This window comes from Motacilla alba, chromosome 12, assembly GCF_015832195.1.
Source record: "Motacilla alba alba isolate MOTALB_02 chromosome 12, Motacilla_alba_V1.0_pri, whole genome shotgun sequence".
Classification (NCBI taxonomy): domain Eukaryota; kingdom Metazoa; phylum Chordata; class Aves; order Passeriformes; family Motacillidae; genus Motacilla; species Motacilla alba.
The window spans coordinates 8,992,501-9,211,754 of record NC_052027.1 but is presented as its reverse complement, the minus strand read 5'-3'; the positions used below and the strand labels follow the sequence as shown (position 1 = coordinate 9,211,754).

The following is a 219,254-nucleotide window of genomic DNA, read 5'->3' as shown; positions in this document are numbered from 1 at the left end:
GAGGGGCCTCGGTGCCCTGGGGCACTCCCTGGGCCTCACCCCAGGGCTGGGGGTCCCTGGGGGCAATCTAGGCCTGAGGGTCCTTGAGGTCACCCCAAACTCAGAGTTCCCGGATCGCACTCTGAGGCTTGAGAGGCCTCAGGGTCCGATCAGGGTCTCTGTGTCTCATCCCAGGGCTGAGGGTCCCTGGATTTCGCCTCAAGGCTGGAGGTCCCTGGGATCATTTTGGAGCTGGAGGTCCCTGGATTTCACCTCAAGGCTGGAGGCCTCTGGGCTTCACCCTGAGGTTTGAGATGCCTCAAGGTCCTCTGGGGGTCTCTGGGGTCACCCTGGAACTGAGTGTCCCTGGCTCCTTCCCTGGAGATGAGGGTCCCTGTGGTCACCTCAGGGCTGGGGGCTCCCTGGATCTTACCCTGAAGCTGGGGGGTCCCTGGATCTCACCCTGAGGCTGGGGGGTCCCTGGATCTCACCCTGACGTTTGGAGCTCCCTGGATCTCACCCTGAGGCTGGGGGCTCCCTGGATCTCACCCTGTGGCCATGGACCCAGGATCAGCCCCAGCTCCAGTCGCTCTTCATGCCAGCCCTTGCCCCTCGCCTGGAAGCACAGCCCCAGGCACAGGGGGTCTTCACAGGACACTGGGAGGAAGAGAAAGCTGAAAGCTTGGAACCTGGCACACTGAGAGCTGCTCCCACGGGAGCATGGCAGCCACAGCACCCATTTCCTTTATTTCCAGAGGCTGTGTGGTCTCTCATGTAAATACCTCTGGCAGAAATGCAGAAGGATTTCATTTCATCCATCAGAAATATGACAAAAATAACCCTCATCTAAATATTCCCTAAAGAAACATTCTCAAATATGGTTTTACTGGATTTTTTTTGCCTTGTGGTTCCATAACATCCATGTTTAGGAATGTAAAACAGGCATGTTTGCTTGCCTATTTTTTCCTCCTTTAATTCAAAGCTATTTCAATACTAGTTAAAATGTTTTTTCCTAGCTCTGAAGATACTCCATAAGCACTAAACCACTGGAGGAATAAGGTTGACATAAATTCATGGATAGATCAGGGGAATTACTTACATTCCCCTTTATTCTCTTCTGCCTTTAGTATTAAAGGCAGCCTGGAGCTCAGGGTTGTCAAAGTAATGGCTTTCTTGATGTATATATCTGGTTTCCTAATCAAATCCCAGGTAGATAAAGCTTTCACTTTGGATAAAAAAAATAAAATTCTGATCTTTTACCCATAAAAGACTTATTGGAGTGATTTCACTGCATTGCTTTGCTTGACATTACAGCACTAGGGTTGGTTTAAATTTCTTGGATTAATCAAGGCAGCTTGATACCTCACAGTTCAATGAGAAGAGTCTGATGTGTTGATTTTCTAGGACCAGAATAGGGAGCTGCAGCTTGGACCATGTTCCTACTTCAGGGATGGGGTAGTGGCTGGGCTGTCCAAGGCAGCCATGGGCTGGAAGGCAAACCTTCCTCCAGAGTGCCAAGCTGATGGAAATGTTAATGATTATTGTGATTTTTAAGTAAATAAAAGCCTTGTTCCTGCTCCTGAACTGCCTACGGCTCTGTTGTACGGGTGAGTACATGGCACTGCTGCCAAGAGCCTTGCTGCGCATCCAGGCCCTATATGGTCCTGCATCATAAATAGTGATTTTCCAGCATTTTATTGCTCATGATTGAAAAGGTGGCCCAGCTCTCCCTGTAGAAGAGACTGTAGAGTCTTTTACCCATTTGCAGTGCTTCCACTGCCATTAGAAAAGGAATTGCTGGTGCTGTGCGCACTGGCGATAAGGCTCAACATGTTATTTTAGGTACTTAGAAAGAGCTATTCCTATTTCTGATGAGCCTTCTGGTATGAACGTCTAGCAAGTTTGTGGAATAAGATAAATGAGATTTTTGTATTCCCATCTCTCCTGACAACGGAAAGAAATTTCAATATGGGAACACATTTTTTTAATTATAGGTCTGACAGTTACCTCCATTTCCATCTCCCCCGTCCATAACATGCTCTGGGGAGATTAACCACGTTGCCAGGCGCTACCTCATAGCTCTCCTTATATCTGAAATAACAGTCTGTGCTTCTAGCATTAGGGAGGGTAGCCAGATACCTTGTAGTCTTTCCTTTAGTAAAAATTAGCAGAAGCTTCCAGGAGATAGACAGCAATATACTTGGTACATTCCTCAACTTTTTTTTTTTACTTCATAGCACATTTCATTAGAAATTCACATGATTCAGTTAATAACATGTCAGTCTGCAAAAGTAGTCAGGACCCTTATCTCTCCATTCCTAAGATGTCCTTGAACATTTTCCTGGTAACTTTTCTCTCCTCATTCAAACGGGATTCTGGTCTTGTGCTCAAAAGCAGAGATAGAAAAGAATGACAATTCCACACTTAATGAGAGGTCACAGATGCCTGTTGCACTCAGGTGGAAGAGCCAAGACAAAAGGCACTCCGGTGGGTCAATGTGCCAGGAAAGTGTGTGCAGGAGACAAAGTGCTGCTGACAGAGGGGCAAGCGCCTGTGGAGCAGGGATCATCAGCCTCACTGCTGGAAACACCACAACAGTGAGGCACTCCTGAGCTCCAGCTTCCCCCTCCAGCATCCTCAGGCTCTCGCAGCTGCCACCGCCTTGAATTTGGAAAAGTAGCCTTGGGCACCCCATCAGCAGCAGGGAGCTTGTGAAGCTGGCACATAGGGATGTCAATCTGCCGGTGACTCAGCATCTTGATTTATCCCACTCATGCAATGCTCCTGCGGGAAAAGCTTATTAATCAGGCTCGTGTTTCCAATGCAGCTCCATGATTTAGGGTCCCCCATGACTAAAGGTTTAGCAGGATTGGAATTATTACATGCCTTGGTGGATTCTGGAAAGAGCTGTCAGGGTGGGGAGACATACCAAAGTGGCAGCAAGGGGTTTATCACCCTCCAGGACCCTGAGAAGGACAAGCCCACCAGGGCTTGAGCACAGGCCAGGGAGTGCTGTGAAATACTCATAGGAGGCTGGAGCACAGTGCACTCAGAGGAGGTGTCCCTCTGTCCAGCCCCCAGTCACAGCACAAACTACTGGCCTCTTCCCCAGCTGCCAGTGCATTCTCCCGGCTCTAATTTGGGGCTCACTGTTGATGCTGGCTCTGGCACAACTGTGGTTTCTATGGCAACTCCAGAGGCAGATGCAGGGATGCTTCCAGCTGAGGTACCACCAGCCTAGGTATCCCAAGTTGCTCCTCCCAAATCACAGGCAAACAGTCATGCAGCACATCAGGATGGACCCTGCAGTCACTGGACCAGGTGGGCACCAGAGGCAATGGAGCAGCAACATGAAAATATCTTCTGAATGCTCTTTTATTAATAATTTCCAACTTTTCCCATGCTGTGATGCCCCCAGGACATGGCACAGCCTGCCCCAGCAGTGTGTTGGATGCTGGCACACTCTGATGGGATTCAGTCTCCTGTCTCTACAGCCTTGCAGCCCACCTGAGGCTCAAGCTGGCTGTCTTCTCTGAAAGGTCAGGCATCTGTACTTGATATTTACCCAGACTTGTGAGATCTTTCTAATGTACCAGTGAAGGATCAAATCCCTCACCTGCTTTGGGTGTGAGACTCTGTGTGGAGCCAAGAGCAGCAAGGCTCAGGTGAGCCCATAGCACTGAGTAATTCAAGTGTCACCTCCCTTGATCTCACAGCGCACCCCTAAACACCACCCACAGACACAACCAGTATGGAGCTCACATTCCCTTCCTGGTTGCCAGTAAGCAGGATTGCAGTGCTCCTGCCTACAGAAGCTGGACACAGTTGGACTCAGCTCTCTCCCACACCAGCCATGGTTCATCCTCTGAGATGGGGCTGTGGTGCTGGATAGGGCCCACGAGCCCTGACATTGGGCATCTCTTCTTTCTTCTCAGGATTCTGGCAGCCCTCAACACTCCCTGCCTCTCTCACACCCAGAGTACCTTCAAAAAAGTCCCTCTGCTGCTGCTGCCTTCATCCCCCCACAGCCTCTTCACCCACAGGAGGCCAAGCAGGAACAAGGCTGTGCCAAGGCAGGAGAGCCACTGCTTATCTCCCCCTCTCCAAACAGGGACTGGATCTCTCCATCACATTGCTCTGCTCACCCTGGAGGTGGGGAGAACAAGAGTTACCCTTGCTCCACCGTATGGGGTCACTGAGCTCTGCCTTGGCAGGGATTTTCCTGACAGGCTGCAGCATGTGTCTGCCTGGAGTAGGATAAGCAGAGACAACATGACTCCAGTGGGATAAAACTCCACATGTTTCATTTATTTGAGGTGCTACATCACCTCCCAGGCACTGAGCTACAGGGCACCTCTGTGCTACATGGGACATCGACTGGGTCTACGACGACACAGCACTCACTGCTACACACACGGCACAGGTACGCCGTGGCACAGATGGGGCCGGACAGGGCAGTGAGGCCAGCGGCAGTCCTGCCACCGCTGCTCCCTCCACGCTGCTGGCGATGGCCATCCCACCAGGCAGGAGTTTGCCCTGGGCTTCATTGCCACAGCGCTGCAGGAGCTGGGAGTTCCCAAAACCGCAGCTGCTCTGGTGCCTGGCATCATGGGACAGAGGCTTCTTGGAGCCAGGTCACACTGGGTGAACACACGGGTGCTCACACACCCTGTCCCCGTCTTCAGGCACTTGGTGCTTGGCCAGGGCTGGTCCCCGGTGTCCCACTCAGGGCACATCACGCAGGCAGAGAGCCTCAACAGCGCCACTGGGACCCTGGGCCACACCGCCGATGATGAAGAGCAGGCTGGGTGCTGGGCAGCTGGAGCAGGAGCAGCGGCCAGTGGGCATGGGGGGCAGCAGCTCCCACTTTTTCTGTGAGAGGCTGAACCCTTCCACTGAGTCCAGTGGGCAGGACTGGTTCCCTGTGGAAGACAGAACCACATCAGCCTCTGTGCAGCTCCCCGCCCCTCACCCCAGGCTCTGCCTTTCCCCCTCCACATCCCTTTGATGCCTCAACAGGAGCCCTGAGCTGCTCAGGCTTTGAGATCCCAGAGGCAATTAGTGGGGGCACAAGAGGATTAGCAGAGTCCCCATAGGGATGGCTGCTGGCACTAATGCCACACCTGCTGGCTCTGCCCCCTCAGGCACTCCTCAGCCTCCCCCCCTCCCCGTGCCAGCACTCTGCAGGGATAAGGCAGCTCCAGCTGCGGCAGGACTCAGGAGCAATGCCACACTGCAGGGATGCAGCCAGCACCATTCCCTGTTCCCACAGCGATCAGGGGGGCCTGGCTGCCCTCACTGCAGGGCTGGGGGTGCTGTGGCTGGCACCAGGCTCCCCAGGCAGCCCTTCCTGCTGTATGCCCTCTGCTGAGTGACAGCACTAACCTTTCCCCAGCTCTCTTGGGAGAGGGATGCAGCACTGCAACCCTGCACAATGGAGCTGAGCCACCATGGGCTGTGTGAGCCCAGAACACTGCACATGAGCAGGGAAAAGCCTGACTGGGGAGTGAAAGGGGCAAGAGGCACAGTGGGTCAGCCAGTGGGACAGGGCAGTAGGGTCTCCCCGGCACTTGTGACAACACGGAGAGATATTGCTGCAACAGTGGTGCAGTAATCCCCTGGCTTTGCACAGCCAACCTCCCTACTGCCATACAGATCACTGATGTGCCCCAAAGAATGGGGAGGGGAACATGGCCACACGCCTACCCCCAGCATTACCGAGGCCACCCACAGCCACCACTCTTCCTCCCAGGCATCCAGCCACGAAGTCAGCTCTCTTCTCTTTCATACGGATGGTTCGGCTTGGCTTTCTCCACACACCTGGGTAGGAGAGGGAGTGAGCATCACCCGCTGGGGTTTCCCCTCTATACACCAAGGCCAGAACTCCCTGGGACCATGGGTACAAGGGGTTGATGTTCAGAGCCCAGATAATCAGGTCTCTCAGGCACAGACACCCCTCACCAACCCACAGAATCATCCCGGACCCACAGGAGATGCTCCCACTTCACCCAGAGACATGGAGCTCACCCTGCGCAGGATCAAACATCTCCACGGTGTTGACAAAATGGGGACGGGAATAGAAGTTGTGGGGCCCTGGCTGCTGCAGCCCACCCAGGCTGAAGACAACTCCATCAGCCATGGCACAGGCGGCGAAGGCGCGGCGGCTGGGCACGCTGGGGTAGCGTGTCCAGCTCCTTGTCTCCAGGTCAAAAGCCTCGAAGGCGGTGACAGGCAGCTTGCCTTGCCGGCCTCCTGTGCACAGAGGAGATGTAGCTGCCAGTGCCCCAAGCTGGCCCCATTGGTGTGCTCAGCAAGCAGGACGGGGCCTGCTGGCTGCAGCGCTGGGCACCATGGAGCCACCCTAGGGTGCACCAGGTCATTCTCTGACCTGGGAACAGAGGAAGAAGAGGGTAGAGACACAGGGGATGCTCGGTTTGCCCCAGCAGCACCTACCCAGGACGAAGATCTTGTTTCCCTGCAGGAAGGCAGAGGCCCCGTAACACGGTGTGGGCATGGAGGGTAGGGGCTGCCAGTGGTCCTTTGCCGGCTCATAGACACGGACCAGTGCCTGGGGAGAGGTGTCTGCACCCATTCCCCCCAGTGCGTAGACAGCCCCATCTGGAAAAGAGGCAGCAGTGAGGCAGGGGGATCTGTGGGCAGCATCGAAGGGCTGGGAGTCCCCCCATGCCCTCCAGGGCAGGCAGCAGTGGTACTGCCGAGCCCCACAGCCAGATGCTGCTCCAGGGAAGCCGAGGGACAGTGAGTACAGCCAGGCCTGAGCCTGGCAATGTCCTGACTGCACTGGGACCCTCTCGCCCTCCTCTCCATCCCATCCATCAGGCACAGACAAGAGCACAGGGCCATCCTCTAATTATTCTCGGCAGTATCATCTCCCTGGAGACACCATGGCAACACAGCCATACTGCCAAATCCTGCTCCTGCTGCCAGTGCGGCCGGCACCCCTGCCCGCTCCCACCACTGTCCTGACATCTCCTCTGCCCTGCCCACCACACTGCAGCCTGGTCCATGCCACAGCATCCCTGTCCAGGGAGCAGACATGGGCATCACATGCAGGGACCAACCCTGGCTCCTGGCATGCTGCGTTGTACCAAGACTTCAAGACTCAGCAAACTTTGGGCAAGAGTCACAACACGTTCCTATCTCTCACCTCTCTGCACAGCTGAGATGCCCATGGAGGGCTGAGCCAATGCCGCCTTCTTCTCCCATTTGCCCTCATCCACGTGGTAGACTTCAACGGAGGCGAGGGGGCTCTGTGCCGCATCCACGCCGCCCACCGCCAAGATCTGCTTGCCCAGGACAAGGACGGCAGCGCCAGCCCGCGGCGTGGGCAGCGGTGGGAGCGTGGTCCAGCGCTGGGCTTGGAGGTCGAGCACCTCGGCAGTTCCCAGGGCTCTCCCGCCGCCCCCGCAGCCGCCCAGCACGAAGAGCTGCCCGTCGCGGTGCGCGGCGCTGCAGTACACGCGCCGCGTGGGCATGGCGGGGAAGGTGGCCCACGCGAAGGCGCCCGCGCCCGCCGCCATGGGCCAGCTCAGCCGCCTCGGGGGTGCCCGGGCTCTGGCCCCGCCGTGCCGCCCATCCGGCCCGGCTCGCCGCTGGTCCGGCCCACGGCCTCCTGCGGGGAGAGCATCCGAGTCAGAGCCCAGGCACCCGTGGCTCCCCCAGTCCCGGCTAGCCAGCTCCCCTTGGCGGAGCGACAGCTCCTGCTTCGCGGGGCTCCGCACTGCACCCCGGGCTGCCTGCCTACCCCCTCCGGCTCCCGATTGCGCTCCACGGCTCCCTGTCCGCCCCCTCCGGGCTCCCACTCCCTGGGGCTCTCTGCCCGCACGTACCAGCGCTCTTGCTTCCCGAGGTTCCCGCACCCCGGACTGCCAGTACCCGGTGCTGCTGGTGCACAGCCCGCACTCACCGGGACCCTCGCGCGCCCGGGGCTCTCTACCCGCATCCCCGGGTCCGTACCCCGCAGCGGCTTTCCGTTCGCAATCCGGACCCCGCCAGCTTCCTGCTCTCGGCGCACCGTCCTCACCCCGGTGTTGCCCGCACTCCCGCCCGCAACCCCCGGCGCTCCGGCGCACTGCCCCGCAGCCCGCACCCACAGGGCTCCCGCCCACAGCTCGCTGGCACCGGCGTCCCCCGGGCTCCCGCTGCAACGCTCGCACCCCCGGCGCTCCCCGGATGCCCGCCCGCAACCCCGGACGGCCGCTCCGCCGTGCCCGGACTGCCCGCTCCGCTCCGCGCCGCCGCTGGGAGAGGGACAGGGGCAGGGACCAGGACCGGGACTGGGACCAGGACCGCACTCACCTCTCCGCCCGCTCCGCCGCTCTCCCCGCCGCTCCGCGCCTCCTCCCGCCCCGGGCCCGCCCGCTGCCGGTGGGGGCGGCGCCGCGTCCGCTCCGGCCCCCCTGCTGTGCCCCGCTCCCCTCCGCCCGGCCCTCCCGGTGCCACCGGCCCGCCGTGCCCTGCCGCGTTCACCTGGCCAGGAAGGAACCATCGCAGGGAGAGGGGCTGGAGAGACCCTGGCTCTGCCCTCCCTTGCTGTATGCTGCCGATGCCAGAGCCACACAGGGCCGGGCTCAAGGAGTCGGGAACCCACCGTCCTACCCTAGAGATGACCCCTATCCTGTCACCACTGCAGGGACAGAACATGAGCTCAGCCCTACTCTGAGCACGACCTTGCTGGGGTCTCTCAGCAGCATCAGGAAAGGTGCACATGGGTCTCAAACCCTCCACCAACACTTTTGTCCCCACTTGGCTGAGCCAGGCAAATGAACACGCTGGAAAAGGCGCTTCCCACCCACCAGCACAGGCAGAGCCAAGGGCAGGCAGGAAACTCACACAGAAATGAGCTAAAAAGGTTTGCTTTAAAAACAGAAGTGACAAGGCATCTGCCGAGATCACCACACCACAAATGGCACCTGGGGATGCTGCTGATAACACTGTACTCATCCTGGCACCTGCTCTGCACCAGCCATCACTGCAGGAGCAGGAAGTGAGGTGCAAACACTGCGAGGCTGTCTGCATCACAGTATGGTGGAAGGGACCTGCCTGGTGACTGCAGAGGGACGGTGAGCCCCAGCCCTCATGCAGAAGTGGGCACCACGGGCAACACTGCCAAAGACTGGAAAACCATTTTCTCCAAGAATCCCACCACACAAGCTTCCAGGACGCTTGTGTTTGCTCATGGAAGGCCCTGATAGGACTGAACGCCCACATTGCACATTGGAGAGGTAACAGCTTGAAGTAGGAGCCCGCCTGGGACTTGGACTGCATGCAGCAGGAAGCGGGTGGTGTCCCAGTGTGGAGCCACTCAGCCCCATGAGGTGGTATCACTGTCCATCCCACTGCTGGCTTGGGGTGTCCTTCTCCATGCAGGCCAGGTAGCGGTCATAGTTCTCCTCGCACCTCCTCACACAGCGCAGGAAATAGTCCTCATCAGCAATGGCCTCCAGCAGATTGGTTTGCACCAGGCAAATGTTGTACAGAGCTGAGGTGGGCACGCTCCTGGGACTGCTGCTGCCCTGCTCCGAGAACACCTGCAGGGAGAGCAAAGCCTGGCAGCAATGCACACACCCCGTGGCGCGCTCTGCCCTCCCCTCAGCCAGGCGCCTCCATGCTGGCTGTGTGTCAGGGGCAGAGGGCAGGGTGATCCTATCTCCACTGCAACAGCAGGTGAAATTTCTCGAGATTTCCCCCTCTCCCAGAAATTGCCTTTGACTCTGAACCAGCATGTCACCCATGTGCCTGGTGCTCCCTTAAGGAAACAGGCCACACCATGCAGCTGGAAGAAAACAGCTCAGTGGAGCAGCTGACTCCAGGCAAACCTCTGCCAACAGCTCTTCCTCTAGCTACCACAGGATGGAACAGGGACTTCACCTTCTGGTCTTCACCATAGCCTGCTTAAAGACACCTGGCAATCTGTTTCACTCTGCTGCTCTGTCACCATCACTGAAATGAGGACAGCCCTGCAGAGCTGGTGATGCAAGAGGGGAGAATGGCTTTCCACCTACTGATCCTGGCTGCAGGACAGCAAGGTCCCAGCAGTGACGATGAGCCCTGCTGGGAAGATGCTTGGCTGCTGCCCAGACTCCCACGAGGTCTGCTGCTACCATAGCTGGATCCTACCTGTGTGATCCAGCGTGGGAGCAGCCCCAGGGCTGGCTGCGTGGCTGCCATGAGATTAGCACAGCAGCCTGACTGACCAGCCAGGCAGGTTACCAATGCCAAAGGAGGAACTTCTTGATCAGACAAATAGCCTGATGCTGAAACGCAGCAAGTGGAGCTGTGTGAGCCACACTCCAGCTGCTGCAAATCTGCATGCAGAGGCTCCCCTCAACCAGGCATGGCACAGACCAAAGCCTGTTCCAGACAGGTCTGTCCAGGCAGCAACAATTCCTGCCACCAGCTACAAATGTGTAAGCTGAGAAAGCTTGTATGGAAGGGAACATCCCATGAGCATCCCACCCCTTGCCATTCCCAGGCTGCCTGCCAAACACTGCAGACAATTCACTGGCTGCCATGTTTCCCCCCCCTGCACCGTCTCCATATGGATGGAAACAGGCAGGGGTTGAGGATCACCCATGGACCTGCAGCTCTTGTTTGAGCACTGACAGCTGTCCAACGGCCACGCACGGTTCTCTCTGCATAAACATTCTGTTTCCCAAGTGTGCTCCCCACAAACACTGCCCGTTCATTCAGGCAGGTGACAAGGCTGGCAGCCCTGAGATCACTGCTGCTGCCTCCAGGCACGGGGCTGACTCAGAGGGGAGCAGAGGCAGCCAGCATCTGCTGTGCATTGCTGACGGCTGATCTCACCGTCCCTGAGCATCGCTGCCACCAACACTGGTGGCACAGGATGCAGCGACATCAGGGCTATGCCTTGACCTCCCTTTGCAGCCTCATGCAAAGGGGACAAAACATATTTGACCTTGCCAGGGACATCCCTAGTGCAGGCTGTGGTGCCAGAGGGGCCTTCAGCCACCTACCTGGGGGTGAACAATGGTGTCTCCATCGTCCAGCCGGATGTTGTCATCAATGAAGATGTGGTGAATGTCAGGATCGTGGGGGTCTATCCACAGGGGCTTCCCACCCTGGGAAGAGAACTGATTTCTGGCCCACCTGAAATAGTAAGTGGAGAAGGAACAGTCACGGCAGGGAGAGGGTGAGAGCTCCCAGGTAACGGCAGACTGTGCTGCAGGCCCAGGGCACCCTCTGAGCCAGGGAAGCAGGATGGAGAATGTCCTGTCCTGCTGCCCACACCCTCCTAGGTATGAGGCATTTTGCATTAAGGTGACAAATCAGGGGGCCTTTGGAGAAAAGCAGGAGGTACACCAGGGGTTGAGAACCTCAGGAAGAGCGCAAGAGTCCCGTCAGGCTGCCCGCAGGCAAACTGGGGAGTGCCTAAGTGATAGGGACCCCAACAACATAAAGGCTTCAAAACTAGGAGCTACCGCAGAAACTAAGAGAATCACAGGAAAGAAGATAATGCCCAGGCCACTTCCTCAGTGCCCTCTTTCTCACCAGTCAAAGTGGTCTTGGAAGCCTCCAATTCCCTCAAAGGAGCTGAAGTAGTTGTAAAGCTTTCTTCTGTCTTCCCGGGTGGCCAGACGCTCTGCTCCCCGTGTTAGCACCACCTCTTTCTTGCTGCAGCGTATCTGGCCAGGGGTAAGGTCCACAGGGAGCTGCAGGACCACAGAAAATGGAGAAGGAAAAGTTTCCAAAGCAGACAGGTTGTTTCACTGGCAGAGACACCAAGCAGCAGGGTGGAGACTCCCCACCACTACAGTGTGTGAGGATGGTGCTGGGAAGATGACAAGAGGAGGCATGGAATGTATCCAACCAAAAATCATCCCCTCCCCAGGGATGGAAAGAAATTACTTCCCCAGGGACGGAAAGGAATTTCCTCCTAGCTGCACATTGCACCCATTTCAATCTCTGCTACCTGAAAACACTCCAAGGAATAACTAAAGCATCTTCTAAAGCTCATTCCCAGCACTCCTGCCCAGTGTGCTGCCAGGGGAGGAGAGTGCAGCTGTGATCGGCTCTGGGCCAGGGAGCCCTGCTCTGCTGCATCAGCCCCTCCTCAGGAGAAGGCATGCTCTGTCCAACACGGGATACCCCAAGAGGAGACCATTCCACATAGGATCTGCACACGCTCCCCCACAGCTAACAGCTTAATCCAGAGAACTCGATGCTTTCAAACGCCGTCTGGCCAAGCAGTTGGAGAGCAGTCTGATGCGGGAAGGTCTCCGTGGGACCATCCGGCTGCCCTTCCCCACCACGACGGACCCTCAGGGTGCCACTCACCGCCACGTCCCGCAGGGCAGGGAACTGGGGGTGCTGCCCGTCCAGAGCGCTGCTGACGGCCCGCAGGGCGCGGGGCAGGTCGGTGCCGAAGGTCCTGAAGATGACAGCGAAGGCCCGGCCATCCCGGCGCAGCGTGTCCAGGAGGCGGAAGAAGGAGGGCAGGATCAGGTGGTAGCGTTTGCCGGGCTCGCCTGGCACTGACAAGGCGTCGTGCGGCTGGCCCGGCCACTCCAGCAGCCGCAGGTGGCGGGCGTGGAGGTCACGGAAGCGGCGGCCCGGGCCGGCCTCGGTGAAGGCGGGGTCCCGGCCGTGGCGGCTGTAGTAGCTGAGGGCGCCGGGGCACGGGGGGCGCAGGGACGGGCGGTCGCTCACCCACTCCCACTCGCCTAGAAGAGAGGAACGCGCTCAGCCCCTGCACCGCCGCACCGGGTCCCCCGCACCCCCGGCCCCGGCGCTCACCGGCAGCCCCGGCGCGGCCCCAGGTGACGGTGCTGAGAAAGGTGTTGAGCGCCGCTCGCGGGGCCTGCCCCGTCACCGTGTCCGCCACCACCACCGTGTTGTTGAGGTCCACGTGCAGAACCAGGCGCCGCCGTCGCCCGGCACCGCCGCTCATCGCCCCGACACCGACCCCGTTACCTGGTGACGGCGCCGCTTCCGCCCGCGCCGCTTCCGCCGGCGGCGCCCCCTGCCGGCCCGGGCACGGCCCCGACCGCGGCTGCCGCGCGCACGGCGGGGGCGGGGCCGAACGCGCTCCGTGCTGTGGGCGTGACCGCGGCCGCGGAAACGGACCGGAAGCGGAAGCGGGGGCGCTTCCGGCGCCCCGCGGGCGGCCATGTTGGAGCGGCGGGCGCGGCGCAGCGGCGGGCACGGGTCTGGCGGCAGCCGGTAGGTTGGGGCCGGCGGGCCCGGGCCCCACGCCGGCTCCCGGGCGAGGGCGCTGCCGAGCCGTCCGCTGAGGCGGCCTCGGAGCGCTGGAGGCGGAGCCGCGGCGCCGAGGGCCCCGCCCCGGCCCCCGCCCCCCCGGTCCCGGGAGCCGGCGCGGGCCGAGCGCGGGTGCCGCACCCCCCGTCTGCACCAATCACCTCCCGTAGCCTTGCAGGGAGGGGCCGGCCCAGGCGGCCCGCCCGCCCCGGGGTCCCTCCGGCCGGCGGGCCGAGCCCTGGGGAGGGTGCAGCGGGAGCGAGGGACGGGCGCTCGGGAAGGGGCATCGCCTGCGCCGAGGGGCGGGCCAAAGGGAGAGGCTGAGCCAGGACCTGGCGGCCTCGTCGAGCCCTCCTTGGGACTGCGCACCGGCCTCCAGCTCTACAGGCTGCCCCGGCCCCGCGTCTCGGCCCTGCCGGCAGCCGCTTCCTCCTGCGGCGCACCGGGAGAGCCCTTTCCGTGCTCGGACAGCCGGGCCTCTAAACCGGTGCTAGCCCCGCCCGTCTGGTGCTGTGCTCGCACCGCGCAGGGAGTGCTGTGCTCCCGTAGCCTCCCGGCCCCACAGCAGTGTGTCGCGGGAGGGAAGCTGCTGTCGGGGGGACAGACTGCACGGGGGTCCCTCTGCTCGTGGCCGGCTTTCCTCCAGTACAGCTGGCGCTGCACCAAACAGCACCAAGCGGTTGGATGTTGGATAGTCCCGTTCCCATGAAATGTCACAGCCAGAACACCCCTTCAGATGTCCCAGCTGCTCCTGGGCTTGCTGCGGCCTGAAGATGATCCATTTTGCAGCCTGTTGAGCACATATTGTTCCTTGTGCTTCTTTGTTGGTCTCTGCCTCACCACGTCAAAATTAACATTACACCCTCTCTGGCTTTCCTGTGCCTGGCACTGCTTGGTCCCTTTGGAGGTGGTGGCTCTCACGGCTGGCTGGTGATGCTGGCTGGGGCTCTGTGGGATCACTTCCCTGCCTGCCTCCCCTCCTTCGTGGGAGATCCCCCGCCTGCCTCTGAACGACTGCATTATCCTCCTCCAAATCCCTCTTTGGCCATGACGTCTGCAGAGCACTTGACTGAGATTAGTCTGTCATGTGGAGGTTCTTACTCCCCCACTGACCTGTGCTTTCCCTTCTGTGGCTGCTCTTGGCTTGTGTCTCTTCCCTGCTTGTGCAGCTGGCGGCAGCACGGGCTCTGCTCCTGTGCTGTGCTGAGACCAGAGTTCTGGGGGGAACATGGAACATGAGCAGTTCCTTGCTCTGGCTGCTCAGGCGCTGACTTCTCCATCACAGCTTTCTTGCCTGTGCACTGCCCTCTCCAAAACTGTCTCTGACACCACTCGCATTTCCCTGATCAGGGTTTTTAACTGAATCTTCATTATTATTTTGAGAGGTAGCAATAAAGCTAAAGATTTTTTGTTGATCTAGCATCCAGCTGTGGAGCTGTGAGGCCACCAGGATCAGAGTTCTCTTGAAGGACTGCCCTTCCAAGTCCTGCCTGGGCTGCCCTTTAGCGCCTATTTTTTATTGAAGGCAATAATTGATGCTTTTATGCTGGGCAGGCAGCTGCACAGTGCCCTGAGTGTGATCCCAGTGTTGTCCCTCAGGCCTTTGTACACTTGGCCCTGGTGCTGTGTGTTTCCTTCATACCGCCCTGCTTGAATTTCCTGCTTCCTCCTCGCTTGGCAGCGAGTGTCCTTGGACCAACACCAGTTTGCTGTGACAGCAAGTTGTGGACTTCAAACAAGAGAGCAGCAAGGAGCAACGCTGCCTTGCCACAGCGTCCAGCATCAACGAAGCACAACTGGAACAGCCTCCAGCCCTGCTGCCAGGTCTCCAGGAGGAAGCTGCAGCTTTGGCAAGGGACTCAGAATCGATTTTTGAGCAGCATCAGCTAAGAAGCTGAGAAATTGAAGGTGGTGCTGGGATGCAGTTGAAGTGCTTAGGCATTTTTTAGTGTTGAGATGGCTCAGTTGTGCTGGTTGAGGTGTGTGCACAGGGAAAGGGTTCAATGAGGGTTCAGTTTTTCCCAGGGAAAATGAGATCTGGTTATCCAAAGCTGGGGTGGGTCAAACTCAAACTGGAAACGAGCTGCAGATTTTGCTGAGTTAACCATTGGAGTCCTTCATCTTGGGGTGGATTGGATGGGATTTCCTGAAATCTTGGTTTCGGTTGGAGGATATTTTTGCGAGAGATGTTTTAGTTTTATTTCAGAGATAAATGACTGACAGGTTTTTCTTGATGATGCTTCTGTGTTGGGTTGAGCCCAGAATCTGACCCAGTGTTTGCGACCAGCCATGCCTGGGCTTAATGCTTTCAGGTCCCATATTAAAAACTTGGATAGTTTCAGTTGCTGTGAGCTAACTGTCTTCTTTCTCCTTTTGAGGTGTCAAGGGTTGTTTTTCCAGTAATTCGGACCTTTTTGAAGCACCTGCTTGCCTAATGCCATGAATATTGCAGTGAACAATGAGGAAGAAAAAGCTGTCCATTCCTGGTCAAGAATTTCCTCTGCAGGACAGAAAGTTCTGGAGGAAGCCCTCCGAGTCTTCAACCCGATGTCCAAGGATCTTTCGGACACAGAGACCCAGCTGGTGGCCTTCATCCAAGGCCTGAAGGAGGAGGGCTACCAGCCCACGATTCTGAGGAGTAAGGATGTGTACGGGTACAGCTCGTGCACGGCAGTCACACCGAGTCAGACGGAAGAAAACACGCAGCGCAGCTGTGCCAGCACCACTGAGCCCACCCAGAGTCCAGCCAGGAACTCGGTGGCAAAAGTGGCCCCTTTGCCCACCAGCATTCCAGCGAGCTCTTTGAAAGTCTCCAGTCAACCAGTCTCCAAAGGGGATTCCAGAAATCTCCTCTTGAGCTCCTTGAAGCAGACAGGATGTGGCACATCCAAGGCAGCGACAGTGGGCTATGTGTATCCAGCTATGAGACTGTCAGTGGTTCTGGAAGCCCTGGTGCCCCTGAAAACTGCAACGTCATGTTTGGAGTCCAAGTGCACGCAGGGACGTCTCGGGATCTCTCCCTCAGACCTTAAACGCCTCAAGACTTCAAGTCCACCAAGGCAGTTTTCTTCAGGCAAGAGCACTAAAATAACCGAAGGCAAGGGGTACAAGCGTTTGGTTAAGAAAGCACCCGATTCTGCCACCCGTGCTTTAAAGCTTCTGAAGGGACCAAAGGGCGGAGTGCTGCAGGAGAGCAATGCCTGCAAAGCCTCCGGAGTTCTCAACGGGAGAGTCGCAGGCAGCTCGTCCCAGGACTGCACCACAGCACCACAGCCCAGGACCTTGCAAATCAAAGATAAGGAAGTTCTGCTGGGAAAAACAGAGTGGAAGGACAGCAGCACTTACCGGGAGGACACTAGGCAGAAGAAGAGAAGAGCTACAGAGGCAAAAGAAGCACCACAGAGGAAAAAAGCAAAAAGCATTCCTGTCCGAAAGAAAACTCGACAGGCTCAGAGCACTTTGAACCTGCTGAAATTCCGGACCATCAAGGTGGGCAACTCTTCCTCTGATGATGAAGTGAGGAGGAGAGCACAGAAGATTCTTAGGGTCAACCTGTCCCCTGTGATCCAAATTCAGCCCTTGTCCCGTTCTCATAGTACCCCCTGAATTTCTTCACTTTGTCACTTTTTTTTGTAAGTAAGTAAATACAAGCCTGGCACCAGAGCACAGAGAGGCTTAGGAGTGACTCTGTGTCTCTGGTGCCAATATGCCCACTAACCTGCAGACAGAGCAGCCCAATCTCGTGCTGTTCCTGCCTGTCTGCCACTGCTGTGCAGAACTGGCTGCAGAAATGCAAACCCCTGTTTCGGGAGTGTGGGACGGTGACTCTGGCCAGCACCGAGCTGAGCAGGCCGGAGAGCTCACTCCTCACCACGCTCCCCTGAACGTGGCAGGCTGGGCTCTTGTGCAGGGGAGAACACAGGACTTTCTCATGACATTGATGCACTGTGATATTGCTCTTTTTCAAGCTGTACATTTACTGGTTTTATTTTGATCAGATTTTATAACTTTATTATCTATATATCTATATATCCATATATGTGCATATGGCCCAGGAACTGTGGGAAGATGCACTTCCTCCATCCCTTTGGGATTGGGTTTGATAGCTTTTGTTCCTCCTTCCCTTCAGCTAGCCTTTTGTTGAAAGGTGCCAGAATTCCTTTGTGGTTCATGGTTGTGACAGTCTGTCCTGGGCTCCCTTGAGCAGCTCGGAGGCAGCAGCGGTGTAGCCACTTGATTGTCTCCAGAATGCCAAACCATCTGGAGAATCACCAGCTGGTAGTTTTACTCCTGTTTTTGGTATAACCTCTGCATAACAGTGGGGAAGTGTCACACATCTGACATCTTTAGGCACCTCCTCCCTTTGTGAGTAGCAGAAGTTTTGAACACATGGTAGGGATTTGCCTCCAAGGAGGATTCCTCCTCAGCACCCAGCATTACTCTGCTCTCCTATACCCCAGGTGCAGCTGTGGATCCTGAGCTGTGACTGTTAGAGCCAAAGGGCTGGAACTGTTAGCATGAGCTGTGTGGTGTCCTGCCCCCGGGTAACCGCTTCGCTGTTGCTGGGTGCTCAGGAGCAGATCCCAGGTGCCGCTAGAGAAGACTGTTGGTTTTGGCTGGAGTCAAACCACAGCAGAGACACACGCTGTGTTTGAATGCATTAGCTACATCCTGCCAGTCCCAGAGCTCAGTGGGATACTTGAGGCTGAGTTAAAGCAGAAAAGTGAACAATTTGGGAGGACATACACCAGCACTTAAACATAGAGAGGTGCTTTCTGTGGTTTGTGGGGATGAAGCGGTAGGAGGGGAGATGGGCATCATGTGGCGGGTGGCAGCCTTGCTGTGGCATCAGAGATGTTGTGAGAAGGTGTGTGGCAGGTGTGAGAGCTCTGTGTGGAAGGAGTGCAGGCTCTGCCAACCCTAGGAGGCACTGCAGAACCACTGCAGACGGCTGCTGTCACCTCCCTGCACCGGGGACACACTGTTGGATCGGAACACGGCTCTGTGCTCTCTGCTCTCCACAGGGAGGGATCCACTAATCCCAGGAGAAACACCTCATTGGAGCAGTTAGTGCTGCTGCTGTCACCTGGAAGGGACAACCTGGTGTCCTGGGGAAAGGAAGAGGCATTGGGCTGGGTATGGGCCTGGCTCTGTATATCTCTGTATGCTCAGATGTCTGCAGCAGTGGTGTAATCCACTCATTCTGTCACCAGCTCAAAATACCAGTTGTCTGACCTAGTAATCTCTGTGGACATTGGCTGAAGGGATGAGCTCCCCAGGGAAGTCCCAGATCCTTATATTTGAGCCCCGCCCCCCAAGCACCTGGTTGGATTTCAGTGGTTTATAAAACGGGTCAGTGTCTGATCCCCAGCACAGAAAGGAAGACTGTGGTATGGAGAGAAGAGAGGAGGTTCATGACGGGGTGAGAAAGCAGGGAAGTTGAGTGTTCTAAGGTGCATCTGGATTCTCCTCTCACCCACATAGAGCAGGGTGGAGGTTCACTTTCACTAAGCAACCTGGTCTAGTGTAAAGTGTCCCTGCCCATGGCAGGTTGGTTGGAATAAGATGATCTTTAGGATCCCTTCCAATCCAAACCCTTCTGTGATTTTATGGTTCAGGGAATGATTGCAAGTCCTGAACCCCACACTTGGGTTCTGAGTTGCTATCAGAGATCATAACTTGCAGTGTTTAAGACTGACCTGTGAATGCCGCTGCTTGGCTGCCGAGGAGGAGGAAATATTTTCTTCTGCTTCTGTGTTTTAAAATGCCCTGGCAGAGAGTTCCCTGTCCTGACCTGGTGCTGGATGAACAGGGGCTCTCCATCACTGTCAACTGGCCAAAAATTGCTTTGTTCCTTTTGTTCCCACTCCTTCAGACCTTTCTCATTCCCACGCTCTCAAATGCCAGGTCTTGAAGTCCTGCACTGGTGTTTCTCTTTTGGGCTGTTTCCCGAGGAGGGCTCTGAACTCCTGCCTGTGGTTTTGCTGTCAGGCTGCTCAGCAGCTTCCCCCGTTCCCAGACCCTTATAAGGGCACTGAGAGCTGTCTTTGGAGTCTCCTTATGCAGCACAGGCGTCCCAGCTGAGCACTTGGCCTCCGTTGGGAAAAACAACGTGCATCAACAAGGCTGAATCCAGGTCGAAGCCGCTTTTCCTCCAGCCTGAGTGGGAAGCTGAGCACCTGAGGCAAACTTACCAGGCCATGTCCCTCCTCATCACTGTGTGTCTTCTCCCAGCTGTACTGCTGCCTGCCTGCCTCTTCCCTCTTTTCTATCACCTCTTGTTTTTCACAGCTTGGGTCTCTGCCAGTCAAGGACTTGACTTGTATTGTTGCTTAATCCAGCACAGCATCCAGCCTTAGTGCTGCCATGCCTTTCCCAGCACTGAGCTGAGTTCTGTGCGTGCTTGGTGATGGCACTTTGCCCTGTGTCCTTCCCAGGCCACCAGCAAAAGGTGTTCTGCTCCACATGGAGAGACAAGCTTTGGAAACACCTCTGAGTCACTGAGACTGCTGCCAGGGAGGTGAGCACTCCACAGCTGTGTGCCCAGGGACTTGCTCATCACCAGTCCCCTCTCTGGCAGCTCTCCTGCGCATCTCTAACAGACCACAGGGCCCTAAGGGACAGGGCAGCACTCAACCTCCATTCCCTGCCCTCTTGTTGTCTCTTCTTCCTCTTGCAGGTGCTTTGGAACTTGACTGAAAGGGTTGCAGGTTGTTATAGAGGGGCTTTACAGCCTCTGTGCCAATGCCAGCAACTGCTGCCCCCCAGCCAGTACTGGCAGAGGGTTGGCTCCCCCGTCCTTCGGCTCATCCCAGGTGTGGATGCTCCTGGTGTCCTGGGCATGTAACACTGATGTGCACGAGGCTACAGAGGCAGTCCGTGTGGATGTTGCTCTCTGCTGTTTAGGGTAGATGAAGGGTTTGATCAAACCAGAGCTACCTAAGACCTGATCTCACCAGAGGTCTCCCCCACAGGTCCCTTCCATCCTGTGTTACTCTGTGGCAGCTGACTAACACTTCCAAGGATCTCTGCAACAGTAACTGGCAGGCACGTAGAAATGCATTGCCCAGAGCGCTGTGGTCTCTGCTGAACATGTGGTATGCACCTTGTTCAGACCTGTTTCTGTATTAGTCACTTTGAATTCATCCAAGTGCCTAACCTGGCCTGTGTTGTTCTGGGCACTGTGACAGCCGAGAGCTTTGGAGACTCTCTTAGGAATGCTTTTAACGCATGGATTTGTGCCACTGTCACTTCGAGAAATGATTCGGCTAGCGGTCAAAGGGCTGTTCTTCCAACTGAGTTTTTGGAAATAATTTCTCCTTTTATTCAGCTGCCAAGAAGCAGTTTATGCTTCCCCTCCACCAGACAAGGTCCTTGAGCTTCCTGCATGCTTCAGATGTCCGTCAGCAAGGTCCATGGGGAGAGCAGCTTGTCCGGCAGGCAGCTGAAGGGGAAGCTGACATCAGATACCAGTTGAAATCACAATGTTAATTGGTAGAAATGTTCTGAAGCTCATGTCCACTGTGATCAGGTTTCACCATCTGCCACTGCTTATGGTTGCAGAAGTTTCTCCTCAGCCTCTTCCCTGCAAGCCATGTAGCGTGTTGCTGCTGCTGCTTCTGAACTATTTGCATCCCCCATGAGCCAGCTGCTGTAGCAATCCTTGTACAGAATTTCTTCAGCACTTTTTTTATGCAAAAAAAGAAGGGATTATTTTGTTACTCCTGCTTGGCAGCCCAGGAGTGGTATTTCAGTTTGTGGAGGAGGTGTGCTCCCTGGAGTGCTCACCTCACTGGGCAGCTCTCAGACCAGCTCATACTAACAGGGCTGGGGTTAGTGGGCTGAGATCCCCCCCATTGCCTGGTGCTTCCTTGCATGGAGTTCAGCCAGTTGCCAGCTAAGAACATGCCCGGGGAATCGGCAGCAGAACGGCACAGATGGGTGATGCTGCGCATGTGGCTCCGTGGTCCTGCTCCACAGCTGCCCGGGGCTGTGGCCTGTCCTCCAGGCCCCCTGGTACACCAGCAGCATTTCTCCACCCCAGCTCCAGCTGCGGCAAGAGGGGCTGGGAGGCTCTGGGTTTTGGAATTGAGCACAGAGTTTGTGCCCTTTTAATTGTGACTTGTGCTGTGTTCATGGCCGGAACTCGCCAGCATGTGCGGGGTTCAGCCAGCCCAGCAGTTCTTCCCCTTTGGATCCAAGTTCCCTGCCCTGTCTAGAAGCTGGGCCTTTGGCCATGGCTCAAGGGATCCCTGGGTATGGAGAGCAGGTTTGTCTCTCATCTCCAGCTGGGCAGTGTGACTCGAACTGGGCAGCTTCCCAGGCAGGAAGGCAGGTTTTGGTGGGAGGATCCTTTTTTTGGCCGTGGTTGGCAGGGTTGGTGCTGAGCTGTGGAGCACCGGCTGCTCAGCCAGGCTGGTTGGTTTTTGTGGAAGTGACAGTTTCTTTTTCAGTCTTTGAAAGGGCACTGGCCTCTTTGCTCCTGTGCTCAGATGGGGATAGCCTTGTAGGAGCTGAAGTGGCCCAGGGAGAGGACAGCAGTTTTGGGATATCTGGCACCTTCCAGACAATGCTGCAACCCTCAGCTTTGCCAGCTGGGTGGGCTGGCACAGCCTGTGGAGAGCACAGCAGGGCAGGATGCTCTTGAGCCCTCACATTCTGGACTGTGCTAGAGAGCACCATGCTAGGGTTTCCCTCTCCTTGCAGCCCGTTCTGCCTGGAGCTGGGTGCTGTTAGGAAGGTGCCAGGTGCCTCGGAGGAATCTTGTCCCAGAACACATGAGAGGCCAGCCTTTGTCACCAGGTCATCCCTGAGTGTGGAATAAAGCTTGTGTGTAGTTGTGACACTGCTGGAACTGGCAGGATGACCAGCAGCTGCCTCCAAAGCCATGGTGCTGAGGCCAGACCCCTCCCTTTGCTTAGGAGCACTAAGAAAGGCTGGTGAGAAAGCAAGAAGCTGGGAGTAAGGAAAGCTAAAGGTGCCAGCAGCACCTGGACAGCCAGCAGCCTGCTGCTTCTGTGTCTGCTACAGGAGATGTGCAAACAGAGGAGCCGAGGCTGTGGCTTTCCACATCACTGTCTTCCCTCCACCCCTGCCTGGCCACAGAGCTTCCCCTACCCTGCCTGGCAGCAGTACACGGACACTGGTGCTGCAGGGGAGTGGGAGTCCTTTTGGAGCAGGCACCCCTCTGACCCTTCATTCCCATCCTTCATCGGTCTCACAATCTGGCACTGCTCATGTGGCCTCTGAAATACCTTCCCCAGAGAGTCCCTTAAAGGCCTTATTATCGTCTGGGACTCTCTCCTTATTGTCTTAATTAGCCCTTTCCATTCCTGTGTTCCTGTGGCTACAGGCAGCGCCTGTGAGTGTCTGGTGATTCCCACAGACACAGGCACATGGTGCTGTTTTAAAAGAGAAGGTGCTGCAAAGCTACCCCCAGAAATACCTCCCCTCCTGCCCCTGCTCCGCCGCACTGCCCAGGCCAGGGCTGGGACAGTGTCAGTGTTGGTTCGTGGTGGGGAAGGCACCGTATGATGCCCTTCCTCCTTCTGGGTCCTGTGCGGCAATCCTGAGCTGAGGAGGAGCATTTCCTGAGCAGAGGCATGGCAGCTGCTCTGAGTGGCACAGGGGCTCTGGGTGGGCGCTGCCCGGCCACTTGTGCCTCTCTGCCAACCAGCATCTCCGTGAGAGGCGTCTCCACGGCACAGCACGACCGACCTGCTCCGGCTGAGACCGGCGCCGTGGCTCCGCTCTGCCATTCCTTGGTGTTTGGGCATCCCGAGCAACGGCTGGGGAGCAGCAACCGCAACCCGCAGGAGGGCGAGTAACAAACTTTGTATCATGATTTTACAAATGACCATCTTGTTCTTGAGTGAACTTCTTACTGTTTCATTTGTTTGTGTAGAATGTTTCTGAAGTTTTAATAATATTTAATGTTAATATGAAGCTGGGCTGTTCCACACTCAATGTTGTATATTTTGGAATGGCATTGCTTAGTGAAAAGACAGCGTTAGTATTATTCCACTCTTTGGAAGGGAATGGGACAAAAACCAGACTGTCTTTTTTCTTAAATGAAGTGAACTTTTTGTTATGAAGTCCTAGCAGGTGTCCAGCCCTTCAGTAAAATGGTGCTCAGAACCACCCACTGTGTCCAGCTTTTCTTTGGGCTATGACAGACTGCTCCTCCCTGGGCTCCTGCTCCCAGTTCTGTGTCAGCTCCATGGAATGGTGTCTCCCATGTGCCCAGCTGCTGCATGCTGCATGGGGCACACTCAGCTGCAGACCTCACCCCCAGCTCTTCTCCCCAGATCTCCCAGGGAAGTCTGGCATCACTCAAACTCCATTAAGGATTGCCTGGTTTGGGGTGGGAAGTACCCCGGATGTATGTCACTGGTGCTGAACTGGGATAAATCCACATTCCTGGTTAGTTCCTAGAAACATGCTCTGCCAGCCCTAGCCTGCCTGCCCACCCCCTGGGTTCTCTCTGAATCTGCCCACTCTGCAGCCGGGACCCTCTGCCCAGCTGATGCAACAGAAGCACCATTGTTCACGGTTTGCGATCTGGATCCAGTTTGTGCTGCGGGGCTGTCAGTGCTCTGACCCAGCACTAATGCTGGTGGGACCGTGGCCCTGGGCGGACAGCAGCTCCGGTGCCTGCTGGAGCTCATTCCTCGAGAAGGGAAGTGGTTAAGTAATTCTCTTCTCATTAAGGATGTTCGGGAAAGTGCTGGCTGCCTGCTGCGTGCACGGAAGTCGGTCCAAGCAGGGCTGGCCACGCGTGAGAGGCTGCCCCTGGAGCTCAGGGGCTCTGCCGAGGATGGGCAGGGGCGGGGGGGCTCTGTGCTGCTGCAAGAGTGCCCTGATCACTGCTGAAAGGTGCTGGGGGAGCGAGGCTGTGGGCACCCGAGGAAGCGGGGGATGCTCGGCAGCGTTGAGGCGCTGGTGACGGAGGGCAGAGCTGCTGGCAGATCTCCGGCCAGTGGAGCTGCCCCCGGACAGGCCACCTCTCCGGGCAGACCTGGGCCACCCCCACGCGTTCAGCTCTGGGGCACAGGAAAGGATTGCAGCTTGGCATGGGAAGTTAGAGCAGCCTTCAGGGAGATGCCTGGACATGGACTGGGATACCTCTCTCGTCCCTCACATCCCACGGAGAATCCCTCCCTCCCACTTTGCTTTTCAAGGCCAGAGATCCTGTTACAGTTGCCTTTATCAGGCCTCTTTGGATCTCCTCAGAGCAGATGAGGTTTGCTTGGCAAGATCCCGTGACACAGACGCTGGCCAGTGCTAGTGGCTCTTTGTCAGCTCATCTCCTGCCAGCTCTCCCAGCTCAGAAGGTGGTAGTGGTGCCTGACCACCAGCCTGCACTGCTGGACCCTCGCCGGGCACAGCCTGGCCCCTCCTCCGGCCTTCCAGGTGCCGTGCGTGGCTGTGGGGAGCTGGTAGTGCGCTGCACACAGCACCTCTTGTCCTGCTGAGGTGCCTGGCTGTCTCAGGGTGTCCCCGGGGGCGTGGGTTTTGGCATCCCTATGGCTGAGAGCTGCTTCTTTGTCTGCCCATGACCTTGCTTGGCGGCGGGTGGCCAGAGCGTGGCCTTGGCGTGGAGAGCACACGGCTTCTCTTCCTTCCTTTGCCCTCGGCCTTGGCTAATAAAAGGCACTATCCCTGCGTGACCGTGAGGGCTCTGTGCAACCTGGCCCTGGTGCACAGCCGTGCTCCCTGCAGGGCTCCGGGGCTGCCGGCTCAGCACCCGGCCCGGCCGGACCAGAGGATCCCCGACAGCACCGAGCAGCACAGGGTGAGTGGGGCATGGCGGTGCCCGCAGTGCCGGCACTGGGCATGAACAGGATCCATCTGGCACGGTGCCGGGGTAGTGCAGTGCAGGGCTCCTGGTACCGCTGCTACAGACGTGCCCTGAGGAGGCACAGACGGGCCCGTGCAGTGCTGGGCGAGTCCCAGCCAGGCTGCCTGTCTCAGCAGCCCCACGTGCTGCTCAACCGGGCACAACAGCCCTGTGGGAATGCTGTGCCTTCTCCCGGCCAGCCTAGGCACAGGACACTGCGGTGTCACACGTGGGCCACCGACAGCGTGTACCTTTCTCTGCCTCACCTTGGCTAAAGCTCGGTGCGGGCAGGTCCCTCCCCTCGCCTGGCACGGCTGCCGGAGGAGGAGACAGGCACCGGCCGCCCTCCTCCAGGAACAGCAGCTGAGACCAGCCCGAGCCCAGCCCGAGTCCTGCTGGCCTCCGACTCCGCAGCCCACCCGGCCACCAGCCACCCGCCCAGCACGCCAGGCTCCCACGGGCGCAGGTAGGAGCCAGTGCGCCGTAGGGGAGATCCTGGGCACGGCACAGCTCTGGGGCATGGCACAGCCCTTGGCACACGGCACAGCCCCATGGCACGGGCTGGGTGCTGGCAACTAGAATGAGGCAGCACACAAGGAAGGAGCTGTGGGGTCCCTTGGCAGCGACAGGCTGGGTACCCCCACTCCTGCCATGCGCTTCCTGCGGCTGACGTGTGCCGGACTTTGCCCAGGGAGCTGTACAGTGGGGAGGGACAGGTACCTTGGGAGGGACGTTCCCATCCGGCAGCATCGTCGCCGTGCCCGGGCGAGTTCCTGGTAGAGCAGATGCCCTGCACGGCTCCACCCTACAGCGTAGCCGTGCAGGTGCCTTCGCTACGGGCCATCCCCACCTGAGGCGAAGAATGATGCAGTGACCCCTGTGTAGCTGCACTCGCCGGCTCCCGAAGCACCAGGCACCCATCCCGCCATGCTGCCCCCCACGCCCCACCGCCAGCGGCGGCAGGCACGTTCCTGCCGCGCCGTGCCGGGAGCCCGGGGAACGCGGTGCCTCTGGCTCGCCAGCCCACGAGGCGCCCTTTTGTTCGCCGGCGGGGCCCACCGTGCCGCCTGGGGGCCGGGGCGTGCCCGGGCTGCCGACGCCTGGCCGGCCTTGCCTCCGCGGGCGGGCGGGCGGCGGGGGCCTCCAGGCAGAAGGAATCGGCAGTGACATTCCCGTAGCCTGGAGACCGCCGTCCCTTTCAGCGGGCAGCCCATTTGAATAAGAATCGTACACGGGGAAGGGGGGCCACCGGCCGCCATCCCATCGCTGCCCTTGGCCCGGCTCATTTCTGCGCGCCCAGCCCAGGGGCAGCGGGTCCCCCGCCGCCCTCGCCCCCGGCCTTGGTCCCGCCGGACGCCGCAGGACGCCAGGTACAGGGGGTTCGCGGGGCTCGGGGACCCTCGTGCCAGCACGTGGCTCTGCACCACCTTGCCTGTCGCCCTGGCATGGCTTCGAGCGGGGCGGGTGCCAGAACGGAGTCGCGGCTCCCCCCTCTGCCCCGAGCCCCCTTGCCCTGGGCTGGCTCCGTGCGGGGGACAGGAGAGATGTGTTTGGGCAGAGCCGGGACCAGGCTTTGATCCAGCGCTTGTGAGGCTGGGAGCGGGAAGTACCGGGAGAGAAGGAAACACAAAAGACAGTTCCAACCTAAATTTAACAGTGGGACTCTGGCCAGAGTCAGGGACGCCCTTGCCCAGCCGGCTCCAGCGTTCCTGGCGCCCCTCCCAAGCTGGCCCTGGCCCGGTGCTGGTACCCCCCAGGGACACTAGTGACTCTCAAAAGGATAGATGCATTCTGAGACAGGCAGGATGCGGCATGGCACAGTTCATGCCAGCTCTGGTGGGGCGTAGCATGGCTGTGTGCCTGAATGTGTGTGTGACAGTGCCCCAGAGCTGCTCAGGTGGACACTGCATGTCATCCCAGAGGACTTTCAGACCCAACTGCCCCAAATGACCCTGATTCCTCGTGTTGTCCCTGGAAAGCACCATCTTGCCAGTTGGTGGGGGTGCATCCTGGACTGCACAGTCGTGCTAGAGCCAGGAGAGGACAGGCACCAGCTGATCTGCACCCCATGTCATACCCTGTGCCCTATCACAGTGCCATCTCCATGTTCCACCAGGCAGATCCCGTGGTTGCCCATGGACCTCTTGGCGCTTGCCTTCCTCCTGGGTAAGTGTTGGCCTTGTGGGCACCCTGCATACCCACGGTGCTGGGATCTCTGGTGGTTCAGGGACCCCAGTCTGGGTGGAGGGTGCTGGGCAGCAGAGGTGGTGGCAATGGCAGAGCTCCCTGCCTGGCAGCACCCATAGCCTGACTGACACAAAATCCAGCGGGGAATCCAGGCTGCACTAAGCCCTGTCGGGATTAGCGAGCGCCTGACCTGGCTCCTGACTCCCCGCGGCACTTCTCGGCACCCTGGGGCTGCCCGGGCCCCCAGGAGCACGGGCAGCCCAGCCCCCCACTCACCCTGCTCCCTGCCCCGGTCACGAGGCTGCGGCGCTGCTGCCAGCACTTTTCCGGATCATGGAGCTTCATGCTGCATCAGTGGGTCAGGATGCAGGGATGGGACGGGATGGGATGGCTGGGGGTGGAGTGAGTGCATGGGGGAGCAGGGGGTGCCCAGGCGCCCCAGCACAGACCCCAGCCTGTGCCCTCATGCTCTCTGCAGTCGGGGGACTGGTGGCAGGGGGCTGGCAGGAGCCTGACCTGAGCCACGGCTGCGCCCGCGGCAGCTGCTACCCAGCCACTGGGAACCTGCTGGTGGGGCGAGCCACCCGCCTGAGTGCCACCTCCACCTGTGGGCTGGATGGGCCCCAGGAGTACTGCATCGTCAGCCACCTCCAGGTGAGCCCACCCAGCCCCAGAACAGCTCCAGCACAGACCCACTCAGCCAGGCACTAGTGCAGCTTCCAGTCACCCATCCCTGATGGTGCCACTCCCTGGCACAGGACTCGGAGAAATGTTTCACCTGTGACTCACGTGACCCATCCCTGCCTGAGAGCCACCGCATCGAGAATGTCATTTACCCGAGCAGCCCCCACGACAAACGGACCTGGTGGCAGTCGGAGAACGGTGAGGTCAGGGTGGCAGTGGAGTTGCCCCAGATGCATGTGCAGTGGGGCTGCATGGCTATGGGGGTCTCCCCCAGCCTCAGCCATCTCTGTCTCTCTCTGTCTCCCAGGTGTGGAGCATGTCAGCATCCGCCTGGACCTGGAGGGCGAGTTCCACTTCACCCACCTCATCATGAAGTTTAAAGTGGGTCCTCGCACATGGATGCTTGGGATGGGATGGAATGGGATGGGACAGGATGGATCTGGAGGGGCTGTGGGTCTGGTCCCAATCTCATCTGGATGTCCTGCAGACCTTCCGCCCCGCGGCCATGCTGGTGGAGCGCTCAGCCGACTTTGGGCGCACCTGGAAGGTGTACCGCTACTTCGCCTACAACTGCTCCAAGCTCTTCCCTGGAATCCCCAGCCATCCCCTGGGGCTTGTGGATGAGGTGCTGTGTGACCAGCGCTACTCTGAGATCGAGCCGTCCAGCCATGGGGAGGTGTGTGGGGATAGGGTGGTGCAGAGCAGGGCCAGGGGTCTGGGTGGAATGGGATCACCCATTCCTTCCTTCTCACAGGTCATCTTCAAGGTGCTGGACCCCTCCATCCCCGTAGCAGATCCCTACAGCCCAGACATCCAGGGTATGTCGCTGGGCATGTGGGGGATGCGGGGCTGGCTGGCGTCAAGGCAGGTGCTAACAGTGACACGCCCCCAGACCTGCTTCGTGTCACCAACCTGCGGGTGAACCTCACCAAGCTGCACACGCTGGGGGACAACCTGCTGGACTCACGGCGGGAGGTGCTGCACAAGTACTACTACGCTGTGGATGAACTGGTGCTGCGCGGGAGCTGCTTCTGCCACGGCCACGCTGCCCACTGTGCCCCAGCACCGGGTGCCCCGACACCCTCTGTCCCCGGCATGGTGAGGCACACGCACCCACCAGCACGGCACGGTGCCCCATGGGACCTGGCAGCCACACTGAGCTGGGTGCTCCCCGCAGATCCACGGGCGCTGTGTGTGTGAGCACCACACGCAGGGGCTGAACTGCGAGCGCTGCGAGGATTTCTACCAGGACCTGCCCTGGCGCCCGGCCGAGGGCTCCAGCACCAACGCCTGTCGCCGTGAGTGCCAGGGCTGTCAGGCTGTGCTGTGCCGGGGGTTTTGGGGTGCTGCAGGCTGTACTTGGGGAGATTTGCAGTTGTGGTGCTGCATATCAGAGTAAGGGGAATCCAGGCTGGGGAGGTTCGGCGCTTGGGGTGATGCCTGCCTGGTGTGGGCTGTGGGGCCACATGCCACGCTGTGGTGCTGTCCCTGCAGGCTGTGACTGCAACGAGCACTCACGGCGGTGCCACTTTGACATGGCCGTGTTCCTGGCCACGGGCAACACCAGTGGGGGTGTGTGTGATGACTGCCAGCACAACACCATGGGCCGCCACTGCCACCTCTGCAAGCCCTTCTACTACCGGCATCCTCGCTCTGACATCCGGTCCCCCACTGCCTGTGCCCGTGAGTGTCTTGAGACCCCAGCTCCACAGCTTGTCCCGGCCCTGCGGCTCCTGGTGCCACCTGCCCCAGCCTCACAGCTCCTGGTGCCAGCAGCCAGAGCTACTGATGATTCTCTCTCTTGGCAGCGTGTGATTGTGACCCAGCGGGCTCGCTGGATGGAGGCGCCTGTGACGGGCACACGGACGTGGCGCTGGGCATGATTGCGGGGCAGTGCCGCTGCAAGGAGAACGTGGCCGGTCCCCGCTGTGACCGCTGCCGGCACGGCGCCTACGGCCTCAGCCATGGCGACCCACAGGGCTGTCAGCGTGAGCTGGGAGCCAGGGATGGCATGGGAGAAGGGATGGGGATGGGGGGATGATGGAGGGGTAGGGAGGAAGGGATGAAACTGGGGGGATGGGGAATGAAGGGATGTTGATGGTGGAATGGGGACAGGATGGATGAGGATGGAAATATCTGGGATGGAGGGACGGAGATGGAAGGATGTAGGATGGAGGGATGTGGCATAGTTGTATGAGAATGGATGGAGGGATGGTGATGGAGGGATGGATATGGGATGGTAAAGGAGGGCCATGAAGCATGTGGGCTGTAGTCCCACTGGCACTCCCTCACATGTGCACGTGTGGGGGCAGCATGCAGGTGTGACCCGCGGGGTACGGTGGCAGGCAGCTCCCCGTGTGACCCCATCAGTGGGGACTGCTACTGCAAACGCTTCGTGGCTGGCCGCTCCTGCAGCCAATGTGTGGTGAGTGCCCCAGCCTGTGGGGGACTGTCCCCAACCCCATGGCAACCCCCAGGGCTGGGTTGGCCCCACACCTGCCCTATGTGTCCCCTCCTCACTGCAGCCCGAGTTCTGGGGTCTGAGCTACGACCTGGGGGGCTGCCGGCCCTGCGCCTGCGACTTCGGGGGAGCCTACAACAACCGGTGGGGCCCAGCACAGCTATCGGAGGGGCAGAGTGGGGGCGAGAGTGGGCACAGGGCTGGGAGTCACACATGGCGGGAGAGAGGGATGGGGACAAGACTGGGGAGATATGGGGGCTGGGTTGGAGGGAGAAAGAGAGGGATCTCTATCCCCAGAGATGGAGGGATGGGGACAGAGATGGAAGTAGGGATGGATGAAGACACAGGCAGATGGAAGGACAGATGAAAGGACAGGATGGTCACCCCCAGGTGCTCCATGGAAGATGGGGCATGTCCCTGCCGTCCCCACATCATGGGGCGGCAGTGTGACCAGGTACAGCCCGGCTTCTTCTGTGCCCCCCTCGACTACTACACCTATGAGGCTGAGCAAGCCACCGGCCATGGCCACAGCCACCCTCAGCTCCCGGTGAGTCTCCTTGGGGGTCACTGTGCTTGTGCATGGCTGTGACTGTGCACCATGCTCCATGCATAGCTGCCGCTGTGCTCTATGCATGGCTGTGTCCCTGTCCTGCATGTGGCTGTCACCATGCCCTGTGCACGGCTGTCCTTGTGCACGGCTGTCCCTGTGCATGGCCACCGTCCCCTGACCCCATCCCTGCAGGGTGCCATTCGGGTGGAGGTGCCCCAGGACTGCCTGGAGTATGACACCAGGGAGCCGGCGGGGCGGAAGGGACGCTCACGGCATCAGCACAGCCCCCTCCGTGCTCCCCAGCCCCCTGTCCTCTCGCGCCGCAGCCGCCAGCAGCCCCCCAAGGTGAGGTGGTAGGAGAGGGCACAGTGAGGCACTGTAGGGCAGAAGAGGCTGGGGGTAGAGCCAGGGCCAAACTGTGCCGCTGCCCTGCCCAGCCGGATGTGGAGGAGGTGGTGCGGGACAGTGCCGGGCGCATGGTGACGTGGACAGGCTTGGGGTTTGCCCGGGTGCGGGATGGGGCTGGCCTGACCTTCCGCGTGGACAACGTGCCCTACCCCATGGACTACGAGCTGCTGCTGCGCTACGAGCCCGAGGTGAGCACGGCCACAGCCACAGCCACGGCTGCAGTGTGTGTGGCACAGCACAGCCCTGACGCTGCCTTGCTGTCACCGCAGTCAGCCGAGGACTGGGAGGCCGTGGTCAGCGTCAGCTCCCAGGTGCTGCCCACCAGCTCTCGCTGTGGGAACCTGCTGCCCTCCGAGCAGATGTACCGCGAGAGTCTGCCCCACAGCCAGAGGTGCAATGGGATGGGCTGGGGTGGGCTGGGGATGGGAACGAGGGAGGTGGTTGGGTCCTTCTGCTGTCCTTTTGCTGTCTCCACGGCCCTGCTGTGCCCATGCAACGCCTGACTGTGTACAGGTACGTGCTGCTGTCCCGGCCCTTCTGCTTCGAGCCCAGCACCCCTTACGAGGTGACCATGCGGCTTCAGCGGGCTGGTGTCACTCAGCGCCACCCTGGTGCCTTCATCCTCATTGACTCGGTGAGAGGGGTCCCACTGCCCCTTGTGCCTGAGGCTTGGCAGGGGTGGGATCATGGGCAGGGACATGAAACCAGAGGCTGGAGTGGGAAGTGACCCCCCTCTGGGGATGTACGTGGGGTCAGGATGGGGATGAGATGGGATGAGATAGGGTGGGATGGAGATGGGGATGAGATGCAGATGGGGATGGGATGGGGATGGGAATGGGGAAGTAGATGAAGGGGAAGGGAATATCAATGAGACTGTGGATTTAGATAGAGTTGGGGTTGGCATAGGGATGTCAGTGTGGAAGGGGATAAGAAAGCTTCTGGGGATGGCAATTTATATGGGAATATCAGTGGGGTTGGGGATGTCAATGGAGCTGGGGCTGTTGATGGAGCTGGGGTAGTTGGGACTACCAGCAGCATTGGGACTGTCCTGGAGCACATGGATTCAGCCTAGTGGTAGGTGCCACAGTGGAGGCTGGCTACGCCCCCCCTGCCCCATCTCCTCTTCCCCCAGTTGGTGCTCCTGCCACGGGTGTCAGAGTTGCCAGGGTTCCATGGGGCAGAGGCAGCAGCGCGCCAGGAGGAGCTGGAGCGCTACCAGTGCCTGGAGGTGTTCCGCATGGCCCCCCCTCATCCCCTGGCCGAGGCCTGTGCCCGCCTGGTCTGCAGCGTCTCAGCCCTGATGCACGGCGGGGCACTGCGTGAGTGGGGAGCCCGCAGGATGGGACCGGCGAGCTGGCAGGGGTGGAGCCCTGCCGGGGCAGTGGGTCAGGATATGCCCATGCCCATGGCATGCTGGGCAGGAGAGCAGTGGCAGGGCATGGGCAGGGCAGGTGTGGGCAGGTGCAGAAAAGGCAGCCCTGGCCCCATGCTGGTCCTGCTCCCGCAGCCTGCCAGTGCGACCCACAGGGCTCCCGCAGCAGCGAGTGCCAGGTCCAGGGCGGGCAGTGCGAGTGCAAGCCCCACGTCGTCGGCCGACGCTGCGACCACTGTGCCCCAGGCAGCTTCGGCTTTGGGCCCCTGGGATGCAGCCGTGAGTACTCGGATCTTTGTCTGCCAGGATTTGCTGTCTCTTCTGTCTGTCCAGCCATCAGCGCCCTCTTCACTGCCCTGTTCACTTGTCTGTCTGTCCATCTGTCTGTACATATGTCCATCTCAGCCCTGCTGTCCTGCAGCCCATGGGTTCAGTTACAGTTATCCATCCATCCATCCATCCATCCATCCATCCATCCATCCATCCATCCATCCATCCATCCGTCCCTCCATCCATCCATCCACATGAGCCCCCTGTGAACACTGTGCTGTCCTGCACTCTCTCCTCTGTCTGTCCACCCATGCTTTTGTGGACCTGTGTGTCCACATGAGCCCTTCTGTGCCACAGCCCATGGAGTGAGCATGTTCTGGGCGCTGATCCCCTGCCTGTCTGTCTGTCTGTCTGTCCATCCCTGTGTCCTTGCACCCATGTGCCTGACCTGAGTTGTGCCGCCCTGCAGCCTGCACCTGCTCCCCAGAGGGCTCAGTGTCCCAGCTGTGTGACAAGGTGAGCGGGCAGTGCCGGTGCCAGCCCGGCACCGTGGGCCGGCAGTGTGACCAGTGCCAGCCCGGCCACTGGGGCTTCCCTGCGTGCCGGCCCTGCCAGTGCAACGGGCACGCCGAGGAGTGCGACCCCCGGACGGGCGCCTGCCTGCGCTGCCGTGACCACACGAGCGGCCGGCATTGCGAGAGGTGAGCCAGGGCCAAGAGGAGGCAATGGCGTGGCACGGTGTGGTGTGGTGTGGTGTGGTGTAGTGTGTGGTGTGTGGTGTGTGGCGTGGCATGGTGTGGCGTGGTGTAGAATGGGGTTGATACAGTGGAGTAGGACAGGTTGAGATATGATGGTATGGGATATGTTGGAATGGTGGGATGGGTTGAAATGGGCTGGCATAGATGTGATGGGATGGGGTGGAATAGGATGGGATGGCATGGTGTGAGATGGGATAGATATGATGGGATGGAATGGGATGGGATGGGATGGATGAGATTGAGATGGAATGGGATGGATACAATTGGCTAGGATAGGGTGAGATATGATGGTATGGGATACAATGGAATGGGATGGGATGGTGGGATGGTATATAATGGATCGGAGGGACCCACTGGGTCCCCCCTCGTCCTTTCAGGTGCCAGGATGGTTACTATGGGAACCCTGTGCTGGGCTCGGGGCAGCAGTGCCGGCCCTGCCCCTGCCCCGGCTACCCTGGCACGCGGCATTACCACGGGAGCGCCTGCCATGCGGACGATGAGACTCACCACATCGTCTGCCTCTGCGCCCCCGGATACGCGGGTGAGGGGCAGAGCGGGCCCAGGGCAGCAGGGACCCCCTGCACTGGGGCTGCGGGACCCCAGCACCCAGACCCCCCCTCTCCGCAGGGCCCCGCTGTGACCGCTGCTCCCCTGGTTACTTTGGGGCTCCGGAGATGGAGGGGGGGGAGTGCCGGCCCTGCCAGTGCAACAACAACATCGACACCAGCGACCCAGAGGGCTGCGACCCCCGCACGGGACAGTGCCTGCGCTGCCTGTACCACACCGCTGGGCCCCACTGTGCCCACTGCCAGCCGGGCTACTACGGCAATGCCCTGCAGCGCAGCTGCCGGCGTGAGCGGGGCAGGGGGGCTACGGGGCTGGGCTGCACGGGGCTTTGGAATGGGGGGGTGAAGTGATGCAAGGGGTCAAGGCAAGGACGAGGAGTGGGGCTGTGGTTAGGTGTGGGGTGATTTGGGTTGGGGAAGGGAGAATTTTGGGGTGTTGCGGGGCTAGGGTTCAGGGCCAGGAGAGGTTTGGGGCTGTTAGAAGGGGCATGGGGCTGTGCCTGGGTTGGGGCTGGGCAGGGGACACGGATCGAGGTTGGTGGGGGTGTTGGGATCAGGGGTGTTGGGGCTGTGCAGGAGTTTGAGGCCAGGCTGACCGGGGGGCACTGGGGTCAGGCAGACTTGGGGTGCTCAGTTCAGAAGCACACTGCCTGGGCAGCGGGTATGGGCTGAGCCCCATGTGGCCACCCACCCTCCTGCAGGCTGTGGCTGTGACCCACGGGGTACACTGGCCTCCCACTGCACCGATGGCACCTGCGACTGTGACCGTGGCACAGGAGCCTGTGCCTGCCGGCCCAACGTCGTGGGCAAGAGCTGTGACCGCTGCGCACCCCACTTCTGGAGCCTGGGGGGGCCAAGGGGCTGTGAGCCCTGTGGCTGCCACCCCACACACGCCCTGCACCCTGCCTGTGACACAGTGAGTCCCCTGGCACCCTGGTACAGCTCCACCGCCCTCCCGGGGCATAGTGAGCTGCACAGTGAGCATGGCACTGTCGCTGCAGGTGACAGGGCAGTGCCAGTGCCGGCCTGGCTTCGGGGGTCGTGTCTGTTCCCAGTGCCAGGAGCACCACTGGGGAGACCCCGAGCGGGAGTGCCGAGGTGGGAGCACATCCCAGGGACTGGAGGAGCAGGGGCTCTGGGGACGGGGGATATGGGGGAACTCTGGGTGCATAGTGAGACTCTAGGGAAATAGGGGCCCTGGGGACATGGTGGGAAACTCTGAACATGGGACGCTAAGGAGACAGTGGGACACTGGGGACACAAAGGCCTCAGGAGATCTTGGGAACGTGGTGAGCACTGTGGGTGTGGCAGACCTTGGGAAAACAGTGGGATGCTGGGGATGTGGTGGAACATTGAGGACATGGTATGTCTCTGGGGACATGCAGGACTCTGGGGACCCAGTACTTGGTGGAACTGTGGGGACAATAGAAGATGCTGGGGATAGATTGGATTCTGGAGACACAGGGAAATATGGAGGAATGTTGGGAGATGGTGGCAGTCTGGGGTCATGGGGCTCCATGGGAAGGCTGGGATACACCGCCAACTGTCTCCGCAGCCTGTGAGTGTGAGCCGCTGGGTGCTGAGAGCCCACAGTGCGAGCAGGACAACGGGCAGTGCCGCTGCCGGCTGGGATTCGGGGGGCTGCGCTGTGACCGCTGCCAGCGGGGCTACCAGGAGCCCTTTCCCCACTGCTCGCCCTGCCACCCTTGCTTTGGGCGCTGGGACCTGGCTGTGGGCAGCCTGCGGGAAGGGCTGCAGCGCCTTGGGGCAGAGGTGCAGGCACTGAGGGAGGGGGGCTCTGCACTCCCACTCAGCCCCCGTCGCCTGCGGGAGCTGGAGGAGGCTCTGGTGCACGTGGAACAGCTGCTGAGAGAGGGGCACAGCCCTGGTGGTCCCCTCCTCAGTGGACTGCCCAGGCAGCTGGGTGGCATCAGGCAAGTGTGCATGTAGGGCTGGGGTGGAGGGACCCCCCCCCCCCCTTTGTCCCCGCCCAAAAGTTTGAAGCCATCCTCCCTACCCAAAGGATGGAGCTGGACAACTTTGGGAAGCACCTCCAAGAGTTGGAGCAACATCTAGACCAGCTGGCGCAGGCGGACATGCAGCACCATGACCGGCTAGCTGAGCTGAGCCACAAGCTGGGAGGTCTCAACCGAACCACCTCCCACCTTCAAATCCTCCTTGGCACTGTAGCGGCAGCCAGATTCAGCGGTAAGAGCAACCAGCAAGGTCTGGGTTTGGTGGCAGCCATCCTGGCCAAAGCCTGACACCCGCGCCCGCAGAGTCTTACCGCAGCATCCTGGCGTCGATGGAGGCCTCGCGGCAGGCGGAGGTGGTGGCCAATGGCACAGCTGGCGAGCTAAGTAGGGCACAGATGACGCAGCGGGCGACTGAGCGGGCGCTGCAGCAGCGGGGCGATGCTTTCCGCCGTGGCACAGCCGCAGCCCGGAAATCCTTGCGGGAGACACAAAAACGGGTGATGGGACTCAACATTGCCAGGATCAATGAGAAGGTGAGAGCAGGACTGGCAGAAGTGGCGTGGGCATCACCCGCCATGTAGTGTTGGGCCACCATTTCCACCATTGGCATTATCACAGATTTGCGGGGCACCCGGAGACCAGAGCTGCAGGCACGCGTCTTGCGGAGGAGCCTTGTGCCGAGACAGCACGGGGACAAGGCATTGTGGTGGCACTGGGTGTGCAGGGGCACTGCCTATCTCAGCTCGAGCCCTGAGCAGTGCTCATAATGCCTCACAGCAGCTGGAGGTGGCATTAGGGCAGCTGGGTGTTGTGGCACAGAAGGTAGGGGTGGTTGCTCCATGGCACTTTCTGGGGTCCCCTTAGCATGTCCTGTTTGTGCCCTTTCCATGCCACTTTACATGACCCTCTTCTGTGTCCTGTTTTTTCCCTTTCCATGCCCCCAAGCATGTTAGCTCTCTTGTGCCACTTGTGTGCGTGCCCCCTTGGGCCACTGCTGTACCCTCTGTTTCCCTTGCACCCCCCTTGCATGCTCCTTCGCAGGCTCACATCTTGTCCCCTCGTACCCCCTGCTCATCCCCAATGCCCCCTCCCGGGTCTGCCCTGTGCCCCCTGCTTAGCCAGGTGCCCCTCAGATGCAGGAGGTGCAGGAGCTGGCACGGGGGGCACGCAGCAGGGCAGAGGAGGCGCTGGGGCGCTCTCAGGCCGCCCGCAGCCGTGCAGAGAAGGCGACGGCGCAGCTGCGGGACTTCATCCGCCGAATCAAGGCCTTCCTGGCAGGTACTGACAGCCCTGGGTGGGCACATGGGCATGGCAGGACTCAGCGAGCCCACTCTGAGCCCACCCTGCTCCCCTGTCCCCGCAGAGGAGGGAGCTGACCCAGGCAGCATCGAGCTGGTGGCCCGGCAGGTGCTGAACATCTCCCTGCCCAGCAGCCCTGGACAGATCCAGGAGCTGCTGTGGCAGATGCGGGAGAGCATCAGCCAGCTAGAGGGGGTGGACGCAGTTCTCAACAGCACAGCGGAGGGGCTGGCTGTGGCACGGGATCTGCTGGCACAGGGACAGGAGGCCAGGCAAGTGGTGGGGGCATGCTGGGGCAGGCAGGGGATAGGGTCAGTCCCCCTGCAGTGGCAGGGCTGGAGCTGCCTGTGCTGCTGCAGGGACCGAGCAGAAGGCATAAGGGATGAGCTGGCGGGGACACAGCAGGCACTGGAGGTGGCACGGACACAGGCGATGACAGCAGGGAGCACCCTGCAGAGCGCCAGGGATGCCATCCAGGTGGCTGCGAACAAAGCCAGGGAGGTGAGGAGCACGGCTCGGGGAGTGGAGCTGGTACCACTGGGAGTAACGGGACCAGTGCTGTGGAGAGCAAGACCGATGCCTTGGGCACATTATGCGTAGGGAGGCTGGCACTGGGGAAATGTGGCTGGCATTGGGCATTGGCCAGGGCAGTGGGGCTGGCACCGTGGGCGTGGTGGTTGCTGTGCCTGCTGCAGCCGGTGTCCATACCTGCCAGGCGGAGCGCAGGCTGCAGGCGCTGGACAGGAAGGAGTCGCAGGCGCAGAGGCGGCTGCGGGAGCTGGCACAGCGCATCACCACCCTGCAGGAGCGCGGCCGGGACGCTCGCCACATGGCCCAGCAAGCCAAGGACGGGGCACAGCGTGCCACCACCACCTCGGGGACGCTTAGCCAGGTGAGCTCCATCCCTGCCTGGTTATGCATGCCACCAAGCAGGTACTGGGTGCTGCAGGTGCTCAGCCTCACCGTGCTCTTGTGCTGCCAGGACCTGGCCCAGGTAACACAGCGTTACGTGGTGCTGAAGAACCGGGTGGGCACGCTGGACAGGGTGTCTGGTGGGGCCCTGCAGCGTGTGTCGCAGCTGATGGCAGAGGCCCAAGACCTCCTAGATAAGGCCAGCAACAGCAAGAGGAAGCTGGAAGGTGAGAGGGAGCACATGGTGGGGTACATCTCCTGCCACCTCCCCATACATCTCCCTGTGTCCCCCTGGGCCTGTCCCACCGGGTGTCCCGACGCTGATCCAGGACACGGTGGGAGGCTACACTGTGACCATGTTGCCGGTCCTGCAGACCTGGAGCAGCGCTTTGGGGCCAACGAACGGACGATGGCGGCAAAGGTGACACGACTGCAGGCTTTGGAGCGGCAGGTCACCGGGCTGTTGCAGGAGATCCGGGAGAGGGCCAACGCTTACGCCACCTGCTAGGGACCACTGGCGGGACCGGGGGCCGGTCCTGCCCGGCCGCCCCGCAGATCCCCGAGCCCGGGAGTCCCGTCCGCTCTGCAGGTGCCTTTAGTGTGGGCGCGCCTGCAAATAAAGCCGTAAACTGCGTGTGCCTGTGTCCGATGCCTTCTGTCCAGCCTGCTCCTGCCTCCTCCCGCCTCTCTCGGCCGGCCCGCTCCCCCGCTCCAGCCGGGATCCGCCCCGCGCTTTCCGCGCAGCCCCGAGCGCTGCGCCTGCCGCCAGTTCGGAGGGGCCGGGAGGGACCGGGAAGGGGACGGGGAAGGGACTGGGAACGGGAACGAGAAGGGGAACGGGTGAGTCAGGACAGGACGGGACGGGACCGGCGGGCACCTGCCGAGCGCCCCCTTTGCGCCCCTTTCCGTCCCGTCGCGCCCCGTCGCGCCCCGCGATGCGGAGCCCGGCGAAGCGGAGCCCCGCCGTCCTCCTGCTGCTGCCGCTGCTGGCCGGTGAGTCCGCGCCCCGCGCCGCAGCGGGGCCGGGGGGCGTCAGGGTCCGGCCCGGCCCCGCCGTCCTGTTTCCGGGCGGTCGCGGAAGGGGCCCCGGGCGCGGCGGGGGGAAACCCGGCCCCGGCCCCCCCGCCCCGCAGCGCCCTCAGCCGCCCGCCGCTCCGCAGGGCTGGGGGCGGCCCTGGCCCCCGATTCCCCCCAGGGCTGCGCCCGCGGCAGCTGCTACCCGGCCACAGGGGACCTGCTGGTGGGGCGAGCAGCCCGCCTAAGTGCCACCTCCACCTGCGGGCTGCGCCGGCCCCAGCCCTACTGCATCGTCAGCCACCTCCAGGTGAGTGGGACGGGACGTGGGGGGACAAGACGAGGATGAGGCGCGCGGGACGCGGCTGGAGACACGCGTCATTGAGCCTTCCGACTCGCAGGAAGAGAAAAAGTGCTTCATCTGCGACTCGCGGCGGCCCTACGATGCCCGCACCAACACCAACAGCCACCGCATCGAGAATGTGGTCACCAGCTTTGCCCCCCGCCCCAAGAAAGCCTGGTGGCAGTCAGAGAACGGTGAGTTGTGGGTGGGGGTGGTGGAGCATCCTGTCCTGTCCCGGGGGGCTCTCCTTCCCTTCCTCCCACACTGAGGAAGTGTGACTCAGCCTGTGGCCGTGGCCGCGCCCCTGGACCACTGCCGGGCGGGGGGGACGAGCCCCCGGGACCTGTGAGTGGGGGCTTCCACTTGTCGCACTTGTCACCCCCAGGTGTGGAGCATGTCAGCATCCAGCTGGACCTGGAGGCCGAGTTCCACTTCACCCATCTCATCATGACCTTCAAGGTGGGTCCCAGCGTGTGGCTATCCAGGCTGGGACAGAGCAGGATGGAAGACGCCCTCAGGGACTGTGGGGCTATCCCCTGTCCCACCCGGGTGTTTCGCAGACCTTCCGCCCCGCGGCCATGCTGGTGGAGCGCTCAGCTGACTTTGGGCACACCTGGAAAGTGTATCGCTACTTCGCCTACGACTGCGCTGCTTCTTTTCCCCACGTCCCCCATGGGCCCCCACGCCGCATTGATGATGTCGTCTGCGAGTCCCGCTACTCTGACATTGAGCCCTCCACTGAGGGGGAGGTGAGGCCCTAGGAATGTCCCAGGAGAGTCAGGGGATCCCCTGCACTGCTCTCATCACCTTGCTGTCCCTTCCAGGTCATCTACCGGGTGCTGGACCCTGCCATTCCCATCCGGGACCCCTACAGCCCTGCCATCCAAAGTGAGTTGCCAGCCATCTGGGCTCCTGCTTGGCTGCTCTATTTTGGGCGTAGCTATTTTGGCTGCTCTCTCCTTGCACTGGGCCCTACACAGGGATCAGGACCTGATCCAGCCTGCAGGGTCTTGGGCCCCTCTGCACCCTGCCCTGTGAGAGCAGCTGAAGATCAGGCTGCATTGGGTTAAATGGAGGAGGATGGCTGTGCCACGGCTGAGCCCAACACCAGCTGTGGTTCGAGATGGGGAGTCAGGCTGGGCACGGAACACAGTGGGTTAATCACCCACCCAAGGCTAAATTTAGACTGGGAGCAGGAGGGGAGGAATCTGCAGGGCAGGGCTGCTGGGAAACTGCAGCTCTGGGGAAGCCATCCTGTCTTCCCAAGGCCCCCAGGCTGCCCCCACCGGGCACAGCCCTCTCCTGGGAACAACCCCCAATGGTGAGTGCCCCGAGACACGTAAAGGTGCTGTGCCAAGGGTGTTGTTCTACACTGGTGGGGTCCCAGCCTGCCTCTGCTGTGGGAATGCAGAGCCCAGCCCACGCACAGCCAGACTGCACAGCTACGTGTGTGGGAGCTGAACCCCCACAGCTACGTGCAGCCCAGCCTGGCCACATGCAACCACGTGCCCGTGAGCCAAGCCATGCCCAGGCCTGGGCCAATACTATGTGATATAGAAAAACACAAAAAGCCTGATATTGTGCAGCCCTGCATGGACACCCCATGCCATGCACAGCCCGTCCCAGCCATATCCAGCAAAGCAGAGCCCTGCCCAGCTCCTCTGAAGCACCCAGAGCCTCCTGTGCCATGCACAGCCCAGCCCAACCGTGCCCGGCAGAGGTGAGCTGTGCATAGACGTGCCCAGCCACCCTGTGCCAACGGGGGTCTCTCCCTCCCCTAGACCTGCTGCGTGTCACCAACCTGCGTGTGAACCTCACCAAGCTGCACACACTGGGGGACAACCTGCTGGACTCACGGCGGGAGATCCGGGAGAAGTACTACTACGCGCTCTACGAGCTGGTGATGCGTGGGAACTGCTTCTGCTACGGGCACGCTTCTGAGTGCGCCCCGCTCAGCGGGGCCCCTGCCACCACCGATGGCATGGTAGGGCAAGCCAGGCCTGTGTGCCCTGCTGGAGCTGGGCAGCTGTGCTGCCTAGTCCTGCAGCCCCTCACTGTGGCATCCTGGTAGGTGCACGGGCGCTGCGTCTGCAAACACCACACGCAGGGGCTGAACTGCGAGCGCTGTGAGGACTTCTACCAGGACCTGCCCTGGCGCCCGGCCGAGGGCTCCAGCACCAACGCCTGTCGCCGTGAGTGCCCCTGCTGGCACCAGCTCCTGGCACAGTGATCCCAGTGCCAGAGCTGCCAGACTGTGCTGTGCCAGGGGTTTTGGAGTGTTTTACAGTGGGATGTGGTTTGGTGGTGACTGGCATCATGCAGACTGGCTGAGGGTGTCTGGGGTGCCAGGGCTGTACTTTGGGGAGGTTTGGGATTGTGCTGCTGCATGTCAGAGCAAGGAGAGCCCAGACAGGGGAGGTTTGGCACTTGGGGTGATGCCTGCCAGGTGTGGGCTGTGGGGCCACATGCCACGCTGTGGTGCTGTCCCTGCAGGCTGTGACTGCAACGAGCACTCACGGCGGTGCCACTTTGACATGGCCGTGTTCCTGGCCACGGGCAACACCAGTGGGGGTGTGTGTGATGACTGCCAGCACAACACCATGGGCCGTCACTGTCACCTCTGCAAGCCCTTCTACTACAAGGACCCCACCAAGGACCTGCGGGACCCCGCAGTGTGCCGAGGTCAGTGTGGGACAGGCTGTGCAGGGTGGTGCTTCGGTGGTCACGGTGCTCACCCTGCCTGTCTCCCCAGCCTGCGACTGTGACCCTGAGGGTTCTCTGGATGGTGGGCTGTGTGACAGTGCTGATGACCCAGCCAGGGGCCTGATTGCGGGGCAGTGCCGCTGCAAGGAGCACGTGGCTGGTCCCCGCTGCGACCGCTGCAAAGCCAGCTTCTTCGGCCTCAGCACCGACAACCCGCAAGGCTGCCGGAGTAGGTACCAGGGTGGCACCTATTGGGGTCGGGCATGTGGTTTGGCATTGCTGGAAACTGCTGGCTCTCCGTGCAGGGTGCCAGTGTGACCCCCGTGGCACGATGCCTGACGGCAGCCGGTGTGACCCTGTCAGTGGGGAGTGCTTCTGCAAGCGGCTTGTGACTGGGCGCAGCTGCAACCAGTGCCTGGTGAGTGGGGCTGTGCCACGGGCCGTGCACAGTGCTCAGGACTATAGGAGAGAGACAGCTGCTCTTTAACACCCTGTGACCCTCCGCAGCCCGAGCACTGGGGACTGAGCCACGACCTCCCAGGCTGCCGGCCCTGTGACTGCGATGTGGGAGGTGCTCGCAACAATCTGTGAGTCTTTGTGGGGATGCAGAGGGCAAGGAGCATCATCCCCTCCTGGCATCAGGGCTGATGGTGCTGCTGGGGTGCCAGGTGTGCCATGGGGACAGGGCAGTGCCAGTGCCGCAGCCATGTGATAGGACGACAGTGTGAACAGGTGGAGGCCGGTTTCTACCGCATCAACCTGGATCATTACACCTATGAGGCGGAGGATGCCCGGCTGCATCAGGTGAGGAATGAAGGTGTCCCTGGGGAGGACATCAGGCGAGCAGCACAGTGGGTGCCCCTTTGCAGGATGCCCAAACCAGCAGGCAGTGGTCTGCCTCCCTACTCAGGGCAGAGCAGTGCCTGCTGGCCAAGGTGATTTTTAGGGTCCCATCTCACAACTCCTGCTTGCACCAGGGCTCAGTGGTGGAGCGTGAGCCCCCCGCAGACCGTCCAGCTTCCTGGACAGGGACAGGCTTTGCCCGCGTGTTGGAAGGTGGCTGGGTGGAGTTCCACGTGAGTGATGTGCCTTTCTCCACTGAGTATGATGTGGTCATCCGCTATGAGCCACAGGTGAGCACCAGATGGTGAACCCAGCAGTGTGATAAATTGCCAGACTGGGAGGTAGTGGTGGGGAGTTCCAGATGGTGAGGCTTTTTGACACTGCCCCTTCTTGGCTGCTAGCACCCAGAGGCCTGGCAGGAGGTAAGGCTGAAGGTGCTACGCCCCAGTCCTGTCTCCGCCAGCAGCCCTTGTGGAAACACCATCCCTGCCGATGACCAGCTCTCCACCAGCCTCCCCTCTGGTGCCAGGTAAACACCTCAGGAGGGTTGGGCTGGGGCTCACGGGAGGCACATGGCTGCCCTCGCTCTGTTTTGCTCCCATCCAGGTATGTGGTGCTGTCCCAGCCCATCTGTCTGGAGCAGGGTGTCTCCTACACGATCCGCCTGGAACTTGGCTGTGCTGCTGCTCATCAGGATCCCACTGCCAGTGTGCTCATCGATTCGGTGAGGGGAAGACAGGCAGTGGGATGGGGGACAGCAATCCTTTAGGGGGATAGGATGCAGCCGCAGGGAACACAGGGAGAAAAGGACATGATGTCCCACTGACTTTGCCCCGCAGCTGGTGCTCCTGCCCCGTTACTCCTCACTGGAGATGTTCATTGCGGGTGACCCCAGCTCCATGGAGCGCCGGGAAACCTTTGAGCGGTACCACTGTGCCCAACCCTTCCACGCTGCAGGGCCCTCTCCTGTGGCTGAGCCTTGCTCCAGCCTCCTGCACAGCCTCTCGGCCATCCTGCATGACGGGGCACTGCGTGAGTACAGCCCCACACCCTGTCCTGCACCCTGTCCCACAGCAGCTGAAGCTGACCCTGTTCTCTGCCTACAGCCTGCCTCTGCGATCCCCAGGGCTCGCTCAGTGCTGAGTGCCAGCCCCAGGGCGGGCAGTGCCAGTGCAAACCCAATGTCATGGGACGGCGCTGTCACCGCTGTTCTCCGGGAACCTTTGGCTTTGGGCCTGGCGGGTGCCGACGTGAGTGCCAGTGGGAGAGGAGCCTGGGCATCCCAGGGCTGGGGGCATGGGGAAGGGGTGCTCTCTACAGCTCAGGGGCAAACGCTGTGGGTGCTGTGCTTTCCAGCATGCCAGTGCAGCCGTGAGGGTTCAGTGAGCACCATCTGCGACAGCACCACCGGGCAGTGCCCCTGCCGTGAAGGCACCCATGGCCCACGTTGTGACCGCTGCCAGCCCGGCCACTGGGGCTTCCCTGTGTGCCGGCCCTGCCAGTGCAACGGGCACGCCGAGAGCTGTGACCCTCGGACAGGCAGCTGCCTGCGCTGCCGTGACCACACGGATGGTGAAAGGTGCCAGAGGTAGGTGGGGTACGTGGCCAGACTGGGGCAGGGTGCTGCCAGCAGCCCTGGCTCCTGCTGACCTTCTGCCTGCAGGTGTGCGGCCGGACACTTTGGGAACCCAGCGCTTGGCTCCGGACAGCACTGCCGGCCCTGCCCCTGTCCTGAGGGGCCCAGCACCCCCCACCACTTCGCTGCCTCCTGCTACCAAGACAGCCGCTCCCAGCAGGTCGTCTGCCACTGCAGCCCTGGGTACACAGGTGGGTACCTGCCATGGCTTGCTCCGTGCCTTCTGGGGTGCCCTGCCCCCGGGCACTGCCCAGTGCTCTGTGTCAGCAGGTTCCCGCTGTGATGAGTGTGCCCCTGGGTACTATGGGGACCCTCTGCAGGGCAGACACTGCCTGCCCTGCCAGTGCCACGATAACATCGATGTGACGGACCCAGAGGCGTGTGACCGGCGCACAGGGCAGTGCCTGCGCTGCCTCTACAACACGGCAGGGCCCCACTGCGCCGAGTGCCAGCCCGGCTTCTATGGAGATGCCACACGCCACAGCTGCAGGCGTGAGTATCCACTGCCTGCCAAGACAGACTTGCCTCCAATCCCAGTCTCGTTCCCATCCTTGTCCTCATTCCCTCAGCTCTATCTCTGCTCAATGCCTCTTGGTTCCAGGTTGCTCTTGCAACCCCCTGGGCACCGATGCCAGCACCTGTGGGCCCCAGCAGTGCCACTGTGACAGGCACAGCGGGCAGTGCCACTGCCTGCCCCATGTGGAGGGGCAGAGCTGTGACCGCTGCAGCCCCAACTTCTGGAACCTGGCCAGCGGGCAAGGCTGCCAGCCTTGCGCCTGCCACCCCCAGCACTCCCTGACGCCCTCCTGCAACCAGGTGAGACACGACAGGGACAGGGCTTGGGGGGATGGGATGGGGCTGGGGGTGTGCTGCAGCAGTGCCAGCCTCGGCCGTGCCATGTCTGTCAGTTCACAGGGCAGTGCTCCTGCCGGCCCGGCTTTGGCGGCCGGACTTGCACCGACTGCCAGGAGCACCACTGGGGTGACCCGCGGCAGCAGTGCCGAGGTGAGAGCCGCTGCCAGTGGGGGGACCACGGTGGAGCCTGTGGTGCCCTGACACTACTTTCCCTGCAGCCTGCGACTGTGACCCCCGTGGCGTAGCCAGTGCCCAATGCCACCGCAGCAGCGGCCACTGTGACTGCCGGCCTGGCATCTCTGGAGTCCGCTGTGACCAGTGTGCCCGGGGCTTTGCCGGTACCTTCCCTGCCTGCCAGCCCTGCCACCCCTGCTTCGGGGACTGGGACCGTGTGGTGCAGGATCTGGCCGCCCGTACCCGAGCGCTGGCACAGCGGGCCAGCCTCCTGCAGCACACCGGGGCTGCTGGCGCCTTCGAGGGCACCTTCCGGCAGCTGGAGGAGAACCTGGCCACTGTGCGTGATGTGGTGGCCGCCCGCAACAGCACTGCTGCTACCGCTGCCCACCTGACGCACACCATGGAGGGGCTGCGGTGAGCCCTGGGCACCGGGCACGGCTCCCAGGGTAGCCGCAGGGGCAGCTTTTCACCCCCTTCCTTCGCAGGCGGCAGATCGAGGAGGCAACTGAGAGGCTGACACGGGTGGAAGGGGAGCTGACGGCTGCTCAGGATGCCAACTTCAATGCCAGCCATGTGCTGAACACTGTGGACCGGGGCGCCCGCGCCCTCAACCACAGCCTGCAGGACTTGGAACAGCGGCTACACACCCTCAAGACCTCCAATTTCCTTGGTGAGCCAACCACAGAGGCAGGCCAGGGTGGTCAGGCCATGGCCCGGGGTCTGACAGTGCCCCTGCCCCCCCAGGTGCCTATGACAGTATTCGTCAGTCCTATAAGGAGTCACAGGAGGCCGAGCGCCAGGCGGACGCCTCCACCCGTGCCGTGCCCAGCCCTGTCAGCACCTCGGCAGCCACTCGCCGCCGCACTGAGCAGCTCCTGGCCAGCCAGCGGGACGACTTCAATCGCCACAACGCAGCCAGCCGGCGGGCACTGATGGACCTGGCAGCAAGGGCACAGGCGCTGAGCCTGCATCCGCTCAACGAGAAGGTGGGACACGGAGGGCACTGGGGGAATGGCACCCTGAGCTGCCCTGATCCCACGCTGCCTTGCAGGTCTGCGGTGCGGTGGGAGATGTGCCCTGTGCTGAGAGCCCTTGTGGGGGTGCTGGCTGCCGGGATGAGGATGGGGGACGGCGCTGTGGTGGTCTGAGCTGCGGTGGAGCCGTGTCCAAGGCTGACGGTGCTCTGGACCGGGCACGCCATGCCCAGGAGGAGCTGCGTCAGGCTGCCAGCGACATGGCCCAGCTCTCCCACAAGGTGTGTGGCACATGGGTGCTGGTGGGATCTGGTGGCACAGCCACGCTCTGCAGCCCTTGGGGCTGGCACCAAGGCTCTCTGCCCATGCTCAGGTGGCAGAGGCCAAGGGGAAGGCAGACGAGGCCCGGTTGCGAGCACAGGCAGCCCTGGACAAGGCGAACCAGACCAGGGCCCGCGTGGAGAGCTCCAACAAGGAGCTGAGAGAGCTAATCAGCCATGTCAAGGCCTTCCTGAGCCGTGAGTGCCGGCATGCTGGGAGGGCTGGCCACCCCTACCCAGAGCTTTGTGGGTCTGCACCTGCTCCACACTGCACTGACCCTGCACTGCATTGTCCTGACACTGCATGTGGGCCGTGCCGCCCTGCCCCATGCTGCGTTGCATGGTCCTTGCCCTGCCCCAGCCATCCTGTGCCCTCCAGCCATCTCTGGCCCCCTGCCCCATCCCATGTTCCCCTCTGCCCTTTGGTCTGCCTGCCCCCCCATACCCCGGCGTGCTGTAGGGAACACACTGACTGCTTCCACCTGCAGAGGAGGGGGCTGATCCTGAGAGCATTGAGGTGGTAGCCAGTCGGGTACTGGAGCTGTCACTCCCCGCCGCACCGGACCAGATCCACCGCCTGGCCGAGGAGATCAAGACGCGGGTGCGCAGCCTGGCCAGCGTGGATGCCATCCTGGAGCAGACAGCCAGTGACGTGCAGCAGGCTGGGCAGCTGCTGCGGGATGCCCAGCGGGCCAGGTGAGCCCGGGGACGTGAGGACGCAATCCCTCCGGGGACCGCAGCCCAGGCCGTGCTGAGGCCTTGCCGTGTGGCCGCAGGGCGCGGGCAGAGGGAGTGCGGGGCACAGCCGAGGCCGTGCGGCAGGCGCTGGAGGAGGCGCGGCAGGCCCAGGGCATGGCTGAGCAGGCGCTGCAGCAAGCTGCCGGTGACATCCAGCACAGCGAGAGTGCCCTCAGCACGGTAAGAGCCCCAACCCTACGACCACGGGAGCCCCATCCCCACCACGCGATCAGTGCGACCACACCGAACTCCCATGCTGCCATCCCAGATGCAGACCCAGACAGGAAGTGCAGAGCAGCAGCTGGCAGGTGCCATGGAGCAGATTGGGCTCCTGGACAGGCAGACTGATGCCCTGAAGGTGAAACGTGCGAACAACAGCCTGGCGGCCACACGTGCCCAGGAGGCAGCCAGCACCGCGCGGGACCGGGCCAGCGAGGCCAAGCAGGTGGGTGATCGGGGGCACCAGTGTGGCAGCAGGGGTCCCCCGACGATCCTGCTGACCAAGCCCACTGCCCAGCAGGTGCTGGAGGGGCCGCTTCGGGACCGGTACCGGACAGCACAGGAGCTGGTGGAGCACCGGGCGCAGGGCGTGCAGCAGGCGGGCAGCCGGGCGCAGCAGTTGCGGGAGGAGGCCGCAGGGCTGCTGCAGGACGCCCAGGGCAAGCTGCAGCGGCTGCGAGGTGAGGCCGGAGGGGGGATGCTGGGGCGGTGCCGGGGGCAGTGGTGGGAGGCCAGGCTGACTCATGTTCCCGCGTCCCTGCAGCACTGGAGGAGGAGTACGAGCGGAACGAGCGGGTGCTGGATGCCAAAGCGGCCCAGCTGGGCGGGCTGGAGGCCAGAATGAGGGAGGTGCTGGCCACCATCAACCAGCAGGTCCAGATCTACAACACCTGCCAGTGATGCCCCGGAGGAGCCTGGACCCCCCTGGAGCACCCAGCCTCCTGCCGCCCGGCCTGCGCCTGCCCCGCAGCGGTAGGCGGGGTGGGGGCTGCGGGGTCCCCCCGTGTGAATAAAGTTGCAGAGCAAGACCGCCTCGCCTCCGCCCCGTGCCGCGGGCCGTCTGCCGCGGGGGCCCACAGCGGCTTCCCCCAGGGTGGGGCACAGCGGGGCTTGGGGTCGGGCGGTGGGGCGGGAACGGGCAGCAGGGCCGGGGGGCACAGCACACCCGGGACCGCCACGGGCCGGCCCCGGAACGCCGCGGACAGCCCCGGGACCCCCACGGGCCAGCCCCGGGACCCCCACGGGCCAGCCCCGGCACGCCGCGGACAGCCCCGGCGCTCCCGCGCTCCCCCGCGCGCTCCCGTTGCCGCGGGAACGCGCCGGCACCACCCCCGTTGCAGCGTCACGTGACTCGCCCCCTCGCTCCCGTGTCACGTGGGCGTGCCCGGCGGTTCCCGGAAGTGCGTCACGGGCTCGGGCCTGTCTCCGTTGTCGGCCCGCTCGGAACTTCGGCGCGGCACAAACAGACCGGAGCGGCGGGCGGGGCCGTGAGTGCGGGGAGGGCCGGGCCGGCCGGGCCGGGGCGGCGGCGGGGCCCGGGGGCGGCGAGCGGCACCCGGGCCAGCGCGGGGTGAGGGCCGCGGCGGCGAGCAGGGCCCGGGGGCGGCGGGAGGCCGGGATGCGGCCCGTGGGCGCGGGAGCCGGGGCGGCGGAGAGCGAGGCGAGCGGCGGATGGCGGTGGCGGCGGCCTGTGACGGGCCTGAGCGGAGAGAACGTGCGGGGCGGCAGGAGCTGGGGCCGCGGGGGCTGAGAGCGGCGCTCGGCAGGACGGGCCGAGCGCGGCAGCCCCGGGCAGGAACCGGCGCGGCGACCTCGTGCTCTGCCCGCCGGGGCCGTTCACACAAACACCGTTCACACAAACACCGTTCACACAAACGCCGTTCACAGTCCCTTTGCCCTCTCGCGGTGCCTGGGGCCGGGCGGCAGCGCCCGAGGGGCCAGGGGCCGCCGCTGCTGCCTGCACGCTCTCATCACTGTCCCTGCCCATGGCCGGCGGGGTGGAACTGTATGGTTGTCAAGGCCTCCTTCCAGCACAAAGCGTTCTGTGGTTCAGTGATCGTCCCCAGAATGAGGGAGCTGGGCCTGCCGGGTTCCCCACTCAGCAGAAGACTCACTGCTGTCACAATGCATTGGGCGCACGGTGATTTCCACGTGGGTTGGAAACATTTTGTGTGACAGTGCTGGCTTGAGTAGCTGCCCCAGGGGACTCTGTGCTTGCCCTGGCTCCACCCGTGCGTCAGGCATGCCCAGAAACTCAAGTAAAAGTCAAGGTTGAGTCTTGGGATTTCTGGTCCCTCAGGGGAGCAAGAAACAGAAGGTGGCAGAAGTATTCGTGTACATGAGGGACATGTTTCTGTTGGCTGTGTTTAGGACATGGGGGATCCAGATGTCTGTGTAAAGATGATGCTGTTGGGGTAGGCAATCTTCTCTGCAGCTACCCCTTCAAAGGCCTTTGCACTGGTGGGGAGTGCTGTGGACAAGAATCAGGGAGCTCCTCCTGCCAAGTGCTTAAACTGCCCCAGGCGTGGGACAGAAATTGCATCTCGATGAGCACTTTCTGCTGTCCTTCCTGGTCTGGTGCTGCTCTGGGGAGGAGTGGCCCTTCTCCTTGGCCTCTTGCTCCCTTTCCTCTGGCTAGTCAAAATATTTGCAGTCTCAGCATGATCTGGGTTGGGAAACTGCTCAGGGGCAAGACACAGTTAGGAGAAAGCCCTGGCTGGATCTGGATCTGGTTCACACCACAGCAGGGACAGCAGAGGATGGGGAAGCACTTCTGCTCCCCACAGCAGCATGGCCAGGCTTCCCGGGCTCTGGGGATTGAGTAAGGCTTTGTAGGAGTGGCCAGCTCATCAGGTGCTTCCCAGAGGTTCACCTGGCATCTAGCCAGAGCGGCCTTTCGCCATCTCTCCCCTGCAGTGACTCCTACCGTGCCAAAGGAGTGGTGCCAAAACCTTTGTGCACCCAGGGGCTGAACATGCTGCCTGTGTCTGCGTTTCCTGGTGGCATAAAAGTCTCTTATTCACCTGCTCTAATACCTGAGTAACCTGTGCTTTGCCTTCGCTCCTCCAAAACCTTGGGGTGTGCGCAGCAGCCTCAGGCTGCCATCAGCCTGGCAGCTGAAACGGGCAGAGCTCCAGCCCCCTTGGTTCCCGCCTGCCGTGAGGAGTAGCTGTCAGCGAAGCACCCGAGGGAGCTGAGCCTCAGCGAGGCGTGAGAGCAGCAGGCTTCTCCTGGAGGAGTGACAAGCAGGCGTGCAACCCTGTCTCTCTTCCTCACTCCTTCGTGGGCAGAGGCCTGTCCTTTCTCAGCCCTCCAGGACCCTTCTCAGAGCTTGCTTTCAACCCTGCCCAGCAGTTATCCTCTGCCCCCCCTTTGGAGGTGCAGGAAGGAGGCGACAGGGCCTTGCCTGACCCTGCATGAAGCAGTCACTGCTTCTTGACTCCCATTTCTCCTGGGGTTTTCACCCTGGAGACAAAAGAAATACAACAAAAAATGCTTTCCCATGTTTGCCAAGCCCAGGTGAGCTTCTTCAGCATCAGGGGACTGGAGCTGAGTGGCAGCATGCAGCTGGCATCAGGGGCCTAGCCTGGTGAATCACTGCCACGTTCCCTTCTGGGGGGGCCCTTGCCATTCCCTCTGGAGCCAGAAGTGCTTCTGCATCCTGGAGAGACCCAGTGAGTACAGCAGCACAGGGATGATGCTCTGCCCTTCCACTCTCTTTCAAGCTCCTTGGAACTGATGCTCAGCATCTCGGTCTCCAGGTGACTGGGGCCTCTCCACCGTGGGTGGCAGGAGTTGCCGTGCCCGGCAGTTGGGCTGGACTCAGCTTTTCACTTGGCTTCAGTGGTTCTTGGGGGTGAGGGTGGGTTGGCCTGAAGAGAAGTGGTTTGTATGCAACACCTGTCATGGGGCTGGCTTTGCCAGAGCTGAGGGCAAGACCAGGCTGCTTTGCTCTCTGGGTTTCCTCTTGGTTTGTGGCTACAGCTCCACGTTTGTGGCTACTTGTTGCCCCAAACATTTCTAGGCAACAAATGCCCTGGCAAGATGGGGCTGGCAGGACGGAGCTGGCAGTGTCCTTGCTCTGTCAGAACGCCTCCCTTGGAGGTGCCTCCTGCCACTGGCCGTGCTCATGCACAGCAAGGGATCTGTGCTTGGTGCACGGGTGAAAGCAGAGCAGGGTGTTCCCAAGGGACAGCTTGCCTCCCACTGGTGGAGAGGCAGGCTCAGTGGAGCTGGGCTAGGCCAAGGTGTTGTTGGGCTTGGCTCCACGTCCTGACATGGGAGCCGGGCCGTGGGATGCGTGTGAAACAGTGCACTGGGAGCTGTGGCAGGCAGCTGGCACCTGGGGGTGGGCAGGATGCGAGTGGCTGGGCCCGTTTCCTTGCTGCAAACCCCTGCAGGCTGATAGGCACTGCCAGGGTCAGGGTGTGCAGCCAGGGCAGCGAGGGAGGAAACCTCCCCAGCTCTGTGCTCTCACCGCCTCCGTGGAGACACCTCCAATGGGACTGTTTTCAGTGGGTTGTTTTGGCTCTGCTTTCTGAAAGCCCTGAACACTGCAGGGTGACACCAATGAGTGCACCTGGGCTAGCAGCTCCCAAACCCTGTAGGGGAGCTGGCTTTGTAGGGAGGGCATGTCTACAAAGGGGGCAGGGGTGTACAGCTTACTTGCCCTGCTCAGCCTACTCTCTTCCTGGGGCACGAGGAGCAGAGGTGTCCTGTTTCCAGGCCAGGCCCCGCTGACGCTGTCTGTAAACTGGCTGGGAGATAAATATTCAAGGTGCAGTCATGCTGGTTAAGTTCCCAGCTAGTGGGAGAAGGGGGAGGAACTCTCCTTTTGCCAGGGAGCTCTGCTCCCATCTGTCATGGGAGACTGACCCAGGCCTGCTTCCTTCTTAGGGTGTTACTGGCTCCTATTCTGGCGCTGGTACACAGGACACTGACTGAAATAGCTGTCGCTCCAAGCTGTGTGACAGGCTCCCCCAGTTGACTCTGGAGGCTCAGTTTTGCAGATCCAGGCCTCCTCATGTCCTTGCCCTCGCCTGTGTCTCCGGCTGTTAGCGCCAGCAGCTGCTCTGGGCCAGTGTTGCTATAGTGGGAGCCATGAGCATGACACTTGCTTTCCAGGTTTTTAATGCGTGCCACATACTGAAGACCCCTGATTGTATGTTGGGAGCTCTGACAAGCCCATGCTTTTGGCAGTAAGCATTGTAGCAGCTGTGATGAGGTAGGTTTCCTCACTGAGTGCTGCATGGGGCTTCCCATAAATACCATGGTGAAGGTCATGTAAGGGCGCTGGCCCTGAGGCAAGAGTGGATCCTGCTGCTGTTGGGCCTTTTCCACCTGCTCCTCCTGCCATGCTTGCTCTTTCCTCTCTTTAGGCCATTACTTCCTTGCCAGAGAGTTTGACCACAGAGAGTCGCCAAGATAGCTGGGCCAGGAAGAAAACGTCGCACCCCTGACCCAGACTCCATTACCGACCCCGGCGGGCTGTTTGTGTCCTCCAAACGGCTGAAGATGTCCAGCAGCACAAATGCCCCTGGCCAGCGGAGAGCGTCTCGGGGCTTGGATGATGCCACCAACAAGAAGAAGCAAAAGGATCGAGCCAATCAGGAAAGCAAGGAAGGTGAGAGCCCCTCAGCATCGCTGGTGAGCAGGCCTGTGGTGTCTCAGCCCCGCAGCCTGGGAGCCTCTCAGCCATCTGCTGCAGGATAAGCAGATTTGACTAATCACTTCCTGCAGCTTATGGTAAACCGTGTGATGTGGGATCTTCTTCGACACAGTGTCCTGCCTGGACCTGTAACCTCCTTCCTTTGGGCACTACTTAGCCCCAGCGATGTTAGGAAGGTTGGGCCTGTGGCCTTGTTAGCTAAAGTCTGTGCTGGCCTTGGTGATTGTTTCTAGACTCTGCTTTGAACTGGGTGTGATCTGCCCCAATCCAGTGAGAGTAGAACTGAAACCTGTGAGTGCTCTTGCTGCTGGAGGCAGCTCTACTTCTTTCCCATCAGTTTGCTGAGGCAGATGTTGTGAGGCAGTGACCGGGAGTGCAAGGCCTGCGGGTGGGGCTGGTGCTTTAGCTTCTGTGTCAGAACAGGGTGTGGCTCAGGTGAAGTGGTTGCTGTAGAGTAATTCCTTCTGTAACTGTCATGTATCCTTTGACAAAAATGATGCTTCTGGTGCAGGTAATGCCTGCGGGCAGGATGCCTTCGAGAGTTTCTGTGGCTCTGGAAAGCTGTTTGATTTCTGTGCCTGCTCTGTTATGATTATTGTGACCTCAAAATCACAGGGTGTTTTATAGGCCAAGGTAATTGAGTGCTTGGCAAGGTCTGTGCCAGAGCGGCCGGCGCAGTCCCCGATGTGCAGTCCCACAGTGCAGAGCACAGCCCTGTGCTTTCTCTTGCATGGGAGGAGTGTGCCTCTGGTAGGGCTTGACGCTGTATCTCTGACACGGGGGCTGTCTTGAGGGCCGCCATGCCGCCCCTGTCCCCTCTGTGGGAGGTGGTGAGGGGCTGTAGATCCTCCTGGCAGTTCTACTGCCTTGCTTCTCATGCTGCCAGTCCCACTGGCACCTTTGCACCAGTGGCTGTGGTAGTCAGCAGAAGTTTCCTACTGGTTTGTAGCCAGTCAAGGGAGGCAGTGACAGCCTTCTGAGTGTTTCCGAGTGGAGACCACGGTTCCTGTTACCACTATTTCTCTGCTCCAGGAGAAGGTGCTGTCACTTTGGGTCCCTTGCCTGGCAGAGTTCACTATCCTGTGGGGCTAGAGCAGGCCTGGAGACACTTCTGGCTGTTGGAGGTAATTCTGTGGGTGACAGGGATTAGGTGTCAGGTCAGTTTGGTTCCCCACCCTGATCTGGAAGGAGGTTTTCAGATGTGGACATTGGCAGCTTGTGCAGGAATGGAAATGTTAAAGTGCAGCTGAGCCACGTGGTTCTCTGGTTACAGCAGAATTAGTTTGAGCATGACCAAACACCAGGTTCTTTCTGTCTGATCAAGACAGGACTCCTCTACATGGCTGGGGGCTGGGACCTGCTGTATCGAGCTGGGCAACACAGCTGAGCCTGGATGCCAAAAGCTCACAATGGGATGTGCCTCAAAAAAGCAGTGCCTACATGGTGCAGAGTTGTTGTGTTGCTCCCTCTGTGGTTCTGTTCAGACTAGGATCTGGTGGTACGGCCCAGAGCAGCTGTCCTGGCGCTGACTTGCTGCAGTGCTGCAGGCAGGACTCTGGGGAAGGAGAAATGTGAGAAAGCAGAGGAGGGAGGTGGGCAACACATGCAGGATGAAAGGCCTGGACACAGATTCAGGGTAGAAAGAGGTGATGTGTGAAATTTTCAGCATCAGCTTGCTGGCCTATGTTGTGAGGTGACAGAATGACAGACCTGCCTGCGCTCTGCTTCTCTGCCCACCAGTGTCTCGCCCTGAGCTCGAGCAGGCTGAGACTGCCCAGGAGAAGGACTCAGAGGAGGGTAAGTTGAGGTGTGTGCCAGCTGTCAGTGCATGGCCATGGAGTGCCCTTGCCAAGGGATCTGAAGCTCTCACATTGTTGTCCAGTGCTCTGGCATTGAGCAGAACTAACATGAGCACTCCCTTGCCTCAGTGTTTATCTTAACAGTATGTGGCCTTCCCAGGAGTGGAGAAAGGCTGTCTGCAAGGAAGAGGGCCTGGGTATGTGGCAGGCTGCTTGCAACTCAGGTGTCACCGTGCCACTGAGCACAGGCCTGGGACACCTTGCCGCTGATGCCTGCCCTGCTTGTTTCTGAGTAGGACATGATTGCTGTGCTGGGAACATCCCGAGCTGTGTCACCTTGTGGGCAGCATTGAGTGGTTTCTGTCTCAGTCCAGGCCTTCTTTGAGGACAGAGTAGGATGTCCTTGTGCCCCAGGGGTAGAGCAAACCTGATTGAAATCAAGGTGATCAAAATCACTTCCTTGTGTTGAAGACTTCAGGGCATCAAAGGCCACGCCTGGAGCGTGGCAGGCGCACAATGGAAGTTCTGCCTGCACCAGAGTATCACTGCTGCACTCTTTTCTCACCCGTTACAGCGTACTTGCCCCCTGGCCAGCCTGCCCATCTTTCATCCGTGCTAGCCACGCTCACCTGGCAGCAGTACAGTGCTCTGATGGTTGCAGCTGGGCTGCTTGGTTTGCATATGCAAAGGGGAAGTGGCAATTTCTGATTGTGGTCAGAGTCCACCTAAATCCCCCAGAGTAATTCTGTGGCTTCCTCGTTCCTTGGGAAAGCAGTAATTGCTTTGTTGTTGGCAGGAGCCGCCCTTTCTTCCCACTGCCGCTGCTGCTTGTGGCAGTGCCAAGAACAGCGCTGCCTTTCTGATCTCTCCAGTTCCCACTGGGATTCGTCTGCCCTGCTGCAACATGTGTTCTTGTTTGTGGCCTGTCTGATGAGGGCAGGTCCCTTTTAATTGTCATGATCTGTGTTCCCTGCAGTGACCTCCTTAACTGCGTGTGTGTTCAGGGTTGCGTTCCCCAGCCAAGGAGTGGGCACTTCAGGCTCATTCCCCAGCAAGTGGGTGACACTTCCCTCCCTTTTCCTAGAGCTGCTGCTGGACTGGAAGCAGAATGCTGATGAGATCATTATCAAGTTGAATTTGGGCACTGGAGCTCTGAAGGCAGAGGATGTACGTGCTGATTTCACTGACACGGACTGTGTGGTCAGACTACCAGGTATGGGAATGGAGCAACTGCTGCAAGCATTTATCCACTGGGATTTGGCACAGCTCTGGGCCAAGCACGGGGTTGCTGCAGGCAGACATCAAACTTTTCCCTCAGAGGCAATGCCCTGCTCTCAGCTGGCACACACTCAGGCAGCAGACAGGGACGATAGGAGAGCATTGTAGAGCTGGGGAGGGCAGGAGCTGGCCTCTGTGCCAAGTGAACAAATGTCCACGGCCGCGCCAGTGCGTCTCTGTCCCCTGCTTGCTGGGATGGCTGAGTCAGTGCCGGGTATCCTTTGGAAAAGTGACTGTGTCCCTGAGGGCGGGGAGGCCCAGGGCCTTCCCGCTGGGAAGAAGGCCAGCCAGATGTACAAAGCAAGTTCAGGGAAGCTGGCTGGAGCCCTGGAAGGCTCCTGGGGTATGGTGGCAGCCTGCCTGCAGCCTTCTTGGCTCTGAATGAGTGCTTCCTTCATCCTGGGGGCAGGTGAAAGGGGGCTGTGGGTTAGGTGACAGCTGCCTGGAGCACTGCCTGAGGTACTGGTTCCCCTCTGCTTTACAGACGGGCGCCAGTGGAGCTGTCAGTTCTATGAGGAGATCGAGGGCTCCTGCAGCAAGATCCAGTGCAAGAAGGGCAACTTTCTACAGCTTGTGCTGCAGAAGAAGATCCCACTCCATAACTGGTCTTCACTTCTGGTAAGGAGGGAATGATCTGTCTATTAAGGGAACTTGTGGAGCCCTGGGGAGCTGGGATGAGCTCCAAGCTCCCTGCTGTTGAGCTGCCCAGGGAGCAATGTGGGGCACATCCTTCATCTATGTGCTGCATGAGCCATCTGCCATTGTCCCAGGGAATTGTATCCCTGTTTCTGCCTGCCATGCATTCTCAGGTTCTGGAGTAGAGTCCTGGTGCAGTCTGGGAAGGGGGAGTGAGGGTAAGGGGTAGATAGGGAGCCTGAAAGATGCTGCTACCTGAGTACCTTCCCACTGTGCTGCATTGCTTTTTACAGAAGAAAAGGAAAGACGGATCCAAAGAGGTGGCCAAAGGGGCTGCGTGCTGGGAGAACGGGAAGGAGAAGGCTGCTTCTGCAGAGCTGACCCCTGAAGAGCTGAGGGCTGAAGGCTCAGAGCCGCCAAGATCCCGGCGGGAGCCCTCCAACCCCAAGCGTGCTCCGGGAAGAAGCGAGGTCCTGGGAGGGAAAAGCCCAGCCAGCCCAGGGACACAGAGTGGCCCCAGTGCCAAGCGGGCAGTATACCTCAAAGTAGCTCCCACTGAAGAGGAGCCGAATGCCAGGGTCACCGGGAGCACCGAGCCCAGCAAGGGGCACAGTGGGAGGGCCAGCAGCCGCCGCAATGGCAGAGCCAGCCAGGTCGATGCACCTGCGGCCCTTGCAGACCTCGTGCTGCCACTCGAGAAGGTACCTGGGGACCTGCTGGGCAGGGTGCCCCTGCTTCCTCTGCCCTGTGCAGGGGTTGCAGGACCCATCACTGCTGGTGAGGATGAGGTGGGCTCCGGGATGCTGAGGGCTGACAGGAGGACCTGTGGTGGAGGAGAGGGTGAAGTGAGGACCCTGCAGTTGCTGTGCTGTGATGCTAGTGGGGCTGAGCTGGTATGGGCTGTGTGGGGGAAGCAGGTGGGATGGAGCTGTGCCTGACTGGCTGGCAGTAGCCACAGTGGGTGGGCCAGGGCAGCTCAGGGGTGACAGTGTCTTTGTTTCACTGTGTCTTTCTGTATTGAAAGGCTGTGGTTTTGGCCAAAGAGACTGTTCCCGTGGAGATGCCACCTCTTGCAGCTACCACAGAGGTGCTCCCCCACTGTGTTGCCACTTGTGTTGAGAAAAGAGTCCTGCAGCCAGGCAGCCCTACCGAGGCCTTGCGGAGCCGGGACTGCCTGCCTATCCTGGGAGAGAGCTCTAAGGCCATCCCAGTGGCCACCCCTCCCATGGGCAGAGATAGTGAGAAGAGGGACTGGTCCAAGGACGATGTGGCTCTGGAAGCAGCAGCTGATGGTGAGTGGCTAGAGCCCATGGGGTGAGCCTGGTCAGGAAGGTCCATCTACTCAGGACCTTTCCTGGGTCAGCTTCAGCCCCAACATGCAAGGAAAATAACCTCTCTCTCTGTGGCTTTTCTTACTCAGAGCCAGAGCCTTTTGTAAGCCTGACCTTTGTCAAGAATGACTCATACGAGAAGGGCAATGATCTGGTGGTGGTGCATGTCTATGTGAAGGAGATCCACAAGGAGACATCCAAGGTGTTGTTCCGGGAACAAGATTTCACACTAGTGTTCCAGACGAGGTACAAGTTTGCCTCGGGATGATGCCAGGCCGCTGCAGAGCTCCTGATTGTGGCTGGGCTACTTGTTTGTTCACCTCTGCTCACTCCCAGTTTCTCTGCAGTGATACGAACTTCCTTCGTCTCCATCCTGGCTGTGGGCCTCACACAGTGTTCCGGTGGCAGGTGAAGCTCAGGTATGAGTCCTGTCCTTCTAACCCACACCAGGGCAGGGGAGGTGAGAGTGCAGAGCTGGAGCCCACACCAGGGCAGGGGAGGTGAGAGTGCAGAGCTGGAGCCCACACCAGGGCAGGGGAGGTGAGAGTGCAGAGCTGGAGCAGGAACCAGTCCCATCTGGCGGTTCTGTACAGGGAATGCTCATTTCTGCATTTGGAGGTTTCACTTACACCATGCTACACTGGTGCCCTGAGCCTGGTCTGTCTTGGCTGTGTGCTCGCTTGCAGGGGAGGAAATCCCAGTGTCTCCTTGCCTGCAGTTTGCCCCAGGCTGTTCTAGAGCTCTTGGGGACAGAGCCAGACCAGCCTTGTGCCCTTTGGGTAGGATGTGCAGCAGGAGAGAGCCAAGCAGAATGGATCTGTCAGAAAAGGGGCGCTCTGTGTGTTCAGTGTGGCCAGGCTCGAGGGTTTCCCCCCTGCTTTGTCAGGATTAGTGCTGGCAGGGTCCCTGCTGCCTGGAGGCCATGGCTCTGCTGTGCAAAGGCTTTGGCATGTCTGAGGCTGCTGTGGGGTCTGGGGCACCTCTGACTCGCTGCGTGCCTTGCAGGAACCTTATTGAGCCGGACCAGTGCACGTACAACTTCACGGTGTCTCGCATTGATGTCTGCCTGAAGAAACGCCAGAGCCAGCGCTGGGGAGGGCTGGAGGCTCCTGCCACACGAGGTCTGCACCCTGCCTTCGTGTCCTGCCTGCCTGCTGCGCCGCAGTGGGCCATGGGCCCTCCTCACCACTGCCAGCTGCCAGCTGGTGCTGGATCCTCTGGCATGGAACGGTGGGGAAGGAGAGGGGATGAGTGGGTGCAGGTAGGAGGGATCTGAGGCAGGGTGTGAGCCACGTGGTAGGGGAAGGGCACTGCTGTTTCCCTTGTTCACGGGTAGGAGAGAGCCTGTGCAAGCGTGGACTGAGCAGTTCAGCCCCACTGTGGGCAGTGTGTGGTGCTGCTAACCACAGGCCCACCTTTCCCTCTTTTTAAGGTGCAGTGGGTGGTGCAAAGGTTGCCATGCCTACAGGCCCTACCCCTCTGGATAAGAACCCTCCGGGCAGTAACCAGCACCCCCTCTCCAGCAAGGAAGAGGCCCGAACCAGTGACAAAGAGAAGCCACGTGTGGAAGATGGGGCTCTGGATGGTGTGGCAGCCCGTACAGCCCCAGAGCACTTGGCGGTGAAGCAAGAGCCACACATTCCTTCGGTGAGTGTGGTCACACTGGGTCTGACCTGGATAGGGGAAAGCGAGACACCTCCTCAGTGCCACTCTGGAGACTGAAGTACTCCTGGAAGAGGAGGTGGTGCCCCTCAGTCATAGTTGGCAGGATTGGCGGCAACTGTTGGCCTGTCTGTCCCTGTCCAAGTGGGAGATGGTGTGATGGCTCCAGCCCTCTCTGGGGGTTTTCTTGGGCTTTTGAGTTCCTCTGGTGTTCCCAGAGAGACTCCTTGAGTGCCACACCCTTACACCTTCCTCTGCTTTGGCAGCCCAAACCGACATGTATGGTGCCACCGATGACACACAGCCCCGTGAGTGCCGAGAGCGTGGAGGATGATGAGGATGAGGATGAGAAGAAGAAGGTCTGCCTGCCTGGCTTCACAGGTCTAGTGAACCTGGGCAACACCTGCTTCATGAACAGCGTCATCCAGTCCCTGTCCAACACCCGGGAGCTGCGTGATTACTTCCATGGTGAGCCCACACTGGGGGCCCAGCAGAGCTTGACCACTTAGATGATGAAGCCAGCAGCCACCCTGAGCTCCTGCATTTCTTACAGATCGGTCCTTTGAGTCAGAAATTAACTATAACAACCCGCTGGGGACGGGTGGACGCCTGGCCATCGGCTTTGCCATGCTGCTCAGAGTGCTGTGGAAGGGCACGCACCATGCCTTCCAGCCCTCTAAACTGAAGGTAGGGCCCCTGGCATTGGTGCTCAGCAGGAGCTGCTGTGGGTCCCCAGCATTCCTTTGTGGGCACCTGGCTGCCCTGCAAGTGCCACAGAGAGCTGTGGGTGTGGGTGGGTGCAGCCAGGGTTTGTACATGGGGCAGGCAGTGCTGGCAGAGGTCTGCTGGCCAGCCCTGACTACTGTTCTCCCCACAGGCAATTGTGGCCAGCAAGGCCAGCCAGTTCACTGGCTATGCCCAGCACGATGCTCAGGAGTTCATGGCCTTCCTGCTTGATGGTCTGCACGAGGACCTCAACCGCATCCAGAACAAGCCCTACACAGAGACTGTTGACTCGGATGGGAGGCCTGATGAGGTGAGGTTGTTCCTCCCCCAAAGTCACTGGGAGAGCAGTCTGGGTGGTTTAATGAGGTGCTAAGCCCTTTATTCCTGCAGGTGGTAGCTGAGGAGGCTTGGCAACGACACAAGATGAGGAATGACTCGTTCATAGTAGACCTCTTCCAGGGCCAGTACAAATCCAAGCTCGTGTGCCCGATGTGCTCCAAGGTAGGGCAGCCCTGAAGGTTCTGTCCCTGTCCTGGTTGTGCAGAAGTAGGCTCCTGACCCTCAGAGAGCACAGGTCACAGGGTCTGGGTCTTGAGTCCACTGGATCTGCTGCTCAGCCACAAGCACTTCCCACAGCTGAGTGTGTTTTTGTATCTGCAGGTGTCTATTACCTTTGACCCCTTCCTGTACCTCCCCGTGCCCCTCCCACAGAAGCAAAAGGTGCTGACTGTCTACTACTTTGCAAAGGAGCCACACAAGAAACCCATCAAGGTAAAGGGTACCTTCTACCCTGGGGAGGGAGCCTAAGAAGGCTCCTGGAGGTGCCTCAGGCAGCTGGTCATGTGCCAGCCAGCTAAGCCGTGTGTTAAGTAAGGGCCCACACGCCTTAGTGTGGTGTGACTAATGCAGCACTTTCTCGGTGGCAGTTCCTCGTGAGTATCAGCAAGGAGAACTCCAGTGCCATGGAGGTGCTTGACTCAGTTGCCCACAGTGTGCGTGTGAAACCAGAGAACCTGCGCCTGGCAGAGGTGAGAGTGCTGGGCAGATACCTGCTCTGGAGGGTTAGGCCACCACAGGAGGTTCTGGGGATGTCCATCTTTCCCTTGTGAGGTGGTGAGCTGAGCACAGCATCCTTAGGCTGCTGCTCTTCTCACAGCTCCCTGTGAGGCTGAGGTCTGTGGCTCTCTGAGGAGAGGACACATAGGGCAGCCCTTACACGGCCATGCTCCACTGCTTTCCTGGCAGGTGATCAAGAATCACTTCCACCGCATGTTCCTGCCATCTAACTCACTAGACACAGTCTCGCCAACGGACCTGCTGCTTTGCTTTGAGGTGCTGTCCCCAGAGCTGGCCAAGGAGCGTGTGGTGGAGCTGCAGGTCCAGCAGGTAAGGAGGCATATTGGGACTAATGGGAGAGATGCAGGAAGGCTGAGCACTGAGCAGGAGAGGCAGAACTGCACACGGGGGCGGTTAGCTACAGTGAGCGTGGATGCCCCCCGAGGCTGCCTTGTCCTGCCCGGGTGCCCTTCCCTGTCCAATGGGTCCTTTCTCCTGCAGCGTCCACAGGTGCCCAGTGGCCCTGTCGCCAAGTGTGCAGCCTGCCAGAAGAAGCAGCTGCCAGAGGATGAGAAGCTCAAGCGCTGCACGAGGTGCTATCGAGTTGGTTACTGCAACGTGTGAGTTGGCTTGGTGCCTGGCAGGGATGGAGGGTCTCCTGCTGTGAAGGGCTGGATGGGAGAGCTCTGCCTGCTGGGAGAAGGTGGGATGGATCTTCCCTTTGGGATGGAGCCAGTTGAACTCGTGGTGTTCCCCTTGTCCCCAGCACACTTCTCTGGCCCTGCACTGCTCCTTCCCAGGCTGTTCAAGGATGCTGAGTTCGGCAGGGGCTGTATGTGTGTCTGACACGCCGTGTATGTGTTACAGGGCATGTCAGAAAACACACTGGCCAGACCACAAGGCTTCGTGCCGTCCTGAGAACATCGGTTTCCCCTTCCTCATCAGTGTGCCCGAGTCCCGCCTCACCTACGCCCGCCTGGCCCAGCTGCTGGAGGGCTACGCAAGGTGAGAGTCTGGGGAAGGAGGGTGCTTCTGTCCCGGAGCTGAGCTCAGTCCTGCGTCTGGCCAGCTCTAACTCCCACCTCCATGCCCAGGTACTCAGTCAGCGTGTTCCAGCCTCCATTCCAGTTGGGCCGGATGTCACCGGAGCAGGGGCTGCAGCCTCTGCACTCAGACAAGCTGGAGCCCCTGGCCAAGAGCAGCTGTGCAGCAGCCACCTCTGCCCCCGAGCTGGGAGATGGGGACAGGGTTTCCAGCCTCCCTCAGGAGCCCCCGCTCTCGCCAGCTGTGCCTGAGCTGCAGCCAGAGATGGGGGATACTACCACTGTCCGGAGCAAGGTCCTGACAGCCAGGAGTTCCCTCCTGAGCTTGGATTCAGGGTTCTCTGAGCACATGGAGTCGCAGGGTGACAGCTGTTGTGAGAAGGAGCCATCCTATGAGAGAGCCCTCAAGCCAGAAGGTAAGAGGTGCTGAAGCGCTGGCTGTGTCTGTGCCAGGAGCTCGGGCAATTCTCCCTCCTTGGGGTGACCTCCCAGCACAGCATCTCTTCTCCCCTTGTGAGCTTGGTCTGGAGACTCTTGGGAACACAGATGAGGCCACGGGAGCTTTGTTTTGGCACTCTTGCCTCACCTGAAATGCCTGTCTACCCACGCTCTGCCCTGCCCTGGCAAAGCCCAGGGTGTAGAGCAGGGACCTGATGAGCAGAGAGGCTGGAGTGCTGTGTTGCTGTGGGAGAGGTGGGAAGGCAGGGGCTGGCAGAAGTCCTGTGGGAGCAAGGCAGAGCTGGTGCAGGCTGAGCCCCTGGGGGCTGTGAGCAAAGCACTTCGCTCGCTCTGACTCAGCTGCATGGGACCAGCCTCTCGCGCTCGGCTGCCTGGCTGTCACGTTTCCAGACACTCGTCTCAGGATGGCAGCAATGTGCAGTGAAGGGGCAAGGCAGGCAGAGGAGCACAGCTTGCCAGGGGCAGGCGCCTGCTAAAAATAGTCAAGGACACGGGCACGTGGTTGTGTCCCTTCAAGGCCGTAGCATGTGAGGTGGGGGTGGGGGCGCTGCAAATTCTTGGCCCCTACGCAGGGCAGACAGGCAGTGCCACCACAAATCTGTCTCTGCCTATTCACAGCTGCCATCCCTGGGTACCAACACACTCCAGACTCACTGAGTGCCCGCGCCACACCGTTCTACATCACTAAGATCGACGCTGCCAACCGAGAGCACAAGCTGGAAGATAAAGGTGAGCCAGAGCCCTGTAAAGCACCACCTTCATCCCTTAGAGCCTCTGGCAGGGTAGTGGATCTGCCTGGCCAGGGTGCCAGAGTCTGCCTGGCATAAGATGAGCCCAGGTGTCCACACTGGACAGTGAAAGCTGCATCTGACAGGGGAGGGAAGGGCTCTGCTGCGCAGAACCTCCATCTGGAAGCTCTTCTTGGGCATGACATTCTTGCTCTCCTCAGCAAATAGGCCAATTCCTTCCAGTCTCTTGTATTCTCAGAGGGTCTGTGATCTCTGGGTCACCTCTTTCTTTGAATAGGATGCCCACACCAGGTGCTGGTTGTGAGGGTGCTACTGATGAGAGGACTGTGCCGGTGTTGCACCCTGCAGGCTGAGGGGCTCTGCATGATGAACCTGGCCAGGGGGGTACCTGTCCCTTTCTGGCAGCACTTTTTGATCTCTGTATCTAACTGGGATGGGCAAGATTGCTCCAGCAAGGTGGCCTGGTCTAGCCTGGTGGGGTAAGTGTGTGAGGTCTGTGCCCCTTCACAGGTGACACCCCCCTGGATCTGACAGACGACTGCTCTCTTGCCCTGGTGTGGAAGAACAATGAGCGCCTCAAGGAATTCGTGTTGGTAGAATCCAAGGAGTTGGAATGTGTGGAGGATCCAGGCTCGGCCAGCGAAGCAGCCCGGGCTGGCCACTTCACCCTGGAGCAGTGCCTCAATCTCTTCACGAAGCCTGAAGTCCTGGCCCCAGAGGAAGCATGGTGAGGAAGGCAGCGGAGTGGGTTCCAGCCAACAGGCCCAGACAGCAGCAGGGGTTTCCCAGGAGCTGCCCAGGCCTGCACGCTGTTTCTACTGGCAGCCAGGAACAATGGGCTGGCTTTCCCTGTGCACTCGGAAGGGCTGAGCCAGCAGGGAGCAAAGCTAGTGCTCTGCAGGGCTGTACTGGCCTGCCCTTGACAGAGGAAGCTGAGCGCTCCCACATACCCTTAGCCAGCCCTGCATGTGGGGACCCTGGGGCTGAGCTGTGAGCTGAGCTGCAAGGACTGAGGCTCTTCCCATGCCAGTAACGAGCACACTCTTCCCCCAGGTACTGCCCCAAGTGCAAGCAGCACCGTGAGGCTTCCAAGCAGCTGATGCTGTGGCGGCTGCCCAACGTCCTCATCATCCAGCTCAAGCGCTTCTCCTTCCGCAGCTTTATTTGGAGGGACAAGATCAATGACATGGTGGACTTTCCTGTCCGGTGAGAGCCCAGGGGATGATGTGCCTGGGTTGGCACTGCCTCTGCTGACCTGCGGCCCAGCCTGCGTAACACTGATCGCCCTTGACGGTCGCTGTATCTCTCTACAGGAGTCTGGACCTGAGCAAGTTCTGCATCGGTCGGAAGGGTGAGCAGCAGCTGCCTATGTATGACCTGTATGCTGTGATCAACCACTATGGAGGCATGATTGGAGGCCACTACACAGCGTATGCCCGCCTGCCCAACGACAAGAACAGCCAGCGCAGCGACGTGGGTGAGCATCTGTCACCCTCACCACCCCTCGGCTCCTGCGGCCGTGACTTGTCTGCTAGCTTAACCCTTCCTCCTCCTCAGGCTGGCGGCTCTTTGACGACAGCACAGTCACCACCGTGGATGAGAGCCAGGTGGTGACCAGATATGCCTATGTCCTCTTCTACCGCCGGAGGAACTCTCCTGTGGAGAGACCCCTGCCAGGGCATCCCTCAGACCACCGCGCCGAGCGCACCCCCTCTGCCGAAGCTGCTGCCAGCCAGGTGAGCACTTGCGTCCCTTTCGCCACCATTGGAGCCACAGAGCCTTGAAATGTGCTCAGGGGCCCACATGCAGGGCCCTGCCTGCCTTTGCCTGCACCCACAGAGCCTGGTGCAGCTGTGGTGCAGTGCCTGTACCCCTTTGATACCAGAGAGCTCGCGTCAGCTGGGCACTGGAGCCTGTCTTGCCTTGTTCTCTCTGTGGGCTTGGGACAGTCCCTGTCCTGAGGGATCACAGGAGAGCTGTTTTCGTCATCAGTGTGGAAGTGCTGATGGGAGGGCTCAGGAAGAGGAAGAAGGGGGGCACAGCCTCACTGGGGTCTGCATTGAAGGAGGGGTTGTGAGTGGTGCAGTAGGATCTCGTTGTGCCAGGGAGCAGTAAGAACTTGCCCTCTGGAGCCACTTTCAAGGCAGGGTGGGGAACACTTTCTGCTGGGGCCCAACTCAGGGCCAAGCCAAGTGCAAAAAAGGTAAATGCCAGTGCTGAGCCAGAGGCCTGGCAGCCTTCACAGGGTGCTGTGGAGAAACCTGCCAGAGCGAGCTCTGTTGCTGGGTGGCCTGGGAGGGAGGGACTGGGGGTGGGCCAGACGGCAGGGTGCTTTCAGAATGCAGTGGTAGGGAATGGCTGCACTGATCCTCTTGTGAAAGTCAGGAAGGTTGAGGCTGGTGCTCACCTGGTGAGACCCCACGCACCATTGTGCTGCAGGCATTCCCTCTGTTCTCAGCACCTCTGTGGGCCCGCGGAGTCTGAGGACAATGCTCAGTTCATCTCCAGCATGACTGCACATGTGTGCTCAGAGGGGCCCTTCTGGCCTGGCCTCCCTGCCCCTCTGGCTCATCCTCCTCCCCTTGGCCAGGTGCTAGTTAGGCATCCCAGCTCTGCCCTCTCGCCTGGGGACAAGCTGTCTCTGAGGCCAGCAGGGCTGTCTGGCATGTTGGTGTCTGCCTGCCTGGGCTGTTCCTGCCCCGCGTGTGTGTCCTGGAGCAGCCCCACTCACTGGGGGCACCCTGAGCAATGAGAAAGCTGTGCTGCTTTTCACTGGTGGTGAGAGGCTTCAGGGCCTGAACTGGCACTGTGGCTCACTGTATGCCTCATGGCGCTGGGGTTCATCAGGTTGCTCTGTGGCTCACTGTATGCCTCATGGCACTGGGGTTCATCAGGTTGCTCTGTGGCACTGGAGCTCATTGGGCCCCTGGCAGCACTGGTTCCCCCACAGTAATGGGGTGCATTGGATCCCAGTGGGGCTCAGCAGGTGCCCAAGCACCCTGGACCACCTGCACCCTCCGTGGCACTGGGTGCCCTCCAGAGACCTGCTCCCTGACTGGCTGCTCTGCATGATCACCGCCATGAAGGGCCAAGCTGTGGTTGGCTGCCTGTGGAAAATCCTTCTGGAACCTGGGCTACGATTGGTTGTCAGAGCATTCTTACCCACCAAAGCAGAGCTGTGACTGGCTGTACTGGCACCGCGCCTCCTGCTCCTGCTGCTCCAGCTGGCTCTGGATTGGCTGTCATTTGAAAGATCCTGTTGGGATCACAGAAGCTGGGCTGTGACTGGCTGCTGCCTGCTCCCTTACCTCCTGGACCCACCAATGCAAGTGCATCTGCTCCATCGGGATCCAGCTGCTGGCTTCACTCCCTGCAGTCCCGTGAAGACCCTGCCCGGCAGCTGCCCACGCTCCCTCCCACAGAGCCACCCACCGGAGCCCCACACACCAGAGACCCTGAAGAGCTGCGGGGGCGGGCGCGACCGCGACGGTGCTGCATGGGGAGGCGGGCTGGCTGGGCACGGGGCTGGGCTTGCAGGCAGCCGCCTGCCCCGGGGGATGGCAAGGGGTGTTGCCCGTTGTGTTCTCCAAGTGCTGACGCAGGTTTCCACATCGCAGGCTTCTCTGATCTGGCAGGAACTGGAGGCTGAAGAACAAGAGCTGCAGCTTGAGGCACCCCAAAGGCCTGCAAGAAACTCTTGGAGGCCCTGTGGCCAGAAGCGAAGTCCGGGCACCCCCCAGCACCCAGATGAAGGCTGCGTCAGATACTTTGTCCTGGCCACCACAGCTGCAATTGTGGCTCTCTTCCTGAACGTCTTCTACCCACTCATTTACCAGCCCCGCTGGAGATAGGCCCAGGCGCGTGGCCAGCTGCGGGAGCAGGGCCGCCAGGGCACGCGCCGTCCTAGGACGCTATGAGACGAAGACATGAGGCAGCAGCACAGAAATCGCTGGGAAAGACTCGCCAAGGGAAACATGGGGCTGTCGGCTCCTGTCTGTCTGCTCTGGCATCTCCTGTGCCAGCTGGCAGGCCCGTGTGGCCAGCCTGCTACTTTGCCAAGGCACAGCCCAGAACCAGAAGCTCCTTTGCCCTTCCTTGCTGCCCACTGGGAGTAGGGCAGGCCTCAAGGCTACCTGCTTCTCAAGAAGGGACGTTGCTGCTACGGTGTTGCTGGGGCCTGAGAGCCCTGTGGGCACATCAACCATCTCTGCTTGGCTCCCAAGTAGGAAGTGGAGACCTGCCGGGAGGCTGCAGCAAGGGCAGGATGCCCTGACACGGGCCCTGGCTGGCCACCTCTCTCAGCTGTGCTGCTGCAGGAGCCTTGAGCTCCCCTGGGGCTGGGGCTACCCACGGTCCTTGGCCAGCCCAGTCTGCCCTGCTAGCCTTCTGCTGAGCCTTCTGGTGCCAGCTGCCCGTGCACTGGGAGTATGTGTGCTGCTCTCCTGTGCTGGGGCTGGACGGGCTTGTCACCAAGGGCTTGTGTGCTTCCCTGCTCAGCCCCAGACAGCTGCTGGGGAGCCTGGCAATCCAGACTGAGGTGCCCATGGTGAGCACCTGTCTCTGTGGGTCGCTGCCTCCCACCAGTCTGTGGGGCTGTGTGCTGGCAGCATCTGGGGGAGTTGGTCTGTTCAGGGCAGCGTGGCGCAGCACCTCATTTACGAGAGTACCAGCTGCCCATGCTGCGGGAGAGGCGTGGGGTCAGGGAGAGCAGCTACGACCATGGTGCGTTAATAAAGCCAGGTTTTCCAACGAAACGCAGCATTCGTGTCCTGTGTGCTGGCACTCCCACACAGAGGCGAGGACTCCACACTGGGGTCACCTGAGGCCACTCTGTGACCCAGCTGGCACCAGGACCATCCCTTGGGCTTTGCTGGGTGCCTGGTGCACCTTGTGTGGCAGCAGGCTCAGGGGAGAGCTCTGCCTGCCCATGCCGTGGGGCACGGGCTGGGCTGCAATCCCAGCTGTGGAGCGGTAGCCTCACGGGACACGTGCAGGGCGTGAGGAGCCCGGCAGGGCCAGGAGCAGGCAGTCCCCTGAGGCTGGGGCACAGGCTGCTACTCCAACCGTGTCTGACATTGAGACGTGTTGCCCTTGGCTGAGTGTGGCTCAGACAGCTCTGGCGTATTTGGGTGTGAGAGGTGACTTCAGAGCCCTGTGACTTCCTTTTCCGTCTCCAGTGTTCTGCTGGCAGTGCCCTCAGCTGGCTTGGGAGGGATGCTTTGCAGTGAAGGGGTTCGTCTGCGTTTTAGGCCGGGGCCTGAGCTGGACTCCCCCTACCTCTGTCCCATGCCCCTCCTCCACGTGCTGAGGTTTACTCCCCTCCCAAGCAGGTCCCAGCCGGGGAGCCCGGCAGGGCTGTGCCACGGTCATGAGGTGCCTGTCCTGGAACAGTCGCCTCATTGTCTACAGCCCTGGGTCTCAGCAGCTTCCCCCGCTCACCCACGATGCCGGCCTCGTGGGTCTGAGTCAGTGCCCGGCGCCGGTGGGCTGACCTCTGCTCCGACTGGTGCTGGCACCCCAGGGTTGGGGCCCACAAGCTGCTGCCTGCACCTGCCTGCCCTCGCCGGCGGTGGGTGGCCGGCAGCGAGGCCTGACAAGGTGCTCTCAGCCCTGGAAATCCCCTCTGGCCCTGCTCTGTTCCTCAGACCTCCGGCAGGCACTGGCAGCGTGCCTGCGGCCCCCGTGCTGGGGTGCAGGGCTCTGCTCCGCCCCGGGGCAGGAGTGTGCTGCAGCCTGGCCCTCCTGCTGGGCCGGAGGGGCTGCTTCCCTCTGCCCTGCCCTGCCGTGGGGTTTGCCGCCAGCTGCTGCTCTGTAAGCCCAGGGGCTGCACATCCTGCGTGTGGGGCTGTGTCCCCCCCGGGCACCTCTCCAGCCCCCCGGGAGCAAGGAGGGAGATGGGTGGGCAGCGTGCAAGTCTCCCTCTCATGCCCACCTTCTGCTTGCAGGGACTGCCCCCGGTGCCGTTCGGATCCGGCCTGGCCCCCGAAGGAGCCCCGCCGCTGGCTGCGGAAGGCCTCCCCGAGCGTTTTGCCAGCCCCGCCGAGCGCCCAGCCCCCTCCTACAGCAGCATGGAAGAAGTCGACTAGGGTGTCACGGGGGGCCTGGCCTGGGGGTGTGGGCCAGGCCAGGCACTGGGGGGTGGGGGGATGGGGGGAATCGGGGTTTGTCCTGCGCTCATTAAACTCTCTGAACTCCACTCGCCTCTGCTGCCTGCTATCCCTTGGGACCCTCTGCCCCTGGTGAGTCAGGGCACCATGTCCCCAGTGTGCTGCTGGGACCCCCAGCACCCTGCTGCCACAGGTGCCCTCATGCTCCAGTGCTCCCTGGTGTGACTTGGTGCTCGCTATCCCCTAATATCCCTCAGGGACCTGTGCCTTTGCCGGGTGCGCTCCACAGTGGCGGCGGGGGACACTGTTCCCTGGTGCCTGCCGCCTCGTGTGCTCTGCTGCTGGCTGCACCCTGTTGTCTCGTGTCCCCTGGTGCAAATCCTGCCGCTTTAGTGCCCCGTGTCTTCTCCTGTGCCCTGGTGCTGGTGGGGCGAGACGTGCAAGTCCCGGAGTTGCAGTGCCTGTTGTGCGCTGAAGTGCCTCGTCCCCCGCTGCCTGTCTTGTCGCCTGCTGTCCCTAGCGCTCCGCTCCCTGGTGTCCCCGGGCGTGCCTTACTGCCTTGTGTCCCTCGTGCCCGGTATCCCCCGTTGCCAACGCCATCCCTCGCTGTCCGTAGTACCCGGAATCCCGCCGGGTGTGCTTTGTCCCCCCGTGCCCCCCGCCTCGCCTCGGGGCCGGTGCCAGTGCGTCGGAACTGCAAGTCCCGTCAAGCCGCGGGCGGGTGGCGCGGCCAATGGGGCTCGGGGGGCGGTGCGGCCGGTCGCTGCCTCCGCCGCCGCCCGGTGCCGCGGCGCAGAGAGCCCCGGAGCGGCCGCGCGGCGCCGGCCCCGCAGCCCGGCTCTGAGCCGCCCGCCCGGCCCGGCCCGCCCCGCCGCGCCCCGCCGCCCTCAATGAGGTTCTTCCGACTCACCTTCAAGTGCTTCGTGGATTGCTTCTGAGCCCCCCTCGGCCACGGAGCCGCCCCCGACCCGCCCCCGCTCCCCGGCCCCCCGCGACATGCCCCCCGTCCCCACCGACACGGCCGCCCCGCAGCCGCCCGACGCCCCGCGACGCGACGCCGCCGCCGCCGCCACAGCCGCGGCCGCCGCTGCCCCCGCGGGCTCCGGTAAGCGGGGAGCGCCGGGGAGGGATGAGCTCGGGGAGGGGGAGAGGGGGACCCACGGCCACGCGCGACCGCGGCGCGCCCCCTCCCGCCGCCGCGGGGTGAGTCACCGCTCTGCATTGTGACGTCACGCGCCGGCCTGACATCTGACGTCACGCCCCTACGCGCGGAGAGGGGCGCGCGGGGGGGGGAGGTGCTTTCCCCCCCCCACCGCGCCCCCACGGGCGCGCGTGACGGCGGCGTGGGCATCCCCACAACCCCCGTCTCGGCAGAAGGCCCCGGCGGGGCGGAGGGCACAGAGCCCCCCACGGCGGGCGAGGAGCGAACAGTGACGGCACCGCTGGTGCGACCCCCTGGTCCCCCCAAAGAGGCCGCCCCCGAACGGGAGACATGGACCCGGCAGATGGATTTCATCATGTCCTGCGTGGGCTTCGCCGTGGGGCTGGGCAACGTCTGGCGCTTCCCCTACCTGTGCTACAAGAACGGCGGAGGTGAGCCTAGTGCTCGCCCCACGCCGCGGGGGTGCGCCCCGCGGCGCGGGGGGCACCCGCTTCCCGACCCGGAGTGTGCGCCTGGGGGTCACCCCACGCTGGCTCAGCTCGCCCTGCGCCTTCGAGGGGCTCGTGGGCCGCCCCGCGGTGTTCCGGAGTCACTCACGGAGCGGGGGTCGTGGGAGCCCCCCACTACCTGCCCGTGCTGACCTACATCGCGGCAAGGGGAGGGCGCGGAGGCGCCTTTGCCATTCGCTGCGTCCGGGCGGGCGGCGCGGGGAAGGGGGGGAGCAAAAGGGGGGGCCGGGGGGACGGCGGCGGCTGAGCCGGCCCCCTGCCCCCGGCCCCAGGCGTCTTCCTCATCCCCTACCTGCTCATCGTCTTCGTGGGCGGCATCCCCATCTTCTTCTTGGAGGTGGCTCTGGGACAGTTCATGAAGCAGGGGGGCATCGCCGCCTGGAACATCGCCCCCCTCTTCAAGGGTAACGCCGCGCCCTGCCCGCGCCCTGCCTGCACCCTTTCCGCGGCCCCTGCACCCTGGCCGGGGCCCCCGGCACCCTGTCTGCACCCTGACTGTGCCTGGCTGCACGCAGCCTGCTGGGGCTGGCAGCACCCTGCCCACGCCCTGCCTGCTCCCCTGCACCTTGCCCGCGTCCCACTGCCGCCCTTTGCCGCGGCCAAGGATGGCAGCTGCCTGCACCTGTGCCCCATGGCACCCCGTGCTGCCCTGCCTGCCTTGCCTGCCCCTGTGGCTCCCTGCCTGCGTGCTGCTGGATCCCGGGCAGCTGCTGGATCCCCACTTCCAGAGGTATCTTGCCGGTCCCCCCCTGGTCCTGTGCCATGCCGCCAGCTGTCCCCACCCTGTCCTGTCCTGTCCTGTCCTGTCCTGCCTGGGGCTGCCAGCTTTCCTGTCCCATTTCCACCGGCTCTCTCCTGTCCTGTCCAGGGCTGCCAGCTTTCCCTGTCCTGTCCCTGTCAGTTCTCCTCTGTCCTCCCCCATCCCTACAACACCCCGTATCCCGCTCCATGCTGGCTGCCAGATGCCCACAGGTGCCTGCGGGCTCTGATCCCCCCGTGCCACAGGTTTAGGCCTGGCCTCTATGGTGATCGTCTTCTTCTGCAACTCCTACTACATCATGATCTTGGTGTGGGGGCTCTTTTACCTGGTGCATTCACTGACGGACACCCTGCCCTGGGCCACCTGTGGCCATTCCTGGAACACGGAGCAGTGCACGGAGCTCTTCAACCTGGACCTGTGCCAAAATGTCAGCACTAACGCCACTGCCAGCACTTGGACTTCCAACTTCAGCTGCACCAACATGACCAACAAGCGCTCGCCTGTCATTGAGTTTTGGGAGTGAGTGTGGGAAGCAGGAGGGTGTTGTCTGGGGCTGGGGGTGTCATGCTGGCGCTCAGCACAGCCCCACTCTGCAGGAACAAGGTGCTGCGTCTCTCTGGGGGACTCAGCGAGCCAGGGGAGATGAACTGGCAGATGATCCTCTGCTTGCTTACCACCTGGATCGTTGTCTACTTCTGCATCTGGAAGGGTGTCAAGTCGACTGGGAAGGTAATGCTGGCAGAGGGAACATGCATCAGGGCCACTGGTGTGAGAGAAGACTGCAACACGTGGCACTGCTGGCTCCTGCCCTCCTGTGCCACAGCCCACAGGGGTGGGAGGCCCGTGTTCCACATATGTCTGGGAGGTGCTTCCAGCTGCTGGGGACATTCCCAAGCTCTGGTCCTGCTGGGACACCTGTGGCACGTGACGGAGAGCCCTGGCCTGGGGGAGTCTCATGGCCACCCACTGCTCTTCAGATTGTCTACTTCACGGCGCTCTTCCCGTATGTGGTCCTCATCCTCCTGCTGGTCCACGGAGTGACACTGCCCGGCGCGCTGGGTGGCATCATCTACTACCTGAAACCTGACTGGTCCAAGCTGGTTGAGGCACAGGTGAGGGCAGTGGGGAGAGCAGCAGGGAATTGGGTGCTAGACAACACCGTGGCACCCCCATCACCCCGTGACGTCCTCCCTCACACCCCAGGTCTGGATTGATGCTGGCACCCAGGTGTTCTTCTCCTACGCCATCGGGCTGGGTGCCCTGACCGCACTGGGCAGCTACAACCGCTTCCACAACAACTGCTACAGGTAGGGCTGTGCCAGCTGCAGGCAGGCCCCCTGGTGTGTCCCCCAGTGCCCCCCAGCACTTCCTTAGATGCTGTGCCCACAGGGATGCCTACATCCTGGCTGTGATCAACAGCTGCACCAGCTTCTTTGCCGGCTTTGTTGTCTTCTCCGTGCTCGGCTTCATGGCCTCTGAGCAAGGCGTGGACATCTCCAAGGTGGCCGAGTCTGGTAAGCGGTGGATGGTGGGTGCCAGCTGTGTCTTCTGTGTCACGCCTTGAGTGGCATCTCTGACCCCACTCTCCTGCAGGTCCCGGGCTGGCTTTCATCGCCTACCCCAAAGCTGTGACGCTGATGCCCTTGTCTCCGCTGTGGGCCACGCTCTTTTTCATCATGCTTCTCGTGCTGGGGCTGGACAGCCAGGTGCTGTGGCAACCAGGGAGATGGGGAACAGGGAGAGGATGGGTGGCACGTCCCCACTGAGCCCTGCTTTGTGCCGCAGTTTGTCGGTGTGGAGGGTTTCATCACGGGCATCCTGGACCTGTTCCCCCAGCCGGGGGCTGGCTCGCTGCGCCGTGAGCTCACCGCTGCGCTCTGCTGCATCATCTGCTGCCTCATTGACCTCTCCATGGTCACACAGGTGGGGGACACAGCAGGGACACTGCCGGCCAGCCCCACACCGGCCGCTTGCGCCCGTTCCTGAGGCATCACCTCCCATGAGATCCCACTGTGGGGTGGGAGCTCACTGGGGCTGCTGCCCTCGTGTCAGCGGAGCTCCTATGGCATGGGGGTCTCTGTGGTGTAGGGGTGCTGTGGGAGCAGGGTGCCCATGGGATGCAGGGTGTCCGTGCCAGGTGGGGTACTGGTGCTGGCAAGGCTGTGACTTGAAGTGTGGTGGCAAGCGGGGCAGCCAGCACAGTGCTGGTGACACGGGCGCCTTCCTGGCAGGGCGGCATGTACGTATTCCAGCTCTTTGACAACTACTCGGCCAGCGGGATCACGTTGCTGTGGCAGGCTTTCTGGGAGTGCGTGGTCATTGCCTGGGTCTATGGTGAGGCCAGGGGGACACGGGAAGGGGGACACAAGGTGGGACACTGGGACACGAGTGCCCCAGCTGACGGCCTCCTCCCCACAGGTGCCGACCGCTTCATGGACGATGTGGCCCGTATGATCGGCTACCGGCCTCTGCCCGTCATGAAGTGGTGCTGGGCTGTGGTGACACCGCTGGTCTGCGTGGTGAGCGGGGCCACCGCGCGTGGGGACACGCGTGTGCCGCCGCCCCGAGCCGTGCCGCGGGCCCCGAGCGCCCCCCGGCGGCCGCCGTGGGCACACGCGTGTCGCTCCGGGAGCCGCTGCCGCGCGGTGACACCCGCCGGGGTGGGGACCGCCAGCTCCCTGCCCCGCGGGACCTCACCTCCCTCTCTCCACCCAGGGCATCTTTGTGTTCCACGTGGTGAACTACAAGCCGCTGACATACAATAAGACATACGTGTACCCGTGGTGGGGGGAAGCCATCGGCTGGGTCCTGGCACTCTCCTCCATGCTCTGCATCCCCTGCACTGTTATCTACAAGCTCCTGCGCTGCAAAGGCTCCTTGCGCGAGGTGAGGGCAGTGCAGCGGGATCACTCCTGCCTCTGTCCCCACCCCATTCTCAGCCATGGTTGTCCCCTTCTTAGTCCTGTCCCTGGCCCAGTCCCGGCCCCATTTAAATTCCACCATCCACATTGCCGTCTCAGTCCCATCCACCACTAGATCCCATACCTGTCTTTATCACTGTCTGATTCCCATTCAAATCCCACCACTATCCACATTGCCATCACAGTCCCATCCACAGCCAGGTGTCATTCCTGTTTTCATCCCTCATTCCCATCCAAATCATGTGCCTGTCCTCATTGTCTCACTCCCACCCAAATCCCATCCCTGTCCCCATCGCTGTCTCATTCCCAATCTTACCTGACTCCCACTGATGCTTACATCACTGTCTCAGTTCTATCCCTATCACAGCCAGATCCTGTGCACGTCCCCATCACTGTCTCCTTGCAATTCCTGTCCCTCTCTCAATCTCATTTAGTCCTTTTCCCATCCTAGGCTCACCCCAATCCAAGTCCTCTTCCTGTCTTCATTGCTCTCACTCCTATCAGATTCCTGTCCTCACTGCTGTCTCACTCCCAGCCTCACCCAAACTCCATCCTTGCTGACATCACTGTCTTCTTAATCCTGTCAGTCTCAGTCCCATCCCCGTCCCTGCGCAATCTCTGTCCCTTTCTCAATCCCATTTCAATCCCTTTCCTGTCCCAGTCTCACCTCCACCCCCATCCAAATCCCATCCCTTTCCTATCCCCGTGCATTGCGGGGAATTCCCCAAGCTGGGTCCAGGCAGTCCCAGTGCCGTTGGCCCCGGGTGCTGACGCGATGTCCCCACAGCGCTGGCAGCTCCTGACCACTCCAATCTGGGGCCAACACCACCTGGAGTACCTGACGCCAGAGGCAGAAGCCAAGCTGCTGGCCCCAGAGCCCCCCAAGGAGAAGGCGACGCTCTTCGAGACTGTGATCTGAGCGTGGGGAGGGTCGCGCTGCTCCCGCCCGCCATAGCAATAATGCCAGCACCGCCTCCCACCCACGCTGCCCCGCGCCCCCCGCGCCGCCCCGGCCGCCGGCCTCGCTGCAGGGGGGGAACACAGCCAGGGGGGTGCTGGGGGCCACGGAGCCAGGGCAGCCACGGGGCACAGGAGGGGTCCCCGGCGCGGGGGAGCGTGGCAGCCCAGGGGAACGGCAGGGAGGCCGCCGGCTGGGGGAGTGAGTGGGACAGCCCTTCCCTGGCCCCTGCCCGCGGCCCCCATGGCCCCCCACTCACTAACTGCTTCCCGTAGCGTTTGTTTGGTGTAACCCCAACCGCCCCGACATCTGGCAATAAACTGGGAGACCCTGGCAGTCCTGGCACTGCAGGCAGGGGAAGTGGGGCACTAGCAGCGGACAACTGAGGGGCGAGGTGTGGGGTGACACTGGCCTTTGGGGGACAGAGGTTTGAAGGGAATAGGGTTCAAGAATTCAGGGACGCCTGGGTTCCTCTCTTGGGTGACTTGCGGGGTACAGACTATTGGAGCAATGGGGTCTCCATCCTTCTCCACCACAGGATCTGGGTGCCTGCAGGCTGTACCAAACCCTGGTGGGACTGGGGGACCCCGTGCAGCCAAGGGCTGGCCTTGCTTATCAGCTCCAAGAGGCAGATTTTAGCCCAGAGGCTTTGAGGGTTTTGACTGTCCCCAAGGGGTGGGTCAGGATCCAGCTGTACCCCACTGGGAGCTTTTCACGTCAGCCTTGTGGCTCCCCACTCCATGCACTGTGCCTTGGGAAAAACCCTGGGCTGGTGAGGACTGTGTGGACAAGTGGATGAGGCAGCCTCTGGGCATGTAGCCAGAAGTCAAAGGCTTAACCTTGCCCCAGAACTGTGAGCTGCCTGAGCCCTGTTTCAGCAGGGTGCCAGCCAGGGAGTGCACGTGCCCTGTGCCCCACACCAGTAGCTCCTGGGGAGGCCAGCTCCAGTTCATGCCATGGCAACCTGTATGGAGCCTGGACGAAACCACCGGCATGCTGTGCTTGGAGTGGCTGCCTTCCAACGCCTCGGTTTGATGTCAGTGTCCTGCTGTGCCCAGCATCCCACCCCGGCAGTGCCTTGGGCACCCCATGAAGCGACAAGGGGGAAGAAGTGTTCCCGTCTGCCCCAGCCATCTTCAAGAGACTGGGCTGGAGCAGTTCCACCGTGCCAGGTGTCCATATCCAATTGCTGGGATCACCAGGGTTCCAGAGGCCCTTGTTTTGGGGCGCCGGCTTGCCCCACCACGATGCCCTCTCACCCCAGTGGGGTGAGCCAGCAGTTCCTGCCCCACCGGCGATGCACACTGTAATTAGCGCGGGCAGGGCGGAAGCATCACTGATAATTGGCGGTGACTCTTTAGCACAGAGCCTCACGTGCCTGGGGCACGGCAGGACTTTCCGGCAGGGCTGGTCTGTGGGACCGGCTGGCATCCCGGTGCGTCGCCCGCCGTGCGGGGCCTGGCCGACTCCCCAGCACAAAGTGGGGACGAGGGTTGGGCGCAAGGTGCGGGGGCGAGCGTTGTCATCGCCTTCGCTTCATGCCGCTGCACGCCCTGGTCCCGCCACCCCTTCCTAAAAGGCACAGCTGCAGGGTGTTGCCAGCACAGACGGTGAGAGCACGGGGGCCAGGCAGGAGGTGGGCAAAGGAAAGGCAGAGGACAAGAGTTAAAGGGGTGCCGAGGTTTGCCTTTGCTTGCTGGGCTTTCCTCACGGGTGTCCTGTAGCACCCCGTGGCCCCACAGGAGGGGACGTGGCCCACGTTGTGCCCTCGCAGGGGCAGGCGCCCACAGCACCATGAACCGCATCACAGTGTACGAACGTGCCAACTTTGAGGGGCTGAGCCGGGAGTTCACCTGCGACGTGCCTGACCTGCACGAGCTGGATTTTGGGAACTGCATCGCCTCCCTGAAGGTGGAGGGGCAGCCGTGGATTGCCTACACGGACCCCAAATACGAGGGGGAGCCGCACGCCTTCGAGGAAGGCGAGTACCCCTCTGTGGATCGGCCCAACAGCTTCTCGGCACTGCGCCTCGTGCACCATGACCTGGGGGATCCCCAGATCACCCTCTACGAGCGCCCCAACTTCCAAGGCGCCTGCAAGGTGGTGACAGAGGAGACCAACTTGGCATACGGGTACTTCAACGACCGGGTGGCCTCCCACATGGTGCAGCGAGGCGTCTGGCTGCTCTACCAGCATCCTGGCCGGGGCGGCTGGCACTGCCTGGCGTGGCCCGGCGAGCATCTCGCCGACTACAAACTGGAGCTGAACTTTCAGTCTCGGCTGTCCCACCTGCGCCCGCTACGGCCTGGGCGGCCCCTGGTCTCGGCACGTCTCCTGTGGGAACAGAAGCGGGTGGAGGAGGAGCGGGAGGTGCTGGTGGATGAGATTGAGGGGGTGAACGAGACGGAGTCGGAGCAGGCGCTGGCGGCCAGCAGCAGCCGGGAGTACGGCACCACACTCTGGCAGAGCTTCCACTTCAGCAATGCCACCAGCCTCAAAGCCGGGCTCTCCTTCACGCTGACCGTGGAAGCCTCCAACATCTTTACGGTGCAGAAAGGGCGCAGCGAAACCAGCACTCGCCGGCAGCGCGTGGAGGTGCAGCTGCCGGCCAAGATCCCCCCGCGCACAGCGCTCAGCATCCAAGTCCTTCGGAAGGAGGTGACACTCTCCGTCCCGGTCCTGCTCACCATCACCCAGAACGAGAGCGTTCGTACGGAGATGGGCGAATACCGCAGCGTCTCAGGTACCAATGTCAGCGCCCGCTATAGCTTAAAGCCACTGCCAGCTATGGGCAGGGAGCAGGTGGCCACCAAGGGGACAGACACAGTGCCCGGCACTAGGATGGGACTATAGCTCTGTGCCGGTGCTAAGCAATGGCTGTCCCCTCCGTGGTGTGGGACTCACTGTGACACCAGCGTTGACTCCAGCACCCACCCGTGGAGGAGCCAGGACCTGCCTTGTCTGGTTGTGTCTGGTGGCTCTGGCTGGCAGGACCTGCTAGTGCCTCCTCCCACCCTATATTTCCAATAAACCCCCTCCCACAACCACTCAAGTCTGCTGCTGCTCGGGCTGAGGTGGGAGTAGGATGGATGGGACACTGGGCTAGGGGAGCACTGAGCTAAGAGGAGACACCAAGCTGGGGGGGAGGGACATTGGGTCGGGGCAGGGACTCCCGGGCTGAGGCAGAAAATGTGGGGTTGTGGAGGACACCGGGCTGGGGGGCGCCGGGCCGGAAGAGCTAGAGGAGAATGCCAGGCTGGGGAAGCTGGAGGCGCAGAGGGAGAGTTGGGGACACCAGACTGGACAAGACATCAGACGGGGCGGGGGGGGGGCATGAGGACACTGGGCTGAGGCAGCCAAAGTTCCACCGGTCTGGGCAAGCCTGGGGACACTGGGATGAGGGGTGTACTGGGGCAGCGAGGGGGACAGGGCAGGAGGAAAGAGCGCGGACACTGGGTTGGCCGGGCCAAGCGACCACGCACGATCCGGGGGAGCGGGGGACGCCGAGCCGGCCCGGCCCCGCATACACCGTGCTGAAGCCGCCACCGCCCCGCGCTCTGCACTCCAGGACCTTGAGCAAGTGCATCTCCACGGGCCCGTCGCAGGGCCCGTGCTGGAGGTGCGGGCATCAGCCGCGGGGCACAAAGCGCCGGGGGCCGGGGGCGCCGGGCGGGATCGGGCCCCGCGCCGCCCCGGGATCGGGCCCCGCGCCGCCCCGGGATCGGGCCCCGCGCCGCCCCGGGATCGGGCCCCGCGCCGCCCCGGGATCGGGCCCCGCGCCGCCCCGGGATCGGGCCCCGCGCCGCCCCGGGCCCGCCTCCAGCCCCGCCCCCCACGTGGCCGCCGCCGCCGCCGGGCTCTTTAAATGATGCAACCTCCCGCGCGCTGAGCCCGCCTCCCGCGCGCCCATTGGCCCGGCCCGCGCCGGCCCCCTCCCGCCATTGGCCGGGCGGGAGCGCTCTCGCTGCCGGTTGGCTGGGCACGGGCCCGCCCCCGGGCGGAGGCGGCAGCATGGCGGCGGCGGCGGCAGCGATGGCGGCGGAGGAAGCGGAGGAGGCGCTGGGGCTGTTCACGGGCATCGGCCTCAGCGAGGCCAAGGCGCGAGAGACGCTACGCAACGGGGCGCTCAGCGCGCTGCTGCGCCGGGCTGTGCTGCAGGTGCGTCCGCCGCGGGCCCGCACCCTGGTCCCCGATCCTCGATCTCCAGTACCCCGTCACCCCGATGTCACTTGGGGACCCGGCCACGCTGGGAACTCGGTAGCCCGGTATCGGTCTCACCCCCGGGACCCGGTAACGCGATCCCCGCTGTCACCCGGCCACATTGGCACCGTGGTCCCGCTGTCACCCCCTCGACCCCAGCCTTTCCCGGACCCCCTGGCTTCGCCTCCTCTCGGCCCCGCCGAGCGATCTCAGCCCTTGGCGCTCCCCAGTCCCGCTCTGCCCCCGGTGCCGCCGGTTCGCCGGGACTCGGGCCCCGGTCCTGCCCTGACTCTCCCCGGGGCGGCGACAGGCTCGGAGCGCGCTGGGCCCGGCGCTGGACAAGGCCACCGGGACGCTTCTGTACAACGCGGCCGCCCGCCTCAAGGACCCGAAACACCTCGGCTTCCTCGTCGGCTACATCGCCCGCAAGGAGATCCTCACCGACCTGCAGCTCAGCGGTACCGTGCGGCCCCGGCCCCCGCCCGGCCCCGGCCCCGGCCCCGCGGGCCCCGCTCTTCATCCCTGCTCTGTCCACAGCTGCCCTGGAGTACGTGAGGAGCCACCCCTTGGAGCCCCTGGACGTGGCAGACTTTGAGCGCGCTTGCGGTGTGGGGATCTGCGTCACCCCCGAGCAGATCGAGGAAGCGGTGGGTAGGGCTGTGACCCTGGGGAGGCAGCACAGGGAGCACTGGACTGGCTCCTGCTGTGCTCCTGCCTGCCTCGCTCACCCCGGTGTCCCCGTGCTGCTCCCAGGTGGAGGCTGTGATCAGCAAGCACCGAGCAGAGCTGCTGGCAGAGCGCTACCGCTTCAACATGGGGCTGCTGATGGGTGAGTGGTGACACCAGGGCAGCCCCTGCCTGGTGCTGGTGGCTGTCACGTCCCTGTGCCTGACTGCCAGTGCCACTGTGCTGCCCTGAATCCTGAGAGCCAGTCCTTTACCATGGGGAGATGTCATCCTGCCAGATCCCCCACACAGGCAGGGCCATAGTGCCCAGCAACAGGGACAGCCCTGGGGCAAAGGGTGTGGCATTCTGCATCAGCACCCTGGCTGAAGCTGCCCCGGGCTTGGGCCCTGTCCCTTGCCCACGGGGTGCCCTGTCTGCAGGGGAGGCACGGAGCCAGCTGCGGTGGGCAGACGGGAAGACCATCAAAAACGAGGTGGACCTGCAGGTGGGTGTGAGGTTACTGTGTCAGGTGCTGCTGTTGTCCCCTGGGTGTGCTGTGACTGCTGTGGGACCTGTCAGCCAGTCCCCTAGAGGGCCCAGCCCTGGGGACAGCCTGCCCCACCTAGGTAGGCAGGGTGAGCAGAGTGATGGCTGGACAGGACACTGGCACACACCTAGTCCAGGAGCCTTTTTGACTCCTGACTGTGTCACTCTTCTCCAGGTGCTGCATTTGCTTGGGCCAAAGACAGAAGCTGATCTGGAAAAGAAGCCAAAGGTAAGGAGAAGAGGAGGCTGCAGACTTGAATGGTGTTTTCTTGCAAAGTGTCCTGGCAGGATCCCAAATAGCTGCTCTGGGTTGAGCTGCCAGCATGGGTACAGGTCTAGAGGGACCGCTGGGGCCAGCAGGCTGGGCCAGGAGGAGAAGGTATGTGCTGCAGCTGGGCACTCAGCTTGCTGTGCTGGCCTCTGCAGGTGGCAAAGGCCCGTCTGGCCCCGGCAGAGAAACAGAAGGTGGCTGTGGTGGAGAATGGTAAGAGACCATCCTCTTCCCCAGCCCTTTAGTTCCTGCTGGACCTGCTTCTGAGCTGGTCCCTGGGAGCTGCGATCAGGAGCTCAGCCCCATCTCCCTGCAGGTGACATGGGCACAGAGACACAGTCACTGCTGGAGCAGCTGCGAGGAGAAGCCCTGAAGTTCCACAAGCCAGGTGAGTGCGAGGTGCTGCTGCCATATGTGGGGTCACTCCACTGGCTCTGTGCCTGGTCCCAGCTCTCCGTGCTGCAGAGGACTGGACAGGCCCCGTGTCCTTTTCCCCTGGCTGCTGGGCTTGGCATGGTTAGAGCAGTGCTGCAGCCCTGAGCATCCTCTGCCTGCAGGAGAGAACTACAAGACTGAGGGCTACGTGGTGACACCCAACACTATGGCCCTGCTGAAGCAGCACCTGGCAATCACGGGTGGGCAGGTGAGGCCACATCCCACAGCCCAGCGGTTCCATGTGAGAGTGACACAGCTGGGGTGGGTGGGGAACACGCAGCTCACAGGGGGCACAGCAGAGGCAGCACCCACACAGCACAGGGTGCTCTGCAGGATTGCCAGGGGCTCATGACAGTGTCACTGCTGTCAGGGAAGGTAAAGATCTGCTGAAGGAGAGAGGTGTCCCCTTTGCCTCTTCAGGTACGGACGCGCTTCCCTCCTGAGCCTAACGGGATCCTGCACATAGGCCATGCCAAGGCCATCAACTTCAACTTTGGCTATGCCAAGGTAAAATGCACCAAGCCACCCTGGCCCCTGCCTTTCCCCGCTGCTTGGCTGCTGGTCCCTCAGGAGCAACTCACTGTCTCTTCATCCCCAGGCCAACGGTGGCGTGTGCTTCTTGCGCTATGACGACACCAACCCCGAGAAGGAGGAGGAGAAGTACTTCACAGCCATCCGGGAGATGGTGGAGTGGCTGGGTATGGCTCAGGGTGGGGAGGGCAGGATCAACCTGGCTGCCAGGGACACCCCTGCATTCAGGTTTTGCTGCTGGACCTTTGGGGTTCCTCCAACCTGTTCCATTTCACCCATCCCACAGGCTACCAGCCTTATGCAGTGACACATGCGTCAGATTACTTTGACCAGCTCTACACCTGGGCCCTGGAGCTCATCCGCAGGTGAGCGTGCGGGGCAGTAGGAATGTGCCAGGCTGGTGTTGATGTCCTGCACCGTGGTCAGGGCTCCTCCTAGCCGGGATGGGTCACTCAAGTCTGGTGATGGCATTTCCTCTCTGTAGGGGTCAGGCCTATGTCTGCCATCAGAAGGTTGAGGAGATCAAGGGCCACAACCCACCACCCTCGCCGTGGCGGGACCGGCCCGTGGAGGAGTCGCTCCTGCTCTTTGAGGTACTCCTGGCTGGGGCAGGTGCTGCGTGCCTGCGGGCTCTGGATCTGTGACTCAGCTGACAATTTCCTCTCTCTCCACAGGACATGAGAAAGGGCAAGTTTGGGGAGGGGGAAGCCACACTGAGGATGAAGCTGGTGATGGAGGATGGGAAGATGGATCCCGTTGCCTACCGTGTCAAGTTCACTCCACACCACCGCACTGGGGACAAGTGGTAGGGAGAGCCTGCCATGTCCTGGCACATGCGGCGGGGGTGGGCCTGGATTTCCTGGTAGTGAGGAGGTATCAGGAGTGGGGCAGCACCGTGCTCTGCCCTGAGCTGAATGCATCTGCCTTGTAGGTGCATCTACCCCACGTACGACTACACACACTGTCTCTGTGACTCCATCGAGCACATCACGCACTCCCTCTGCACCAAGGAGTTCCAGGCCAGGTGAGCACCGTGCATGGCATGGCCCAGGGCTAAGCTAGACCTGGGAGCAGCATCTGGTGGCTGCCAGAGTGCTGAGGGGCAGTGTGTCCATGTGGCTGAGCTAGGCTGTGCCTGTACCTCCCTCGCAGGCGCTCCTCGTACTTCTGGCTGTGCAACGCTCTGGACGTTTACTGCCCTGTGCAGTGGGAATATGGGCGCCTGAACCTGCTCTACACTGTGGTCTCCAAGAGAAAGATCATCCGGCTGGTGGAGACAGGTGCTGTGAGGTAGGAGCAGGGCCAGCTGCCATGATGGGCTCCCCCAGAGCATGCCTGGTTGTCACACCAATGTTTCCTCAGGGACTGGGATGACCCGCGTCTCTTCACGCTGACAGCCCTGCGCCGGCGAGGCTTCCCCCCTGAGGCCATCAACAACTTTTGTGCACGGGTAGGCTTTGGGTAGGGTGGGACGGGGCAGATGGCTGCGTCCCCTGGCCAGCATGGTCACAGCACGCTGTTCCTCAGGTTGGTGTGACGGTGGCCCAGGCGACAATGGAGCCACATCTGCTGGAGGCTTGTGCCCGGGAGGTGCTGAATGAGCAGGCCCCCCGCGCCATGGCTGTCCTGGAGCCCCTCAAGGTCACCATCACCAACTTCCCTGCTCCAAAGGTGAGATTGCTGGGGGCTGTTGTGGCAGTGGGGTTCCTTGAGATCAGCATTCAAGCCCTCTTTCTCCCCAGGCATTGGAGGTCCTTGTGCCCAACTTTCCAGCCGATGAGAGCCGTGGTTTTCACAAAGTGCCCTTCCACCAGACCGTCTACATTGAGGAGACAGACTTCAGGGAGGTAAGCCAGGCCCAGTGGACTATACTACCCTCACTCCTGGAGCTATGGCTTGTGCAGCAGGAGCCTGGCAGCCCTGGAAGTGGTGTTGGTGCTGCACACAGAGGTCAAAAGCAGGTGTTGAGCACCTGACTGTGACTCCCAAATGGGCCAGCAGCTCTGATAGGCACTGGGCAAATGCTGCCCTCAGCCTGGCCAAGACATGTCCAACCAATGGTTCTCAACCTGGCCTGTCCATGGGAACATCCCACAGCAACATGGGAGTTCAAGCGGCCCTGGGATCACTGATCCCTGGGATGGCAGGAGTGGGGGCAGAGAGACATGCTAGAGGGGGGACCTGCTGCCCATGCTGGGGCCCCTCATGCAGCCGTGAACTCTCTTACAGGAGGCAGACAAGGGCTACAAGCGCCTGGCCCCCGGGCAGCCGGTGGGGCTGCGCCACACTGGCTACGTCATCGCCGTCCAGAATGTCATCAAGGTGTGTGGCTGTGGGCACTGGGGACATGAGGTTGGGCTGTGGAATGTCAGGACACGACCGTGCTCCAGCAGGGAAGAACAGCGATGGTCCCATCGTGTTGGCTGCTCTGGACACAGTGAGGGCTCAGGCTGCCTGTGTGGCTGCTCTCTGCCTGCCCTGTGCCTCACAGGGGGGAACAAGGTGTCCCTGAGCTGTGGGGCTGGGGGTTCAGCCCTGGGCCTGCCATATGGGATAAGACTGCTGCCTGGCAGCTTAGCTCATCTCCTCTCCCTCAGGACGTCAGTGGGCGTGTCATCGAGCTGGAGGTGACCTGCACCAAGTCGGATGTGGCAGAAAAGCCCAAGGCTTTCATCCACTGGGTGTCGGTGCCGCTGACCTGTGAAGTGCGGCTCTACGAGCGGCTGTGAGTATCCTGCTGCCAGCCCAGGCCAGCACAAGCTCAGCAGTGCTGGAGCAACAGCACAGCAGTAGGCCCTGCTCAGGTCTGCCCACACCTTTGGTGGGGAACACGATGCTCTGGGGTCCCATGAGTGGCACCATGTCCCCTCATTTGGCAGCTTTGGGGTAAGACTCTTATCTCATGGCAGGTTTTTGCACAAAAATCCTGAGGACCCATCGGAGGTACCTGGTGGCTTTCTGAGTGACCTCAACCCTGTGAGTAGTGGCAACAGCTGAGGTTATGGGCCTGGGGGGAAGTAGGGACCTCCTGCACCCAGTCCTGAGGCACCCACTTCCATGTACACCTACCCCTCCTGGGCAAGGCCTTACTGTGTCTCAAGGGGAAGAGGAGCTGGGGGGAGCTGGGCTGGGGAGAGGACGGAAGGGTAGAGGTGCTGGCTGAGCTGTCCCCGCTGCCAGGACTCCCTGCGTGTGGTGCACAATGCCCTGGTCGACAGCTCTGTCCGCTCCGCTCGAGCCTTTGACAAGTTCCAGTTTGAGCGCCTGGGCTACTTCTCTGTGGATCCCGACAGTGAGGAGGGGAAGGTGAGCCCTGTGGGATGGGGGCAGTGAGGCAGCCTGCACACACTTGTGCAAGCACCCCCTGCCCGCCGTGGGGCTTTGAGCAGACCCTGTGTTTCTCCCCAGATGGTGTTCAACCGGACAGTGACGCTCAAGGAGGACCCTGGCAAGGCCTGAGGGACCTGCTGCTGCTACACCGCCGTGGTGTTGCTTCCTTGGGGGTCCTTGCACACCCCCAGTGCCACCGTGCCTTGGTGCAGTCCCCTGGGGTGCCCCACAGCATCGCCTCAATAAACAGAGATGCCAGCCCTGTCCCTGCACTGTCACTGCCTCCTGTTCTCCTGTTCAGTCTTGGGGTGCTGGGGTGGGGGTGGTCTCCTGTTTGTTCCCCCGATGAGCCTTGGCTTGGTGGGGTGTGCGTGTGGGATGTCTCCCTTGTTCTGGGGCCACAGAGTCTGCTTCTATCTGCTGTGTAGCACTGATGTGACCCCACGGGAGCTGCAGCCACCCCAGCCAGCACCATAAGGTTGGACTGGGGTCAGGGGTGTTGGGGTGGAATGGAGAGGTGACTCCGGGGCATCAGGCAGGAGAGATGGGTGCAGGGGATGCGCGGGACGGGGCAGGCGGGAGCGATGGGTGCAGGGGATGCGCGGGACGGGGCAGGCAGGAGCGATGGGTGCAGGGGATGTGCGGGACGGGGCAGGCAGGGCACAGGGGCTGCGGGCGGGGTGCGCACACTGTGTACAAACACGGCCCGAGCGCCCTCCCCCCTTAAGGTGGACTCGAGCGGGGTGGTCCCTGCTCGGCCCCGGGCTGGGGGTCAGAGGGGTGTCCCCGCGGAACTGGCATGAACCCCGTGCCATGAGCCCCGCGTCTGTGCCCCTGGAGGTGAAGCAAGCGGAGGGAGACCCTGCCGAGCCCCACGGGCCACCTTAAGCGGGGCCGGGGCCGGGGAGGCCGCGCCGAGCACATGGGCTCGTTAAAGCGGACCCGGCACGGTCCCGCGGGGCGTTCTCCGCCTCCATGGGGACACTTCGCTGCGCGGGGCCGCCCGGGGCAGGGCGCAGCCCCTCCGGTCCAGGCCGCGCAGGCCTCAGCGCCCTTCCCGGGGAGCTGCGCCGGGCTCCGGCCCCGCACGGGCGCGACTCGAAGCCTCGCCCCAGGCGCTGCGTGGGGATGGGGCCGGGCTGCACCCGCCCGCCGCGAAGGAGCGGGGCGGCCGCGTGGAGCCTCTCGGCCGGCGTCGCTCCACGGCCACGCTGGTGGCGTCCCGGGTATCCTGCGCGGGCTCCGTCCCCGTCCCTGTCCCTGTCCCTGTCCCCGTCCCCGTCCCTTTCCCTGCGTGTCCCCACCGCGCTCTGCGTGTCCCTGCGGCCGCGCGCCCCGCCGCGCAGGGCGCCCCCCAGCGGCCGCACCCTCCCCGCGCCCCGCCGTGGCCAGGCCCCTTTAAGGCGCGGGGCGTGCCTAGGCGCTGAGCTCTCGCGGGGCTTGGGAGCCGCGCTCTCGCGAGGCTGGGGCGGCGCGGTGATTGGCTGCAGGGGGTTGAATGTAAGATGGCGCCCAGGGAGCTGTGAGGGGAAAAGACTCGGGGCCGAGGCGGCGTCGGCGACAGGGCCGGGGTGAGGCGGGGCCGGGTCACGCCGCGGCGCAGCCGGGCCGGCGGGCCGGGGTACTGTGCGGCGGCGGCGGGGCTGGGTGGGGCCCACCTTCGGGCGCGGGAGGAGGAGGCGGCGGTTCCGGGGGCGGCGCGGGCCCGGCGGGGAGGGGGAGGGGGCGGCCCCGCCTGCCGCGCGCGCGCGCGCGCGCTTTCCTGGCCCGCGCGGGCGCGCCCCCTGCTCTTCCCCCCCGTGCACCGGGCGCGTCCCCGTGGCCCCCCCCGCCCGGGCGGCGAGGCACCGGAAGGCGCGGCCCTCGGCGGCCCCGTCCTCGCGCAGCCCCCGACATGGCTCCTGCCGGGGGGGCGGGGGAGGCGGTGTCACGGCGCCGCCTGCGGGCCCGGCCCGGCCGCCCCGCCGACAGACAAAGGCGGCGGGAGCGGCTGGGGCAGTGCCGGGTCCCCGCGGGCGGGGGAAGCCCCACGGGCTCCGCGTCCCCGCTCGGGCCGGACAGAGGCTGAGCTGCGGCCGACGTCTCGGGGCCTAAATACGGAGCTTCGCCTCGTCTTGGCTGGGTGGCCGAGCGGTCCGTAGCGTTCCGGCTGTCTCCCGGGGCATCACCGCGAGCACCTGCGGGGGGAGGGGGTGGGGGTGGGGGGGTTGCCTCTGGATGCGGTCACTGCTGCTGCTGCCTTGTTCTAAGTTCTGTGTGCCGGTAACTCCGGCGTTACCCACCGTGCCGCGCCTGTCGCCGCACGGCGCTCTGTGACAGATGTGCTCACAGTCGTTCTCAGTACCACCAGGCTGAGGGATACGATGGTTAGAAATTGGGCATCTTGCAATTCCTCAGTAGGACCTGCCAGCTGCGTGGATGATCATATCTTTGTTTCCTAATTTTTTTTTTCTTAATGGAATACATATTAAAAATAAAATGACTTAATAAAGAAAGAGGAACTGGGGATGGAAAGGGCTTCTTTGTTCTGTCTTCTCCAGAACGTTACAAGTCTAAGAGCTCAGGACAAGAGCAGCAGAAATACATGCAACATGGTGACTGGTGAGTCCAGATTGTCCACATGCTGCAAGTTGTGTGTGTGTTTTCAGTAACCTCAGTCTAAGTTTTATCAACTAACCGTATGTGCTCGTAATCTTCAAAGAATTTCTTGAACTTACTTCTTGAAAAAAAATGCAGTTATGCTGCACAGAGAGGTGTTATCTTCCTTTATTGGAGAAACTTACTGCCTGGATGCTCTTTTTTTGATTTTAAAATGCAGTATTAAACACATGCTGCTGAGATCCAGTGAGGGTGGACGTTTGCAGTTTCCAGTGTGTGTGTCTGTGGGATAAATGGAATGCACCAATTAGTGTGTTTTAATAACTAAAAGTAGCGAGTGCAACAGCAAGCTGTGTGTGTTGCCCTAAAAAAGCCTTTTGAATGCACCGTAGAGCCTTACAGAGGTTTTCTGCCATAAATGCAGGTTGGTCTAGTTTTAATAAGTAAAATTTCTGGGGGTGCAGCATTACATTTCTGAATCTTTCTCTGGACCTCGTACCTCCACTGCTGCTTAGGGTCTTGGGAAGTGCAGGTTTGGGTGGTTCAGTGCTTCTAGTTAAATAATCTCAAGCAGCCTTAAAACTGATATGAATGAGAGACACTTTTACCTACAGGGTCTGTAACTGCAGAGAAAACCCAAGGAAGATCTTGCTGCTCTTCTGGGGCAGGAACAGATGCCTTGTGGCGTGGTGGGGCTCTGGTCCATGCCTAGCCCTTGGAATACTGCAGGGGCTCAGCTTAGTGGCTCTCAGTATAGTAACTTCAAGAAAATGTAAAGGGTTTGTTTTTTCCATGGTAGAAGAAAGGGATTTCTTCTGACAGCTTGTGAGAGAGGAAGATTTACTAGTAGGGGAAGACTGCCCTGGGGGCTCTTGATTTTGATGCTACAAGAACTAATTGAAATGCACCAGCTGGGCAGGGTTAAGGGTTTGTATTTAAGAAATCAGTGCTTGCTTTAAGATTTGTATTTGAGAAATCAGTGCTTGCTTGGTGGTCAGAAGAGGCTGGTGGTTGGTGGTGGATCTCTGCTGCTTATGCTTCTGGGTGTCTTGTGGCTTCTGGTCTCTTACACAGGAGAGTGATGTAGCTTGTGAAAGAAGGGTTGGAGTTTCAGAGGTAGAAGTGAGGGCTGACAGCTCCCATTGGCAGCAGTGGCCCTGCTGACCTCCTTACTTTCTCCCTTGACAAGATTACAGAAGGTGGATAGTATTCCCTGAGTTGTTACAACATACTAGAAACCAATGCAGGAGCAGGAAGGGAGCACCTGGGAGAGGTGAGCCCATCCAGTTTAGCAGCAGCTGGCTGTCAAAGAGCATCTGTGGCACTTATGTCTGGGATCCTCCTGTCAAAAAACATCTGTGGCATTCATGTCTGGGATCCCAGCATGGCATCCTTGAGGCTTATTCTTCAGAAGAGTCTTCCCTCTCAAAGCTGTATCTGCTAGGGTACCTCAGGGTGGACATGGAGAATGATGGTGCTCTTCTGAAAGCCTCACTGTAGTATTGAAGTCAAATATTTGAAAGAGTAGAAGGCTGGGACAAGTTAATTGCTCAAAATCTGTTTTCCAGCCTCAGAGTATGTACCAGTGCATCGTGCAGTTAGATGCAAAACGCATTTCAGTGTGCCTGCTGCTGGTCTTGTCTGAGTCCTGAGTCCCTATGGCTGCACTGACATTGCAGTTCTCCCTTGGTTTCACCCTGGGCATGTGGTTACCTGGGAAGGGTTAGCAACATGTGCTGTAGAGGGATAGAGTACTCTTGGGTAGCTCCTGGAGAAGTGAGTAGTCTTACTGGCCCTGTCACCCAGAGTTGGCTTGAAAATGTCAGATTGTTGTCTCAGAATGTTTTTTCTGTCCAGATGTGGGCTCTACAGGAGCTTCTGTGTGCTGATATTTGCAGAGCTGTTGGATTTGCTCTGTGAACACCATTATTTGGTGGTTTTTATTAAACATGATCTATATTTTAAGAATATCTTCTATAGAAATCTCATACAGCAACAAGTGTGTCTTAAAGGCTTCAGAAACCATAGACAGAGCACAACTTACCTCATGTGTGTTCCTGTTACCTTTGGTATTACTTTTTTTTCTCTTGTGAGCCTGGTCCAATGCACTAGCCATGAACCTCCATGTAAACAAAATCTGTGTGTTTGGACTGCTGTCACATAACAGTGAGGAGGGGTTAGTGTTTGCTTCAGCTCTCCCTGGTTTTGCTGATAGCTGGCGCTGGACTTGTGCAGCATGCTTGAGTGCCAGTGAAAGCCTGGAGTTAACTCCAATTTTCACATAGGCAGGCCTTTGCAGCCTGATGTTTAACCATAGCACTGTCTCAGCTCTACTTTGTTTAATCATGGGGAAGGGATACATAAAGCTCTGGTTTTGTACCCGCTCTCTTTAGACCTACAGTCACAACGTACGTAGTGGTGTCTGTCTGTTTTCCCTCCTTTATGCAGCTTGATCTAGTAGTGCTGAATCACCTCTTCTAGTCCCGATCTTGTGGTGTTTCCCATCTTTTCACAACTGTCTCAGTATCTGGTGATGTTATAGCTCAAATGTATTTATGCTCTATCAAGGCTAATTAGTGCCTTAGAAATAACTGGTATGCTCACTGCCAAAACAATTTGTGGGTTTAAACAAGATAAATCAATAAGAGAAGAATGCTGTCAGAGCATACCCTCGAGCTGTGTGACGTTCTCAGGTGGAGTTATCTTTGGTGGTGGTGGTTTTTTTCTTTGCTTTCACTTCCGCCCTGATCATCTCTAATTCTTTTTCTGTCTTTCTGTTGTCTTCACACATGGCATGTTTCACGTTAACCTCTTCCTATATTAAAAGGACATCAAGAACTGATGCTGCAGTTGCCTTTGTTGTTTCCAGAGCTCTGTTTCTCCATGTGTCTGGTTCCCAGTTTGAGGAAATATCTCGATTCCAGCGCTCGCTCTCCTTTTGCTTGCTGTGTTCAAATCGATGAGGCTGTCCTAGTCCTAACAGCAATGAGCTGAGTGCTGCATCTGTTGCTCTTGTGTTGTGCTTCCCATTAGCTGCCTAGAATAGAACTGCACGGCCTGACAGAACACACTGCTCGGTTTCCCACCTCTGCGGCTGCAAAGCAGGGCCGCACATATTGATTCCTGAGCCTCTCTCGCTAACAGTGCATGCTGCAAACAAATGCCATGTACCACAGCGTTTGTCTGGTACAGGACTTGGCTGGTCTGGGTGAAGTACAGAGCTAGCAGAGTTTACATGGCAGTGATCTCTGGGAGGAGGAGGAGCCACGCCTGGGTATCTTTCGGACTCCCCTGAGCTGCCAAGGGTTAATCTGAGAAATGTGTAGTAGCACAAAATGCCTCATAAAACTAAAGCATCTGTCTTGGGCATCTGGCTGTGCATGTTTGCCAGTTTTCATACAGTACTTGGTATGAGAGATTAGTTACTGGAGTTAAGAATATCCTTGCATCAGGGGAGTGCTGTAGTTAAGACTTTTACTTTCTCTTTACTTAAGGAACCCTGAGGACCTTGCAATATGAATAATTCTCTGGAGAACACCATTTCCTTTGAAGAATACATCCGCGTGAAGGCGCGAACGATCCCCCAGCACAGGATGAAGGAGTTTCTAGACTCCCTTGCTTCCAAGGGGCCAGAAGCTCTCCAGGAGTTTCAACAGACAGCCACCACCACAATGGTGTATCAGCAGGGTGGCAACTGCATTTACACGGACAGCACAGAGGTGGCTGGGTCTTTGCTTGAACTTGCTTGTCCTGTGACAACCAGTATCCAGCAACAAACTCAGCCAGAGCAGCAGATACAGGTTCAGCAACCCCAGCAAGTCCAGGTAAGCGTCTGAAATAATCTCTGAATGTATGTATGACTTGCCAGCTGATGGAGTAGTGTTCAGCGCTGCTGTCTAACCTTAAGCCTCAGACAAGTACTTTGGAGGCAGGGCCAATTAACTTCATCTAAAACAGCAATATTTCCCTTTCATTTAAGGAATTTGATAGTAAATTCACTCTCTTAAGTGTGCCTCCCTCGAGCCCTGCTGTAGGAGGAGCCGCATACATAGCAATGGAGTGGTGTCACCTATTGGAGAAACGGTCGCAGTTCTGGCATGTACACAGCTCCAGAAGCCTTGTGCTCTGAAGCGGCTATAAATACCAGCCCACTCTGACTGTCTGATTGTTCAGGGTGGCTGTGGGATGGAGCTTGCCTTAAGGACTTTTTTTTTCTTAATAAAACCAATAATCTTTAAATAGTTTTACTTGAACATTCTAAAAGTTGTTCTTGAACTGACTTTCAAGTGAGGGGGAAATACAAGACAGTCAACTTTAGGATATGAACCAGGGGAAGATATGTTTCTGGAAAGGAATTCTAAAGGATAGATATGCATCAAGGTAGATTATATGTTTGCACAGTGGGAGGAGTTGTCTTTTCTGTTTTTTGGGTTTTTTTAAGTAGATATTACAGTAGGTATTTTATTAAGTAAGCAAATGCACTATCAGAGGAAAAAAACCCCAATTTTATAACTTAGGAAACTGCTTTTGTCTTCAGATACATTTTGTAATTTGATGAGTTCGTAGGTGGCAGGGCATTTACTAAAGTTTTTCTGTGATATGTCTCTAAACAGCTGAACTCTGGCTATAGCTGTAATTCTGATAGACTACACTTGAGATATGAATCTTTCTGATTTCTGTAGCAGAATGTAAAGCTGCAAGCTCTTTTTTTCTTTTTTCTTTTTTTTTTTTTACAAGTGTGGGTATGGAGTCACAAATGGCTGGAGATCAGGTAGTGTGTACTTGCTGCAGTGCAGTAGACTTGTGTCAACAGCTCACTTGTGTGTTTCTATCCTACAGCAAAGACAAAACTCCTTCCCTGGTAACTCGTCTCCAATTACTCTCTATTGAGTAAAAGAATGCTTAACTGGGACTTCTGTAACCTGTTGCCCTACAGTGACTTGTGTTGAAAGGCTTTTGAAGAACAAAAACCCGAAGCCTTTCAGGCATGACTTGGATCTCTGCATGAGGCTATTAAAACTGATCAAGAGTGGGTTTGGTTTTGCCAGCTAGTATGTTTCCTGGAAGAAGTTTTTTTTTGCAGCAGAAGAGCTAGGAGGGTTGGCTTTTGAGTGCCTCAGTCTTGAAGATGTGGAAAGCCCCCAAACCAATTGTAAAAGTCAAAAGGAATATTTTTTTTTTTTTTCCCCTCTCACTCTTGCTCCCTCGTTTCAGAACTACCCCATGTTCAGGTTTGACCCTTGCAAGTCTTTTAGTAACAGATATAGGGAGAGAGGTCATATATCTTACGCTTCAGAGAAAAATAACCTGACCTTTTTGTAAATAAGCATAGAGTTGCTGCCAGAGACCAGTTTCTGGTTTTGGAACTGATTGACCTGCACCCTGAATATGAAAAGCTTTTCATGAAAATTAAGATTTCAGCAACTTTCCTGAAGAATGCTGTCTACTCTCTTCTCCTTGTTTTGATGTGTCTCTTTTAGATACCTGCTTCCCATCTGCACAGATCATCATTGCTATTTGTATTGCCTACCCTGCTGCTCACTTTAGGTGGCACATTTGGTACTAGATGTGGCTGCAGCTTTTGTGTATTGGCAGTGCAGCTGAACTCAGGTGTATTTGAGCAGCTAGCTCAGAATGATCTTAGTCTTTCTGCAAGAATAGGGTGGAGAAGAATGTCTTTACCCCTTTGCAAGAGTGTTTTTCTGTTTTTCAGGATTTCTTATTTGGACATAATTTATGCTAAACTCATGATTTAGTGTTTGCTCGTCTCTGCACTGTCACTGTGGCAGCAGTGGCAGAGCTAATCTTCTGGATAAAGCTGGATTTTGTTCTGATGCTGGGGAGTGACAGCGTTCCACCGTAGCAGTGCACCTGGTCCAGCTGGCTCCCTGTGCTGAAACACTGCTCGTGTTGTATTATGATGAATTTTGGTCATCTGCCGAAGCCTCTTAGCTTTTGATTAAACTTGTCATCCTAGTACTTGAATTGGTAATCTGTTTAGTTCTTGCTAATCCAATTACAAGTCAGTGGAAGACCCTTTGAGTGACTGTGCTGATGTCTGGCAGTGTGACAGTGCTGCTGGGGGTGACTAACAGTATGACCAGTCAGATGACCTCGCAGTTGAAAGTGCTGCTGATGATCTTACAATCATGGAGATAGTGCTCAGGTTTCATCCTGGGTTTTACTTGCTGTGAACAGCTAAAGGCAGAGTGTGACTGCTTGCTGCTTTTATTTATTCTAGAAAAATAAATTCGGTCTTTGAAGAAGTTGTTGATTTAAGGTTTTCTTGCCTGGAAGGCTCAAAAGAGTCTTATCAAATGTTTATTACAGGATGAGTGGATGCAACTGTTGGGTTATATACACTGGTCATTGCTGCAGTTGAAGTGTTCTGGAGTTCCTTCCACACCCAGTATCACAGGGGTGCCATAAGTGACCTCGAGAAGGAGTTTAGTATGTCAAGTTGTCATACCTTGTTGTGCATCAGGGAGTGGCAGGGAAGGTCTGTGTTTTGCTCCAGTCAAGGAAGAGTTTTATCAGCTCTGTTTTTGGTGCAGTTGCTTGTTGGTCCTGTGCATAGAGGCCATGGAATTGATGATGCCAGTGAGGTGTTTAGTGCTGACTTGCTTCCCAAATATGGTACTTTCGCAGAGGTCAGTGAACCTCTTGGGCCTCTTACCCAAGAAACTTTAACTGAAAGAATATCAGAGGACAGAAAGTATCTTTGCTTATGGCGTGTGTGTAGAAAATCCTCAGTTTCAGCTTTTTATGAGCACTCTGATGTCTAAGTGGCAAGATTTTCTTGGGCAGGGCTTGAAGGGAGGTTGCTACATGTGAGCAAGATCACAGAACTGCATGGGGAAGGTTTGAATGCCTGTGTAAAATATCTTCCAGTTAATACTTGTGCCTTTCTAATTGCTCAATATGTTTACTGTTCAGTCTATTCTGTGACTTCAGACCTTTATAGGAGCTTGGACATTATTAATGGCACAAGGCAGGGAAAGATACCCTTAAATAGCTTAGAAAAAAGTCTCATCTCTGGCTCTGCACAGAATGCATCTTTGCTTCTGATGGATGTACCTTCCTCTTGTCTCTGTACTGGTTCTGAAGTTTAGAGTTCCTGTTTGCTTAGTTTGAAGAACATGCCAGTATGATTTTAGTGTAGCAGCAGGTATTAATTAGCATTTGCTAGAGCTGAGTGGGACAATTCAGAGTGGTTGTAATCAAGAGTGGTGTTTTCGAGGTAGCATCTACTTGTATGTGGAAGTACTCTTCTCTTGAAGAGGTAAGCTGTTTTTCCTTGGTTCATGCGTTTTAACTGTCTTGGACCCAAATCCCTCCCCAGTGTACAGCTTGACAGCATAATCTTGATATTGTAACTGTTTAAACACACCCAAGGCCTAATTTAGCTGATGGAATTCTCTCTCTGATGTTGATGAATGAGCAGAGGAAAAGCCTGGAGTGAGAGTCAGTCTGGCAGTTGTTCTGAAAAGCTGACTCGCACCCTTCCCGTAGACCTTGTTTACTTAGATAGCAAAGGACTTCCTGTAAAGTAGTTAAATAACAAGTTCTGATATTTCCTGCTACTTCACTGATCAGTCTTTTCACTTACTCTTCACTTACACTTTTCATATCTGTTTCGTACTTGCTTGTACACTTTCTGGTGTAACTTTAGAAGGAACTCTTTCTTACAGTGTTAGTTTTTAGTGCTGGACTTGCTTTAGCTTAGGACTGTTGTTGATGGAACTGTATTTTAAGTCTTCTGTCCTTAAATTGGACTTAAAAAGCCTGAGATTACTCTTCTCATGCTCTCATTAACTTTTTTTTCCCAAGTATTTTACTTTGTGTGGGAAGTTTGGGATGCACCCACATTACTTCTGGGGGCGTTTGGAGCATACTTCCTGCTGCAAGTTGGCCACCTGCCGAAGCCTTCTTACCCCTTGTAGGTTTGGAGCCTGTCATTTTGGATTCCCTCCAGATGAAACTAAGCTGGAAGATGCAGTCTTGTGTTTTGGTGATGTCAAAGTTGGCTGGTGGGCAAGTAGAACTAAATTTGAAATAGTCTTCTGGAAGGTATAGTGTGGACATGTTAGTGCGTCTCTAGTCTTGCTCTGGAAGTTTGCTCTTGGTGTGTACTGCTGCTTGCTGGTTTAAATACAGCTTCAGAAACCAAGATCTGTTTGTGAAAAGATGCATTTAAGAGCCTCTCAGATGCTCTAGGAAAAGCTACATATCAAAAAATCCATGCAGGAAAGAGTTGCTCTGTGTGCTCGTTTAGAGTTAGGTTTTAGGAAATGTTAGATAATCCAGTCAGTCTGCAGATGAAAGAATTAACAAGCAAAGAAAACCTCAGTTGTTTCAGAACTGCTGTTCTGAAACAACTGGGTCTGATTCCTTTTTGGGCAGAGAATCCACAAAGAGCAGACATGTTATGACTCCTACTTGAAAGTTTGTCTATCAACCATTAGGAAAAAATTTTGGCAACCAGGCTTCAGATATTCTCATGATCCTGGGGTTATTTATTTACTCTTTGCATTTGCTCAGTTCAGGACAGAATATGTTTTTGGGCTTGATGTGGCAGAAGATTCCTTTAAGGGAATTTAGTTCTGCTCTCCTGTTACGATTCAGCGTTGATTTCTGACACTTCTGGTTTTCTAGGCAGCTGGTGCTTGATCCAGCTTCCAGCTACTTCATGGTGAAAAGGCGTTTCTCTGTGTCATGGTAGCCTGCTGGGAGGTGATTCTTACATGCTGTTGGATCCAGACTTTTGGCAATAAATACTATTGCAGTTCTGGTAACTTGGCATGTTCCTTTCTTGCGCCAGTAACCCAGGAGTTGCCAGCATAACATGTTTTTGCTTTAATCTTCAGCATAAAATGAAGATTTAAAGTCCCCTGTTGGTCTTGGCCTGTAAATTTAAAACATTCCCCTTTGTACAGAGTCTTTTATAAAGTCTGCAGCTGCTGAGTGTAATTCTTTGTCTAACTTGCTATCTAAGGAAAAAAAGGACGATGAGGTCAATAAAAGAAGCCTCTGGTCTCAGACTGGGTTAAAGCCTGTAAATCTGGAATGGGTGCTTGTAGCACTCCTGGATACAACCTGCTTGAGAAAAAGGAGGGATCTACTCCCAAGATACAGTTGTTAAAAATGGATGAGTAATTGACAGGGGATGTGTAATGTGTGGTAGGTAGAGCTCCAAAATCTTTTTGAATAGGACTACTCTCTAGTCAGAAGCATGATGTCTGCAGTTTGGAACATGGAGAGCTTCAAGTGATTCTGGAGTTTGACTTCATATTGTTTGGGTCTGGACTCATTCTTTGGGTATTAACAATAGCAGGGTGGACTCTAAAGCAGTAGCCAGACATCCCTGTTGTAGGAGTTAGGATTTAGTCCTGGGGGAGTTTTGAAGGGCCTCAGGGTATGACTGCTCATCTGTTGAAAGTGCTGGAAGTTGCTGCTGACTTTCAAATGCTGTAGGCTCAGGCTCTGAAATGGTTAATGGCTCAACGCTGCGCCAGGAGAGCTTTAGAACGGACATTAGGAAGCATTTCTGTACCAAGAGAGTGGTCAAACACTGGAACAGGCTTCCGAGAGGTGGTTGCTGCCCCAAGCCTGTCCTTATTTCAGAGGCATTTAGGCAGTGCTGTGAATGACATGCTGTAGCTTAGGGTCAGCCCTGAAGTGGTCAGGCAGTTGGACTTGATGATCAGTGGAGGTCCCCTCAAACTGCAACAATCTGTTTACAAGAGCAGGAGGGAGAAAATGCTGTCTTGTTCCATTTGTTCTTAGGCTGTGCCTCTTGCTGACAATGCCTCTTTCTTAAACCAGTTCCATTACCTTTCTAATTGTGCTTATGTGATGAAATTATTTCAGCACAGGAGGAGACTTTGAATTCTCACTGCTAGCAGAAGAAAAGTCCTGTGTATATGTTACAGCACTCACAGGAACTGTAATGTGAAATTTTGCATGGATAGAAGTTGGGCTTCTTTTAAGGTGCTCTCAGTCAACCTATGCAAATTGTGAAAACACTACAGAAGTACAGGCCAAATTACACATTTACCTCTTAGCATCATTTTGAATCATAGCAGATAAAGCAAATGTTTCTTGTGTGAGACCGAAAATCTCAGTGCAATAGAATATGTAATTTGTTCAATCTTTGGCTTTTGCCTTGCAGGTAGTCTTCTGAACAAGGATTTAAATTAATAGTAAAGACCATATTAGTGATTTTTAAAGTGAAATATTTTGGAGAATTCTTGCCTTAGGGGTGTGATTACAACTGGCTTTCTTAAACTGAGTCCTTACCCTGGTATCCATGTCTGGGCCTGTTTGCCCAAGGCAGTACTCATGCTCCAGGGCAGAACAGTATCAAGTAGAACTGAGGAAACATCCCATAGGTGAGTTCATCATTTTCATTTGGCTGCCTGATCAAGTCACTCATTGATGGAGCTTTTTAAACCGTCGTGCTGATATAAGGTCACATGCTTCTTGTTACCTTGCAGGAAATTATAATAGTCACCACGTCATCTGGATTACAGTAAACTGCACAGAGTTCCCAGAAGGAACTATACCCTATTCTTCCTGGAAATAAATTAATTCTTAACAGGAGGTGACTTATGAATCTGGCCTGCCAGTGGGGCATTTTGCTACCCCAGTTTTTTCCTTAGCAACTCTTAATTGGCTTGTAAATGGGTCCTTAACATTTTTCAAGACTTTTAGCAGTGATGCTGGGAAGTGAGATTTTGTGCACAGCAGGCCTGCCTTGTAGGTTTTTTTTGGTATTGTCAGGCTGGCTAGTGTGCTGTCTCTGTGCAAATGCTGCACTAGTCTGCCTGGATACAGGAAGTGAGGTAGAAAAAGGTAAGAGAACTGTGAGTAGGAAGACATTTAGTCTTGCAACTAAATAAGTCCGTGTTGGCTTCAGAAAGAGGTGTTGAGTAATTAATTGCCTCCCTTAAGATAAAGTGTTAATGAAGCCTGGAGGAACAGATGGTCACGAGTACCTGGGATGTCTCTAGGACAAGGCGAATGTAACAAGTTATCTGTAAATGTGAGGGAAAGGGAAGTGTCTGGACAAGGGATGTGAAGCTGTTGAGACCTGAAATTTGTGCTTGGGGCTACCTTTGACTGCTGGCTTTCAGTGTGCTGCTGGATTGCTGCTAGGTATTGTGGCAGACCTTGGACAAATGAGCATTAATGTGAGAGGGTGTGATTTTTTTTTTCCTCTCTAAATTAAAGGAACTGTGTGGGAATCAAGTCAACAGATTTGTCTGTGTTATTCAGCATTGTCTAAGCGCATGAGCTAGAAAATACAAGTGAGTAGTTTGGACAATAAATGGTATTAAATGGAAGAAGTAAATAATGAAAAAAAAAGGTTCTTTTAATTATCATTACCAAAGAAATTCTTCTAGAGTTTACAAAACATGCTGCAGCATAGGCCATTAATGCATGACAAAGATTGAGGTTGAACTTGCCACATTCTGTGTTGGCACCCACTCGAGTAGTGTTACTATTAATGATAGGTTTCAAAGTAATATTCCTGTGCTTTGTGAGGAAAGAGCCAAGTGCTGGTTTCGACTTACCCATATTTCTTATTGCCTGTCACCAGCAAGTGATCCTGTGGCCGTCTTGGGACTGGGGTGGGCAGCAGTAGAACAGTCTGTAGAGCGTGGTAAGAATGAGGCAAGCTCCTGTGATGGTAACGTGAATGACCTTTAAGTCTCAGTATTGCAAGACCTGTGCTAAAGTAACATTTTAGCAATGCAAATAGTTTTGAAGACTCTTGGATTCCAAGGATGGAATCTGTTGGCTTGAGCCCATAGAGCTTTGAGGGTGGAGATGTAGCTCACATGCTGTTCTTTCTGTGCTGAGAGTCACGTGCAATGCTGAGCAAACACATCTACTGTATCACTGTTATCAACCAGGCACTTCTAGAATAACTTGCTTTCATTTTCCTGAAATCTTTACTAATGGATTAATACGTGGAATCAAAAGTGAGCATAAAAGACTTGGAGCATAGATCTTGAGTGACAGACCATATCTGCTGAATCACTGCTGTTTTTGCTGATCTCTAACTGGTGGCTTGGTGTCGTTGCAGGTTCAGGTCCAGGTCCAGCAGTCACCGCAGCAGGTCTCCGCCCAGCAGCTCTCTCCACAGCTCTCTGTCCATCAGGCTTCGGAGCAGCCAATACAGGTCCAAGTGCAGATCCAGGGCCAGGCACAGCAGCAGGCATCCCAGACAATACAGAGTCAGTCTCTTCAGAGCCCCAGCCCATCGCAGCTGCAGGCAGCTCAGATCCAAGTGCAGCATGTGCAGACTGCCCAGCAGATCCAGGCTGCAGAGCTGCAGGAGGAACACATACAACACCAGCAGATCCAGGCCCAGCTTGTGGCAGGACAGGCCATTACTGGTGGCCAGCAGATCCAGATCCAGACAGTTGGGGCACTGTCACCCCCACCTTCTCAACAAGGCTCCCCACGGGAGGGAGAGAGGCGGATCAGCTCTGCGAGCGTCCTTCAGCCAGTGAAGAAACGTAAAGTGGATATGCCTATTACTGTATCGTATGCTATTTCAGGGCAGCCGGTTGCCACAGTGCTGGCCATTCCTCAAGGCCAGCAGCAAAGTTATGTCTCTTTAAGGCCAGACTTGTTAACAGTGGACAGTGCCCACCTGTACAGTGCCACTGGGACCATTACTAGCCCCACTGGAGAGACGTGGACCATCCCCGTTTACTCCGCTCAACCGCGTGGTGACCTTCAGCAGCAAAATATAACCCACATTGCCATCCCTCAGGAGGCCTACAATGCCGTCCACGTCAGTGGCTCGCCCACAACACTGGCTACAGTGAAGCTGGAAGATGACAAGGATAAGATGGTGGGAAGTACTTCAGTAGTGAAGAACTCTCATGAGGAAGTGGTGCAGACTCTTGCTAATTCGATCTTTCCAGCACAGTTTATGAATGGCAACATCCACATTCCAGTGGCAGTGCAGGCTGTGGCAGGGACATACCAGAATACAGCACAGACAGTGCACATATGGGACCCACAGCAGCAACAGCAGCAGCCCACACCGCAAGAGCAGGGGCAGCAGCAGCAGCTACAAGTCACTTGCTCAGTAAGTTAAAACTGCCTGTTGGTCTCAGTTGGTGATTAACAACTTACAAATGTTTTGGAGAGGGAGCGTGCCAACAGACAGCTGGTGTCTGGGAAGCAGAGATGCATCTGTCCCAGAAGCCTGAATGTGACACAGGGCACTTGACTCCTGATGGGTATAAGACTTTCATGTGATAATGTTGGTGCATAGTTATAGGATTCAAAACATTCCAAAAGAAAATACACTCTTGATCTTAGTGGTAAAAATTAATAGATACATACTGATTGCCAGACTCTTCCTAGTGGGTATTCTGAGATCTGCAGTATTTTCCTGAGCTGTTCCAGGGGTTGCAGTGGACAGGCAGGGATAATTGCAGCCAAATAAGGTGTGCTAATATGTACTAGTCATCATCAGTTACTTTGTGTTATGTTGCACATGGGAGTCCGCAGCAGATCCGGTGCCCGGGTAAAGTATTGAAATCTGACTAGTTGTGAGCAAACTTCCTGGATCAAGTGTACTTTAGAGTACATGAGGTATTTAAAATAAAATACCCTAAAAACATAGACAATTCCAGGAGGAATATACTCTCTCTCTAGGGGAGGTAATAAATCTACTAGAGGTGAACATCACATTTTTGGGAGTTGACCTCTCAAAACTATGAAACTGAGAGAGAATTTGCCTGCCTGCCCTGTGCTGTCCTCTGGCATTGTGCTTCTAGGGGATCTGGGCAAGTTGCAGCAATTTTGCTCTATTAGTGAAAAATACAAGTTTATTAAGAAGCATCTGCCAGTTCAGCAGATTTGCGTCAGCCAACGTCCAGCCTTCACACTGGACAAGGTGTCTGTGAGGTTAGGGCAGAAGACTTTCCCTTGGATTGGGCTGATGGAGGGAGCTGGCTCTGGAAAGCTTTCAGCTCTCTGGAGGGTGATGTGGCAGCACTCTGGAGGAGAGCAGAGCCTCAGTCCTGGCTCCTACAAAGACAAGGTGTCAGTTCACCCTTGGACTCGTGAAGGCAGAGAGAGGCTTTGCTTCACAACTTAGTTGCCATCAGCCTTGATTAAAGCTGGGCCTTTTCAGTCAGTCTCTGCTACATGCTGCAGGGGCTGATAAGCAAAAAGCTATAAGAGCTGATGCAGAGGATAAAAAGCCAGCCAGAGGGAGTTGGAAGGCTCCAGTTTGAGGCTCTTGCAGACTTTGCCTCCTAAGCTGTTGGTTTTTTAACTAAGTAAGGTACAGGTATTTAAAGTCTCAATGCGGTTTTCCTATGCCATGGTCTCTAGTACTGTCAGAGCAACTTCCACTAATACTGATACTTAGCAGTATCAAAGGAAAAGCTGCTTTTTGGAGTAGCTCTTAGGGTGGAAAAAGCAAAACTGTTTTGATATAAGCATTGCTGTTTCTGTAACATTCAGGGTACCAGTGAGAGTTTGACTAAGGTCTGTAAAGCTGTTAATTGAGGTAGCTGTGAGGCTCTGTGGCGTAGAATGGAAAGCCTGTAGCGACAAATGCAGAGTGAGTGCAGCCCAAGGACTTGCTGCAGGTTTTTGATTGGTGCTATTGGTTGCCTGACAAATGAGTTTCAGTTTGAGATTGCAGATGGACCTTAGGTCGCCAAGAATTTCAAAGTAAATTTCCAAAGGGTCTGCAGATGCCTTAGGCCTGTAATAAGTCATGCAATTGCTCTTCACACAATAGTAGCTAGTCCCCATTAGTAATACTTGGTATTTTGAGAGCATTGCATTGAAATTGAATTGATGTTTTGATGCTGTGTTCTAGTCTTACTGCTTTATACCTTTTACCTTAAATGAATTAATCTTATTTATCATTTATGCTAAGAACAGAATGTATTCATTCTGTGTGCCTGTTATGTAGTGCTTAAAGAAGAGAGTCTGGATAGGGAGGGATGCCAGTGGTGTATGGCATGTGATTGTACCCAGGACCTTCCTTAGGGCGGTCTAGGTGTGGAGCAGTAGTGGTGAGTAAAGCTGGTGGCACCTTCCTGTTCAGGGGCTGGTGGTCTCTGTGGGCTGCTCTTGTAGTGAGATGGACTTCAGTGGTGATTCAGAGTGACAAGTCAGCTGAAGAGATAGATCTGTCCATTCAAACTGAAAGAGTTTCTGGAGTGTAGAATATTCTTTCGTGAGCAGGAATTCAGGTCGGACAGCAAAAGTTGCATTCCTTGGATTAATTACTTGTTGGGAGTGTTGCAGAAGGCTGATATCCTGGGGCTACAGGTATTGTGGGATTCTTGGTTTTTGTCCAGCTGTTGCATGTTGAAGTGTGTATATAAACTGAAGGGTTTTCTTTCATAGGCTCAAACCGTTCAGGTTGCTGAAGTTGAACCGCAGCCGCAGCCACAGACTTCACCTGAACTTCTACTTCCAAACTCTCTGAAGCCAGAAGAAGGTCTTGAAGTGTGGAAAAGCTGGGCACAGACCAAGAACGCAGAGCTGGAAAAAGAAGCCCAAAATAGACTAGCACCTATTGGAAGTGAGTGTCATGACAATATGGCTTTTGTTTCCTTTCAAGTAGGATTAGGAGTGACTGTTACATGTAGGCTGCTCTGGAAAACTCTTTTGTTTAATCAGTGATTGTTTCTAAATTTAAATTTTAATTTACTCTGCAGTACTAATTATTGTGTATTCCCACTGCCACAGGACATGTATTAGATCTGTGCTGAGCCCCCTTGAGCACCTGGGCTGATGGCAATAGAAAAGGGCACTGCATGGCTGTGGTGCATGGACAAACTGTCTGCCTAAGCTGGTAGAACAGTAATGGAATTGCTGCTTTCCTGTTGCTGCAGGGCAGCATTTCACTGGGGACATGGTGAAAGAAGGCAATAGTCATGCATTTGGTAGGGCATGAGTATCTTCCATCAAACTCTTGCCTGTTTTATCTTTTATAATTTCTGACAGTTTGAGATCTGGATTTATTTCCACTTGCTTTACTATACTGGGAGAATGAGGTAGTGCTGGACCTGCCAGATAGAATGGAGATGTGGGAAATCTTTCCTGAAATGTTAGGAAATAATATGGCTTTATCACTTAAATAATATAGCTTTGTTTTGTTTTTCCAGGGCGTCAGCTGCTGAGGTTCCAGGAAGATCTCATCTCTTCAGCTGTGGCTGAGCTGAATTATGGTCTGTGCTTAATGACACGAGAAGCTCGGAATGGTGATGGTGAACCCTATGATCCAGATGTGCTCTACTATATCTTCCTGTGTATTCAGAAGGTAGGATGGGACAGCTCTATGTGCTGCAGAACTGTCCATGTTGTCACCATGTGTAGGGGGACTCTTGATTATAAAAATAGAGACTGTGGCTTCTATTAAGCTAACCAACAATTTTATAAGAAAAAAAGTCTCTTTCCTTAAAAAACCTTGAAAACTTCAGATGACTTGTCTGTCCTTAGTGCAAGCAATGCTTTAGTCTGTGAGTTAATTTGTGAATAACTTGAGTTCAGTATCACAGTGAAAATAAGAATCCATTTAGCTTTTTTTTGATGGGGGGGAGAAGGGTTGGGTGATGTTTAAAGAAGTTGTCAATGTCAAGACTTAAATTTAGTTGAAGTTTTAACAGGCAAGAACTTAGCTTTATGTGCTATGGGAAGTATGAGCTTTCTGGAAGAGTTGCAGGAACAGAGCTATACTTGGACAGGGAAATTGAGCATCCTTGTTAACCTGGAAAAGCAGGGTCCACTAGTCATGTGAAATAACTAGAAGTGAACACACCTGAAATAAAAGGTGAAATCCAATCAGCTTTACTTTGTAAGATAGTTTTTCCTTTTTCTGTCTTGGCATTGCCATGATAGTAATGGAGATTACCTACCCTGTATTCGCCTTGGTGCAAGAGTACTCACTGTTTAAGTAAATTGTATTAGTCTTCAGTGCTGTGCTGTAAGATGCTCAGCTGAGGATGTGGCCCTTAGGATGAGGTCTGGTCTGAGGAACATGCTTGCTCCCACTGTACTGGCCTGTGTTATGAATCTCTTACAGTATCTCTTTGAAAATGGCCGAGTCGATGACATCTTCTCAGATCTCTACTATATTCGGTTCACTGAATGGCTGCATGAAGTTCTTAAGGACATACAGCCCCGTGTTTCACCTCTTGGTAAGGGCTATAGTTTAAGAACTTTAAAGCTTTCCAGAGCTTGGAATGTTTAAACTGAACCTGCAGCATGAGTGTAGTCTGAATAGAAACCTTTTTGAAGTATGTAACATCCCTAGGCTAGCTGATGCTGGTCAGGGAGAAAAATGTTATGTTTGCAGTGAATGCTGGGGTTACTGCAGTTGTCAGACTCTAACCCTGACTGTCATTGAGCATTATTTGTCTGTCACTTGCCACCAATCAGAAGGCACATTGTGGGGACTTTGTAGTGTCATAAGATTGGCTTACTTGGCAGCCAGCTGATCCTTGATTTGAATATTTGAATCAGGTTTCCTCATCTGAAGTGGTAATACATTCTGCCTCTAATATGTATTGTTTCTTTGAGAGATAATACAGCACTGTCATAGTGCCATGTGGCCAGATGGATACTGTCTGCAGAACCAACTGAGTGTGAAAGGAAAAAACAATGAGTGAATAAAGCCTCCAGTGCTGCAGTCAGTTGCAGCTCAACATTATGTTTAGGAGATCATGGCAACAGGGATGGAGGAGGCAGTTCCAGAGGAGACAAATTTTGACAGAGATCTGTATGAGAACTAGATAAAAATTGCATTTTCAGAGCATGGAAACCTGGTTTCTCATTGCTTCATTCCCTTTGATATGTTTGTACATGAGTGAAGAAGTTAATTCTTGTGTTCAGTAAAGCAGCTGATGTTACAGGCTAGGTGGCTAAGTGGCACCATGAGTTTTGGAATCCTTTTGTTTTCAGTCTGGCTGTTCGATCAGTGCTTTGACATTCCACAAGCTCTGGAGTTCATACTGCTGTCTTTCTGTTTATCTGTGTATTTGGAGTGTAGTATTTTTCTTCTACACAAAGGGGAAAAAAAAGTCTGAGAATCAAAGGATTACTCATGTGTCCAAATACATCACTTGGCACTGTGTGCTCGCTGAAGCTGTGCACAGGGCCAAGAACTGATTTGTTACACTGGCCTGCCTGCTCTCACATATTATTGGATTAAGAGCATCTGCATTGGAGTCAAGCCAATAATTAAAAGCTGTTTAAGTGCACATTCTTCTCTCTCTGGGCTGGGATGTATAGGCATGTTGCACAAGCATACTCTCCACAACCAGAGGCTGATGGATATGTACAAGTGTTTCCTAACTGTACCTGCTATTTAAAAAGTTATTTGCAGAGCACTGAATCTTGATATTAGTGAGAATCAGCTCTTTCTCCTTCTGTCAAGATTTAAATGCTCTCCAGTACTTACAGACTGTAAAATGCTGCCTGTGCTCATGTTGTGTCTGTCCCCTGGCATGATGCCGACTTCTGATTATTGCAGGTTACATCCTCTCCAGTCACGTAACAGAAGAGATGCTGTGGGAGTGTAAGCAGCTTGGAGCTCACTCCCCTTCCACCTTGCTCACTACACTGATGTTTTTTAATACAAAGTAAGTACTCAGGTCTTAGGGAATCTTGGGGAATAAAAACTTCAGAGACCTTAACAGGATTGGTGTGAAACTGCTGGACTGCATAGGGCAAAATGACAAGTTTCAAATGGTTGCACTTGTAGCCCACTTGTAGCTTCATCAGACAAAGAAGATGTAGTATAATGAGGAAGTGAGCTAGCAGAGGGCAGACCGAACCTGTGCCTTTTGTATGCTTTGCTGCTGGAGGAATCCTTAGCCCAGTGGTTGGTTTGAGCTTCAGCCTGCTCATGATGACTAAAGATCGCTACCTTGCTGTTGTGACTATGTCCCTTGCTTGCCTCTGAATGTCCTGTGTTCTGTTCTTGCTGTTCAGATACTTCCTGTTGAAAACAGTAGACCAGCACATGAAGCTGGCCTTCTCCAAGGTGCTGAGGCAGACCAAGAAGAACCCTTCTAATCCCAAGGATAAAAGCACGAGTATCCGCTATATGAAGGCTCCAGGCATGCACCAGACAGGACAGAAAGGTAGTGTCTAGGAGGTTTCTTTGGTAGTATTTTACTTACTTGGGCTTGAAGAAGTGGATGAGCCTGGAGATGTTTGCAGGTAGGGAATCCAAGGCTCTGCCAGTTCCCTGTAGCCTGGCAGTATGTGTTTTCCATGCATTCTCTCCAAGAGAGGATAGTACCTTCCAGTCATAACCCTGGGGAGATACCTTACCTGAGGCATGTGGGACTCATCGAGAACTAAGGATATTTTTTTTTGTTACTTTTGTTTGTTTGTTTTTTTATGGGCAAAGAGACTATTGGGTCTAAGTGCTTATGAAGAGATGGAGAAAATTCTTTGGGAGGGCTTCTCTTACCTTGATTCATGTGAACTCATAAGAATTGCTATGTAAGTACAATCTATCCTCTTAAAAGCACAGGATGCAACTGAGGCTTTGCAGTCTCAGTAGTCATGTTTCCCTCATTTTGCACACTGGTAGAGGAGGAATGGAAAGAAGGATATGGATGGGTTGGGATCTTCAGTAGCCTTAGGATATAGTAAGCTCTGCATAATGCTTTTAAGCATTTATAGGCAGGTGCCTCTGCCCTGGAATAGCCATATGTCTCTTGCCAGCTCTTGCACGGTGACAAGGGGCTGCAGTGTTGAGGCTCTGTGGTACTGCTCGGTGTGCTGTGCTTACACAGAGTGTCTGACAGATTTCTGGGGGGCTGGTTTCTAGTTACAGATGACATGTATGCAGAGCAGACCGAGAATCCAGAGAACCCCCTGAGGTGTCCGATAAAGCTGTATGACTTCTACCTCTTCAAATGGTGAGAGCTCTCGTCCGTGTGTGTGGTGCTTGTCTTCTGTGACTGGGGAGCTGCACCCTGTGCCTGGCCTAGTTTTCAGTGCTGTGATACCACTGGCACAATTTCTATATTTCCATAAATTTACTTAAATTGAGAGGGGTGCTGATGTGAGAGGGTGGGATTAACTCTGATGGCATGTAAATAGAATTTTTGGGGTATTTAAGAGACAAATCCTGATTTGTGAACTGGCTGCTCTTAGTCTTGGACATCTGCTGAGTTGACATGGACTTGTTCTTCTGCTTGTGAGTTGCAAGTCCTCTGGAAGCATCCACTACTGAAGATAGGATTAGGGTCCTATTCAAACTAGCTTCTGAACAAAAAGAAGGATTTGCTATGGAGATTGGAGGGTGCGTTAAGGGACTCATCTCTAGATGATGATGATTCTGAAATTTAATATAATGGTTCATCTGCACAGATGGATCTGCAGGTGGCCTGAATGTGAAAATACCCCATCCTTTCTTCACTCTGAAGGACCCCTGAAGCCATGTGTGTGTTACGCTTACCAGTGTGAAATAAAAGCTACTTCGTTGTAGTCCTGACCATGGCTTTTTAACCTTGGCATGTCCTAAAACTTTGGAATGAATATTGCCCCTAGATGTATCTCTGTACCTTTGTGTGTCACCAGCCAGATGTTCACTGTCAGGATTTGTGAAGCCTGGGGTGAGGACAGTGGTGGTATCTCTGTTCCAGGACATTTTGTTAGTCTGGTTATTTCTGATCTTCCTCACACAGCCCCCAGAGTGTGAAAGGCCGGAATGACACATTTTACTTGACACCGGAGCCAGTGGTGGCCCCCAACAGCCCAATCTGGTATTCCATCCAGCCGATCAGCAGAGAGCAGATGGAGCAGATGCTCACCCGGATCCTGGTGATACGAGAGATTCAGGAAGCTCTTGCCGTGGCTAATGCCAGCACCATGCACTAAGGCATCCTTCGTGGCTCAGATGGGGTGGGGCAGGGTGATGGGGGAGGGACAAGCAAAGAGAAATTGTACAGACTTTTACACTAAAGGAGATGCCTAAGTTTTTGGTTTTTTATTGGTGTAGTTATGAAGCCCTTTTAGGCTTCTTCTCTTTAAAAGAATCTAAAGGAAAACCTACCCATTGTGTATCCTACCCAACACACCAAACTGTTGGAACCATTGGAGGCTGCATATCCCCTGCGAGCTGGGAGCTGTGGAAAGCTGCTGGTTGACTCTGGGTTTTTTTTTTTATGATGTAGAAAACATGAACTACAGGATTGGCCTGGTTGGCTGGGGCCTCTGTCTCCTTGGAGCACGTGCAGCCTAGAGGGCACAGAATGATGGATGGACCTGCTCAGCCAGTGGAGGAGAGGCAGGCATCTTCTTTTCTTGTGCTTGGACGTTAATTTGCTGTTATCTTGGAAGAAAGAGGAGAGAGTGAACTGCAATTATGATTTATACAAAAAAAACAAACCAACAATTTCTATTCAGACCTTTAAGTGACATTTTTAGATGTTAAAAGTACAAACTTTACCACACTCTTCTTTTTTGGCCTAACATTGAGGCCTTAAAGCTTGAGGCTTCTGTGCCTGATGGAATTCTTGTAACATACACTTGTGTATCATATAAAGATACCACCCTGTTTCTCTTATGTATTCTTACTCTAGTTGTTTATTAAGAATGACGAGCACGTCTTTTCAACATGCCATTGAACAATGTGTCTTTATTTGGGGAAGAGTGAGCTGTGAGGGTGGGGGGGGTCATTATACAAAGATCAGTATGCAAACTGGTTATTTTCATCCCTGTTCATGCTTTCCAGCTCAACTCTGCTGGATTTCTTTCACCCCTACAACTTATGAAGGTAGAAGGGCATACACTTCTGTTGAAGGACCTGAATGTCTGCTTGCTGATGGAAGCTCAGTGCCAGGCTAGGAACATGGGATCTGTGAGACCAGATCAGACTGTCCTAATGTTCTGTGGCTTTACCCCTAGGCAAATCCCCCTCTTTCCACCTTTTCAAATGCATCACAACAATGGCATGATGGAGGGGTAGTGGAGGGAAAAGGCCTTCCAGGAGCAGCATATGGCTTACTCCTGCTGTTTAACAGCCTTTTCACAGTTTTTAACACAGCTGTGTAGCTTTTGGCATTGTTCATGATCATAATCCCCAGCCCTGTAGCCTTGCCTTGCTGCATCTTAAATGGTTGCCGTATTTTATATCATTAACAAATAGTCTGCTCTTTTGAAGCCAGCAGGTAGCCAACTGTGCTTGAAATGGGAGATCACTTGCCAGGCTTGTTACTTGTGCCACCGGCTTCTTGGATGCAGAGAAATTACTCTGCTTCTTGAACTTGTCTTCCCTGCTTTTCCACCTCATGTCCCTTCCCTGTTCCAAAATACACAGATAAATATTTAGATATATATTACAGTAAAAGAACTTAAACTTGTGTACAGGCAAGCAACTTTCCTGAAGCCTCTGTTGTCCAGCACCTATCTGTATTGAGAAGGAAGGTCTGCCCTCTCTGTTGGTTGTGCAAGAGTGTAAATTGATGAGAGTAGCCAGTGTTCCCTGTCTTTGTGCTTGTGAGCAGTGTTGAGGTGTGCAGCTTAGAGAGACTTCCCAAGCCCCTGATGCTTCATATTGCTGTTGGTGTTCCTGAGGAAGCAGGTGTGCTTGAGTTAGTGTCAGTATGAGCAGTTTGTTCCCTCTACAGGGCTCTGTGCTCATGTAGGTGTGTGCAGAGAGGTGAAGTAGCAATGCACTGTTGTTCTGTTTTAGACTCTTAGCTCAGTGTCTGCCCTCAGAACTAGGCCAGAGGAAAACAGCCTGGGATTGCTGCCCTGATCCCAGTGGGTAAGCTGGGAAGATGGTTTCTTAGGGTGGGTGTAGTGCTGGCAGCAAGTACTGTGACCTCAGTTTGTGTGCTGGGAGCCAGCAGTTGCCCCATTGTAGGGTGGCTCTTGGGATCACCAGTACTGCTTTGGCTGTCAGAAACCTCTAATCCTTTCAGCATATCGTAGTGACTGGCATGTCCATCTTTGGCCCTTTTTAAGTCTTTGAAGACATGGCTGGGGCAGGCTCCACTATTCCAAGCAGTTGCATGTGCCTGCTGCACAGGGTGTGCCCAACATGCGTGCACAGACTGGCTTTCCCTTTCTTTCGGGCAGTTTGTCCCATCATCAGAGCAGAGTTGGAAAGCCTGCTGCCTTGGCTGTCTCCATCAGAAATACAGCGGATATTAAACAATCTGTGCCAGTTGCTGTACTGGGCAGCCTTGAGAGTCACCTCTTAACACTACACAGTGACAGGAACTTCAGCTGAGCTTTCTGGGGAAACAAAATTCCATGTTACCTTAAAATTCTAGATTGTGCACTTTCCTTACTACTCTTAACTGCAAGATGATCTCAAGTTCTTTGTAGGGAGAAGAGTTCTCCTTGGAGAATACTGGTTAAGAACAGGGAAACTAGGCACATGGTGAGCTGTGGAGATCTCCTGATGATTGATGGACTGGAGTGTTTCCATTTCTTTCTCATTGTCCACATGTACATAGGAGAGGATCTGCTGATGCAGAAGTGGACTGCTGCACTGTTCTGTACTGTCTCATCAGAATGTCCACTGTGTTCACTTCATTCCCTATTTTTAGAGACAATCGATATACTGTGACTTAAGGATTATTTTCCTGGATCTGGCTTCTAGTCTGTCTCTCTGGAGCTAGTTTAAAAGGTACAGTATTTCTAGAATATAAATACTATGTTCTTTGGTAGTGAAGAACATGATCTGCTCCCTTGTAGGGGCTCCGTAGGAAGATGTGTACAGAGTAGCACAGAAGAGTGCTGTGGCTTAGGGTTGCTATCCACATTCTGGGAAATGTTCCCAGTCAAACATGTAAAATAGCTTTTTAACACTTTCCTATAACCAGCTTGACTGCTGCTTAAAGGGCATTTCCCCTTGGCTCTGAGAGTGCCAAACTGCTTGTACTGCTCTTGTATGCGTGTATATATTGACAGGAACTCTCCGTGCCCTATGCCTTGTATGAGACAGGCTCAAAATGCATCAATCTCTAAATAAATAGAGCTGAGAAGTCAAGATAGAGACCGTGTGTTGTTGATTTTGAACTGTGCCCACCTTGTCACTGTCATATGAAAGGAACCATAGAAAGCAGAGACTGATTGACTGTTGTAAAGCACCTCACATTCTGACATGAGACTCATGTATTGTCCAAGCTCTTGACATTTAACAGTGTTGTTTCTTTAGGAAACTTGTAGCCTCCTACATGTGTCCACAGCACCATTGGATTTTCATTTGCTTTCAGAGGTCAAACATTTCCTCTTTAAGTGGTAATGGCTGAAGCAGCGGAGAGCAGACTAGAGAGTGGTTCTTCACTCCTGTCTAAAGCAGTGTATAAAGGGAATGGTCTAAGAACTTCATGGGGCTCTCACCTGTTGGCTGCCTCTCCCTTAGAGGTCTAGACTTCAGAGGGGTCACAAGATCTGAAGTAGTTCCTGAACTGTTCTGCCTTGGACAATATGAAAATACTTAATCTGATTCCTAAATAAGAATCCTCTTCTGCACTGTTGCTGCTAGGGCGGAAATTAAGACAGTCTTGTTCTCAGCTGCATCAGGGCTACTGTCTGCCTTGGCATACATTGAAGGGTTGAGGCCTCAAATACTCCTATGCTGTGATAAGAGCAGATCCAGAAATGGTAGAAAAGAGCCCTCTGAGTGTACAGGGGGTGGAGGATTGCTGGTACTGTAGTTGCTCATCCTCTTGCTGGACTGAGTGCTGCTGTCCAGCCAAACCACATTCTTAAGCAAGTTTAATACTGACTGACTTGGAGTTAGTGCTTGGACTCCTAAATCACTGTTAAAGTGGGATATCAACTGTCTTCCACCCTATATGGGGCTTTTCTCCCCATCTTATTGCTGGAGCTGCTCCTCTCAAACATTATAGGGAATGCACCTTATCCTGATGGTTCAGCCTCTTCTGTTTCGTTGGTGCCAATGCTTAGGAAAGAGCCCTTCTTGCTTATACCTCTTCCTACCTTAAGGAACATCTTAATTCTTCCAGAAGTCTTGCTGACACGCTTTCCCCAAATCTCTGAAGCGATTGCTGTGTCCCTACTTGTCGGTTTCCTTTGCTGCGTGGCTGAAGCTCTGCTCTTAGCATTGCAGTCACGTTCCCTGAAACCTTGTGCATGGCATACATGTTTGCCTGCTTCTCCTTTGGCGTTGGAGCTCATCAGAACGGGAAGGCAGATTAAACCCACTTACAGCAGCAATAAACCATGTCTAGAGCTCGAGGGAACTGCAGGAGAGAATGAGGTGGAGGGGATGTCTCAAAAAGGCAGGGTCCAGTTGCAGCCCAAAACCTTGCTTGATAATGAGTGTGCAGCCTATATGCAAAATACATCTTGTCTGTCCCTCCTGTGTTGACCCAGGTCTAAACAGCACATGTGATTGGCATCCTGCAAAGTGACCTTCAGAACTCTCCAGTAGCTTTGCCCCGTGAGTAACTCACACTACAAATCATTTTAAAGAGATGCACTCAACTATTTTTTTAATTTAATTTTACTCTTATATTCTCTGCTCTTTGTAATCTGCTTGGAAATAAAATGTTTTTCCCTGCAGCCTTTGTTGTAGTCTGTTTGAGAACCATTAAACTTTGCCTGATGTTTCTGTTGGAACAGAAGCCAACGTGCCTGTTTACTGCTGTGCCAGTGCCGTAGCACAACAGCTCAGATCCGTGTGTCCCTCCCAGGTAGGCTCAGCAAACCTTTGTTAGCCTGTTCTTTTTTAAATAAGTGTAGAGAGACCTTCGTACTGATCTTGGTCTGGCATGATGCCTCCTGTTGTGCTGATCCTGTGACAGGTGATGCTGACTCGAGAGTGCATGTCCTTGGCAGGCGGCGCTTTCCGATCTCTGTTCATATTTCCTGTGTCCCACAGGGTAACATGAGAAACACATTTCTTGAAGCTGCTTTCTGATCTTTGAACAAGGAGTTAACCTTCTGTAGCAGAGAGTTGTAGGCACAGGAGCGCTGTACTTTAGTCCCTGAACTAGTTAGTGTTAGACGTCAAGGGGTTACCTTGGGCAGGGTGTTACGGGGAGCAGGTGAGAAGGGGTGTGGTTGTCTCATGTCCCTCGTGCTCTGAGGCTGAATCTGGAATGTCACAACAAGTAAACCAAGAGGAGGAAGTTGTTCAGTAACCTGAGGTACAGGAACTTTTCCTGATGCTCAAATGGAACTGCAGGGATGGGAACATCTCATCCTGGAAAAAGCCAACTGCTATGTCCTGTAAGGCTCCTCTGAGGCAGATCTGTTTGTGCCTGTTCTCTGGGCACAGTCCTCCTGCTACTGCTGTCCTCCAAAATCCCCCCTCCAGCCCCAGTCTGTGGCACAGATCTGAAGGTGCTGCACCCCCATCCCCAGCTAGTGTGCAGCTGTCCTCTTCACACTGCTTGTTTGTACAGCCTGGCCTGGTGGCTTTGGGAAGAGGGGGCTAATGCCTAGCTGGGATCACCTTGGATCCTCTCTGGTGAGACTGCTGCCTCTCTGCCTTTCATTCTCCTTGAGGTGCAAGACTGGCCTCGCTGCTGCCTCTTGACTTCCATCCTTCGTGCAGCTCCCTTTGACTTACAGAATTGCTTTAGATTCTGCTGGTTTGTCCCAGCTCTGCATTCACCACCGACCCAACAAGCCCATTCTTGACTTCTCAAGCTGCGGGAGTACCTGGTGTTGGACTCAGCTCCTAACCCCAGTGTCTCTCTGTGCATGTCACCATGTCATCTGTAGCTGGGCTTTTTTAGGTGGTCTAGCACGTATCACACTGTACTGGTGCCACAAGCTGGTGCCAGCCAAGCCAGAGCCCGGCACGCAGGGCTGGCTGCACTGGGTTCAGCTCTCCTGTTGCCTCCTGCCGGTACATGGGCCCGGCTGCTCGGCCTGAGCACAGAACAGCCGCGATGGCCCCATGTCACGGGCTGAAGACGTACGGGCTCGGTGCTGAGAAGCTGCTCAGGAGGTACCGCCGGCGGCTGAGAGTGACAGCCGTGCCTGGTGTGTGCCCGGTGTGTGTCCGCTGCCGCCTGGCGCAGCCGTGCCCGCTGTGTGCCCGGTGTGTGCCCGGTGTGTGCCCGCTGCCGCCTGGCGCAGCCGTGCCCGCTGTGTTCTCGGTGTGTGCCCGCTGTGTGCCCGGTGCCGCCTGGCGCAGGGCGGGCCGCGGCTGTGCTCCGCTCTGAGGCCCTCCACGGCGCCAGGGGGCGCTGTCGGTGCCGGCCCCTGCCGGAGGCGCTCTGTCCGCGCCGCCGCGGGGCGGGCACAGCGGGTCGCTCCCGGCAGCCGTCGGGGCGCGCGTGCGCTCGGTGTGGCGGGGCGGGCACGCGGCGGGGCCATGGCGGACTATCTGATCAGCGGCGGCACCGGCTACGTGCCCGACGACGGGCTGACGGCGCAGCAGCTCTTCAGCTGCGGCGATGGGCTCACCTACAAGTGAGTGCGGCCGGCACCGGGGTGGGACCGGGACCTGGGGCGCGGGGCCGCCGCGGTCGCTGACGCGTCTCCCCTCGTTTCCCCGCAGCGATTTCCTCATCCTCCCGGGGTACATCGACTTCACGGCGGACCAGGTGGTGAGTGGCCGGGGCGGGGGAGCGGGCCGGGGGCCGGGCCGGGGGTTGCACCGGTGCCGCCGCTCACCCGCCGCCGCCGCCTGCCTCCCCGCCAGGACCTGACCTCGGCGCTGACCAAGAGAATCACCCTGAAGACGCCGCTGGTCTCCTCGCCCATGGACACAGTCACCGAGGCCAGCATGGCCATCGCCATGGCGGTGAGTGCGGCCCCGCGGGCGGGTCCCTGTGCCGCCCTCACCGGGCAGGCGGGGCAGGAAGCGCCGCCTGAGGCACCCGCGTGGCCGCCCCGGGGTCCCCTCGGGGCGAGGCCGGGCCCGGAGCTCCGCCGGTGCCGCCCCGCTGCTGCGGCCGGCTGGTGCAGCGCCGGGCAGCGTCTGCGGTAGCTCACAGCCGCCTTTGTGTCCCCAGCTGACCGGAGGAATCGGGTTCATCCACCACAACTGCACCCCGGAGTTCCAGGCCAACGAAGTGCGCAAGGTGAAGGTGAGTGGTTGTCACGGCAGCACCAAACCGTGCTGGCACGGGGTGCTCGGTGGAGGTGGGCAGCGGGTCTGGCTCGCTGAATGAGCTGTGTGAGGAGATTGCTGACGTGTGCCCGATCTTCGTGTTTCAGAGCTGTAGTGCTGCCAGGGTTTACCGGCACAACCCTCTTGTGTGCCAGGCACTGTCTATGGTCCGCCTGGGACTTGAGTCCTCCTGGTGTGGGAATATTCCCCATCATTTCAGGGAGGAGGTTAGCGTGGAGGCTCTTCGATGTTAACATTGTTTGGGTGAGCCTTGTTGCTGGTTTGAGAGTCATCCTGTTGGAGAGCATGTGGCTAGGCTGGGTGATGGCAGAGCCGTGTGAGTGGCTGCAGTAACCTGCAGGCACGTGCCTCGCTCCTGTCTGGACTGGCAGTGCCACTCAGCCTGGCTGCTGGATCTGCTTCCTTTCAGAAATACGAGCAAGGATTCATCACAGACCCCGTGGTGCTGAGCCCAAATGACCGAGTGCGAGATGTGTTTGAAGCAAAAGCTCGTCATGGATTTTGTGGGATTCCCATCACGGACAATGGGAAGATGGGGGGCAAGCTGGTTGGGATCATCTCGTCCAGAGATATTGATTTCCTGAAAGAGTCAGAGCATGACCTGCCCCTCGGTGAGGTGAGGAGTGCTCACACCTGAGGGGTGTGAACGCTGTGTTAGGAAGCCGTGTGGCTTGTGATAAGGATAAGGGTGAGTGTGTGGCTGTGAGGGTGTTCTGCCAGTGGGAGGGAGCAGCTCCAGCTTAGCTCTGCAGATCTGTCTGTGAGTGTGTTTCCAGGGGAGAGTGTCTTGCTCGTTTGCACTCTCTGAGCGACTCCTGCAGTGCAGACCATGCAGTTTATGTGAATCATGAGGATTATCTTTCGGTGCTGTGGAACCTCACCCTTGCTTCACTAATTAATTGCTGGTGTTCGTGGCTGCTGCTGTAGTCCCACATGCTGGCACTGGTAGCAGCTGTGCTCTGCCCAACAAACCCTCCAAGTGCTGAGCTTCCTTTTCTGGGCTGCCTTTCCCTCTATGCGTCATCTGGATTGCTTGCTCTTTCAAATAACCCCCTGAATTTGCAGTCTGGCAGTGTGGCCTTCATAGTGCTTTGCTGTCAGACTCCCCTCCTGCAGGAGAACGTTCTGTGATTCCAGTTATACAAGCTGTGTAACTGGAGAGCTGTGGTGCTGTCAGGTTACACCACCAGTGCCTCTTGGCCACGCTTTCCTCTTGGCTCACAAATATTTTTAGCTCTTGCTGACCAAATGTGGTGTCACATGCTGATCCCTGTTTGGTTTGAAATCTGCTATAAATACATGATACAAGAGTCTTGAACTAGGGGAAGCTTGTAAAAGTGCATATGGCCCTTTGAAGCAATGCTGCCCATTCAGAGGAGCCAGATAAGGATCTTTCCTCACACTTTCTTTGGGTCATTCGGCACTGCAGAGCAGGAAACTTTCTGCTGTTGCTGTGTGGTGCTTGTCCCTGTCACCAGGCAAGGCCAGGGGAACAAATGGCTTCCTCAATCTTCTGTCCACCTGCAGTGCAGCAGTCCTTTTACTGAGCCGTTCGTTGCCGTCCACTTCAACACACAGGTCTCCATGGGAAGTGCATGAATCCCACAGGCTTAGGAAGTGTCACCAGCCCTTGTTCTTGTAGGTGACTTTGACCTACCAGACATCTGCTGGGAAGTTAATACAGCAGGAAAGAGGCAGTCCAGGAAGTTTTTGGAGTGTATGGAGGACAACTTTTTGTCACAGCTGGTGAGTGAGCCCACCAGGGGAGGGACTATGTTAGAGCTGTTGTTTGCAAGTAGAGATGGGCTGGTGGGAGATGTGCTGATTGGAGCCTGCTTGGGGCACAGTGATCATGAAATTATAGAGTTCCTGATATTTGGTGAAACGAGGAGGAACATCAATAGGACTTTTACACTGGACTTCCAGAGGGCAGACTTTGGCCTGTTTAGGAGACTTATTCAGAGGGTTCCTTGGGAAGCAGCCCTTAAGAACAAAGGTGTCCAGAAATCTTGAGGGCACAGGAACAGACTGTCCCTGTGTGCCGAAAAATGAGTCAATGAGGCAAACATCCAGCCTGGATTGGCAACGAGGTTTTGAAGGAACTTAGGATTAAAGAGAATGTATCATCTTTGGAAGAAGGGTCAGGTCTCTCAGGAAGTATTTAAGGGGGTTGCTAGGGCATATAGGAAAAAAACTGGAGAGGCCAAAGCTCAGTTTGAACTTAATTTGGCAACTTTTGTAAAGGACAATAAAAAATATTTTTACAAATATTTCAATGGCAAAAGGAGGGGTAAGAACAACTGTGGTTCTCTGCTGGATGCAGGAGGGAACTTAGTGACTGCAGATGAGGAGAAGGTGGAAGTGCTTAACACCTCCTTTGCCTCAGTCTTTAGTGAGAAAATGGCTTGTCCTCAGGACAGCTGTCCTCCTGGGCTGGTTGATGGTGTCAGGGAGCAGAATGTCCCCCTGTTATCCAGGAGGAGGCAGTCAGAGAACTGCTGAGCTGCTTGGATGTTCATAAGTCTATGGGCCCAGATGGGATCCATCCCTGGGTGATGAGGGAGCTGGCAGATGAGCTTGCAAAGCCACTCTCCATGATTTACCAGCAGTCCTGGCTCACTGGTGAGGTTCCAGATGACTGGAAGCTGGTCAGTGTGACAACCACTCACAACAAGGGTTAGAAGGAGGATTCTGGTAATTATAGGCCAGTCAGCCTGACCTCAGTACCAGGTAAGGTTATGGATCAGTTTATACTGAGTGTCACCACGCAGCACTTACAGGATGGCCTGGATGTCAGAGCCAGCCAGCAGGGGTTAGGAGGGGTAGGTCATGTTAGACCAACCTGGTCTTCTTTCATGGCCAGGTGACCCCCTGGTGGATGCAGGAAAGGCTGGGGATGTGTCTCTTTGGGCTCCAGCAGGCCTTTGGCACTGTCCCCCACAGCACTCTCCTGGAAAAGCTGCAGCCCAGGACTGGGACAGGAGCACTCTGTGCTGGGCTCAGAACTGGGACAGGAGCACTCTGTGCTGGGTTAGGAACTGGGACAGGAGCACTCTGTGCTGGGCTCAGAACTGGGACAGGAGCACTCTGTGCTGAGCTCAGAACTGGGACAGGAGCACTCTGTGCTGGGCTCAGAACTGGCTGCATGGCCGGCCCAGAGAGTGCTGGTGAGTGGTGCTGCATCCAGCTGGCAGCCAGGCACCAGGGGTGTCCCTGAGGGCTCTCTGCTGGGGCCAGCTCTGTTCAATATTTTATTGATGACATGGATGAGGGGATTGAGGCTTTCAATCGTAAACTTGCGGGTGACACTAAGCTGGGAGCTTGTGTCTGTCTGTTGGAAGGCAGGAGAGCTCTGCAGGGACCTGGAACAGTTGGATGGATGGGCAGAGTCCAATAAGATGAAGTTTAATCAGTCCAAGTGCCCAGTCCTGCATTTTGGCCACAGTAACCCCCTGCAGTGCTACAGGCTGGGGACGGTGTGGCTGGACAGTGCCCAGGCAGAAAGGGACCTGGGGCTGCTGGTCAACAGCCAAGCCAACGTGAGCCAGCAGTGAGCCCTGGTGGCCAAGAAGGCCAGTGGCTCCTGGCCTGGATCAGAAACAGTGTGGCCAGCAGGAGCAGGGAGGTCATCCTGCCCCTGTACTCAGCACTGGTGAGGGCACACCTTGAGTGCTGTGTCCAGCTCTGGCCCCTCAGTTTGGGAAGGATGTTGAGACGCTGGAGCGCGTCCAGAGGAGGCAACGAGGCTGGAGAGGGGCTGGGAACACAAACCCTGTGAGAAACGACTGAGGGAGCTGGGGTTGTTCAGCTTGGAGAAAAGGAGACTCAGGCGTGACCTTATCACTCTCTGCAGCTCCCTGAAAGGGGCTGTAGTCAGATGGAGGTTGGTCTCTTTCTCCAGGCAGCAACTGACAAAACCAGAGGACACAGTCTTAAGCTGTGCCAAGGGAAATATAGGTTGGATATTAGGAAAGTTTTTTACAGAAGTAGTGATAAAACACTGGAATGGTCTGCCCAGGGAGGTGGTGGAGTCACCATCTCTGGATGTGTTTAAAAAAAGACTGGATATGGCACTCAGTGCCATGGTTTAATTGAGCTATTAGGGCATGGATTGGACTCGATTATCTTGAAGGTCTCTTCTAACCTAGTGGTTCTGTGATATGCCTGTGATGCCTCAGGCTTCTCTTGAGATATGGGTTCTGTCACAGCATTTTCAGTAGATACAGGCATGGTCAGCCTCTTATGGTATAAATAACTAAAATGTTCCTTCTTTGTATGCAACTGATCTACCTTCTTGAAGGGTTACAGAATGTTCCCTTTTAGCTTTGCCCAGCCTTCTCAACCTTTCATGGGCACTTGATGATATCAGAATGCTGTGGTTGGAAAGGGACTTGAGGTCTCTTGTCAAGCCACCTGCTCAAGGCACATTGAGCTGGAGGAAGCTTTGTGGGGCTGTGTCTAAATCTCCAAGGATGGAGATTTCATTTTCTCTCTGAGCTGCTCTCTCAGTGGGAGACCGCTGTTGTGATGAAAGCCACCATAGCAGGATGTTCCCCACTGTCCAGCACTGCCCTTTGCTTTCCAGTGTGTTTTGGTGCTTGTTTGTCAGAGCGAGTGTGGCTGAGCACATTTGGATTGGCACAACTCCCTTAAGGGAGTTACTTAAGGGAGTTACCCACTGCTGCTGACCTTACCAGCAGCAGCAGTGGGTTATTCTGGGCAGAGCCCTGCCAGGGCCTGTGCACTGAAGATGCTGCCTGAAAACAAGATTGAGGGCACCATTTCTGCCAGAACAGCAAGAGACTCCAGAGGTGTTTCCAGCCCATATTTGCATGTGCTCCAATGAAAGGGAGAGCTGTTAGGGTGATATCCCAAATAAGGGTCTTCTGAGAGTTGTCCCTTGTTTCCAGGTGCTTTCACTTGTCTTCCTGAGGCCTTCTGCCATCTCCTGCTTTCAGTGCATTAATGGGCTTGGGCCCTGATGCCAGTGCCTGCATGGGGACAGCACACTGGAGCTTTTCCTGTGTGTTTCTGGAGGCGTGTTGCTGTGCTGTGGGCTCTTTGTGGAGCACTCCTGCACGGCCGCTGCGGAGCGTTTCACGTGGGCAGGGGGTTTGATATTTTCAGATCAGTGTGAAGGAGTTCTTGTGACTTTTTATCTTCTCCCACCCACTAGATTATGACAAAGCGGGAGGATCTTGTTGTGGCCCCGGCTGGCGTAATGTTGAAAGAAGCAAATGAAATTCTGCAAAGGAGTAAAAAAGGTACCTGTGACCATCTGTGGCACGAGGGAGAGCTGTGGAAGCGCTGCGCCAGGGCAGCAGTGGGTGAATGTGGGCACATAGTCCCTGTGTGAGTGAAACATAGGAGACAATGGTGAACACAGTGCCCACAGCCCTCTGCTGGGGTACAGAGCTCACATGCCTTTGTCTCAAATGTGTTTGGAGTTGAGGGATGTTTGGCTGTCCAGCCATGTGTCTTTGATTTTCTGGCCTGGCCTTCTCATTTCAGTGCTCACTTCATCCTTCTTAGGGTTTAGTAGTTTGACTTTTAATAGGGTGTCGTGTGTCTAATTATTAAAAAATGCACACGTTTTCTATGGTTGATGGATAAAAACTGAGTCCTTCTCCAGTCCTACAAACTCCTTTCTCTGTTTCTCGAGCCAGAGCTGCTGGCATCCATGGCCAGGCAGGGTTTGGTAACACGCCCGAGTCTCCATCTTGTAGCAGTGTTTGCCTGCTTGCTGCTCCCGGTGTGCCGCGCTGCTCTGAGCTAATGTCTGTCTCCTGCAGAAATCTGCAGTAATGTTCTTTCGGTCTGTTTCCAGGCAAGCTGCCAATTGTTAATGAAGATGACGAGCTGGTGGCTATCATAGCCCGCACGGATCTCAAGAAGAACAGGGACTATCCCCTGGCTTCTAAGGACTCCAAGAAGCAGCTGCTCTGTGGTGCTGCTATCGGGACCCACGAGGATGACAAGTACCGGCTGGACCTGCTGGTGCAGGCTGGCGTGGACGCCGTCGTGCTGGTGAGCACCCACGGGGCACCCATGGGCGTTGTGTCAGCCTGGGGCACTGGGGGTTGAGTCCCCAGGCTGGATGAACATCACTGTCTTTGTCACAGGCCTTTCTGCGTTAGAATATGGCAGTTTGTTGACCTCTCAGTCTTGTTCAGGTTGGAATCCTCAGATTGGAGGGATTCCTCTTCCCTGGAGACTTATGTGACCTGAAGGAGTTCGTAGGGTGCATTGAAGCCCTGAAGGCTGTGAAGAGCAACATTATTAGTTAATACAGAATCTTCTAAAAATACCTCTTGCACTCTGCCACCAGCCTCTCTGATGTTCCTGACTAGTTCTGAATATTCAGCTTATTAGTTTTAGTTTCCCTTCGTCCCTTTGGTGTTTGTTACTCTTACTCTCTTACTGATGTTCAGGAGTGATCAGTGAGCCCAGAGCTGCTCTGCTGGTCTCCCTTTCTGGCCTGTAAACTTTCAGGCACAGTTGTCACTGCCTGTATTTGCACATGGCTTTCTCATCGATTGTGACACTGTGAGTGTGCTGTGCTCTGAGGGCACGGCTGTGCAGTGGGAAATGTTTAACAGACATCATTTGACTGGGTCACAGAGATTGGCAGGGACCGAGTGCTCAGTGCTCCACATCTGATATTTGAGCTGCTCTGCTGCACATAGGGAGGTGCATCCCCCCACCAGCCCTGCTGGGTTTCAGAAGGAACATTCTCAATTCCACCTGTAGTTTGAGACAGGGCTGACAGCGTCCTGCTGATAGAGCCAGATGGTTCTAATCCACAGCCAGATGTTCTGCTTGTTGCCTTCTGTAGAAGCTACAGGATTAAACCTGAAGGATATTACTGAAGTCTTTACAATGTACTTCTCTTGTGCAGGGAAGTACATTCCTGTCTTCGTAGCAGCTTCTCCTGGAGTTCTGTGCCCAATTTGGGGATTTTGCCCATTACTCAGCTTAGCAGAGACTCCAGCAAGCAGAGTGAAAATCTGAAAGGTTTGTGAAGCTGCATTTGTAATCTGCAGAAATTCTGGTTAAAACTGATTTTCTTTCTGTTGCAGGATTCCTCTCAGGGGAATTCCATCTTCCAGATCAATATGATAAAATACATTAAGGAGAAATATCCCAACCTACAAGTTATTGGAGGAAATGGTAGGCATGTGTTGAAGACTCTTCTTGTCTTTAAATGACATTTGTTTCTTAGACATAGAGGGAGTTGCAGGGATGTAAATGAAACGGTCATTTTTGTAAACTTCTGTGAGCTTAAAATGGTTTCCTCTGACTTGTGGAGTGGAGCAAGACCACTGCAGACACAGGGCAGTACCTTACTGCTGCAGATGCTTAGAAACCTTTGTTCTGCAGCCCGGCGTGTTACAGTCCTCCATAGCACATTACTCGTTGGCTTATTTTACACACCAGTTTAAAATTTTGCTTAATAATGAATACTGCTTGATGTGGAAATCTAGTGGCAATTTTCCCTGTCTCTCGACAGCAGAGCCCAGTGGTCCTTGCCTTTACTTGATGCTGCTGTTACCCTGTACTCTGCCCTCCCTGCCTCGTGTGGCCCAGAGAGTACTTGGGACCATGCCATGACTTCTGCTGCCTCTGCCTTTGGGTAGAGGTGTGTTGCAGAGTAGCCTAAAGGGGCAGTGTCACCTCACCCACTGTGGCAGCTGGAGCAGAAACTCTGCTCCTCCCAGACAGGCCTGGCTCTGCCACAGGCTGTTGCTCAGGGTGGGGGATGTCGGCAGCCATGGGGGAACCTCCAGGGCAGAGAAGTGTTGTTTGCAAATGTTCTTGTCTGTTTTCAAACCGATTTTTGCTCCCCACAGTGGTGACTGCGGCTCAGGCCAAGAACCTCATTGACGCGGGGGTTGATGCCCTGAGGGTCGGGATGGGCAGTGGCTCCATCTGCATCACACAGGAAGGTGAGAGAGATCAGCTACCTCCTAAATAGGCTGAAGACACGTGTTTAGTAGAAATTCCCTGCTGAAAAGCAGCATGGCTGGGATGGAATTCTCCCGTTGTGAGGGCAGTGTCCATCAGGAAGACATCTTTCACCCCCTTTTTCCAGGACTTCCAACCTTTGGGGTGGCAGCAGCAGCAAAGGCATTTCCCAGGACTGACCGAGACTGAGTAGAGCCGGTGTGGCAGATGGTGGCTTTGCCTGAGGGGAGCTGTTGGCTCGGTGTGGAATGGGGCTGGCAGGCAGCTCTGCAGGGAGAGGGGCTTACTGGATCCCCAGTGCCGATGGGTGAAGTGCCCTGGGCCGTCAGTGCTCCTTTTCCCTCTGGCAGCAGTGTGCGTGATGCTTGAGTATTGATCTGGGCTCGATGCCTTTGCAATTTCCAGGCCAAAATGGGATTTCTTGCTTTTGTCTCTGCAGTTAGACAGAGCTTGTGTGAGACAGAGGCTGTGCCACCCTTAGCTAAAAGGCAAGAGGGGCATCCCCCAGGGCCTGAAGAAAGTCTGTCTCGAGGACGGACTCAGTGCTTGTGTTGAACCTCAGGTGGGGTGCAGAGTGGGGGTGCAGCAAGGCGCTGCAGTCCACAAGCACAGCTCCTCACTGCTTTGGTCCTTGGTCTGTGCCACAGGAGGCAGCAGGTGAGCAGCTGCTTGGCTGTAGGAGCTGCATTAGCTCTGCCCTTTCCAGCATGGAGCCTGTGAGCAGCCCTGGACCTGAGCTGTGTTCCCGCTTTGCCTGGCTACCGGGGGCTCCCAGTCAGGGCCGTGTGTCTCAGGTCAGCTTCCTAAGGAGGGAGTAGTGTCCTTGGGCTAACACTTCCATAGCCAGAGCAGAGCCAGGGCACACGTGTCCTCCCCTGGCTCTGAGGCCAAGGCATGCTCTGATCTGCAGGGTGGTGAATGTCCCTGGGGTTCCTCCAGCTGCCCCGGGAATGGGTTGGGTGCTGGTTTTGGTGAAGGTGTAGAGCAGAGGTAGAATGTGGCACTTCACAGGAGATGTGGTTGCAGAACTCTTGCCTGCAGCTCCCCAGGTTTTTGGCGCTGTTAAGGGCAAGAACTCTGGCTTTTTGGGGTAGGGATCACCTCTCTGGGTGGCTGCTGGGGTAGGGTGAGCATGCGCTGTGCACAGCCGGGCCTGGCTGCCTTGGATCTGGCCTCTGGCTTGGCTCGGACTAGGAAGGGTCTGCAAAGTCAGCTCTGTCCCACACCGTATGCTCTGCCCAGTAGCAGGTCATTTCTGGGGTCCTTTGTTCTGCTGCTGTTCTTCTGTCTCTAAAATGTGTGTGTTTGTTTTTGTTTAGCTGCTCCAAAGATCCCTCCAGACCTAAAGTCCCACAGCCCCAAATGCCCTTCTACTGTCACGGGCACCTATAGTAAGTCACTTGCCCTGTTCCCAACCCTAATTATGTGTCTTGAAGCAGGACCCTGATTTGGCTGCACATGGCCCTACTGCTTGTTTGAGAATAATTTAGCTGTAGATGCACTTGGGGTTTTGTGGCTTTGGATACTGGTTTTGAATCTGAAATTAAATCTGAGAAGCCTTTCTGATTTCATAAAGCAGAATCTGAACTGTCCAAGCTGAGGGAACTCAGGCCTGTCCTCTCTCCACTCCAAATTCCAGTTAGGAGCCTGATTGCACCTTTTGGATCCCTAGCCAGGCGTGCTCCTGCTGATCCAGTACTGGGAGGCAATCCCTGAGCAGTTCTCGATCGGGCTCAAAACGTAGCCCTAGTTCTGGGCAAGTTGTGCTCCCTTCCCATGGAGCTGGCTCCCCTGAGTTACAGAGGGACTTCACTGCACATGGCCACCTTGGCAGCTGCGTTCCATCTTTTCCCCAGCAAGTCCTGTGGAGAGAAGGAGCTTGTGCCTGCCCAGCGCAGGGTGCAGTGTTCTCTGCTCTGAGGCTCTGACCAAGCAGCCCCTGCAAGGCAAGCCTGAGGCTTTGTCCTTTCTCCTAGTTCTGACACACCTCAAAGGGAGAGGTTTACTCTTGCAGATCCTGGAAGGTTTTCTCTGGCAGATGATTTTGTAGGGCCACCCTTTGCCAATACACTGAAAGGGATGAACCCTTCCCCTGACGTGTGATGTGTGTGTGTGCTCAGAGCCCTGCTTGGGGAGCCTGCGCTGCGGGGCTGTGGCACTGGGCACTGGGAGTGGCACGATGCTCCCAGGGGCCCTGAGCCAAGCTGGGCCTTAAAAGGGCTGGTCTCTGTGGTTGTGCTTGAGAGGTTTCTGCAGGCCCTGCACTGTCTATGGCACACTCCCATAGACCTTGGACTCTAAACCTTTCAGAAATGGGTGTTTTTCTCCACAGAGCTCTTCCACGGCAGCATTTTGCAGCTGCACTGTGGCCTTCAGCAGTGCAGAACTGCAAGACCATCTCTTTAAGGGCATTGATGATAAAGCTGGCAGCCTCTCCCTGGCTGGCTGAGCCTGAGCTGAACGCTGGGGTCTGATTAAATTTAGTTCTGTCACAATCTCAGCCTGGAGTCTGGCTGCCCTCCCTCAGCAGCTGCTGCTGAGTGCTGGGAGTGGAGAAACTGTAGCCTCCTGGCCCCGGCAGGCCTCTGCCAGGGAGGTGCTGCCAGCAGTGCTGCCATGCAGGCTGAACCACAGCTGGATTTCACACTCCAAAGTACTAATACTGTATGGCCTTAATCTTACCCAGATTGTGGGACTAACCGTGACTGAAGAAAAGGCTTCCATTTGATGGTGGGGAAGGGACATCTCCCTGAGAGAAGCTTATCTCAGTGTTCTTGCATGCCTGTGGCTGACAAACATGTTACAAGACATGCCTTGTGCTGGTTTTCCTCACATAACGGGAAGCTTCTTAACTGCTACTGACTGGGAAGAACAAGTAAATCCAAAGCTAATAACTCTCTCCTCATGGGGCAGCTAAACTTGATGGAACCCTTGCTACATTGCAGGGCAGGAAGATAAATTACTACCAAACCATTCTGCCTCTTTCCTTTTCCACTGCTGCATGTGTGTTTGTGTGTATATGCAGACCCATATGCATAGATATAAATATATCTATAGCATATACAGGCATATGAGCTCTCTCCCAGCCAGCTGCCTTTCCATTCAAGAGGCACATTGAACAGATGCTGGGTACATGGAGAAAGAGTCTGGCAGCTCCAGGAGAGAGCCAGCAGTGGGACATGGCTACATGCCAGGGATGCTTTGGAGAGGGGCTTTTGGAGTTTGCTTTATTTCCTTCCCAAGCTCCCCACATGTCTGCTGTGCACAAGGATTGAGCCACGAGTCTTGTCTGATCCCAGGCATCCAATCAAAGCCCCCAGTCCCGAGGTCACACAGCTTTTTGGAGCCACGGGCTGTGAGGACGTCTCAGCAGGCATCTCCCGGGCATCTGCTTCTCTTGGATTCAGCCTAGGGAAGAAGCATCCAGGGATTTGTGCGTTCTGAGGGCTGGAGCATGTGTGTGCTGGAAGCCTGAGCGAGCCTGCTGGGACGGGGATGTGCTGCTGGCTGGAGCTGAGCTGTGTGTGCTCTGTCCCGCAGTGCTGGCGTGCGGCCGTCCCCAGGCCACGGCGGTGTACAAGGTGTCCGAGTACGCCAGGAGGTTCGGCGTCCCCGTCATCGCCGACGGAGGGATCCAGACGGTTGGGCACATCGCCAAGGCCCTGGCACTTGGGGCCTCCACAGGTGAGCACCGGTGCAGGGAATCTCCTCGGAGGTGTTTGCATGTGGCATCGCGCTGGGCCTCAGGGCGTTTACCTGCAGGTGGCTGCAGCCAGTGCTGTGCCCAGGAACCCTGAGGGGTTTTGCAGCCACTGCTGCTGATGTGCTGTTCCTGGTGATGTCTTGTGCCAGTGATGATGGGCTCTCTCCTGGCTGCCACCACGGAGGCCCCAGGCGAGTACTTCTTCTCGGATGGCATCAGGCTGAAGAAATACCGCGGCATGGGCTCCCTCGATGCCATGGACAAGAACTTGGGCAGCCAGAATCGGTATTTCAGGTCAGAGATGGTGCTTTGGGGCAGCAGATGAAGCTTTTGAGGTTTCTGTGCTTCACAAATACCTTTGATTTGTGCTTTCATGCAGTGAGACAGACAAAATTAAAGTGGCCCAGGGGGTCTCCGGTGCAGTGCAAGACAAGGGCTCTATCCATAAATTCATTCCATACCTAATTGCTGGGATCCAGCATTCCTGCCAGGATATCGGTGCCAAGAGCCTGACCCAAGTCCGGTGAGTGCTTCCCCGTGTCTGTGCTCTGATTAGGTCATTGTGCTGCTGTCTGGAGTCCCTGTGCGGCTGTACTCAAGCTGGGGTGTGTTCTGGGTAATCTGTAGCTCTCTTCCCTCGTCCTGTGGACAGTGCTAATGGATCTGCCAGCCTCGGGATGCAGGAGTATGGTCTGTTGTGGCATATTCAGCTGGCCGGGCTCAGAATGTTGGGGTTACCCAGTCTGGTTCTTGGGAGCACAGCAAAGACCATTCTGGCCACAGCTGGAGGAACCAGTGACCCTCATCCCAGATGTTCCAGATGAGCATGTGCCAGAGCACTGTCTTCCTTGGACTCTGCCTGGCTCGTGACAGGTGTCCTTCCCCCTCAGAGCCATGATGTACTCGGGAGAGCTGAAATTTGAGAAGAGGACAACGTCTGCCCAGGTTGAAGGAGGGGTGCACGGCCTCCACTCGTAAGTGCTTCTGGCAGGATCCTTGTCACCCTGGGGGGTGCTGGGGGTGAGGAACAGCCACCCTGTACCTCAGCTGCCATGCCCTTGGCTCGGTGTGCCATTCACTGGCTTGCCCTGGCACCACAGCCGGGCCAAGCCGTGGCCTGTCACGGTGCTGAGGCCGTTCCCCTCCCTGGGCTGGCAGGATCCGTTCCATACTGCACCCTTGTCCCTGCCCTGAGTGAGGTGGGTCAGTAAAGGGGCTCCCTGGTGCTGCTTCCCTCACAGGTATGAGAAGCGCCTCTTCTGAAAGAGATCTGTGTCTGTCCCTGTGCCACCCAGCCCTGCGCCGCTCCGCGCGGGAGCTGCTCTTGCTGCAGAAGTGCCATTACTCTGGGCTGCCTGGAGCTCCTGCTGTCCCTTGGCTGCTTTCTGACCACCCACGGGGCCTGCCTTCCACCCGGGAGCCGTGATCCTGGGCTGGAGCCTTGCACGTGTTGGCCATGTTTTACAATAAAAAAATGAAAAGATGTGCAGTTGGTGTCAGCCCGGAGCCCCTCTTCCTTCTTTACCTCCCTTGCTCTCCGTCCTTGGCTCTGTCCTTCTTCCCACACTGTCAGAGGCAGCCGATAACCCCAGAAGGGACTGTGTGCATGTGAAGGGCAGCAGGGAGAGCCCTGAGACAGGGATGAGTGGGTAACACAGTGTGGCTTCTTAAAAAATCCTTCCTGAGAGCAGAAAACAAGGGCTGGACTGCTGGGTAAGAAAGTAAACAGTTCTACATTGGCATTATCTCCTGCTGGGAGCTGCCAAACCCAGCTGTGGCAGCAGCCAGGATGCTGCAGCCCCCAATTCCTGGTCCTGCTGCTTCCTTCTTCCCCTAAACCTCTTGCAGTTGCCACACCTCCAGGCCCAGTGGCTGCACCTGCTTGGGCTGCTCACTGTGGATTACCTGCCCAGGCTCCAACAGAGCAGCTGATATTTTATACCTGTATCAGTTATGCCCCACACATCACTCCTGCTGAAAAGTGTGTTTATACCATCAGTGTTTTGGGGATGTCAAATTTGATTTATACACTAAAACCAGAGCCTTGAGTACAATGCCACGGTATCGGTGTCACACACTCATTAAGACACTTGCTAAGCAAAGCCACCCTAACTTTGCAGCTGCATCCTCTGCCTTTGCCTGCCAGGGTGGCACAGTTCAGGGCATGAGGCTTCCATTAGGTACATGGGGATGTCACATCCCCAAATATGAACCACCCACTTCAGGACAGGGACCCTTTCCAAGTCCCCTGCTGGAGCTTGAGCCTTCAGTGAAAGGGGATGCAGCACCCTTGGACCAACACTGCACAAGGGCCATCCATGGTGGGGTGGTACAAAGCTCCACTGGAGAGCCCAAGCCAGGCCAGCACCAGCTGGGACACACTAGTGCCTTGTGCTGGCTGTGCTCAGGAAGCTGCTGGCACATGGCATCCCACCACACATGCTGCCCAGTGCCCAAGGGGAGCACGTGCCCCCCTCAATTTGTTACAGCCTCAATGCGTTGTGCATTAACCACCACACAATTGCTTTTACTTCCCATTTACATGTATTTTCCTCATGGAGCTCCAGATGTGCCTGAGGATGTACAGCTCACCCCACCAGCCTTCACCCTCCCTCAGGTGAGGCTTCTTGCCGCCAGGGTGTGGGGCACGACCTTGGCAGGGCTGTGGGAGCAGTGCCGCCAGCAAAGCCTCGTGCTGTGCCCCACAGTCTCCAGCCCAGACTGGGCAGGGAGGCCAAGAAGCCAGGGACTGCAGGGAAGAGCTAAACCCGTGTATTTCACAGCCCTCCTGTGTGCAGAGCCATCACAGCTCCACAGTTCACTAGGGAGCGTTTCTCAGCTGGGAGCAGTGACCCTCGGGGCAGGCAGGGGAGGAACCGCTCAGCCCACGGGCATGGCAGGCAGTGCCTACACCCCGTAGGTGCCCCGCGGGGGAATGAGCCCAGCGGCCACCACGCGCCTTTCATTCATCAGGAAGTTGAAGGTCGCACATGCATTCGCCTGTGAATAGAAAAGGGAGTGAGTGAAGCTCCGGCCCTCAGAAAGGAGACTCGGCCCTTCCCCACACCACGGCACATGACGCCCGCCCTCCCTCCCTTTCAATGGGGTGCTGCCTGTGCCCAGCCTTACCGTGTCCTGCACCTCCACGGCAATCCCGCACTCCCGCATCCGCTTCACCATGGCAGGATGGAGCCGCTCCACCCTGTCCCCTGTGCCCAGCACCAGGATCTCTGCAACCAGGGCAAGACAAGCGTGGGCAGGGCAGCATTCGAGCTGCCTCGGCCCAGACCTGCCCCTCCTGCAGGCACCAATGGCTCCCGCACAGGCACCCCGGCAGGAGCCCGAAGGGGGGACAGCCCGCGCCCCTCCTGCCCCGCGTACCTATCTGGGGCTCCAGCAGCCGGAACAGCGACAGACTCTCGAGCGAGATGTCCCGGTGGGAGCCAACCTACGGGGACACGGCGGGCGCTGAGGGGGCTGCCCCCGGCGCGGGGCCCGACCGGCAGCCCCCGCCCCGCCGCCGGGCACTCACGTTCCACTGGAGGATGCTGCGGGGCAGGACGGCGCAGGGCCCCACCACCAGGTCTCCGCTGATGGTGAAGCCGCGGGTGCTGTAGCTCTCGATGAACATGATGTTGGGAGACTCCGGCTCCAGCACCATCACCCGCGTCCGCTGATACATCTCATCATCCGCCGGAGTGAGCCGGTGACCCCGGCTCGGCGCTCTGCGGGAAGAGCGAGCAGCTGGGACACGGGGGACCCACGGACACCTCCCGGACACCCTACGGCACCCTACAGGCACCTGCCCCGGTCGCAGAGCAGCCGCGGTGCCGGTTGCCGGTGCCGGTACCTGCCCGCCGCCCGCCCCAGCGCCGGCACGAGCCGCCGCAGCGCCGCCATGGCCGCGACACCGCCGGAACCGCCGCGCGGCCCCGCCCCCGCCGCTACCGCCCCCCGGCGGCCGGGGCCGGGACAGCGCCACCGGGGGAGCGGGACCGGAGCGGGGCTCCCGGGGAGCCCTCGGGGTCCCCGCGCCCGAGGTCCTGAGGGACGGGAGGGCAGCGACACTCACACACCCGCTGCCTCCGGGCCCGGGCGCGCCCCGACCTGCAGAGCCCAGGTGGGCGCCGGAGCGAAACCGAAAGCGGCCGGTGGCGGGAGCGGCACGGCGGGAGCGGAGTGCGGGGTGTCCCGCTGGAGCCTCCCCGACCCCGCCGCCCCGACCCCGCCGCCGGGAGGGGCCGCGGACCGGCCCGGGCTGCTGTGCCGAAGGCTGCGGGGCCGGAGGTGAGAGGGGAGCGGGCGGCTCCCCGGGCGGGAGGGAGCGGGCCCGGGTCTCGGCTGCGCTCCTGGCCCGGCCCCGCCGGTGCCCCAGGGCTGCCCCAGGCTCGGCACGGCGCCCCGGTTCGCCATGTGCCCCACTGCGGGCGGCTGTTGCCAGTCGGGGCTGAACGCCCGGAGCCGCCGCCGGGACCTCCCGTTGCACCCTCACCCCTCCTCCTGCCGCGCTCGGTGAGGCCGGTGGCACTGCGGGCTCGGAGGTGCCCTGGGACAGGGACACACGTCCCCCACCTGTGTCACCCCGCCGGGGCCAGCCGTAGCCTGACATTGCGGGGGCCACCGGGAAGCTCCCAGGCAGTGGCGGCGGAGCATTTCCCGCCACCGTGCCGTGCCGGAGGCATCAGGAATTCCCACAGCCGGCAGCCTTGGCCGGCGCAGGGTCCCAGAGATCCCCGGGCAACACCGCGAGAGCTCCGCACGGGGCCGGTGGGGTTCCCCACGCGGTTTGAGTTCCCCCCGCGGCGTTGCCGAGGGCTCCTGGCCGGGGCGGGGGGCTGGAGGCGCTGGCAGCGGCGGGGCCGGGCCGGGCCGCCTCCAGGCGCAGGTGCCGGGGCAGGTGCCCTCCCTCGGGGACGGCTCGTGTTTCCGGGCCCCGTCGGGGGCTGATGGGCTGGCACCAGTTGCTCCAGCCCCACCGGGGCTTTGTTCGGAGCCGTTTCCTTTTGGCTCGGCCGTGCCGCCCTCCCCTTGGCACCCGGCCCGCGGCGCGGGGGGAGCCGGCAGCACAACCCCGGTCTCTGCCGGCACCCCCGATCACAACGGCCCGGCCGTGGCTCCCACTCACCTCCTCCGCCCCGCTCCCCGCCGGTAAGTCTTCCTCTCCCCTCTTGGCCCACCGACTGCCCCAGGCTCGGGGCGGCGTGGCCGTGGTGCCCGTGCCCATCCCTCCTCGGCGCCAGCACGGGCAACGGAATCCCAAAAGCAGCTGTTCCCGCTGTGCCCAGCTGCCCTGGGGTTTCGTTACCCGCGCTCCCGCCACCGCCTCGCCGCACACGCCCCGCACCCTGCCCACCGCCCTGTGCTGGGCAAGAGCCGCGTGTCCCACTGCAACCCCTGCGGGGCTGGGGCAGCGCCTGGGGCCACACTGGGAGAAGGGTGGTGTCACAATGGGGGATCACCGGTGCCCAGCCTCGTGGCTCTGCCCTGCACCGGGCTGGGGGGCTCTTCTGTTTCTTGTGCCCCCAACAGCTAAAAATAGCAGCTGGCTTCCTGGGAGAGTACGGGGAGCATGGCTGCTTGGCCACAGGGTGGATGTGGTCCCCTGCGCCGCGGTGGTGCAGGCTCTGTGACACTGCCAAACTTCCTGCCCATGCCGGCTCTCCCTGGCCCTCGCAGCACCCCAGTGCCTGCAGGGGTGGGCAGGATCCAGCCCCTGGAGAGAGATGGCTTTGGAATGACACGATCACTCCCGCTGAGCCAGCAGCCAGAGAGCCATCGGGGATGTCGTGTCTTTCCAAAGCTCTTTCGGCGCCTCCGAGAGCCCTCCCCAGGCCACTGCGCTGCCAGGGCCCACGTGGGCGGCCTGCGGGACGCTCTGGGGATGTGGACGGATCCAGCCTGGACCCACCTTGAGTGGTGACACAAGGTCCAGCAGGTTCCCCTGGCCGAGCAGGGGTCCTGGGCAGCTCCTGCCCCGCGCACAGTCAGCAGTTGGTCTGGTGTGAGCAGCGATTCTCAGATCACCTCTTGGCTGTGGGTGGTGCAGGGAGCACCCCACCATGGCACCGCTGGGGGAGGTGTTCTCGCTCCTGCCCTGGGGCTGCAGATTCTCACTGGCTGTGGGCTGCAGCCCTGGGGCTCCAGAGCTGCCTGAGGCGCCCCAAAGCCAGTTGTTGCCTTCCTGGAAGAGCCCACGCAGCAGGATCTGCCCTCACCCTGCTCCCCCCCCTTTCCCCCATGCACACAAGCCCTGGAGGAACCGGTTTGGGCCCTGCGGGCAGAGCTCCTTCCTTTCCCCCCACCCCCCACCTGCCTTAACGGGGAGGGCAGGAAGGGCACAGTAGAAAGGGAGGTCCCTAACTCTGCGCTGTGGTGGGGTTTGGCGCTTCCTGCTCCCTGTCAGTCAGGCTTGGTGCCATGGTGCTGGGAGTGTGCCGGGCCCTTGCCCTGTCCCAGTTCAGCAGCCACTGGCACACTTGTCATGGAGCTGGCCAGCAGTGTGAGCTCTCTGTGCGATCTGTGCTTGAACCATCGCTGTGGAGCAGCTCAGCTCTGCAGATGTAATCAAGAGCACGATGGCGTGATCTAATCGCTTCCACTTCCTTCTTCCTGGGGCTGATAAGCGGGACACTGCTCATGTGCTGGACAGGAGAGCAGCCCACTGGGGCAGGCCCAGAGAGCATCGCAGGGTGTGCACCCACAGCCGCTCATCGCTGTGCCACGCAGAGGCCGTGCTGCAGGCACGTGCGGCTGCTGATGCTCCTCAGCCACTGTGACACAGCCCAGCCGAGCCCTGGGGCTCGTGGTGGACAGGCTGGACTGGCCAGCCAGGGTCTGCCAGTGACACCATGCCCACAACTGGGGTCTGCCTCACACTCCAGCCCATCCAAACCTCCCTTCCCACCACAGTTCAGGCTGCTGGACCTGCTCCCAGGGCCCCTTGTTGTCCCCGATGGCCCAAGGCTGTGCTCTGGGCTGGGCCATGCCCACGGCTGTGCCGCACTCCTTGCCCTGGCAGCCCGTTTGTGCCCGGGCCTCTGTGACTCTGGCACGGCCTCTGGCTCCTGCTCCCACTCGGTTCCTGAGGGTTTCAGGTCTGGACTCCCCAGTTTTGGAGAAGAGGGGGTACCACTCTTACACACCTCAGGGTGACACCAGGGCCCCGCTGGGGTGAGGCTGAGCGGGACTGACGCCCTCTCGGGCCATTCGGGGTGCCTGGCTGCAGCCCTACGGTCCTGACCTGACACACCCATCATGGCGGCGCCCGCCGCCCGCCACACCCACCATGGTGGCTTCGCGCCCGTTCCCCCCAAGATGGCCGCCCTGCCCGGCCCCCGCGCCCGGGACCAAGATGGCCGCCCCGGAGCGCCTCACGCAACATGGCGGCCATCTGCGTGAGACGTGACGTCACTTCCGGCCGCGGTGGCGGAAGCGCGCCATGGGCGAGGAGATGGGTGAGGGTCGCCCGGGGGTGGCGGCGACGCTGCGGGCGCTGAACGGGGCCCTGGGGCGGCCCGCCGCGCTCTGGATGAAGGAGAGCGGCGCCCGCAACCTGCGCCACCGGGACTTCCTGGCGCCGCGGGCCGCGCTGAGCGCCGCCTTTCCCGGCGGGCAGGTAGGCCGCGGCGGCGTGGGCAGGGCTGGGTGGGGAGCGGGGATTTGCGGGAGCCCTTCGATGGCCCCGGGGCTGGGGCTGTCCTGTGCACCTGCAGCCCCGACCCCTCCTCGCCCTCCGCCCGCAGGTGCCCCCCTGAGGCCGTGTCGGCGGTGCCGTCGCTGCGGGGCCCGGCGGTGCTGCCGCTGCGGGTTTGCCGGCAGACACCGGCGGGGCTGGCGGTGCAGGTTCACCGCCCCGAGGCCTTCCAGCGCCTGCTGGGGCCTCTGCCCGCCCCGCCTTCCCCCGCGGCGGGGGAGCGGACGGGCTGCGTGGTGCTGCACTGCCCGGCCCTGCGCAGCCCCGCTGCCCCGCGGCCCCGCCACCTGCGCTCCGTCCTGCTGGCCGATCACCTGGCGCAGGCTGCGCGCCCAGGGGTGAGTGCCTCCGCCCCGTCCCGCTCCCGGCCCTCGCCGCAGGGCCCGCCGCTCCCAGCGCCTGCCTCGCCCCCTCCCGCAGGGTCGACGTCCGCCTGGTCCCTGCCCTCAGCGAGGAGAGCAGCTGGGACGTCCTGCGGCAGCTCCGCATCTGCTGGCCCTCCGGCTCCGCTGGCTCGTCCCTCACTGATGCCATCTCGGCCTTGAAGGCAGCGCTGGGCCGGTGCCCCTGTGCCACAGCCTGTGAGCAGGGGCCTGGCACAGCCGAGGGTGTCATCTGTAAGGTGCACCTGAAGAGCTTCGTGCAGCAGCAGGGCTTGTTGGGCTACGACCCCAATCTAGATGTGCTTCTCGGTGAGCCTCACATGTACAGCAGCTCAGGTGTGGCAGTGGGGGTGGAATGGGTGCAAACAGGCCTTTCTGTTGTTTTTAACAAAAATAAGGTAGGGCGGTGGACACAAATGGCTTGCTCCTCTTGTTGTCCTTCAGTCTGGTTTGAACCTGGGGCAGACCCGATGGTGGGGGGTGGAGAACCCCACGTCCCACTGTGTCCCTCCTTCTTTCAGTGACAGAAGGGACACTGCGGTCCTTGGCCGAGCTGCAGGAAGCTGTTCTGCAGTGCCCAGTGAGTGACCCCACAGCACTGCCCGCCTCTCGCTTCCCAAGTGTCCCTTCCTTCTGCCAGGCAATGGGATTGAGCTCCCTGTTGTGCTCTGCTGCAGGCCAAAGGCCAGAGCAGTTGCTGCAGCATCGTGCACGTGGTGAACTGTGAGGAGGAATTCCAGCAGCAGCAGCTGGATGTGCTCTGGAGGATTTTGGATCCGGGAGCCCACACAGCTTTGCAGGTGGGCAAGAGCACTGACCCTTCTCAGTGTGGCCCCCAGCATCCGTCGCTGGCTCATGACTAGGTTTAGAACAGGGCTGGATTTCACTCAGCTCCCAGCCTCAGCCTCTCTGCCTTTCAGAAACACCTTGTCTGTGGGCCAGTGAAGGTGACCAACCCCTCATCGCCCATTGGGGCAGACCAGTACTTCCAGTAAGTTGCTGTGCAAGGCACCTGCTGCTTTCTGTGCTGCTCAGGCTCCCTGTGGGCCAGCTCAGCCCACAGCAGGTGGCTCTGTTTCTCCCAGGCTCCGAAAGCGCCAGATGTATGAAGCCTCTGTGATGAAGTATGGGGAGCTTGCACAAGGTGAGAGCTGGGGCTCCATGCGTGGGTGCTGCTCCGTCCCATCCTCATTGCTCCCGTGAGTCCACAGCCAGGGGGCTGCACCTGCAGGGTGCTCCTTCTCCCCTCCAGGATGAGCCAGGTGTTGCCCTCGCTTTGGGAAGGCATCTGAACATCCAGGGCACTGGCACGGAGCAGCTCCTGATGGGAGCCAGGGCTGGTGGGGTGGTGGTCCTCAACTACTACCTGGTCCTGGTAGGGGTGTCCTGCCTGGCTGCTGGGGGTATCAGTACATGGGAATGGAGCAAGCTGTGCATGGGAATGGAGCAAGCTGTGCATGATGGCACCTTCCTTCCCCACAGATGAGGCCTGGACAGAGGTCATTGATACCCTGACAGTGGCTGCCATCCGGTTTGAGATGCTGAGCACTGCTCACCGGAGTCAGGTAGGACAGTGGCTTGCATGGAGCCAGGGCTGGCAGGCTGTGGGAAGAGTGGAGTGGATCTGTGCCAAGCAGTCTGGACTGTGACTTCTCCCTGCCCTCAGATCACCCTGGACCTGGAGAACAACAGCATCTCCACGAAGGGAACAAAGAGTGGTGCCTTTGTGATGTACAACTGTGCCCGACTGGCCACGCTCTTCAACACCTTCCAGCAGGCTGTGGAGCGGGGTGAGCACCAGCCCCACCACCCTCCTCTGACAGCCACTTCTGGAGCCACAGGGGCTTCTTTGGGCACAACAGTCTCCCTGCTTTCCAGGCACATATCCACCTCTGCCACCAGTGTCTGAACTGAACTTCTCCTGCCTCCGAGAAGAGGTGAATGCTGAGATGAGAAGGGGGGGAAATCTGTGCACCCTCGGCTCTGGTGGTGGATGCTACTGGCCCAGGAGGATCTGACACTTAGACATGTAATCCCTTCACAGGGTGAATGGCTCCTGCTCTTCAACTATCTCCTGCCCTTCCCTGAAGTCCTGCAGCAGGCAGCACAGCTGCCCCCACCCTCCAAGGGGATCCGGATCACTGCCAGCACAGAGACAGTAAGTGCCATGTGCCATAGCATCCGTGGATGCTGCTCCAGCAGTCCCAGCCCAGGGCAAGGCTTCAGGCCAGCAGGTGCTGCCCATCAGTGAGCAACAGGGACAGTGCTGAGAGAATAGATGGCAATGCCCCCGGGGCAGTTCCTGCTGTGCTTGGGGTGGGTGAGGGCCCAAGACCAGCCAGAATTCACTGTGCCATGAGAATGTCTCTGCCTTGTAGGTGTGCAAGTTCCTGATCCAGCTCAGCATGGATTTCAGCTCCTACTACAACCGGGTGCACATCCTGGGGGTGAGTTAGGTGTCCCAGCCTGCAGCCTTGTGCCTGTGCCTTTTGGGGCTGCACTGCTCTTGGGGGGCAGCCATGTGGGGGATGGTGCCAGGAGTGTGATGGCCTCCTGTCCCATCCTCCAAGGGAGCACAGGCAGCAGTGCCTGCTGGGCCAGCCTGCCGAGGGGCAGTTTGGCCCCCAGTCCCAAGCTGCCTTTCTCCCTGCAGGAGCCGTTCCCTCATCTCTTTGACCAGATGTTTGCTCGCCTCCATCTGCTGGGAGCAGTGAGGGATATGTTCCACAGCGCCCTGGCAACCCTACACCTCCCTCCTCTCAGCCAGATCTGAGCCACCCCTGAAGAGCTGTTACTGTGGCGTGACAGTCACCTACACACTGGACGTTGTGGGGGAAGAACGGGGCACATTCTCCTGGCAGGGCAAGGGGCTGCTCCAGTGGCAGGCAAGGCACAGTTCAGCCCCATGGAGGTGCTTCCCTTCCCATGGTCCGTGGTGTTTGGGGATTGGTCTGTGCTCTCTGCAGCTGTGTCCAGTGTGGGACATGGATGCCCCTCCACATCCACACCAGTAGAAGGGAAAAGGGCTCCTGTGGCACCCCATAAGCTGGGCTGGGAGTACTGGGGAGGTGGCAGCAGGGACCAGTCACCACAAAGACAGACAAATGCCAACTTCACTTCCCTCAAAACTTTATTGAAAGGTGCTCCGTGCTGGCAGGGAGCTCCTGAGGCTCCGAGCCAGGCCCCAGTATTGGGGTCCAATACACTTGTTGCTGGACAACCCCTCTATGTGTCTGACCTCAGGGTTGTTTGTCCTTCCTTCCTTTTTTCGGTCTGACTGTCCTGGGTCCTGCTGCTAATGCAGGAAAAACCTCCTTGGCCTGAGGGGGGTGGTATTTGTGGGAAGCCCAGCCACCCGCCATGCCACAAGAGTGCTGCCTTGAAGGATCAGTGTCCCTCTGCATTTCAGCTCCATCCTCAGCTCTGCAGGGTCAGGACTGCCACACAGGGCTCTGTCCCTGGACACAAAAGGCTGCAGCCCACCATGTGTCACACCAGTCCCTGACCCTTCCTGGCCTCCTGCTGCTCTCAAGCTCCCAGGGCTGGGCCGTGTCCTCAGTGCCCTCCCAAGCAGGGTTCCTCTCTGGGACCAAGACTGGAAAGCTGACGTGGGTCCTTCACACCTTGCAGAGGAAGAGCTGCTCTTGGGCAGCGGGGGCTAACCGCCCCACTTCCTTACTGCCTGGGGAAGCCCTAGGCTTGTCAGGGAGGGATCACATCTGCCTTCTTCCCGGAGACCACTGGCCTCGAACATGTACCTAAAGGAGACAAGTTTGCCTGTCTCCTCAGGACAAGACACATAATTGTGCAGGCTGCAGGCAGGGACCACAGTGATGGGCAAAGCCCAAGTGCAGGGTGCCCTCTGAATGCAGGCAGGGCCCTGGATGTGTCACACACCTGCCCCATTACCGAGGAGCCTCTTGTGGAGGAGGTTTGGAGGAGGCTCTGCCACACAGCATCTCCAGGCCCTGCCCGCAGAGCACGCAGTAGTACCGCAGCTCGCCCCCGGCCTCCACCACCTCCCAGCAGTCCAGCTCGGCTAGGTCAGGCACGTGGAAGAAGGTGGTGCTGAGGGGCACCAGCTCGCCTGGGCAGTGGTTCCACAGCGTCAGGCGCTGGTCCACTGAGGCAGAGAGCAGCAGGTCTGGCCGCAGCACGCGGATCCCCGTCACATGGGCAGCGTGGGCACAGGGCCTGGACACCCGCTCCAGGACCTGCAGGCAGGTCCCTGCCGTGGCCTCACCCCTGCCCAGGGCTACCTCCAGCAGGCAGACGTGGATGGAGCCATCATCACTGCCGCTGGCCACCAGGTACCGTCCCTCGGGTGTCTCGCGGATGTGGAGGCTGTTGACGCCGCAGCTGTGGGCTGTGACGGTGACCAGCGGGGCGTCCAGGGCTGGGTGAACGGGCTCGGTCAGGAGAGCAATGCTCACCTTGTTAGGGGGAGCAGAAGAGCTGCTGGACAGCAGCACTCACCCAAGGGCTGCATCTCTCCCTCTGCTTGGTGCAGGGCATCTGCTGCATCCATGATGGGCCCGGTGATGTCCCAAAAGGCAATGCTGCCATCGGTGGCTGCACTGCACAGGAGGTGCCTCCTAGAATGGGGGGTGTAGAGGGAGTCTCTGGCTGCAGCCCTGAGGGTCCCCACTGAGATGTAGTGGCAGAACAGCCCCCAGCGCTTAACTTCTCCCTTCCCTCTGCCTGCTGAGCTGCCATCCCTGTGAGGACAGACATTTCTCCCCAAAGCCCATTGATTGCAGCCCAGCATTCAGGGCTCACCTCTCTCCTCCTGCCCATCTGTGCAAGAACGCTTCCACCTTCAGCACACAGCGCTGATGGTGAAATGACTCTGCCACCAGCACCAGCTTCTGAGCAGCCTCCAGCAGCCCAAAGATCCTGTAATGGAGCAGAGGGCAGTTGGTTGTGAGAGTAGGAGCTTCTGGCTCCACTGCCCCATTGCCCACCATGCCCTGTCTTATGGCCAGCTCAGAGCAGGCCACATCCCATGGAACAGCCTCCTGTTTTGAGCCCACTCTGCTGCCAGCTCCAGCTCCATTGTCCCTGTCAGGCCCCATGATGGCTCCTCACCGGACTGATCCATCGCTGCAGGCAGCAGCCAGGAATTTCCAGGATGTGGGAAGCTGCTTGGTGCTCGTCCCAGGCACAACTGACAGGGACATGTATCTGCAGCAAAGACACAACATTCACCAACACCTCTGTGGCCCCATGGAGGTGGGTGGCCCAGGAGAGCAGCCCTGAGCCCTTCCCTAACACCAGAAGCCCCTTGAGGCCCACAGGGCACTGTACACCATCATGAATCACACATGAAGCCACGCTGGCCCTGTCTGCTGCAGCTGAACCTGCACAGAGCAGCTATTCCAGTGGAGGCCCGTGCAGCTCCCAACACCCCCCCACACTGGGATCACTACTAATCCTGCCTTGGGCAGTCCCGGATCATCACCTCGTCTCTGGGTCCATCTTGACAAGCTTGTGCCTGTTCTTCTTGTGCTCCCAGTGCTTGTCCAGCCGGTGGGAGGCCACGTGCATGACCTGGCAGGCCACAGCACTGGGAGCCGCTGTGTCCCCAGCGCACAGCAGGCGGTAGCACTCGATCTGTGCGCGGCCGCCTGCAGAGAAGAGCAGGGCAGACAAGCCCTCATCACCAAAGCCCTCCTCTCCAGGTCCCATGGCGAGTGCCAACGTCCTCACACTGGAAATGTGGTCACTGAGGCGGGCAAGGGGCACAGCTGCCCGAGAGTTCTCACTGAGCACCAGGACACAGGCTGTGGTGTCCTCACTGCCGGTGACAAACACGTTAACGGTGGCATGGCCAGGCACCTCCACGGCCCCCAGGCGCCGCACGCAGGTGATCTCCCGCCCGTGCAGGGATGCCAGCAGCACTTGCTGCTCGCAGGGCTCGGCCTCACGGTGGTACAGCATCACATCCCCAGACTTGATAAAGGCAAACACCTCGGCCAAGGGGCTGCTGCAGTAGCTCCAGGAGCGGTGCCCACCCCCGCAGGGGATGCAGTGGATGTTCGCGCTGGTCCTGCTGCTCCACACCACGAAGTTGTCAGCGTGAAAGCCCAACACAAGCAGGTCCCCATCCGAGGTGAAATGCAGCTCCTCAATCCACTGCAGCCCTTTGCAAGGCCTGTGCTTCTGCAGGACCTCCAGCTGCTGGTTCCGCAGGCGGAGCTGGCGGTAGACGCCATCCCGGCCCGTGCTGTAAATGTAGCCCCTGTGGATGGTCACCGAGCTAACTCCTGTCTTCCCATGGAGTCCAAAGAGCACTGACAGTGGGGACTCAAGAGGAACAGCCCCTTTGTGCAACAAGCAAGAGGGCTCCAGCTCATTGCTGGAGTCCTCAACAACGGGGTCAGTGCCACCATTGACAATGCTGGTGCTTTCTGCAGCCCACCCGGAGGAGCTGCTGCAAGGGAAGAGGAGGAGGGAGCCCCGGCGGTCCCCACAGAGCAGGAGCCCTTCCTGGGGCAAGAAGGCGGCACAGGTGTGCCAGCGCTGCTTGCAGGGGGGCAGCAGGTACCGAGCCATGAGCCGCACGCAGGGAGCCTGCCCGGGGCGGTGGGTGACGTCCAGCCAGAGCATCTCCCCGTCGGGACCAGAGGCCAGAAGAGCAGCAGTGGTGTCGGGGGGCAGCCCGGGTCGGGGGGCCCAGCTCAGCCCGTGCACGGCCCCCTCGAACAGCGTGAGCTTGGTGGCGGCACCGGGGCGGCTCAAGGCGAAAACGAGGAGGCGCCCGTCGCCGCCGGCCACGGCGCAGAGCGTCTCGTCCCATCCGCGCAGCGGGGCGGCCGCCAGCACGGCGCGGGGCCCGCTGGCAGCAGGGTGCAGCACCGGCGTCCAGCGCCTCTCAGCCACCTCGAATGCCGCCAGTCCGCCCGCCTCGTCCAGCACCAGCACCCGCCGCGGCCCCACCAGCAGCACGGCCCGCGGCCGCTCCCGGGCCCCCAGCGCCGCAACCGCGGGGACCGCCTCCGCGGCCTCCCGCCGGGGCTGCCAGAGCCGGACGCCGCCGTCGTCGCCGCCCGTGGCCACGCGGCCGCCGGCGGGGCGCAGGGCCAGGGAGCGCAGGGCCCCGCGGTGCCCGCGCCGCGCCCGCCGCACGCCGCCGCCGCCGCCCCACTCCAGGCAGGCGCCGTCCTCCCCGGCGCTGACCGGGAGCGGCCCGCGCAGCACCACGACGGCCACTCGCGCCCCGTGCCCGTAGCACACCAGCAGGCAGGTACCGGCCCCGTCCCCGCCGCCCAACTCGCCCACGGCCCACAGGCGCACGCTGCGGTCTTCGGAGGCGGAGGCGAGCAGCCCCCGCGACGCCGCGTAGCAGAGCGCCAGCACCGCGCCCCGGTGCCCGCACAGCTGACGCCGCGGGGCCGTGGCCGCCGCCGCCCGCCACACCACCACGTTCCCCATCGCCGTGCCGGCCGCCAGCGCCAGCCGCTCCCAGCTCACCCCCGCCAGCACGGCGCAGCGCAGCGCCCCGGCCCCGCCACAGCTCGCCTGCCGCAGCCAGCGCCCGCCGCCCCACCACTCGTAGAGCGCCACGGTCCCGCCGCCCAGCGCCAGCGCCAGCCGCCTGCCCGCCGCCCACCGCGCCTCCCACACACGCGCCCCGAGCTCGCGCGCGGCCCCGCCGCCGCACGCCGCCAGCAGCGGCCCGCGGCCCGCTCCGCCGCGCCGCACCGCCAGCACTGCCAGCCAGCGCCCGCCGAAGACCGCTACTCGCGCCGCCGGCCCGGGCCCCGGCTCGGCCCGCAGCCCCTGCACGCTGGCCTCACGCAGCACGCTCCGCCGGCCCGCCGCCGCCGCCGGCCCGCCGCCGCTCAGTCGAAACGCCACCACCTCCGGGCCTGTACCTGCGGGACACCGCGTCAGCCGCTGCCGCCGGCCCCGCCGCCCGCCCCGCTCCGGTCCCGGCGCTCACCCGCCAGCAGCACATCCCCCGCGAACTCCAGCGCTGTCACCGGCGCCACCAGAGCCACCGACTCCATCTTGCCCGCACCGACCCCGCCGCCGCCCCCTCCCCAGCGCTCATTGGCCGAGTCCCACGTGCCCCCGCCCCGCCCCCTGCCCATTGGCCATTGGCCGGCCCCGCCGCCCCGCCCCGAGCACGCGCAGGCCGCGCCCGTGTCTCCACGCTTTATTGGCGCGCGCCGCGGCCCCGCCCCCCCGCCCCGCGCGGGAGAAGGCCGCGCGCGCAGCGGCAGCCCCGGCGCTAGAGCTCCAGGTGCGCCCCGCCGTGCGCCCGGTCCACCGCCCACTCGCCCGGGGCCCCCGCCGCAGACCCCGCGAAGCGCTCCATCTCCTGCTGGAACTGCTGCTGCCGCCGGCGGTTGGGGTCCACGTTGATCCAGTTGTTGGCGATCCACTTGGTGCCTTGGGTGACCAGGCAGCCCCCGTGCAGAGCGAAGTCGTCCAGCTCCCCCACCCAGCCTGCGGAGCAGAGCCCCGTTAGACAGCGGCAGAGGAGGGCAGGCACAGCTGGGACCACACAGGAGCACACGGCCAGCAAACACCGATGCCATCTCTCCTGCCTGCACTACCTGCTTGGATTTGAGCTCAGATACATTTTCCAGAAGTTACTTTTCCTGCACCCCCTCCATCTTAGTGCCATCTATCCCACCCTAGCGCCTACAAGGAGTTCATCAGGGCAGGCTCCCTGAGTGCAAAATGCCCACTGCCTCTGTCTCTCCACTCAGCACAAGTGGCTCTCACAATCCAGAGCACAGCCTGTTTTTCTCAGCTCTCTTGGAAAAAGGAAGGCTGGCATAGAAGAGATGGGTACTGCCACTAGAAGGGCTGAGGAAGCCAGAGGCTTGCAGCCATTTTAGAGATTGCATTTCAGCAGTTCTAAATGACCTGTTTACAACGATCCTATCATTTTTCTGTGGCAGATTTGCATCAGCAGCCACTTTCCATTTAGGAACAAATTGCTCATAAAAACACAACAGGGCTCTTCTAGTAGGAGAGCGACAATTCTTGCTATTATCACCCAACAGCCCAAACACTGGTCTTGTGACCTCCTCTGTGGATTTTCTAGAGATGGAAACATGGGCTGCTCTCAGGGGACCTAGGATGCTACACTCCTTCCTCCAACCAAAGCTCAAAATCTGCCATGGAAACCCTCTGGAGCCATACTCACCAGCAGCCTTAAAGATTCATGTTCATTCCAGCCTGTCAGGGAAAACCGCACTGTGCTTCGTGACAAAAACAGCCCCAAGGACACATCATGGGGCTGCGGCTGAGCTACAAAGCAGGCATTGGCCCCAAGCGTGGCATGGGGTGGCCCATGTGTCCTCATGCTGCAGAGCTGATGGTCGTGCCTTTGTCTACCTCCCCTCCCCACCCCTTTGGGCAACACCACATCAGTGACACATTTTGAATTGCAGACCAAGTTCCAGCAGGAGTTTCAGCTTGCACAGTGGGATGGAAGGCAGCTGGTAATGGCGAGTGCAGCCAAGGTCTTTGTTTGCTAGCTAGTCCTGTCCCCCAAAGACATCAGGAGCCACTGACCTACTGCCTGTAAACAAAGGCCTTTCAGAGTCAGGAAGCTCCTACTCAGCTGCTGACAAAAAGACTCTGCAGTTCCCACTAGCAGGCAGCTACCACCCTTTTTTTGGCTGCTCTTTGAGCTCCCAGCTGCAGCAAGGAGATGATGGCTGTCACCTACTGCAGTCCCACCCCTCCCAGGAGCGCAGTTTTGAAGTGAGCCTGTACCTTCTCCATCTGACAGGTAGTTGTACCAGAAGACAGCAGTGCCTTGCTGAGGTTTCACTCGCAAATTGCCCTTGTCACAGTTTTTCCGAGTATCTCGCAGGTCAATGTCATTCTGGATCAAAGACTGGACAGAAACCGTAGGGAAGATGTCACAAACAGGGCTGGAACAAGGCACACGTATTGGGTTGCCCCTGCCCCTCACCCTTGCCCGAGTGTTCCACAGGATGGCTTAAGGTTGATGCAGGAGCTTTCATAACCCACCTGGAGCAGCCAGTTTCAGGCCCCAGGAGGTTCATAACCTGTTTCTGAGCAGCTGCCATTTCTTAACACTTTGCCTGACACCTCACACCTCTGAGCAGGGAGAGCTGAGCTGTCAAAGCTCTGTGCCTCCTCCCCTGTCCTAAGAGGAAAAAGACTGTAAGTGTAGCATGGTCTCCCCTATGCTCTAGCTGCAAATGCTAATGCACACCAACCTAACACACCGGACCCCTTCTGCAGCTACAACGAATAAAGACATTCCAAGAAGGACTCAGAATCCCCAGGGGTGACACATAGGCAAGGTTCATTTACCATCTCTTCATACGTCCTGTTATCAGCGATAGGAAAGACTGTTTCACCTCCCCCAGTCACATTGTTCAGGTAGAACAGCACAGTCACATACCTGCAAGACAGAGACTGTCAGGTGAATGGCTGCTGAGAGGAGACACACCTGGAGCAGGAGGAGATGCACAGGGGCACAGGAGATGCACATGCCCTGCCGCTCCACCATAAATACAGTGGCTCCTCCAAGACATCACACTGCACATGATTTACACCATCAGCTTTTCTCCAAGAGTAACACAAGGACAACAAAGAAAACCCCTACCCAGAGTAATGAGTATGCTTGTGGGTTCTGCTGGGGCAGGCCCACCCACTCCACCTTCCTTGCATGGATCCAAGTGGGATTTGCCCACCTCCCCTTTAAAACCCCTTCATGCCTGTGATGTCCTGAGCTGGTTTGTGAGCCCACAGCCCGAGCACCGAGTCCCAGGCGAGATGAGGTGAGGTGAAATGGCTTTTCATACCCCTTGTCTAACGTACTCAGGGCAGAGCTTACCGGCAGGAGGTCTCAAAGGGAGCGCTTTCATTGGCAACAAGCTTGGTGTGGCTGCAGGCAGTCTCAGGGAACACGGGGCCGCTGTCCATGTGTGCATGGTAGTGCCCTCCTTGGTCGTAGCGCACAACCTGCAGGGGCTCGCTGTGCTCCACGATCTCGGGGGGCAAGCGAGTGAGGCGCATTACCCTGGGGAAGAGAAGAGCTGCTGAGTGAAAAGCCACCCTCACCCCAGTCAGCCACTACTCCCAAACAGTGAATAAACCCAGAGAAAGAGAACCCCCTTCCCCAAAAGACCGGAGAGACGGATGGGCTGCAGCGAGCATGCCAAGAGACAACCAGGTCCTTACTCATCTGTTGGACCATCAGCATCGGCTCAGAAAACCTCATCAAGGTTAATAAAAAACTAAAACAAAACTGAAGGCAGTATCTCTAGCAGGATTGCTCTCAGGAAGCCTTTTCTTGCTCAGCAAGATCCCTTCTGTGCATGTCCCTGGAGCCTTCATGTGCCATCTCATCACTTCTCTGGACTCCTGCACACCACCTATAGACCTCAGGGACAGTTAGCAAAGCACAGGACCCCTGCTGAGAGTGAACGAGAGACTAGCTCTAGGAACAGTCTTGTCACCTAACTCACCTTTCCCTGTTGCCTTTTCAGCAGCCTCCCCCAGGGCAGAGGGGCACTGGAAGTGATCAAGGAGACCGGAGCCCTCCTGCTCTGGGATTTTTCCACTGCTACATCTGAGATCATCCCCAAGGCAAGCAGGTACGTCTTGAGACCTGCCAAAGAACACTCAGAGCTCTGAGAATCCGGACTGGTGAAGCCCTTGGGGCAGGTGCAAGGACAATGTGGCACCTGGGCAGGACGGCAAAGCCCCTGCAGGCGCTGCCTGGTCCCAGGGAGGACCAACAGCCTCCTTCAGTGCTGGGTCTTCACATCCTCCTGACAGTGGCCAATGCAGAGCGTGCAAGCGGAATGCCGATGCCCGTGTGTGTTGGCTGGCTGGCACAGAGAAGGTGACAGCCACAGTCGGCTCTAATCAAGGCAATATGTGACCCCATTTTCCCACTGGAATGCACTGAAGAAAAGGAGTGGCCAACAGCTGTTTTTCAGGCCTCAGGACAGATTTTACCCACCCACATTCTGGGTGAGGACCAGCACCACAAGAACATGCGAGTCTCCAGCCAATTATCTGAAACTCACTACAACTACATGATTTGGCCTTCATGCTGGGCTTTAGCTCTTCCCAGTACCAAATCTGAGATGAAGAGAAAGGTTAAGAGGTTCTCCTGTCTGCCATGAGCTGCCCTACAATATGTGTGCTTGGAGGATTAAACTAACTTGACTAATTTAAGGTGAAGTCGTGCTTTTTAAAAAGTCAGCTCTGAATAGCAAAGACAGATTTCAGTGAAATGCATGAGTAACTAAAGCAAATGACAGTTAACTGCTGGCACCCAGACAGCATTGGAAATGGGCAGTTTCTCCCAGTAAGCTCAGTTACTAATTAGAATGAATGATTTCATATACTGCCAAATCTTCCTGGTTTTATAGGGCTGTTCCCAAAAGTGAATGGAGATGCTGAAAGGCTCGATTTTTCTTTTTCCCTTTCCACAGGACAATGCAAATTCTTCTTCTAATGAAAACCTCCTCTCTCCATTTTGTGTCTGTGTTCATTGCTCTTTATACTCCAAGGACTTTTCACACAATTAGGAAGTGTGAATATTAGCAAGTCTGCCACTGCCTCTCCCAGCACATAGGTGATGCTTGTGCCTACCCAAACCCAAGCTCCCCTCAGCTCCCTGGCCCTTACCTTTGCCGAATGGCTCTCATGACCTGGTGTGCCCCCTCGCCCTGGTACAGCCAGGTGTGCTGGCTATTGCGCACCAAGTCACTCATCTTCACTTTCTGGCTTCCCATGTACTTGTGGAAATCACGGATATTCAACTGCTTGAACTCCTCCAAACTTAGCACACCTATGGGAACACAGGAAAAGCCACCTGACTCTGGTGCAGGTAACAGCTCTTGCATCCTGTACATGGAGAAACACCAGCTGAGGGCACTGCAGAAACTGCCTTCCTCACACAGACCCCAGTCAGGGCACACTGTGTCCAGCACAGGCAGCACCCCTTCTGCCCATGATCATGGGCTCCAGCAATGCTCTCGCCTGCAGCAGAGGACACAGAGCAACCTGCCAAAGTGAATTGTGCAGGGTCAGAACTGGGACAGGAAAAACACCATTTTGAACTTTAAAAAGCTCCTGAAACCCGCAACAGGTACTACAGTTCTGATATGCACAAGAAAGTCTGTGAATGTCTTGAGGCTTAGGATTTAGATATTTAAATCAACATGTTTAAGGACAGAGAGGGACCTCAGACCACATTTTCTATATGACCTTGCAGGGTAATTAAGAAAAAGCCAAACCCAAAACAAGCAGTACATTCTCCTGCATTTGTGTAACTGCAAAACATAAATGAGGAATGCATGACAGTATGGTCTTGTGTAAATAGAAATAACAGAAAAGCAAGAGGTATAAAGCAGTTTCTCCTAAAACAGGTATTTCTTGTTTGCACTAACTGGAATCAGCAAGAGGTGGACTCTTGCGTTTGTCAGCTTCAGGAGAATCCTCACATTTGTTGTTTCCTCTTTCTGGAGAAGGGAAGCCTTGCACAGGTCCCTGATAGCAGCAGGCAGTGCACTGCCCTGGGCTGCCCTGCACACACCATGGGCTGGGAGAGGAGCTCGCTCAGGCAGCAAACCCAGTGCTGCTGGGTGCCAGTTCTGCTCCCTGGGCACGAGCACCCCCTGGCAGGAGGAAGGACCAGCCACAAGGGTCAGCCAGGGACAGTTCCTCAGGTGCCACATCCTCAGGTCATGACCAAATGATCCACTGTTATTATTCCTAGTGTCCCTCTGTCTGCACTTCCCCTTACTCCCCACAGTCTCTGATGATGCAGTGCCACATCCAGGTTGTGACCTGGTCTCTCAGTGTCATGTACCAATCTAACAACAGAGGGAAGCAGCACTCTGGAAGCAAGGTCCTGCCAATAGCCCTTTAACAGGACCTTTCATTTGTTAATGTCCAGAATGGTGGAAAAGCCACTGAGGACTCAGTCATACTCCTGCCAAGAATGCCACCAGCCTGGAGGAGAGTTGCACAGGGTGCCCTCCGGATATTTATGCTTTCACACTGCTACTGCTTCAACTCCAAAGCAGCTCCTCCTGGGCAGCTCTCAATGCCAGGTCACTCACTGGAAGAGACTGTGCGTTCACTTAATTTGATTAGGAAATTGAGTGTCGCTTAATTGAGGCCACTCTAATTAGAGCAGCAGAGGTTAGAGTGTATGTCCGGACCAGCAGGAGCCCTTGGGAGACCGGGGGCAGGAGGGGCAGAAGTGGCCTCATGGAATACAGAGAGGTTGCAGTGGCAGAGAGGGGGGGTCAGCACCAAAGGCTGACAGACAAGATCACCCCCACCTCCACTTACTCCACTCTCCCCTCACAGTGACATGGGCCTCTTGGCCTGCTGCAAAAGTCTCCCTGAAAACAGGGGGAGCATGCAATGTGTGTCTGAACACCTGCATCCCAGGTAACAAGAGCTCTGTAGTCAGAAGATCCTAAGATCCTGTTACAGCAGGGCATGAACCAAGGCAGGTCTGACAGGGGAAGGGGAGTGCAGAGTTGTGGTCTGGTCCTGCTCCAGCGAGATCCAAGCCCAGACAGTGGGACCAGTTAGCCACTAGAGCGGTGATGCAGGAGTGCTGCAGTGAGAGGGTTACACCCTGCATGTACTTCCCCGAGAAGGTGTCTAGGGCAGTGCTACTTCCCTTCAAAGAATTCAGTTAGAAAAAAAGGCCTGGGCAGGGACACAGCTCTTGCTCTCCCCCATACGGCTGTGCAAGGTGTCCAAGGTGCTGAGGGTGAAGGGATTCCCATGGAGCTGCTCTTACCATTCCCATCAGGATCAGCTTTGACTGCTGTGTACATCTCCCGGATGTTCTCAGGGGTCATCCACCTGCCGTTTCCAAGTCGGGTATGGGTCAACACCTAAAATTCATAAATGGATCAAAAAAAAAAGCACTGGTTTCTTGCACTGCTGAGACCCTATAGATTCCCTGCATGAGGCCTGGTGGGATCTCCTCCACAGCACATCAGCCGGACGGGCATCAGCACATTTCTGCAGAAAGACAATTGCAGTGAGAATCATCTGGCAGCCACACACAGAGTGCTGCTTATGAGTGCTGTTATTTCCAGTTCAGGTCATGGCAAATGACTGCTGGGACTTGGTTAACCATCCCTGAGGTGGAGAGAGCACAGCTTTCTCTTGAAGGGAAAATAAAGTTACTGATGATAATATTGATATTGATGAGTGAATGCTTTAACTTGTCCAAGGTAAGGGCTTGGAACAAAATTCTTCCCTTCAGCATGTACAGAGAGATCCAGAAGCCTGAACAGCTCTCAGCGTGCTCTGACCTTCAGAGAAAGGAGCCTTGCCCTTGGCTGTCACTGCACAGCTCCCCATCCTCCACAGCACTCATGGTACACAGGACGGTTCAGACTCCCAGCTTCACCTGGAACGGGAGCCTGAGGAGGGACACGCTTGAACTGTCAGTACCTGCCCTGATGCACCCTGCCATACAGGGCAAGGGTGCTGAAGAGCTGTGGACAAGAGGCTTATTATTCCCCTCGTCTCATCAACAGGGGTGGCTTTGCTGGGGCTTGTGAATTCACACAGTAAGTTCCCCACAAGCTGCACAAAGCAGGGCCTACGTGACAAACTCACTTCCCAGGACACACAGCAAGAGGCAACAACCCACAGCACAGGAACATTTTATCCAGCATATTCAAAGCACACATGTCCTGCCAAGGACTGCTGCTGCCTCCCAATAGCATGACAACTGCTGCACATTGCCCAGAAACTTCCATTCTGAAGGCGAGCACAAATTCTGAGGCATAAAATTAAGCAAATTATGATTGGTGTATCCTGGGGTCTGGTCCCACCCAAGCACATGACTAACCAAGAGAGCATCTGATGAGGGGATGTGCCAGAGGGTCTCTGGCAAACCTTCCCCAGTCTGTCCCACACTCTACCTCTTTGAGCTGCAGCTGCCCATCCTGATTGTGATCCAGCAGATTGAAAATGTCCATCTGGCTGATTTCGATCATTTCCATGGCTTCCTCATAGTCCTCTGTTGGTAGGATCTGGCTCTTCTGTAGTCCTTTTAGCTTTGCCAGATGGACAATGAGCTTGCACTCCTCCTCTGTCAGGAAGTCAGGGATTTCTGCAGCAAAAGTGTGAGCAGGAACAGAGACTGAGGAACTGTTACAGTGGGATCCCATGCTGGTAGCAGGAGTCTCGGGAAAAAAAATCAAAATACGTAGGGGGAAAATTTAGGAACCAAGTTTGGGACTTTCAAAAACATCCACCCTTCTACCAGAAGGGCTCTCAAAGAGCACACCACACACCTGAGCTGCTGGAGGCAGGTATTTTTATAGCAGCAGTTCCTAAATGTTTGGATCCTGGGGTCAAGCCCTTAAACTCTCTCACAGATAGCACAATGGACAAAGGAGTGAACAAACACGTGCATATCTCTGCATATTACCATTTCAAAGGTGCCATGTGGATCACAGTCTGGGAACTGCTGCTTTACCGGAAGGGAGGCCAAAAATCATTACAGTGGGCAGTGGCAATCGCCAGGGTTTCAGACTTCCTTGCTCTCACGTGGAGAGGATGGCACTTTGCACAAAACCAAATCCCTTTCAGGGGAGCATAGCACAGTGCTCTATTATGAAACTCAAACACAAAGAAGAAAAATTCTAACTTACTCCCATTCATTCTCTTGATTCCCCCACTAAAAATGGTCTTCAAATGCAATATTAAAGAGGAAAATACTGGACATGGATGATGCCAAGCTCCATACCCAGGTATCTCCAGCTTTCCTTTGCAGCACAAACCCAGCAGGAATCAGGCAATTCCACAATCCCAAGCAAATTAAAGTGCAGAGAAATCCATGGATGACCATAAGGCTGTGAGAATTCTAGCTGCATGGTACACTGGGCACGCACTTGGACAGCACTGGCAAGGTCCCATTCCAGAGCAGTTACACTGTGGACCAGGAGGTTCAGAGCATCCTCCTGGCTGGTGTCTGTCACAGCTATGGTGACCTTGTTACCAGCTGCTGAGACCTTTGAAAAGGGAAAGAAAAACCACCAATACAGGACAGGTTAAGTGCTCCTAGACCCAAGGTCCTGCTCTCCGAATTGCAGCTCCCTAGAGCTCCTGCAGGTATGTGCCAAGGACATGTTATAGATCAACTACAGGAGCAATCCTCAAATGGAGGGAAAAAATTAATTACTTTCATGACCTGAAATCAACCCCATCAGCTCAAGCTGTCAATAAGCAGTTGGCTTCCTGCTAAGCACAGACCAGAACCAGCCCTGCAGAAATTAAGCTGTTCCTGGGAAGCCCTAAGAACACAATGCAGCCAGCTGTATCCATAACACGCTCCAAGGAAACAATTTCTGCCACAGGCAGCACAGGGTCCCTGTGCCAGAGGATGCTTCAGAGCTGGAGCTTCTACTGACCAGTTTGAATCTCATGGCACAGCACCAGGTCCAAGTGAATCATGGGCACTGGCAACAAAACACCCCCAGTATTTCCAGTTTCCCAAACTGGGCTACAATAATGACGGCTTATGGAACCTTAATTATGTGCTGGAGGAAGGACAATTCCATTCTTCAGTGGCAGCAAGGAGATTTCAGAATGAAACAGGAATTCTGTTAACTGGAAAGCATGTGGTCATGCAGGTTGCAAGGTGAGGGGGTTTCCTGCTGAGTGCTGCCAATCCTGTCTGCAAACAACTTGGCTCCACAGCTGCAAATTAGTTCCTCTCTGCCCCCAGCTCTCCCAAACAGTTAACTTGTGGCTGTGAGACCATCCTATCTCCCTGCCTGCTCAACAATAGATCCAGCTAAACAAATGCCTCCTAATTGACTTTAAGCAACACTTGATTGCTTTTACAAAAAACAAAAGAGAGGAAACCATTACGGTTTATGAAATAATGACTAATCCTGGAGCAAGAGAAAGGAGATGGGTTGGAGCACTGGTGTCAAACAGAGATTCAATCTTAGCTGAAAGAGCCCCAAGACACATGGGCCAAGTCATTCACCCCTCCCCAGCTGCCCTCATTTCCACACCTGCTGATCTAAGCCAAACCCCTGCTAAAATACAAACAATCGGGGCCTCTGGCAAATGAAAATTGGAGCATTGTCTTCCCCATGAGGGCTCTGAAAGGGCCGAACTTAATGAGGATGGATTGACAAAGAGGTGGCTCCTAGGCTATAAAAGGCATTCCACAGTCAGGAGCAGCTCAGTCCGGGCGTGCTCTTGGTTCACTTGCTCCAAGCATGGTCAGGTCCCTTCGCAGGCACCCCTCGAGGTTGGGTGGCCCGTGGCTACTGGGTCTCCTGGCACGCCTGCTGCTCTGGGGCTCTCCGGGCGCCTGGGCGAGCTACCTGAGGAGATCCTCCAGCTGCATGCCCATCCCACACCGCATGGCCTTGTGCTACGATATCGGCTACTCCGAGATGAGGATTCCCAACCTGCTGGAGCACGAGACCATGACAGAAGTCATCCAGCAGTCTTCCAGCTGGCTGCCCTTGCTAGCCAGGGAGTGCCACCCAGATGCTAGGATTTTCCTCTGCTCCCTCTTTGCACCCATCTGTTTGGACAGGTAAGATGCTTTTATGAGTTATTTCAGTGTAACAGTTAACTCCCCACGGGAGCACAACTCCCTGTGCCTCCCGAGAGAAAATGCATTCGATGTGATCCCCAAGAAGCAGTGCTGCTGCTCTCGGCAAGGGACAATTGGATTACTCAGCAGGGAACATCCCTCTGAAAGAAAAACACGAGCATTTCACATCACAGGAGCAGAAATATGTTCCCTCCTTGGGGTTCTTCTGCTCCCTCACCCCAGGCACTGCTGCCACATGCCCTGGCCAGCCCCTCATACACTGCAGTAGCTGCTGGCACACACCAGTTCCACCTCCCGCCTCCTGTGCAGCCCCTCAGCCCAGCTCCTGCCCCGAACACATGGTTTCTCAGTTTCCCAACAGTTCCAGCAGCAGAAAGAAATCCCCAGTTTTCAGGTGCAGTTCTCAAAGTACAGAGCTGCTAAGGAAATTTGGTGAGTAATCAGGCACCTGTAAAGGTAAACAGTCTCTGCACAATGAGAGGAGATCCCTAAGGCTTCTGGCAGCTTCCCTCATCCCTCCTGTCCTCAGAAATTCCCTGCTTGCTTCCTGGACATGAATGTTCAAGAAATAGTCAAAGATCCCCGAACTGCCCGCTAACCCTTCAACACAGCCCTGTGCAGCAGCAGTGGTGTTAGGGCTCGACCCCCAGCCTCCTGGCAGGCGCTGAGCAGCCATCCCCTCCGCAGGCTCATCTACCCCTGCCGCAGCCTCTGCGAAGCCGTCAAGAGAAGCTGTGCGCCCGTCATGGCTTGCTACGGCTATCCCTGGCCCGAGATCCTCAACTGCAACAAGTTCCCTGCAGATCATGAACTGTGCATTGCAGCAGTCTCCATGGATGAAAATTCCTCAAGCAGGAGAAGTAAGAGTTTTTTTTTTCTTAATGTATTTTCCCATATATAACACTGAAAGCTCAAAAGGATGATCCTATGACTTGTTTCTATTCTGCATATTTCTGGGTTTAAGCTGTATTTAAAAAAAAAAAATTCTAGTTTTGTTCTGTCTCTTTGGAACCGTGTATAGAAAATTAGCATAACATTGCTGCGGCTTGTTCCTCTCTCTGCTGTATTCATGAGCTCCCTGGGTGCCATCAGACCCCGCAGGGTTTGGGGCAGGGGGGAGGAAAGGCTGCAAAGCCTCCAGCCCAGGCACAGTGGGAGAGCTCATGGAGTGCAGGCTCCCAGCAGTGAGATGTGCTTCCAGCGCAGCTATGGAGCTGCAGCCCGGATCTTTCAGCTGTGTCTAGGCCTTAAAAACATGCAAAAAGAAATGTTTTGCAAGCCTTCTCTCTAAACATTAGAAACACCATGAAGGGACATGAGCCTCTGCAGACATGAGTTACGCTGGAAAAAAGTCTGTCTGAAGGACTTAATTAACACCCAGATACTGATGAACACTGGGGGAGATTCAAGAGCAGTTAAGGGGAGAACAGACATTTCAACATCATTTCAGCATCACTGGATGGAGCCTGGCCATACCACTGGTTTTGCTGTTTCATCCAAATTAGGAGATCTTCATTAAGCATTTCCACTGCTGCTTTAACATGCAGCAACACACACAAGCCTGAACAAAGCACTGACAGGCAGTGTCTGCCTCCACAGGAAGGAGAGTCTAACATTTTCCACCTTGCCTGTCTGAGGTACCTCTCCAGGGCCTGGGTAGCTCAGGAAGAAGCATCACTAAGAAACAGCAAGCCGCCACTTGCAGATCTCAAAATTTCATTGTGCCTTTTCCATGAAGCTTGACAAAGGTGTTATAACCTCATTTCTGTTGCAGCAGTGCCCCGAGCCAGCTGCAAGGACTGTGAGCTTGAGGAGGCCAGCACTGCCAGGGAGATCCTGGAAAGCTTCTGTGCAAATGATTTTGGTGAGTACACTCCTATTCCTCTCAACTGCCACCATTCCCTCCAGCAGCCAAGCAGTGCCATGGACAGAAAATAGCTTTGCCATAACATACTGACTTGGAGAACCTGCAGCTTTTACAGCAGATCCCAGGGATTTTCAGTTTCCACCTTACCTGTGAGGTAGCAGGAGGACCCAGCTCCTGGCAGCACTGAAAGTGAAGTCCTGATTTATTTCTGTTAGGCTCTGGTTTGGTTTTGGTCTGTGAGTGCTAAAAACAAGCAGTACTCTGGTTTTCCCTTGCAGACAAACATTTCAATCAATGCCTATAAGAATCTCTAGCAAATTCCACTCCAGCTATTTCAAACTTTAATAGTGTTGTTCTAGTATTGTGACTCTCCCTCTCCTAGCCCAAGCAAGCAGCAGCACTGGTGCTGCTCAATCAGATGGCAGAAGTTTTCAAGATACTGTCCTGAATTCAGGACACATATAGAAAAATAAAGATATTTTTCAATAAAAAAGGTTATAAATCCTGAGCAGCTGTCAGTCATGTCACTTCCTGAAATCCCTGCTCAGAGAAAAGTCATGTAATTTGCACAAGATGAGGACTTTGGTGCATCTGCATGCTTGTGCCCATGATTCCTGGTTTCTGCAGTGGCACTGATACATCTTTGCCACTCTTAGAAGGGAAATGGATTGAGAAGGAGAAGGAGGCCTTTTCTCCCACGTAACAAGAACAAGAGGAAATGGCTTCAAGTTGCAATGGAGAAGTTCAGATTGGGTAATAGGAAAAATTTCTTCACCAAAAGAATTATCAAGCACTAGAACAGGCTACCCAGGGAAGGGCTTGAGTCACCACCCTGAAGGTATTTGAAAGACATGTGGTTGTGGCACTTCAGGACGTGGTTTAGTGGTGAACTGGGCAGTGCTGGGTCAGTGGTTGAGCTTTGAGGTGCTTTCCAACCTAAATAATTCTGTGATTCTAAGAACAGTGTTCAGTACTGTAGACTAACCTCAAATGAGAACTTTTACAAGTTCACTGCAGTTGTAAAAGCTTGCAGATACCTCCCCACATTACAGAGACAGCACAGAAGCCTTGGGCTGGCTCTGTGTCTTGAAGTAGGAGGGAGCTATGAAGAGTAAACAGAACTCACAGCTCTTTTTCCAACCCCTGCAGCAGTGAAAATCCGAATCCTGAGGAGGAACACCACCACCACCATCTCGGACTTCGACCTGGACCCCTCCAAAGTGGAGGTGCTGAAGCACGGCCCACTGCTCAGAACTGAAATCCCTGCCAGGCTCCAGCAGTGGCTGGACATAGACGCCACCTGCGCCCACAACATCATGCGAGGCACTCAGGCAGGAGTCTTCGTTGTAAGTGGTGAAGTGAAAAGTGACAAAGTGGTGGTGAACAAGGCCTACGCCTGGCAGAAGAGGAACAGGAACCTGCACCAGGCAGTGCGGAGGTGGAAGCATCACCGCTGCCCCGAACAGGCGGGATGGAAGGTCTGAAAAAGCTCAACTCCAGCAATAAGAAACTGCTCCCTTCCCTATGGCTAGAAAACTCCTTTCCCTGGCAGGTGGTGTTTTGGAGATGTATGGTGATATTTCTAGGTGATTTGAAGCAGTCATAGTGCACAGATAGGGCTTCACTACGGATCCCTGTTTTACCAAGACCGAGCTTAAGGATGCAGGTTTAACATGTTCCTCTCACAATGCTCTGTAGATCCAGGACGTGCTATGTTCAGCTTTGTGTAGGATCCAACATCACAACAAAACTATGCAGGCGAGGACAAGGACCTTTATTAACAGTTCCTTCTAGTTCTCATTATCAGAGCTGGTATTTCAGATTCATTATTTGACCCTGAGACACTGATGCTGTCCAAGTGCCTGCTTGCTTTCTGTCCAGAGATTAGATGAAAGTCTCCCTGACTGTGAAGTGATACTTTTTATGTAATGGAGGAAATACTTTACTCTTCAACAGTCTGAGGTAAATTAACAGGACAGGAACCCACCCTGGCTATGCCCAGCCCCTTAAAAACTGCATGCTGAACTCTGCTCTTGAGTCAGGCTGTCCCTTCAGCTCCCTGCACTGAGAGTTGATGAGCACCCACACATGCAAAAGGAAGCAGCCATTCTCAAGCAGGAAAGGCACAGAGCAGAAAGCTGAGGGTTTCTACATAACAGGGAAGAAAACTGTTTTTCAACATCAGAAATTCAGTGTGGATCAGAAGATTCTGGCAACTGGGGATATCACAAGAACCTTGAGAAAAGCAGAGCATGAGTGAGACATCAGCTGTTCAAAGCTCTGCTTGGTGTGAACGGCAGCTTTGCTCAGCACTGGGAGGCGAGTCCCAGCCCAAGCACAGTGGGATACTGCAGTTTTGATACAGGAGCAGGGGAGAAACCTCCCACAGCTGCCTGGCCTCCCACCTGTACATTAGGAAGATAGAAAATATGGGAAAACTCAGTCTCACCAAGTTCTCTGCAGCTCACTATCTCACTCAAGCAGGACTGTCACTCCCTGCAGGGGCACACACAGCGCTCCAGACCACAGAGCAGAAAACAGCAAATCCCCAAACAAGGAAACAAGTTGGATTTCTACTGCCTAACAAAGCACTGTCCGTGGAAAGTTTTCTACATTGGTTGAAACCTGTGGCTGAAATAAAAAACCAAAACAAGCGGAAAAATCAGCCTTTGGGAGGAATGCTTTCTGCCTTGCTGGGGACGCCTGCAGCTTTGGCCATGCAGAGACAGCCGGTGTGCTGGAGACACATCTGTCTGCTGGAGACACCCTGGTCTGCTGGAGACACATCTGTATGCTGGAGACACATCTGTCTGCTGGAGACACCCTGGTCTGCTGGAGACACATCTGTCTGCTGGAGACACATTGCCTCCCCGTGTTCACAAGGCACACCAACAACCCACACTGCGGGCTCCTCCTCACACTGGTGTGGGCTGGAAGGAGCGCTCACATACACACACACGCTGCAATTCAGCTGCGCCCTGACATTTGAGCGGTGCTTACTTCTCTTCCCTGAGGCTCAGAGGAAAAACATAGCCAAATTTCCTATTTTTATTCCTCTCCACTGTCTTGTCTTAGAAACTGCTGCCCAATCCACTGAATCTGCTGTCAGGTGGTCCCTGCAATGGCAGTATCTTCTGAACAGACTGCGTTTGGAAAGCAAAACACATAAAAGCTCTGAAGGTTGAAAAGGCTTTGTCTGATTTGTTTTCCATTAGTAGGGTTATTTGATTACTAGAGTTTCCCAACTGAAAACTGCACAGATGGTCTGATTTACAAGCTTTAGAAATGATGCCTTGTAGCCAGAGGGGGGAAAAAATAGGGCAGGGATTTTTTCATAGCTCCATAAAATACGCTTGGGTTCCATGCAGATGTGACTTACCCACAACTAAAAACCAAACCTAAAGCTCCCCTACGGTGCCCAGCCCATGCTCTGAAGCCCAGAGAACACATTAAATCATTCATGAGTGTCTGCTGCTGTGGTCCCACTGCAACCTCCTCAGCTGAAAGCAAAGAGGACAGATCAGGCACTCTCCTGTTTCCTTAAATTGGCTCTTGTATGCTGCAGCACTTTGTGTTAAACCCCCAGAAACTCATCAGTCTTTGCTGAGGGCTTCTGTATTCACCAAACACAACCAAGTTAAATACACACTTCCACTAATTTAAGTAACAGAGATACAATGAATTAGTTTTTTTAAATCAGCTGAATTAGATTGGTACTGCTTGCAAAGATAGAGAAATCTCTGAAAGTCTTTTAAAGTCAGAGCTGGCTCCTGGCAGGTTCATCCAGGAGATAAGAATTGTCTTGCAACTTGCAGTTTCTAAATAAGGGACTCCTTATCAGAGGACAAAGGAGAACAGACTCATGGCATCTCAAATGGTGAATGTCTGTCACTGCCTGTGATGGCATCCTCAGGGAGCAAAGCTTCCCTCAAAACCAGTGGAGGTGCTGGAACAAGAAGCTAAAAACTGCAGGACTACTGCTGCCAGGACAAACCTGCCTTTTATCATCTTCAGCACCTTCCTTGGGGGCCAGGGCCAACTGTTTCACCTCAGTGCTACTGGAAAGGCAGGGAAAGAGGAAACAGGAGATTCCCCAGTGAGAACCAGAGCAATTGCCACAGACCGTGGTTCTGATAATGGTTCATCACCAGTTTTGTGATGCTGTGGGGTTCAGGTTGGTGTGTCTGTTTAGTGAACGTCAGACAGAAATCCACTAAGAAATTAATGGTGAGGTTTTCAGTGTATATTATCTATTCGGAATCAGAAAATATGCCTCTGTTTATGTTATTGAGAAAGCATCTGAAAGATTCTCTGTGCTGTCTTTTCAGAAACAACAGGTTTTCTCTGACTGTGCAATAGTAGGAATTTTGTAATGATTGACTCCTCCTCCTCAAATTGTCTAGCATATTGTGAGTGACTTTCCAGAACACAGAGTTCAATTAGTGAGACTTGACCAGTGACAGCAAAGCATCACAGAAAGGTAAAGAAGATTTTAAAATATGTGAAAGGCAGATGTTGTGTGGTTGTGTATCAGAGAAGCCAAAAATAGAGATAAATCTAGAACAGGACACAAAATGGTGGAAGAATTTAGATCTATCAATTCTCCTGTTACTCATTTCCTCAGTGCTGAAGCATCAATACTAAATTGTTTTTTAATTCTTTATTAACAAAAGTTTGTCCTTTCCTTGTATTGAGCAGCTTCTTCAAGGTTCTTGCCAGCGACCTGCTGTCTATTCCTAGTATTTTACAGAAACCTGAAAAACCTGGAAAGGTTAATCTTCCAAATTCTTCAAAGTGGGCCATCCAGAACACGTAACCTCTGCGAATTTCGCATCAACATCAACATACCTTAAGCGATACCACAGTCTTTAACGCAGCCCGGAGGAACAGCAGCACAGGGAGTCGCGTTCCCCCGAGTGGGTGTAAGACAGCGGCGGGTGTCAGACAGACACGCACACACGCCCCGCTCCGCCGTCAGGGCGGAACCCCCCCGCTACCGGCGTGCCCGGGCCCGGCAGCAGCTGCCCCCGGCGGGGCCGGTACTCACCGAACAGCAGCGGCTTGAGGCTGAGGGTGCGCACAGCGTGGGCCCTGCCGGGCACCAGCTCCACCCGCTGCGTGTGGCCCACCTGCGGGGAGAGCAGCGGTCAGCGCTCGGCGCTCGGCGGCCCCGGCCCCGGCCCCCGGTCGCGGCCTTGCCTTGATGCCCTCGAGGCGCGGGAGGGCGCGGGCGGGCGGCGGCGGCGGCGGCGGGGGGGCGGCGGGCGGCCCGCCGGGCTCGCCGGCGCTGAGGTGCACGAAGAGCAGCAGCCCCAGGACGTTGAGGACGTAGAGGTGCGCGAAGACCATGAGGACGAGGAAGTAGGGGCGGGAGCAGACGGGCCGCGGGCGGCCCCCCGGCGGGCCGGGCAGCGGGGGCCCCTCGGCCCGCGCCTCCGCCGCCGCCATCGCCCCGGCCCGCCCGGCCCCGCGTCACCGCGGCAACGGCCCGGCGGGCGCTGCGGCAGCGCGGGGCGGGCACGGCGGCAGCGGGCGGAGACAGCGACGCGGGCCCCGCCGCCCCTCCCCGCCCCACCGCCAAGAACAGCCAGGACACCGCCCAAGTTAGAAAGTCACAATTTATTTCAAATAAACCGCGGGCACACCTCTGGCAACCGTCTCCCGGGCGGTTTGCGCCGCCCCTGCCCCTCTCTGGTGCCTGCGAAGAAAAGCGAGCGGTGGGAGTGGTCCCGTGCCCTCCCACACGTCTCAACGCTGCCCCACAACCCCAACCAGACCGGGGCCGAGAAAGGAATTCCCAGAACAAGTGCCTCATTTAAAAATAAAGTTCTATTTTTCACCTGCTTAAAAAGTCTAAAATTTAGAGTGCAAGACTATAGTACAGAAACCTCCTGCTGCCCCGTCTGCGGGCGGGCACAGAGACTTCGCTGCGCAGGGCAGCAGTCATGCAGTTTATGGTGTCAGTAGAAAACGTTTTGTTACAGTCTGGGAAGCCTGAGGACGAATAGAGATGAGGCAGCCAATGCACTAACACAAGCGAGGCCCAAATAAAAGAGTACCAGGTGCAAGGATGGAGAGGTGTCGGGCTGGCGCAGGAGCTGGAAACAAGTGCAAAAAAGAAAAAAGAGAGCAAACATTCCACATCTGTAGCAGTAACGCATCAAAGGGAAACTTGTACCTCAGAATTAATAACTCCTGAGCCACATTTTATTACCTACATCCATGTAACCTTCCTAACTCAAGGAGGGCCATGTATTTATTACAGGGAGAAAAAATGGCCTCTTCTTCTGGCGTTGAGAACCCCCATTTCCTTCCTGTCACCTGTCTCCTGAGCAGTGTCATTCACCTTACACACAGAGCCAGCAGCCCCTGTGCCCTGCACACTTTGTCTTGGAGGCCATGACTTTCTGTACAACACCAAGACAGAAGTGGTCCTGCCTGGGCTGCAAAAGCAATTCCTGTTGTTTTCCCAGAGTACGGCAATAGGATTTGTGGGTACAACCCAGGGCTTTCACCATTTTTAGAAAGGATGTTTTGTTTAAAAATAAATGGAACTGTTAACAAAGCTCTAGTTTCAGAAAATTTGAAAGAATTAGTGGGTGCACTGTGCAATCTTTATTACTGTTCCCCAGCCAAGCATCTCAGCAGCCTGTTCAGTAAGCCTCGCCACAGCTACATGGTCTGGCTTGTCTACAAACAAGAATTCATAGCAAAATATTTTGTGGGGGCATAGAAGAGGGAGGGAGGGAAGTAAGGAGTGACAAAACCTCATTCTCCTTTAGCTCAAAGCTGGACAATTATGTAACAGAAGTGAAAAATCTTTGGGATTAGGAAACTCCACATACCTGCTCTGCAAAAGGATTAGGTATTAAGATAGTTATGTTTAGACAACAAGAACACCAGCTTTTATCCTAATCAGTACTTTGCACATTACATTTTTAAAGAGTAGTTTAAACATTGGTTGTGTTCACTGCAAACTGCTGGGTCTCAGCAAACCTTCCTCCCTCCACTATCCCCTCTGTGGAAGCAGCATACCAAGACAATCATTTGGGAAGGGGAGAGGAAGAGAGACTGACCTCTAGGATATATCACGAGGAGGGCACAGAGAGGCTGCTGCTGGGTGCAGAGTAAGGAATGAAATGAAGACAGTGGCTGGAGCAAGGCCAAAGCCATTTCTACAGCTCCAGCCTGGAGGGGAGCCAGAGCAGGACAGAGCAGGAACATAAGGAGCCATGGGTATGAAGATCTCTGGCACAGCAAGCAGTGCTGCTCCCAGAAACCACAGCCCCCTTCCCTGCCCTGCTCCCTGACTTGCAGCCATCTCTCCACAAGCCTGCCCTACCCTCAGCTGCTTCTGCTGTAACACTCACTCCATGGCCAGCAGCTCCTTGCAGTGCATTCTCTTGTTCCCTGAGGATAGATCCCACACCAGGGACAGGAGGGAGGAAGGAAAAGGCCTCTCAGTTTGAAATTTTCTGCTGTGTACAACAAGCATGGCCACAGGATTAGCTCCTATGACAGCTACTCCTTGTTTAAACTAATGCATCAGTCTTGATAAAATCTATGAGCCCAATTACACCTGCTGCAAATACTTGGGTCACACGTCTCAGGTACATGAAAGAGGCTCCAACAGCAGTTAGCTTATTCTGACACGCAGGAATTTAGCACTTTTCCCCCCTCCAGTTTAATCTTTATCAAGTGACATTGCATAAGAACAAGACAGGGACGCATCAAAGGCAACACTTCCAAATACAGCATAGAAGAGAATCCCATGAGTTCCCCACAGAGGTGAAAATTTCGTCAGATCAGACTCCAGCTGCACCTTACTGGCTGCAAACAACAAGCTCCTGGTGCAAGTGACACAGATATCTGTGAAATCCTAATATATGGCCTGCTTCCTGTAGCAAACAGGCAAGAGACAGCATTTAAGTAACCTTTTTCATGTTAACCCCTACTAAGATGAACTAGGTTTTCATATTTTTATTTTTGTGTATATTTTACATTAGAAAAGAGAATGTTAATAAAAAAGCTCCACATGCTCCTAACAATCAGTTTTCTTATAAGTTCCCACCAGCGTCAATACTAATATACAAATAAATTAATTTTGCTAGTTAGTTTTCTGCCTGGCTTGGTGCAGGCTCTGCACAAGCAGTGCACCTGTATTCAAGTGCCCGTCCACATTGCCAACACAGGCCAGGGAGTGTTGTACATAATCTTTCCTCCTCATAATGTAGTGGTGTTTAGTCTCACTTTGATGAATGAGATCAATTTTTCTCAGCCATGCTACCCAGCAGGCACAAATAATCTTTATCAGGCTGCATGGCACTGTTATAACATGGATCCTTTCACACTGCAAAAGCCCCAAGCCTTGATTAACAACTGTATGCTACTACTCCCTCATCACTCACTTTGGCAATACAACATCCTCCCCACAAAAACAAGTAAAGCAAAAATCTACATGGAAGACCTAAATTCATCAAATGCAGAATCTGATTTTTCTCAATTTCTCTCAAACTCAAGCATATCCCCCAATGTTAACCCGGTCTGTCCCCTACAATTCCTCTGTTTGCTTTTGTTTGTGTAGCTGGATTTTGCACAGCTGATTCACAAGAAAAAGAGATGTCACATGTGATCATACTGAATCACAGCCACTGCTGGTACTGTCAGGCCAGACACAGCAGCAGCCACCCTTAACACCAGCCACTCTCCTCATGCAATGCCAATGCTGCAACGCCCTGGTTAAAAGAGCATCGGAAAATCTAGCTGAGAGATTGTTTAACCTCCTTCAATGACTAGGAGGATTTTTGGGTCAGAGGAAGGGAGAAGGAGAGGGGGAAAAGCCCATTAAATTTACAAGCAGATTAAGGAAAAACACTCCACTGCCAATTTATTTTTAAAAAGGGTTTTGTGTTATTCTAAGGTTTGTCTGTATAATTGTACAACCGTTGAAAATTACATAAACTGTAATGATCTAACACTATTAACAGCCATTCAGAAAAAAACTCCCTCCCCTTCTGAAACCATCAAGGGCAGGAGGGAAATGGCCCAGGGAATATGCCAATCTGAGCTCTGGCCTCTAGCCTGGCAGAAACAGAAACAGAAAGATAAGAGAACAAACTGGACTAAGAGGTGGTGTTTGCATGTGTCTGACTTGCAAGGGGAGGGGTGGCTTTGTCCTTGGCCGTGTTCTCCCAGAGGCAGTGCCTGCTTATCCCAGTGAAGCTACCATCACTTCACTCGCTGCTCTCACCCCTGCACTGTCACTTCCTCCTCTCTTATGTGTCATGGAAGTCTTTCAGCAGGGTCCTCCGTCTCTGCTCTGCTATGTGCATCTGATTCTCTAAGTCCTGGTAAAAGAGAAGGTACAAACTGTTAGCATAAAATCCCTGGAGAAGACCTCATTTTCCTTAGGGGGCCACTAAACTCCAGCTTGAGAAGCACCAACCATCACACACTTCATGCACATTCTGGATTTCAAGATCCCAGATCCTGTTCCTTTTTATGTGGGCTCCCTCTGCAGTTACCCAGCACCTGCTCTGTCTAAAATGCTACACACTTAAGAAACCTGCTTTTCACCAGAAGGCTGCATGCAGTCTCCTCCAAAGCTCCGTGGGACTTGTTTCATTTTGCAGGAATCCCTGCAGCCCTCCCTCCCCTCCCACAAGGCAGTGAGCACTCTGCTTCTACATCATCTGCTGGCTAAAGGTGGTTTCTGGATCTAGCTTCTCAGAACCCTCACTTGACAGCCTTAGTGCTCCTGCAGGAGTGTTAAGCCCAACAAACAAAATCTGGCCAACAAGCTGAAGCAAGCAGAACACTCACCCCTCTGTCATAGCTGTCTGCTCGCTCCACCTTCCATGAGAGATTTTCAATTTCAGCTTCCAGCTGGGCCTGCTGGTATTCAAACTGCAAAGAGCAAAATAAGAGACATCAATAAGAAATTCGTTTAGTGGAGCAGTTTCATTACACTTGAGGAGCAGACAAATGTGTCCTGCTGACAGCTGTGCTGGCAGAGCAGACTTCCTCCTTATCCAGCTTCACCTAGATGGGATCATCCCTTCTGGACATTTCTTGTGTAAGCACTCCCCAACCTGCATCACTCAAAATTAACCCAGTCAGCCTAAAAACACTGCACATGACAAGTATCTCCTAATTCAGCTTATTTTGCCATAAACAGGTCACAAGATGCTCTCATAAGTAGCTCTGCAGGCAGAGTGAAGGGACTGTTAAACCACTGCTGGGAGCAGCAACTTGTTCCACAGGCACAGTCAGATCCAGAAGAGAACATCTCTCCACAGCCTTAGAGAACACATGATGCCATGAAGAAAGATTCTAGAACAGGTTTTAAAGGACAGCTGAATCACAGAAAAAACTCTTCTCTGAATTCAAGTTTATTTTTGTACTTTTTCAGCCCATGAGATGCACCAAGCCAGCAAGGAACTTATAGCAGGAATAAAAAGCAAAGCTACACCATGATCCAAGGAAAAGCTCTCCTCCAGCAGCTCTTCACAGGAAATATGGCCCACAGCATTGTGATAAATCTTACCAAGAAATAAATGCACACTTCCAGCCTCAAAACATTCTGGATAAATGGCTTGTTAGTGAAAGTGCAGTGAAGTCCCCTGGGAAAATAATGTAATGTATAAGAGGACAGAGCTGCTGGTCGACTTGAAGTGAAGAAGAAAGGTGCAAACCCACCTGTTTATCCTGTCCTTACCTCAAACTCAGGACTAATATTTCAGACACTGCCCACCTCTGGAATTCAGCCCAGCATGCTGCCAGCTATACCCCAAAAAGTTATCAGCAAAAAAAGAGCAGAACATCTTACCAGCTTCTTTCTGGGACCAGACTCCATGTAGTAGGCATATGGATATGTGTACTGCAGGGTGTAACGACACTATCCAAGAGTGGGAGGAAGAGAGAGAGAAAAAGACAGGAGTCTCAGTCTTGGAAGTCAGCACAGTCATATTTATGCAACCACTACAGGCTAAGAAGCTACCTCCTGACAACTGGAGACTTCCTGATAGAATATCCTACACCTTCCTTGGAAGAAGTTGTGCAGGTCTGTGTATTGTGGAGTATGACTTCACAGAGGTCACTTCTAGATGATTTTTGGTTTGTTCATGTCCTACACCAGAAGTACTATCCCACATAAACACAACTCTTAAATTTCCTTCCTCACTTGGTGTTATGAATTTAGTATTCTGGAATGTATTCTCTTCACTGCGCCAAACAAGAGGCAATTACTCACCTTTGCAAGTAGTTTTGCAGCATTCTGTAGATATTGCCAATCTATCCATGTTCCCAAGTTGTTCATAACTCTTTCTTGGATTTTCTCTTGGATTCGTTGGTATGTCTGTGCCTCCAGCTGTAGGCTTTTATTGTGATTCTCCCACTGCAAGAGGTGGCGAGACAGGGAAAGGAAAAAAACCAGCATGAGAACAGAGTACTACTGCTGTAAAAGCACAAGCTCTAGCAAGCAGAAACTGGAGTGGGGCAGGAGTCCAGCAAGGCAAGACATGCTGTGGGAAAGAATGGCAAGGCAGCACCTCCAGTAGCAAGTGGCAGAGGCTGCAGACAACAGACTGACAGCAGCAAGAACAGGGAGCAAACCCAGCTCCTCCGAGTGGGAATGCCCTCTGGTCACACAGTGACCTTGTGTCTAACAAGGGGGAAAGTCATGGTGATTCCTCTACTTAAAGGATTTCTATAGGAAGGTCAAGAGATTAAATTAACATTTGACATGGGCTCAGTGAACTCCAGTATCCATTTGCACATTGTAAACATGGCTATTTCCCAAAGCTTGTTGGTCTGGAGAGCCAGGAATGAAGGCATTTATTTTATGACAGGACTTGGCTCATGCTGTGAAGAATAAACTCATTTTAATGGGGAAACTGAAACACAGCAGTATTTAACATCTACCACATTCTCTTCTAGAGATACTGCTGTGGAGTTGCTCTGCATGGCCAGGTGCATGGAGCCTGCTGTGTGGACAGACATGCTCTGATAGCAACTTTTAAAAATGTGATTACATGAAATTTTAGTAAAAACTTTGCTACAGCCAATGGAGCTTTGAATATGGTAAAATTTATTTTGTTTTTATCTGTATAAAGATGTACTGCAAGGAACATAAGTTCCCCGGTCCTGAAAGGAAATGATTGGAGCAATATCTATCTACTGCAGCAGCACTCAGCCTGCAGGTACACAGTACAGTGGCACACAGATAATACTGATTTTCTTTAGCACAAGGGAATATAGGAGTGAATACTAATTGCTTTGGGTATGACATCACCAGTTTGGATGGGACTTTCAGGGCAGGATTTTGAGTGAAAAACAACAGGGCCTGAAAATTCTGCACAGATTCTCTTTGGGCAGTTTCTTGCACGGAGATTGCTGGCAATGACCTTTGCACCAGGCAGGGAGCATTAAAAGGCTACAGCAGCTCTGGCCAAGGAGATGTCTCCTACCCTCTCAAAATAGAACAAGTACTTCTTAAGGGCCTCCCTGGCCTGTGCTTGCTGACTCTGGTTTACAATATCAGGATTCTCTTTGTACCGACTGCATTCGTAGTACTCGCTGCCGTGAGTCTTCCAGTCTCCCAGACACATCCAGCAGAAGTCTGCAGAAAACAGCAAAAAACCCACTGTGATGCACAGAAAAAAAACCTCTGAGAAAGAAAAGCTCCAGGAGACAGAGCCCATCTGTGTTCAGATATTTCTGCTAAGCCAAGAAACACACACGTTTTGTATCATCTTGCAAAACAGAACTCAACAGTGAGCCAAAAATACCAGCCTGTCTTGAAGATTTTAATTGCACAGCCTTACAGAAAATAAATCTTGAAGTTCTGCATCCTGTACACCAAAACCACTGGGCAGAACTGCACTTGCACCCTGCACATACTGTCACTCTGGGTTAGAGAAGAGGCTGCCAGTTTCTTTTGTGAGTTGCACCCTCCCCACCACGGGCACACTGCCCCATGCAAACCTCAGTCTGAATAAAACACAAACAATTGGATCCAAAAGTGAACTAAGTAATGCAAAAGAAAGCCTGCCCTCAGTTCTCTCCAGGAGGGACCAACCCAGGTAACGTCAGATGTCAGTGGCTTATGACACTTCGAGTTAGAAGCAGCTGAAATAGGAAGAAGGCAGAGTAAAGAGAGCAACAATAAAAATAGATAAACATGGCAATTTTCTGATTTCAGAGTGATGCTGTGAGTGTTCTGCTGCGAAGGAAAAAGATGGAGACTGAGTTGCTACAGTAAGAATCCCTTCTGTGTTACTTATGATAATGAGACTGAAAACTGTAATTCCCAAGTTCATCAGCCTTCTTGAGTGCTAAGTCACTATGGTATCTTGGCACTTGCCTGCTCCCCCTTGTCACAGAGCTCCATCAAAGCACATCCAGGGCTGCTGAGAACCCCAAAGCGAAGGAAATGAGAGGACAGTCATCTTTAATCACCTTCCCAATAAGGTTCTGATATTACAATGGTTTCTAGTGGTACACTTAACTCAGAGGGCTGAATAAAACTACCTCACCTCACTCCAAGGCAACAGAAATTAATTCTGCCATGAAAAGGTAAGTGCAAGAACAGGCTGTCATTTTGTAGGGCCACACAATGGGCCAAAGACACTCAGGCTGCTAATTGCACAGGAGTGGACTGAGAAGTTCAACATCTGCTGCTCCATATAACAATTCACAGCTCCTGCAGTTTCATCTGAGTTGAAGCTCATTATTTCCATCACTAAGCAGAAGGACTTAAGCTGATCTGAGTAAATGGCTATGTTTGACAATATTTTCAGCTGATTAAAAATACAATTATATGGAAAGCTCTCCTGTGAGATGGATTCCACTGTTAATATTCTAGAGACTTGTCTATCCAATAGACATGTCAGGGGCAAAATCCAAACCAGCACTGCAGAACTCAGCTGAGATCACAGCCAGTGGGGAAAAAAAGCTATCACACTGAAATCTGTAATTAATATCCTGTTCAGCTTTTACTAGGGAGAAAATATTTCAGCCTGTGTTCACAATTTGTCTTAATATCACAAAATAAAAGAGAAGGGATCATCATCACTGACAAACATTGCAGAGAAAACAGCTTCCAAGCCCAACTTACCATGCTTGCATTTGGAACATTGCTGAAAAAGAAGAGACAAGAGGCATTTGGTTAGCAGAAAGTGTGGGAAAAAAATTCCACTTAGAACAAGGGAGGTTTGACGTGTTCAGGGAATTACTCACCATGTGATTGCAGCCTCCGTTCTTTTCAATACAGATATTGCACTTGGGACACTGAGAAAACAGACACAATTGTTAGATCCAACTCTAGCAGCCTTCTGAAGAATGACAGCACTTGTGTGATTATTCCTCTCTGCCTTTTTTTCTCAAAAATATGCATTCACGTATGAGAAATATTCTCACGTGAGAATATCAGCATTTATACCCTGCTTCCCACCAGCTCCTCACAGCTCCACTTAAAAGATGGCAGAAAGGCAAAGTCAGGAGGTTGCACTGCAGCACTGGACTGTTTGCTCAAGAAAAATTTACTGTTGTGACGCCATGTAAAACTGAAGGTCTTGCTGAGTTACCACTGCAGTTACTCAGACACAGGGACATGATTAGTTCATGTATGACAGTGCATCACAGCTACTTTGGCTGCAGATAATTGTCACTATATTCTGCCTTCAGCACACCCTAACAAATGACATCTCAGCTACTTGGAGAGAATCTGCCTAACCACAGGAACATACCCCCACTCTGCAGATACCCTGGAGTGTCCAGATATATTTTTTGGGCTGCATAGGTAAAAAGGAAGTGAGTTTTGCTAATTGGTATAAATTTTCATGTCAGGAAAAATGTATGCCAGGACAGTGCTCAATAAAATAAAAACTCTACAAAAAAGCATAGCAGAAACAATACCATCACATGCTGACACCTTCTCCAGAGAAGGAAGGGTCCATGTAAGTACCCCCTTTCCTAATATAACTGAAGCTTGCAGCTAATCACCACTGTCACAATTGCCACTGGCCATGGTAGCACAAATATAGCCAAGAACTGTTTTGAAGTCAGGCCACAAAATGCCCAAAAGACATTAAAAGTTCCAATCTCAGATGGCTACTTTAGAGGATAAAGATAGTATATTTATACAACAATTCTACAGTAGGTAAGCTAGTGTGCACAGTATGTAATACTATTTCTTTGTCTTGGTCTAAACCTACTAGAAGTACTCCAATGTCTAATTTAGAGACTTCAACTACTCCATTTTGCAGTCCTTGCCAGATCAAAACTTTTTCCCTCACCCTCCAGCTCACAGTACTGCACAAAGTTTTGTAGGCTTAAACACACTGGTGCCTTATTTGGTACTGACTTTGCACTTATGACAGCCTCTCCTTCCATTTTAAATACATCTCCACTGATAGTTTCAAAGTACCCACAGTTCTTTTGCCTGTGGGAAGACAGCACACTTGGCAGTCAAAGACATCCACACCAGGTCTGGAATAAGGACCACCAGGTCCTTACTGCAGGAGGGCAGCTGAGCCTCCCACACAAAGCTTTCCCAAGGCATTCAGTTGAGTTGTACCACTGCCATAGGGATGTAATTAGCTCACATATGACAGTAGCTTCTGACAGAAGCTTCTTGACAGTCCCTAGGGAGCTGTAAGGATTTGTAGTCTGCAAAAAAGAACACAATGCTACGTGTGTATAGAATTATATCCTGATTTCCAGGCAGGGCTAGAGGACAAGAAATAGCATGCAGGTGCCTGTCCTTACATCTTTAGTGTGAGCACTGATGTAGTTGGCTGTTTCAGAGTCATCTGCACACTTGGTGAGCCATTTCCGAATGGTAGCGCAGTCTGTGGGTGCGTGGTACATCTGCCGACACTTAAAGCTTGAAAGGGGGGAGAAAAAAAGAAAAAAATATCAATTTCTACGGAAATGACTCAAGGATTGAGGTTTTCCTGACCAAAATCTGGGGGCCCAGTAAGGGATGGAAACGTTCTTGTGTATTAGTAGAGTGTGAAGACGAAAACTGAACTCAAATTCCCCATTCTTGTGTAAAAGCCAGAGTGAGGATGGAAGTGAACCCAGGCCTGACATGTCTGAGGGCTGACTTGTCCCTTCCTAGAGCCCACCTATGTCTCCTCTAACATGACTGCAGAGTTCTGGGGTAGATCAGTCACTTACAAGTAGCCTGACTCCAGTGGCAGATACTAGGCACCTGTATTAGCATGACTTGACAACACCTGCTTATACCCTGGGCTACTTGCACGGAGATACCAGAAAGCTGGGTCTCTAAACTGGGAGTCAAATGTTTTTAATAAACTCAAAAACTCAATACCAGCAGATAGCAAGAAGGACTCCATGTTTACTACCAGAATCTATATCAATCACTGTCTCTGAGGAAAATTTTTAACCTAGCCAAAATGTGGGAATGGTAGATTTGTAACCCCTTGGTTACTCAGGCTGTGTTCCCTGGCTGTCAGAACACCCAAGTTCCCAGGAGTTAAGGCAGCAAGAGGACGTCTGACCACCTGAAGAAGTCAGATCACAAGTGTCCAATTACTCAGGCTAACTCAAATTACAAGCAACTCTAGCAAAGCATTTCAGATACTTCTACACACCAAAACTGTTGGCAAGCAAAAGTATTGGCTCTGAGGACAGCACACACTTTCCCTGTGATCTGTAACCTTCTCTGTTGCTTACCAGAAGACCTCATTGCATCGATTGCACTGCACTCGCCGGGCTTTTGGCTCTTGTACCTGTATGACCATAGGGCAATCTGCACCAGGACACAGCTGCAGCTGGTAATGGCTCTGGGGACACAACAAGGGAGTAAGATCAGCAGTGGGTGCAAGAGACCATTATCTGTTCAACTTTAACCATTCCTAGCCTCAAAAACATTCCTATCCTCAAAAGCAGTTATTTCCCATCAAGAAAGGAGTGCAAAGTGTCACCAGGTCTTGGCTATCAGAGCAGATCCTGCATTTCCTAGTATGGAAGAGGTTTGTTAGTTACTTACAGCTTCTCTAGAACAGGGAATTCAAATGGACAGTTACAAACTAAGTCAGCACAACAAACAAAACCCCACAATAACACTGAACAAACTATTTTACTCCATTTGAGCTCTTTCCCCATCTTCTCCTTATCTCCCAAAAGCTATTCAGCTGCTCTCCTGTGGTGGCCATTTCTTCCCAAAGGGTTTCTTATTGAGAAGAGGTGACACCATGCTTTCATATTGCTTTGCTGCTTTTTTAGTGTTCCCTGTCTGTTCCCAGTTATCAGAATACTCCTGCATATTTAACCTTAACACCTCTTGCTTCAATTTCAAGAAAGCTCACATAAAATGTAATCGAGCAAGCCAATTCAGCTGGACTGCCCTAAGTTGAGGGACTTATTTTTACGAGCCTAAAAATATTTATGTAAGAACAAGAAGGACTAGAATAATCAGATTGAAGTTTTGAAATTCTCAGCTGCAACACTTTGAGAATTCTGAAGCCCCAGCCAAGGAGTTAGTGGATGACCTTACAGCAGAATTTACTTTGGCAACCTGCTAGAGCATTTTGTCAACAAGGCTGTCCTACAGAAGCAGCCACATCATGCCTATTGAGGACAATTTTGCTGCAGCTACTGCAGTTCTAATCAAAAATGCAAGACACTTCAAACAAAATTTCTGCAAGTCATTGGTGATTTGACCCAGGGTATTTTAAAACTGAAAAAATCTACTACCTCCACGTAGTCCCTGAAGAGGTAGCGCCTGTATTTGTCTTTCAGCTCTTCACTAGGCAGCAATGGAAACACAAAGTCTTCTGGTGTCCGGAGTAGACAGTCCTGAGCCATGCAGGACACCCCTGAGAAGAAAAAGCAGCATCTTAGAACAGTGCAGCTTATACTAAGGGGTGAATGCACAGAGAGCACTCAGCACAGTTTCCTCAGTGCCATCTGTTGTTGTGGCAAGAGGGATACAACTGTGAAACAAACCAGGGCTGCTGAAAAGCTGAAGCCCAACTGTCTTCACCAAAAAATGACAGGGCACATGTGCATCCAGGACCAGTGAGTGCTTTAACCAGTATTCACAAGGTCAGATACTTAAATTAGAAAATTACATGTTACTGCCATGCCAACATGAAAGACAGGCTTGGAAAAGCCCAAAGCAACTCTGGCAGCTACTGGATCCTCCCCAAGACAAAGGGAACAGATGTTTGCATCCACAAGCACTCCAGGGGCTTTGCAACAGTACATCATCACAGATGCAAATTCTATTCAACAGATTTGCAGTTTTTAACTTGTTACAGTCATACTCTTGACTCATCAGAATGGCCAGTGGGGCAAATACAGACCCAGCACCACATCCAGCCTGAACTCACCGACTCCAACCCCATCCTTGACGAGCACTGTACAGTGCTGCTCCCAGCAGCTGCGACAGAACTGGTGCTGACAAGCCAGGGAGAGCAAGTTCTCCTTCCGGACAAACTGCATGCACACCGCGCAGTGGTGGGAGGAATGTACCATTGCCTGGGGGAGAGACAAATCAGCAGTGCAGTGAAAGCATCCCAGACCTCCCAGAGCATTTTCAGCTCATCCACACACACCTGCATCACCCTCACTGTGACAATGGTCTCCACGGAGGTCCAGGCCAGAACAGGTTCATGAGCAGCTGGGGTGCTTAGGTGCTGCACTGCCCCAAACAGTGAGTCCTTCTCAAGAACCTCTGATCTCACAGACCACAAGCTGACAGTCACTGAAGAGTTTCTGCCTCTCCTCTAGTGCTGCCCAGAACTCCCCTTTACTTTTCTGGTTCTTACTCTTGCCTTGTTTGAAATACATCTTTGCGTTAGTCCTTCCCTGGATTTACTGATATCCTTCGTTAGCTGGGCCAGACTATCTCCACAGGCTCTGGAGAGCAGCTGTCACTGCAAACAGACTTAGCAATGCCCTTTTACCAGACAGTAATTTAGGGTAATGGAAGACATAATTGTAGAGTGTTTATACAGAGAGGAAAGGGAATTCACAAACTATCACCTCCCATCTCTATCTTCTGCCTATGCTACATTTGGCAAAACAGGAATCATCCCTTCAGCTGAAAAGGATTAAGAGGGTTTGTTTCAAATCAGACAGAACCGCTATTGCCTCACCAAACCACTGAAAGTAGTCTGGTTTCCCCCTATGTAGTGCAGAGCCGATCCCTGGACAATAGATCCAGCCTTCAACACATCTCCACTCACCCCTGGGACCTGCAGAACTAGGTCTAGCCCAGCATCATCAAAACCAAGGCTCTACAAAGCTGTCAGCTGCAGTTTATGTTCCAGTTTTTCCTTTCACAGAGAAGCCACTTTGCTGTTCGTGGAGAAGCTGGAGTAAGCCTGCCATCAGCTTCCAGGCTGACCTCTGTGTGCTGGAGACGCGGAGCAGCAGCACCATGATCCGCTGCTGACTGACAGAGCTTGATTCATGGCAGGGCCACATCAAAGAGGAAATAATGCAAATTTATTCTAAGTGGCCTCACTTACAGACAGACCAGAACGAGATTCACTGAGTCCTAATTGCACTGATTGCCTGGATCAGCTGCTCAGCCTGAAGAGCTCATGTGCTACCTCAAACCCTCTCAACTGCCTCCCTGAGCTCACCACCGCAGCTTCTCCCTCCTGCATCAGTCCCTCTACAGACACTCATTATGAGCATGTGTCCCCAGAATCATTCTGCATTACAAGCTGAAGCACAGAGCACCTTGCTCTGGCACACACAGACTGTAATGAATTGCCTAGCAAATCAAGTTTAAGTTAACCTTTAAACCGTATCATCTTTCTTCCTAAAATAAAATCACAGTTTGTGGGAGACTGGAGAAATTATGAATAGCTCAAAACAACTAAAGTGTGTGTTTGGGTGGGGGCAGAACAAGTTCTGTGAAGGTGGAGTGGTCACTGCTCCATATCCCAGCCACTGGAGCCTGGAGCCTCTGGTCCAGACCCAAAGTGGACCAAGCCACTGGAAGGCTGAAAGCCCCACCCAGAACAGATAAAAGGCCATAACAACAGGGTGCAAACTAAACTGAGTCCCACTGCCTTGGACCTTGCAGCAGCTAAGATTGATTGGATCCAAGGGGGTGACTATTATCTCTCTCTCTCTCTCTTTTTTCTTTCTTCTCCCACCTTCCTTTTCTTGAAATCTGGATGGATTAGAGTTCACTAACTCAGTGCCTTGCCTTACTTTAACTGGATGTTGCTTTAATATTTGCCAAGTCCTTTACGGTCCAAAGTTTGTAAGTAAAAGTTTGCTATTCGACCTCCTGAGAAGTTTGTTGTCTTCTCCTGCACTCTGCCCAGGGGCATCAAAGTACCTAAGCCCCTCTCAAACACTCATTGAGAGAGCTCAGGGTGTGACAATTTTTCAGGTGCAGTGAGCAGGGAGCCTTTTAGCGTGGTGAGGAGCTATTTTCTATTGGGACAACATACAGAGTGCTGGAAAAAGGAGAATTGTTATACAGTCAAAGCCAAATTTTCCAGCAGAGAGATGGTGGTAACCTGGGAAAAGTGCAATCTCAACTGCTACCTTCAGCTAGACTTGCTGAAGGATTATAAAGCTTGTCCAGCTTTGAATGGATAGAGCTGGAATGAGGAAAACTGGCATTCTCTGGCTGGTCTTGTGTCAAAAAATACAGTATTTAGCAAAAAAAGAAGAAAAAAAATTAGTAAGGGCAAATCATAGTCTGCACACTTTTGGGAGCTGCTTTAATAGCTGCTCAAAGAGATAAGGACAGAGGTAAGCAATGAGATAAGGTGGTGAAGGGTCTTTGACTGAATTGGATAAAACACTGCAGGTGACCTTGGAGGCAGAACACAGTGCCCAGCAGAAAACACATAATGAGTTAAAGGCTGAAAAGAGACTAACAGAAAACTTCCATATTTAACTAATTAATCCCTTGTAAGAGAAAGAGAATTACATTTGCAGATTGCCTGCTTGAAGGGGGAGGATTTGAGAATGAGGTGAGGCTTTCCAGACTCACTTAAGAGGAGGACCTTACTGACAATGATGTCACTTGCCTTGATCCTTGGGAGGAGCTTGATACAGCAAAGCCAGACCCCCAACCTCTCCCTACACTCTGCCCACTTATAAAGACTGATGCTGTTTATGAGATGGAGTGTGAGGAGGCAGCACCCACTGCAACAACTAAACAAATGCCTTATTCTGCAACTGAGCTGGCTCAGCTGCAAGAAAAATACAGCAGGCATGCAAAGGAAACTGCAACAGTATGTGTGGAGGATTTCACTGATGGGGGAGACAGCATAAAGCTGTTGGAGGATGAAACACAAGGACCCTGGGGTCCCAGAGTGTCCTTCACAATGCATAATGGCAGAGAGCCCTGGTCTCTGACCCAAAGGACAGCCCACTGGGCAGGAGGTTTAGACCCCTTGGAGAGGGGAGAACCCATCTCTACCCCCACTCCAGCACTGGGTAATCTGACCAAGAGTGTGCAATAGGCTGCTTGCCTACACGAGAGGGGTCTTGCAACCTCTCAGTCTTCTCTCATGCTGTTGTTTGCTGAGCCAGAGAATAAACCCCCCTGATTAAAGGACTACCTGACTCATTGAAGCTTTAGGCAACTCAATTGCTTAGAGCTGCTTGTGGGGGTGGACTGCAAGCAGGACCTGCTCTTACATGGGGGCAGCTGGTAACCTGTGGCAGACAGGTAGGATTTGTTGCAAATGAAGAGTCAGACTGCTGAACAAAGGGCAAAGCTCAGGGATCCCATGGGTAGCCACAGATGCTCATGGCAGAGAACACAAAATTAACACCAGATGGAGAGTTCTTTCTTTTTAAAACCAGTCCAAGTGGGACTGGGTTTTCTTTTCTCTCTCCTCTTACAGGTATTTCATGAGAAGATGAAGTGGCAACAGGCCTGAAGAGTTACACTGTTCTTCACTGCATCGATTGTTTGCAAGCATTTTGTCTCAGTAGTTTTGTCATGTTTACATGTGTAATGTTTTGTTTCAGTTTTGCAGTATGTATAGAAGTTTGCTTCAAGCATTGTTTTGGGTTGCTACATCGGGCAAAAAAGATTCCTCTACCACTTCCTACCTCCTTGGAGCAAAATATAAAGTTATTGTAAATAAAAATTGGGGAAGTGTTCGCTCCAAACCCAGGACCCTGACTGAAATGATGTGCTGGTGGTCTTCACCTTGCCTGCCAAGGAGGTTGAAATGGCCCATTGCAGGGGGAATAATCAAGTGACAGCTGATACAAGATTTGGATAAATCTTGAACTACACAGACTAATTTGCAGGTATGTCAAATTAGAAAGATTGTTTTTCTGGACTTTAGGCAGATAATTTGAGCCCATGAAGTTTACACTTCTGTCAGCTTAGCTTTTTCACTATCTGCTAGTTACAAGAGAGCTCAGATGCCAAATCAGACTTTTAAGATCTCCTCTCCCCCACAACCCTGAGTGCTTCCCAGATGTAGTATTTTATCACTCATAATCTGACACGTGGCAATGTGTTCCCAGGGTAATTCTTCATTGTACCAAGACACCCACCGTGAATGAAATCCATAAGCATCCAACAGGAAGTTTCTATTTAAAGGGGGGTAAGTATCTGAAGATCTGCATAGCCCTGGCTATGAAAAACAAGTTGTTGGTTCAAATATCAGCACTAACTGACTCAGCAGCAACACAACTCACTGGGAGATTTAGCTTAAGCATCTCTGAGCTGAGCAGTGCAAACAGATAAAAAAGGTAAAAGATAAGACAAAAAAATCTAAAAAATCTGTTCCAGACAGACACGCTCTGCTCACTCTGTGCAGCCAGAATTTCCTTTCAGTGTCTTTCTACAGAATTGGAAAAGGCAGCCAAGCCCATGCACTCTGTTCCTTCCATTGTCTGCCATCACTTGTGCCAAAAAAATGATCCTAATTTTCTTGAAGAAAGTAATTCTTGAACACTACCTGCAAGCCAACAGCAAAGCTGCTATTTAAATATTAGAGACCTCTTGAATGCATTCTCATTTCAGAAGTAAACCCAGCAGTGAATCAGGGTGTCAGACCAGAGTTTGCAAAGGGTTAACATTGGACACGGGATGCCATTAGTAATGCAATCCCCCAGGAGGGGGGTCAGAGGTGTCTGCCAAGGGAACAGACGGGATGGTTCGCATACTTACATGTTTGGATGAGGTGGGCTGAACTCGAGCTTCTACTAGCAACTGGGCAGCATTAGACTTGTGCCTGAAAAGGCAATTGAAGAATGATCAAATCAAGTTCTGAACACATTTTGCATCGTTAAATTGATCCTTCTTGCCTGAATAAACAGTTGTCTCTGCACAAATAGTAGGGTAGGTTTCAACAAGGAAAGTGGAAATGTCTCCTGTGTGAGGCTCTTTCATACAGAGAGCTGAGCTTCCATCAACAAAACTTTACAAGAGTTTATTCAGAACCAGGAATACTACTTCTCCTGGGAATGTATTAACATTTCCCTTATATAATATCTTGATGAATATTTTTCTACAACTATCTCTCTCCCCTGAAAAATTATTTTTAAGCTAAGATTTTCCATCCATACTCCTGGAGTAGTCCTAAGCCACTGTCCACAATAACACACAGCAGTGAGGCTCCAGACTGTCTCCTATTCCTCTGTAAAATTAAGCCGTCCTGGTTAAGTCTCACTTTAACTCCAGACTATTGTCTATTTAAGTCATTACTCTGTGACAGATTATCACCCTTTAGGCATATGAAGCTGTCTATCAGCAGCCATAGAATTAAACATATTTTGCTGTTTGTGATTTCCTTTGTAGATTAATGTTTATATCTCACTGATTCAGAAACAGCAGCATCACTGTTGTGGCCTTGCTGCAAGTCCTCCCTCCTCACCAGCACTTCTTAGTTGTACTAGTGAGGGTTTTTTTTGACAATTTCATTTTTTACCAAGAGAGAAGTTTGAGGACTAGATCAACAGGAGAACAATTTGCAAATTCATCACTTTAGGAGTAAACCCTCCCCCAAATTTCCTCTTGTTTAAGTCTCATTAGTTAACCTGCAGGATCACCCAGAGCTGCTATGCAGGAATCTCACCCTCCTTAAACCCAGAGAAAAGCTTTCACAGGATACAGGGTAACCAAGGAGGCAACAGCATCCACAGACAGCACGCATAGACAGCATGCATTTTCCATACATTCTTTGGGTAAAGTTGCTGGCTACAGGGCAAAAAATGTCTGGGCAGAATGAGTCAAGCTGATATGCTCTCTATTTTCAGACAATGTTCAGTTCTGAGCCAGTATTCTGTGGTGGGGCTACAGCCAGCAGTGCCTCCCAATGCACTTCCTGCATATGGTTCAGAATATAAATAAAATAATTAAATAATAATAAAAAAAAGCCCAAACCCTCTTTTTGAAATCAGCTGGAAGGCTGTTACAGTGACACTGCCCAAACAAGGGAGCTGCAGTGCTCAGTTCTCTCACTTTATCCTCTCCTGCTCCCCAAATGCTGGCCAGCTTGGGAAAGAACATCACTTAAGGTCAAAAGGAACAAAAACTTCAGTGTGAATGTACTACTAAAGACTACAGTAGTATAGGGTCAGTGCTCCTTTATGATTTATGGCTCCTGTGTTCAAAGCAGAACACATGTTATCTTAAGGTCTATTAAATAAATATAGATGCAGCACTCTCAATCTGCTATTATCTAGAGGGTTCCTAACATGACAATAATTCCTAAACTGAAAGACATTCACCACTACTACCCTCTCCCTGCTTAAAAATTTCTTACAGGCAGTGTAGCCTCAAAAAATCAGTAGCTTTCCTCTGCTCCCTAAAATGGACTGTGTGTCCTGCTTCCAGGTCCAGAGACACTTGCCAAAAATACCTATGGAGCACCCTGAGCATTTCTGCAAAGCCAGGGGGGAAAGCACTAAGCACAGATGAGATGAGATACTTACCTTTCCAAAATCTCTGAGATTTGCCAGTGGAAACTAACTAATACTAGCTTTGCAACAGCATGTGATACCTAGGTGGAAAATAAAAGAAAAAAGGTCAAACTTTGCACATTTTGAAGCCACACCTCTGCTTAGGAGTATGATTTTCATATAAAAACTGTACAATCTCAGTACAATATCCCAGTGATAATCAATTCACATTAAATTGCTAGGCATGATGCTCACATCTGCAATACAAAATCTGAAATGAAGCATGGGTGTACCAAAAACTAACTCACGTACTTTGTTACAATAGCACAGAGAGGAAGGAATCAAGAATGCACTGGGTTATCTTAACTGCTCATGGAAGCCCCACGTCCAGTCCTGACTGTCATCACCACTCCAGAGGGCCACAGTAGACTGCAATCAGGGTCCTCACCAAAAATGCAAAAGAGGAACCTCAGGGCAGACAAAAATCCCTTACTGAGGTGGAGAAGCAGCAACAGGCTGCAAATGCAGGCAAACTGTGACAGCAAAGGGTATGGGGAAAATACAAAACATTTTGCCAGCCCTTCACTGTGGAGAAGAAAGTTACAGTCTGGAGTGGAGAGGAAGATAGAAAACTACAGTGACAGGGCTGTTTCCATGCAGAGCTGCTGGCATTACGTGGACTCTTGGCAAACACTAGCACAATCCGTGCTAGCCTGAGCACCATCAGAGTATGCAACATGACATTTAAAGTCATGCTACAAGGGTACAAGCAAACAAGTTCTCCTTCATTTTATGTATTAGTTTATTTCAGAAGAAAATAGACTTCTCTGCTTGCACAAAAAGACTCCTACCCACCAAGATGACAGACATCTGCTGAGCTGATAGACCTTCACCCTGCTTCTCAACACCTTCAGGTCCTAGAGTTCAAACAAAGCAGGTGTCCTCCAAACAACAGACCCTTTCCAGGGGAATTCGGAGGGCTGACAATGCCTGTCTCCTCACTGCTATTTGTGCTAGGAAGCACCTGGGCAAGTTCAGTGTCTGCACTTCTGCATTCAAACACCCTCTGAGACCAAAGGGCTCTGCCTCCCACACTCCAAGATGAGCTGTCACCAAGGCATCCCTCTACTTTGCCCACAGAAAACAGCTCCTTCTGTTCTAGCTGCAGGAAAAGTTGTTTTTTTTCCTCCTAGAGAAGCTGTCAGTCCCAATCATGGGCTGAAATGCCACAAGCCCTCTTGAACCCTGCTACAGGTGAATCACAGCATGTGATGAAGTACAGACAGCACACCAACACAATCCTGGAAGGAAAAACAAGCAATGGTCACTCCTACAAAAACAGTCAGGCTCTGCACACCTAGAAGCAGCATATTCATTACTCTCCTAAGTCAAGCCTGCTCAAGAGGTGCAGTTTCACAACACAACTGACCTACTGCTGCCACATGATACTGCCCTGATCCTGCACTGGCATTTTTCAGTGCTGGACAGTTGGGTCAGTGAATTAAATCAGGGCAACACCAACACACAAAGCAGATGTGGTGTTTAACTGATTCTTATCAATCTCTACATTCTGATGTGCCCACTTTGCTGGTCACTATGAAATCCCTCTAACAAAAGAGCAATTTTCAATATACAAATAACCCTTTTTCTAGGAGAACCAAAGCATTAGCTCATGCAGTGCAAGATCTGGCACGTCACCTTCCTCAACTTTAGCAGCAATGTGATGTGACCCTCTGAAAAGAAAGGCTGCCAGGCAGCATTGCCCTCCCTCCCAGCACAGAAGCCTGTGACTAGATGGAGCGTGGCACACAGGGCTGCTGCTGCCAACACACACAGTCTGCATGGATGAAGTGACACTGCCAGCCTAGGATGGGTTGTTATCTTAAGCCCCCAGCCTGGCAGACCCAGACAGACACCTCTGACTTGTCTGTACAAGGAAAACATCTGCATTTGAGTCTGTAAAACAAATAAGCACCAGGAATGTGGTCTCTACAAGACTGGCTTCCTACAAATGCAAACCACATGCTAATGAATCATTCTTTAGTAGTAATGAAACTATTTCTCAGTAGCAGTAAGGAAGAACTGACAGAAGAAAACAAACTGCTGGACTTAAATGGGAAGTTGATTTGTAACATAGGAAAATGAGTATTTTTCAGTTGGATTTTCAGAGCCTGAGGTATAGAATTTGTTGCAGCATCCCAATTCAATGGAGTAACTTGTTCCCTGAGGAGGAGTCAAGTACATTCAAGACTGAAAATGTATGGAAAGAGAATGACAAATACCAGCAGACATTTCTGAAATCTAACAAACTATCCTAACACAATCAAATGCTTTTGAGCTAAATTATAAGTCAGGCACATTGTGCAATTAATGCTCCAGAAGGATTCCAGACTAACAGATCTAGAAGAGTAACAAAGCTTCTGTGACTATTCCTATTTAACTCCAACTACAAACACTGACTGGATCAGCTGTAGTGCTAATTTTAGTACTTTCATCATAAAAGCACACAAGAATACAAGAAATAGAAATTTTCAATTCATAAAGCCTGATCCATGACATTAGACCACTTTCATAAAAGCCCTGAAGCAGAAAAATTTTTGATACTACCTGATCGGAGCGCATGTGATCTTGCAAAACAGAAGTCCCAGAGTCAGACAGTTGCAGCAACAAATGCAGTCTCCTTAGCACAGAAGTACCAGTTCTTACAGATTAAAGACAGGTAACATTCAGACTGTAAGGAAGAGGGATAAGAGAGGAGCAAACAGCTGTTGATGCTGGGGCTGTGCCTGCAGAGTGGAGTCTCACCACATGCTATGTCCTGCTCACCGACAGCAAGGCTGGGAACTCAGAAGAATTTACAAATGTAAATACCATCAGGGGCCAACACTACTGAGGAGATTCCAGAAAACAAGCACGAGAAGAAAAACAAATGTTTAACAAAAGCCTGCTTCTATTGATTAGCTGCACTCCCCAGCCTCTCTTCAATGACTGCATACTCACAATGACTGAATGATTGTACCAAGTCAGCCAGTTCTTCCACAATAACACCCCAGAGCAGCTGAAGTATTTCTTTGTAAGCAAGAGCAAAAACATGCTGAGCACAGAAAAATACCATTGCACTCAGAAGTTTGGTCCATGTGTACATATTCATTATCTTTCAGTACTGAAGAAGCAACGCACAGAAGCTGACACTGCTGGCACACTGTCCAATGAAGCATTTCCCTGACAGGCAGAAGTTTCACCCAATGAAGTATCTCAAACTTACAAAGCACTTCAGAAAGAGCACTGATTCAGTCCCCTATCAGTCACTGGGTGCCACAAGATCTCAGCAACAGTAATGCTTTGTCTCAGGCACAAAACATATTAAAAAAAAAAATTACGCCTCTGATAAATTGTCTGCTTTGTTTAAACTTTCCTGTTCCCATTTCAGAATCCTAAGAACCAAAAAAGGCAGTAACACAGCCCACTTGGTGTCTTGCTGGCAGCAGCTTCTTTCAGTGAAACACTTCTACAGACCCCAGTGCAAAGGGAATGCATATTCTATATGTTGCACGATTTCAGTATTTGCTTGCAACCCATCAATTATGCCAGTGCTTCTGTATAGCCTGACTTCTCCCAAACTCCTCTATCTGGGATTAAATTCATTAAAGTTTAGAAGCTGAAAGCAATAGTCAATGCTATTTTTTTTTCTTTTCCTCATTCTCATTTCTCCACCACTAGCTTAGAACGTTAATATCAAAGATAAGCCCAGTCCAAATCTGGACCTGGAAAATTTCTGACCAAAGACCAGACTTCTTTCTCCATGATGTGGTAGTAAAACTGAACAGACAGAATCTCATCCAATCTGCCATTTCCAGCTTTATTTTAAAACAGGAACTTTATTACCTCCAAACCCTCTTCCAAACCTCCACCAGTTTAACTCTGACTTATGGAGGGCTGCTGATTGCCAGGAATGGCACCAAATGTTGATCAGTGCAGTGGAAAAGGGGAACAGCACCCATGTGCAGAGCAAGGGTGCCATGAGGAAGCTGTTCTGCATAAGGAAAGGACTCTACAGAGGTTGTAAAAAATGTCTGAATATTTTACACAGTGCTGAACAAAATCAGATTCTGAAAGTGGAACAAAATTGTAATGCCACTGCATCAAACACAAATGTATCCATTTTCTGGAAGAGTACACAGTATTTTTTTTCATTATTATTTCCATCTCAATTTATCTGCTAGGTTCTTTAGTCTCCAAGATAAGCAAAATTCTCACACTTCTGAAGTGTGAAAGAGAGTCTGGCACTCTTTAGGGTGAGACAATATCAAAAGAGTTTGCAAAGAATTTCTGCAGGTCCCTTGCTGTGTTCAGAGGGCTCTAAAACAATTGTCTCAACTTGCTTCCTTAGATAAGCCAAGGTGTTTAGAGAGCTGATGTTTCATCTCTTTACAGCAGAAAATCTTTTCAACCATGCCACCTTGACAATTGCAAATTCAGACAGAAATGTTTCCTAAAAGCTAAAAAAGACACCACCTTTTGTAGAGCTTATATTCTACAGAAATTGCTCAAGCATATTTGTATCACATGCATATCTCATGAGTTCATTTTTCTCAAAGAGAAGGCCTATTTTTTGGAGGTGCATTTCAACCCTCATTTTTGCAGAGATATGGTATCAGGAATTTAAAACATCACACGATTCTTGAAAAGATTCAGTTCAGAATGAGTTGGAGATGATAGGGTCTGGTTGGAGCTGACATCCCACGGCTTTGCACCAAGCTGACAATTCCTGTTAGATCAGGATTGCACTGAAATGTCTGCCCAAGAAGAACACAAATCTGGCATAAAGAAATGTAGCTTCCATTTCTTTTCTTTTCCCTAATCAAAGGTTTTTATACAAATAGATTTAAACAAATAGCATTAATCTTGAGAAGCATTTGTTTTAACCCACAAATAGTTTTTGTTAGTTCCACAATGAAAGGATGAACTTCAAAAGATACTGGTTTGTGTGTTGCATCCAAACCTCTATAAACACACTAAAATTCTTTACAACAGGAAAGGCACACAGAGCAAAAGCCTCTAAAATTGTTTCTGTTGGTAAGAAACTATGGCAGAACAGAGACTGAGCTGAGCTGGCAGTAAAGCAACACCTTAGAAAGAAACCATAATTTGTATTGAGTAATTTCACTGAAGAAAAAAATCCCTTCAGACATGCTTTACTTCAGTATGCTGAGGTAAGGAAAGTAACCCACAAATGGAAAAAAATTCATTTTATACTTGTTTTTCTTGTGGAAAGTAGATCTGACTCCCTCCATGCCCCAGTGGAAAAATTATGTGACTGCCCTGTTTTTACTGGAGGGTTTTTCAGAAAACTGCAGCAGTATCAAGAATTAAGCAAGGGCAACCTAAAGCTTTTTTTTGGACCATACTTCGTCTTTTGATTTACCTCTTGAAAGCAGACTTCCTATATATAATATAGGAAATTACTTCCTGTATGCAATCCTAGTAGAAAACTCATGAGGACTCGCATCACCTGCCATAAACAACCCAAGTGTTCAGTCTTGTAGCAAAATCCTTCATATCTATTACATTCTGAGCATAAGAATATTGCTTTTAAAATTGAACTCTAATTAATTTCTTCCAACAGGAAAACCAGACAGTCTTAAAACAAAAACATATATAACTGTATTTCCTTTTTTCTTGAGTTTAGTCAAATTATTTTTAGAAGGTGAGAAAAAGCCTTCCACCTTTAGGTTTCACACAGAGGGTAGATTATGATTTGTCTGACATTTCAGGCCCTCTCCTGATTCCAGACTGCAGGCTGCAGCAGGTATGAAATGCCATTTAAGAGACTGTAGCTGCACTCTCAATATCATGGAAAGGTTTTGTCAAACAGCACTTCATAAGCTCTGCTTCATCACAGGGTTTTAATCTGTACCCTGTCACTCACCTTCTGGCATGCAGAGACCTGGTGCCAGTCTGCAAGATTAGAAGCATATTTAGGAGGCAGACTGCAGTTTGGGGATGACAAACACTGCTGGTGTTACACCACTGTGGTGAAGCTGTCAGTGCATAACCTAGTTGGCCACGTACTGAAGAAAGGGGATCTGGGGTTAAATTCCAGATCTTTGCCCACATTTACACATGGCTTTAATCCATCTGCTCTCCTACACAAGGACAGCAACAATTTCAGCTGCAGCTGCCAACAAACAGGATCAGTAGGACTCAGCTAGGAAATCTCAACATACGTATTTCTCAAGCTGTTAGGCTATTCTTCCTGAGGAAATTCAGAAATAAATATTAAAAGAACAGAAACATTTAAGCAAGCTGGTATGCCAGAAGGCATTATTACAAAACAGCTATGAGATCCCTTCTTTGAAAGATTTAGAGCGAAAGAAATGCAGCATGAAAGCTGTAAGGCAGCACACAGATATAAGATTGACATGAGACTCCCCAGCTGTCCTCCCTGCAGTTATTCCTCCCAAAGCAACACAGTGTGAGAGCACCAGTGCTGCACTGTGCTCCCCGAATGCTGCCAACAGCCAGCAACACAGCCCCTGCCCAGCTGCTCGCCCAGCAAAGCACAGCGCGAGTGGACAATTCCTTCTGGTTGACAGAGGAGGATTCAGAAGGTGCACAGGGCAGAAGCAAAGGTCTGGTAATAACCTGAACCCACATAATTGTAACCAGTGGCTCAGAACACTGGGCAGCCAACTCCAAACTGGGAGCACTGGTGTGTGCACACAGCCACAGTGGAGCAGGGCTTAGGTAACTTTGCAGTGAGTAATCCCTGCTCAGCCCCAAATAACACAGTCCTTCACTCAACAACCCCAGCTCTAAGGGCATTTTACTTTTGTTATACAAAGATGAAGAGGAGGAACATCTGCTTTGCACAACAGTGTTTCACAGTGCACAACAGCTCCTTTCTGCCACACCATCCTTAACAGGCACAGCACAAATTTGGCAAAGTGTTCAGCTGCTTCATGCTGCTCCTGTAATCACGATGTCCAGCTGTAAGCTTGCAACATGAAACAGTTACTGGAAGATTGTTTTGGCATTTTTATTGACTCGCGTTCTGCCCCTACCTCCCACCAAGACCACGCTCATCAACAGCTACGAACAGATTATTCCCCTCACTGCAGAGTCATACTGGCTGTAAGACACACTTAAGGTGTGAATCACAAAGAAATGTGTGGGCTATAATCACCCTCCACATTTGTGCTCATTTTTTCAGTCGAGTTGAGAATTTCAGCATTCCTAGGCAATAAGTAACAATATTGTTTTCTCTCCTCAAATGACTCCAGGGAAGTGTCACAAGGTTGCAAGGTCTGGGCTCTCCAGCCACTTCTCTTATTCTGCGGACTGGAACTTTAAAAAAATCTAATACACTTTTAAAAAACCAAAATATTTTTATGAGCCAAAACAAAACATACTGAAGACAGTCACACTGAAGTTCGATACACTCATGTCCTCTTGATACTACTGAAGGACAGGCACTGTGAATGTGTAGGCAAAACCACAACTTTTGCATTGCAGAACTTCCAGGATCTTTCTGTTCAGGAACAAAAAATGGGTGAAGGACAAGGTAAAGGACACTCAAACATGAGTGCTCCTAAGGGTTACAGCTTCAGACTGGATGTCCCACATGATGTTGGCTTGGTGTTAAAATACAGAACACAGTATTTCTTATTTATATTTTATATCTATTTATATTATTTGTGATTAATAATATTTTAATAAATATTATAATTTAATATTATTTATATATTTTTATATATATAAACCTGCACGTCCTGACTAATCTGGGGGTTTATGGATACTTTGAAACAACGTGTTATCTTTGCCAAACAGCACCACAGGGGTTCTGTGAAAAAGTCAAATTTGCCTATCAGGTTCTGCCATTTATAAAAAATTATATTTAAATATTTACTGCTTACTAATGCTTACCAATGTGGGCGCTTATGGACTTAAACTTCGAACATAAATTTTTGAAACACTGCTCTTATGTACATGCATTTTAATACATTAAGAGCCTTTAGTCCCTCTCCTGCACCTGAGGTACCCAGGCACAGTGAGGCTTTAACAGCGCCATTTGACACTGCAGAAAGTTCCATGAAGTCATCGTGGCATTGAAAGGATGGCACTGCAGGTTGGTTCAGATGAGCAGCACCCCCAGCACACTCTGGGCCATGGTTTGAACAGCAGGGCACACACACACAGAGCGGGGTCCTGACACATGGCTCTTCACAGACCCTTTGTGCTCGCAGGGAACGGGCTCCTTCAGGGAGGGCTGCCAGTCCCATGCACATGACCCTGGGGTGCTGGAGATGGTATTTGCAAAGGAGCTCTGCCAGCTCTCACCAAGCAGCTCTACGAACCAACTGCTCTGGGTCAGGGCAATTGGAATGTGTGGAGCAGCCTCAGAGGGCTGTGTTTTCACGGGTAAAAACTTATCTAGCTCCATGAAAAGATGCAACATCAGTATGCTGAGCCAGAACACATGAAAAACTGGTTTGTCTCTGAAAGATCAGTAGAGATGACATAGATTAACAGAATTATGTCATGATATCAAATACTTTTTGCATCTACCAAGATTTACTCTTCAAGGGACAGAGCTAAAGAAACCCACATCACAAACTGTAATTTCAGGAAGCAGAGGAAGTAAGTTTTTTGCTCTCTGAGAAATATTAGCAGATCACTCAAATTAGTGAAGTGAAAAGTGTGAGTTCTTCAGCCTTACAATTCCTTTGGTTTTAGTGGAAAGACATCAGCTCCAATTGCCTGTAGGACCACATGACTATCTTCCCTTGTTAGCAGAAAGGAAAAGATCACAGATAGGTCACAGATTCCTCATGACTGACAATCAGCTAACACCTGAGGTCAAGGTAAACTTTTTTTCATAAATTCTAATTGCAATTGTTTTATCTAGTGGTTTATTAAAACAAAGTAACGCTAGAAAAATCCACCTCATCACTGAAACAGAGAAACCATTGCCAGTTATTTGAAACATTACAGATACTCCACACATGTATGGAGACCCTCAGCAGAGCCAGGAAGCATCAACAAATAAAAGCAATATGACATCATCATACACTTTACTGCTTGCCAGTGACAGGCTCAGCTTTGTTTGCACAACTGCTCAGTATCACACTGTTTGCATGTACTGATAAGCCACTCCAGGACCCACAATCACTCAATGACAACTGACAGAGTTATCTCGAATGCACAGTTACTACTATACCATTTTAATTCATTATTTTTGAAAGATACTGTATCTTATAATTATATTTAGTTCTTAAAAAGAAGTGTTGTGAATTCACTTGCTGGTCTGCAGGCAATACAGGCCACTCTGCTTTTGAGAGCATTGTCCTTTGCAAGTGTTGACTGTGGGCAAGTGACCTTTTGAGGAATTAAAAGTGACCTGCTTCAATTCACAGGCCTTTTGGTCGGAGAAGCACGGTTTTGGGTATTCATTCAAGATTTTCTTCTGGTATGTTTCAACAGAGATAGCCTGTCCTAATTTTAGTAAGGGTATTAACAGAATTTTCCTTAGATCTTCATATTAACAGCACTAACCAAGGAGCAAAGATTTCCTCTTCTTTTCCTTGAACACCAATGAACTCACAGTTCTTACTAAAACCAAAATTAAGGAGAAACTCTCAGAGTAACAAGTATTAAATCTCTCTAGCTTCTCTATGGTTCTGGAATAACCACGAATGTAGCTGCAGGCCTGTCACACAGCACAGCTGGCTTAGTCTACTGCTGCCTCGTTTGCACCAGTGTTTCTATTCAGATTTCCCCACCTGACAAAAAGCAAGTCAGAAGAATTTGAGGCAAAAGTTTCCTACAACAGTAAGAGATACAAGGACATACCTTTAGCTACATGCAGGGTCATTTTCTTTTATCAGACTTCAGATTTTAACTGAGTGCTGTTTCTAACTGAGGTAAACAAAACACAAGCATTTTGTTTAAGAGAGATTCTCTTTCAGTGCATGAAAACTTCTAAACAAGTGCAGGGTGTTCACACCTGACCTGACATTAACCAGCCAGTGCAAGGTTTGCTCAGTTCAGTGCCTTCAGCAAGAATGTGAACAAGGTCAGCTATAAGTCATGGGGAATGCAAACAGCCAAGAAGGTATCCAAAGACCACCTTTCACTACAACACTTTAAAATAAACCAGGAATTTAACAATCACTCTGAAATAGCTGAGCAAAACAGTCTGAAAAACAAATACTATCTATTTAAACTGTTATTAGCCACTAACAGCACAGATAGCAAACATGAAGATGTAAACTCTAAAATTCTGTTTCTGGTCTTTAAAGTGTGTCGACAATATGTCACAAAGAAAAAAGCCACTCAATACCCATGTACGTGTCCTGGAGTTTAACCTTCAGAAAGTGGATCACCTCATGAGATCAGACAGTGGTAGAACATTCCAACTCAGCTTTAAGCCCATTCATTGCATTTATTTTTTATTTCCTTTAGGGAATTGTGTTAATCTATTAGTCTGTGATAGTAAATCACTCAAATACTCATCCATTGGCTTCAACATTGTACCTCCTGAAGATAATCTTTAATTTACCTTTAGCCTTCCCTGTTGGGGCAACCACTCTGCCTTAAATACAGGCTAATGCTGAAAAAGCACCATGTAATCAGTATCTGTCATACAGGAGTAAAGGAGATGAATCAAAATTAACTAGATGCTCCAGAAGAACAATCATCACTATCCAAGGAAAGCTGAGACATTGTGAAAGGCAGTTTTAAAAAGAAAAAGCAGTTTTTACAGCTCAAGCAAATTAATAGAAAAGAAGTTAATACAATTTTTTAAAAAGTCTACCCCTGTTTACTCATATCCATTAAGTCCATTGAAAATAATGATGATCAATAGTCCAGCATGCTCCATTCCATTTCTTTCTTCTCTATGCTTGCTAATTCCATACTAATCCTTTCTATTCCATTTTGTCTCAAAACTAAAAAAAATCACAAGTTTCCTTGGTGGGTGAGAGAGGGGAAGTAAGACAGGGAAGTTGAAGAATTGTAAGCAAGTATGCCAGGAAGCAAAAAGCAAATGCTGCAGATACACAAGAGATATCCAATAAAAGTGCAACTGTGGGACTACAGTTGCTGGAGAAAAGAGAGTTAATGTGGCACTTCAAGGGCTAAAGCCTGAGTGTGTGGCTTACAAGATCACATCATTCCAAACTGCTACTCAAATTCAACTTCATCTTCTTAGGCACAAACCAAAGTGTGCAGCACTTAATTTTAACAGTAAATATGCAGGCCTATTTTTGATATAAAAGAAATCTAGATTTTCTCTCCTTGGGTACTATTTGGGATGAGATTTGAGCTAGCAGGTTGGTATAGTCTGGGCAACCATAATATATGCTCAATGAGACCTTCGGAACTCCTGAAAATTTTATTTTAACACTGGATTTTAAGGACTAAAAGTATTGCTTTCTGTAATTTAATTCAAGAGAACAATATGGCAGGGATCACCTTTTAGGAGAGTGTTCTGTTTGAAGGCAGAAAATAAGATACAGAAAAGCCATTCTATACCTTAATTGGTAAGAACCAAAAGCAACTGGCAGCTGGATCAGAAGTGCTGACCAACTACTCTCATTTGTACTTTTCTGTTGCCTCCAGTTTCTGACAATCTGTAGGGAACTGCAGTCATTCAGAGCTCAGGATGCACATTTTGAAGTAATTACAGAGACAAGTTTAAGAGCAACAAAAAGTACATTTTCTGAGGTGGTAAATGCTGGGCACGAGCACAACATGGCAAAATCACCAAATTATGGGTATCTTTTAAAACCTGTTGTTTATGGTTCACAGTCCTCAGGCTTTATGGTTATACTCTTTCTACTGGACATTGATGTGCAAATGAAGATCAAGAGATCCCTCCCATTTTTAAAATTAGATTTGATTCAGACAGAATGAATTGGAATCAAAACCAACCCAGCACGTTTTTTTTAACATGCTGCAGTCATCACCTGTCCTGCTTTCAGGGGCTCTTCCAGACAAGAGCAAGCACTAGAAGACCTGGTTCATTACAAAGTAGATGCAGCAGTTATTTCAACCAATGTCCACATCTAGAGCTTAGAAAACTCTGCTTTCCTCTAGCCTGCCTCCTCTTCTGACTGACACTACAGCAATCAGTTACAAAAAGAGAAAGAAGACATCACAAAAGTCCTATTGAGCATAATTCCATGGAGCTGACCATGAGTGTGATTTTTCTGTGATGAATTAAGCAACCCAAGAGGTGGCAAGCTCATTGTACTTCAACTGCTGTCACTGCAGCATTAGGGTTAAGAACTGGCATGACAGCTGATCTGTCTTCGGAAGTCCATGATTATTCTCTCAGAACCAACCAAGAAAAGTGTTTTTGTTAGAATTACAGAGTTTTAGCATGTCTTCCTATTTGTCAGTTATGTTCTCAAACACAGGTGCACCAAACTGCACCACCTATGGTTTGATTTGTTTCTTTTTTATATACCCACTTTGCATTGTATTAATGCAGAGTTATAACTCAGGCATTTTGGTCATGAAGCTCAGCTCTGTAAAAAAAAAAGAATCAACATTCAGTAAGGAAGACTTATCAGGCCCCAGTATGTAACAACTGTAAACCTTTGAGTCAGTTTTGAACAAGGGGCCTTCGGTAATGCTCCTCCAACCCCCCATAACAGCAACGTGGCCACAGCTTTCATTAGAACTGTATCCTCAGCGTTTGCCTGTTCAACCACAGACTTCTCACAGCTGTGTGAATGCAGAAACCTTTCCTCACCTTTAGCGTGGCAGCCAAGCTGGCCATGTGTTCATTGAGAGTGCTCTCCGACTCCTTGTAAGTCAAGCAGGTGAACTGATATTCCTCAGGATCAAAGGCATCTGCTCCCTGCTGCTCCACGTCGTTAGCTACCCCATCATAATAATCCTCAATATCCCCAGGATCCTCATCCTCTTCCTCCTCCTCGCAATTAGGGTCATAATCCTCTTCATTGCTGTCAGAGCCCTGGCTGTTCATGTCCACGGACATCTTAATGCCCTGCCCAACTGCAGACCAGGAAAGCAAGTGCAGCTTCTTTTTTTCCTCCAAACTTTATCGTTCTTTTGATTTCATCTGAGCTCTGTCTCCTAAGGGAGGAAAAACAGTTTTTTCTGTGCCTAAGAAATTGTAAGAGGCGCCACGTCAACAACAAATAGGTGATCAAGCAGCTAGGAACAGACCAACCCAACGGCCCAGTAAAGAGGATTCTGCTGTGCATGTCCCTGGTTAGGATCCATTGTGACTCTTGCACCTCCAAAGCAAGGCTGCTCTTACAGGACAGGTCCAAATCCTTGGAGATCGGGTTATTACACTGCATCCTAGTCCCCAGTGCAGGCCCCGTGACTTCTGACATTTGGAAACTGGCTGCATAGCCTTCACTACAGATCTTCTCAGAGAAAAAACTGAATTTATGACAAAGTTCTTTATCAACAGCCTGAAATGCTGTAGCATCCTATCGATTTAATTAACAGGAAAAACACAAACCCCTTACCTCTGGCCATAGTAGCTAGAAAGGCAACCTGTGACATCCTGTACAACCTGTGATATCCTGTACAAATCCATATTGCTTCAGAACCACAGACATTCAGTGGGACTTAGGAAAATAAGATCAGCAAACAGCTCTCTCACATGCACACAATTTAACAGCCTTCAATATCATCTCAAAAGAAATTGTGAAACTAGTTCATCCCTTTAAATTGGTTCTACTGGATGTGATGTGGCTTAGACCTCATATCTGAAGGGGGAAATAATATTATTATTTATTGCCTTTTCAATATATATATTTCTTACCTTTTGAATGTACAAATTTACCCTCAGGTGTTGATAGCTGTTATTGAAGAAGAATCAGAACAGCTAACTCTAACTTTTTTTTAAAGATTCTCACTTGTTTTGGAAAATTCACACATCTGATACTTATCTGAACTACAAATCTGCTTGTGTAACAACCATATGAATTTGAGCTCTAAAAGATTCAGCAGTAAAGCATAAATCAACCTTGAATTATAGTCATCTCATATTTAGTTGTAAATTTCCATTTAACCAAATTATTTCATTTAGAGAGAATATATTAAATACACAAGAATTAAAACAATGCTGTAACCATATTTTACATATAAAAGCATATATTAAAATCAAAGCTTTATTTTCCACAAGCAGCGTGTATTTGGTTCCTTAAAAACATTCCCATTCTGCATTACTATGTTGTCAGCTCTGCCACTCAAATATATTTCCTCAGTATTGCAATTTGTAGCTGCTGGGGAAACCATAATCAAGCTTTGATAATGCTGACATTAGAGTACAGGAAATCTCAACCACAAATTTTCATTATTTTTCCTCAACTCTTTTTTTTTCTGTTTCCAGTCATTTGACCAGGCAGCAGAGAATAACCAGGAAGAGATGTGATGTACAATTAATTTGAGGGGCTTCACTGAGTTCAGGAGATACAAACCTCCAGAGAGGCTCAAGACTAGCACCTAATTAAATTTCCTCCTGAATTCTGGTCTTCATTCCTTTCATTTGCTTCTTGATTCCTCAGCTTTCCACAGTACGGGTAGCACACAAACAATTCATAGCACTGCTTTCCACGGGACTTCAGGGGAACAGACACAGTCTCTCCACACTGGAGGGAGACAGATGTGAAATCTGATTTGGCAGACACAAGGCAAACCCTCGTCCTTCCCTCTGCCCTGCTGAGAGTCTGGGTTTAATCTGCATTGACACTGAGCTCTTGCATAAAAGGAGTAATGGATCTTTACCTGCTAAAGCTTATGTCAAAAGAATTACTTATTTGAGCCTCTAACCCCAGTGGGGACCATCAACAGCCCAGAGTGAAACAACTTTGCTCAGCCACCACAAAGCCTGAGCAAGTTTCACAGGGCAGGGGACTTCTCAAACTCACTCAGATCATTCCACACTCTAGAGACAGAAAAAACCCATGAAAACACTGGGTCCTCTGCTATCCCAACTCATGGCAAGTCACATCCAAGCACTGAGATGTCTGTAGATACCCAGCTAGAACAAGGGGCCTGCCCAGTACCTCCCAGTTCTCACCAGTCCCTGGGGAGGGGCTCAGGAGTGCAGAGATGTCTCTCTGTGCCACTAGCACAGTTTTGTGAGCAAACAGAGGAACTGTCTGCACAGGAAATGGGCACGTGGATTTATCAAGTGGAAAGCAGTCTGCAGGACTGGGTGACTTCTGTGACTCCTGTCCCAACATTCTAGGAAAGAGCTCGCTTCCAGCATAACTGGACACCACACTGACACAAGTGAAGGAAAAGGAAGCATAAGGCACATGGTCTGTGGACAAAGCAAAGGAGGGTACTCAGAAAACCAGGAACAAAACTCACCTCACGTATGCTCAGCCCAATGCCCAAATCAAACTCTCTGAATGCAAAGACAAGACAGAGCTACTACTTGATAGCACTAATTTTTAAGACAATAAAGATGTTAAGCTCAAAAGATAGGGTCAAAAAGCCAGGTTCATTTAGATTAAATAACGACCCTAACTCCCAAGACCAAATTATAAAATTTTAAACCATACTTAGATCACTTTCTAATCCAAGGGAGGATGATCTCCTTCTTCATCACCTTAATCCGGGATACTCCTGTATCTTCACTAACACTGATACAATTTAGTCACCTCTCTTGCTCCAGTCTCTTGCAGGAACTCCCAAACACACCCACCCCTAGCCTCTGCTGTCTGTCACCTCCACCAGTGCCCTTTCCCTGACTCCTGCTTTGCAACACAATTCTTAACAAGGCCTTTTGAAACAAAACGCCTTCCACCGTGCCACCACATTATGTGATCCCACCTCATTCCCTGTCCAACTACATTACTCTTTTCTTATTCCTACCCTTGTGGGATTTCTCTAATAACCCTTTTGGTGGAGACTCCTCCAATTGGAGAATGCTCCTCCTCTTTTCCTGTTGATATTTCACAACCATTTCATAAGTTTTTTTCTTCCTTCACCTCTTTATTTATCTGAAACAGAGAAAGTGCAACTTCGGTCTGCTTCCTGGACTCCTTATCCATGTAACCTTTAGACAGGCTAACACTCTCCCTTTTCCCTGAAACCATCCACAGCCTCAGCTCCATGCTGGCTATCAATGCTAACTGCATCTTCATCTATGTCACCCAAACCCATAATTTGTGGATCATGCCCAACTGCCTCCTCGCATATGCAGTGCACACCTCGCTGTTCCTTCTCCATTGTTTTTTAGGTAGGAATTTTTTCATCCAAGACCGAGAAACCAGAAGATGCCCGATCCTTTTCACCACAGATGACTCTGCAGGGACCTCCCCGCAGCTGTATCACCCCTCCCCGGGAACATACCTGCTTCCCTTCCTCCTGCCAGCCTCGTTTCACGTTATCACGGCTGCCCAGTCTTTGCCAACTTAACCATTTCACTCCTGTCCTTTCTAACCTATGGTCACTTTTAACAAGTTGTTTCACGGATGCCTGCGCATTCCACGGCACGGCTGGGCTCGGGCAGCGCGGTGCCCAGCGCGTTTAGATCCCCTCGGCTCCGCTCCTTCGGAGTGCGAGCCAGAGCAGCCCCCGCGCCTGTCCCGCGCAGCCGGAGCGCCGCAAACCCGTGGGAGGGCAGCGCGGGATGAGAGGAGCGGCGGGAGAGAAGCCGTGCGGGAAAGCCCGGGCGGCGGCGGGGCGAGGAGGGGCCCCCGCACGACCGCCCGAGAGCTTCGGGCTGCGGCTTCTACCGGGGCGGAGCGCCGAGCTCAGCACCGGGCACGGATAAGCGGCCCCGCATCCCTCCCGCCGGGCCCGCCCCAGCCCCGGCACGGCCGGGCCCCGCACTTACCGGGCGGGCGGCGGGAGCGGCGCCCCGGGCTCCCTCAGCGCGCCGGAACCGCCGGGCCGGTGCGTCACCTCCGCCGGGCGGGGCGGGGCCGGGCCGGGCCACGGCGCTGGGGCGGGGGGGAGCGGCTGAACCACTGCGGATGGGCGGGGGGAAGCGGCCCCGCGCCCTGAGGAGCGGCCCCCGGGCCGGGCTCGGCCGGTGACAGCGCCCAGTGGCCGCGCCGGGAGCGGCCCCTCGCACCGCCGCGGTCCCGGCCCGCCCCGCGCCCGCTTCCCGGCGTGCCCCGCACTGGGCTAAAGGTCGCGGCGCGGAGGGGGCGGCATTGGCTCGCCAGGGACGCAGCGCCCCGACCCCGGTCCCAGTCCCGGTCCCGGTTCTCACCCGCCGCCGCCGCCGCCATGGCGAAGCAGCCGCAGCCCATCAGCCCCTTGAAGAACTTCTTCGCTGGCGGTTTCGGGGGCGTCTGCCTGGTGTTCGTGGGGCACCCGCTGGACACCATCAAGGTAAGGTGGCGCGGGGCGCCCGGGAACGAGGGGGGCGCCCGGTGCTCGGTGCGGTCGGGGCACCGGAGGGTGGACTACAGCTCCCGGCAGAAACTGCGCGGGAGCGGCGCGGGTCGCGGTGGGCGCTAGGGCAGAACTACAGCTCCCGGCAGGTACCGCGCGGGGGCGGGGCTTCGGGAGTCGCCGCGGGGAGGCTGCGCTGTGCCGTAGGGCGCCCCCTGGCGGCGCGGCGGCCGGGCGTCTCGCAGTCCCGGTTTAAGTGAAAATCCGGGAAAAGAGCGTTCGGTCACCTTACCTGAGAGGGGGAGCTGGGAGCTGGGCTGCGACCCCGCGCCTCTGCGCCAGGGGGAGGCCAGGAGTGACCCTGTGGGGTCCTCATCCGGACGTCATCCCAGCAATTAATTAGTGAAATACATTAACTGCTCATTACATTGAAATTCAACCTCTTCTCTTCTGCAAAGGGAAAAAATGATGTCAGTGTTTCTGTCATTATCTTCAGGTCCAGGCACAAAACATACTCCATAACAGCCAGAGGTGTTGGGTCAATCAAAGTTTAGAATGTAATATGTAATAAAATAATGTTTTCTTCTCCCTCTTCCTAGGTCAGACTGCAAACCCAGCCTAAGCCACAGCCTGGCCAGGCCCCACTCTACTCTGGGACCTTTGACTGCTTCAGAAAGACTCTTGTTGGAGAGGTACTGTGACACCTGCCAGATATATCAGTTGTTTCTGTACATTGTAGGAATGGAATCCTGCAGAGAAACCATACAGTTCCTGGCTTGTCAGTTAAATTGATTCTAATTAATATTTTTAAGCAGATTACAAAGCTTCTGGAATACCTAGGAGACATGCTAAGTGCTCCTGGTACATGTATCTTTGCTTTGGTAAGAAATGTTTTTAGTTCTAAAGAGCATGATATTAATTAATGTCTGAAGTTAGACTGGAGTGAATGTTGGCAGTTGTTTTTTAGCCTTGGGATTTTGCAGGTATTTGGAGTCACCTCTGGGAATTCTAAAATGAGTAATGACTTTGCTTCATACAAACAGTACTTTAACTTTCTTCTAGAAGGTGTTATGCCACCTATGAGAAGGCAGAGGATCTTTAATTTATAGATTTTTTTCTCTTTTTCTTTTTTCGAGAGCAGAGTGTCAATTATAGTAGTTGTTCAAGCTTCTCTAGAAGGTGGACAGTGCTTTTTACTCCTGAGTCATCATGATCATGCTGTTGAGCTAGTCTGTTTTGTTTTTAGAAAGGCACACAGCCTTGATCTAAAGTCTTTAATTGACAGAGAGTCCAATTTTCTGCTTTTTAAGTTTTCTCAGCAGCTCTTTCATAGTTTGGAATTTTGGCTGTAAAGCCCAGCTGTTCATCTGCTTGCCTGAAGTCTCATTTCTGACTGCTGGATCTCGTTAGGTAACTCCCTGTTGAATGAGAGATCTGCCTCAAAATCTGAAATCTCCTTCCATTGTGGTATTAACAGGTTGTTATATAACCAAAGCAAATCTTGTTTGCCTGGTCTCTCCCACAAAGGAGTGGAATGCTGTGCCAGCTCTGAATCCCTGGCAGTTTTTAACACCCCTGCTGCAGCACGGACGTCAGAGCTGAGCCATAATAACAGCCTTGTGAGGGGAAGTTCAAAAGCAGTGCTGCCTCTCTACTCCTACTCAATACTCATCCATTTCTGTGAGGAAACCTACTAAAGCTCTCTGCCAAGGCCTTTTGCTCCCCAGTGCCCAAGGGGAGGCTGAGCAGCAGGGGCTGATCTCTCAGCCAGGTGCAATTTCATGGCAGAGCTGGTTGTGCCTGTAAGACTTCAGCATGTACTGGGATGAACTGGTTTATTGGGACAGGGGGAGGAAAGGGATGCAGAGACCAGCAAATATTTAATTTATGTGTCTAGCCTTTATCTAGGAAGATAACTCTCCTTTTTATTGGACAAAGTTCAACTTACAGGCAAGAGAAATGAAATAAATACAGCTGCTAGAGTCTGCATTAGAACTTTTTCATATGTGTTTTCAAAAAGTTTGGATTTAGGGTAGGAAACAAAAAATAATTTGCTCTTGAATCTGTTCCAAAGTGAATTCATGTGGGGAGTGAAGGAATTCCAGTTGCTCTCCCTGGCTCTTCCTTTAGTTAAAGTGAATTCATTCCAGCGTTCTCAGGTTCAGTGTCAGGATTTTACACTACTGCATTTGACAAGGTACCAATAAAACACAGGTGCATTTCTGTGTGCAGCTGAGAGTGTTCTCTCTTGACATAATCTCTTATTCAGGCTCTTATTCAGGAGGCTTTTACCTTCATTTTCTCATACTTGAGATATATGGGCAGGTGATGAGTATTGCTCCAGAAGGGCATCAGTGGTGCCAGTGTTTCCCAGGAAGGATAACTTTCCTCTGCAGCAGTCCCTGAGCCTCAGCTAAATGTGTATAACTGCAAATGAACAATAAGCCCCTTTATTCCTCTGATCAGTTTGACTGTTAGATGGATCCTATCCTGGATTGTTGCCTTTCCCTTCTCAACAAGTTGAAATGTGTGCAAAGTTTATGCCAAACCAAGTAATTCCTGTGATAATGTTTCTTGCAGGGAGTCCAAGGCTTATATAGAGGAATGGCAGCTCCTATCATCGGGGTGACACCCATGTTTGCTGTGTGCTTCTTTGGATTTGGCTTGGGAAAAAGACTCCAGCAGAACAAACCTGATGATGTCTTGACGTGAGTTCCTGGTGAATCAGAGGGTTGGGAAAGGCATCAGAGGGTTGGGAAAGGCATCCTGCATTGTCACACGTTGAGTTGTGGTGTAAATTTGTGTCTTCTCCTGGGTTATAAATATAGTTCTGAAAGATAAACCACTCATGTTTGAATGCTTCTGGAAGCGTGGGACTGCTAGCACAGGCTAAAAGCAGGCACTGTGTGGGCAGGTGCCATGCAGTTCCCTTTCTACGCAAGAAGGAGCCACTAAGGAGCAATTCCGGTGTGGATGAGTACAGTGAGAGTTATATAATGATTGCCTGCCAACAGCCTTGCTATTAACAGAAACTATGGGAGCAGTAAATTCATGGTCAAGCCTGAATTGATAGCATTCACAGCCCTGATTCTCTTTTCTCTGTTAGTTATGAGTCTTCTTGTGGCCCTTCATTAGGATATGAAAACAGCCATAAAAATGTTTTATTGTTATTTCTGAAAAGAGGTGTTTATGAGCAGCCCTCCTCTCAGGCGTGTCTGACCTTCAGAAACAGCAATAGGAAGCTCAGAAAACTTGGTGGGGCTTTCTACAAGCCAACCTATGCATGAAGAGATCCCCCCAGCCATAAAGTACTCCTGTAATGGGTTTGCTGAGCTGTGATTTACAGCTCTACAGGGACTGGGCTGTAGCTCAGCAACATTTTATCCCATTATTTGTGTGCTAGGCAGGAGCTCTGTCAGAAAGCAGGAGCCCATAGTGTGGGGCCAGCCGTGGTGGGGTGTTGTGGTTCCTGTTGGAGCTTTGTCTGCCCAGGGCTGGTGTGAGCACACCTGGCCCTGCAACACGAGCTGCTGCCAACGCAGCTCCCATTGCTCAGGGGAGCAGTGCTGAGCTGCTGGGGAACTGCTCACTTACCCTCTTACACCACAGCAGTGTCCTCATGCAGGCAGGACTGAAGGGAAAGGCCAGGGGAACAGTAGGGACTGAACAACAAGTGCACCATGAACTTATTCCCAGCAGCCTCATCACCTCAGTGCCTTGTGTTTTATACACGTGGTGCCAATAGGAAGTTTTAAAGAGCAAGCTGGAGAAGAACAGGGTAGTTTTTTGAGTCTTTATGTAGAATTCCTCTTAAGCAGAGCAGTGGAAAAGAACAAATAGTGTATGTGGTGCCACTGTGCTCAGCTGTGCTGTTTTGTGGGTGCAGACATGACACAGGGAAGGTACAGTGAGCTTGGGACATGAGACCCAAACATAAAGGTCAGAGTCCTGGTGCTGTGGGTCTAGAGGCAGGCTGGATGGTTGTGTTTCCCATGCTGGTTTTGAAGGGAAGTTGTGGAAGGAAGAAGATGGAGAGAAACCTGAGGAGCCTGTCCTGCTTTTTCTGGGGCTGAATAATCCCAAAGTGAACTAAAAACCTCTAAACTTAGTTTGAGTAGGAGGTGCACGTGGAGTGGCAGGGGAGGTCTGAATGGTCTGGAAGATTTCATGGGAATTAGAGTAGAGAAAGGTGCAGGAATTGGAATAGAATGCCATCTCTTGGGCAAGTGGAGAGAAGTGGAAACTGGAATTTGATTGAGATGTTAGGTCATCTTACTAGGGGAGGTAGTAGGAGGCTGGATGTAAAGATAGTTCTGTGATGGAGAAACTCAGCTTGTTTAAGGGATTTTTGTCATGGAGACTTTGCCACTCAGCAGGTGCAGAGTGTTTGGGATAGTGACAGGTTGGTAGGACAGACTCGACTTTGGCAGAGGCTGAGGGAGTGAGAGGTTAAGGAAAGGAGGCTTCTGGCTGCACAAGCAGGAATGTCTGTGGAATCTGGGGACACTGAGAAGAGTATGGGTGTCTGGAGGAGGAAGAGACTGAAGTGAAAGGGAATGAAAATGAATGGGGAATGCTATAGCAAAAAACTCAAGTAGAAGGGGTATTAGCAAATAGAATGGATATGAAGAGCTGAGTTGTGGTGCTGTAGGAACCAGTGCTTTGAGTCCCTGAGATCTTAAATGTTTAGCTCTGCATTGACAAGGCACTTCTGCACTGATAAAAGCATTGGATGCATTTCAAGTTCCACTGCCATGTTCATGTTGAACAGCATCACGTGGGGATGTAGGACTGTTTCTGCCCTTCATTTCCTGTGTGCTGTGTTGTGTTAGGGTCTTTTCTGTTTCCTTGGGGCAGATATCCTCAGCTGTTTGCTGCTGGCATGTTGTCAGGAGTGTTCACAACAGTAATCATGGCTCCAGGAGAGAGAATCAAGTGCCTTTTACAGGTAAGGCATTGGATGGTGGTGATGGGAATTTAATTTTAGGAGTCTTGTCTTTCCATAGCAGGAATTTCTTTGGTTAGTGCATTTACTCTGTTCTGTTTTTTGACAGGACTGAGGCAACTGTCATTTAATGCAGCTGTGTCACGAAGAAGCATTAAACAAACTCACCATGGCAGTATAAGTACACACAGCATTAATTGCTCTGTTCATTTTACACAGCTCAAGCCTTATGCTGTGGGACACTATACGAGGCATCCATGGGTGCCTCAGTCCACTTCAAAGTATAGAAAAGTCAGTTTTTTTCTGAATGACACTTTTCCTTAAAAAAAAAAAGGTGTAAGCCTACAGGATCATGAGACTCTTTCTGGTGTAAAGAAGTTCTGTTGCCTTGACAGTTCCCCATGCAGAGCTAAGGAATGCATTTCCAAACAGTGTTGTGACATTTGGGTGGCTGTTAGCTCTGCACCTCCTGCGGGGGTTTGAAGGTATTGTTGGAAAATGTAAACCTGAACAAATGAAATGCCATCTTTAGCAGGTGTGGGAAGCTCTGCTTGTTTCAGACTCTGTTTAACTCTGTTAATACAGTGATGGGTGGTCACATGTTAGTTCTGACAGACAGGATATTATCATGGGAGATTTTATACCATGCAAATGGTTTGAATTTCACTATTTGAAGACTACTTCTGTCCGTGTGGAATTACCTAAGTGACTTGAGTTATTTCAGACTTACACTGTGGAAAAAGAAAGGAGAATCTGTTCTCTGCATGGAACAGTAACCACAGCCTCAGCTTTAACATGAGAGCTGCTCGAGGAAGTGAGGCAGAGGCTCCCTAGGCAGGAGCGTGTGCTCCTTCCTCTCTGGAAACACATGTGGGGCTCTCTAACCCTTGGCTGGATGATTCTGCATCGACCAGAAACCTTCAGTGGTCAGAAACTCTCACTTTAATCCTGCAGATCCAGGCAGCTACAGGTGAAACCAAGTACAGTGGCTCCCTGGACTGTGCCAAGCAGCTGTACCGCGAGTCTGGGATCCGCGGCGTGTACAAGGGAACGGTGCTGACCCTCATGAGAGGTAAGGAACAGGGCTGTCCCACTCCCTGCTGGGGGACTGCAGGATGGGAGACGCAGTATGGGAGATCTCACTGTCCCTTTAGGCAATTGGAGGGGCTGTGTCACCCATTTTCTTTTTTTTTTTCTTTTTTTTTTTTTTTTTCAGTCTGCAGAGCTACTCCAGTGCCTCAAAGGGCCTGAGAAATAAACATGAGATTCTCAGTGGGTGAGGAAGAGATTAGATGACAAGGATCAGAGGGATATAGGAAGTAATTAAGATCTGAGAAGCCAAGAGGAATGAGAGACTTCAGGAGAGGAGCAGAGAGAACAAAGAGAAGAGAAAAATACAGAAGTGGGCTTTTTAAAAAAATTATTTTCTTCTTTTTTTCCTTTTTATTCTCCTTGAGAGAAGGATTGTGCCTGTCTGTGACTGTTGCTGTATAATACTGACTGCTTTAAAAAATGTGGTGGCAGCAGTTATGCTTTCTACCCTTTTGAGTCTGGGTTATTTTGAACTGGGATGTCATGACCTCTCTCTCAAATACAACAAAACTAAGTAATTGTGCCAGACCCAAAATCCTTTACGTATTTTAGTAATTCCCCTTTGCAAAACTGAAATTTCTGTATTTTGTTTCTTCAGTTTAGGGATTAGTTCTATCTTCTGCTTCTCACACAAGCGTAGCAGCCTGCAGTGTGACTCTGGCAGTGTCCCTAGATAGGGGCTGGTTCTCCAGTTTAGGTATGGGTTAAGAATAGGCTGTGGGAGTAGCTTAAAAAAAACCAAAACAAGACCCATCAGCTGCAGAAAAAAATCCCCAAATAGAATCATTAGAACTAATAGTGTGCAAAATTCATGAAGTTCCTGTGCTGCTGTGATGTGCTGTGCAGAAATTTGGACAGTTTAGAGCTGTCTATCATTAGTGTAATGTAACCAGGTTACAGCCTGGTTTGAAAGGCTGCTGACAGAGAAGTCATTTTCCAGTTCTTGCCGTTAGCACCTGCTCTCCATGGGAAAGTTCAGACTCGTCTGTCTAAGGCAGCAGCAGATTTTTATTTTGTTTGTAGAAGAGGTTCAGAAAAGCAATCTGTATGTACTTAGTGGTGTTGCTGGGCTGGCATGGGGCTGGTGTGCCTCTGGGCTTCCTTTGGTTTCCCACTCCTCACAGCCTTTGTTGTTTACCCACCAGACGTCCCGGCCAGCGGAATGTACTTCATGACGTACGAGTGGCTGAAGAACATTCTGACCCCTCAGGGAAAGAGGTCAGTGAAATCTCACAGTCATCACTCTCAGAACTTCCCAGACACTGCTGAATAATCTCCCCAGCTACGAAGAGATTTAGAGCATATCATCAAAACAAATTTTAAAAAGAGAAAAATGGTTGCTCATCTAGTGAGTTGAACTGTTTCGGTCTGGGGTCAGCTGACAATTAAAATAATATTCTGAGTTTCTCTCAGATTCCAGTTTGGATCTTATTAGCCAAGTAAGGAATACTTAAAGCAGTTTCAACCCTGTACGTGCACAAAATGCCGGGGGGCTTGGTTGGATTTTTTGGGGGAGTTTGGTTGGTTGGTTTGGTTTTTGTTTTGTTGTTTTTTGGTTTGTTTTTTTTTTCCCAGAGCATGTGTGTGTGTGCTGCCAAATAAAAAGATTTGGATCTTTAGGGTGGAGTTGGTCCATCTTGGAAAGGTTGCTCAGATACTGCACTATCTCTGTCTGCAGCATTGTGCTGCCTTCTGGCTGCCAGCCAGGCTGTCTTTTTGATTGTCACCTGAGTCAAAACAACGAGTTTGACTTCTTTCTCCTTTTTAAATCTTTTTTTCACTTTTTGCTCCCACCCCACTCTGATCCTGCCACAGTGTGAGTGACCTCAGTGTGCCTAGGATCCTCTTTGCTGGGGGCCTGGCTGGGATCTTCAACTGGGCAGTTGCCATTCCTCCAGACGTGCTGAAATCACGTTTCCAGACTGGTGAGTTGCATTCCAGTGTCACAGCTACACTCGCTGTGGTGCTCCTGGGAACGGGCTGGGCAGGGATGGAAGATGCCTTCTGGGAGGCAGCAGGTCTTGAGTGCTGCTTGAGGCAAGTGCATGACAAACCCAAGGGTGCTCCTAGCATGCTAATTGGTTTCCTCACCAAATTTTGGTACATCAGGCTGCACTGCTCTGTTTCTGCCTCCGTGATAATATAATGATCTTGATTTGAGGTACCTGATCTGAAATCTAAGCATAGAACTCATAATAATAGAATTGTCATAGCTGTTTTATTACAAATGTAATTTTTGAGAGTTTTTATTATTTCACTTCAGACATAATTGTATAAATTGTAGCCTGTGCTATCTGCAGTTTATAGTCACAGGGTGTGACTTGCTGAGAGCATTGCTTTTGGACTGGCAGCTCTGCTCTTTAATGTCTGTGGCCTAATTACAGTTAGGATGACCCCAGACCTTGTGCTTCAGCAGAGTTTGACAGGTTTTTTGCTGGTTTCTCTGCCAGTCCTGTCAATGAATGTTTTTCTTAAGGCTCCCCATGGTCTCTGTGGACTCAGCTCTCCACTGGACAGTGACCATTTTTCTTGAGTCACAAATGATGATAATCAGTGCAGGAAACCTCATTTCTTTTTCTCTGAGCAATGGCTGCTGTGGTTGTTTGTACCATAGCAAGGGCTGAGAGGGAAACCCATCACAGCTTTGATCCTGTTCCACTGAGCCAGTCCCCAGTGCTGCTGTGTGGATGGTGTGGGTTCATGGTGGTTCTTTTTAGCTGGCCTGATCTGTGGGCTACCTCTTCAAAGGGCTGGCAGAGGCAGTATTTCCCAGGGCAGTGTCAGGAGAAGGAAGAAATTGTGTTTTGAATAGAGTAGCTTTTAAAAAACACCTCAGCATATCCATGTAACATCAGCAGTAGAACATCCTGTGCTTTTCATTTGAAGTGTTTTGGTGTTCTTGGCTGGGGCATGTGATAGGATCATTTTCTTATTAACCAGCTTCATCAGTTTTTGTATCTGACATTCCCATCACCTAAGTGCAGCTCTTGGGAGAGCTGTGATCAGCAGTGCAAGTAACAGCTCAGTCTTGAACCCTGGCAAAAGTTACTCTCCTTTCTTCCCTGCCTGCAATGACTTGATGATGTGAACCCTTTGGTTGTGGTGAGCAGCCAACTTCTGTTCACTGAGCCTTCGCTGAGCTCTCCTGTTGGTTTGCAATAGCAGTGTGACCCTCTTGAAAATCCTGGGCTGTTACCTATGGCCCATCCTTCAGCCCCCTTCCCTGCCACACATCTGGGCTAACGTGTTGTGCATCCCTTTCAGCTCCTGCAGGAAAATACCCAAATGGCTTTAGAGATGTGCTGAGGGAGCTCATCAGAGAGGAGGGAGTTGCATCTCTCTACAAGGGCTTCACAGCTGTGATGATCAGGGCCTTTCCTGCCAACGCGGTGAGTGCGCCGGGATCCCGGCGGGCTTTGGGGATGTGGTGCTCACAGGGAGTGTTTGCAGTCTGGAGAGGACACAACTGTACCATTTCAGAGAGGTTCTTGTCACTGCAGGTACTTTTGATTGTTGGTGTCCAGGTTCTAAACCTGCTTTAATCTAGGGGCAGCAAGTAAATCTAGGGGCAGCAAGTAAATCTTTCTTCAAAGCTTTGCGTGAAAGCTCTTTGTTGACTTTCTCTGATAGTTTTTAGCTACTGGTTGTACATCCAGCTGTAGAAGATGGAATAAGTTTGGACTCACTTTCCCTTCAATAAATAATGAGCCTAACAGAGCCAAAGCTCAGCCTTTGTATGGAGGGATACAGTAGAATTCTTGCTTCTGGGTCAAGACTTTTTTTTGTCCTCTTCCTCCTTCCATATAAACCACGTTAGGTGTTCATAGTACAGCAGTTCAAAAGCTTGTTTGAAAGAGATTTTTAGAAGCCTTATTTGTTCTGTGTTCTCTTTTCTAGGCATGCTTTCTTGGTTTTGAAGTCGCTATGAAGTTTCTTAACTGGGTTGCACCTGGTCTATGAAGACTAGGAAGTCTGGAAATGAGAGAGGAGAAGGAAGAGAGTGCAAATCTGCCTCAGAGGAATAAATTAATGATCACTTAATATTTCAGGAATAATTGTCTGCCTAATACCTTTTTGCCTTTCTCACATTCTTTAGGTGGTGCTATGTGCCAGTCAGAAATGCAAGCTGTAACTCTGACAGAGTTGGTGAGGAGCTAGGGGTGACAAATCTTCTGAGCCAACCACAGCAGTGACACTGCTAACACACAGCTGTCACTATCACACGTGCTACCTTAAGTACTTCCTCATGGAAGAAGGGGACACATCTTAAAATGTAATTCTTTATTTACTGAAGAAACATGTAGCTATTCATGCTGAAAAAACTTCCTTAAAATAATTTTTTGGCAGCATGTACTTAACTCTCAGGGCATAAGTCAGCAGCTGCACATGGTGGGGTCTGCAGGCAGTGTCAGGCAATGTTCTCATCTCCTGTAATTTCAGTTGTGGCTGTTTCTGTGTTAACACTGGTTTTAACCTCCTGTGCATGTACAACAGCAAAGGCAGCTCAGCAGGGGAGGCCAGAGCTATGTCCCAGTGGGGTGAGGGGTGCTGCAGGTACCACATCAGGTCTTGCACGCTGAGCTTTTCTGTGGAACTAGGACACAAAATGCATTATGTTTAACATTTGTACTAAGCTTTACTGAGGGAGCCAGTGGGGAAATGTGTTTGATTAACTTGAACTTTTCTCTCAAATCCTTTCTGTCCCATTGAAGAGTGCCCAAATGTGATTTCAAAGGTACAGCACAGCTCATTGCAATCTGTGGTATATTTGATTAATCAAATACTGTGTCCTGGGATTCAATCCCTGACATTGATGTGAGAAAATTTAATAGCACTTCCAAGAACTGAATTTCTCTGACACAAGGGGGACACATGAAGAGGACACTGGCTCTGCAGTTTTGTCTAACTTTATTCTTTCTCCTATTCCTTGGTTTTCTCCTACTCTTATTAAACATGATCACATTTTCATTTGAGAAGTGACTAATACTGAGAAGCAAAAAGCAAATTTTAATTTCTTGTGGTTGTGATGCAATGTTACTGGAACTCAATAAACTAGGTGCTGCTTGGCTAGAATGTGTGCTTTGGTTCATTTACTTTTTGCATGGGCATGCATGCTAAGTTTTGCAAAAGTTTTCCAATTCTTAATTCTCAGATTGATTGGTAAATAAGCTGTGCAGTGCTGTCTTTGATTGCTAACCCCTTGCCTTTTAGCTTTTCAATTTCTGACATGAGCTATGGAAAGGAGTGTTCTGCACTTGGCATGTTTGCCATACAAGTCCTTTTAGGTGCTGCATTGTGGATGCAAATTTTGAGCTATAAAGCAACACACTAAATAACACATCTTGGAACAAATAACACATTGTGGAAAGTACCTGGGGTGGTCTGTTGACCTGTATCGTGAGGACACAGCCTTCACCTCAGCTTTCCACAGGCAGGGGCAGCCCTGGGAACTTCCTACCCCATGTTGCTGAGAAGCCTTGAATTCTACCTTCCTTCCCAGTTATTTTTGGGAAGACCAGAAGGGAACCTGCCTTCCTCAGAGTCCACCTCTGCTGTTTTACAGGGTAGGAGGGGTGGCCCTGGTGTGGGAAAGTCTCAGTCACATGGAGCTGCTTCTGCATCTTGCTGCCACTGTACCCACCAAGGGCCTTCCCTGCTCCTCGGTGCTCAGGAGTGGCTGCTATTCCTCCTCTGATGAATGCAATACTTAGTGTGAGCATGAGTTAGTACTGGTTTGGGGAAGTGATTACAGGATATAAGCCTCTCAAATGGTTCTAAACACAGTTCTGGGTTTACTGAGGCCAAATCCCAGCTAGTTTCAAGCTGATCAGGACTGCTCTGATGGCTCTGTGCTGCCTCACCACAAAATGCTGCCCTGTGCTGCTTTGGTGGCTGCTCTGGCTTCTTTCTGATTTCCATGCTGAGGCTGTGGTACCTAGGAGCAACCTCCAGCTTTAGGAAGTGTTGTATAGCTGAATTTTGTTTTCAATTCTATTTATGTGCTCAGAAATACTGACACTTCTTGGGAGGGACAGAAGTGCATATTCTTTCATAAAGTTCCAGACAGTGATGCTTGAAGCTGCCCATTCCAGCTGCCCTGTCAACTGCATCCTGCTGACCTCCCAAGCTCCCAGAAAGCTGGGAAGAGCTGGAGCAGAGGAAGGCTGAGATTCCCAAGGTTTGGTCATGAGCTGTGCACTATGGTTAGTGCTCTCTCCTACCCCAGTCCTATCAATCCCAAGTATTGCAGACCGTGAAAAACACAAAATTCTTGGAGACCAAATCAGGGACAAGTAATGCCTTGGATTGACCTGCTGGGTCTGAGAGCACAGCTCCTGCCTTTGAGCAGCAAGGAGCCCACTCTCAGTCTGTGTCCTGGCCTCTGGCTTGGTGCTCAGCACTACCTTGGCTGTGCTGTCACCACTGAGCCTCTCCTGTCTGTGGCCTTCAGCAGTACTTGCTCTGAAGACTGAAATATTCCCTTCACTCTCTACTACTTCAGTTGTTACCAGTAACTGTAGACTCTTTTGCCTCTGCCAAACTATCCCTTTTAACACTTGTTCTTAAACATTTCAGATCCTGACTTCTCCTAATTATATTCTATATTCTCCCCACTCTAAGGTTTTTGCAGAGCTTTGTATTTTGTGTGATCACATTCTGTTGTTTACCATGGTTGATTTCATTTGGTGCTTTTAGTTAAGTAAAATATGGCAGAAGACAATCAGGAATGAGGGGCTGCTTTCCAACAGCAATGGCAGGAGAAGAAGAGCTTTGCAAAGGCTCATCAGACGCATCTGCTTGCTTATTCAAAAACTGAAACCCAGGCACCCTGGAAATATTTAAAAAGCTGCTCATATCTCTAAAGATTCTGCCATACAAGATTTGCCAATTCCTTGCCTCTAATGTGTGCAGCCTCAGAAAGAGAGAAGGATTTTAACACAAGCAAAATTTTCTATACCCTGAGGACTCTTTTGCTTTCGGAGGCCTAGATTTGCATTCAAATGTTATTTTCTAATTGCCCAGGTTCTTGTGGGAATTCAGGCAGCGTATCTGCAGTTTAAGGGCACACAGCAGCAGCTGGTACACTGGTGCCAGCCAGTGATACCAATGATAATTTTCTTTATGCTCCTTGTGCTGATAACATCTGGGTTTGCTGTATCAAAATCAGTGCCCCGAGACTCCTGTGCTGTGCATCCTCCTGGCCCCTTCTGCTTTGATGCAAGTGATTTTTCCAGTGGTGATTCAAGGTGTCTGGAAGTACTCCAGAAGTAATCCATGACAGATAAATCTTCTGTGCTTGCAATGCTCTGCCCGTTGTGGGCAAGTGCCTTTTGTGCACACTCAGCATTGCTACAGTGACAGAGAGGTCCTTGGAACACCCCTGACAAGTCAGTCTTGATCAAATTTGTCTAATTAAAGGGAGCTGCCTGTGGGAGGCACATTCAGTACAGACTCTCCAGTTCAGAAAAGGGCATTGCAAGGTAGATCTTACAAATGGTGAGCAATGTCAAGAGGGTGCATTTACTCATATTTCTCACAGGAGAAGATATACAATGAGGAGATCAGGCAATATTTAAACAGAATGCAAAAAAAAAAATCACAGAAGAACAGTTCATCAGATCTACTGAAAACTGATAGGGCTGCAAAGCCTTGGCACAGGGTGTTCCTGAATTGCTGGTTGATGGGATTTGGAGGGTGTGCTAGGGAAGGCACTACTAGTGTTCTATTTCTTGTGTTATTTCTGTAAGCATCTGCTGCTGGACACTGTTGTGCAGAGACAGGCTTCAAATCTGATTTTTATCACTTTGGCTGGTGTTTTTACAAAATTATGGGCAAACAATGACTAGTTCTGTGGGGTCTGCACCGAGGAGGTTGGGCTGGCTATGTACCTGCAAATAACAACATATACTAGGACACAGCACCACCTATAGCTTTGCATGTGCCCAGTTGGCCTCTAATGGTTCAGTTTTCCATTTCTACATTGTTCTTTTCATCTGCTGCCTCTTGGATAAGAGGACTGCTGTGTCAATATCCTCTTTGTGCCAGTGAGAGACCAGCCTTGTGCACAGCCTGAACAAAGTGGTTTTCACCACCACGTAGTTCACAGGATGACAGAGCAGTTGAGGCTGGGAAGGCATTTCTGGACACAGCCCAGGGCAGCCCTCCTGCTCAGAGCAGGGCCCACTAGTGCAGGTTGCCCAGGTTCAGTATAGCTCCAAGGATAGAAACTTCACAGCTTCTTGGAGCAACCAGTTCCAGCTCCACAAAAAAAACAAGTTCTCTTACGTCTAAGAGGAACTTCATGTATTTCCGTGTCACTAGGTATCACTGAGAAGAGTCTGGCTCCACCTTCTAAACCTGCTCTGATCAGGGATCCATACACATCAGTAAGATCCTCATGAAGCCTCCTCCATGCTGGACAATTCCATCTCTCCTGGTCTCCTCATACTGCAAAATGCTCCAGTCCCTTCCCCTTCTCTGCAGTGCTCACTGGACTGTCCTGGACTGTATATCAATGCCTCTCCTGTGCTGGGGGACCCAGAACTGCACTCCAGCTGTGGCCTCAGCACTGCTGGGAGCAGGGAAGCTTCATCCCCCCAGGCTGGTGGCAATGCTGTTCCTCCAGCAGCCTGGTGGCCTTCTTTGCCACAAGGGCACATTGGTGGCCTGTGTTCTTCTCCTCATGACATCCTGCTTCCAGCTGTAGCGTGTGACTGCACTGCTGGTCCGGGCTTGTCCAGGCCACAGGCTAAAATGCCTGCAGAGTCAGTGGCATGGAGCCATGCATGCTGTGGCACTGTGACAGTGGCACTGTGTGCTCTGCACCCAAGGCTTTCAGTGGTGCTGGCTGAAAATAGCCCCGGCTGCCCTGGCAGCTGCATCCTGGGGATTTTTGCTCCTGACTCAGATGATGGCAGGGAGATGCCTGCCTTGGAGCTGGGGGCTTCCCAGGAGGGTGGGTGTAGGGATTGCTGGGATTTCTGCCTCCTCTGCTCTCCAGGATGCCTTTTGGGTGATTGCACCATGGACTGCTGTGCTCATTCACAGCGTTGGGCTCTGTTCTCGCCCCATTTTACACCACACTTTGTCCTTCTGCCCAGCAGACCCTGCCCTGAGAAAACTGTCCAGTGAAGGGGAGAAACAGACTGCCTGGTGCTGGACGCTTGAAATGGAAAACCATTTCTAATTTAGGGAGATTTGTGTATAAAACTGAGGACATTTTCCGTTACCTCAATGTATTACAATAGTTCTGCAAGTGTATCTCAAACCTGGTAAAAATGTAAACATTAAGGAGACATTGGACTGGATTTTTACTAGCATCTGTCTCTGAATTCAGACACCGGTTTGAGTTCAGACAGCTCGGTTTAAGCTCAGACAGATCCTTTCCAGCAGTTTATGATGCACAGGTTGTCCCTAGGCCTACATGGCTGTAAAGATCAGTATCAAAGTTTTAGCAATAGGCCACAGATAAGCGCCACTTCCCTTTGCAGGTGACAGTTTGAGTGTTGATTTGCTGAAGGACACGGGGCTGTTGCTAACCCTTGGCACGGAGGGTGGAAGCCTGAGATGTTTGTCTGTGCAAGGAGCTGACTTCCCTTCTTCACCGGAGACCTGAGCTCAGGCTCAGCGCTGCTGGGCCTCAGAGAAGCTGCACACAAGCTCTGGATAGTAAAGCAAATGCTGAGCCGCCTGGATGTGGATTCCCCAAGGCTGAAAGCATATCCCAGCAGAGACATTTCTCCTTGGTACTATTTCCTAATACTGTTTCCTAATAGTTATTCATTACTGTCAGCTGCTGGCTCCTTCCTCTCTCTACTCATGCCATCAAAAAATTCTAAACTGTGATTTAGCTTTGAATGTTTGTCCTGGATACCAAAGGCAAGGAAATCAATTCTCTGTCTCTCCCCATCTTTAATCCCTACACAGATTTCAGCAGAATCAGCTGAAATGCTGAAAAGGTGTAAAATTTCAGCGAGTCCTCCTTCTCCTGGGGCTAAGCCCACGTGATTCAGAAAAGCTCCTGAATGCCTGCATAGACAAATCCTAAAAAAATACTTCCCTCTGAAACATAATCCCCGCGCTCATCGCCCGCCCCTCCCGGCCCGCTCACCCTTGACTCGCTATCGCTCACTGCCAAGCAATTATCTGCTCCGCTTGCTGCCTCCTGGCCGGAGCCAAAGTTCAGGATCTGGCAGAGGATGGCAGGAGATCACCCGGCGGAGGGAACTCGCTGTTCTCCCGGCGCCCATTTCCCCGGGGAGCCGGCGTGCCCAGCTGCGAGGCACGGCCCGCCCCGGAGCCCTGGCTCCGCCGCGGAGCTGCTCCGGGAGGAGCCGGGGCTGCGCTGGGCAGGGGGCCGGAGCAGGGACCCTTTTGCTCTGCCGGCATCCCGGGGACCGGGCCGGCATCTGCCGGGATGGGGAATGTCAGCGGCACTGCCCTGGGACCCCGGGTGTCCCTGTCCTTGCCCACCCGCTGCGGGAGGAAGGGGCTTGGCCCAGATCCCCCCCAAAACTCCATCAGACGGGGAAGTTCAGGGAGGTTCAGGGAAGTTCAGCTGGCCCGGGCTGGGGAGGCACCTGCGGGCGCTTCTGTGCCAGCTGGCGGTGATGGATGAGGCAGGGTGACAGGGCACTGCTGTGAAATGTCTGTCTCTCCCAACATGAGCAATTCCTTGCGCTGTGGATGAATCTCTCAGGTGCTGATGACAAATCGTTGGGGGTTTCCCCGTTTTCTTCCCTATGGGTGCGGCTCAGAGGACGAAGCATCCACAGAGTTTGCCACGAAAGCACAGCCTGTTCCTGGCATTTCTGTCATTAATGCTCACAAAATGCAGTTGCAGCTGTCCCGCTCTCCAGTGTGGGCATGTCCAGAGATGCCAGAGCTGTCTGCTGCTTTGGGAGAGCAGACCTTCCCAGAAAAGCAGCCCTTCCCGAGGCCAGCTCTGTGCTGACCTCTCCCTCTCCCCCTGCTTCATTCCACGCTCCTCCGGGCACAGGGGTGGGTGAGAATGTCTGCAGAGACCTGTCCCAAAGGGAGCTGGGCTGTGGCTCCTCCGCTCCCTCCCTCAGCGAACAGAGTTTAGCACAGCTCAGGGTACTCTTTCTGGGAAAGACAAAAGCAGGCTGTGTCATTAGGAATGGGTTTGGGCCTCAGACCGAGGGTCTCAGCCCAGAGCTCTGCCTGCAGTGAGAAGAGCAGGGGGCACAAAGCACCCAGCACCCCCGGGCTGCTGCCATCAGCTCTGCTCCCACAGCCACCCGCTGGGACCCACTGGGCTGCAGCCTGAACCCACCCCCAGAGCTCTGGGCTTCTTTTAAATGCAATTACCTTCCAGACACCTTTCTGGGTTTGGCCTCTCCAGCGTCTGATGGCAGTGAGCAGCGCTGTTTAATTACGTGCTGCTTTGTTTCAGATTGGCTGAATGGTTTCACTGACACTACTTAAATTTTGTCTTGTGAGAAATAATAACACATTGTTTCTCTTTGTCTTTCCTGCAATAGTTTTTAACTTTCTGGGCCTTTCTCCTTTGGGTTCTTTTCCAAGCTGATGTCTTATTTAGCCTATCCTTATATAATGCCTTTCTCCCTATTTTGTATTTCTTCTACATACAATTTTTAAATAAAAATATAATTTTTGTCAGCCATATGGATATTTTTATTCTATTCTCTATTAGTTTCCTCTTGCACAGGCACATCTGGTTAACAAAATGGGTATTGATCTCTAAATATGCTTAAAAGTTTCTTTGTTGAGTAGCTGGCTGATAACCTGTCTTCTATAGGTTCCTCTATAATTAAATTTGACTGGAATAACCCCCCAACTTTTACTGTATTCACAGGGCATTCTTTGCTGAAGGTGGTGTACACATTGGGAAAGGATGAGGGTTTAATTCAATCCATATTGCTTAGCAACATTTACACCATCAATAAACAAGCTCTGTTTTTCTGAACAAAGGACTGCCTGGCCTTTCTCCATCCTGACTGTTGCTGGTGATGGCAAAACTGACAGTGTCCAGCCTGCTGCATTTAGGGTGTTTCCTTCTTGCTTTGTGTCCCTTTTATTTGCACTTCAACTCACCTGCTAAAGCTTTGCTCAGAATAATGGCAAGATCTTGAGGTGAGGTGCCCATGGAGGAGGCTCATCCTGATTCTCATGTCTTGTTTTACTTGCTGACAGAGCTGCTGATCACATTGGTCACATGGCTGTGTTACCATCCCTGAAACATGATTGCTGGGAGCCTTGAAAACTTAAATGTTTGCCCACGAGTATTTTCCCAAGTAAGATCTTTGGCAATTGGGTGTCACTTCTGAAATTTCCTACAATTTAGCTTCTAAGGGAAAGATCTTTCCAAAGTCACTGATATGCTGGGATGAATGTGCTCAGGAATGTGAGGATGAGCTGCAGTGCCAACCCCACCTGGGTGACCTGGTGATGAAAACAGGAATTCCAGCTTTCTTATGTACACAGATGATTTCAATGGGACACGAATAACAACTCTGAAATCCATAAACCCCTAGATCCACAGAACATTTGGCTGAAGCCTTGTCAACCAGTGACCCACTTTGTCTGCATCATTTAAGGATGGAGAGGATGAGGAGGAAATTCCCTGCAGGGGACTCTGCCCACGGGCTCTGCCCCAGCCCCTCAGAGCCTTTTCTGTGCCCAATGTCAGAAGCAGCCCTTGGAGATGTGGCTGCAGGTTCTCCCTCCACGGGCAGGACCCGGCCCTGCGCAGCTCTGCTCAGCCCCGGAGCACAGCCTGCAGCTCTGCAGGGCACATGCCACCCCTGCCCCGGGATTCTGCAGCATCATTTGCCTCTGGCAGGACACGGCACCTTCCCAGGCTCCAGGAAGGGCTGCGGGTCAATAAGGAGGTGACATATTTTGGGGGGGAAAAGGCTCATTTTCATGTGTAAGCTTGGTGCACACAGGATGGCAACTCAAGTGCCCCTCAAAATTTAAAATGCTTGGTAGAATCCAGCTGGGAAGGCATAATCCATAACCTCCTGTGTTCTTACAGCATTCTAAACTTGGGGCTTTTTTCTTATTTTCCTCTAAGATTTTTTTATTCTTTTGGCATTTAACTAATGTAACAGTTGACAAACTGTTACATCTTTTTTGTTTATGTCAAAATATCTCAAATATAAACTTTTTTTTGAGTAAGTAATCAACACCAGTACATATTTTGCTACAATATGTAACT

General features: G+C 54.2%; 18 protein-coding genes across 55 annotated transcripts; 12 read left to right on the top strand and 6 right to left on the bottom strand.

Moving 5' to 3' along the window:
* Positions 1–4,261: 4,261 nt before the first annotated feature.
* Positions 4,262–8,703, bottom strand: KLHDC8B (kelch domain containing 8B). Of its 7 annotated transcripts, none has more exons than XM_038148660.1 (6): positions 8,470–8,703; positions 7,148–7,612; positions 6,433–6,597; positions 6,007–6,231; positions 5,686–5,799; positions 4,262–4,901 (listed from the first exon to the last, which is right to left on the bottom strand). In XM_038148660.1, the coding sequence occupies exons 1-6, from the start codon at positions 8,486–8,488 to the stop codon at positions 4,705–4,707; spliced, it is 1,185 nt and encodes a 394-aa protein (XP_038004588.1). In that variant the 5' UTR covers positions 8,489–8,703; the 3' UTR covers positions 4,262–4,704. The 7 variants fall into 7 exon arrangements, with proteins under 7 accessions (XP_038004588.1, XP_038004589.1, XP_038004590.1 ...); XM_038148661.1 differs by having other exon boundaries at positions 5,698–5,799; XM_038148662.1 differs by lacking the exon at positions 8,470–8,703 and adding an exon at positions 8,299–8,352.
* A 136-nt stretch (positions 8,704–8,839) lies between these two features.
* Positions 8,840–13,377, bottom strand: LOC119705861. Its single transcript, XM_038148671.1, has 5 exons — positions 12,760–13,377; positions 12,301–12,686; positions 11,515–11,675; positions 10,980–11,112; positions 8,840–9,530 (listed from the first exon to the last, which is right to left on the bottom strand). Exons 1-5 carry the CDS (start codon positions 12,911–12,913, stop codon positions 9,324–9,326), a joined length of 1,041 nt encoding a protein of 346 aa, XP_038004599.1. The 5' UTR covers positions 12,914–13,377; the 3' UTR covers positions 8,840–9,323.
* Positions 13,125–23,361, top strand: CCDC71 (coiled-coil domain containing 71). Of its 2 annotated transcripts, none has more exons than XM_038148668.1 (2): positions 13,125–13,185; positions 15,600–23,361. In XM_038148668.1, exon 2 carries the CDS (start codon positions 15,661–15,663, stop codon positions 16,825–16,827), a length of 1,167 nt encoding a protein of 388 aa, XP_038004596.1. In that variant the 5' UTR covers positions 13,125–13,185; positions 15,600–15,660; the 3' UTR covers positions 16,828–23,361. The 2 variants fall into 2 exon arrangements, with proteins under 2 accessions (XP_038004596.1, XP_038004597.1); XM_038148669.1 differs by lacking the exon at positions 13,125–13,185 and adding an exon at positions 13,238–15,129.
* A 144-nt stretch (positions 23,362–23,505) lies between these two features.
* On the top strand, positions 23,506–39,137 carry LOC119705853 (laminin subunit beta-1-like). 9 transcript variants are annotated; one of them, XM_038148637.1, is made up of 36 exons: positions 23,506–25,015; positions 25,415–25,526; positions 27,155–27,226; positions 27,726–27,901; positions 28,006–28,129; positions 28,239–28,312; positions 28,419–28,607; positions 28,686–28,749; positions 28,824–29,029; positions 29,109–29,229; positions 29,426–29,614; positions 29,740–29,919; positions 30,244–30,356; positions 30,457–30,536; positions 30,783–30,939; positions 31,135–31,287; positions 31,380–31,538; positions 31,620–31,741; positions 31,864–31,984; positions 32,483–32,669; positions 32,858–33,001; positions 33,462–33,693; positions 34,128–34,291; positions 34,378–34,602; positions 35,018–35,232; positions 35,318–35,414; positions 35,872–36,250; positions 36,340–36,524; positions 36,596–36,825; positions 36,911–37,114; positions 37,426–37,570; positions 37,656–37,863; positions 37,951–38,092; positions 38,307–38,483; positions 38,574–38,730; positions 38,878–39,137. In XM_038148637.1, the coding sequence occupies exons 1-36, from the start codon at positions 24,776–24,778 to the stop codon at positions 39,009–39,011; spliced, it is 5,877 nt and encodes a 1,958-aa protein (XP_038004565.1). In that variant the 5' UTR covers positions 23,506–24,775; the 3' UTR covers positions 39,012–39,137. The 9 variants fall into 9 exon arrangements, with proteins under 9 accessions (XP_038004565.1, XP_038004564.1, XP_038004566.1 ...); XM_038148636.1 differs by having other exon boundaries at positions 25,352–25,526; XM_038148640.1 differs by having other exon boundaries at positions 25,002–25,015; positions 27,177–27,226.
* Positions 39,138–39,289: 152 nt separating this feature from the next.
* LAMB2 (laminin subunit beta 2) lies at positions 39,290–49,136 on the top strand. The gene is made up of 33 exons (XM_038148646.1): positions 39,290–39,496; positions 39,664–39,827; positions 39,919–40,054; positions 40,246–40,319; positions 40,421–40,609; positions 40,685–40,748; positions 41,642–41,844; positions 41,932–42,052; positions 42,354–42,542; positions 42,613–42,792; positions 42,869–42,981; positions 43,071–43,150; positions 43,232–43,367; positions 43,541–43,696; positions 43,808–43,935; positions 44,013–44,130; positions 44,246–44,438; positions 44,513–44,656; positions 44,763–44,994; positions 45,070–45,233; positions 45,313–45,534; positions 45,644–45,858; positions 45,951–46,047; positions 46,116–46,488; positions 46,560–46,744; positions 46,819–47,060; positions 47,126–47,329; positions 47,422–47,566; positions 47,857–48,064; positions 48,145–48,286; positions 48,375–48,551; positions 48,627–48,786; positions 48,870–49,136. The coding sequence occupies exons 1-33, from the start codon at positions 39,439–39,441 to the stop codon at positions 49,004–49,006; spliced, it is 5,349 nt and encodes a 1,782-aa protein (XP_038004574.1). The 5' UTR covers positions 39,290–39,438; the 3' UTR covers positions 49,007–49,136.
* Positions 49,137–49,462: 326 nt separating this feature from the next.
* On the top strand, positions 49,463–70,639 carry USP19 (ubiquitin specific peptidase 19). 8 transcript variants are annotated; one of them, XM_038148649.1, is made up of 28 exons: positions 49,475–49,593; positions 53,231–53,330; positions 53,485–53,729; positions 55,515–55,571; positions 56,658–56,786; positions 57,336–57,469; positions 57,781–58,188; positions 58,512–58,779; positions 58,908–59,064; positions 59,166–59,237; positions 59,824–59,939; positions 60,251–60,465; positions 60,747–60,948; positions 61,034–61,167; positions 61,358–61,516; positions 61,597–61,707; positions 61,867–61,977; positions 62,133–62,234; positions 62,452–62,592; positions 62,764–62,882; positions 63,130–63,267; positions 63,357–63,721; positions 64,383–64,493; positions 65,024–65,240; positions 65,567–65,719; positions 65,827–65,990; positions 66,071–66,249; positions 68,131–70,433. In XM_038148649.1, the coding sequence occupies exons 3-28, from the start codon at positions 53,621–53,623 to the stop codon at positions 68,362–68,364; spliced, it is 4,305 nt and encodes a 1,434-aa protein (XP_038004577.1). In that variant the 5' UTR covers positions 49,475–49,593; positions 53,231–53,330; positions 53,485–53,620; the 3' UTR covers positions 68,365–70,433. The 8 variants fall into 8 exon arrangements, with proteins under 8 accessions (XP_038004583.1, XP_038004582.1, XP_038004580.1 ...); XM_038148650.1 differs by lacking the exon at positions 49,475–49,593 and adding an exon at positions 49,623–49,676; XM_038148655.1 differs by lacking the exons at positions 53,231–53,330; positions 68,131–70,433 and adding an exon at positions 70,459–70,639 and having other exon boundaries at positions 49,463–49,593; positions 60,257–60,465.
* A 798-nt stretch (positions 70,640–71,437) lies between these two features.
* Positions 71,438–77,266, top strand: SLC6A8 (solute carrier family 6 member 8). 3 transcript variants are annotated; one of them, XM_038148659.1, is made up of 14 exons: positions 71,438–71,725; positions 72,091–72,213; positions 72,564–72,695; positions 73,297–73,570; positions 73,648–73,780; positions 74,029–74,163; positions 74,255–74,358; positions 74,441–74,565; positions 74,645–74,757; positions 74,837–74,974; positions 75,283–75,385; positions 75,470–75,570; positions 75,767–75,937; positions 76,760–77,266. In XM_038148659.1, exons 1-14 carry the CDS (start codon positions 71,617–71,619, stop codon positions 76,889–76,891), a joined length of 1,893 nt encoding a protein of 630 aa, XP_038004587.1. In that variant the 5' UTR covers positions 71,438–71,616; the 3' UTR covers positions 76,892–77,266. The 3 variants fall into 3 exon arrangements, with proteins under 3 accessions (XP_038004587.1, XP_038004586.1, XP_038004584.1); XM_038148658.1 differs by having other exon boundaries at positions 71,998–72,213; XM_038148656.1 differs by having other exon boundaries at positions 71,995–72,213.
* Positions 77,267–77,429: 163 nt separating this feature from the next.
* On the top strand, positions 77,430–79,977 carry LOC119705860 (epidermal differentiation-specific protein-like). The gene has a single exon (XM_038148670.1). It carries the CDS (start codon positions 78,725–78,727, stop codon positions 79,781–79,783), a length of 1,059 nt encoding a protein of 352 aa, XP_038004598.1. The 5' UTR covers positions 77,430–78,724; the 3' UTR covers positions 79,784–79,977.
* A 933-nt stretch (positions 79,978–80,910) lies between these two features.
* On the top strand, positions 80,911–87,178 carry QARS1 (glutaminyl-tRNA synthetase 1). Its single transcript, XM_038149116.1, has 24 exons — positions 80,911–81,088; positions 81,441–81,588; positions 81,668–81,777; positions 81,884–81,959; positions 82,237–82,301; positions 82,518–82,571; positions 82,769–82,826; positions 82,930–83,001; positions 83,171–83,256; positions 83,469–83,555; positions 83,647–83,746; positions 83,866–83,944; positions 84,064–84,172; positions 84,254–84,384; positions 84,511–84,603; positions 84,732–84,869; positions 84,942–85,029; positions 85,107–85,250; positions 85,322–85,426; positions 85,809–85,901; positions 86,177–86,304; positions 86,489–86,555; positions 86,760–86,885; positions 86,988–87,178. The coding sequence occupies exons 1-24, from the start codon at positions 80,942–80,944 to the stop codon at positions 87,036–87,038; spliced, it is 2,355 nt and encodes a 784-aa protein (XP_038005044.1). The 5' UTR covers positions 80,911–80,941; the 3' UTR covers positions 87,039–87,178.
* A 653-nt stretch (positions 87,179–87,831) lies between these two features.
* On the top strand, positions 87,832–115,067 carry QRICH1 (glutamine rich 1). 6 transcript variants are annotated; one of them, XM_038148818.1, is made up of 11 exons: positions 87,832–88,135; positions 89,450–89,510; positions 93,002–93,331; positions 101,599–102,615; positions 104,907–105,084; positions 105,671–105,825; positions 106,588–106,702; positions 108,037–108,145; positions 108,498–108,649; positions 109,348–109,438; positions 110,210–111,090. In XM_038148818.1, exons 3-11 carry the CDS (start codon positions 93,023–93,025, stop codon positions 110,400–110,402), a joined length of 2,319 nt encoding a protein of 772 aa, XP_038004746.1. In that variant the 5' UTR covers positions 87,832–88,135; positions 89,450–89,510; positions 93,002–93,022; the 3' UTR covers positions 110,403–111,090. The 6 variants fall into 6 exon arrangements, with proteins under 6 accessions (XP_038004746.1, XP_038004751.1, XP_038004745.1 ...); XM_038148817.1 differs by lacking the exon at positions 87,832–88,135 and adding an exon at positions 88,262–88,530; XM_038148816.1 differs by lacking the exon at positions 87,832–88,135 and adding an exon at positions 88,263–88,480 and having other exon boundaries at positions 110,210–115,067.
* Positions 115,068–116,733: 1,666 nt separating this feature from the next.
* On the top strand, positions 116,734–130,761 carry IMPDH2 (inosine monophosphate dehydrogenase 2). Of its 2 annotated transcripts, XM_038148824.1 has the most exons (15): positions 116,734–116,930; positions 117,019–117,067; positions 117,163–117,264; positions 117,476–117,550; positions 118,004–118,210; positions 122,771–122,858; positions 123,422–123,621; positions 124,674–124,764; positions 125,445–125,540; positions 126,879–126,950; positions 129,100–129,243; positions 129,412–129,556; positions 129,642–129,785; positions 130,153–130,236; positions 130,504–130,761. In XM_038148824.1, the coding sequence occupies exons 1-15, from the start codon at positions 116,833–116,835 to the stop codon at positions 130,523–130,525; spliced, it is 1,617 nt and encodes a 538-aa protein (XP_038004752.1). In that variant the 5' UTR covers positions 116,734–116,832; the 3' UTR covers positions 130,526–130,761. The 2 variants fall into 2 exon arrangements, with proteins under 2 accessions (XP_038004752.1, XP_038004753.1); XM_038148825.1 differs by lacking the exon at positions 126,879–126,950.
* Positions 130,762–131,786: 1,025 nt separating this feature from the next.
* On the bottom strand, positions 131,787–134,506 carry NDUFAF3 (NADH:ubiquinone oxidoreductase complex assembly factor 3). 3 transcript variants are annotated; one of them, XM_038148828.1, is made up of 5 exons: positions 134,388–134,506; positions 132,795–132,987; positions 132,644–132,710; positions 132,392–132,492; positions 131,787–132,262 (listed from the first exon to the last, which is right to left on the bottom strand). In XM_038148828.1, the coding sequence occupies exons 2-5, from the start codon at positions 132,942–132,944 to the stop codon at positions 132,170–132,172; spliced, it is 411 nt and encodes a 136-aa protein (XP_038004756.1). In that variant the 5' UTR covers positions 132,945–132,987; positions 134,388–134,506; the 3' UTR covers positions 131,787–132,169. The 3 variants fall into 3 exon arrangements, with proteins under 3 accessions (XP_038004756.1, XP_038004754.1, XP_038004755.1); XM_038148826.1 differs by lacking the exon at positions 134,388–134,506 and adding an exon at positions 133,065–133,210; XM_038148827.1 differs by lacking the exon at positions 134,388–134,506 and adding an exon at positions 133,113–133,169.
* Positions 134,507–135,180: 674 nt separating this feature from the next.
* On the top strand, positions 135,181–140,564 carry DALRD3 (DALR anticodon binding domain containing 3). Its single transcript, XM_038148829.1, is given in 14 exon segments — positions 135,181–136,879; positions 137,008–137,277; positions 137,279–137,293; positions 137,376–137,647; positions 137,860–137,918; positions 138,016–138,138; positions 138,259–138,329; positions 138,424–138,482; positions 138,821–138,903; positions 139,005–139,128; positions 139,217–139,275; positions 139,383–139,496; positions 139,717–139,785; positions 139,992–140,564. Coding segments are annotated over 14 exon segments (1,617 nt in total). The 5' UTR covers positions 135,181–136,700; the 3' UTR covers positions 140,112–140,564.
* Positions 140,451–145,387, bottom strand: WDR6 (WD repeat domain 6). Of its 2 annotated transcripts, XM_038148815.1 has the most exons (7): positions 145,284–145,387; positions 142,800–145,215; positions 142,427–142,522; positions 142,118–142,234; positions 141,815–141,933; positions 141,236–141,734; positions 140,451–141,096 (listed from the first exon to the last, which is right to left on the bottom strand). In XM_038148815.1, exons 1-6 carry the CDS (start codon positions 145,348–145,350, stop codon positions 141,244–141,246), a joined length of 3,306 nt encoding a protein of 1,101 aa, XP_038004743.1. In that variant the 5' UTR covers positions 145,351–145,387; the 3' UTR covers positions 140,451–141,096; positions 141,236–141,243. The 2 variants fall into 2 exon arrangements, with proteins under 2 accessions (XP_038004743.1, XP_038004742.1); XM_038148814.1 differs by having other exon boundaries at positions 140,451–141,734.
* Positions 145,388–145,483: 96 nt separating this feature from the next.
* On the bottom strand, positions 145,484–163,277 carry P4HTM (prolyl 4-hydroxylase, transmembrane). The gene is made up of 9 exons (XM_038148810.1): positions 162,988–163,277; positions 162,836–162,917; positions 153,259–153,449; positions 152,118–152,214; positions 149,981–150,143; positions 148,173–148,358; positions 147,647–147,737; positions 147,077–147,200; positions 145,484–145,792 (listed from the first exon to the last, which is right to left on the bottom strand). The coding sequence occupies exons 1-9, from the start codon at positions 163,234–163,236 to the stop codon at positions 145,575–145,577; spliced, it is 1,401 nt and encodes a 466-aa protein (XP_038004738.1). The 5' UTR covers positions 163,237–163,277; the 3' UTR covers positions 145,484–145,574.
* LOC119705917 (secreted frizzled-related protein 5-like) lies at positions 153,772–162,829 on the top strand. Its single transcript, XM_038148813.1, has 4 exons — positions 153,772–155,900; positions 156,609–156,781; positions 157,699–157,785; positions 158,938–162,829. The coding sequence occupies exons 1-4, from the start codon at positions 155,575–155,577 to the stop codon at positions 159,270–159,272; spliced, it is 921 nt and encodes a 306-aa protein (XP_038004741.1). The 5' UTR covers positions 153,772–155,574; the 3' UTR covers positions 159,273–162,829.
* Positions 162,899–199,645, bottom strand: ARIH2 (ariadne RBR E3 ubiquitin protein ligase 2). 5 transcript variants are annotated; one of them, XM_038148807.1, is made up of 16 exons: positions 199,508–199,645; positions 195,428–195,774; positions 182,701–182,768; positions 180,935–180,998; positions 176,151–176,298; positions 175,513–175,634; positions 174,490–174,599; positions 173,557–173,674; positions 172,027–172,077; positions 171,905–171,926; positions 170,256–170,407; positions 169,040–169,183; positions 168,617–168,685; positions 167,611–167,694; positions 167,039–167,135; positions 162,899–162,917 (listed from the first exon to the last, which is right to left on the bottom strand). In XM_038148807.1, exons 2-15 carry the CDS (start codon positions 195,674–195,676, stop codon positions 167,064–167,066), a joined length of 1,473 nt encoding a protein of 490 aa, XP_038004735.1. In that variant the 5' UTR covers positions 195,677–195,774; positions 199,508–199,645; the 3' UTR covers positions 162,899–162,917; positions 167,039–167,063. The 5 variants fall into 5 exon arrangements, with proteins under 5 accessions (XP_038004735.1, XP_038004734.1, XP_038004733.1 ...); XM_038148806.1 differs by lacking the exon at positions 162,899–162,917 and adding an exon at positions 163,393–163,886; XM_038148805.1 differs by lacking the exon at positions 162,899–162,917 and having other exon boundaries at positions 164,666–167,135.
* Positions 199,625–210,102, top strand: SLC25A20 (solute carrier family 25 member 20). Its single transcript, XM_038148811.1, has 9 exons — positions 199,625–200,010; positions 200,613–200,705; positions 202,594–202,721; positions 204,871–204,961; positions 205,913–206,030; positions 207,196–207,268; positions 207,866–207,975; positions 209,315–209,439; positions 209,948–210,102. The coding sequence occupies exons 1-9, from the start codon at positions 199,906–199,908 to the stop codon at positions 210,008–210,010; spliced, it is 906 nt and encodes a 301-aa protein (XP_038004739.1). The 5' UTR covers positions 199,625–199,905; the 3' UTR covers positions 210,011–210,102.
* Positions 210,103–219,254: the final 9,152 nt, after the last annotated feature.

Excerpts from the sequence above, each read along its gene's own strand:
- KLHDC8B (XM_038148660.1), bottom strand. Across the intron at positions 6,598-7,147 it reads CATCTCAGCTGTGCAGAGAG|ATGGGGCTGTCTACGCACTG; the intron begins GTGAGAGATAGG and ends CCTCTTTTCCAG. Across the intron at positions 4,902-5,685 it reads TGGCCTCGGTAATGCTGGGG|GGAACCAGTCCTGCCCACTG; the intron begins GTAGGCGTGTGG and ends TGTCTTCCACAG.
- LOC119705861 (XM_038148671.1), bottom strand. The coding sequence starts at position 12,913 with ATGAGCGGCGGTGCCGGGCGACGGCGGCGCCTGGTTCTGCACGTGGAC. Across the intron at positions 12,687-12,759 it reads GGGCCGCGCCGGGGCTGCCG|GCGAGTGGGAGTGGGTGAGC; the intron begins GTGAGCGCCGGG and ends CCTCTCTTCTAG. Across the intron at positions 9,531-10,979 it reads ACACCATTGTTCACCCCCAG|GTGTTCTCGGAGCAGGGCAG; the intron begins GTAGGTGGCTGA and ends CTCTCCCTGCAG.
- CCDC71 (XM_038148668.1), top strand. The coding sequence starts at position 15,661 with ATGAATATTGCAGTGAACAATGAGGAAGAAAAAGCTGTCCATTCCTGG.
- LOC119705853 (XM_038148636.1), top strand. The coding sequence starts at position 24,776 with ATGACCTTGCTTGGCGGCGGGTGGCCAGAGCGTGGCCTTGGCGTGGAG. Across the intron at positions 25,016-25,351 it reads ACAGCACCGAGCAGCACAGG|GTCCCTCCCCTCGCCTGGCA; the intron begins GTGAGTGGGGCA and ends CGGTGCGGGCAG. Across the intron at positions 31,539-31,619 it reads TGCTGCGCTACGAGCCCGAG|TCAGCCGAGGACTGGGAGGC; the intron begins GTGAGCACGGCC and ends CTGTCACCGCAG.
- LAMB2 (XM_038148646.1), top strand. The coding sequence starts at position 39,439 with ATGCGGAGCCCGGCGAAGCGGAGCCCCGCCGTCCTCCTGCTGCTGCCG. Across the intron at positions 41,845-41,931 it reads CTGCCACCACCGATGGCATG|GTGCACGGGCGCTGCGTCTG; the intron begins GTAGGGCAAGCC and ends GCATCCTGGTAG. Across the intron at positions 44,439-44,512 it reads CCTGCATGACGGGGCACTGC|CCTGCCTCTGCGATCCCCAG; the intron begins GTGAGTACAGCC and ends CTCTGCCTACAG.
- USP19 (XM_038148648.1), top strand. The coding sequence starts at position 53,621 with ATGTCCAGCAGCACAAATGCCCCTGGCCAGCGGAGAGCGTCTCGGGGC. Across the intron at positions 59,065-59,165 it reads ACACTAGTGTTCCAGACGAG|TGATACGAACTTCCTTCGTC; the intron begins GTACAAGTTTGC and ends GTTTCTCTGCAG. Across the intron at positions 61,978-62,132 it reads CACACAAGAAACCCATCAAG|TTCCTCGTGAGTATCAGCAA; the intron begins GTAAAGGGTACC and ends TCTCGGTGGCAG.
- SLC6A8 (XM_038148656.1), top strand. The coding sequence starts at position 71,617 with ATGCCCCCCGTCCCCACCGACACGGCCGCCCCGCAGCCGCCCGACGCC. Across the intron at positions 71,726-71,994 it reads CGCTGCCCCCGCGGGCTCCG|AAGGCCCCGGCGGGGCGGAG; the intron begins GTAAGCGGGGAG and ends CCGTCTCGGCAG. Across the intron at positions 75,938-76,759 it reads GCAAAGGCTCCTTGCGCGAG|CGCTGGCAGCTCCTGACCAC; the intron begins GTGAGGGCAGTG and ends ATGTCCCCACAG.
- LOC119705860 (XM_038148670.1), top strand. The coding sequence starts at position 78,725 with ATGAACCGCATCACAGTGTACGAACGTGCCAACTTTGAGGGGCTGAGC.
- QARS1 (XM_038149116.1), top strand. The coding sequence starts at position 80,942 with ATGGCGGCGGCGGCGGCAGCGATGGCGGCGGAGGAAGCGGAGGAGGCG. Across the intron at positions 82,572-82,768 it reads ATCTGGAAAAGAAGCCAAAG|GTGGCAAAGGCCCGTCTGGC; the intron begins GTAAGGAGAAGA and ends TGGCCTCTGCAG. Across the intron at positions 85,251-85,321 it reads CCAACTTCCCTGCTCCAAAG|GCATTGGAGGTCCTTGTGCC; the intron begins GTGAGATTGCTG and ends CTTTCTCCCCAG.
- QRICH1 (XM_038148816.1), top strand. The coding sequence starts at position 93,023 with ATGAATAATTCTCTGGAGAACACCATTTCCTTTGAAGAATACATCCGC. Across the intron at positions 108,146-108,497 it reads CTGATGTTTTTTAATACAAA|ATACTTCCTGTTGAAAACAG; the intron begins GTAAGTACTCAG and ends CTTGCTGTTCAG. Across the intron at positions 108,650-109,347 it reads GCACCAGACAGGACAGAAAG|TTACAGATGACATGTATGCA; the intron begins GTAGTGTCTAGG and ends GCTGGTTTCTAG.
- IMPDH2 (XM_038148824.1), top strand. The coding sequence starts at position 116,833 with ATGGCGGACTATCTGATCAGCGGCGGCACCGGCTACGTGCCCGACGAC. Across the intron at positions 129,244-129,411 it reads GGCACTTGGGGCCTCCACAG|TGATGATGGGCTCTCTCCTG; the intron begins GTGAGCACCGGT and ends GTCTTGTGCCAG. Across the intron at positions 130,237-130,503 it reads GGGGTGCACGGCCTCCACTC|GTATGAGAAGCGCCTCTTCT; the intron begins GTAAGTGCTTCT and ends CTTCCCTCACAG.
- NDUFAF3 (XM_038148826.1), bottom strand. The coding sequence starts at position 133,162 with ATGGCGGCGCTGCGGCGGCTCGTGCCGGCGCTGGGGCGGGCGGCGGGC. Across the intron at positions 132,988-133,064 it reads CTGCTCTGCGACCGGGGCAG|AGCGCCGAGCCGGGGTCACC; the intron begins GTGCCTGTAGGG and ends CTCTTCCCGCAG. Across the intron at positions 132,493-132,643 it reads GCTGCTGGAGCCCCAGATAG|AGATCCTGGTGCTGGGCACA; the intron begins GTACGCGGGGCA and ends CCCTGGTTGCAG.
- WDR6 (XM_038148814.1), bottom strand. The coding sequence starts at position 145,350 with ATGGAGTCGGTGGCTCTGGTGGCGCCGGTGACAGCGCTGGAGTTCGCG. Across the intron at positions 145,216-145,283 it reads GGGGGATGTGCTGCTGGCGG|GTACAGGCCCGGAGGTGGTG; the intron begins GTGAGCGCCGGG and ends GGTGTCCCGCAG. Across the intron at positions 142,235-142,426 it reads TGCAGCGATGGATCAGTCCG|GATCTTTGGGCTGCTGGAGG; the intron begins GTGAGGAGCCAT and ends GCTCCATTACAG.
- LOC119705917 (XM_038148813.1), top strand. The coding sequence starts at position 155,575 with ATGGTCAGGTCCCTTCGCAGGCACCCCTCGAGGTTGGGTGGCCCGTGG. Across the intron at positions 156,782-157,698 it reads AAATTCCTCAAGCAGGAGAA|TGCCCCGAGCCAGCTGCAAG; the intron begins GTAAGAGTTTTT and ends CTGTTGCAGCAG. Across the intron at positions 157,786-158,937 it reads CTTCTGTGCAAATGATTTTG|CAGTGAAAATCCGAATCCTG; the intron begins GTGAGTACACTC and ends CAACCCCTGCAG.
- P4HTM (XM_038148810.1), bottom strand. The coding sequence starts at position 163,236 with ATGGCGGCGGCGGAGGCGCGGGCCGAGGGGCCCCCGCTGCCCGGCCCG. Across the intron at positions 153,450-162,835 it reads CCTCAAGCCGCTGCTGTTCG|AAATCCCTGACTTCCTGACA; the intron begins GTGAGTACCGGC and ends CTTTTGCTGCAG. Across the intron at positions 147,201-147,646 it reads ACAGGACGTATGAAGAGATG|TCTTTGATCCAGAATGACAT; the intron begins GTAAATGAACCT and ends GTTTCTGTCCAG.
- ARIH2 (XM_038148807.1), bottom strand. The coding sequence starts at position 195,676 with ATGTCCGTGGACATGAACAGCCAGGGCTCTGACAGCAATGAAGAGGAT. Across the intron at positions 168,686-169,039 it reads CTGCAAAACTACTTGCAAAG|TGTCGTTACACCCTGCAGTA; the intron begins GTGAGTAATTGC and ends ACTCTTGGATAG. Across the intron at positions 167,136-167,610 it reads CAGACAGCTATGACAGAGGG|GACTTAGAGAATCAGATGCA; the intron begins GTGAGTGTTCTG and ends CTCTTTTACCAG.
- SLC25A20 (XM_038148811.1), top strand. The coding sequence starts at position 199,906 with ATGGCGAAGCAGCCGCAGCCCATCAGCCCCTTGAAGAACTTCTTCGCT. Across the intron at positions 207,269-207,865 it reads CTGACCCCTCAGGGAAAGAG|TGTGAGTGACCTCAGTGTGC; the intron begins GTCAGTGAAATC and ends ATCCTGCCACAG. Across the intron at positions 207,976-209,314 it reads GAAATCACGTTTCCAGACTG|CTCCTGCAGGAAAATACCCA; the intron begins GTGAGTTGCATT and ends CATCCCTTTCAG.